The sequence below is a fragment of the Rhinolophus sinicus genome, linkage group LG07, assembly GCF_036562045.2.
Source record: "Rhinolophus sinicus isolate RSC01 linkage group LG07, ASM3656204v1, whole genome shotgun sequence".
Classification (NCBI taxonomy): Eukaryota; Metazoa; Chordata; class Mammalia; order Chiroptera; family Rhinolophidae; genus Rhinolophus; species Rhinolophus sinicus.
The window spans coordinates 62777803-62995072 of NC_133757.1; the positions used below are offsets into that span (position 1 = coordinate 62777803).

At 46.9% G+C, this 217270-nt stretch overlaps 1 protein-coding gene across 10 annotated transcripts; it reads right to left on the bottom strand.

Annotated features, from left to right (window-relative positions):
- Positions 1 to 9296: 9296 nt before the first annotated feature.
- Positions 9297 to 216254, bottom strand: ARHGAP22 (Rho GTPase activating protein 22). Of its 10 annotated transcripts, none has more exons than XM_019730133.2 (11): positions 215922 to 216238; positions 212125 to 212289; positions 141989 to 142188; positions 115742 to 115829; positions 40394 to 40570; positions 20792 to 20999; positions 18033 to 18165; positions 17121 to 17194; positions 16407 to 16528; positions 13649 to 14552; positions 9297 to 9889 (listed from the first exon to the last, which is right to left on the bottom strand). In XM_019730133.2, the coding sequence occupies exons 2-11, from the start codon at positions 212174 to 212176 to the stop codon at positions 9661 to 9663; spliced, it is 2187 nt and encodes a 728-aa protein (XP_019585692.2). In that variant the 5' UTR covers positions 212177 to 212289; positions 215922 to 216238; the 3' UTR covers positions 9297 to 9660. The 10 variants fall into 10 exon arrangements, with proteins under 10 accessions (XP_019585692.2, XP_019585695.2, XP_074193343.1 ...); XM_019730136.2 differs by having other exon boundaries at positions 40442 to 40570; positions 215922 to 216237; XM_074337242.1 differs by lacking the exons at positions 212125 to 212289; positions 215922 to 216238 and adding an exon at positions 179044 to 179188.
- Between the last annotated feature and the right edge of the window lie 1016 nt (positions 216255 to 217270).

Genomic DNA, 217270 nt, shown 5'->3' on the forward strand with positions numbered 1-217270 from the left:
AATCTTTCACTGTGTATCTTGGAAAATTGTGTTAGATGTGCTTGTTGGACATTATTACTGTCTGTTTTGTAAGTAGAAACCTGCTCGTGATATCAGTCCATTCTTTACATTTTACAAAAGGAATAAATCTTAGTAAATTTTACGAAGAAATAAATTACTTTTGTAGGTCCGATATTCGGTATATTTTTGAGAAGCTCTTAATCTTTTAGCCGAATGATGGAAGTTAAAGTAGCTGTCTGCCTGGACTGTGACATCTGTTTTCTCATTACAGTTTATCCTGTTCAGCAGGTGTTAAAACCTGGAAACCTAAGTGATAGTTGACATTTGCTTTTCTCCCTATATGATGCCATTCCTTCTTCATTCCTCTGCCTTCCCCGTGTTCCGTTCCCTGTCCTCTCTTCTAGACAAAACAAAATGGGGCACTTTGTAGGGAATGCTGAGCTAATTATTGTGGTTTTTCATCATTCATGCCCTAGTCATTAAACATGCACCACTGGAATGTAAACAATGTTATCTAGTATGTTCATTGGTTATAGTATTTTAAATAAAAAAGAAAAAAAGTGGTATGAAAACTATGGAATTAAGAGTGTTTTCATTGAAAACTAAATTTGTGGTAAAAAGTTTTCCTGGGCGATTTTAAGGTATCCTGTGGATTGGGGTAAATGGGGTACTGCTAGGACAGGTTTCTTAGATGTGCGTTTTATACAGATTGTAAGGAGCCTAAACTATTGCTCTGGTTTGTCTAGTCTTGCTTTTCTGGTATTTGAAATCGCTGGAGAAACTTGATCTAAAAGGAATTTGCTTCAATGCCCTTAACCTAGCTCTTGGCGACCATATGAGAGAGCAGCCAGCATGGCCACTAGGCAAAAATAAGTGTTTAAAAAGCATCATATGAAACAACCCTGGGTGTCAGCGGGGAGCGTGTTTCCAGCTTTTGCCACGCACACCATCTCTTAGCCTCCCTTGGGCAGCCTGCTGTGTGGCATCAGGGTCACTGTCCACGTGTGACCGGCCTCTGTGTGATGACCTCCTCCATCTTGCTTCGGGTAAGCCTCAGATCCATGCTGTCCCCACCCTCGCCTGCACTCACACTTCTCTGCCCAGAGGAAAGGACAAGACGGGCAGATCTTCACCACAAATGCTGCCCCTTCAGCCAACGTGGTGCCGACTGGTGTGCTCTGCTTCTCGCCTCCAGTGACAGGTGGCCGTGGAGTGCTGCGTGAGTGTCCACTCGGTCATAACACCTGCCGACACCAGATCACGTTTTGTCCTTGTTCATCTAAATACTGCATTTATTTTAGAATTGTTCCTTAAAAGATCCATTGACTTTATGTGAATGAAAATTAAATTGTACTGATGTTGTGGTTTAAAAATTTTTTTTTTGGCTTTTACAGCTAATCCACTAATACGTCTCTGGATTTCATTTGAAGCTTAAAGATACTTAAAATGTGCTTTTTTAAAAATGTTAAGCTTCTAACTTTTAATTTCATCAGCTAATACATGTGTGTATGTCTAAGACCCTGTCTGTGTTGGAAGCTGGGAGTGAGGAGAGAGACAGAAATAGATGACAGCCTGATTGAAGGAAGTGCTTTGTAGAGAAGCAAGAACCATGCTGGAAGATGCAGACTGGAAGGGTTGGTTAGAGGAAATGAGGGGTTTGCAGAGCCAGTTTCTGAGCCTTGAGTAACGAAGGTTTGTGGAAGAAGGTATTCCCAGGTTAAGGGACAAACAAGGACTTAAAAGTGCGTACGTGGGCAAGGAGCAATGACTGGCGTGGTGTGGGCAAGGGCATGTGAAGACAATATAATGGAAAATAAGACTGAAAAGTTGAGGGTCAAAATCAGAACATTTTGGAGGAATTCTCATTTTAAAGGCAGTGGGAAGTCATAGTCTGTGAAGAAGGAGGAATGTGATCAGACCTTTGTTCTAGGAGAAGCACTGACAGCGGAAGCCTGTTTGGTAAGACGAGAGGTGTGGAGGTTGGTGACTGGGAAGCCACAGAGACTCAGTAGAGAGAGTTGAGGTCCTTTGTGCATGATAAGGATAGAAAATGACATCAGCAGTCGCCAGCATGAGCACTTGGGGCTAAGGGATGGATTTGAGCCCTGTAATGATTGGGCAACAGGTGAGCGACTGCAGGGACACACCAGTGTATTCTCCAGTTTGAATAGTCCGTGACAGACATATTTGTATGTTGGATGTGGCAGCAGCTTGCCAGTCAATGTTTCAGGGGCAGAAGAAAGCAGAAATTGCTCCCTAACTGCCTGTAGACCTGGTCAGTCTTATAGACGACTCCCTCGTGAAGTCTGCCTCTGGTCTGGCCTTGTACCATTTCCCTTAGTGTCATTTCGTGGACAGGGGAAAAAGAAGGGATTCCTGTTGGGTGAAACGTGTGTGAGACTCACAGCTACCTAGACAGGTGGGGGCATAGTTCAGATTGCCAAGGACTGAGTAGGTGGTGAAGCAGTCATAAGAAGTATTTTTGCAACATTGGCAGGAAATATAAAGAATCGTGACAACGTCTTGAGAGGAAAGGGGGAGACTGAAGGATCAGAACAGTTTACAAGGGGGAACTAAAAGCACATGTGCCTTGCAAGACAGGTCCTACAGACAGCGGGATCTCCTGAGTGCTGTGGACTCGGGTTACCCTGAGCTCAGAAGGCAGAGTTTGGGTAATCTTGGATAAGTCTCAGCTTTGTGAAGCCTGGTGCTGCTTCACCTGTCATATGAGGATGGCAGGTAGTCTCTCGCAGGGCTGCTATAATGACATTTTATGTATTTTATAAAGATAATCAGTGTGAAGCAAATGTAATTGCTGACTTTAGCCCTGGGAAGAAATAGAGTTTTAAAATACAGAGAAATGTTGACGAGAAAGGGAGGAATTCTGTGTGGTCTCACATCAGAGAACGTTGGTACTCTCTGTTCCCCAGGTCACCTTCTCCACCCTCAATGGTCCCGATCTTCATGAGGTTGGTAAGAATGGTTCCTTGTTGGAGAGAAATGCCTCAAAGTCAGTACTGAATTTCGTGTGAGAATTAGAACAGTTAAACGTTTTGTTTGGGTTGATTTAATACATCATTCCTGCCATCTGGCCCATTCCCGCTGGACCTCCATGGCATATACCAGCTCTGTGCATGTGGTTTGGGTGTTTGCTCTGCATTTGCCTATTTAAAATCCTTGTTGCTTAAGGCCCAGCTTAAGTAATTCCTCTGATAGACCGTGTCTGCAATGACTTGCTTTCACATACCCCTTGCACGCTTGCTCACTCACTCGATTCATTTGATCACTTTGTTTCACAGAGAGTGTTACAGCAATGTGTTGGATTTCTCTTCGGTTGTCTGTGAGGACATCCTGTATGCGTATCTCCTATTGAGACTTCACTCTGGAATCCCTTGGGTGGAAGAACCTGTCTTACTCCTGGTGAACAATTCCTGGGAAGTAGGCATTGAATAAATGTCGGGCTGCTAAGCTAAGGACTGGGACCTGCCTTCACCGCTTCCAGCCTCTGAAATGCAGTACCATGTTTCCAAGAAAATAAGACAAGTCTTACACCGTATTTCCCCGAAAATAAGACCGGGTCATATATTAATTTTTGCTCCAAAAGATGCATTAGGGTGTATTTTCAGTGGATGTCTTATTTTTCTCATGTACAACAATCTACATTTATTCAGATACAGTCATGTCATTTTATGTCATCTTCTGGAACATTGTCATAATGTACTAAGTGCGTCCGTCTGGCTGACGATCTTAACTGAGGCTTATTTTGGGGGTAGGTCTTATTTTGGGGGAAACACGGTATTCAAGGCCCTCAGAGTGTGGTGTGAGGAACTCAACGTTTGGTGCTATGAAGTGATGATGGTGGTGCTGTGAGCATGCGTTCTGATGCCAGATGCCTCAAGAACAACCCCTGCCTCACACTAGTTGCCTAAACTCTGTGGCTCTGTTTTCACAGAAGGGGTTATAGTGACAGTGATTCTGATCCAGAATGAGAACCACGGCATGTGGGCGGGGATCTCTTACAAGCTTCCCAAGGTGATTTTGATAGGTCCCTCCATCATCAGCTACTTTAGAGAACTATCCACCTCCACACTGAGAGCAGTGACAAACAAGGCAGGGTAAAGCAAAGCATGAGGTAGGCCAAGCTCCAATTGTTACTAAGAGAGAAGGGGACCAGGAAGACCCCAGGAGACCCAGAGTGAATATCATGTTCCCTCCCTTCTGAAAACCCTTCAGTACTCAAAACCTAGAAGCAGTGCCTGAAGTTGGTTACCCAGAACACGAGTTCTATGTCGAGCTACTGACAATATTCCCTGAAACCTTACTCTATGCTGGGCACTAAGTGCTTTGACTACATGAGTTCACAGAGTTTTTACAACTGATGAGTCAGGACTGTTCCTCTCCCCTCTCATCGAGTGATCAAACCGAGGCACAGAGATGCTGAGTAACTTGCTCAGGGCGACAGGACCAAACATGGTGGGGCCAGGATCTGAATCTGGGTAATCTGACTCCACTCTTCATTTTGTAACTGCTCTGCTCTCTGGCCCGAAAAGTTTTATGTAAATACAGTGTTTTGTGTTCAAGTAAGTTTGGAGGCTGCTGCTTTAAAGGTAAGCATGCTCATTGTTTCTCAGGGCTTCTCAAAGACCAGTCTGCATTTCCATACACCTGTCTGAAACTACCTGTCCTCTGTCTTCCTGCCTCACGGAAGCCAACTCCCACTTTCTTGTCTGTTTTTCAGATTTGCCCTCTCCTCATTATAAGCGCTCTTTTCCTCATCGCCAATCCCCCTTATACTGGATCATTCTCAGCAGCATACAGACGTGCTCTAGTAATTCTCATCTTTATAAAAACCTCTCCCTTACCCTCTTCCACTTTACCACCCATTTCTCTGCTCTCGTTCACATTGGGACCTCTGGAAAGATTGGTCTGGGCATGACATCTTCCCTTCTTCACCTCTCATAGGTATTCAGCTCATCCTGTCTAGCATCTAGCCAGTCACTCTACCACACTTGGCCGGGACCACAGCAATAGCCCGGACTAGTTTCCCTGCAGTTTTTTTACTCCCCCCGCCCCAATTTATCCGCTCTCCACCAGTGGGCAAAGAAGCCTTGTTGAAATGCAAGTCAATTCATGTCCATTGCTTTAAAACTCTTGAATCCTTCCTACATCCCTTAGATAACTCCTTTCCATGGGTGACAGGGCTCTGCAGTGTCTGGCCCCCGCCTGGCCGCAGCCCTGTGCATATCCCACCATGCTGGCAAGGGCCCTGGCACTCACACAGATGTCCATAGCTCTTCCCCTTCTGCCCGCCGCCACCGCTGTCGGTGTCTATCAGTCTTAATTCAAATGTCACCTCCTCAGAGAGGACTTTCTGACCAATTTATGTAAAATATGGCCCCCTGCAGTCACCTTTTTCAGACCGCTTATTACAATCTGAATGCATCGTGTTTACATTTACTTCTGTTAAACAAAAACAATTCAGCTGAGTACAGTCAATTTCAAGGACCTCACTGGCTTCATTGAATGATTCATGAATCAGGGAACATGCCATCTAACGGAAAGGAGCTCTGAGGAACTGTAGGAAATGAAAAATTCATAGGTAGAAGGGAGTGGGAACAAGAAAGTTACAGTGGTAAAAAAAACAACAAAAAAAGCTTGGTTATTGAAAGGCCCCTTTCCTTTAGGGGACACGGGTCTATAGGGCAGATGACCTCTCCAGTGCTGATCGGGCAATTTGGTTGACTGGTTTAAGACTCCATTTCTGGGAGAGCAGAAATTGTAATTAACTGTGGTCTTGTTTTTAACACTGCTTTATGGTCTTTCTTACTCCACTAGGAGGAAGTTCTAGAAAAGCCAGGACCTATGGTCTTGCTCTCCTCTGTCCCCACGTGAATGGAGAGCCTGTGAACCTCCACAGAGGACATAACGTGCAGTGGGGAAGTGCTGTCCTAAAGCGTGAGGCTCACAGCACGTACCATCCACCAGGACAGCCCTCCACCCACTCCCGCCAGCACATGCACCCCTTTTGCTCTACACACATTAGCATACAAAACTGAGCACAGGTGTCACTTCTGTCGGGGAGACTTCCCTGACCCCTTATAACATTCATCTCTCATCTTGTGCATAACCTCCATCAAAGCATGACTGGGCTGATGTTTTAAAAGTCTCAAGCCAGCGCCTTTTCAATGTGGACTAGTATTTAAGAATATAGGCTCTTACGTTAGACTCCCTGGGATGGAAGCCTGACTTCTCCACTGACTTGTGTGTGATTGTGGACCAGGGCCTTAACTTCTCTGTGCTCCCGAGTCCTCCGTGGGCTGCAAAATGCAGAGAATCACGTCGCCGACACCCTCAGGACTATACAAGATACACCGTGTTTCCCCGCAAATAAGACCGAGACAGACAATCAGCTCTAATGTGTCTTTTGGAGCAAAAATTAATATAAGTAAATATAGTAAAATAACACTGGGTCTTTATAATACAGTACAATACAATAATATAATAATATAATGTAATACTGGGTTTTATATTAATTTTTGCTCCAAAAGACGCATTAGAGCCGATTTCGGGGAAACACGGTACATGCAAGGTGCTTAGGCCCCTGGCAAGAGCCCTGCTCTGACATCATCCTCATTTTCAACATAAGAGAACTGAGACTGTCAGAGCTGTTTCCCCAAGGTCTTACAGCTGCTGGGGAACTAGCGAGGGACTTTGCTCTATGCCAAAATGCTTTCCATGGCTTTCTCCCCCTGCTTTCTCCCAGTTTGGCACCACATGGGTTCTACTTTCATGGGGCTCGTTGGGACATGGAAATGTTAGGGACATGCCTGATAGGACAGGCAGTGACTTCTGGCAAAGCTGGTAGTCCTTGGTGGATACAAGAGTATCAAGATATGGCAGAAGTGGTGTGGATAACTGTCATAGCTACTTAGCTGTGAGCTTGTATTATATGACACGCCCCTTTGTGACAGAGTTACTTGTCCATTTTTGACAGAGCTACTTAGGATATTGGGAGAACTCTCCAGGAGGCTGGGGCCCTGCATCAAAAGGAGGGGGAGTTAATGAAATATGTTGTGAGTGTTACTGACTCCACGTATTACCCACATGCCAGGGGACGTGGCTACACAGACTACGTGCCGAAGCCCTTTTACAATGTGCAATAAACATGGTTCATGCCTGGTTCATTATTCAACAGCCAGGTAAATCAAGGAATATCTTTGTGCGTCTCTCTCTCTCTCACACACCCTTAAAAATGTATTCTAACATCTTTAAAAATGTACATTGTTGTTTTTTGGTATGAGAGTTAAAATTTCCAGTTTTTTCTTTAAAGTCAAACAGAAATTTTAAAGCACTTTGAAATAATCTGAGAGCAGAGTCCTAGATTTTTCCAGTTTTCTATTATTGCGTGGTCAATTCATCCATACTTAATATGACATTTATTTTTTAGCAACTTGCCTTTACTGAGTCTTTCTAAAGAAAACATTCAGGTAGGTTTTCAAGAAATTAATTCCCTATTTTTACACGTTCATAATTCATTGGTTTACTTAATATTAAATAATGTCATTACAGTAATAGGCCAATACTGATGTCAATACAATAATTATAACTTGAATCCACAGGTTCTGTCAGTGTAACTCAATTGGGGAGAACTGAAATGGATGGGGCCAGGGTATGAGGCCCGAGCCCGTCAGCCTTGGTGCTCAGCGTGTTTCACAAGCACGAGTCAGATGTTTTACAGACAGGACGGAGAGTGATGTTTAAATGGAAACTGGAGGACAGAACTTCTATTGAATATTGCCAATTTTCAATGAAAAATTGCAACTGCAGATCCTAATTTTGCCAGCAGGTGGCAGCTGCGGCTCATGAGCTGGTTTAGGCCGAGAGCTTGGCCCAAAGCTGGGCCTTTGCCAGTATTAGCGGCTAAGAGAGGACAGACGACTTCCCTTTGGTTACATGTAACCCCTTTGGTCTTTTCTGTTCCTTTGATAGCCTGGTGGCATTTTATCTCCAGGTCAAAGTTGGCAGAATTCCAGGCCTGTGGTGAGGGAACTGAGGACACTAGGAATAGACGGGCGTTCCCATCTACCTTCTGCTATGGGAGCCTGTTTCTCCACTGAAGGGGGAGTGTGGGGCCAATGCCTACATTACTGTGTGGTGGTGAGGAATCAGTCACTTCACATTCTTGTCTATCTCCTTGGAATAGAGAGGAGGGCAGTGTTTCACCTTCTGGGAAAGCTGCTCACCCACATTACCTGCTGTGATGGGCCTGAGCGGGCACGGGTGTTGCTCTCCACTGAACCCCCACTCAGCGCTCCTCAACAGAGCTCTGACCCTGATGCCAGCACTTCCTGGGAGCACTGAGGCCCTGGCATTCAAAGCATTGGTGCAATAGTTTATATGTGACTCTAGGTAGATGGATGGTGGTTGGGCCTGTGATTTCTCTGGAGATAATTAGAAATTGGGGCATGTTGGTGACTCCTCACTCCCCCCAAAAACCCCTGCAGGTTACTGCTCCAGGCGCTTACATGACAGGCACTATGTAAGGACACGGCACAGGAGCAAGCGAAGGGACACTGGTGTAGCGCTGCCTGTGCCCCAGAGGCCCGTCCCCTCTGCTCCGAGGCAGCTTCTTTGGTGCCTCCCCCCATCACGAGCTCTGGCCCAGGCCAGGGCTATGTGTGGTGGTGGCCAGGGGGAGGCATTCTGGAAGGATCCGCCCTAACTGGAGCCTCAAAGTCTGAGGATGAATTGGAGGAGGGAGAGGGATGAGCACTGACTCGAGGGAAGCCTGCAAGGGAGCTGGGCACAGCCTGAGGCGTGGGCACCTGGACAGCGAGAGGGCATGTCCCAGCACCTTGGCTCACCTCTTCTTCCCACCTGTGCCCTGTCACCCTGCACAGGCCCAGGTACAGCAACAGGGAGTGCGGCCCCGTCTGAGCTCTCACAGGCTCTGGCCCTGGAACAGAGCTGGGGCCAAGCAAAGGGAAGCAGGTTACGGTGGAAGAGGAACTTCAGGACAGACACCAGCTGCAGAGGGAGGCCAGGTGGCTCAGAGAGAAAAGGAAGGAGCGGGCAACTGTCCCCCTTGAGCACAGAGAGATGGAGCTGACAGCACATGGATTTGCATAAATCCCACTGCAGCGACCCTGACAGCGGCTGGGTGCTCCTCAGAGAGCTTCCGTGGGCTTCTGAAGGCCCCATGGCATTCCAGCCTTGGGGACTTCCAAACCTGACAGAAACAGAGGTCACTCAGTAACCCCTGTTTTGCATGACCATAAAGAAGGAGTCAGGCATCATGCTTTCAGAGCAAATTTAATAAAGAACGCAAAATGGTCCCAGTGGGCTACTTGGATCCCATGTGCCATCTGTTTTGGTAGCCAAGGGACTGTCCCCTCTGATCTTTCCAGGCCCTGTACAGTCACAACAGCATCCAGATCCTGTGGGGGCTCAGGCTCCCAGCAGCCCCCCCACCCCACGGGGTGTCAGGACTCCTCTCTCCAGCTGGCTCTGGAGCAGCTGGCACCACTGAGGCCCAGGTCCAAGCTGCAAGGACTTCTGGCTCCTCCAGAGGCGGGAGGCCCTCTCTGCCAATGGGGGGGGGGGGGGACAGGGTAGGGACCGGCAGGAGGGGGGGACAGCAGCACAGCAAGGTGAGCTCCTTCACTGTGGGGCTTCAGCACTTTTTGCCCCAACAGTCAGGTTTCCCAAGGTTGAAAAAAACTCCTCCATTTCCTTCTGCAGCAGCTGGTTCCTCCTCTCCGCGTCTTCCCGTGCCCTCTCCGAGTTCCTCAGCTTTATTTCCAGCATTGTATACTTTTTCTTTTCCTGGTCCAATTCTTCCTCTAACCATGACATTCGTTTCCTCAGGTCGGCAGAACCTTCTTCGAGTCTTTAAAATAAAAAAGAAAGATATGTTTTAGTGTTTGGCTCTCTGGGCCTGCCAAGCGAGCTCCAGTTTTGGCAGCCACGTGCCTACTGCACCTAATGAGGGGAAGGATCTGGTCAGGCTGGGCCTGGAGGGGCAGGACATGCAGAGGCTCGGGCTTGGCACGGGGCGAGGCTGCACAGTCCCCCTCTGCTCCTCCCAGATCTCGTGCCTCAGCCATGCAGGACCTGCCTCAGCCTGTGATCCAGAAACGCCAGTGTGAGGATTTGGGCCTCTGGCCCTCAAGCCGGGGGTCTCCCTGAGTCATCACTAAAATGTAAAGCCACTTACCTCTGGCACAGCCAGCTGTCCTGCAGAGGGATGGCTGCCCTGCTGGCTGGCGGGAACAGGAAATTGTCCCTCCACCTGTGCTGTGCTCTGAGGCCCCTTGACCTCTGGCTGCCCTCCTGCTGCCCCTCCCCTTCCCCAGCCAGACACAACAACTTGCACTTGTCACTTCCATCCCTACTCATCCTTCACCCCCCGGCTCAGTGTCTCCTTCCCGGAAGCTTGTCTTGATCCTGCCCAGCAGGTCATACTGCTCCTTCGGCCACCGCAGAGCCACACCATGTACTCCTGTGGAGGCGGACACTGCACTGTACAGAAGTTGGCACATCCATCTTTTCAACCAGATGGCCAGCTCCTGTAAGGCCCGAGGGACACTGAGTCCAGCCCCTGGGGACAGGCCTGGCTACTTACAAGGCACATGATTATGGACAGGACACAAACTTCCCTGAGCCCTGGTGTCCTCTTCTGAAAAATGCAGGGACAGTCTCCCACAAGCACTATAGCTGCAATGGACAGAGACCACATGTGCACAGCACAATGCCTGGTATGTGGTGTCCATGGAATGAGTATGAACGCCCTCCCCAGCCAGGGCCAGGCCAGGCCTCCATCTCACTCACTGAACACAGGAAACGTCCCTTCCCCCCAGCCTTTCGTCTGGGGAGCACAGGCATGGGGTCAGAAAGAAGGCCCCCATGGCCCCTCACTGCTCTGCTCCGCCCACACCCCTGCTGCTCTCCAGCTCAGGGCCTGAGCCCCAGCTTCCTCTCCATGCCACTCCTTGAGGGACCTCGTCCCGTCTCTTCGAAGCACATTCTATGTGTTGACAACCCTCAATCTGCATCTCCCTCCAACCAACTCAGAAACAGAACAAGCACCTCAGACTTCACAGGTCCACAGCTGAGCCCCTAACCCTTCTCCCCTAACCACTCCTCCCGCTGCCCCAGTCTCCTCTCAGCGAACACCTTCTTCCATGGGCTAGGCTACAACAAAAATGTGCCTTAAGTCAGTTCTTTCTCTTACCCCCACATCTAATCACTTAGCAAAACCTTCAGAATCTGGCTCTTCTCCCCATCTCGCCTGCTGCCCCTTAGGCCCACAGCCCCCAGTCTGGCCGAGACCCCCACGGTCTCCTAACTGGTCAGGCTGCCCTCATCACAGCAGCCAGGGGCCTGTCAGTGATCAAAGTGCTGAAGGCCTCCAGACACTTCGAATCTCACTGGGCATGAAATCCAGAGCACGCTCTGCCCCAAAGGCCCCACCCTCTGCTCCCACCTGCCCACTCAGCTCCGGCCCCTCTCCCCTCGCACCGCAGCCCCTCCCACCGCAGCCCCTGGCCTGGGCTCTGGCTCTGCCCTCGGCTGGCTGGCACGCAGCACTGACTCGCAATCTCCTCTCCCCTACACCAGTGCCCTCCAACCCTCTACCCCATGCTCCCCTTCCGTTTCATTGCTCTACCCCTTTAGCTAACCTTACAAATCACATGTTTGAAAATCTATCTCCTTCATGGTCTCTGTGTGCCCCCCACCACCAATGAGAACAGAGATTTTGATCAGTTTCCGTCACAGCTGTGTCCCCAGCAGCTAGCACAGTGTCTGGCATATCACAGACACTCAGTGTGTTCCCTTTGGGGGAGTGTAGGAATCAGGGCACAGGCGAAACAGAGCAGAAAGTTGGCCTACCTGCCCCCTCAGACCACACCCAGTGCTGACTCCACATGTGCAGACATACTCCCCAAGGCCACTGGATGGGGCGCCATTCCTTTCTGTGCTCAGAGACCATCCTCGCTCTAGACCATGGCTCCAACTAGGACGATGGCTGGCACCGCTCCTCCAGGAAGGGGACTTCAGGAGCTGCTGCTGCTGTCCCTTTGCCTCTGGGGGACTTATCTTACCTCCACCCCACCAAGCAAGAGGTAATGAGACCAGTGATGGTTTCCTGAGCACTCTGTGCTGTACCCTGCCACCCATCGTGTCACTTAATCCTCATGACAAATGTGTGAGGTCACCCAGCCCAGAAAGCCTGCCGGGATGGACACTCAGTCAATACACACTGGGGTCAGAAAACCTGCCTGGGACATTGTCAGTACTTGGGGGGCAGGGACTCGAGCCCAGCCAGTCTGACCCAGAACCCACCACGAAACAACACTGCATTTCCCAAGCCTGAGAAACCAAGCCTCTAAGAAGGTGAAAGATGACAAGTTCAAGTGCAAGATTGATTGTGACCTCCTGTGAGGCTGTCTGCAGCCGGCTCCACACGGTAACACTGCCCATGCATTCTGCAGCTTTGGTCTGGGCGGTAATCATCTACCTCTGTGCCTGTCAGGTGCTCCCACTGGTACCCCTGCCTGGTAAACCAGTGCTTACATTTGTGGGGTTTCCCCATAATTTTATTCCTCACGTGTCCTTTCTCCTCCTCGCTCAGCTGGATCCCACGGGCCCTTCGAGTCCTGGTTTAGACGTTGCCTGCTGTGACCCTCTCTGATCTCCCTCATGTCAGGGGCCTCTGCCCTGAAAGCCCCTCTCCTGTCATCCACCCGCCAAAGACACAGCACTGACATACACCTGACACATGCCCAGGACATGGCTACCAGCAGAACAAAAGGGTCAGACACCACCGTTCCAGCTCCCGGGGGAAATCCCAGACTCAGAAGCAGGAGCAGAAGCAGAAGCAGGAATCCCTTCTGCCTCCACAGTCTCTGGTGGAGAAAGGACACCCTCAGAACCCACTGGCGCCATCTTCCAGCAGGTGGGAACTGAGTTCAGAGGTCAGACAGCTGGGCAAGATGGACGAAGGAGTCTGGGATGCTGACAGAAGCACTGAGCACAGGCCCTGCTGATGACCTTAGCTGGAGAACCTGGCCTCTCAGAGCTGGAAACAGCCTCTTCACAGGGAGGCTGGGACAACTGAACTCGGGCCAACTGAGCAAGCTCGCAAGCCTTGGAATGGGGCAGAAAGCGTCCTCCTGTGACCAGGGCAGGTGGGAGGGATTGGCTCACAGGGCCAGCTCCCTCCTCAGAGGAAATTGGATTCCAGTCTGGGAAGGACTCCTCAATCCCTGACAAGCCAGCCATGCTGGCCAGGTCCTGCATTACATGTGGACACATCCCCAGGCCCAGAGCACACCTGGGGGCCCTGCTTCCTCCCTGACTGAGGGCCACACAAGGACCCCCAATCACAGCCCCTCCATGGAAGGTGCTCTGAGCAGCTCAGGCTGAGATTCTGACTCGTTCCTTCAGTGGTTACTCATGGCTCTCTGACTGCTGCTCTGGCTTTCCCAGACACACGACCCCCACTCCTCCATCTCCAGCCTGTCCTGGGGGCATCTCCTGGGGTTGACTGCCCAGGGCCAGTGCCTGGTGAGCTGCTGGCCACGATGGCTCTGTCTGGCCAAGGGGAGACTAGCCTCACGCTGGCCCAGCAGCTGTAGCCCTTTACCTTTTCACACTTGTCTCGTACTCAGTCCTCTGACGGCACAACTCCGCCCTGAGCTGCGTGACCAGGCCCTGGAGAGCCTCCGAGCGGTGGGCATGGTCCTGGGCCAGGCTGCCTGGGTCGCTGGGCTCGCTGCTACTGAGGCAGGTGCCCACCTCATCCAGGCTGCGGCTCAGATCTGGGAATCTGTGGTCGTCGCTGCTGCTGGGGAAGGGAGAGGGCTCCAGGCTCTCCTCCATGTGCAGGGAGCTGCAAACGGAGGAGTCGCTGGCACGGCAGGCTGTGCAGCTACTGAGGGAGCCCCCAGCAGAGGCGTCGCAGGACGAGGCTCCAGACCACGCCATGCTGGCCACGCTGGGAGTGCTGGGAAGGAGGCTGAGCGGGGGCACGTTGTCATACGTGGAGAGTCTCTGTGAGGATCCCGAGTCCTTGAGCCGGTCTCCTGGTGAGGCCCGGTGGTTGCCACGCAGGGACGACAGCCCGTTCATGAGCCAGTTCCCGCCGGAGGAGATGATGGGCACCTCCAGGGGCGAGCTGCCCACCTTCAGGCTCCCTGACCGGGACCCCAACTGCCGGAAGGAAGACTTCCAGTTGGGCAAAGTCTGCATCCTCTTCCCAGGGCTGGTGGTGGCAGGGCCGCATCGGCTCTCCGGGCCCAGGGGAGAGTTTCTGGAGAGTGCTGCTACGGTGGCCCCATCCAGAGACGAGGTCCTGTGTGAGGGCAGGCCGGGGGCGCCAGGGCTGCTGGGATCTGCCTGGCTGTCCCTTGGGACCCCCGCAGAGCCCCATCCCACTGTGCAAGGTGTGACCCCATGCGGGGAGGTTGGTCCTTCCGTAGCCCTCGCAGTGAAGAGCTGGCTGTGTTTGCGGATCAGGACAGTCATTAGATGCTGGACAAGGGAAGTTCCTGCCAAGAAGACAGAGAAAAGCCTGGCTGTGAATGTCTCCAGACCCGGCAGGGGGCACTGCAGCTGGGACCCAGGGTGCCTGGCTCTGCTTTCTGCCCAGCACCGGGCTGCTCTTCGAGAGAGGACTCAACCAGAGCTTTCCATCAGCCATGCTGGAGGAAAGGACGGCCACTACACCCCCAAAATCCAGGCACAGACAGAAGGATTCTGCCCCTTCCTCGGACAGACAGACATGGGGCCTGGGGCACAGAGGAGGCCCCTCCGTCCAGCTGGGCAGTGGAAGAAGCAGGCACACCACCATTAGGGCTGCAGGGTGAGCGAGGGGCGGGCTGTGCCTAGAAACCAGCCCCTGGGTGTCAGAACCCTCTTGGCTGCCCCAGGTCACTCCCTGTGCTGCCAATGGTGTCTGTGCCTGCGTGCCCATGCTTCAGGGGCACAGGGCTGAGCCAGGGCATGGAGATGTCTTACAGGTGCATGAGGGCGCACACACCCGTACACACAGTTACACACACACAATTCCATGCACACACAGTTCCCTTCTCAGGCCATGGCTGCTGAGGTGCAGCCTGTGGTATCTATGGAGCACCCAGTTTTTCAGGTTGTGGGGTGGGGGTGGTGTCAGCAGCAAATGGGGCAGTGGAGGGACTATGGTGTCTGTCACCTGCCCCTTTCCCTCCTGTTACATCAACCAAACAAAGACCAGAGAGCCGGGAGGTTTTCGGGTGATAAGGAAGGTGGAGTGCTTGGGTGGACCCTCCCACTGCAGGTACCTAAGAATCCTGGAAAAAATCAAGTAAGGAATTCTTAAGCCAGAAAATTGGGTGAAGCAGGAAGTCCGCAAAGTCGCTGGGGCGAGCTTCCACCTTTGTGCGTTTGTGCAACCTGGCAGGCAGAAGCTTGGGGGCCTGGGGTGCGAGACCCAGCCAGGAAGGCAAAGGGGGGCAGGGGACCTGAACAGGAGTGCCACCCCCAGGGGCCACGCCGGCAGCTTGGGGAGCCAGAATAGCTCCACAGCCCATCCCTACACCCCCACATCTCTCCCAGGTGACACTCAGCAAGGAATGGCAGCTCTGCCCTTAGCTTGCCTGGCGCCAGTGTCAGTGGGCTCCAGCTGGCGTTTGTCCTGCATGGGTTCTGCTCAGCCTCTGCTCTCCTCAGCCAGGACTGGCTGTGGGTTTCTTGTCTGTGAGCGGCAAGGCTCACGCTAGCCCCTGCAGGTCTTCCATGGGCTTCCAACAACAGGCTCCCATTTCCAGCCCAGCTTGTACCTGGACCCTCTGGCAAGTCTGGCTGACACCTTGCCTCTCCTGGCCTCAGGTCCCTGATTTGGGAAACGGGTCAGTAACTGCAGCCCGTGAAGATTAAAATGAAGTGAGATAAGTAAAGCTCTTAGTAGAGGCCCTGGCATATGGAAAGCAGCTGATATTGCTGCTATTTGCATTATTATTATTATTATTATTATTATTATTATTATTATTGATGAGAAATTCCCCAGTGTTTGCAGAGCTCTGACATCCAGAAGCAGCCTGTGACAATTACTTAATTGAAAATTATTTAAGTAAAGCAAAAACATCTGTGTGTATTCAAGGGCAAGGGCACTCAGCTTCTCCACCCTCAGCCTCTCCTGCCATTCTAAGTGCACCAACGACCTACTGTTGCCATCCACAGGGCAAAGGTCCTTTGGCCTTTATAGCTGGACCCTCCGGGGGAGGGGGAGTTGGAGGAGGCGGTGAGGAGGACCCAGGGATGGAGCCACCCCTCCTGCTGGCCTGGCACGATGGTTCTGACGACCTGCCCAGGATCAAGGTGAGCCCATCCCAGAGGCACCCAGCACGCCATGTACACCCCATTACCTTCCATTATGGTCACTGGGTCTTCCATTTGTGGCCGAAGTATATTAGGTCCAAAAACAGTTGCCAGGTTCTGGACGCTCATCTTGTTGACGTTTGAGTGGGACTGAACTTCATCCAGAAACCTGCCAAGTAAGGAAGAGACAGTTGGCGGAGAAGCAAATCCTGATGCCAGCTCCGCTAGGAGCTGCCTGGTGCCCACGCCCAGCCACGCCCACACATTCCCACAGCTGCTGGGCACAGCTGCCACTGCCAGCTCCAAGAGCACAGAGCTTCCCCTGAGGTCCAGGAGGGTCTAGCAGAAGCAAAGACCAGTGGGACACAGGCCAGTTGTCAGCGTGGAAAGAGAACACATGACTGTCTCGCTGGCAGTGGGGGCAAATGTCCGGCAAGGCCCAGAGACCCCAGCACGAAATGGATGCGGGCTGCCCTGCTCTCTCTTTCTCAGCGCCTGAGCAGAGGTCATGGTCAGGAGGCAGACCCCTGGGGGCGGGGACGGTGAGAGGCACTCGGAGAAGACAGAAAGGACAGCAGTGTGTCACTTTCCTCCTAGAATGATCCACAGGGGACCTGAACGCTGCCTGCTCACAGTGACGGCAAGCTTTGTGCTCCCAGCAACCGTGTTCTTATATATTCCCTGTTGGCTGACTGATACTCGGGGAGCAGTCAATCGGGGAGAATGAGCCAGCCTCACCACCCTCCACCCCCACCACTTACTTGCAGATATATCTGAGCAGGTTGTAATTAGCCAGGGGAAGGCTGCTCACTTGTTTAGCCAACTCCAGAGTTCCCTTGGTATTGAAAGAGAAAGACAGCATTTCAGAGACCAGCAACTGGCCCTTCTCTCACTGAGGAAGGGGTGGGGGGGAGGTGAGGAGGGGGCAAGTGGACTGGGGGTGGGGGTGGCTGGCACCAGAGGCCAGGTCTCCAGCCACCCATGCAGCCTCCCCAGGTGACCAGAGGGCACCACCACCTCCATCTCCAGGGGGCAGCGAGGCCTGTGACCTCCTGGGCCGACAGATTTGCTTTGGGGGACTGGCGTGAGCATGTGCCTCTGCAGGGCCACAGTGGAATGTCAGGGCCAGCTCAGCTCACTTATCTATCGAGACACAAATATTTGCCAGATAAAGACCCCTCATCTCCCACATGGCTACAGGGAGGGCAAATAGTCCTTCCCCAGCCAGGCACCTGTGGGGGGGTGTGGGGGTGGGAGCCTCTGTCCTGTCTCAAACTCTTTGGGGAGGAGGCAGGATATAAACAGATGAAAGGTCTGGTTGTTTCTGAACTGGGTGCGGCCTGGGTAGGCTGCAGGAGGTGTAGGAGTAGGTGTAGGAGTAGGAGCGCCTACTGTGGGTGTGCTTGGGGCACGCCCGGGACATGGCCTGCTTTAGGAGGTTCCTGCCCCTCCCAGAGACCAGCCCCTCCCACGGGGGGGTTGGAGGGAGTTCATACACAGAGGGAATGCTCCAGCCGCCCACCCCACAGGGCAGGGTGCTCAACGCTGCACCCCACACACACACTCCGAGCAGCCTGCAGGATCTACGTGCCATGAAAAATGGTGCAAGTCAGAGTTTTATGTCCTGATTCCATAGCCCGACCTCCCAGGCCGGGTCCCCATGAGCCACTAACCTCCCCCTCGTCCTTGGTGAGCAGCTGGGCGCAGCTGAGGAAGTCCTCATACCTGGCGAAGGGGACCACAGGCTCAGGAAGCTCCCGCAGGTAGAGCTTCAGCAGGGAGGCCACCGTGTGCACATCTGTGGTGCTGCCGGGGGGTGGGGGTGGGGTAACACACGTGAGGCGTAGCTGCCAGGGACTGCAGGAGTGACCAGCACCCCAGCGCCCCCAGGGCAGCCTCTGCTCTCACGCCCTTGCACACAGTGTGTGTGTGCACACGCAGGCACAAGAAAGCCGCGCAGAGGGGTGGGGAATGCATCTGTATCCACTGTCCTGGTCAACGACAGGCCCAGGCTGCTTCCAGGCGCCGTGCGCAGGGGCCCGAGTCAGGCGGCGGGAGCTCTAGTTCAGAGACAATCCACAGCCCAGGCCCCTGCTCAGAACCCCTGCACCTCAGGTCTGGGTCCGTCCTCAGGACTGGTAGTGTCTCCCTCACGGAGAGTCTGCTTTGCTGCAGAAGCCCCAGGGCCCTGCAGCTACTCTGGGTGGGAAGACTCACACAGGGCCCCAGGCTGGCTCACAGAGAAAGGGTCCTGGGACAGCTGGCCAGGGAACTGGTGGCAGTGAATGGTCCCCTTCTGTGAGCCTCATGGCCACCCCAGTGTCCTCTGCACGGTAACATGGGAGCTGCAAAACTCCTGAGGGGTGGGGGGCTGGAGAGCCAGGGACACAGCTGTCCTAGCCCAAGCCCCAGCTTGCCCCACCCATCACTTGCACTCTGATGGAAGGGGAGGGGCCATATCAAAGCATACAGAGGCCACCAGGGGCAGGGCAGGTCAGAGGCCAGACCCTTTCCCCTGGCCTCTGGGTTCCCATCACAGAATGGATGCCCGAGCTCTGTGCTCCTCACCCCATTCCCAGTGCCCCGGCACCCCAGAACCTCATGCCTCCCGGCACCCCAGAACCTCATGCCTCCCGGCACCCCAGAACCTCATGCCTCCCAGCACCCCAGCACCCCAGCGTCCCAGCACCCTATGCATCCCTCCCAGGCCTCAGTGTCCTGCTCCCAGCACAGAGCTGCCCAGGCTGACGTGGGCTCCAGGTTTGGGCTCTAGGATCGGGCCCTGGACTTCAGTCTTGGCACCTCATCCAAGCTAGCCCGCCAGGCCAGGACTGAGCCAGCTGGCTCCCTGTGTGCCTGGTGTCCTGGCCCCGAGGGCAGTACCTTGTCTGTCTCGCTCATGGCCACACCCCTACGTCTCAGGGTGCTCTCACTCGGGAATTAGTGAAGTAAGTTGAGTGAAGTAACAAAGGGCTGTTGCAAGAGTCAACAGAGCCAGCTCTGGCTCAGAGGAGATCCTCCCTGGTGGGAGAGCTGCTGGGAGAGCTGCTACAGGCCCAGGGGCCAGGGAGTGGGAAGGGATGGATATGGGACAGCTCTGGTGACTGACACTTCCAGACCAGGCGCTCTATGCAGGAGGCGGACTAGGACCCCCCTGGCTGGAGTTCTTTGTAGTGCAGAGTATGTCTGCACCCAGGGAGTAAGACTACCCTGGAATGCCTCTGCCTGCAGGCAGGTGAGGGGAGCAGCCCCAGGACCCCTCTGTCAGGGGATGAATGAGGAGAGGAGTCTTAGGACCCTTGTGTCAGGGCCAGAGGACCACCATGGAGATGGTAGAAAGTGGGAAAGAATGGTGTCAGATGCCCCAGAGAGCATCCAGAGCCAACGTCAAGGGCGGGTTTGCAGGAATCACAGGAGCCCTCTCCAAGCACAACCTGGGCCACACAGGCATAGGATGGAGGAGGAATGGCTGGCAGCGGCTCAGAACGGACCACATGCTCAGAATAGCGAGACGGAACTTCATTAGGCTCCAGGCAAAGGGACACCTGTGCCCTCCTGGACAGCCTTCCTCTGGGGGATGGTGGTCAGTCCCAGGCTCCACATCTAAAGAAAGGAACTGACACTCTCCTGGCTATGGTGATGGGTTTGGGCAGAAGCTGAAGGGACTGAGGGTGTTCTGCTCCGAGAAGAGACCTGGCAAGGCCGGTGCTGTGGGTAGAAACCCGTGAGCCTCTCCTGGGGCAAAGAGGCCTCATCTGTGAGGCTCCATGGAGGCGAGGGTAGGCTTGATGCAGAAAGAACTTTCTCTGTAAAACTGCCCAAAATGGGTAGGGTCCTGTCAAAGAGAAGAGGCCCCCAAACAGCCCCACCTCCCTGTTCTTAGACCCTGAGCTCTTAGTGAGGTTGACTCACCCTGAGGGTGGAGCTCAGAACCTGGTAAGCCCCAGTGATGGGTTAGGACGGGCCCTGGCCCGGGACAGGTGGAGGAGACTCTCCCCATCCCAAAACCTGAGAGGCTGTGGGGCCACAGGTGCTGCTCCATCCTGGTCACCCTGAGGAAGCAGAGCCCAGAAACGGACCCTGCAGAGGGCCTGGAGTTCTGAATGGAGCAGTAGAGGTTCTTTTTTCCTGCCTGGGTAGAGTTTAGGGGCATCCGCAGTGGAAAGAGCGTCCATGGATGTGGCTGGCCTTATCTGTGGCAGGATCCACCCCTGACACCTAGAGCTGCTGGGCACCCTGAGTGAGGCCCATTGGGCAGGGGGCTGGTTGAGCACACACGCACCAGTGTGAGGAACAATCCTGTCCACCATCCTGCTGCCAGGGTTCCCCGGTGCCGGCCCACTCCTGCCACTGGAGCTGGCACCTTGGGAGGAGCCCCAGCAAGGGGACAATGGGCAGGTGGCCCCATCTCACACCTCCCCCAGGAGCTCACCTGTCAAACAGTGGCTTCTCCCCACAGTCAAAGGAGTCCTGCAGGTCCCTCACCAGGTTGGCCTGGCCCGGCATGCGGAAGAGGCCCTCCTCGGTGAGCCCGCGCTCCCGGATGAAATCCACACACTGCTCCACCAGCAGGGGGGCCAGGCGGGGGCCATACTTCCGCTCATGATGGACTGTGTCCTCCAGGCGCTGCCCAAAGATCCCTGGGCACAGAAAGACCCCTGGTCACATCCTCAGCTATCCAGCTCAGCAGTGGGGGTGGGCGCTTGAGACAACAGAGAGCAGGGGTGCCATCATTCCAAAGGTAGCTGCTCTTGAGGGAGCAACTTAGAAACTACAAGGGCACACTGCAGGTGGCTGGACCCTGGGCCACCTGGGACAGAGAGCAGGAGGGCACAGCAGACAGGTGGCCTGCCCAGTCCCGTTGAGCTTGTCCAATCCTGAGGAACCATTAAAGGGCCGTCAGGGAACATGCATTGTGCATTTTATTGATTGGTTTATTTATGCAACACTGACATCCAAAGAGGAGAGGCTTCCATTTAAAAACTCAGGACAATGTCCACCAAAAGACAGGCTCTAGAATGTTCTTAGCAGCACAACTTGCAATCCCTGCAAATGGGATACCACCCAATGCCCATCAGCAGAACGAGCAGATACACCTAGTCTGCTCACACAGCGCAACACCAGACAGCAGTGAGAAGAGATGGGGCTCCGCTCATGGGACAAGACAGATGACTTGTTCATGTCAAAACATAATCATGACTCAACATCACTGAGCACCAAGGAAACACAAATCAAAACCACAATGACATACCACCTCACACATATAAGGATGGTTACTATTAAAAACAACAACAACAACAACAAAACAAAAACAGAATATAACAAACGTTGGCAAGGAGGTGGAGAAATGGGAACTCTTGTGCACTGTTGGTGGGAATATAAAATGGTTCAGCCACTGTGGAAAACAACATGAAGTTTTCTCAAAAAAATTAAAACAGAATTACCATATGACCCAGCAATTCCACTTCTAGATATATACCCAAAAGAGCTGAAAGCAGACTTGACCATCATTTATACACCCACGATTATAGCAGCATCATTCACAATAGCCAAAGGTGGAAAGAACCCGACTGTCCCTTGATGGATGACTGGATACACAGAATGTGATGTATACACACAGTGGAGTATTATTCAGCCTTAAAATGGAAGGGAATTCTGACACAGGCCACAACATGGATGGTCCTTGAGGACATTATACCAAGTGAAATAATCCAGTCACAAAAAGACAAATATTGCATGATTCCACTGATATAGGTACTTAGAATAATCAAAATCATAGAGACAGAAAGTAGAAGGGTGGTTGCCAGGGGCTGGAGGGCAGGAGGTGGGGAGTTAATGTTTAATGGGGACAGAGTTTCAGTTTTACAAGATGAAACAAATTCTGGAGATGAATGGTGGTGATAGTTGCACATTACGAATATACTTAATGCCCCTGAGTTGTATACTTAAAAATAGTTAACATGGTAAATTTTATGTTAGCTGTATTTTACCAATTTTTTTTTTTTAGTTTAAGAAAAAACAACACATTAAAAAACAAACAAAAGACAATGCAGAAGCCCGACCCTGAGCACAGACTTCACGATTCCATTTATGTAAAACGCAAAAGCAGGTCAGGACATGGTTACCTCCATGGGTCAGTGCCCAGAGGGGCCTGAGGCGCTTCTGGGGTGCTGGTTATGCTCTGATTCTGGACCTGGGCACTACGTACCCAGTTGTATTCACTTTGAGAAAAATCATTAAACAACACTTGCGTACATTTTTCTGTATGCTACGTTTGCAAAAAAAAAAAAAGTCAGGAAGCAAAAGATCCAAAACATTTAGTACAAGACAAGAAAGCAAATGAGGGCTACAGGGAAAGAAGAACTTTTGACTGAGAAAAGCTGTGACAACTAAATGTATGACTGGGCTGAGGTTCCTGACAGCTCAGGCAGAGTGGAAGGAGATGAGATCCGCAAAGCTCTCTACCTCGCAATGAGAGTAACCGGAGAAACAGCCTTCTCCAGCTCTAAGCTCTACGAGGACTCTGATGTGCCCGTTATCCAAGAGGCAGAGACCTTCCCTGCAGGGTGGCTTTAGGAGTGTGCCAGGGGCATGATGCCACAGCTCCATTCTGTCTAGGTAGGTCTGTGGTCCCTGAGGGACATGGCCCAGGCAGGTGGTTTCCCAGCACCTGGATGGTGAGCCAGCAGGTAAGAGGTTCAGTCTTTCCCATGGCACTGAGTACTGGCAGGAATCAGGGAGCTTACTTGGCTCCCCACGTACAATGGCTATTTTGAAATAAGATACATCAGTCCCTAAGGTATCAGTAAATGTTCCTTCTCACCCTGCTTGACCCAAAGCCAGAATACCCTGAACCTGGGGGATGAAAACATGCCCTTCTAGAAAACACGCTCACTTAGAGTGCACCCAGCAATGCCATCAGTTTTAGGAAAAATGTGTGTGTGTGTGTGTGTGTGTGTGTGTGTGTGCATGTGTGAATGTGAGTGTGGGTTTGTGTGTGCATGGATATGTGTGGGGGGCATGTGTATGCACGTGTGTATGCGGAAAGTGTGCTGAAATAGCTAACACATGACTCGTGTTACCAGGTGCTGTCCTAAGCACTTTACACACATCAATTCATTTAATCCTCACACAGCTTAACAATTTAGGGACTATTACTGTTATCACCACCATCCTAATATTTCAGATGAATAAACTGAGAGGCAGAGGGATTTAAGGGCCTGCCCAAGTTCGCTCAGCATGTGGCAGTGTCAAGGTTCCACAGTGCTGTTTGCCAGGACACTGGTGCGTGGATCCCTGTGTGACGCTCCCTCCCACCAGCCCAGCTCCCCATGTGTCTCTTGTCTCTCCTCACCAGCAGTTCCCAAAGTCGTGGTCACTGGGCACAGGCAGAGGTAAGCAGAGACTACAATATGAACAAGAAAGGAACAGCTGTCTGACCTCTGGGACTTGGTGGGAGCGCCCAGCCGCCCCATCCCACGGGGTAGGGCCAGAGGGGCAGAGGGCCAGTCAACAGCCCTGAGCAGAGGGGCTGATGTGGCCACAGCCCTGCATGGTGGCTGCCAGGGCAGCTCTGACAAGCACCCTGTCTGAGGAGTCCCCAGGGCCACCACTGAGTGGCCTGAGCTAGTCCTGGACACACAGAGCCACAGTTCCCTCTCACTTCATGCAGGGCTCAACACCTATGTTCAACAATGGGCCACGTGGGTCCAAGACACTCTTGTTTAGCGAGGACGGTATTTGAAACATTTTAAAATTAGTTATTTAAAAATCAAGAGATTTCATATAAGAATCTGGATTTTTCAAGCTTAAAAGACCTACAGATCTGGTGGCACCAGGTCCTAATTCCCAAACAGCAACACTGCTGGAGTTCAGTGACATCTGTGCCCTGGTATAGTCCACGCACTTGCTCATCCTCCAGTTCCTACCACACCCAGCGCACACGTCCCACCCAGCGCACACTTCATGTGGCTTTGTCAGGTGTTCAGCTTTTCTGCTTTGACCTGATGGGCACAGACGTCCTTCAAGGGCACTGGGCTCAGGACAAACCAGGAGAGATGTCCCGACGCAAAGAAAGTAGAAATGGGAAGTCATGCTGTCATGACCAGGGGCATCTGCTGGGAACCTTCAATGAGCAGGCAGAGGACATACAGGGGGTCCCATAAGCAAGGGGGTCTCCGAGGGAGGTAGAGAGGGAGCCTTGCATCTTCCACATCCATCTCCCAGCTCATGCACACATCCCTTTCAGCTCCGTTTTCCCCACCACCTGAGCATCCTGGATAGGTCTGCTTTCCTGCTGCCTGGCCCTTGCACAGAGCACAGGTCACTCTATCTGGAAGCCTCTTCACCTTCAGCCTGTGCAAATGCCTTATTAGCCCCTGGGAACATCTCAGATGTCCCCTCCTATGCGAGCTGCCCCAGATCCTCCTGTCAGCACAACCCTGCTCTCACTCTCCCAGGCCCTCTATCTCAGCTGGTATGAAGGCAGTCACCTCTGCCCAGTATCTGGCCAGGGGCCACCTGCCTCTCCCCAGGCCGAGCCAATGCTGAGCTTGGAGCAGAAGTGGAGGAGCACTGAATGAAGGAGGAACACGTGGTCCAGGCCGTCTGCGGTCCCATTACTGCACTCAGCTCCCCACCCTCAGCTCACAGGTGACTGAGGCACAGTCAGGAGAGAGACACTGAGGAAAAGAATTCTAAAATTCTCTCTAGACAGACACAGATCTTGGGTAATTCCATCTAGCCTCTGCTTGGCGCCAGCCTTTCCTGCTCTCCTATCTCCTATCCCAAAGACATCTGTCCTGTCTGTCTGTCCCTCCACTCTTCCATCACTCCCGCACGTGGGCCCAGCCCTGCTCTAGATATTAAAGAGTCTTGGAGCTGCCCAGAGGGCTAGAAACATGTAAATCCTGCCAGGGCTTCTCTGTTGGAAACCTTCGCTGCCTCCCACCCCACCCCGACCCCCAGCCCCCAGGGTAAAGTCCCAACTTGGCAGGCAGGCCAGGCGCTGCTCCCCACCCCACCTCCTCCACCAGCCTCTGGATGCAGAGTCTGGGCCAGGCACAGCACGACTGCCTCAGGGCAAGCCCCACAGCTCACAGGTGCTGAGTCTCTGCTGGGGCCCCTCCAAACCTCAGCATAACCAACGCCTCCCCCAGGAAGCCACTTGAGCACTTTACCCTCCACCCCTAAACAGGACTGTGAGAGCCAGGAAAGGGAGGTACCCAGGAACCCCGAGCTCGGAGGGGGGAGGGGGCCTGGCACATGAGGAGGGGCCCAAAGGCAGACCCGGGTGGGGTATGACACGGACCCCGGGGGTAGGAGGGTGGGCATGAGGAAGCATGCTTGAAAAGGCTGGAAGAAGACCCCATAAGTTCGGGGCTCTGGGAAACGAGGAACCTCCCCCAGAGGCCCTCTAAGGGCTGAGCCTGGCCAATGCCGGGCTGGGGTGGGGGTAGGGACACAGGCAGCAGATGAGGGTCAAAGCCAAAGGCCATAAAGACAAAGACCCCAAGCCCACATCTACATTGATCTAGGTGCCCATCCTGGCTAAGTCGTTGAGGAGCAGAGTGACCCCCTTTCCTGGGCTTCAGTTTTTCCATCCATGACATGGGAATGATCACACCTGTCTTGAGGGGCTGCCCCGAGGCCCTGCCCTCCCACCCCCACCACCAGGCCACAGAATTGAGCCCACATTCCCAGCAAGGCCACGTGGAGCCTTGCACAAGACCCTGTGCAGGCTTCCTGTGCAAGCTGCCCCACTTGCCACCTACTGAGGGGAAATGCCTTGGGGAGCCCCAGGGGGAAGCCCCATTCCAGCTCAGCCTTACAGGCTTCCTTCCCAACCACCCTTGATAGAGCCTGGTAGGGCCTGAAACAGCCACACTGAACTCAGCTCTCTTGGCACATCTCGGAGGGGAAGCCTTGCCAAGAACCAGTTCCAGTAGGTTTGTCAGATCCCTGGAAACCCAGCCAGCGTGCAGGTTCCTCGAGGTCCCGGCCCACGCTCTTCACAAAGCACCGGCTCTGCCATTGGAGAGGAAACTGGCAGCAGCTGCTTTTCCTCTGGATGAACCTGCAGATGGGCTCAGAACTGGGCCAGGCCTCCTCCCATGCCAGCTGCTCTCTGGTGAAGACTGGCTCTCACTCCCCTCTCCCCGGAATCCCATACAGGAGCAGGAAGCCTACAGGCTAAATTCCTGTCCCTGTGACCTCACCCTCTCTGAACCTCCCAGTTCACTGCCACTTCATAGGGCTGTGAGCAGCCATGGGAGCATCTACCACACCAGGCGTGCTGAAGCTGGGCTCTGCCTGCCAATCCCATCCTCAGGGCCCCAGCAGGAAAGAGAGACAGCTGGGATTCCATTCCCTCTTGGAGCTGATACCCTGAGCAGGGCTCTCTCAGGCCTGCTCTAAAGACACTAGGGCTCTCTCCAGTGTCAAGGGACCGAGGAAGCCACAGTCAGAGAACAGACACAATGAGGAAAATAATTCTAAAATTATCTCCAGAGATCCACAAACTCTGGGTAATCCCTTCTTGCTCTCATCTCCCCTTCCCAGGAAATGTACCATTCTCCTGCATCCACCTGAGTTTTAAAAGCACCCTCTATCACTCCAGCACTTGTGTCCATGTGCCAGGTCTGTTCTAGATGCTGGAGAACATTAGAGCTGTTCTGACGGCTGTAAAAATCCAAAGCCCACCGGTTAGTGGCTCCCAGCTGAAAACCTTTCCCTGCGTCCTCCTGCCCACCCAGGTCTCCCCAACCAAACAGGCTGAATGAAGCTGGCAGGAGAGAGAAAACGGTGAGAGGTATCCTGCTTTGGGGGGATCCTGCTCAGGGCAAGCCCCAGGGCAGAGGTAATCCCGCCAGCGCTCCAGGTGGGGACCAGCGCCACGCCCTGCACAGTGGCCTGCATGAGGCCGGGGAAGGTGAGCCCTGGGCTTGGGGTCGGTAGCCCAGGGCGCGCATTCCGCTTGGTCCCCTCAGTGTGTGTGTTGAGGGTGGCGTCTTTTGCAAGCCCTCACGCCCTCCCTGCCTCAGCTTCCTCCTCACCACACGCCGGACGCCCACCCCGGGAGGAGGCGCCCAGCCTCGGCCTCTGCCCGGGGATACGCGCGCACCCCGCTCCCCCAGGGCGACACAGGGTCTGGCGCTGGCACCCCACATTCCCCCGGCTCCCCGCCGGGCCCCACGACGCGCGTGCGTAGCCATCCCCTCGCTCGTCATCCAGTCCCGGGTTCGAAAACACTCCGGGTCCCGGACGCCACTTCCTCGGCGGGACGCCCGCACCCGGTCCCGCCCTACCTGGGGCGGCGGGCGCGCAGCAGGCGGGCAGGCGGCAGGGCGGCCGCGGGCAGGCGCGGCACCCGGAGAAGGCCCGCGCAGCCGGCATCAGGCCCATGGCGGCCCGGGCGCGGCGGCGCGGCGGCGGCAGGAATGCCCGGCACGCGCGCAGGTAGCGGCTTGCCCGCCGCCCGCCCGCCCGCCCCGGGCCCGGACCCTGAAGGGAGGGAGGAAGGGCCCGGGATTTGCGAGTGCCTGAAATGCCACTCCTGAAGCTGACACCGTGGAGGACCTACGGTCTCAAACATATGCTCCCCCCTTGCCCCTAATATCCCATGTTATTACGCACCCTAGGAATACTACCAAGTCCCATTGATGGGTCCCTCCCTCCTTGCCAAGGGCCTGCTTTAGGAGATCTCATTCCCGGTAGACTGAGAGGCAGGTGTTCCAGAAGGAGCAATGGAGGCTCAGGTAGGTCTACCAAGTAACTAGGTCTGGCCCACCTCGCCAGAAGAGTGCTGAGCCCAGATCTAAAGATGGGTTGCTGGCTTTGGAGCTGGCGCTCAGGGCCCCAGGCCTCTGCCCTGCCTGGGGCCAGTGCCCCAACACCAGGGAAAAGTGCTTAGGACTTAACATAAGGTATCTTGTGCAGCCCTGAGAGGTAAGTATTAATGCCCCCATTTTGCAGACAACGCAGCTGAAGCTCAGAGAGGTTGTGTAATTTTCCTAAGGTCACACAGCTAGTAAGTGACAGATCTTCAATTCACACTTCAATGCAAAGCCTATGATCTTCCCAGGGCAGGATTCTGTCCCAGTGAAAAGAGCCCACAATTCCATCCTTCCAAAGTGTGAGGACAAGGATGGGTACACAGACTCAGACATGCATCAGAAGGGCAGGGGGAAAGAGAAGCGAAACTGGGCACTGTGCAACACCAGGCAGGAAGGATAGAGGTCACAGGGACCTACGGGCACAATTCTGCAAGGGAGGAGTTTAAGGGAGCTCTGGGGCTGGAAGGCTTGGGGGGCTCATGTGAAAGCTGAGTGTGCAGGGCCAGGTCACTCTGCTTGCTGTTATTAAGCAGGGCCTGGGCGACGGTGAGGCAAGCAAGCCACTCACCACAGAAGCAAACTTTAAGAGGGTGCCAAAAACTTCAGTAATCGAGATCAATATTTTCTTGCAATATTTTTTAAAAATACAGATTAATGCAAAAAATCCATGATGAACAAAACATCAAAATTTTAACTAGACAGGATCTGACCCTGCACCTGCACAGACTTTGTGAGTGCCTCACTCTAATCCCACCCACAGACCCTCTCTTTATTTAAAATTTTGATATTTTATTCATCATGGATGTGGTAGGCTGAGTAAGGTCTCCCCAAAGATGCCCATGTCCTAATCCCCAGAACCTGTGACTATGTTACCTACCTCGTAAAAGGGACTTTGTAGGCATGATTAAATTAAGGATGGAAAGATTATTCTGGATTATCCAAGTGGGCTTTATAAGAGGCAGGCAGAGGGAAATCTGACTATACGGTTGATCTTTGACACAGTTTGAACTGCCTGAGTCCACTTACACATGGATTTTCATCAATAAATACTGTGTGTTTTCCTTATGATTTGCTTAATAACATTTTCTTTTCTCTAGAGTGCTTTATTATAAGACTACAGTATATAATACATATGACATACAAAATGTGTGTTAATCGACTGTTTATGTTATCGGTAAGGCTTCTGGTCAACAGCAGCCTAGTAGTAATCAAGTTCTGGGGGAGTTAAAAGTTACACACGGAGTTTGGATTATATGGGGATCGGTGTCCCTAACCCCCATGTTGTTCAAGGTTCAACTGTACAAGAGGAGACAATAAAGGGAGGGAAGCAGAGACGGGAATGAGGCCACAACCAAGGAGTGTGGGCAGCCTCCGGAAGGTGGCAGAGGCAGGGCACAGGAGCTCCGGTGGAGCCGCAGAAGGAACCAGTGTGCCGACACCTTGATTTTAGCCTCCTGAGACTCAGTTCTGACTTCTGACCAGAACTATGAGAGAATAAATTTGCGCTGTTTTATGGCGCTAAATTTGTGGCAATTTGTTAGAGCAGCAGTAAGAAACTAACACAGTGGATTTAACACGGGGGGGGGGGGGCATTAATTTGCATTTTAAAAACTACTACAATAAAATATTTATCATGATTACTGTTTTTGGTGCCCCCTTAAATTTTGTGCCCCGGACTAATGAGGTTCCTTAGGCCTGACCCTGATACTCATGTGGAGAGGGGGCTGAAGTCCTCCCAAACCCTGGGTGTGTATGGGGGGGGGGGCGGGGGGGCTCGGTATTTTCCCTTCCCAGAGTTCAGGTAAATATGAAGATGGGAAGGGGTGGGAAGGCACGTTTGCAGGCCACAAGCCCAGGAATGCCCTGCCCTAAACCTGCCAGAAAAGCCTGGGGCTCCCACAGCCCAGGGACACATTGGGTCTCAGTAGCTCTAGCTACATTAAAGAGACAGGTCCTCAGGTTCAGTGGTGGCACCTACTCAGGTGGTAGGACTCTCCCAGGTGGGCCCCTGTGCTGACTTGCTTTCTCTTCTCCAGCCTCAGTTTCCTCACCTGCTGGTCTCTAGGGAATCCCTTCCACCCTCCACCTGGAACCATCCCTAGCCCCCACCTGCCACCCCGGGGATGGAAGTCTGCAGCTCCCTCCCATTTAGAAGACTCTGGACTGTGATATGTTCTGCCATAATGAGTTCCAGGTTACATTCTGGCCCAGACAACACCCACCACACCTTGCGGGTTGTTTTCAGCCATGTGGCTTGTTGGGAGTTGGTGTGCAGAGGTCGTCATGAAATTGCCCTCTTGAGGCAGAGCCAGGGAGCTGAAAGGCTGAGGATCTGTCCTCTCAAACAAGTACCTGGTGATAGGGCACCTCTTCAGCTGGGGTGCCCCTTATTTCTGAGCTGTGTGTCCTATAGGACCTGGGTCCAAAACCTTAGGGACTGCCTGTGTTCTCAGTCATGACTGCCTCTCCACAAGCACCATCCCCCAGAAAGACAGTTCAGGCACTCTGAAGCCCACCTGGCAAGAGAGAATCCAGGGATGGGCTCATGCTGGAGGTGGGCTGCCTCCTCCCAGCCCTGCGACGGCGTGCTGTTAGGCAAGTTGCTCGACCTCTCTGGGCCTCTCTGACCCCTTCTACAATATAATTTTGATACAACTCCTGGCAAGAGTAGCATATGGCAAGCATTATATCTCTCCCTTTTTCCTCAGCCAGATGTAGAGGACCAAGGCTGCCTGGAAAAATCTGAGGGCCAGAGAACTGGACCATAGGACACTAGGAGGTCTTCTGGCATCCTATCCCACAGACTGGTCATCCAGCACTAGGGCTCTAAGCTCCATCAGACCTAGGTTAGACTGTCGGCTTCCTGCCTACTTCTTTGTGACCTGGACAGATCACCTGGGCCTCCCTGCTGCTCAGTCTCCTCACCTGTAAGGGGATTATAACAAGACTTGTTTTATCAGGCTGTTGTGAAGGTCAGTCCAGATGCAGAGCTCAGCATGGGGACACACTGAATAAACCTTAGCTGTTCTGGTGAGTGGCTACCTCTGCCCAGCTTCGTCCTAGGGCTGGGTTGTCCGGGCATCGTGTGGCATCACTGGCACACACTCTGCTCTGGCCTCATCTTCGCCACGACTGTGAGGAGCTCTTCTGCTCTGTGATCTGAGCTCTCCTTAGCAAAGCTGAAGCTTGGCAGGCCAAGCTGATAGGGCACTCCCATCACACATGCTGGGAGGGAAGGAGGATATAAGGGTCCAGCAAAGTTGGTAAAAAGCAGTTGAAGTTACTGTCCTGAGTTGTACAGAAAGCCCTGGTGAGCAGTCCCTGTAAATCACTCTCACTGACTTGCCAGGCTCTCCCAAGGTACGGCAGCTGTTCCTCCGCCTCTGTTCTCCTGGTGAACAGTCCCAGGCTCCCTGGCCGTCCTGTCAGTGGGGACTGTGGCGGGTGGGGGGGGGGGTTCCCTCTGCCTTGGGGATCCAAGCTCAACAGACTCCTGGGACAGTGCAGGGAAGAAGACCCAGAGAACCAGACCATAGGACACCAGGAGGTCTCCTGTGAGCCAATTCCTATGCCCAGGAGAGGCCATATCTGCCCTTTATGAGCCTGGGGCCTAGATGGGTCCAAGGCCTGCAGGAGTTCCTCATCAGGGCGGAAGAGAATGGGTTGAGGGCACCAGAATCAGACTCAAATGCCCCTTCTCCTGGCTTAGTGACCCAGGTCAGCAACAGTCCTTTCTTTCCTCTTTTGGAAGGACTACCAGGAAAGGCCCAGGCCCCCTGGCCTGCTGGGTCACATTCAGGGGTACTGGAAAGAAGACTCTTCTTGAATGTCCCAGAAGAGTTGGACTATAGTGAAGCAGCACTGGGGAGAAGCGGCCCACTAGGACCTCAGGCTCCGCCATTGCCAGCCTGGGCTGGGGCCAGTGACCTTGCATTCTGAACGTGATTGTGCCTTGAGGGCTTCCGTTTACAGATGCCACTCCAGCAAATGAAGACAGCTACCAGCTGGATTAACACGGTTGCTTTGTGTCCCTCCTAGTTGTCCTGAAGCTGAGATTTCTCCATGTGAGTGTCCTGCTCTGTGGCCTCTGGGAGCTGCATTTGTCCTCCCTTCACACTCCCCTCCCAAGATTTCTGAAGAACCCGAGGGCAGGAGAATTGGTCAGAGGAAAATGTCTCCAAGGGCCTGTAGGAGTCACACAGCTGGGCTCAGGCAGTGGGGCTCTGATGGCCACTGCAGGCCTGCTGCCTGGCCCCTCGTGCCCCTCCCCAACACACAGCAGTCTCTCCGGGCAGGGACACCATTCCCAGGCCGGGCTCCCTGCTCCAGGACTGTCACGTCATGCTGCTGCCTATAAGGCTGGGACAAATAGCTTCTGGGCTTTGCTTGACCGTAGGTGGGAGTTACCATGCTACTGGTTATTGAGCGCTAATTCTGGCCCCCCAGACTCCTGCATCCCACTCAGTATCTCTGTGGGTTTAATGACTAACAGACATTTCAAACTCAAACGTGTTCAAACAGAGCTATGGTCTTGCCGCGACCTCCCAAACCTGCTCCACGCTGAGTCTTCCCCTCTTGGTTCATGACAACTCTGTCCTTCGGGCGTTCAGCCAGACTCCTTGGGGTCCATGTTCACTGTCCCCTTTCCCTCACACCATCACCCACACCTTGTGGGTCCTGCTTTGAAAACAGATCTGGAATCCGATCTCACCACTCCCCACCATATGAAAGTGGCTGTCTCTTGCCGGATTCCTACGTCTGCGTCTCTGAGCTTTCCCCTGTCCCTCTGGTCAGCAGTCAGAGTGCTCCTCTGAAACTGTCAAATCACGTCAGTCCGCAGCTCAAAGGCTGCAGTGCTCCCTTCCCCATTGCACTTAGGAGTAAAAGCTGGTACTGAGACCTGTGTTCACTCTGCCTCTTCTCACACTTCACTGCAACCGGCTTTGCTAAGCACCCTCCTAACACGGGCCCACTAGGCCTCAGCCACCAGGCCCCGCCCCCTCTGGCTGGGCCCCTCCCTCCCTCCTGCCCACCTGCCTTGGTGCTGGTTCAAGACCACATCAGATGTTCACTGCTTTTGCCTGAGCGGCTGCCTCAGTCTGGCACATTTCCAGAATCATCCTCCCGACCCCCTTTCTTGCCTTATTCAAGAATTTGTTTGAATGTCACTTTCATTAGGCCCGCTGTCACCACTGTATTTAAAACGGCTCTATTTTTTTCCTTTCAATAGAACTCATCACCTTCTAAAACAGTAGTCCTCAAAATGTGGGTCCCAGACCAGCAGTACTTAGAAATACAAATTCTACGGCTCCACCCAAGTGAGTTGGAAACTCTGTGGGTGGAGCCAGCAGTCTATTTTTACAAGCCTTCCTCTGGGTGATTCTGACGCTAGCAAATGTTTCAGAACCACTGCTCTATGCTTCATGATGTACTTTCCTTGTTATTGCCTGTCTCGGGGAGTAGGATGAAAGCTTTGTCTGATCTCTTTTCTTCCCTGCCTGTCTCCTGCTTGTACATGGCAGATGCTAGTTGAATAAATAAGGACTATTTAGTACTAAAAGCCTGCTGACCATTTTGCACCCGTTTTCTCTTTTAATTTTCATGACAATCCTGCAAAGATGTTCTTATTCCCATTTTGCAAACTAGGACACAGACAGGACAAATGGCATGTCTAGGGTCACAAAGCAAGCAAGGGGAAGAACCAGATTACACCCAGACCACACCCTGATACTGAAACCTGTTCTCACTCTGCCTCTTCTCACACTTCAATACAACCGGCTTTGCTAAGCACCCTCCTATGCACAGAACAGCCACCTTCGAGGGCTTGCAGGTCTCTCCAGGTAACCAGGCAAGAACTCACCCATGCAAGCCGGGCAGCCCTGGGTACCTGTGACTCCCCTCTTTCCCCTCTCACAGAGAGCTGGCTAGGAGGTGCTGCCTGACAGGGCCTCCCAGAACCTTGTTTCTGGAGCTGGGTACGAAGTCCAGAGATCCACTGGGGAGTGCTGTCTTGTTCACAATATCAAGTCTTCAGATCCATGAACCTGCGATGACTTTCCATTTATTTAGGTCTTTTTTAATCTCTTTCATCAATTTTTGTCATTTTCAGAGTATCAGTTTTGTATTTTTTTATTAAATTTATTCCTAATTTATTCTTTTGGATGTTACAGTAAATGAAGTTTTCTTGATTTTATTTCCAGTTTGCTCATTGCTACTGTATTGAAATGCAATTGATTAGTGTATATGGACCTTTTATCCTGCAATCTTGATGAATTTTTTAAAGTTCTAATAGTTTCCTAGTAGATTTCTTAAGATTTTTCCGTATACAAGATCATGTCATCTATGAAAAAAAGATACTTTTACTTCTTTCCAAATTTTACTTGAATTTCTTGACTAATTGCTCTGACTATGAGTAACTAGTACAATGCTGAATTAGAAATGGTGAAGGTGAAAATCCTTGTTTTGTTCCTGATCTTAGAGGAAAAGCATCCAATCTTTCTCCATTAAGTATGATGTTATCTGTGGGGTTTTTGTACACGCCCTTTAGCAGGAAGTTCTTTCTATCCCTAAACCATTGAGTGTTCTTATCATGAAAGGGTCTGAATTGCATCAAATACTTTTTCTGAGTCTACTGAGATGATCATGTGGCTTTTGTCTTTTATTCTATTGATGGATCACATTAATTGATTTTCAGATGTTAAACCATCCTTGCATTCCGGGGACAAATCTCATTTGAACATGGTGTATAATCCTTTCATATATTGCTGGATTCAATTTATTAGTATTTTATTGAGCATTTTTGCATCTATATCCATGATAGATAGTGATGCTCCAGCAATTCTTCTCTCCCTCTCGTGCACCACTGGTCTTTTGCATTGCTGTTTTGTCTCTCAACTTAAAAGAAATAAATGAATAAATAAAACCCTCTACCTGACTTCTCCCTCCAGCTACTGTCCCATTTCTCTCTTTTCCTTACAGCAAGCTTCTTGAAGGAGTTGGCTATGTTCACACTCCAATTCCCCTCCTCTTATCCTCTCTCATACCCACTATTTTCAGCCTCTATCCCCAGTTCTCCACCAAAACCACCTTGTCCAAGTCACCAATGAAATGTGCTCAATGTCCGTTCTCTTCTGATTGATGTATCAGCAGTGCATGCTGCAGTTGATGCCTGCTCCTTTTTCATTAGACACTCTCTCCACTCAGCTCAGGGACCCCACTTGTTCCTGGCTCCTCTCCCTCTCTGGTCCTTCTTCCCAGGCCCTTCTGCTGCCTCCTCATCTGCTCCCTGACTTTTTACTGGGGAGTAGTCAAGACTCAGCCCTGGTTCTGTTCTCCCTGCACTTTCTTGCTGGTGTCTCATCCAGCCTCATGGCTTCAAACCCCAAATATGTGTTGATGGCCCTCACATTTTTTCTCCAACCCAGTCATCTCTCTTAATCTCTAGACTTAAATGTCTAACTACCTGCTTGACATCCAAACTTGAACCTCTGTCTCATACATATCTCAGACTAAGCCCCAAAGTGAACTCTCGATATTCTTTCCAAACAAATATACTTCCTGTGGTCTTTCTCATCTCGGTTAATAGCTAACCCATCTTTCCAGTTGCTTTAATCAAAACATTTTGGAATTATCCTTGACTTCTCTTATCCTCTTACACCTTTCTTCCATTCCAGCAGGGAAATACTACTGTATCTACCTTCAAAATACATCAAAAATTCAATTATTTCTCACCATCAATACCATCATGGGCCAAGCCACCATCATCTCTCACCTGCATGATTGTGTAAGAAGCACCCAACTGGTCTCCCTGTTTCATCCTTGCCTTCTTTCATCTATTCTCAACACAGCAGCCAGAGGGATCCCATTAGAACTTCAGTTAGGCTCTGCCACTCCTGTTCCAAACATGCAAATAGCACCACCTCACTCAGAGGAAAAACCAGGCACTACTCTGACCACAAAGTCCTACTGATTATTTACCACCCCATTACTTCTCTGACCTGTTTCTTCTTCTTTCCGCCTTCACAGACTCTGCTCTAGCCACACTGGCCTCCTTGCTGCTCGTTCAACATGGATACTTCTGCCTCTGCCTCCAAAACTCGCTGCCCAAAAATATGTTTAATTCACCCTTTCATCTCCTTTACTCAAATGTCACTAACCTCCGACCCCCCATCACTCCCACTTGCCCTCCCCACCTCATCTTTCTCCACTGAGCTCACTACCCTCTGACCGACAACAGGCTTACTTATCTTGTTTATTATCTGTCTCCTCTACTAGGACACGCAATCCATGCGGACAGGGACCTGGTATTTCCTGTTCACTGCTGTATCCCCAGCACTTAGAAGACAGTCTCAAGTGAATGACTGACTGAAGAAATGAATCAATGAATGTCCAGACAAGAGGTACTCCAGTCAGGTCCAGCCCTGCGCAGGCCATCCTCAGTAACAGGCTCCCCTGACCTGCTGGACTACCCGTTTTCCCTGTAGGGATGCCCGGGCTCTCTCCCAACTGCAGCGGGTACATTGCTCATTTGTGTCTGTCAGAGGTGGCCTACTCTCTGCCAGAACAAACATGTTTGAAAGGTCTCTTGGGGTCCATTATTAAATAGTGAAAGAAGCACTGATCCTCTAAGCCTCCTTTCCAGGGGAACCCACTCTAATAACAGCTTTGCCAGGAAACCTCCAGAGGGTGACTGAGCCCATCTGCGAGTGCCCATGCTTGCCCAGACATGTCTGCCGCTAACCCCCAGGATTTCTGCGTTTCCTCTATACTTCTGGCAGAAAGGAGATAAGTGCCTTTGATGAAGGTTCCTGTTTTAATTCTTGCAAGTTCTTCACACAGCACATAGCCTGAGAAGTTTGAGGGAGGGAAGGAAGGACGGCGAATCTGGGTTCTGTGTGGGATTCTGCAAAGGGTCCTCGTTCTGAGCAAGCACGGAGAGAGGGAGGGAGAGACAGAGATAGAGATAGAGAGATAGAGAGATGAGCTAGACAGAGATAAAGAAAAGAGAGACAGCTACAGAGATAGAGATGGAGATAGAGATAGATAGAGATGATATAGAGATAGAGACAGAGACAGAGAGAGATAAAGAAAAGAGAGAGATAGAGACAGAGATGGAGAAAAGAGAGTAAGATGTATGCTTGGGTGGGGGAGCCAGTACACTGAGTGCTAGTAGACCATGGGTGACACTGTCCTGCATGCTGGGACAAATCACAGCCTTTGGGCTCAGAACATCAGCCTTCATCTCTCAGCTCTGCTCCCTCACTAGCTCTGTTGTCTTGGACAAATTACTTAGATTCTTTGAGCCATAGTTTCTTCCTTCCTTCCTTCCTTCCTTCCCTCCCTCCCTCCCTCCCTCCCTCCCTTCCTTCCTTATCTTTTTTTTGGTGAAATATGCACACATCCAGAAAAGTACTAAAGCATATATGTACAGATGAACAAATTATTGCAAAATGAATCCTCTGTAACTATGATTACCACGCTGACTTTTCTGTCCTTCATTTCTTTGTGTTCTTTATATTTTTGCTGCCTCATTATCTATCTATATATAATATAGTGTACCTCTGCCCTGTTTTTCAGCTTTATATAAATGGAATCACAAAGCACGTATTGGGCTTCCCTGATCCCACAGTATGTTTTTAGGATTTAGGCTTGTTGTTGTGTAGAGCTGTAGTTAATGCACTCTCACTGTTGTGAGTTTTCTGTTGTAAGAATGCAGCGTATATACTTACCCATTGTATTGTTGTTAAACACTAAGTTGGCATCAGGCCATCAGAAATAAGGCTTCTGTGAGCATCTGACATGTATGAACTTCCTGGCATACTGCACACGTATTTGTCTGAGGGACATGCCTAGCAGTGGAAGCGCTAGGACATAGGTGGCAGAGCACTGACTTTTGCAGATACTGCCAACTACTTCCCGAGCAATACATGCGAGTGTCTGTAGGTCACCTCTCGGAACGTGCCGTCTTTTTCATTTGGCCATCTTGGTGGGGGAGTAGAAGGATCACATGTGGTTTCCTCTGCATTTCTCTGACCACGGAGGAGGCTGAGCACTACTGCCTACATTCACTGGCCACGGGGGTTTCTTCTTTTGTGAAGTGCTGTGCAAGTCTGTTGCCTGTTTGCACTGGCTTGTCTGTCTTTGCCTTATTGATTTGTAGGAGTTTGAGGTGTAAGTCATTTGATGGTTGCATGTGTAGCAAATCCCTTCTCCCAACCTATAGCTTGTCCTTTCATGTTCTCAATCAACCTTTTAAAGAATAGATGCTCTCCATTTTATGTAGTACACTTCGTCAAACTCTTCCTAAAAGGTTAATGTGTTTTGTAATTCATTTAAAAATCTTTCTCTACCCCAAGATCATGATGATGTGATGCTTTCCCTGGTCTCAAAGGGGCTACCTGACATAAAGCAAAGTCTAGCTGCACAGAAGTCTGCTTCTGGGCTCTATTCTGATCCACCCATTCACTTTCAACCATCCTGTACCAACGGAAGCCTGTGGAGGCTGCAGAAATCCCTGGGTGGGCATGGGTCCTTCCAGATCACTCAATTGGGGCAGTGGGTCATATCTGCTGCAACCATCAGAGAACAGGGAGGGAGGCCATGGCTCACAGTGTGAGGCCATTGATGAAGCCCAGGAGAAAAATTCTGACTTTGAAAGTTATGTCGACTCTTCCACATGAGAGATTGGTGGTTCTCTGAAAGGTGGCCAGGAACTCTGCAGGCAGGAATGGGAGAGGAGAGCTGGTGAGGGGAGGAGTGAAGGAAGGGGTTCAGTCTACATGTCAGGCATGATCTAGAGACAGGCAGTGAGACCCCAAAGGCGAGCTTCTGCCTCTGCCTGGCTGGGGCACCAATCAAACACTGCGTCGGGGCAGAGAGGACACGCGTGGCTCCTGTGGTCAGAACCCAGCCAGCCCAAAGACCCTGGTCTCTACATTCAGCGGGAGTGGGTGGCCCCAGCCTAGCGGTGGTGATCCTCTAAAAGCTGTTTTCACGATGACTTCACAAGGACACTACCCACCGAGACAGCACCACATAGCTGGGAATCATCTTTGCTCTCTCGTACTTCTTGTCTAGACCATGACAAAACCCGCAGCTCCAGCTTCAGAACATATCCACAGCTGACATGCTTCACTGTCCCCTCCACTCCTACACCAGCCCATGCCCCTATGGCCTTGCCATGACTGTCCCAGCCTGCTGCATCCACTCTTGTCCCTCTATGGTCCCTCACATGGCAGCCAGAGGGCTCCTCTTAGATAAATCTAACTCAGGTTGTATCTGTCTCTTGCTCAGAGCCCTCCCTGATGCCCCATCAATTTAGAACAAAATCTGAAGTGCCTACCGTGTCCCCAAGGCCTCGGTGACATCTGTCGCCTCTGGTCCTCTCCTCTCCTGTCCTCACTCCCTCACACCCACTGGCCTTCCTGAGATTCCGTGTTCCCATCACACAATCCCACCTCAGGGCCTTTGTACTTACTGGTCCCTCTGCCTAAATGCTCTTCCCCCAGCATTCCCCTGGCGACGCTGTTAAGCTGGTTAGGCTGCAAACTGTAACCCAACTTCCCCTCTGCCCTCCCACTTAGCTTTATTTTGCCCATTGTGCTTCTGACTACTGGATAACACGTGCCACGTTTACTTGCCGACTGTCTGTCTCGCACAGGACAACAGAGGGGAGGGGAGGGTGGAGGCATCATCTACTTTGTTTATCACTGAATTCCTCGCGTCTAGCACACAACCAGGTATATTTTAGGCACCCAATCGGTAAGTGTTTTTAATAAAGGAGGAAGTGAGTAAATGGGAACGCAGCTTCCTTATCAGGGACAGGGAGCGGGTTTTGTAGGCAGCCTAGGGGCCCTGTGTGGCTGCAGCAGGAAGGACGCTGTACCTGGGCATCTGCTATGACACCATGAGGGCCCACTTCTGGCCTATGTGCCGTCCACCTCACACACCCCCAGCTTCTGGCAGGGGTCGGATGCAGAGAGGCAAGTACGCAAAAGCCACAGGACTGTTTGGTGGAGGAGGGCGTGTGTCTGAAAAGTGGCCCTGATTTCCCTGCCAGGGCTGGCTTGGTGCAGCTGAGGGGCTGCTCCTGAGGGCCTCGTACAGGACAGGATGACAATGCCGTCAGCAGCACAGGGCACAGCCAGGGAGTCCTGAGCAGAGAAGACCTGCAGGCCCTTGTGGGGGAGGGGCATGATTACCTGGAGGCAAGGGTTCTACAGGGTGAGTGTGCGGGCTACGGGCAGTACCTCCACCAAACGGGGCCCAGATGACCCGGCGGAGGGCCTGTACCCAGTCCTCCATGTCGCGCTGGGAGCTGGCCATGAGCAGGAGCGCCTCGGGCTGGGCCGGCACCTTCTCCCGCTCCCCGGCACCACCTGTAAGACAGGGAGACACAGGCTTACTGCAGGGCCCCTGTGCAGACAGCGGTGCCCTTCCCCCACAGCACTCTCTGCAGCCCCCACACGGTTAGCTCTGTACTACCTGGGCTGGGAAAGCCCTCGCTCCAACACCTTTCAGCAACAGCCGCTGTGGCTTCTTATCATGCAGCCCATCCCTCCACACCTCACAAGTCTGTCTTTGGGGCACCATCTGTTTCCCTTTTCTCCCTTAGTCTTGTTATTTTTCCATATCAAATCAGAAATCATTAAAATCATCCTGGGGCACATATTAGAAACAAAAAAAAAAAGCATGCCAGTTTGAAGTTCAGGACCCAGAGTAAACACCTGGGGCCAGTTTGAAGTTCAGGACCCAGAGTAAACACCTGGGGACAGGATTCTGCACCTGTCCCTGCTCACAGCTAGGCATTGGCTCCTTCTCTAAAGGTGGAAGGAGGGGAAAGCTCAGACAGTTGTTTGTAAACTGACTTTTCCCTCCAGTAGCTCCAGTGGAACTCACATTTTCATTTGTAAACGAACTAATCTTTCATGTGTGAATGAATTAGTCTTTGGGATGTATATAAAATCATTTATACTGCACTTCATAAGCAATTTAAGAGATTCTCAAGAATGACCTTGTCTTTATGCACCCCGAACATCCCATAATATGTAACTTCCCCATGTACTTCCTAAGCTCCCAGGACAGTCTGCTGGTGGGGTGAATCCTGGGACCCGTGTTACCAAGGGGGCAGGATGGCAGTGGGGAGAACTGTGACACCCAGGACAGTCCTTGCTGGAGCCGCAGCCCCAGGATGGAGACCAGACAGGAATAGGTGCTTACTGAGTGTTTGGTACCTGCCTGGGACTCTGCTAGATGCTGCAGACACTCAAATGAACAAAGCTGACAGATACACCTTTGCTCCTAGGATACTTTAATCTTCACAGTGACTTTGAGAGAGGTACTATTACTATTTGCATTTTATAGATGGAGGAAACTGAAGCACAGAGTGATTAAGGAACTTGTCTGAACTCACGCAGTTAACACATAGTACAGTCAGGGATTCAAAGTCTCCAGCTCTGGGCTGTGGGCTCTGACGCACCCCATGGCCCTGCTACCTCCCACAAATGAGGCGGCCCACTGGGATGGGGCTGATAGTGCCATCCGTGTATCTTTTCAGTGAAATATCTGTTGAAATCTTTTGTCCATTTTTTAAATGAGTTGTTCATTTTTTTCATTATTGAGTTTTGAGAGTTCTTTACATATTTTGGATACAAGTCCTCTATCAGATATATGCTTTGCAAATATTTCTCCCAGTCTGTGCCCTTTCTTTTCATTGTATAAACAGTGTATTTCCAAGAGCAAAAGTTTTTAATTTTGATAAAGCCCAATGTACCATTTTTTTCTTTTATTGAATATGCTTCTGGTTTCGTATCTAAGAAATCTTTCCTAAACCAAGGTTATGAAAGTTTTCTCCTATATTTTCTTCTAGAATTTTCATAGTTTTAGGATTTTCATTTAGGTCGATGAGTTAGTTTTTGTATATGGTACAAGATATGGATTGAAGTTCATCTTTTTGTACATGGTTGTCCAGTTGTTCCAGTACCATTTGTTGAACAGACTATCCTTTCTTCATCGACTTGTCAGTGCATCTACATAGACGATTGTACCATCTGCAAATTAAGACCGTTTTAGTTCTTCCTTTCCGATCAGAGTGCCTTGTATTTCTTTTTCTTGTCTAACTGCACTGATGAAAGCCTCAGATACAATGTTAAATAGAAGTGGTGAGAGTGGACGTCCCTGTCTTGTGCTTCACCTTATGACAAAAACATTGAGTTATTCACCATCAAGTATATCTGCTGCAGGTTTGTTGTTGATGCCCTTTCTCTAGTAGAGGAAGTTCTCTTCTACTCCCAGTTTGCTGCGAGTTTTTATCAGGAACGGATGTTGGATTTTTGTCAAATACATTTTCTGTATCTATTAAGATATCCCATGATTTTTTTTTTTTTAGTTTGTTAATATGATGAATTATGTTGATAGATTTTCAAATGTTAAACCAACCTTACATTCTTGGCATCACAATTGGTCATGATGCATTATCCTTTTTATATATTGTAGGATTCAATTTGCTAAAATTTTGTTTAGAATTTTTCATCTTATTTATTAAGGATATTGGTCTGCCATTTTCTTTTCTTATAATGTCTTTGTCTGGTTTTTACATCAGGGTAATGCTGGCCTCACACAATAAGCTGGTAAGTATTCTCTCTTTTTCAATATTTATGGGAGAGTTTGTGTAGAGTTGCTATTAATTCTTTCTTAAATGTTGGGTAGACTTCATCAGTGAAGATTTTTCTTTGTGGGAAGGTTTTCTTTTCTTTATATAACAAATTCAATTATATATATATGTATATGTATATATATATATAAATAATTTGGTCTTGAGTGAGCTTTGGTAGTTTGTATTTTTCAAGGAATTTGCCTATTTCATCTAAGTTGTCAAATTTATTGGTATAAAGTTGTCGTAATATTCCCTTGTTATCCTCTTAGTATTTGAAGAATCTGTAGTGATGTCACTTCTTTCATTTCTGATAATGGTAATTTGTGTCTTCTTTTTTCCCCCTAATCAGTCTTGCTAGAGGCTTACCGATTTTACAACAGCAGAGTAGATAGTCGTGGCACAGACCATATGATCTTAAAACCTAAAATATTTACTATCTAGCCCTTAAAAAGAGTTTGCTAACCAGAAAAACAAAGAGAAAGACATAGAAAAAGTCACTAAAACAAAAAGCTGTTCTTTCTGAGATTAATAAAATCAGAAATATCCTCACACGCATGTGGTGATGAGTTCCCAAGGGAGTTTTCTCTTTGAGCAACTCTTTCCTCCTTTGTATTTTATCCTGAATACTCTAGATGTTTTGGTCTCCTCAGTCTCTAAGCTCTGTCTCCTTAACTCATGGAGTCTAGGGGTCCACCTGGTTTTCCCCTTCCTGCCTCACAGCCGAGACAGAAACTTTCTCAGGGCTGTAAGCGGGGCATGTGCAGGGCTCTCACATCATCTGTGCCTCATCTCTTGGAGTAGTCAGTCCTTTACTGCCTAATGTCCAGTAGCTTGAAAAACATGTTTCTTATATTCTGTCCTTTTCTAGTGTTACTTTAGATAGGAGAGTAAATCAGTGACCTAGCTGAGACCCAAACCAGCTCATACCCTCTGCTCAAAAGCCTGCAATAGCCCGCCTCTCAGCAAAGTCCTTGCAATGGTCTTCCAAGCCTCCCCCCCCCCCCCCCATCTGCAATGTCTCTGACTGCATTGCTGCTCTCCTCTTTGCTCTTTGTCATTCTCGAACAAGCAGGCATGTGCCTGTGTTAGGGCCTTTGCACTTGTGTTCCCTTTGTCCCTGCTGTCACCTGGAAAGCTGTTCTCCCAGATACTGGCACGATTTGCTCCCTCACCTTCTCACGTCTTTCCTCAAATGTTGTCTTCCTGGAGAATCTTTCCTGACCACTCTATTTAAACTTCACTCCACATCACACCCACCACAACCCACACCCCTTCCTGACCTTAATTTTTCCATAGTACTTATCACAATCCAGTACATATATGTTTTATGTATTTACATGCTTATTTATACTTTTTATTTTTATTATACTTTTTATTTTTATTATACTTTTTATTTTCGACCCGCCCCCACCCTGTCTGTTTTATAAGAAACTCCAGCACACAGAGCAGTGCCTGGCATGGGAGGGCATGCACAGAATCTATGATGACAGCAGCAGCAAAGCCCAGGTGGCTGGCACACACTCTAAGGTAAAAATGAACTGCTGCGCCTTAGAAATTTGAACACTCACATGGGAAGTGGTGTCATTATCCCTATTTTAAGAACAGGATGGAGAAAATACTTGCAAATCATATATCTTATAAGAGGTTAATATTCACAATATCAGGGATGCCAAAAGAAAGTATGCAAGTGGACACTTTGGTCAGCGTTGCTCAAGCAGTAGTTTGCCGTAGTCAGAAGTGTCTGGACGCTGATGGTAACCACTTTGAGCACCTCTTGTAATTGCAGAAGTCAAACGTGACTTGTATACATCTTTTGTTATTGGTATATATTGAGTATTACAATTTTAATACAGTTTTCCTTTCTTAAAATGTGTATACATGTTTTTGGCACTCTCTGTATATAAACGACTTATACGAGGTATGATCAAACAATATGGTGAATGTTTAAATAAAAAGAAATTTATTACAGTAAAAAACACATTGCCATTAATCCCCCTCAAAATACTCCCCCTCGCTTCGAACACACTTATCCCATCGTTCTTGCCACTTTCTGAAGTAGTTCTGGAAGTCCTCTTTCGTGTCTTTAGTGTCTTTCAGAGTGTTGTCATGATGGAGGATGATTTACGTCACACTTTAAAACACACCTTCTCTCAACCATAGCTCACACCCGACTGACTGTACAGAACAAGTTGAAACTTGTCAGACACTGTTACTAAGTTTCTATGCGCTGCTTCCTGTATTGAAGATCCCTGCCTTTCCATTGGATGGCACTTGGCAGCAGCATTCACCGTATTTTTTTTATCACAACGGAAAGGCTCCATTATCACACATTGCTTCTGGTATGGCAATTTCCGTCAAATAAAAACTTTATATTGTGTCCTCATTCACCTTATGGATCTGGCATCATGCAACTTCTGGCTCTTCCCCAAAGTCAAAATGACCATGAAAGGTAAACATTTTGAATCAATTCAGAACATGGAGGCAGTCAGGACAATGCAACTAAAGACACTCACAAAAGAGAACTTCCAGAACTGCTTCGGAAAGTGGCAGGAACTATGGGATAAATGTGTTCTAAGTGAGGGAGAGTATATTGAGAGGGTTAGTGGCAATGTGTCTTATACTGTAATTTTTTTTTTAATTTAAGCATTCATTGTAGTTTTTTATCACACCTCGTACAACTCAACAGCAAGAAAACAAACAATCATATTAAAAACTGGGCAGAAGAGGCATTTTTTCAAAGAAGATATAGGGATAGCCAACAGGTACATGACAAAATGCTCAACATCACTAATCATCAGGGAAATGCAAATCAAAACCACAATGAGATACCACTTCACACTTGTTAGAATGGCTATCATCAAAAAGACAAGGTAACAATATTAGAAAGGATGTGGAATAAAGGGAACCCTTGTTCATTACTAGTGTGATTGTAAATTGATACAGCCACTATGGAAAACAGCACTGAGGTTTCTCAAGAAATTAAAAATAGAACTACCATATCATCCAGCAAGTCAACCTCTGGGTATTTATCTGAAGAAAGCAAAAACATGAACTCAAAAATATATATGTACCCCCATGTTTATTTCAGGACTATCTATACACAATAGCCAAGATATGGAAGCAATCTACATGTCCATTGATAGATGAATGGATAAAGAAAATGTGGTATATATACAATGAAATATTATTCAGCCATAAAATATAATGAAATCTTGCTATAAGCAACAACATGGATGGACCTTGAGGGCATTATGCTTAGTAAAATAAGTCAGACAGAGAAAGACAAATACTGTACATTCTCACTTGTATATATAGAATCTAAAAAACAAACAAACAAAAACCCATCTCAAAGAACAGATTGGTGGTTCCCAGAGGCAGGGGGAAAATGGGATGTGGGGAGGAGGAAGTAGGCAAATGGGTAAAGGGAGTCAAAAGATACAAACTTCCAATTATAAAATAGTCATGGGGGTGTATTGTACAGCATGGTAACTGTAGTTAATAATACTGCATTGCATATTGGAAAGCTGCTAAGAGAATTGATCTTAAAACTTCTCATCACAAGAAAAAAAATTCTGTAACTATGTATGGTGACTAATGTTAACTAGACTTGATGTGATCATTTTACAATATAAACAAATATCAAATCATTATCAAACTAATATAATGTTTGTGTCAATAATACCTCAATATAAAATAAACAAATTAAGGAAAGGAAACTGAGGCCCAGAGATGTTTAGAAACAGGCCCAAGCTGTACAACCAGTGAACTATGACCTCAGGCAGTCTGGCTCCCATCCCTGCTCTGCTACCTCAGCTTGTTCAAGGGGACCAGCCCCTGGGTGATGGAGCCAGGACCCTAGCCCAGTTTTTCTTGTTTCCAGATCTGCGTCCTTCCCCTCTGAGCTCCTCAATTGAAGAACTTTCTTTTGTGGGTCTCTTTTCCCACCCACACAAGTGACTTTGGGGGAGAGGAGGCGGCTCCATAATGGAGCAGACTCTGCAGGTGTTCCAGGACCAGAACTCCTAGTTTTCAACTTTTCTACATAAAAATTTCACAATAACAGAAAAAACAGTACATGATATACATGGAAAGCATCTTGTAAACCACTGTAGCCCATCGGACTCATTCTATGACAGGTGAAAAGTTGTCAGTCTGATGTAATTAATCAAATGATCTCTGAATTTGCCTGCCCCTACCAGGATTTACAGAAAATGTTTAAAAAATAAAAGAAGTCACTATTTAAAGGTGACACGGGCTGCAATGTATGATTTGCAGTAGATGCCCACCACCGTTCTACTGGCTGCCCAGGCGAGTGGGGAGCTCCAGGGAAGGCCTCAAACAGCTGGATTCCCACAGGTGAAGGCCAAGTGTGGGGACACAACTGTCTGGAACAGTGTGGTCCAATGGAAATATAATTTGAGCCACATCTACGATTGTAAATGTTTAAGTAGCTACATTAAAAAGTAAAAAATAGGTAAAATTATTTTGAATAACTTTATTTATCCCAGTACATCCAAAATACTATCATTCACTTCAACACTTAATCAAAACTTACTGATATATATAATATATACGATTATACATATGTGACTAAGTCTTTCAAAATCTGGTGTTTGTTTTGTACTAACAGCTCATCTTACTTTGGACCACCTACATTTCAGGTGCTCAGTAGCCACAGGCTGGGCTTTCCTGCAGTCCCCAGGGAGGCCTCCCTGCCCATCCCTACCAGGATGCACCAGGCTGAGCCTGGGCAGGGTCCAAGTGTGTCTTCCTGTCCTCACTCATTTCTCTTAACTAGCTTAGAACCACCAAATGCCACTTGTCCTTCAAGGGTTAATCATCCTCTGGCCTGGTGTCCCCTCGCCTGCTCTTGACTCTGGCTGCCCACTTACCCCTGGGCAGACGCCTGCTCCTCTTCAGATGCCTGGCAGCCCAGAAAGGCATGGTGCGGGAAGTACTGAGCCTGCGGTAGGAGGTGCAGCGGTCGGGCAGAGGCCGGGCACCGCCAGGTCAGCGGCTGACCTAGGCTTAAAGGCTTGGGGCGGCTCAGGGAAGTTGCGGCAGAGCTGCGGCCGCCTGCACACTCTGCTCTGCCCGCAGGCGCTGGGCCAGGCCTTTTTGTCTCTCCTGGAACTTCCGCACTTCTCAGTGCCCCCAGGCCGGGACTGTCCCAGGCAGGGCGAGGAGGAACAAGCCGATCTCCGATCCCTGCAGCGCCCTCCCGCTGGTGCAGGGGCTGCCTGGGGTTTCCACAACGGAAATCCCAGCGCAGGTCCCTTGGGCCTGCCACCTTGCCCGCTCCCTCCCCTGCATTCTTGGACCGGAGCGCAGGAAGTGTGGCCTGGCTAACTGGGTCCAGCCAGTTCCCCCAGCGGGCAAGCGGCTGAAAGCTCAGGGTTGACCACCAGCTTTGTGCCTCGGGGTCCTCCTCTCCATGCGAGAAGGCGATAAATATGTAAGTGCTTACTGGCCACACAACCTTTCTGTTTGCACTTTTTCATCGAGAAGCCAGTAATTGGACCTACCTGGTGAGGTTCTAGAGAGGACTGAATGAGAAGAGGAAGCCATGGGCTGGGGGATGTGTGCCCATGCCTCATGAGCGCATTCACACCCTCTACTGTCACTCATCCCTGAGGTACAGACAGGGAAGTGGGAGCCCCAAGAACTCAGACACACTGAAAATGCGTGTCCCCACACCCCCTGGTCCCAGCGCAGAGTTAGAGCCCCCAAGCAGTCTGTGCGCAGTGCACCCCCTGCAGTTCCCCACAGCCCTGCACCCTCTCCTTTGTTGGGTTCTCACACCCACTCTGGGCTTTCAGTAGAACTTCTGGATGAGCTGGAACCAAAAGTGAAATTCTTGCTGACCTGAGAAAGGCAGTGGCCACAGAGTGCACACTGAGTGTTCTGAACTCAAAACCGCCCAAACTCGCAACAACAAAACCCAGTACAAGCTTGGAAGTCATGTAATGTCCAAAGCAGAGTGAAGGCTTAGTAAAGTGGGTACAGAAACATGATGGAGTCATATGTAGCCACTAAAAACGAACACTTATGGGACATTACATTCGATTTTTTAAAGAAATGAAAAACAGCGATACTTTACAGGCTGCCCTGAGACTGCAGATACAGCCCCAGAGACACAGGGAAGGTTCCTGGAGGGGCTTCGGAGACCCAGGAGCTGCCTACTCTGAGTTTCCTAGTCTGTGAGAATAACACATCTCCTTTTATTTGAGCCAGTTACATGGGCTTGTCTGCTTCCTGCAGCTGAAAGCAAAGCACCCTGGTACAGAGACCATAATAACTACCAGGCACCCCTTAAGTGCTGCACTGGCTCCCCCAGGAGCTGCCAGGGAGGGGCCGTCTTGGGCTAGCTGGGGCACACTGGTGGACCTGCAGCCCGGGTCTAAGGAGAAACCTTGGAAGGCACTTGACAACATTTAACATCATTTTGATAGAAATTCTGTTAAATAGGAATAGATGGATTCTTCCTCCACATGGATACACCCAAAGCCAGCACTGGTGGCATTCCCATTCAAGCCCGGCACAACACAAGGCATCCACTCTCACCACTGTTATTTAACATTTTCCTGGAAGTGCAATAGATCAGAGAAAGAATGTGAAACTATGAGAGCTGGAGGGGAGGACATGGCATTATTATTATTGCTGTTATTCTTTTTCAGTTATCTGCTTATATACGTATGCAGAAAACCTAAGTCAATGAACTGAAAAACCATTACAAGCAATCACAGAATTCAGTAAGGTAGACAGACACAAAATTAATATACAGAAATCAAAATCTATTTGTAAATTAGAAAAAACAGAAATGCATACCATCATGTAAGTAGGAAAACTCAACAGAGATGCTGATTCACCCTAATTTGTCTGCAAATTTAACATAATAAAATACTAATAGCACTTTTTAAAATTAGACAAGTTGATTCAAATCAACTTTGCTCATTTTGTTCATGAGCAAAAATAGCAAATATATTTTTGTAAGAATAATGAAGTTAGAGCAGCCCTACCAATTATTAAAACAGAGTAGAGTATACAGCTACAATAATAAAAACAGCAGGTACCACATAACACAAACAGAGAGGCTCAAATACATATGGGAGTGCAAAATAAAATTAGGAGTTATTTCAAGTGGGCTAATACAAGATTGAGTATTTAAGAAATGGAATAGGGACAAATGGATGAAAAATTACCAAGTTGGATCCTTACATCACACCTTGTAACAAAACAAAAATTCATGATGGATCAAGGATTTAAAGATGAAAAATAAAACGACAAAAGAACCAGCTAGGATCAGCCATGGGAGAAATTTCGTATCATCTCAAAGTGGGAAAAACCAATCTAAATATGACACAAAAAACAGAAACCACAAAAGAAAATTTTACCACAGAAAAGTTAAAAGCTTTTGCATGACAATGAAAAGAAAGTGTAAAGACAGCTGACAAAAGGAGACCGAAGAATATATATTCAGATTTGGAATATTCTCTGCTAGATACTGTTAAGTGACAAAAGCAATTATATGCTCTCATGTTTTGCAAAGGAAGGGAAGGTGGGAGGGAGGAAGAAGGGAAGATCTACTTATTTGTCCAAATATGTGCAAAATTATCTCTGGAAAAAAGGACATTGGGATCAGTTGTGCTGCGGAAAGAAGTGGGTGGCTAAAGTAGAAGTGTGTAGGGTGGCATTTTGCCTTTTGATATTTGAACTATGTCACCTATTTTAAGAACTAAATGAAAATAGACTTTAATATAAAGTGACAAATGACAGAACCCGTCTTACATCACTGTGTGTGGTGGGGGCTGTGAGTGGTGGGCTGTCGGCTGTGCACTGAGTAGGGAGTCAGCCATGGTATGCGTTTTGGCACCGGGAGTCACTCAGAACCTGGTGGAGACACCAACCTTAGGTGGACCCTGAGGAAAAGGGGGCAGACCCTTAGCAAGTTGGTAGAAGTATATTTTGTACAACCTCTCTTTGCAAAAGAATTTGAAAATATCTATCAAAATTTTAAATGACTATCCATTTCCAGGGAATGTACTCTTCCAATCATTTACACATGTGCATAGGAAGCAGTAAGGACAAACTGGGAACTTAACAACTTAACTGTCCATCATGTTAAATAATAAATAATGCACTGGTTAAATAAATTATGGACATCCAAAAAAAGACGATGAGAATATGTGACAGGGGACCGCACATTATTATGTGGAAAAAGCAAAAGACCGTGTGAAGAGTATGCTGCCATTTGCGCTAGAGTGACATGTACCCACAGGGGCGTGGCTGGGCGTGCCTGTTACTGAAAGCACGAGCAGGACAGGGCGCTGTGCTGGCTTCGGGGGAGCAGGCGAGGGGCACAAGAGGCTTACTTCTCACTACAGACTCCCTGGCGTGTTTTGTGTATGTCATCACGGGCACAGATTACTTTCTTGAATAAAGGCTATTTTCATTGTTAAGAGGTGGCAGCGCATGTGTTTGGCCCTGGAGAAGTTAGAAATGCCCCTGATGTCTTCCAAATGATTTGTTTGAGCTCCAAATTCCCCTTTCGCCAACCCATTCCCACAGCAGAGTTTCACTTCTCAAAACTAGCACCTCCCTGGAAAATCTCCTTTGGTGGTTTTGGGGAGGTTTGGGTTTTTAGGGAATGCATGTTGACCTTGCCCTGGGCAGCACCCGTGAGAGAACTGGGGCTGTGATTTTTCTCACAGGTACAGTTGCAGAAGTGAAGAGTCTGGGGCAAGCTGGGGAATGCTTGGGCGCTGCCAGAGGGTCGTCCCTGAAATGCAAGTCAGAGCTCTCCCTCCCTGGTAAGAATTCCACACCCTCTGCCTTCAAGAGACAACCCAGTTCACTGCTTCCCACTGGGGCTTCTCCATGTTCAGCTCAGGGTACCTTCCCAGCCCAGCCAGCTACTCCTCTATCTCACCAAGCACTCCAGGCACTCTGCCCTACTTCTTGTTCCTGGAATATACAATGCCTCACTGTCTTCACACATGCTGTTCCCTCTTTTTGAGATGTCTTTCCCACTTGGTCCACCTGGTAAACTCCTACTCATTCATCAAGACTCAGCTTAAATATCCCCACTGTTCCTTCACCTTCCTAACCTGTTCCCCCCTCACCCACTCCTAGTTTTCCTTATCCCATTTCTCCCATCCACAAATATTTATTGAAGGTCTATTATGTGCCACGAATTGTGCACCCCCCTCCCCCCCCCACTCAGCAGTAACAAAACCAAGAGTCCCTACAGTCCCTACCTCTTGGAGAATGCTGCCTGGTGGGGGAGACAGGCCTTAACCATAATCACAAACAAATGCAAAACTGCCACTGCAAGTGGTAGGATGCAGAGGTCTGGGGGTGGGGGCTGAGGCCACACTTGGAGAACTGCATGCTGATGGTCTCTGGGTCCAGTCTGGGTCTGTCTCCTGACCGCCCAAGGAGGCCAGGAAGCCAGGCCTCACCCAGGTCTCAGCAGTAACATAGAGAAGACACTGATTCAAGGCCACCCCCATCAAAAAGTAACTTTTGTATAGGAAAAAAATAAATTAAAAATAGTAACATATTAAAATGGAATATGTCAATTGTCAGATGAAGACCTGGTTCTGAAATGTTGGGGAGTGGGGGCAATGGGGAGGGTTGTGGGGGAGGAGGGGTGGGCCTGGCACTTAGAGTACAAAAAATGTGATTTGTGCTGAGCGACCTGGAAGGAATAATGGTTTAATTCATTTTCCAAGGAAGGGAAAGCAGCCTAACATTTACGAAGCGCCTACTCAGCACCAGATTCCCTCCAGGCTGTGAGATTCGACCTCTCCACTGTTTGTGCAGAGGACTATTTTTTTATTTCTGCAGCGTTAGAAACCGTGGCAGCTGCAGAGCAGTCGCAGGCCCCCCAGCTGCTACCTTCACGACTCCTGCCCCCCCCATGCTAACGAAGTAGCGCTCTGCTAAGCACTTCACTCTTCCCAGAAACTCCAGCAGTTGGTGCTAGTACATATTACCTTCCCCACTGCGGAGGAGGCACGGAGGCCAGTAGATCTGGTAAGGGATGAGGCCTTGCAGCGCATCCAAGGCTCCTCCTCAGTCCACGCCCCGCCCCCACCCCTGGCCCCGCCCTCTCCCGCCCAGGTCCTGCCTCCTAGGCTTCTTGCGGGTAAGAGAAGCATCCCCGTGCTACTCCTAACACCTAAGGGAGTGCTTTGCTTCAGGTGGGTGCTTCATCCGCATCTGTTAAATGAATGACTAAAGCACTATGGGCTCAGTGTAATGAACGCAGGTAACTGGGGCCTTTCACCACTTCAGGCTGCTACTGAGATTGGTTTTCCACACTAACACCTTGTGTCTTAGCCTGGATTCCCCCAAAACAAAGTCTCGTGCGCAAGTCGTGGGTTTGTGAAGTTATCCCAGGGAGGCCTGCAGGCCTGGGAATGAACCAGGGAAGGAGAGAGCCCACCGGGATGCCGGACGGAGCGGGCCGCTGCTTTGGGAGCCTAGTGGCTCCACCCTGCTGGCAAGGTCTATGCGGCCTTATGAAATGTTATCAGAATTTTCAGCCCAGGGACAAAAGCGGGGAAGGTATTCATTAGCTCCAGTCAACCCTGGTCAAGGGTGGTCCCGGGTGCTTTAACTCCTCCCTCTTCCCCGCCACCGGCTCCGGAGGGCTTGGCCTAGCTGCATGTGCAGAGAGGCTCTTTCTTTCAATGAGGCAACAGATAATCCTTGAGACCCTACCCTGTGCCAGCAGTGTGCTTGGCAATGAGGTGGAGTGGAGTGGGGTGCATGAGTGAACCAGACAAGCAAGGCCCCGCCCTCCCAGAGCTGCTCCAGGGGAGAAATGGACAAAGGCTGGAGGTGAGCTCAGATGGGGTTAGTGCAGCAGGGAGGGGTGGGGTTGCTACTCAAGGAAGGGTCCGGAAAGGCCCATCTGAGGAGGGGATCCTTGAGCTGAGGACTAAGTGACTAGAGGGGCTGGCTTTCTTGTACAGATCGGTCTGGGCATGGAGGATTGGAGGAAGGAAAGGGCAGCAATTACAAGGGCCCAGAGGTGGGAGAAGTCCTGAGGTCCTTCGTGAGGCTCAGTGCACCTGGGAGGGCGTGAGGGGGTCAGGAGGCAGACAGGAGGTTCTGGCAGGTGTCCAGAGAGCCAGGCAGGAAGGGGTGCAAGGGGTGACAAGTACCTGGGATCAGGATCTGTCTTGATCTCAGACCCAACAGAGGTTGCTGATAAATTCTGGGGATGGGTGAGTGGGGTTGGGGTAGGAGGGTCCTGGTGGCAATCCAAAGGAAGTGTAAGACAAGGATCGGCTCCACGGGTGCAAGCTACACCCCCAAGCCCCAAATGGGTAGAGCCAAGGCAGGCACTGGGGCCCAATGCTGGTGGGGGGGGTCTCAAGTCCCACTACACCCTGCTCACTTCGACTCCAGGAAAGGCAGACTAAATAAATAAATAAAAATCACTTTGTAATCGTACATATAATTTAAAATATGCTGGTGGTGTCCCTACTTTCCAAATGATCCCCACCTTGAGCTCAAGTCCAGCTGCTTGAAAAGCACAAACCCAGGGATCCCTGCTCTGACTCCCCTTTCCCGGCTGTGGGCTCCCTGTGCCCAACCCCACCCCCAGCCTGGCATCACAGGGTAAAGCCTGGGGTACAGGGCAGGGGCTGACCATCACCCAAGGACACGACTAGATTCTTACTGACACCCGCAAGAATGAGGGCCAGCTCGGGGTCTACATTTCCATTTCTCCTTTTATTAGGGGGAAGTTATTTGCCCCCAGGTGGCTGGATGCAGCCCCCAAGACAGACGCCTTGAAGGGCCTCCCCTAATCCTTTGTCCAGCAACCTCTGCAGGGCACCGTGCTACTAGGAGCTGGAGGCACAAAATGAAGCAGACGTGCCAGGCACCCGGCCTCAGGGCCTGGGGTGAGAGGGTCAGCTGCAGACTGGAAGTAACCCAGGAAGCCAAATTAACAACAACAAAGACATCTGCTCCTCACCGCGGAGTCTGGGAGGATGCAGACAAAAAGTTCCTTCCCCGCCTGTCAGCTCTTTATTATGGAGATAATCGGACGCCCCTTCCCCAATTTTGCATCCACAAAACCTCCGCCTCACAGGAGCTACTCTTCCTGGTGGGGGAGGGGAGAACCCGGCTGGCCGCAGGGTCCCTACAGCAGCCTGGAGGAGTGGGGGAGGGGGAATTCCTAAGGTAACTGATTTCGATTTCCTCCTTCCCCAGAGGATAGTTCAGTCCCCTCCCCCAGGTCAGGGTGGAGAGAGGGGTGGTCTGGAGGGCTGTAAGGAGGTGACAGGCGGCAGATGTGGCCAAAGAAGCCTGGAAGGAGAGCAGGAGAGAAGGGTGGAGTGCAGAGACTGAGGCTAGGGGAAAATGACTTAGCAAATGGCAGAGAAGTGCCCGGCCCGAGAGAGTCTACACCCATGTTCTAGCCAGCACACCCATCTCCCCAGTTCGTTTCTGCCTCCTCTGGCTGGTCACGTGGACATTTGGTAAGCCCCCATCCCAAATCTATGTTGGGCACATGAGAAAATCCCTTAATTTGACATGGACACCATGGATTTCTCGTTGATGCTCTGTTCCTCTTTGCATGGGTCCCAATAAGGTCAAGCCAAAAGTGGACCCACCGCCAGCAGGTGTGTGGGACTTCAGGGTTTTAGCTAATGTCCTCTCTACACTCTTTTCCACCCAAATTCTTCAGATTCTTAAACAACAACAACAACAAAACACTATTTTTATAAGCTGCCTCCTTTCTGGAGGCCAGGTATAAACAACCAGACAAGTAAGAAGTCTTGCTAGTGCCAGGATGGAAGTATAACATACTTTGCTGTTACACCACTTCCTAGCACAACTCCAGGAGGCAGCTGTTCACCTTATAGTTTTAATAAATGGCACCCCAGGAGGCTGACATTCACATTATAGTGTAAGTGACTGGCAACTCCCACCCCTAGGGCAGCCATTCTCATTATAGTCTAAAAAATGGCACCCTCCAGAGTCACCTGTTCACGTTGTAACTTACGTGAATCCCCTCTTCCTGGAGTTATCCAATATGGTGGCCTATATGTTCTCACATTTAAGCCTCAAGACAACCTTGACAAAGGTACCATCTTTCCATTTTCTAAAAAAAAAAAAAAATTGCCCAAGGACTCTCAGCCAGAGGGCCAGGACCAAGATTTTATGCCTCATCTATCTTACATTCAGTGCTTTCCCCCTCAGCAGAATCAGCTGAGCTCAGGAACAAAACCTCCATTCTTCCAGCCTGCCTGGGTCTCCTGCCCCCTCAGTCAAGTCTGCAAGATGGACCTTGGAAAATACCTTCTTTGCTAGGGTCTTCATCCGCTTAGCCTTCCTCTTTTGAAGAGTCTAGTTGCATAGCCAGAAAAGCCGCCAGACCCAGGGTGACTGCCCATCTCTCCCACAAATAGGGCATTACAGAAACACCTTGTTTATCCAGAAATCACTTATCTGACAACCCTATCCATGTAGAGTCCAAGGACAAATGAAACAATGAATAAATACCGTGTTTTCCCGAAAATAAGACCTAGTTGGACAATCAGCTCTAGTGAGTCTTTTGGAGCAAAAATTAACATAAGACCCAGTCTTATTTTACTATAATGTAAGACCAGGTCTTATATAACATTATATAATATAAGACTGGGTCTTATATTAATTTTTGCTCCAAAAGACGTATTAGAGTTGATTGTCCAGCTAGGTCTTATTTTCAGGGAAACAGGGTAGGAAGCCAAAACAGGCTTCAAAACACTAAGAACCAAATAACTGCCCCTCAAGGAACTTACTCAGGGCTTGCTTACTCTTATTTTACACAAATCTCTAACACGCATGTCTCCCTGGCTCCGTGGTACTCAGTGTATCAGAACAGATAGTTAAAGAAGGATTAGGAGAACTAATACAGGCTGCCATAGTGACAGCATCAGGAAGTCACAGGTGATGGCAAGAGAAGAAACAAGACATGAAAATTCAGAAAGATTAGCCTTTGGGGCTAAGGATGAACGACATCAACAAAATCAACTGTTGAAACGTACACACCATGAAAAGTCAGGACCCTCCCCACAGAGCAGCAGCTCAGATCAGGTTCTTATGTCTCCTTTTAGGACAGCCATCCATGCATGGGTGGGTGTGCACAGGACACCAGGATGACAAGCAGTCCATCCTGTCCGCAGGGAGCTCACAGCCCCAAGTTGGGGTGATGGCAGGCAACAGAAACTGCAAAACCTCCCTTTTCTTTGGTGATTCACAAAAGGATAGAATGCTGCCAGTCACAGAGGTCCTGCTCAGCCAGGCACAGTCATCACACCAGCTCCTCATCCTCACAGCAGTCCGCAAACCAGCCTTACAGACCCCACCTTACTGGTGGGGAAACCAAGACACAGAAATGCCATGTCCTGCCTGAAGTCCTGCGGCTCATGAGTGATGTGGGCCTCCTCGTCTCAGAGGGCCTGCTTCCTAGGGCCACCCTGCGCGCCACCAGGATGGGCAGATTCCACTTCAGTTGCCAGGACTCAGACACTGAGGCAGCCATTCTTCTTCACATGGTGGTTCTTCAAGAACCAAAGCCATCCTGGGACATTCATCGGGCACTCATGCCAGATTTGTATTGCTCAACAGGGCCCTTGTCAAAAGGCCCTGCAGTTTGTGCTGCAGGTGTGGGTAATGACCCCACCACTGGTCAGGGAATGGCCCAGTGTCCTTCACCACCAGCTGTAAGAGGGACTTGTCTGTGGGTGACCTGTTAAAGCTTAAAAACCCACCACAGGGGCCTGGACATCAGTCTTCTGGAAGCAGGACACTGCTAACAGATGCTAACGGATGCCAGCCTGTTAGCATCTCAGGCTGGCACAGCTGCTCAGTGAGGGAGCTAGTGGGTCTTGGCTGCCGAGCCTTTCCAGGCAGTAGGCAGGGTGGGATCCTGCCAGGCACTCCCAGATACAGAGCAAGGCCCATTGCAGGTGCTTGGCCTGGGCCACGGGCTGGGACAGCTAAGCTGCCTCTTTTTGGAAGGATGTCTGATTTTTCTGTGCAACACATGGTTAGGTACCCATGGTGGAAGACAACAATTGGGAAGTTATCAAACCCTTTGATAATCACACTGCCTGGGGCTCCAGCCACACCCACATCTGAAGAGAACACAGGAAGGTCCTGCTAGAGCATCACTGCCCAGTGTATGGCTCATTAGCATGGGAGAGGCTCCCAGAGGTTCACCAGCAGGAAAACACTCAACTCTGCTCAGCTTCTCCCAGGTACCACAAAATGCACTGCTAATGGTGACACTTACTAACATCCCAAGGGCAAGTGGTCCTGAGAATGCACTGTGGATACTGCTGAGGCTGGGGCAGAGAGAGATGCACATGGTGAGGACCCTGATGAAACTGAGCACCTGGGAAACGAGGGAATGAGAATGCCAGAGTTGTTGAATCTGGACGAGAAAGGCTTTATCCTCCTGGGTCCCCTCCCTGATGACCCCTTATTGATTCTTGGTTCTTGCCCTTCCATCCACTGTAACTGAACAAGCCTGTGTGAGACCTGATGACGGGGTGAGGATGGGAGGATGGAGACCTGTTGGCCATGCAAAGGGCCCCATCTCACCTACAGACAGCTGAATGCCTTCCTGCACTCCCTCTGCCGGCCAGCCTGGGCCAGGGCCACACCAGGCCAGTGTGGGGAACCAAAGTCCGTGCTGGACCACACAGGGCCTAGTAGAGTTTCCAGGTGGGAATTCCTGCCTGTTCTCAGGAATTGTTTTTGCTTTTCCGTTCCTGAATCCCAAGAAAAATTGGTCGGGAAATCGGGAAAATCCACACCTTGAACCCATGGTTGGTAGCATCAGCCGTCACTTTGTGGAAACAATTCATCGTGGAGAACAGAAAACAGTTTATATCTCAAGATTCGGGACGGGGAAAGTAAAAAAAATTCCTGAGAACGGGAATTCCCTCCTGGAAACCCTAGGGCCTAGGCTCAAGAACATCCAGCGGGGAAAAGTGCCAGCACCGCATCCGTGAGGTGGAGGGGGCATCCTCCGGCAGAGGCCAGAACTGGATGCTGAGCACAGCAGAGCTTTGTTCCAACCTCCGCCATCGACTGCCGTACAGACACTCTGTGAATGGCACTGTTGTGGTATTTTAGGGAGATTCTACAAATAGCACTCACGCAGAATGGGCCTTAGAGCCCGCTCATGAATGTTCAGTGGCAAGGGCGGCCAGCCTGGGAGCTTGAGCAGGACAATGGAGCCTCACAGGGCAGGATGTTGGTGACCCAAGCCTTTTCCGGGGCTCTGTGGCCTCATTTCCCCCAGACTCACCCCCACCCCCAGAGTTTATTGGGAAGGAGCAGCTCCCCAGCCTCTCTGAATAAAGGGAGGGGGTCGCGCATCATTTTGGCGCCTGCTACTCCCGGATTTCCAGGATTTCCAAGCTCTGCCGATGTCCTACAGGTCACGGAGGAGGGAGGCACAGGAAGGAAGGATGTCCTTAGGTTTTCATCAGAAATCACTTTATTAGGTAGCCAGAGAAACCTCAAAGACCCATAGTCGTAGCAACCAAGGACTCCTAGTTGGAATCTTTCCAGAAGAATCCATTCTTGAGACTTGAAAGACAGTTAAAGGAAGAGCAAAAGAACCCGGGTTTGGGAGTCATTCAGAGCTGAGTTCAAACTTAGCTTGACCAGTGACTTGTGGGTGGCCTGGGACAATTTCCCTCTCAGAGCATCAGTGTCTTCACCTCTAAAACCAACAGTCTTATACCCACCCTGGCCGGGAAGGGTGGGAAATCTGAGCCACAGCATGCACTCTGTTTGGCACAGGAAGCACTCAGCGAAGGTTAGCCTCTCAGCCTTCCCAGATGAAGGTGGTTGACTTAATATATGAGTGCATCCACCTGTAAAGTGTTTCTGTACTAGGGCTGAGGAACCTGGCAGACATAAAGGGAAGCCCTCTTGACCCTGTGAATCTACAAAGAAGTCAGGGCTCTGGAGTCCATGCAAATGAGCAAGGAAGGGCCACAGAGAGGGCCAGGGCCTGTGCAAAGTAAGGGCGCTTACATCTCCTCTTGGCCCAATCGTTCCCTTCTGGTACTTGGAAAATGTTAAGACAGCAGAGGAAGGATCATTTTTGACAGAGCACATTCAGAGCAGGGGCCACGGCCAAGGGGCTGACTGTGCCCACCTAGCTATCAGAGGTGGCATGAGAGAGTGGTACCCCGACACCAACCTGCTCCCTCCCCCCAACCCTCATCCTTGTCTGGAATAAGTCTTGTATGTCCTGCTCCTTCCCTCAGTTACTAAACGTTTCAGAATAAGGAAGGTGCGATCCCCACTCTGTAAGTGGCCCAGCACAGTTCTGTGCACAGAACTTGCAGTCAATTCATAGGGGCTAAACTAGAGCAAAGTTAGGCAGCCTTGTTCAGAGTCAAGAGCACAAGGACCCTGCTGGGCCAGGCATGAAGCTTCTGGTACTGGACAGTGGGGAGGCCGAAGGGCCCAGGGAAGGTTAGGGGCAATCACGATTTACTAACTGTACAGAAGTGTTTCAGCACCTCACAAACCTCCTAGCCATGTGGGTGAGTGCCATCTGAATATCTGCCTGGCTGCACAAGGTACTTGAAAGCCTGCCCTGGTGGTGTGGGATGGGGGGAGGGTCTGAGGAGGCTGGAGGGTAGGTGAAGTGGACCACACCACTTCCTGACCCACACCTCATGCTCTGCACTTACAGAGACAGTCACACGGTGGGCAGTGGATACTGTGACATCACCGATTATGACAGGGTGCATTCGAGTCATAAAAGACTGAACAGAACCGCCAGGAGTGCCTGTGCCTGCAGGAGCCTGGTGTGTCAAGGTGAGCACAAGTTAGTAAACATCTCTCCCCCTACGGCTGGTGCTGCTGGCTGCTGGGCCTCTGCATGGGGAGCTGGCTGGGAGGGGCTGCAGCAGTCAGAGCCTCAGTAATCACAGGCCTGCAGTCTGTGTGAGCGTGTGTGAGCAGGTTTAGGGAGAGGTGCTCAGGGCAGTGCACAACTCCAGGGAGAGCCTGCATCTCCTGCCCCAAGAGGAACTCCGATGGCGGGTGGGGCACGCAGGTCCTGTGTGTGACTGATCCTCAGAGAGGAACCTGGCCTGGCCAAAGCCACAAAGGAGAAGCTGCTGGTTTGTAACCTTTGACTTTTCCAAAATTGGATGTTGCCTAGGGAGTGTCCAGTCCTTTTGTTCCAAGTTTCACTGGTAAAGGGCATAGCTGCTTTTTGTTTTATTCTCATTTTAGTGTTCTCCACAGCTAGTTGTCAAAGTGAACACCTGGCTATGAGTTGTATGGCGTTAAAATGAAACCCAGAGCACACACTCTGGTGTTAGGCAGCCTATTGAAATCCCAGAGCTGACTGGCCTTGGGCAGGAAACTCCATTTAGAGTTTCCTCAGCTCTAAAATGAGACTAATAATAAAATCCACTGCAGGGTTATCGTGAGGATTAAATGAATTCCTATATATAAAGTGCTTAGGACAGGGTTTGGCACATAGTGAGTGTTACACGTGCTTTTATTGCAATCAAACCACACTGGCCTCATCATTTTTTAGTCTTATCCTAAGTCTCAAGCCAAATAATTATGTCCATTATTGGGCATTTTTTGTGTGTGTCAGCAACCTCACATAGAGAGACCAATTTAATTTTTCTGTTGACATACCTGGTGAGGTTACTGGTATCCCAATGTGCATATGAAAGCATCCCACTTTGGCTCAGAGAAGTAACTTGTCCCCAAGGCTGCACAGATAGTAGGTGACAGAGCCTGAATTCAGACTCAGACCTGCCCAACTCCCAGCTTCATGAGCTTCCAACATTTCACACTGCCTCCCTGACACCAAGCCCTCAGGAACCTACACTCACACCTAAGTCACCACTTAGCATCTAGGTAAAGTTCAGGTAAGAAGGACAGGCCTTGAGGAGAGAAGATCTAATTACCTGCCCACATACCTTGGAACGATGTTAGCATCTCAGAAAGTCCCATCCCCAGAGCACTGTCACAGTCTGACACAATCTGACTAGTCTTGCTACTCCTTGAAAAAGCCCCATTTACAGAGCATATCATTATTTGACCTGACTCACTCTGTAGAAAAGCCCTAGCTCCAGGGCATTTGTCAAAAACTATCAGTGGTAATTCTTTAATATTACAGTGGCCAATTGCGATACTAATTGGGGCAAACAACAGCTGACTGAAAGGAAAGCCTGGGGAAGGAGAAATCTATGGGGGCTCTGAAATGCTCCCACATATTTCTGGAACTCTATGAGGCCATATACACGTGTGTATGTGTCCATGAGCAGGAAAGACCCGAGAGATCCCTAGTGTCTCACCTCTGGCTGAGTTTGAGTCTGTGCACAAGTAGGAAGTAAAAACTAAAGCAGAGTCATAAACTACCTATCACTGAAGGTGTGCTCCAACATATGTGCACACACACACACACACACACACACACACACACACACTCCAAAGGGTAGGAGACTTAATGGTTCAAGGCATTTAATTATATCTCTGATAAATCATTAGTTGACCACTAAACTAAGGAGACACCTCAGTAGCTATATACTACCAATTTCACAGATTTAGCCGGGAAAGTTATTAAACAGCTACATGACCACCACGACCTGGACAAAAAGGGGAAGATGATTTTCAGTTACCATGCTATATTATCTATAATGTCTACTTTTCAACAAAAGATTAAAAAATACACAAAGAAACAAGAAAGTGTGGCCCATACACAAGAGAAAAAAGCAGTCAGTAGAAACTATCTTGATTCAGGTGTTAGACTTACTAGACAAAGACTTCAAATCAGCTATCATAAAGATGTTTAAATAACTTTAAAAAACCCCACGTCTAAAGAATTAAAGGTAGGTATGACATTGGTATCTTAACAAATAGAGAACATCAATAAAGGAATAGAGATTATAAAAATAAAAGAATTCTGGAGTTTAAAAATATAATAACTGAAATGAAAAATTCACTATAGGGATTCACTAGCTGGTAGAAAAAAGAATCAGTAAACTTAAAGAGAGGTCGACTGAGATTATCCAGTCTGAGGAGCAAAAAGAAAAAAAGAATGAAGAAAAATGAACAGAGCCTCAGAGACCAGTGGGACCATCAAGTGTACCTACATACACATAATGGGAATCCTAGAAAAAGAAAAGAGAAAAAAAGGAGTGGAAAGACTAGCTGAAGGAATAATTGTTGAAAACTTCTCAAATTTGTTGAAAACCTTATACATCCAAGAATCTCAATAAACTCTTAAGTATAATAAACTCAAAGAGATTCACACCTAGACATATCATAGTCAAATTGTCCAAAGACAAAGAATCTTGAAAGAAGCCAAAGAAAAATGAGTCTTCATGTACCAGGCATTCTCAATAAAATTAACAGCTGATTTTCATCATAAGCCATGGAAGTCAGAAGGCAGTGTGATTACATTTTCAAAATGTCAACCAAAAGACTGTTAACCAAGAATTCCATTTTCAAAAAAACCATCCTTCAAAAACAAAGGCGTAATTAAGACATCACCAGATAAACAAAAAGAGAGCATTCAGTTCTATATCCTAACAGACCTGTACTATAAGAAATTCTAACGGGAGTCCTTCAGGTGAAATGAAAGGACATTAGATGGTCACTTGAATCCACATAAAAAACAAACAAACAAAGAATACCAGTAAAGGTAATTGCATAGTTAAAACAAAAGACATTATAAACGTACTTTTTGTAGCTTTTTTCTCCTATATGATTTAAAAGACAACTGCATGAAGCAATACTTATAAAACCATGATGATAGACTTATAATGCATAAAGATGTAATTAGTATGCCAATAATGACACAAATGAGCAGGACTGAATAGCTATATTGGAAAGAAAATGTATACTATTGAAGTTAAGGTAGTATTAATCTGAACCAGATATGTTAAATTAGGAAGATTATAATCTTGGGATTATAATCCCAAAAACAGCCACTGAGAAAATAACTTTAAAAAATACTGTAAAGATAAAATAAGGAAATTAAAATGATACAATAAAAAAAATCTAACACAAAAAGAAGACAGTAGGGAGGAATAGAAGAAAAAAGGCAGAGACTTACAGAAAACAAACAGCAAAGTGGCTGACATAAATCCTACCTTATCAGTAATTACATTAAATGTAAGTGCATTGAACATTTAAACAAAAAGGCAAAGGTTGACATGGATTTAAAAGACAAACTAAATTCTTTCTGCAAGAGACACATTTAGATCTAAAAACTCAAATAGGCTGAAAGTGAAATGATGGAAAAAGACATACCATGTAAACAAAACCCAAAGAGTGGTAGAGTGACTCTACAAATATTAGACAACATAGACTTTAAGACAGAAATATTACTGAAGACAAAGAGGAACATTTTATGATGACAAAAGGGTTGATCCAGCAGGAAGATATAAAAATTATAAACATATATGCCCCTAACAGAGCTCCATAATTCATTAAATAAAAAAAAGACAGAATTGAAGTGAGATTCACCAATAATAATTGGAAACTTTAGCATTCCACTTTCAGTAATCGATGTAACTAGGCAGAAAATCAATAAGGAAACAGAAGACTTGAACAACACAAGGAACCAAGTAGGCTTAACGTATATCTATAGGACATTCCACCCAATAACAGCAGAATACACCCTCTTCACAAATGTACATGGAACATTTTCCAGGATAGACCATATGCTAGATCATAAAGCAAGCCTTAAATATTTAGAAGAACTGAATAAAACAAAATATGAAAGTATATTTACCAATTACATAGGAATGGAATTAGAAATCAGTAAGAAAAGAAAACTTGGAGAATTTATAAATATGTGAAAATCAAACAACTCAGTCCTAAATAACCAAAGAAGAAATCACAACAGAAATTTAAAAAACACTTTGAAGTGAATGAAAATGAAAACACACGTATCAAAACTTATCGGATGCAGCGTGTTGAGAGGGAAACTTATAGCTATAAATGCCTACATTATAAAAGAAGAAAGATCTCAAATCAATCAGGTGTAATCTAAAGTTACACCTGAAGAAACTAGAAAAAGAACAAACCAAACTGAAATCAAACAGATGGAAGAAAATAATTAAGATTAGAGTGAAAATAAATAAAGATTAGAAGAATAGAGAAAATCAATACTAACAGAAGTTGATTCTTGAAAGATCACACATTTGACCAACTTTAGCTAGACTGATCAAGAATAAGAGGAAACTCAAATTACCGAAGTCAGGAATGCAAGAGCAGACGTCACTGCCAACCATAAAGAAATTAAAAAGATTATAAGGGAATAACATAAAAAACTGTACACCAAGAAATTAGATGATGTAGGTGAAACAGACAAATTCCTAGAAGACATAAATACCAAAATCAACTCAAGAATGAATAGAAAAATCTAAATAAAGCTTTAACAAGAGAATAAATAACTTCAACATGCCTAAAAATGTTTCACTGAAGAATTCTACCAATTATTTACGAAGAATTAACACCAGATAGTACTGGTAAATTCTACCAAACATTTGAAGAATTAATACCAATTATTCACAAACTCTTCCAAAAAATAGAAGAGGGGGAAATGTTTCCCAGCTCCTGTGTAGCCCGTAGTCCTCTGATAACAAAACAAAAACATTGCAAGAAAACTATAAATCAACATCCCTTATAAACACACAAAAATACTAGCAAAATACAATCCAATTGCTCATCAACTGATGAATGGATAAATCACATGTAATGTACTCAAACTAAGACTATATTCAGCCATGAATAGGAATGCGATAGTGATACATGCCACAACATGGATGAACCTTGAAAACAGCATGCTAAGTTTCAGAAGTCAATCACTAAAGGCCATATGTTCTATGAAAGTAGTTTAGTGGCTGCCTGGGGCTGCAGGACACGCGGGGAGGGTTGTCTCAGGAATGGGAAGTGACTGCAATGGGCATGGGAGTTGTTTTAGGGGTAATAAAAATGTTCCAAAATTAGCTTATAGTGATGGTGGCGCAACTGTGAATATACTAAAACTACTGAGTGGTACGATCTAAGTGGATGAATTCTACAATATGTGAAATATATCTCAATAAAGCTCTTTAAAAGAGTCTGGTGATGGGGTGTTTGTGGGAAGAGCCCAGCAAAAGATGTAACTCAGGCAGAATGTGCATTAGCTACATAGCTGGGTTGGGGAAGGTAGGATAAGAACTATTTTAGGGGTTCACTTCATGTGCATGTCCCGCATTTTGGCCCCAGGATTCCTGAAGGACAGTCTCCTTACAGGTGCAAGGACCACAGACTAACGGGATGAGAAAACTCCCGTCAGGCATTTTCTTTCCCCCTCCTTTCCAGAATTCAGGAGTCCAGCTCTTGGAAGGCTTGCTGCCCTAACTGTCAAGGTCAGGGACTTCCCCAATGCTGGCTCCTCTCAGGGGCCATAAGCCCACCCCTCAGCCCCACCCCCACAACCAAACCTCAGGGGCCAGCAGTGCTGACTGGCTCTGTGCTGGTCAAACAGACCTGCTCAGAAACTTTGTCTGGGGGGGCTGCTGACCTTGCTGTTTCACATACCCCCTACCCAGCCAGATGACCACTGCCACTCAGAGAGGGGCTAGGGGAAAGGCATTTGGCCTTCGAATGCCCTGTTGTTAGGAGCACAGAGCAGCTCAAGTTTCCTCCGTTGTCTGAACTTCAAGCTGACAGGGACCCTAGAGATCATCCGTCTTGCCTGGTTCCCTCTTCACAGATGAGGAAACCAAGGCTCTGAGTGGTAACCCAGCTAGACAGGGGTGGAGCTAGGACTATCACTGAGCCTCTGACAGCGCTTTAGGGCAGCACGCCTGTCCCCATTTACAGGCGGGATGCAGAGGCTCTGAGAGCTAACCAGTGGCCTGTGGTCCCGACTAGGAAATGGAACCAAATCCTCTGCCTAAGGCTGGTTCCTTTTTTGAAAAACCCACAAGACAGATGCCCAGGGCAGTTGAATGGGGAAGAGGTAACAGGGTCACTTCTCAGAAACAGCATGGAACACCCTGAGCTACAGAGGGCAGGCCTAAGGGCTCGTCTCACTGCGAATGCCATTGGAGTCACTGAGCGTTTGTGAGCAGGGAGCGTGAGGTCATGCAGGCAACCTGAGCAGTCACTGGTTGCTGCTGGAGAATGGGCTAGAGAGGGAGGGTCCAAGTTAAAACCCATCAGGAGGCCACTGCCGTGATCCGGCAGCATGCTGGTAATGGGGCCAGACAGCCGGCATGGGATACAGACAAGCAGAGGGATTCAGAGGCACTTTGGAAATAGAACTGGCGGGACTTACTGATGGCAAATCAAAGCAGGATAAAACCAAGAGTTCAGATTTAGCCTGATTAGCCTTTGCATAGCTCTTGTCCAGGAGATACCCAATGGAAGTGTCAAGTGGGTCTTTTGCTCAGAGCAAGGCCTGCCCGGGGAAATGACCAGTGACTCTGAAGTTTGCCAGCAAGGGGGTGGAGTGGGTGGGGACAGAAGTGAGCTGGAGGAGCATCGGCTTGCATAGGTCCCTAGGAGCAGCTTGGGAGGGAGGAGCGCAGCTGGCGCAGCCACTGCAGCTCCCAGAGCGCCTCGGCCGGGCGGGCACACCTCTACAGGCCTGGAAAGCCCTCCCCTATTTCTTCTGCTGGGTTGACTGTTCTTCCTTTAAGACTCAGCTCGGACATCAGCTGGCCTGGGCATTCTCTAAACCTGCAGGCTGGGTGGCATCCCCGCCCCCAGTCCACTCAGAGCACCCAGGTTTACTTGTCTCCCTGCATTTCTTCTTGGCCTGCCACATCACTGACTGTTTCCAGGCTATAAGCATGGTGGGGGCAGACGCTGCAGCCTCCCCAGCTCTTCATTCTTATACTGGGCACAAGGCCTGGGGTAGAGTCAGTACCCAACAAATGATTGTTAAATGAATGGCTAGAAGCCTGGATGGCAGCTTCCTATTTAGCAATCCTGGAAGACTACGTGAAAAACGGAACCTTCTCAAAGTGGACTCAGAGGCTGTCCAGGAGTTTACACAGCAGGACCAGTTCTATCACCCCCACCCAGTGATGGCCACACCTCTCTCTGCCCACCGCTGGGGGAGCAAGGGGCACCGGGCACAGCAGCCGCAGCCTTCCTGCCCGGTACACTGGCCTCTGCACCCTGGCCGCCAGGTGCCCTGACAAACGCTGTGTCCATCAGGAAAGGGGCATGGAGTCTAGGCCCAGCACCTCACTCCATCACAGCAGAGAGATACACTGAGTGCGGCTGGACTCTCCCAACTAGGCTGCCACTAGGATCCCCTGGGCATCAGTGACATGAACAGGTGAAGGCGAGCATGACCATCTTCCCCGTCTCTACCTATTGCTCTCTCGCCAGTGTTTACTGAGCACAGATTATCTGCTGAGTCTGGTTCCAGATCACAAAGGTGACGAGATGACTGTCAGCTAGGGGTGACAGACCCAGACCAACTGGAGTCTGGTTCCAGATCAGCTAGGGGTGACAGACCCAGACCAACTGGAGAATGAAATGAACTGGGCCCATGGGCCAAGGTATCACAAAGCTCCAGGTACAGGCCACCTTTCCTGGGACTTGACCCCTCTCGGGGCAAATTAAAGGTGCTGTGAGAAGGTGTGGTGTGTACAGGGACCAGAAAGGTCCAGGCTGTGGCAGGGGGAGGCTGAGGGGGATGGAAGGGGGGACACCCAACACCAGCGAGGCTAAGAAGTTGGGTTTTTTTATGGAGGTGCTGTGGGGCCAAGGCAGAGTTTGAGGAGAGACACGTGACCGGAGCTGTGCGTGAGGTGCTGGCTTGGGCAGTGGACGAGAAGAGGCGAGGATGAACTCGGGGTGACCAGTCAGAAAGCCAACAGTCGAGATGATGAGGGTCTGCACAGGTGGCCTTGGGGACGGGTGGGAATACTGCCCTGGGTAGGATCACAGGAGCTGTCAGCCTTTGGCGGGGGGAAAATGAAGCAGAAAGCAGGGCTGACAGCCAGGAACCCAGAAGGGGCAGGTAGGAGTGCAGGACTTCAATTGGAGTTCTGGGCTTGCAGGCTAGAGATGGGCAGGCAGGAGATGGGCATTGCAGAGGATTTGGGGGCGTGTATTTAGAGGCAATCACAATCATCAGGACCCTGGGGGAGATGCCCGGAGGAGACCCACAGACAGAGATCAGAAGGCAAAACAAAGAGAATTCACAGCTGAATGTGGTGTATTAAAGGGGGTGGGGTGGGGGAGAGGAGTGGGCCAAGGAGAGGTAGGAGAAAGACTGGGCAGGGGCAGCCCCTGCAGACCAGGAGGAGGGCAGAGAAGGGGGTAGGCTCTCAGCCAAGACTGGTCACCATGTCCAGCACAGTGACAGGAATAAGTGCAGGAGGAGGATATGGGAAAGGCAGGGCCATGTAGACTGTTTCTGGGGAGCTGGTGATGGAGGGAGGGAGAGAAGGGCAAGGCTTGTGAGCACACTGGGGAAAGAGAATGGCTTTTTCAAAAATGTTCTGATTGGGAGACTCAGGCAGTGGAAGGAAGGGTGAGGGTGCTGGGGAGAGAGAGGACATGACAGGGGGCAAGATCCCAGAAGACAAAGAAGGACTCCAAGTACTGAAACCAGCAGGAAGTGTGAAGGGTGAATTGGGGGATGAAGTGGCAGCAGGCGCCAGTGCTCCTTAAGATCTTAGGGGCCCACCAGTCTGCCCTTTTACCCCACCCTGGTCTTGAACAAAAGCCACCTCAGTGCTGTACTCCTATACTGCTTCCTGAAAGTCTCAGTCGTGGACCACAATGCAAAGTTGAAGAAAATGAAATTTGCCATTGAACAGACCCACCACAGAGCTCTACACAGCAGAAGCATCTGGAAACATAGCCCAGAAACAATAAAATCAGACAGTACCCTCAGAGTTCCGAACAAATCCGCTTGGCCTCTGCTTTTAGGAGGGTGTAACCCTTCTCCACACATCAGATCCTGCTCACTGACCTCTGGCTTCTTCAGATGCACGGGAACCCAGGACTGCTGCATTTGCAGCCATCTGTCTGGCATAGGATGGCGTGATCAGTATCAGTGTGTCACACCCCAAAGTGCCTGTGGCAGTCCCTCCCCAGGTCCATGCTGCCCACCTGCAGCTGGGAAACTACTGGGAGAGCAGGTGTCTCCTGAAGAGAGTGCCAGGCTTTGGATTTTAAAGGCGTAATGACTAGATCCACTGTGGTGACTCTGGCACGTGCTGCCTTTTTGCTGCTCTCTTCATGGGATTTGCGATTTATTATTTGAGCTTTTCTACTTTATCAAGTCCACTTTTACACAGGGACAACATGCTCAAATATTCTGTTGTAAAAGTTCTGATTCAGAAATATCTAAGAATAAAATTGACAATGACAGCTGTTGTCTTGAGAAAACTTAAATTATATCAATGACTAATTGACTTTCTTTTGACCTTTCCTTAAATAAAATACATACACACATTTCTTGTCTGGAAAGTCAGAAAGTTCCTTACATAGGTAGCTTGCAACCGCTAAACACAACACAGACATACGCACAGTCCCCCTTGGAACAGATGTACTGTGTCATTGCTGTGACAACTGAATCGATTAATGTCTAGAGCAGCATTTCTCCAAGTGTTTCCCAAGATATGAAGGCTATGAGCAGCTCTGTGAAAAGCTGGCTCCCTGGGTAAAGGTTTAGAGACTGTACCTACAATTCACCTGACTTGGAGATACACAATCACACCAATGTCTAAAGGCTGATATGTCTTGCAGTGACAAACCTTCCCAACTTTGATAACTCGTGATTTCTAAGGTTATTTGATCAAGGAACCCCTTCCCCTGTTTAAGGCACAACTCATTTTGAACAATGGACCAAACTGTCCACTAACTACCCGGATTGGCCACATGAGTTCAAACTTGTTAAATGAAGTAACCTCTAAACATTTGCAAGTTTTACATCAGAAAACCAACGGCTGCCTTCCTTGAACCACAGAGGCTGGCTGCCCGCTCTGGACAGGGCAAGCATTCTGGCACCACAGTGCTCCCCACCCCCTTTTGTCCCAGGTCCCAGACTTGTCCAGCTTTGCTAATTTACACAGGCTGCAGGACCTTGTGGGTCCTCAGACAGGGTCCCTGCTCCTAGGCTGCTGCGGCCAGCTGTGCTTTTGAAGTGGGTGGGAGGGTGGAGGCAAATTGGGAAACACTCCTACACCAGCTTGTTCTTCACCTGGATCAGTGTAGCCTAGTATCCACAACCCCAGAAGACAAATCAAGCAGGAGTTGCCCCTGGCTCCCCTCTGGGACTGCAAGTTGAGTATGTACCCTTCCTAATTAAGTCCTTGCAAATCCACCCTTGCTTCTGGGACTCAGGCTCCACCCCCTCTGGGGAAGACAAAAGCTGCTCTAGCCCTGCCAGCCCCCCAGGGAAATCTGTCCTCCTCTGCTCAGGGCTCTGACCTGCCCTCAGTGAGCATGAGGCAAGACCCTGCCTTCTTACCCACTGGAACAGCCAAACAGGCCTGCTCTCAGTCCCCTCCAAGCATGAAACCCCCACATGCAACTTCTTTTTAAAATCAAATTCTAAGAAAACTGTTGCTCTGGGACAATGAGAACCACGCAACTATTCACATTTCCTATTTGGTTTTGGCTGCAAAGAGGCTCAATCACAGAGAGTATCTTTCTTATAGCGGGATTAACTGGGCGCTTTTCTCTTTTTGCTCCATATGTCCTGTTTAAATATAGGGTCCTGTTTAGTGTTTTCATATTTATTTATTATACATGCTATAAGCTACCTACCTCAAACCCTTTGTGAAACAAACCTGTACATTTGTGGCATCATTATCACCTGGAAAAAAGTCCAAGATGCTTGACACATTCATACGCTTTATTTATCTGTATCCAAAATATACTTTGAACCAGGACTTGGTGCCCATTCTGGTAAAGCCTGCTTTAACCTTATAGTTTACAGACAAGGCTTTCCAACTCACCTGGTGACAGCAGTCACTTAAGGAAGTCCTTAAACACACAGCTACACAGGCTCTTCCCCAGAGCCTACCCAGGGCAGGGTGGGGCCCACGGAACTGCATGTTTAATAAGAGGCTGGACGGGGCGGGTGAGTTTTAGGGTCAGGCGAGCTTGGGAAGAGCTGCCGCATGCTTGCAGTATAGGGACGCCCCACTATGTTCCCCCAAAATCAACAGGGATCGTATCAGTCAGTCAAGGGTTAAGTCTGAAGGGCCACTGCCTGAGGAGGCCGGACCTTTATCGGTATCCTCAGCGTTGTTTCTTGGCTGGGAGCTCTCTCCCAGCCGCTGCATTCCATAAGCAGCTCCCCTCACAGGTTCCGGCGCGACTTTCGGAAAACTCTGACTCAGAGCCCATGGGTCCAAGTTTGTGACAGAGGCGGATGAGAATGAATGGATCCGCTCCCTGGCGGTTAAGCCGCAGAGGCGGCGCCGGGCGCTGGCCCGGCTCCCTCTGCAGAGGACCTGCGTGTGGGGCGGGGCGGGGCAGGGCACCCGGGACTCCTCCTCCCCAGCGTGAACTTGGCGGACCTGCAGCGGGTGCCCACTGTGCGCCCCACACCGCTCCTCTCCCGCCCAGGGCCCGGCCCCAGGCTCCAGCTGGCACCGCGGAGCAAGAGCAACCCTCGAATGCGCACTCCAAAGTTCGGAGACGCGACCTGAGTCCTTTCCAAGGCTGCGGCAGGTGTCGGGCGGCCCAGGAAAACTGGCAGACAAGTCCGGGATGAGGAGGTAGTAGCCCCCAGCCGCAGCTGGAGGGAGCCGGCGGCGCGCGCTCCGCACCGAAGCGCAGAGGTCCCGAGCCCGCGGCGCACGTGCGCACCGAGAGTTACCTTTGGGCGCTCGCAGGTGTTCCCTCCAGTCCTTGCAGCAGCACAGCCCCATGGCAGCTGCTGGCCCCCCAGCCGCCTGCTGCCGGCACCCCCGGGCGGCGTGGCGGAGGCTCGCCCGCGGGCAGTACCCAGCCGGGCGCGGAGCTGCCGGCCTGGCCTCCCTCGCCCTCACGCTCAGTCCTGGCCCCGCGCCGCGGGCATCCCAGCTCCGGGCAGACCCTGCTAATCAACAGGAGAACGCGCAGATCGCGCCAGCGGCGCCGCCAGCCCGCTTTTATCTCCGCGCGCCGGGGCGGCCCTGCGCGGCTCCCAGTCCTCGCGGGCGCCCTCCCCGCGGCGGGTTACCCGGGGGCGCCGAGCTGCGCGCTAGCGAGGGACCGCCAGGGGGCGCCAGCGCTGTCTCCGCTCCCACCTCCGCCCTGCCCCGGGAGCCAATCAAGGGGTGGGGGCGACATTGACCTGACCCCTCCGCGCAAACCCGAAAGAAAGATGCCCTCGCTGTGTAAGCGTGGCGCCTCCCCGCCCCCGGCCTCTGACCTCATGGGTGACTGGCAGAGCGTATACCAGGGCCACCCTGCTCTCCTTTTCCCAGTTCATCTGCATTCTACAACTATGCAGTTGCGGAAAAACTGTTTGCCCAGGCTATCCCCAAACCTGCCTGGGCTACGTATGGACTGCGTGATTTCAGGGAAGTCACTTTCCCTCTGAGACTTTCTTCACCTGAAAAGTGAGGGAAACAACACCATTTCAGATGTCGTTTAGCACAAATTAAAGGTTTGCTGGTATCAAGTTGAACACTCAGTTTCCCCGTCTATAAAACAGAGAAAATAATAGAACTGCTTCATTGGACCCTTCCAAAGATTACATGAGTTGAGATATATACACTTGCACAGATCCACTTATACATAGATTTTTTTCATTAAATACATACAGTACTGTAAATGTATTTTCTCTTCCTTATGATTTTCTTAACATTTTCTTTTCTCTAGCTAACTTAATGTAAGGATACAGCATATAATACATATGACATACAAAATATGTGTTAATCAACTGTTTATGTTATTGGTAGGGCTTTTGTTATCAGTAGGCTATTAGTAGTTACGTTTCTGGGGAGTCAAAAGTTATACTGGAATATTGGACTGGACGGGGTGGGCTCCCCTAACCCCACCTTGTTCAAGGGATATATACATATAGAACACAACTTAGAACACAACTGGCATGTTGCTAAGTGCTTTGTAAGTGCGAACTATCACCATCATTAAGTGTTGGTTAGGATTTGGGCAAAAGGTGCTCTTGTCGTGAAGGCGCGCTTCGGTGTGATCACTTTTGGAAGGTAACACGTGAGCTGCTTATTAACAGTAAAAGTGCTCATACCTGGGACCAAACAATTCCATTTCCCAGTATGTACCCTACAGAAATACTTGCCCACATGCCCAGGAAAACCTGTACAAGGCTATTCACAAGTTAAGAGACGATCAAATACACTGGCATTTTCCGAAACGGAAATCCTATCTCAGAGGAGGGAGCTGGAGCTGAATGCTTGCGATCTATGGATTCATGGCACTTATGTAAAACACATACCCACAGAATATTCCTCCAGTGTTCACTCTGTGCTGGGCATTGCTCTGGGCACCAGGGCCCAGAGACATACATGGGAGGAAAACAGGAAACCTAGAGTGGTTCCCTCTGGGAAGAGAGTGAGGGACAAGAATGGATTGAAAGTAGGTGTCAAGTGTTCTTATAGTGGTCTAATCTCTTACAAGGAAGGTATATTTATATATTATTGTGTAATTAAACAATCAAATGAGTTCTGATCAAGTGTCTGGCACAGAGTGGGGTTCTTAATACCACGTTCTTTCTCATTCCTCTAGTTTCTAAGATCTCTTCCTGTCCCTGAAACTGGGCTGTGGCTTGACGGAGATTGTCTCCCTTCCACCCACCCTCTTCCCATCTTAGGAAACAGCAGTAGTCCAGGGTGAGAGCTTGGCCAGGCCAGGCCAGAGGCAGAGGCTGCCTGCGGCCAGGAGCAGAAGAGTTAAATGGCTTGGGGGGAGGAAGGGAGGATAGAATGACTTGGAGCGGGAAGAGGTTTTCCCAGGAGTTAAGTCTCATTCAAAGGAGAGATTAACAACGGTGGGGCAGATTTCTGCCACCCTCTCCTTTAACTCTCCAGAAAGACCAGCGTGAGGCTTCTTTGGGGAGAGAGAAGGATTGTCCTGCACTAGACCCGGAAAGAAAGATATTTTCACTTCATGACACGTAGGCGGGGGTTACGAAGAGGGAGTAACTGAGAAAAAGCGGAGAGACCTGACTTCTGGTTGCTGCCAAGTCATTTTAAACAGTTTTAGCACCAGGCAGGATGACTTAGTCACAGCGGGCTTAATGAGGCCCCAGGAATTCTAAGCTAGGCTCCTGCATTCTGGGAGTGCATGTGTGGGGAGCGAGCCCCCGGGTGATTATCCAACGGCCAAGTCCTACATTTGGAGAGGAAGATTTAAAAGAAAACATCACAGCGGCCACTGTGGTCTGTTGTTTATCTTTCTAAGAGGAAGTAGCAAAGCGGGATCATTTCAAATGAGCCTATTATGGAGGGTCAGCACCCTCGCTGAACTGTTCAAATAATTTTGGGATACTTGACTTTTCCAAGTGGCTTTAAATAGCAACTCCCAGGGCAGTTTAGGAGGCAAAAAGCAAGGCAAGAGCTTCTATTAGTGCCTTTGGTTTCACACACTTTAATTCCTGATTATACATTGTGTTTTTATAGTTTTCTAGCTGTGTGTTTATTCCTCAAGAAGGAAAGAAAATAAAGTTCACTATGTGCTGCCTACCATGGGCCAGGCAATTCACAAATGCTGTGTTCTCAGTTAACCACCGGACAAACCTATGAGGCAGTTGCCATTAGATTTGTCTTATACTAGAGGAAGAAGCTAAAGTTCAGGGAGGTGAAGAGACTTGTCCAAGATGAATGAAGTAAGTGTAGAACCAAGATAGATGGTGGGTGGGTGGGTGGGTCGGTGGATGGATGGATGGATGGATGGATGGATGGATGGATGGATGGGCAGATGGCATTTCACCATAGGCTGCAATTGGCAAAGCACATACTGAACATAGAATTTGCCTGAAAAATCAAACTTCTTGAACATAGCTCTGTCCCCTGAATTGATCATGACCCCCAACCATTTTGAATTGAACCAAAATGTCAGGATGAGTCAGTGTTGCAAGGCTCCAGCTGCGCTCAAGCCATCCCACTCCAGAAGAGTGATGGGGAGGTAGGGACCTCCGGGACATCTTCCTGAGCTGGAGGGCCGGCATCCTGCAGGCCACAGGGAAGCAGTGCCAGAACCCGGGGCTGTGTATGCAGTGACTGCAGTAGGCTCCGGGGGGAGCTCGGAAGGACAAAAGCTGTGGGGGGCAGGGGTTGCCTCCAGCCACCCAGAGCTCCACCTCCTGTTGCTTTATTCCATTTCTCTGGGAGACCCCAAGTGTGACAGTGAGGATATGGGGTTATTTCTAGGGAGGCCACTGCTACTGCTGGGATCCTGGCCTTTCCAGCTACGTCCCAGGGCACTCGAGGATTTCCTTAAGAGACTCAGGGCCTGGCCTGATACCCCTCTGCAGGAGTTTGGTTGCTCTTCCCCAGACATATCCATAACCTTATGATACCATCTCAAGGCCTGAGCTCAGTCCTGGGCAACTCAGGGGAGGGGAAGAAATGGAGACATGGCATCTTAGTCACAGGTGTAGCTTTGGGGGCTATGATGGTAATTCATTCATTCTTTCATTCATTTATTCATCCATGTACCACACGATGACTGAACACAACTGCATACCTGAGAAAGCCCAGGGCCTGAGCTCTGGGGAGGCCCGGAGGGCACCGTGGGAGCTCCAGAGACAGTGATCCAGTGACAGAGGAGAGGTCTCTGAGGTGAGAGTTGAGGTGGAGAGGTGAGGAGTCCAGCACTTCAGGGGATAGAGTAGGGCTGGTCCTCTAGTAAGCAGTGTTTTTATGTTTAGGAGCTGACTTTTGGGGTAGGGCAGAGCACAGGGTGTTTCGGGTAGGGGGCTATGACACAGCCTGTGATTCTGGATGGTCAGCCTCGTGCTGGAGTGCAGTGGGAACTGCAAGGGGATGACCAGGAGCAGGAAGAAAGCTAAGAAGCAAAAGACATAAGCAGATCAGAGATGGAGACCAGGTGGGGCTATGTGCTAGCAGGTTGGCCCCCAGTGACCCATACCTCCCAACTCTCATGCCCCTTGTGTTCTGGCCCCTTGACTCTGGGCTGCCCTGTAACAGGCTTTAACCAATAGATGGTGACAGAAGTGATGCTGGGCCAGTTCTGGGCCCTTGTCCTAAGAAGGCTTGGCAGCTTCTGTTGCTGTCTTCCAAGGAAAGTCACTGCCTTCTGAGCAGGGGGGTCATCCTGAGACTGCTGTGCCCGGGAAGCCCAACCTAGCAATGTGGAGAAACCACATGGAGAGGTGAGGCTCAGGCCAGCAACCGCTTCTTCCAGCCACGTGACGGAGGAAGTGGGTGCACTGGAAGTGGGTCCTCCAGCTGATACCTAAGAGCAGAGCTGTCACAGCCCAACCCTGCTCACACGGCGGAATAGTGAGCATATAACATGTTCAAGTCATTAAGCTCTGGGTGATTGTTATGCAGTAATAAAACTGAAACATGGGGAGTAATGCATATTAATAGCTAACACTGTCCGGCCCTGAACAGTGTACAAGGTTAAGAGATTGACATCCCACTGGAATTGAGAACAACCCTATGTGTCTGGTATCATTATTATCTCCACTTTAAAGAGGAGGATACTGGGGCACAGAGAGGTGACATACTTAACACAAGGTCACACAGCTAATTAATGGCTGAGCTCAGAGTGGAACCAGCCCATCTTGCTCTTAACGACTCTGGTAGATAATGTGGAGGCAGAAGGGAAAGCACCTGGTGATGAATTCAACGCCCCGTGGATCTAAGGCATATCTGTAGGTGACACTCGTGGTAAAAAGACAAACCCTGTGCCGTGCTGGAGGGCACCTAGCAGGAAGGCCACGTGAGGTTCATTGCTCTGTTAGCTTGTCTGTTGTCTGCGTCCTGTTGGCACTGGCACCAGGCAGAGGGAGCTTCTTGAAGGTGGGAGTGATAAGGGTGTCTGTCGACCCCCTACTACAAGCCTGCTTCTTACTGGCATTAGTACCACACAGGCATCCTCTCATTGAATTTGCATAACAGCCCCGTGATGGTGATATGTCATCGCGCTCATTTTACAAATGCGAATGTGGACACTCGCCCAGGTTGTGTGAGCTCCCAGCCACTCAGCTGGTAGGTAAAAGAGCCTGTACTTGAATCTGGGCAGCCTCACCCACCACAGGTCACCTTCCTATTGAGCAGCCCCCTTCCTCCTGCCTCCTGGAGGTAAGGGTCTCCATCTGGGCCTGGCTCCCCCGCCTCATCCACTCCTCCCATTATAGCTCTGACCTGTGTTAGGAGTTTGGCCAAAAGCCAAGCATATGAACAACACCATAGACACACAGACATTCTGGAAGTAAAAGGGCCTCTACATTTTACTACTGCCTCCTCATCTTTCATGGGAAATCTGAGGTCCAGAGGGGCTAGATCCATTCCACATCAAATATTTCTCGAGGGCCTACTATGTGTCAGGCACTGAAAGGTGAGTTAGTGACAAGTTGGGGCTATATCCAGTCAACTTCAGTTTTCACGCGGAAACAAATAGACCTACAAAAGTGATAAGCAAAAAAAAGAGGCTTCTCAACCATCTCTCAAAATAAGTTCTGTGCACTTTTACCACAGTGCATTGAAAGCCAACTGATTTGGATTTAGATATCTGGTTAAACGTGTTAACTTGCACCCTTTTCCCCATATTATCTCTAATCAACAGCACTGTATTTATTACTCACTTTATACACTCATTGTTTTGATTTTTTTTTTTTTTTTTTTAATGAAGTATGTTACTCTGGGGAACGTAGAGTCTGTTTGAAGCAAGCCCACACTACTTGTGCTGGAAAAGGTTATGGATCCCATAAGGCTAATACCGTGTTTCCCTGAAAATAGGACCTAACCAGAAAATAAGCCCTAGCATGATTTTTCAGGAGGCCATCTCCTGAACATAAGCCCTAATGCATCTTTTGGAGCAAAACTTAATATAAGACCCGGTCTTATTTTCGGGGAAACACGGTATGCTTTTTCCTTTCTCTTAATGAGACTTCAAGTCTGATTTCTCTTTTTCCATTGGCTGCCAGGAAGCTCAGGGAAAATTTAAAGTTTGGTTTTGGTAAATAAGTTGACGGCCCTAAAATAGGCCTTCATATTTGTGCTTTGCTTCCTGATTTTGCTTTTCTACTTTTATTTGCATTTCTCAGGTCCTTAATTTTTAAAATTACTATTGTGCTTATTTTATCCTAAATGTCCTCTTTAGAAGCCATTTCAAATCCTTTGTGTCGGTAACACAGGATAAGTAAATAAGTGAATGTAATACATTCTATTTTAAATCAGGAGTTGGTAAAGGTTTTCTAAGGGACAGAGAGTAAACATAGCTAAGCTTTGTGTGCCACACGGTCAACTACCCAACTTGGCCCTTATACTGTGAAATCAGCCGCAGACAATACATAAATGAATGGGTGTGGCTGTGTTTCAATAAAACTTTATTTACAAAAGCAGGTAGTAAGCCACACTTGGCCCATGGGCTTTACATAGTTTGCAGCCCTCTGTTTTAAAAGAATTGTAGAACATTGGGGAATTGTTTCCTCTGAAATTAGGAAGTACTTAGAAAAAAAATAAATTCCCATCTCTAAGATGTCTAGTTTCCACTTCTGGGTGAGATTGGAGGAAAGCAGCTACACAAACTCTCTGGACAGTTGGCTCTTGAGAGGGGCATGCAGTGCCCAGGCAGAGTCAGTTCCTGACAGAGCAGGCTCTGATGTCTGCCAGCAAGAGTCCGTTCCCACCCCCTCCCCCCACCTCCCCCCACTCTGCCATGTCCACTCCTCAGGGAGGGAGCACTGGAGACAGTGCCCTAGGGGTATGCAGCTAGCTGGGTTCCCCAGCTCAGACCAATGGGTCTTCGGCTGCTGTGAACGTTGTTCAAGGAAGGAATGTGTCTGCAGCTCCAAATTCCCACAGAAAAAGACAAGGGGAATCATTGGGGCGAAATTCCTGGGCCACATTTTTCTTGCTGTTCATGTGGCCTGAAGCCATTGAACTTAGCCAGACTGCCCAGAGCGGGATTTTACAAAGCCCATTGTCCTTTCCCCAAGTCTTCCTCTCATCCCTGCTCCCACCTGCTCTTTCTGCCTGCCTTTCTTTCCCCTACCCCCAGGAGAAACGCAGCATGGGAGAGAGCAGGTGACCACAGCCATGGCCCTGAGGACTCTCACTTCCTGCCAGCCGGGGATGGGGACAGCTTCAGCAGCAGCGCCAGGAGGGAGGGAGGCAAGGCACTTCCCTGCAGCTGTGGGGGCATCAGCCCTTTCCGCGCACTAGAGGGGCGGAAGGCTGTCTCAGCGACTTGACCAGGAGTTACCAACTGGGAGACTTGCCTCAGTAATAAGAGCAACACATAGTGGGCACCAATTGTGCGCCAAGCACTGCTTTGAGCATTTTGCACTCTACATGTATTTACTCATGAATCCCCACAAAAGCCCTTCTACAACTCTCATTTTACTGATGGGGAAAATGAGGCACAGTGCTGCTGAGTGACATACCTGGGGTCTCACAGCTAAGAAGTAGAAGACACAGGATTTGAAGAGGGGTGTCTGGCTCCAGCGAGACTCTTACCTCTCACTTTCAGTATGTGTGACCCCCATACTCTCAGCAGTTCACTTGCAGATACTGCCCTGATGGCATGGCTTTGCAGTTACAGCAAAAATTCAGGTGGGCAAAGCATTTGCATAGATGGACCTGTGCACCTTTGAAGACTCCCCAGCATACCTGCATGCCACTCTAACATGAACCTGGCCCACCTGGCACCTGGTCCACTTGACTGGGGGCACAGCACTGTGACCTGAGGGTTAACCAGTCCTCCTTGCTATTGTCACCATTGTTGCCGCAGCTGCTGACAGTGCAAGGGAATGACCTGTTACCAGTGAGTCTTTGAGTATTTGCAATGTGCCAGCTCCCAGGTTTGGTGATTTACATACATACATTTACATACATTACATGTCACGGACACCACAATGCTAAGACTGAGTACTGATAACCCCATGTCACAGATGAGGAAACGGGCAAATTAATCCGGTAGTTTAATGCTTGCTGCTATAACAAACTACAAAAGCTCAGGGGCTTAACTCTATGAAGATTCTTTCTTTTTATAATGCAGGAACTCAGCTCCCACTCCCTGCACAAGAATGCAGGATATGGTGAGGCCGAAAAGGAACAACAACAGAGCCATAGATAGGGGAGTCCTACCACTATATTCTTGATGGCGGCCGGTGGAGACACAAAAGCAAACATCGCCAGCACCCCAACAGGGGGGTCTTCCTGCACCCTTGTTGCGCTGTCGGCCAGGCAAGACACAGGAAGTAGGATCCACACGATCTGCAATCTGCCATCCACACTTGCTAACCCTATTTGCTACCCGCAATCTGCTTGCTAACCGCACTTGCTAGCTGTGTCATCCGCAATCCACGCTTGCTAAGGTAGCTATGGCAGTTATATTAGTGGCTAATGGCTAACTGGTTACAGCTGATGGCCGTCTACTACCTGAGCCAGCACCTTTCCACATGTAGTCGAGATCCTGGAAACTGCTCTCTGGAACTCTGTCCCTACACTTGATCATGTCACCATCTCACGTACGGGTAGGTCAGCCTGAAAAGCGGGGAGGGGGCTCTGCTCCACATGGTCACTCAGGGACTCAGGCTCCTCCTAGGACCTCAGCAACCTCCATCTGCTTTGTCAGATAAGGGAAGAGGGAGCAAGGTGATCTTAGGGAGTTTTAGAGGCTATGATTGGGCCTATATCGGCACTCCCACCCATATTCCATTGTCCAGAGTTCAGTCATGTGACCTGTCATACTGTGGGGAGGCTGGCAAGTGGAGTCTGTCTGCATGGCCAAAGGAAAAGGAACCAGGCTTGGCTGCCACTCGGGTTCAGACGAATGAGGTGCTATGAGGGGCAGCTGGACCATTTGATGCCCAAGCTTGTGTTTTGCCACCATATTGTCTTGACTGAAACCAATGCCAAAGCTGTCTGAATTGAATTTCAGTTTCCACCATGTTAAAAGCTCCCCAGTGCTTCAATGGACAATTGTAAGGGTGACATTCGGTAAATCGATAACATAATTAGACTTAGCTAGTTTACAGTTTGACTCACTGCACAGCTTGCTATCTAGCCACCTGTAATTGGACTTACTAGTTTGCAGTTAGATCCACCCTGATATTCAGCTGTTCTCTCTTTGTTTCTCCCCTCACTGATTAACGAAAGAACTCTGTTCCCTTTCTCAAGGCTATCCATACATTGTTAATCTATTTAATTAACAAAATCCTAAACTGGAAAAGAGCAATTTCTTAATCCTCAGGCGCCCAGACACCGGCACCCGATTTACAACTCCCTTGCAGTATTTACTCGTGATGCATAAAGTCCCAGGTTGCTGTCCGAGTCTGAGTCTGGAGTCCAGAGATAATATCATCTTCAAACAGATCAGACCCCAGGAAGGATGTCAGCCCTCACAACTGCCTGACCAACTCCCCCTTTGCTATATAAGAAAAAGCTAACCTAAAGATCAGCGCAGCTGTCCACTCTGAGACTGCTCTGGCGACCCCACTGCCCCCTCTCCCCACTGGTGTTTCTCTCCTTACTACCCGGGACAGGTGTCCCTATCAGACTCTGCCCTGGCAAACTCCTTTTTGCCAGCATTTCTCTTTCAAGCAGAAACCTGTGGCAGCTGTCTTCTTTAGACACTGCCATGGCATTTTTTTCTTTGCCTGAACTTTAATAAAACTTTCTTTGCTTTCCCATTTTGTAGAGTCTGTGAATTCTTTCACATTCTGCAAATGACCACGGGTTAATTCCATGCCAGGACAGCAATGAGTGGGGCTGAAGTTTCTGAAGTGCTATGAAGATTAACTGGGACACTAAGAAAAGCTAAGAAAAGAGCTTAACACATAGTAAGTGCCCAACAGCCTCTCCTTTCTCAGTAGAGCTGTGTCCCGGGGTGTTGGGCAGGTGGACGGCAGGACTGGGACAGAGGTGTGACAGCAGAGTCCATGGGAAGGTATGGAGCACGTGTGCTTGCTGCTGCTACTTCGTTGTGGATGGAGAAAACACAGGACAACCTGGTTTCCCATTTCTGGTGCTCGTAGGCAAGTGCCCAGGCCACTTTTGCCCCATCCTGAGGCCCAGCAGCCTGCTGAGCAGAATCTGGTCTTGGTTGTGCCTAAAGCACAGATGCTGAGATGGGTGAAGTCCCTGTTCTCCATGGTTTTGCTGGAGAAGCAGCAACTTCTCCAGGGCGATCTGCCCTTGCATGCTGCTCAGTCTGGAGGGCTCCCTGCCAGATAAGGCAGGGCCTGGGGTATGACTGAGTCTCTTACCTGGTCACTCACGCAGGGTGCTGGCTGCAGCAGGGGTGATGGGCACAGGGCTGGCCCCTCCCAAACTAGCCTTGGTGGTGACAATGAGTTTACAGTTGTGTGGTAGTGGGCTGCTGGGTACCACAGAAATATCCCCATGGGGAGGGAGAAGGCGACCAAGTCTCTCCAGGGGCACACAGCACCTCCAGCACATGACTTCCTGCTTGGAGAGAGAATCTATAAGCTCCTCATGCCTCTTTCTCTCTCTCTCTCTCTCTCTCTCTCTCTCTCTCTCTCTCTCTCTCTCTCTCACACACACACACACACACACACACACACACAATTTGCAGGGGTGAGTTGGCCTCCTATGGCCCGGTCAGATCCTGTTCTAACATCTGATGACTCCCAAGGACCATAGTGCCTCACCTCCTTCCTTTCTCAGTACCAGGTAGGGTTCACTGACCCCCAAGGCTTCTACTTCTATGGCCTCAGCACCCTTTCTGTAGCCAGGCCTTGGTCAACCCAACAGATCTACTAATACCAAATTCCAAGATGCATTTTTCAGACTATGGACTCCAAACAATTAGGGCGTCATGAAATCAACTCATAGTGTCTTAGCCAGTATTTTTAAAAATGAGCTAGAATCAAGTAGACTAGAAAATGCCAGTGGGCACCTCATGGAGGAACAGCACTGTTTCATGTAACTTGCTTCAGTGTGTGCCTGGGTCCTGGGATGCAATGTAATGTTTATTTCTTGTCAAAAAAGTGTGAAAACACTGTGCTGGTATGTCCATCTCATTCCTTCCAGAAAACTTGGTCTCTTTGTGAAAATAAATCCACCAATTTTTCCTCGACCCCAACTATCCCGACAAATCCCCTGTCTGCTGCAAGCCTATGAGGGGCACAATCTCTGCCGAGCCACTCACAAATAAAACATAGAGCCATCACCAATAGCCACAAGGGTTTTGTTACACAAACTGACCTAAGGACCACCTGGCTGCTTACTTGTCTGCGTTTGCATACCCAAGAGTGCCACTTAAGTGACCCTTCACAGAACAAAGAAGTTTAGCTTCTCTCAAATAATAATAAAAAAAAAAGAAAGAAAGAAAAGAACCCTCTGCTCTGCACATTCCTTCAGTACAGGCTCTCTGGAGACAGGCTGGTCTGACAGCATTTTGACACATCTGGTGAATTGTTCTTTCCTTTTCCAATATTATTCCTTTGACAGTAATTTGTGGAGTGCCACTCTGGGCCAGACACAGGAAACCACAGACCAGGGCCCTCTGCCTGATGCCTCTTCTCAGCCCGAGGCCTGTGCACGTGTGATGAGGATAGGCAGCTCCCACCTTCCTATCCCGAGGAAGGCGCTGCCCACTGCAGGTGTGTCCAGCCAGCCCCACCTGCTCCAGTTCTGCTGCAAGCCTGTGCGGAAAGGCCTGGCTCTCCAGGCCACTCGTATTCTCGATCATTCCTACACTGGGGTGAAAGGAGTTTCTCACACGTATTGAGTACCTACTACGTACCAGGCACTGCTGGATCCTGCCATCCCTGCCAAGGCCTCTAAAAGTCGTTACTGTCATCATGCAACAAGGCTCAGGAATATGAGGCAGCATACAGAACGAGGAAAAAGCCAGTTCCTTCCTGAGTCGCTTGTACTCTCACAGCTCTTGGACACATGGTTCTTCCCACTCAACCACAGCCAGCAACTGGACGTCACCAGACCATGCCATGGGCCAAGTGAATGACACACCATAGTAGGGGCAGGGCAGAGAGGAGATACAGGAGGACGGGGAGCTTCCAGGGGAGGACGGTAGGAGTGAGCCAGGTCTTCTGGGAGTTGGCAACTAACAGTGTGGGCTGGATTCCCAAGTTCGGTGAAAGTAGTGTCTTACTGTGAAGGGCGAATCACTCTGGCAGCTTCACAACTGCATTAGGTTCCTAGGATGCTGTAACAAATTACCACAAACTGGATGCTTGAAACAACAGACAGTTGTTCTCTCAGAGTTCTGGAGGCCAGAAGTCCAAAATCAAGGTGTTGGCAGGGCCATGCTCGCTTTTTGAAGGTTCTAGGGAAGGATCCGTTCCAGGCCTTTCTACTAGCTTCTGATGCTGCTGGGAATCCTTGGCATTATTTGGCTTGTAGCTGCATTACTCCACCCCAGTCTCTGTCTCCATCTTCACCTGGTCTCTCCTGTGTATCCAAATTTCCCTTTTCTAACAATACCACTCATTGAATTTAGGCACCCCCATCCCCACTCCTATAGGACATCATCTTAGAGAATTGCACAGGCAAAGACTTTGTTTCCAAATATGGTCACATTCTGAGGTTCCCGGTGGGCATCAATTTTAGGAAGACATTATTTAACACAGTCTAATGATCTCCCTCCTTTCCCAGCCACCATCTCCCCAGCTCTGCTTCCTCCCACTCAAGTCAGTGGAAAAGCATCAAGGACAGCTGTGCACTCAGAATCCAGGAAGGTGTCACCAAACTTCAGAAGAACTTCCAAATCTGGTGTTTCAGTGATTATAACCCAGTTTTTAACATTCTGGTATTCCAGAATAATGTGCTTTTAAAAATGCTGAATTACAGGTATTATTGTGATATATTTTCTAAAAACATGAATTATTTACACTCAAGATATGCTGCAGTAGAAGTTTGGACCAACTAAAGGAAAACTTGGTCAGAAAGTGTTTTTCTATTCCTCCATAATACACATGGGAGAAATAGAACCCAGTTGCCTCTATCATAACATGAGTCCTTATTCTCATTCAAAGACTTTTCAAACAGGTGAATTCAAACACAACAATCTGGAAAATGTTCTAGGTGACCCACAGGGATCTCCACCTACCCAGAAGAAGATGAAGACAAACTAGAAACTTTTTCTTTAAATAAACCTAAAACTCATGATCAATGAAAAGATGTAGTTCCTCGGGGGAGGATATAAGATGACAGAACAGATAAATGTTGTGCTTTCTACCTCCAGTGATGACATTAAAATTACAACTAAATTATAGAAAAATCAACCTGAAGAAGCATCTGAACTCTAGTTGAACAGAAGTTTTATAACTAAGGATATAAAGAAAAACCACATTGAGACTAGTAGGAGAGGCAGAGACACAAAATGGGCAGGCTCCACACCTGCTGGGGCAGATGAGCATCAGAAGGGATAGCTTGGTCACAGAGGTCCCCACCAGAGGAGCCTCACACTGGGCTCCCAACCTGGAGTGCCAATGCTGGAAAGAAAACCCCCCACAATATCTGGCTGTGAAAAACAGTGAGGTTCTGACCATCCTTGTGGGACAGAAGGTTGTTGAAAACACAGATGTCCTCTGAAAGGGCCCTTGCACAGACTCACATGCTCACAGGTACTCACCCTGGGCAACAGTGGAGGGACAGTGACCCAAGAGGCATCAGAGACATATGTGGAGAGACTGAGTTGTGTGGCTTCAAGGCGAGGACTGGACAGACAGTTGCCATTTTCCCTGTGTAGAGTCTTTCTCCTATGAACCCAATAGGTGGGCACCATCTTTCCTGTATTAAACCCTGCCCCACATGGTCAAATCTGAATCTGCATTGTCCTGGTGAGCTCCACTTGCTCCATCCTTGTGACTCCCTAGAAACCTGCACAACCCAACTCATACAACACTGGGGGCACTTTCTTGGCAAGCAGTCAACCCAGCCTGTGCTGCACTCTTTACTGGACAATTCTCAGGGGTCTGAGGGCCTGAGGTGGGTAGCAGCTGGCCTTGGTGTGCTCTGAGACTTTTGCTAAGTAGCTCCAGGCTCAGCACTGGCACCAAACCAGAATCTAGCCTAGTGAATGCCACTTGTCCCACCATGGTGACTCCCTGAGACCTGCCTCACCCAACTTGTATACCTCACAAGGCATTATCGGCAGCTCAGGCTTATGGGGGCCAGCAGGTGACAGCAGGCCTCAGAGTGTCCGGGGCTTTTGGTGGAGCTACCCCAGGCCTGGTACTGGTGGCAACCATCCTTGGTTCGCAGTGTGACCTTTTCCATGTGCCTCTTGGTCTAGCACTGGCAGCGACCAATCATGGATCACTTTGTAGTTCCTACCAGGTAGCCCCTACCAGTCGGTGGCTGACCTGGACCTGCATCAGAGCCCTTCCCAAGAGGTCCCAGAATCAACATACTTGGAGGTTGGCTTCAGACCACAGCAGAGCATGACCCAATTAGCCCAACGAGTGCCATACCCAAAGGGTGGTCTCAACAGGTACCAAAGCCCACTGGGGCAAATCCCACAGCATGGAGTAAGCTCCCCTCCCAGCAGCTCATAGGCTGTGGACATGGCCAGACCCTGCAACCAGTTAGCCTGAGAGTAAATCCCACCCACTGATGTGTCAATAGCAATTAAGTTTCAACTATTACAGAAGGTCACACACAACCCACAAAAGGGACACTCCTGGAGCATCCATTGCAAGTGACCAAGGAGATGGTGTCACTGGACCCATAGGGCACCTACTGGATAAGGCCACCTGGCCAAGTCTGAGAGATGTAGCAGATCTACCTAATATATAAAAACAAACACAGAGAGGCAGCCAGAATGAGGAAACAAAGAAATACCACCACAAATGAAAGAACAGGACAAAACTCCAGAAAAATAACGAAATGAAATGGAGGCAAGCAAAATGCCAGATACAGAGTTCAAAACAATGGTTATAATGAAACTCAATGAACTTAGGGGAAGAATAGATGAACTCAGTGAGAACTTCAACACAGAGATAGTAAGCATAAAAAAATGACATAGAAATGTAAAAAAGAACCAGTCAGACATGAAGACTACAATAACTGAAATGAAAAATGCACTTGAAGGAATCACCAGCAGACTTTCAGCGGACTAGATGAAGCAGAGGATCAAATTAGCGATTTGGAAGACAAGGTAGTATAAAACACCCAATTGGAAGAGCAAAAAGAAAAAATAATTTAAAAAATGAAAAGAGTGTAAGAGACCTCTGGGACATCATCAAGCATAACAACATTCACATCATAGGAAGGAAAAGAGAGAAAGCAAGGGATTGAGAACCTATTTGAAGAAACAACAACTGAAAACTTTTCTAACTTGGCAAAGGAAATAGACATACAAACCCAGGAAGTCCAGAGTCCCAAAAAAGATGAACTGAAAAAGACCCACACAAAGACACATTATAATCAAAATGGCAAAGGTTAAAGACAAAGAGAGAACCCTAAAAGCAGCAAGAGAAAGGCAGCTAGTTACTTTCAAGGGAGCTCCTGTAAGATTGTCTGTTGATTTCTTTTTTTTTTCTCCCCCCCACAGGGTACGTTTTTGTTTATTTGTTTCTCTGTGTGTGTGGTTTTTTTTTTTAATTTTATTAAATGTATTGGGGTGACAATTGTTAGTAAAATTACATAGATTTCAGGTGTACAATTCTGTATTACATCATCTATAAATCCCATTGTGTGTTCATCACCCAGAGTCAGTTCTCCTTCCATCACCATATATTCGATCCCTCTTACCCTCATCTCCCACCCCCCACCCCCCACCCCCTTACTTAATAGGAACTTTGTAGGAAAGAAGTGATTGGCATGAAATATTCAAAGTGATGAAAAACAATGACCTGCAACCAAGACTAGTCTACCCAGCAAGGCTATCATTTAAAATTGAAGGAGAGATACAGAGCTTCCCAGACAAGAAAAAGCTAACAGAGTTCATCACTATCAAACAAGTGTTACAACAAATGTTAAAGGGGCTTCTTTAAGAAGAAGAAAAGGGGGGAAAGAACATAAAGATGAAAAATTGCAATAACTATGTATCTAACAATAATCACTTTAATTGTAAATGGATTAAATGCTCCAATTACAAGATATAAGGCAGCTGAATGGATAAGAAAACAAGAACAATACATATGCTGTGTACAAGAGACCAACTTCAGATCAAAAGACACACATAGACTGAAAATCAGGGATGGAAAGAGATATTTCATGCAAATGGCAATGAAAAATAAGCTGGAGTAACAATACTTATATCAGACAAAATAGACTTTAAAACAAAGGCTATACTAAAAGAAAAAGAGGGACATTATATAATGATAAAGGGTAAACCCAACAGGAGGATACAACCCTTGTAAATACTGATGCACCCAACATAGGAGCAACTACATATACAAATCAAGTATTGATCAACATAAAGGGAGGCATCATAGGGGACTTTAACACCCCATTGGCACCAATGGACAGATCTACCAGAAAGAAAATCAACAAGGAAACAGCAGCCTTAAATGACACACTAGATCAATGGATTTAATTGATATTTTTAGAGGATTTCATCCCAAAGCAGCAGAATATACATTCTTTTCAAGTGCACATGTAACATTTTCCAAGATAGACCACATATTAGGCCACAAAACAAGTCTCAATAAATTTAAGAAGACTGAAATCATATCAAGCATCTTCTTGGACCACAACGGTATGAAACTAGAAATCAATTACAAGAAAGAAAAAAAACCACAAACACATAGAGGCTAAATAACATTCTACTAAATAATGAATGGGTCAGCAACAAGATCAAGGAAGAACTCAAAAGATGCCTTGAGACAAATGAAAATGAAAACACAATGACCCAAAAAGCTATGGGACATAGCAAAAACAGTGATAAGATGGAAATTCATAGCAATACTGGCCTACCTCGAAAAACAAGAAAAGTCTCAAATAAACGATTGAAACTTACATCTAAAGGAACTGGGAAAAGAACAGCAAACAAAGCCCAAATTGAGTAGAAGGAATGAAATAATAAAGATCAGAGCAGAAACCAATGAAACATACCAAAAAAATACAAGAGATCAATGAAACCAAGAGCTGTTTCTTTGAAAAGATAAGCAAAATTGATAAATCTTTAATGAGACTCATCAAGAAAAAAAGACAGAGGATCCAAATAAATAAAATCAGAAATGAAAGAGAAGTGACAATTGACAGCACAAATATACAAAGGATTGTGCGAAAATATTCTGAACCATTATATGCCAACAAATTGGACAATCTGCAAAAAATGGATAATATATAATCTTCCAAGACTGAATCAAGAGGAAACAAAATCTAAACTGACCGATTACTACTAATGACATTGTATCAGTAATCAAAAGACTCCCAATAAACAAAAGCCCTAGACTGGATGGCTTCATAGGTGATTTTTACCAAACATGCAAAGAACAATTAGCAGAGATCCTTTTCAAACTATTCCAAAAAGTTCAAGAGGAGGGAAAGGGGAAAGCTCCCAAACTCGTTTTATGAGGCCAGCATTACCCTCATTCCAAAACCAGAAAAGACATTACAAAACGAAAAACTATAGGCTGATATCCCTGATGAACATAGACACAAAGTATTGGCAAACCAAATTAAACAATACATTAAAAAGATCATACACCATATTCAAGTGGGATTTATTCCTGCGATGTAAGTTTGGTTCAATATCCACAAATCAATTAACGTGATACATCACATAAACAAAAGATAAAAATCATATGATCATATCAATAGATGCAGACAAAGTGTTTGACAAAAGCCAGCATTCATTTATGATAAAAAAAACTCTTAGCAAAGTGGACATAGAGGGAACATGCCTCAACATAATAAAGGCCATGTATGACAAACCCACAGCTAACATTATACTCAATGGGGAAAAGCTCAGAGTGTTTCTTCTTAAGGTCAGGAACAAGACAAGCATGCCCACTTTCTCCACTTTTATTCAAAGTAGTATTGGAAGTCCTAGCCACAGCAATCAGACAAAATAAATAAATAAATAAATAAAATAAAAGGCATCCAAATTCGAAAGGAAGAAGTAAAACTGTCATTATTTGCATATGACATGATACTACATATAGAAAACCTGAAAGGTTCCATACCAAGAAACTGTGAAAGCTGATAAATGAATTCAGTAAAGTAGCAAGATGCAAAATTAATATTCAGAACTCGGTTGCATTTTTTTATATCAATAATGAATTGTCAGAAAGAGAAATTAAGAAAACAATCACATTTACAACTGCATAACAAAAAAATACCTAGGAATAAATTTAACCAAGAAGGTAAAAGACCTATACTCAGAAAACTATAAGACCCTGGAGAGAGAAACTGAAGAAGATACAAATAAATGCAAGCATATACCATGCTCATGGATTGGAAGAATTAACATCGTTAAAATGTCCATACTACCCAAAGCAATCGAAATATTCATTGCAATCCCTATCAAAATATCAATGGCATTTTTTTTCACAGAACTAGAGCAAATAATCTTAAATTTTATATGGAACCACAAAAGACTCCAAATAGCCACAGCAATCTTGAGAAAATGAACAAAATTGGAGGTATCATACTACCTGATATCAAACTATACTACAAGGCTATAGTAATCAAAACAGCATGGTACTGGCAAAAAAACAGACACATAGATCAATGGAACAGCATAGACAGCCCAGAAATAAACCAATGCATATATAGTCACTTAATCTATGACAAAGGAGGCAAGAACATGCAGTGGGGGTAAAGACAGGCTATTCAATAAAAGTTGTTGGGAAAACTGGACAGATACAGGCAAAAAAATAAATAAATAAATAAACTGAACCACCTTCTTCCTTCATATACAAGAATAAAACTCAAAATGGAATAAAGACTTAAGTGTAAGATCTGAAACCATAAAACTCGTGGAAGAAAATAATAGGCAGTAAACTCTCTGACATTGCTCCTAGTGATATTTTTTTTCTGATTTATCTCCCTTGGCAAGGGAAACAAAAGAAAATATAAATGGGACTACATCACACTGAAAAGCTTTTGCAGAGTAAAGGAAACCATCAACAAAATGAAAAGACAACCTACTGAATGGAGAAGATATTTGCCAATGATACATCTGATAAGGGTTAACATCCAAAATATATAAATAACTCATACTTAAGTGTAAGATCTGAATACTCAATACCAATAAAAATAAACAATCCAATTAAAAAACGGGCAGAGGACCTGAATAAATAGTTTTCCAAAGAGGACATATACATGGCCATTAGACATAAGAAAAAACGTTCAACATCACTAATCATCAGGGAAATGCAAATTAAAACCATAATAAAATATCACGTCACACGTGTCAGAATTCTATCATCAATAAATCAATAAACAATAAGTATTGGCGAAGATGTGGAGAAAAGGGAACCCTTGTGCACTGTTGGTGGGATTGCAAATTGGTGAAGCCACTATGGAAAACAGTTTGGAGGGTCCTGAAAAAATTAAAAATAGAACTACCTTATAACCCAGCAATTCCACTTCTCGGTAATTATCTGAATAAATCCAAAACACTATTTAAGAAACGTATGCACCCCTGTATTCATTGCAGCATTATTGACAATAACCAAGATATGGAAGCAACCCAAGTGCCTATCGATAGACGATTGGATAAAGAAGTGGTACATATACAAAATGGAATATTAATTGACCATAAAAAAGAATGAACTCTTACTGTTTGTAACAACATGGATGGACCTAGAGGGTATTATGCTAAGTGAAATAAGTGTGACTGAGGAAAAAAAAGTATTTGATTTCACTTATATGTATAATCTAAAGAACAAAATAAGTGAACAAACAAAACAGAAACTCATAGATATAGAGTACAAACTGATGGTTGCCAGAGGGGAGTGGGGTTGGGGAGCTGGGTGAAAAGGTGAAGGGATTAAGAAATACAAATTGGTAGTTACAAAATAGTCATGGGGATGTTAAGTACAGTATGGGGAATGTAGTCAATAATGTTGAAACAACTATGCATGGTGCCAGGTGGGTACTAGACTAATCGAGGGGCTCACCGCATAAATTATATAAATGTTTAACCACTATGCTGTACACCTGAAATAATATAAAATAATATTGAGTGTCAACTGTAACTGAAAAAGAAATAAATAATAATAATAAAAAGACGTAATCCCTGCCAACAACAACAAAAAAGGAGTAAAGAAAAAAATCTCTAAAGTATCGAATAAGAAATGGGACTATTTGAAGATGAAGAACTCAAAGGATAATATTTGGAATTAGCTTGAAATTCAGCTTGGAACAATCAATCTTCTCAGCAGTGGAAAGTAAAAAATGTCTTGGCAGCTAGAAAAAAATGGGCCCAAATATATGCTCAAGATTCAAAAATAACATCAAATAGTATTTTACGTCAAGTGTTTATTATTATTATTAAAATTTTCTTTATTTTATATGGTATGGTTTGTTATCTTTGAATATTATTTTACTAATTTCATCTGTTAATAATTTTATTAGAAAAATATTATTTTTAATGTTTATATTTCATAGGTTTATGTTTTCACTTAATTCTTTTAATATGTATACATTTTTATTTGAAATGTATAAAATATTTAGTTTCATTGAATTTAAAAATTTTATGTATTCAGTATGCCTTTTTATGGAAAATATTGATAATGGTGACATTTTAAAAACACAGGGAATCAATACCTGCACTCTTATGTGTGATTTTGCTCTGGCAACTGCAATTACTAATGTCTTACCATGTTTCCCCGAAAAAGACCTAGCCGGACCATCAGCTCTAATGCATCTTTTGGAGCAAAAATTAATATAAGACCTGGTTTTATTTTACTATAATATAAGACCAGGTATAATATAATATAATATAATATAATATAATATAATATAATATAGGACTGGATCTTATATTAATTTTTGCCCCAAAAGACGCATTAGAGCTGATGGTCCGGCTAGGTCTTATTTTCGGGGAAACAGGGTACTAATTATCCACTGCTAACCCTGTGCCAGGCCCATGGCCCATGGTGCTTAATGCTCCACAATGAGCTCTTGGATTGAGACCATTTTACAGATGAAGAGCCTGAAGTTTAAGGGGTTCTATGACTTACTTAGGACCCCAGACCCGGAGAAAGGCTGAGACAGAACTGAATCTCAGACAGTATGACTGACACCTCATCCTTAACCATAACCCCACATGACAGGTAACTGGGGGTGTCACATGATTCAGCCAATACACTATGATTATCATTTAATTTTGAGTGTTTTAGTATCTATTAGGGCTCACAGACTCAAACCCGTATAGAGAGATCAGGCAGGTAAGATGGACTGAGAAAGCAGACTGGGGTGGAGGGGGCAATAGGAAGAGGTGGGCACATGGGCCAGTTGAGAACACTCAAGCTCTGTCTAAAAGGGGCAGCTGTTATTAAGTTCCTGATAATTGTTTGTATGGAGAAAGCAGGCCCACATTTGCCCTACAGAAATCTCTATTTTCTATGGGTAAAATCTTTTGCTTTTACAAATATTTCGTGAGCCAAACAAAATATGTCTTGTGGGCCAGAATCAGCCCAGGTGTCCTCAGCCCTGGTTGGCAGCTCAGTTTGCAGCCTGAAAACTAGACTCAGTTTCTTGCTTTTCGTTGCCTCTCTCTACCATCACTTTCAGCTGTCTTCCTGCTTTTTAATTTTTGCCAGTTCATTGGTTTAATTTATCAAGCACCTTTAAGAGCCAAGTCCCAGGCTCTGAGTGCACAGATGCAATCTTTTCCTTCAGGAGCTCACAGTTCAGGGTCGGGTAGCACCAATGTTTCATTCATTAGCAGTGTTTCTCATATCTGAATGTGCACACAAATCACTCGGGACAAATTGCTCTAACAGACTGTTTCGGTAGTTCCGGAACCTGTGTGTCCAACAAGCCCCCAGGAGATGCTACGCAGCCGGTCCATGGACCACAGCGTGAGCAGGCAGAACAGCCTCGAGTCTAAGAAAGTTCCTAATGGAAGGCTCCTGGATGGAGCAGCCTCTGTTCCTGGGCTTGGCTTTCCAGAGGTGACCTGGGTCGTCCTACCTCCCACTCATTAACCCTTTGCCACAATCCTCCTCACATCCTAATTTATCTAGAGATTTAGTCTAGCTGAGATCACTCATAAAGAATTTTATCTACATCTCTGTTCTGAGCTGGCACCCAGCATGCTTCCCCCTGCCCATCGTCCCTTTCCTTTCCAGTGCACTAGCTCTAGCTGAGGAATTTCTGTCCGCACCCCTCCGTGTCTCAGAGCTGTAGTACCCAGCACCCTCCAGGGCTCCTGCTGGCAGCCTGTGTGAGACCCTGGATGGATGCTGGATTCCACATTGTACTAGTCATGTGACTTTGGACAAGGTACCCTTCTGTGCCTTGTTTTTCCCATCTGTGCAACGGGAGCTTAATGTCCACTCACTGGTCTGTCAGGAAGATCGAGCCAATCCATTGTAGGGTGCCCTCCCCATTTCCCTTTCTAAAAAGAAACTCTGCTAATCACTTTAAGACTCTCGCATTGCTTGTGTCCTGCAAAAAATGTCAATATAGGGAACTCATTTGTATTGCTGCGTCAAGAGCACAACCAATTGTGCTTGAAGGAGTTAGCAGTTTTCCCTCTGTGAGAGGCCTTTCATTCTGTCAGCAAACACATACTTTTTTTTTTTTTTTTTTTAATTGGGGAATATTAGGGAACAGTGTGTTTCTCCAGGGCCCATCAGCTCCAAGTCGTTGTCCTTCAGTCTAGTTGTGGAGGGCACAGCTCAACTCCAAGTCCAGTTGCCGTTTTCAATCTTAGTTGCAGGGGCTGCAGCCCACCATCCCATGCAGGAATTGAACCGGCAACCTTGTTTAGAGATTGTTGTTTAGAGATCGCACAGCTCATCGGCCCATGTGGGAATCGAACTGGCAATCCTGTTATTCAGAGTTTGCACTCTAACCAACTGAGCCACCCAGCAGCGCTAAACACATACTTTTTAAAAGATTTAAAACTGCTTTACATTTAGAGGGATTTTTACCTGGAAAGGTTATAGTGGTTAAAGAAAAACAAACGGCACCTATTATTTGAAAAGGTTACTAACATCCGCTTTAAAACTAAGTTTATCCTCTTTTTCTTGATATTGCAGACACCCTGTTTTAACACTTGCTAGACTTTACTGAGCACTTTACACGGACCAGGTATTACCATAAGAGACAAGTGCATAATGTTATGACACTCTGGGGAAGGTAATTTTTTTTAATTAAAGTTTATTGGGGTGAGAATTGTTGGTAAAGTTACATAGATTTCAGTGTACAATTCTGTATCACATCATCTATAAATCCCATTGTGTGTTCACCACCTAGAGTCAGTTCTCCTTCCATCGCCATATATTAGACCCTGTTTACTCTCTTCTAAAGCCCCCCCACTCCGCCTTTATTCTCTGGTAACCCCTATACTATTGTCTATGTTTATGACTTTTTGTTCCTTCATTTGTTTGTCTTGTTATTTTGTTGTTTTCAGTTTTATATACCACATATCAGTGAAATCATATGGTTCTCGACTTTTTCTGTCTGACTTATTTCGCTTAGCATTATAATCTCAAGATCCATCCATGTTGTCACAAATGGTACTATCTCATCTTTTCTTACCACCAAATAGTATTCCATTGCGCATATAAACCACAACTTCTTTTTTGTTTTAATTCATTTTTTAAATTTATTGGGGTGACAATTGTTAGTAAAATTACATAGATTTCAGGTGTACAATTCTGTATTACATCATCTATAAATCCCATTGTGTGTTCACCACCCAGAGTCAGTTCTTCTTCCATCACCATATATTTGATCCCCCTTACCCTCATCTCCCACCCCCCACCCCCCTTACCCTCTGGTAACCACTAAACTATTGTCTGTGTCTATGAGTTTCTGTTTCTAATTTTTTGTCTTGTTCTTTTGTTGTTTTTGGTTTATATACCACATATCAGTGAAATCACATGGTTCTCTGCTTTTACTGTCTGACTTATTTCGCTCAGCATTACACTCTCAAGATCCATCCATGTTGTCACAAATGTTCCTATATCATCTTTTCTTACCGCCGAATAGTATTCCATTGTGTATATATACCACAACTTCTTTATCCATTCATCTATCGAAGGATATTTTGGTTGTTTCCATGTCTTGACCACCGTAAACAAAGCTGCAATGAACATTGGAGCACACATGTCCTTATGGATAAATGTTTTCAGATTTTTTGGGTCGATACCCAGGAGACGGATTGCTGGGTCATATGGTAATTCTATTCGTAATTTTTTGAGGAACCTCCACACTGCCTTCCATAGCGGCTGCACCAGTCTGCATTCCCACCAACTGTGTATGAGGGTTCCTTTTTCTCCACAGCCTCTCCAACATTTGTTACTATTTGTCTTGTTGATGATAGCCATTCTGACTGGGGTGAGGTGATATCTCATTGTGGTTTTTATTTGCATTTCTCTGATGATTAGTGATGTTGAGTATTTTTTCATATGTTTATTTGCCATTTGTATGTCCTTCTTGGAGAAATGTCTCTTCAGGTCCTCTGCTAATTTTTCAATTGGGTTGTTTTTTTGTTGTTGTTGAGTTGTATGAGTTCCTTGTATATTTTGGATATTAGCCCCTTATCACAGGCGCTGTTTGCAAAAATCTTCTCCCATTTAGTTGGTTGCCTCTTTATTTTGTCGATGGTTTCTTTGGCTGTGCAGAAGCTTTTAAGTTTAATATAGTCCCATTCATGTATTTTAGCTTTTACTTCCCTTGTCTTTGGAGTCAAATTCATAAAATGTTCTTTGAACGCAAGGTCCATAAGTTTAGTACCTATGTTTTCTTCTATGCAGTTTATTGTTTCAGTCTTATGCTTAGGTCTTTGATCCATTTTGCATTAATTTTGGTACATGGTGACAGATAGCAGTCCAGTTTCATTCTTTTGCATGTAGCTTTCCAATTCTGCCAGTACCATTCATTAGAGAGGCTGTCTTTTCTCCATTGTATGTTTTTTGTTTCTTTGTCAAAAATTAGCTGTCCATATTCATGTGGGTTTATTTCTGGGTTCTCAATTCTATTCCATTGGTCTATGGGTCTGTTTTTCAGCCAATACCATGTTGTTTTTATTATTGTTGCCCTGTAGTACAAACTAAAGTCAGGGAATGTGATACCTCCAGCACTGTTCTTTTTTCTTAGGATTGCTTTGGCTATTCAGGGTCTTTTGTGGTTCAATACAAATCTGATGATGTTTTCTTCTCTTTCTTTAAAAAATGCCATTGAGATTTTGATGGAGACTGCATTCAATCTGTATATTGCTTTGAGTAATACAGCCATTTTAACTATGTTGATTCTTCCAATCCATGAGCACGGAATGTCTTTCCATTTCTTTGTGTCTTCTTTCTTTTAAAAATGTCTTATAGTTTCCAGCATATAGGTCTTTCACATTCTTGATTAAGTTTATTCCTAGGTATTTTATTCTTCTTGTTGCAATTGCAAAAGGAATTGTTCTTTTTATTTCTTTTTCTGAGATTTCATTGTTAGTATATAGGAATGCAATGGATTTGTACGTTGATTTTGCAGCCGGCAACTTTACTGTATTCGTTGATTGTTTCTAATAGCTTTTTGGTGGAGTCTTTAGGGTTTTCTATATATAGCATCATGTCATCTACAAAGTGTGACAATTTAACTTCTTCATTCCCAATTTGGATGTCTTTTATTTCTTTCTCTTGCTTGATTGCTCTGGCAAGGACTTCCAACACTATGTTGAAAAGCAGAAGTGATAGGGGACAGCCCTGTCGTGTTCCTAAATGTAGAGCAAAGGGCTTCAGTTTTTCACCGTTAATTATAATATTAGCTAAGGGTTTGTCATATATGGCCTGTATTATGTTAAGGTATTTTCCTTCGATACCTATTTTATTAAGTGTTTTAATCATAAATGTATGTTGTATCTTGTCAAACGCTTTTTCTGCATCAATTGATATAATCATATGATTTTTGTCCTTTATTTTGTTTATGTGATGTATCACATTGATGGATTTGCATAATGTTGAACCATCCTTATGCCCCCTAGGATGAACCCCACTTGGTCGGGGTGAACCCTACGTGGTTGGGACGAATAATCTTTTAAATTCATTGTTGCATTCGATTTGCTAGAATTTTGTTTAGAATTTTTGTATCTGTATTCATCAGAGATGTTGGTCTGTAGTTTTCTTTTTATGTGTTATCTTTACCAGGTTTTGGTATCAGGGTAATGTTGGCCTCATAAAATGAGTAAGGGAGTATTGTCTCTTCTTCAATTTTTTGGAAGAGTTTGAGTAGGACAGGTATTAGATCCTCTTTGAAGGTTTGGTAGAATTCACTAGTGAAGCCATCTGGTCCTGGACTTTCAATTTCCTTACTGGTGATGGGTCTGTTTAGATTTTCCAGTTCTTCATGGTTCAGTCTTGGAAGTCTATATGTTTCTAAGAACTTGTTCATTTCTTCTAGGTTATTGAATTTGGTAGCAAATAGTCCTTCTTGGATGATCCTTTGTATTTCTGTGGCATCTGTGATAACTTCCCCTTTTTCATTTCTGATTTTGTTTATTAATGTCTTTTCTCTTCTGATCTTAGTGAGTCTAGCCAAGAGTTTGTCAATTTTATTAATCAGCTCTGTCACATTAATTTTTTCTATTGTCTTTTTGTTCTCTATTTCATTTAGTTCTGCTATGACTTTTATTATTTCTTTTCTTCTACTGACCTTGGGTCTCATTTGTTCTTTAAGTTCTTTAAGGTGCAACGTGAGGTTATTTATCAGGAATGTTTTTGTTTCTTGAGATAGGTCTGTAATGATATAAATTTCCCTCTTAGAGCTGCTGTTGCCGAATCCCGAAAATTTTGGTAGGATGTATTTTCATTGTCATTTGTTTCTATGTATCTTTTGCTCTCTCCTCTTATTTCTTCTTTGACCCGGTCATTCTTTAAAAGTATGTTGTTTAACCTCCACGTTCATTAAATTGCCTGTCTGTGTTTTCTTGCATCTTGTTGAGTTTTTTAAGAATTGCAATCTTAAATTCTCTGTCATTTAAGTCACATATTTCCATATCTTTAAGTTCCTTTTCTGGAGACTTTTCATTTTCTTCCTGAGCTGTCTTGTTACCTTGGTTATTCATGACAATTAATGATTTATTATTTCTCTTCCTAGACATCTACAGGAGTGGGTTCTGCAACAGTTCATAGAAAGAGGTCTTTCTTTTGTTTTCCAGTATGTGTTGTAGAATGTTTTATTTTCTCTCCAAGTGCAGGCTTTTGTTCTGTCTCACACTGTAGTGTTATATTTTCTCTTCACTATTCCGGCTTGTCACACCATGGGGGGATTCCCTGGAAGGCAGGCTTTGCCTCTGTGAACAATTCACCTGGGCCATAGGGTGCCACCTCCGTGGAGGGACGTGGAGAGCTTTTGAAGTTCCAAAGCTCTTCCTGCACCAGCTTCAGAGCTTGTTTTCAGGAGCTCTGTTTACTCCTGCAGGGATCCACCCAGATAGGTGGGGACAGGGGTGGGGTGGATTGTTAGAGGTGGCCCAGGGCAATGGTGGCGACCACCACCACAGCCAGTCCTGCTTCTATGGCTCCCTCCCCTTTGACGGAACTAGTTGGGCTATGAGTCCGCGTCTGGGGACCACAGTTCTCAGAACTGCAAATATTCTGTTCTTTTGATCTGACACTGCTATTGTTCTGCTTCTAGCACTGGGCAGGTGGGGGTGGGGGGAGCTCTGGGAGGGAGGGTGGGGGCAGCTAGGCTCAGTGCCTAATTCTGTTCTCTGCTCAGCAGTGAGGGCTTAAACCACCGTTTTCAGCCTTCTTCCCTCAGTCTTTTCTCCGAGGTCTCTGCCGTGAGTGTTGGGCTCAGCCGTGTTATATGCTGTCCTCTCAGCCCTGTGGGCCATTAGTGGAGCCCTAGCAGTCTGAGTTCTTCCCTCTCCCACAGCTGCGGCAGTTCTGGGATGCAGCGAGCTCGGAGCACTGAGCTAGGTCTGCATCCTGCGCCCGTGCGGGTCTGTCTCCTCACTTCTCCCTTCCCTCCTCCCCTGCTTGTGCAATCTGCCCACCTTTAGGTGAATTTAGTAGTGGGCCTCTTTATCGTGCCTGTCTGCTGCGCAGGGAGTCCTTTGTGGAGTTATAGTTGTTCAATTAGTTGTAAATTCCAGGGGAGATTTCAAGAGGCCTACCTCACACTGCCATTTTTGTGATGTCATCCCTCTCGGGGAAGGTATTTTAAAAAGACTTTTTATTTTGAAATACTTCTAGGTTCACAGGAAGTTGCAAAAAAAAAATGTATTGCAAGGTCCCCTGCATCCTTCACCTAGCCACCCCAGTGTTAGTATCTTAAGTAACTATAGCACGAGACTGAAACCAGGAAACTGACCCACTACAACCCACAGAGAAGATTCACATCTTACCAGTTCTGCATGGACTCGTGTGTGGGGTTGGGGGGCTGGGGGGGGGCTCTATGCAGTTTTATCACATGTGTAGCTTCATGGAACCATCACCACAGTCAAGATACCTAACTGTACCATCATCATAAGGCTCCTTCTTTTGCCCCTTTATAGCAACATCCAACCCCTTCAGCTCCATCCCTAACCCAAGGTGTAGAGACTTTATCCTCAGAGAAGTTAGTAATGTGTCCATGGTTAAGTAGCTAGTAAGTGCTGGATCTGGCTTTTGAACTCTACCATTAAAGAGACTTATTGTATGGAGGGGGTTGGGAGAGCATTTGGGAGTTTAGCCTGAAAAGGCTTCCTAGAGTAACTGATCATTAAACTTGGTTTTGAAAGAAGAATGAGCAACACTTACAACTGAGGAGTGCTGGAACATCGGACTCCATGAGAGTGGAACAAAACAGCCCTGCTTCCTACAGCACTGAATCCAGATTGTCACAGCTGCTAGCCTGAGCTTCTGTGACCTCACAATGACCCAGTCAACTGTATCCCCAAACTGGTTCTCCTCCTGTATGGCCAGAAGCCTGGCAGTCATCCTGGACTCCATCCCCAGCATATGGTCCCTTACCAGGTCTGGCCATCCTGTTTCCCAGGCTTCTCCTCCCCCCATAATCCTCCCAGGCCCTGCTTGGTTCCACCTTGTCAGCATCTGGTGCTTGGTTCCAGCTTGTCTGCATCTGGAGCCCCAGCTGGTTCCCTGGGCCCCTTTGTTACTGTGCACCCAATCCTGTCTTCTCATTGTTGCTAAGTATGCTCACACCTTTCCCCTGTTCAGGGGCCTCCAGTGGCTCCTCATCACCTATTAAGACCGTCCAAATGCCTGAGCTGATAGATACACAAGGCTCTTCAGTGTCTGACTCCAGCTGACCCTCCAGTGAATCCAGCCACATTCCCCTTCTACCTGACACTACACATACTTCATCACAACGAATGGCTCAGTTCGCCAAGCAGCCTCAAGCCCCAGGACATTTGCACAACGTGTGTGACTCTTCCTAGGCTCCTCCTCTCGGTCAGGCACTGAGCACGGGGCTGAAGTTATAGGCATTAATCTGACATGGACTCTGCCCTTGAGGAGCCTTACGCCTGACGAGGGAAATATCACTGCCACCCAAGAGAAAAAGGGAAAAAAAAGAGGTATTTTCAATAGTGTGTGGAAGCAGTGACCACAGGAGTAAGTTCAGGTTGGAATGAGAACTCTGAGGTGGGAGAAGTCAGTCACCTGGCTGGGATGAGGAAGACAGCAACAAGCCTGGAGTCTGGAATCGGGCACCCACCCCACTGCAGGGCGGGACACCTCCTGGAGTGTCCCCTACTGTGCATATCAGCAGCCTGTGGAATTGGGGAGTCCGGCAGAGTGTCACACCTGCCAAGGTGGTGTGAGCACCCTGGCATGAGGATCGTGTTACACACTCAGGGAGCCCGGCCCCAGCTGGCAGACCTGGCGGGCCGCTAAAGGCTCTTTCTGATAGGAGGCCTCATTCAAGAGAGACGGCTTCAGGTTCATCACCTAACACAGCATGGCCTGGATCTGCAAGGATGCAGGGGCAAGCCAGGCCGCCTGGGGTAACATTCCTGTGGCCTCTGTGGGGGCATTCCATAAGGACCCCTCTCCCTCCGTGGTTAGGATGGGGGAGAAGTGGAGGGAGACTCTAGGCCAGCAGTCTCTGCAGCACGTGCAGAGGTGTTTCTATCACAGCCTGGAGGGAGAAGACAGAAAGGGGAGTGGCTGCAGGCCCAGGGCTGGTGCCAGAATGGGCTGGGGTACAATGGGTCGAGTGTGCTCAGGCCCTGAAGAAGCCATATCCCCTTTCTGGGTGCCAGGTTCGTAAGTGGGTAAGGACTCTGATAAGATGTGGGCTGCATTCGTTTGACTCGAGGCTCTGAGGGCTAGTGAACTTGTAGGGAGAGATCAACATGGGGTGCTAGTGGCTGCACTCACAAAGCAAAGCCTAGGACAGAGACAGAGAGTCAAGTCCACCTTTACATCCAGAAGCCCACAGTCAGGGTCAGTCAGCTTCATGGGGCTGCGACCAGAGCAGGCACAGAGGGCCCCCACTCAGAAGAGCCCTGTGCTAGGAATTTAATGCTCTATGGTTGCTGTCTTAAAAGTTTTAATAATTTTGTCTAAATTTGTGTTTTATATGTGGAGTTTCATGAGCCAGTAGAGTGTGTGCTGGGGCTAGAAAGCTCAGCTCTCCCATGTCCTGCCTTCTGCAGCCTCTAGCCTTTAGGGATTCCTAGCCACCTAAAGCCTCCTGGTGCCCTGAGGCCTCCAGCCCCCTCCCAATCTCTGCTCTGTGACTGCTCTCCCGCCCCATGCTTCCCTGCACCTGGAGGAGGCCTGGGCACAAGTATGGCAAGGGCCAGGGTTGAAGGCACACACCCTGCAGTCTTGGTGTGTGGCACATGGTGGTCCTTGCCCCAGGTGGCAGCACCAGTGCACAGGGTGAGGATGGCAGGCTGAGGGAGGTGAGATGCCTGGTTTGACTTCCTCATCTGGGATAGGGCATAGTGCCTGGGTCCAGTGGATGGAAGGAGAGAGACCTGACAGCTAGTGGGTCTGTATTTGGCAACTTGGGGGACCCTGGGTGCTTGTAAGAGTCTCCTCTTATCCCACAAGTATCCCCGTGCCCAAGGGAATGAGTAATTCAAATAGCAAATGAAAGGTACCATGCCTGCTCAACTCCTAGGCCTGCACGAAGTACAGCTACACCTGCCCCTGTATCAGAGCACTTCACATATCCATTAGTGCTTCCATCAAGTCCCTCAGTGTCCTTTTCTCCCATAGCGAAGCTCCTTAGAGCGGCAGAGAAGTATGGTGGCCTCCAGCCTCCCCACCAGGTTGGAGACAACCCCATATGCACAGGTCCCTCCTGACACAGCACCAGAATGGAACAGGCTCAGGGCTGTCACCTTCTTTATTGCAGACTCATGTCTCCATGAACACAGCCCCTGGGCTTCTGGCTTCTGTAGTCGCTCCTCCACTGACCTTAGGACTGGCTACATAATTTGTGGAACCCACTGCAAAATAAAAACACAGGGTTCCGTCTTCGAAAAGCAGGAAAAAAGTGCCATTAAAAGTATTGAATATAAAGTTTTTCCTTTATTCCCTGAACTCTCTTTCGACCTGTCAAAGGGTGGTTCCGAGACCAGCATCATGTGGCAGCTTGTTAGAAATGCAGATTCTAAGACAAATAAGATGGCGCAGTAGGTAAAACGCTGTGTTTACCTTCTCTCACAACCACATCAAAATTACAACTAATCTACAAAACAACCATTATTGAGTGTAGGGGCAGAGCCCCAGAAAGTAGTTTGCAGGCTCTCAGCCTCACGTGGAGGGGTGCTGGCTCGGGTAGTAGATGGCCATCAGCTGTGGCTGATTGGCCGTCAGCTGTAGCCATTGAGCCATTGGCCACTAATATAACTGCTGCGGCTACGGAGGAGAGCGGAGGAGAGCGGAGGAGAGCGGAGGAGAGCGGAGGAGAGCGGAGGAGAGCGGAGGAGAGTCGTCAGTCGGTTGCAGAGAAAACGGACAGCAGGTCGCATGTCCAGTGAACCCAGCCTCCAGTGAGACCACAGTGGTATGACTCCCCTACCTATGGCTCCGTGGGTGTTCCTTTCTGGCCTCACCATATCCTGCGTTCTTGTGTGGGGAGCGGGAGCAGAGACCCCGCAGGCCGCCCCGCACAACAAATGGCGCAGCGAGCAGGGTCTCCCGCACGACATTGAGAATCACCTAAAATCAAGCTGAACTGAAGTCTTTCAACTAAGGACTTGTAGAAGAGGCTACCTCCAGATTGGTAGGAAGGTCAGAGACACAAACAGGCTGGTCTCACACCCGTATGTGACCATTAAAGATTGGGAGGGCTATTTTGCCTGTGGGGGTCCCCTCCATCCACTAGAGGAGTGAGAGATCCCAGCCCCACCCCAGCCCAGGGTTCCAGTGCCGGGGAGAGAAGTCCCCATAATTTCTGGTTTTGAAAACCAGCGGAGACTGTGACTGAGTGAGACAGTGCAGCTGCACTCACAGGTGCTTCTCTTAAAGAGACTGTGTGTGGACTTACCCACCAACAGAATCACACACTCTGAGCTCCAGTACTGGGGCAGCAGCTGGAAGGGCAGCAGGGACAAATGGTGGGGAATTGAGTTGTCTGTCTTGAGATGGGGGCTGAAGAAGCGGCTTTCTCCTGGACGGAGGAGCTGGTGGAAGCCATTGTTTCTTTGATGAGCCCTCCCCTTCCCTGCATACAAACATAGGTGGCCGCCATTTCTGAGTCTCTGCCATTCCTTCACCCCACCCTGGCGATTCGAGACCTGGCCCTGCCCAACTTTCGGGCACACCCAGGCTGTTTTCAGTGGCTTTTTCATGCAGACCGCCTGCCTTGGCTCAAGCTGCAGACTTTCCTAGGGTCTCTCAAAGATTCGCAGAACCCAGACAAGCAGCATCTGGCTTGAGGGTGTCCTGTATCTCTGGCTGAGCAGCCCTAAGCCGGCACTATTGGCAGCCAGCTTTGGTTCACAGCTTGGCCTCTCAAGGCACTTCCAAGCACAGCATAGGTGGCAGCCATCTGTGGATTTCTTTCTGGCTCCCGCTAGGTGGACCTGGGTGGGGCATGGGCTATGGTTGAAGTAGACCTACAGCAGAGCCCTTCCAAGGTGGTCGTGGGGCTGGCACCACAAGTGGCCAGCTTCAAAACGAGCTGGAACATTACCTAGCTGCCTCCAAGTACAAAACATCCAAGGGGCAGATTGGGCAGGCACCAGAGTCCTGCTGAGGCAGGCCTGCTCCATAGGATCAACCCCTGCACAACAACCCTTCCACTGTAGTCAAGGCCAGTGCTTACAACCAGTGAGCCCAAGGGTCAGTCCCTCTCATTGATGTGCAATGAACAACCAAGGCTCAACTACAAAAGAAGGGCACACACAACCTACACAAGGGACACACCTGGAGTGCACAGCTCAGGTGACCAGAAAGACTGTGCCACTGAACCCCACAGCACACCTACTACATAAGGCCACTCTACTAGGATCAATAGAGATAGCAGTCCTACCTGATACAGAGAAACAAACACAAGGAGGCAGCCAAAATGGGGAGACAAAGAAACAAGTTCCAAATAAAAGAATAGAACAAAGCCCCAGAAAAAGAACTAAGCGAAGCAGAGATAGCAATCTATCAGACACAGAGTTCCAAACACTGGTTATAAGAATGCTCAGTAATCTCAGGGAAAACTTCAACAGAGATATAAGAAGCATAAAAATGGAGATGGAAACCATAAAAAAGAACCAGTAGAAATAAAGGATACAATAGCAGAAATGAAGAATATATTACAGGGAATCAACAGTAGACTGGATGATGCAGAGGACCCAACCAGTGATGTACAAGATAAGGTAGCAGAAAACACCCAACCAGGACAGCAAAAAGAAAAAAGAATCCAAAAAATTGAAGAGAGTTTAAGGTGACTCCAGGACAATATCAAGTGCACCAACACTCGCATCATAGGGGTACCAGAAGGAGAAGAGAGCAAGGAATTGGAAACCTATTTGAAGAAATAATGACAGAAAATTTTCCTAACCTGGTGAAGGAAATAGACATACAAGCCCAGGAAGCACAGAGAGTCCGAACGAAGATAAACCCATAGAGGCCCACACCAAGACACATCATAATTAAAATGCTAAAGGTTTAAGACAAAGAGAATCTTAAGAGTAGCAGGAGCAAAGCAGTTAGTTACCTACACGGGAGCTCCCATAAGACCGTCAGCTGATTTCTCAACAGAAACTTTGCAGGCCAGAAGGGATTGGCAGGAAATATTAAAGTCATAAAAAGCAAGGACCTACAATCAAGATTGCTCTACCCAGCAAGGCTGTCATTTAGAATTGAAGGACAGATAAGGAGCTTCCCAGACAAGAAAAAGCTGAAGGAGTTCATCACCACCAAACCAGTATTACAAGGAATCTTAGAGGGACTTCTTTAAGATGGAAGGGGGGTTAAGGATGGATGAAAGGGGAAGGATTAAGAAGTACAAATTGGTTGTTATAAGGTACTCATGGGGATGTAGGTTATAGCATAAGGAATATAGCCAACATTGTTGTAATTACTAGGTATGGCGCCAGATAGATACAAGACCTATCAGGGTGATAGATGGGAATGGGGTTGGGGACAGGTGAAAAAGGTGAGGCATTAAGAAATACAAATTTGTAGTTAATACAGTATGGGGAATATAATCAACAAATGTGTAGAGATCATGTAAAGTGCCAGATGGGCACTGGACTTTATGGGGATCACATCATAGAATATGTAGATGTCTGACCAATATGCTATACACCTGAAGAGCTGAAGTAGAATGATATTGAATGTCAACTATAACTAAATATATAGGTGTATATATAGTCACAAGATGTGGAGTACAACATAGGGAAGACAGTCAATAGTATTGTAACAGCTACATAAGATGTCAGTGGGGTAGTAGCTTGGGGGGTGGGTTATCACTCTATGAGGTGTTTAAATGTCTACTACATTGCTTTGTATAACTGAAATAAAAAAAATAAAATAAATGCAGATTCTTAGGCCCCACCACAGATCTCTGAATCTGGAACTTTGGGGGATGAGCCAGGGGGGGGGTTCTGATAAAAAAAAAATTTGAGAACAAATGCTGTGGAGATAGGGGATAGGATTTTTAAAAAAAAAAAAAAAAAAAAAGCAACAGAACTAAAGAAATTAAAAATCTTACTTGAATCTTTCTTAAATATGGCAGATAAAAGAGTTGCAAGAGAAAGAAAGAAAAAAGAGTGAGCGAGAGGGAGGTGGGGAATGAGCAAGGAAGTGGCAGGGGGGGAGAACTGTACTCTGCACTTCCACAGATCTTAGTTCACTTGATGGTTACTGCCATCTTCCAAGCAGGTAGTTTAATTTCTGTTACATGATGATGAAGATGAGAGAGAAGAATTTAAGTTAATTGGCCCAAGTTCTCACAATTTAGCGCGGCAGAGAAAAAATGTGAATCTAGGTGTCTGTGTGACTTGAAAGCCTAGGCTTGCCCCCCTCTCTCTTTTTTCTCATCCTAAGGGTACCTGCAGCACACCGATTCTATGGCAGCGCGTGCACCGGGGACTCTCTCTCTCTCAGCAGCATTCCACCACACACACCACTGCTGCTGACACTGAAATGCTAATATGACTGAGCATCACAACAAACAATTTCATCATCACAGTGGCTTGCATTCGATTTTCTTCTGAACAGATCTGCCGTAGAACACGATTTTGGCCAAAGGAATGAACTGCACGCTCCTCTTCAAGGTCATCTATTCCAGGGACACCAGTGGTGGTTTCTTCACACACCTGGGTGTGTGTTTTGTTGAAAAAAGTGAGGTTAAGGGGGGGGCGGCGCAGCAGGAAGCACAAGCACCACTCTTGGACTCTCCCACTCTCAGGGGTGGAGAGCTCCTGTGAACTTCTCATCTAACTTCATTTCTAGTCATTACCCATCATCTGGTGCTCTGCAGGCAAACTCCGCGGGGCCGCGTGAGGTCAGGCTGATACACAGGCTGGCTGGTACCAGGTGCCGAGACAGGCCAAGATTGGCATCCCACTCTGGAGGCGGGAGATGAGCGATGCTCTCTCTGTAGATGTCAGGAGCAGGGTATCAGTCTACTTCTACAAGTAAGCTGTGCGTGCTGGCTCTGTTTCAAGGTCAGGCCTCAGAGATAGCAGCAGCAGTTCTCTTATCAGCTTCAAGCTGTAGGCCAGATAAGGGCAGACAGCTGTAAGGTCAATGCCCAAGAGTGGCTTCAAAGACGCAGTACAGCCCTAAGAAACGGCTGGCACCCATTCTTTCAGGGTGCCAATTTGGAGGTCATCAAGTCCAGCCCTCTTATCTTACAGATGGGGAAACTGAGACCCAGAGAAGAGGGAAATCTGATTTGATTCCCCCAGCGAGTTAGGGGCTGAGCTGGGTGTGGAACCCCTGAAACAGGCCCCAAAGGCAGAGATGCTGTGTGTGATCTGGCTGCCTTGCCTGAGACCTTGGCACACGAACTTGTAACTGAACAGAGAGAATCAGGGCTGAGCTCTGAGTGGCCAGGTTTCTGAGTTGCTTCCCCCATGGGACCCTGTGAGCAATGTGGCAGGGCCCCTCTTCCTGTTCCTCCTGTGGCATAGAGGTCTTCTCTAAGGACACTGATGGGGGGAGGGGGTGCATAGCACAGATCAACAGCAGTTCACCCCCTGCCACCCCCCCATTCTCCTGGCTGGTCCTTGCAACTTCCATCGCTACCCTAGTGCTCTTTCTAACAGTAGTTTTGAACCATCCCTCCAGCCAGCCGAAGATTTTCAACAGCTAAAGTCCAGGCTCTTCGTCCAGCATCCCTGACCTGTGTGACCTGCCCCCTGCCAACCTTTTCATCCGGTCCTCTATTCTCTGAATCTCCCGTACACCATGTTTCTCTAGGCCTCTGTGCCTTTGTGAACTCGATCCATCTTTCCAGACCACTCTGGGAATATCCTTCTCCTGTTTGCCCATCTGGATAATTTTTACTTTTCTGTCAAGGCTGAGTGAAACCTTTCCTAACCACGAGGGCAAGTCCCCCCATCTCCCCTCCCCCAGGCTCTCACCCTAGGGTCACCTCTGTCCGAGCACTTATCACACAGTATTGGGACTGTTTACTTACAGGTGAGAGCTAAACTATGTTGTTTCTATACAGAATAATGATAAACAGAGAGACTGCAGGGAGGAGGGAATGCAAAAATATGAGCCAGGCACTGGATCTCACTGCCACTTCCCCAAACCCACGGCTCTCAGTTCTGTTATTATCCTGTTCACAAATGATGAAACAGAGGCATGGGACATTCGGTGACTTGTCCCGGGTGGCAGGGCCGGGCTTCTGTCCCGTTCTCCCTGACTGACAAAAAACAGGTCTAAACAGGGAGATGGCTCCTGGGCTCATCTTCCAGTTCTCTCCCTGCAACCTTCCTTTTTGCATGCAGACCCTGGCCTGCCCCACGAAACATCTATCTGCATTCCTGGCTTTCTTGGGCACAGTCAGCCACATCTCCCTGATTTCCCTGGGGTGCCACTGACCACTTTGCTGTACCTCAGCCCCCAACTCCCCCAAGACCTCAAAGCCATCCCCACCTGGCCTACTGCCTTCAGGGTACCCAGCCAGTGCTGGGGAGTGGGCTGGAGGCCCCAGCAGCCTGGTGGGAGGGAGGCAGCCCAAGAGCTGGGTGCAAGAGCAGGCACCTGGCAGACCTCTGGACTGGGTGGCTTCGCTGAAGCCACCAGCACTTTATCTTGAGAAATACTGCCTGTGGGGCCCAAAGCAGACAGACGTTCTGCCATGGGAACGAGGCCCAGGCTTCAGAGCAGCCATTACATCCTCCTTGGAAGATGGCACTTCCTTGGTCTCCTATTCCCTGATATGCAGGGGGCAATCATGTCTCACGTGCTGGACGCCCTGCACTCCCAGGAGGAAATGCACCCATCCTGGGGCCCTGGTATGGCTCTGCAGAAAGGGCTAAGACCAGCGATGTGACACTTGGCCTGGCAGAAACAGAACCATCAGCTGCGTCTGGTGCAGCGCACATTGATGGAGACTGCCGCCTGTCACTTCCCCTGCCTTCCTGAAGACACTGACTACCTTTTTGGGGCTCTTTGCTCCCACTGTCAGAAGGCTTGGTGAGAGGGACAGGCCTGTCCTCACCACCACAGTGTCATCAGGGGCAGGCATGTGGCCTAAACATGGCCACTGAGATCAGACCCCCAGCGAGCAACGCCAGGACTGCAGAGTCAGGGGGGATTCAACTTTCCAGCACCAACCCACTCACTGCTTTCTGTTCCTGGCTCCAGGACCCCTGAGCAGCCCTGCGCCTTCCCCTTCCTGCCCCTTCCACAGGCAGCTCTCTCACTCCCTGATGATTGATGATTCTGTGGCCCCATAGCCTCTGGCCAATTGCCCCTGCCTGAGTTAGCCAGAGCTGGCTTCTGCTACCTCCAGCTGGGTCTTGAAAGACATACCCAGCAATGGAGGAGACACCATAGTCCAGCAGTTACTTGCTAGAAAGACCTGGGGCTCTGTCTGAATCCCTGTAGTGAACCGACCTCCTCCCTTTGGTAGCATTATGCTGACACCAGAAGAGGGATGTCACTCTGCTTTACTGATAACCGAATTCTTCCCACCAAACACAAGCACCTAATGGGTTTAGCAACTCTTTTTGTCCAGAGTGCCAGAGCAGGCCTCTACCGCCACCCCATCCCTGTGGTTTCAGAGGGAGGCCTACGTTTTGCTTGGTGCCAGATGCCTGCATTGCCAGGATATGAGAGTCTGGGAGACCAACACGATCCAGTCTGTAAGGAAAAGACGGCTTTCAAAGGGCTGGGTGTGGGCAGTTTGCCAGGCAAAATTCTGGTCACCAATTACAATGTGTGGGGGGGATTTTCTCCACACCACCAAGCAACTTTCAGACACTGGCTGAGTGTCCTACAATTTAACTCCATTCTGACATCATCTACCTGGAGATAGCATCAAATTTCACAGGTCAAGGGTTCAAGCCCCTCTTCCCACAACACAAGTCCAGGTGGTCACCTGTGCTTCTGACCAACCTGCTATTACTGGAACTTCTAACAACCCCTTCCTTAGGTTCGATTAACTTGCTAGAGCGGCTCACAGAACTCACGGAAACATTTTACTTTTTAGGTTACCACTTATTACACAAGGATATAACTCAGGAACGGCCAGATGGAAGGTATGAGCAGGTATGTGGGAAGAGTCGCAGGACTCCATGCCCTCTGAATGTGCCACGCTCCGCACATCTCCACGTGTTCAGCAACCTGAAAGCTCTCCAAATCCTGTCCTTTGGGTTTTTACGGAGGCGTCATTACGTAGGTATGGTACATTGAATCATTGGCCATTGGCGACGAACTTAACCTCCAGCCCTTTTCCGCTCCGCAGAGGTCAGGCTGGGGACTGAAAGTTCCAACCCTCTAATCACAGGATTGATTCCTGTGACAACCAGCCCTCACTGTTAGGTGCATTCCAGGAGTCACCTCATTAACATAAAAAAGGACACTTTTACCGCTCGCCTCAGGTAGGAAATTCCGAGGGTTTTAGGAGCTCTGTACCAGGAACCAGGACAAAGACCAAATATATATTTCTTATTATAAATCACAATATCACAGCAGGCAACTACCGGTAACTGCCCAGGTTGGAGAAGAGGCCCAGGTGTAAAGGTGACTGGCCTATAATCCCAGCTGCTTCCTGGGGCCTGGCTCCTTCCGGCCTGACCTGGAACCAGCCTCAGAGTATTGGTGGAGCGGGGCTCTGCGGCTAGAGCTGGCGCAAGCTGCAACCCCCATCCCCACCCCACACTTAGTGATTGTGGGGCCCAGCAAGAATCAGAGGTACGGCTGCAAAGGTTGGGGGTGGGCAGGAGGCAAGCACCTCCTGTCCTGAAATTGTCAGGTTTCTCCACTAGATGGCACTCACAGTATAACTTTTCTTTATCTTTCTGTCTTGAAAAATTGATTTAAAAAAATATTGTTGAAGAGCACAAATAGAAATATGACTTAAAATTCACACAGTTGATCGTCTGCATCGTCATACCTGGGTTTTCTATCGTATTTCCTAGGGTTGTCGTTTTCCCCTCTGGGGTATGGGGTATGGCAGACATGCCCCCTCACCTGATCTTCCCCAGCCAGAATGATGAGTCCAGGGGAGGCTATTGAGTCTTTCCTCCGCAATGCTCCCCAAAGTCTGACTGAGCTCCTCACGGCCCACACCTGGCCTGCTTTCTCTGAGCAGCCTCCCAGCTGCCTGCGCAGCCCACAGCCCCCAAGGCCCTCAGGCATGTGCAGAGGCAAAGGGTAGAGATGGCAGCACTTGGCACCTGCATGAATCTGGTGCTCAGACCACTGCAGTGCTTGAGACCTTGATGGGGTGCAGGGAGCTTTCCTTCCTACAAGTGCATCCCTAGACCTCACAGTCCCCGGTGGGAAAGATGCTAGAACCTGTGCCAGGTGCCTGTCCTGGAGGGCAGCTTCAGTGTGTGTTTTTGGAAGTCACACTGCCGGGGTACAAGCCCTGAGCCAACTACGATCTGGCTGTGTGTCCTTGAGCAAGTCTCCTATCCTTTAAAGTCCAGTGCCCTTTTTAATAAAATAGCCATAAAAGTACCCCTTGGATGTTTCGAGTACTGTGGTAGGAAAAATAAAGTCCCCACAGAGATGTCCCCTTCCCACTCAGTGTCCTAATCCCCAGACCTGTGAATGTTACCTTATATGGCAAATGGGTTTTCATCCTCCCAGAATCAAGAAATCCTTGTAAATAGCTCTGACCCAGATAAAGAGCGTGCACACTGGTGATTTACCCCATCTGGTCCTTGGGGCACCAGCCTTCCTGAATTTATGACGGGGGCGGGGAGGGTTTGACCTCCACCTTTCCATTCTCCAGGCCAGGCGCCTCCCCAAGCCTTTCCTTCCCTGTGACCAGCTCCCCCTCCCCAGATGGCAGAGCTCTGTCTACCTCCTTGCCCTCCCTCATTTCCTCTCTGTCTTCTCTGCAGAAGGCTTTGCTCCTGTTCCATAGTCAACCAAGCCTGGATCTTCCACGCCCTACCCGGGATCGCTCTGTTGCCACCTTCTAATGTGCAGTTTAGTACCTGCAATAGATGAAATGCCCAAGCCGGGAGTGCCCACAAGAAACCACGGTGCGGGAAGTTTGCCTGCCAGGTTTGCAGCTGGAGGCTTCCCTGTATGTCAGCTTTGCCCGTGCCTCCTGGAATTCCCAGGATGCACAGAGCAAAGATGAACACGGCCTGCCCCAGGCTTACATGTGGTCACTCTGGCCGCTTGCTGCTGGCTGGCCTGAGCCTGGGCTGGTCCGTGGCTCGGTCACCTCATCAGAGTCGTTGGGTTGCCATGCTGCTCTAAAACTATAAACTTTCTGGCTCAGGACCCCAGTGGGGCCCTGACTCAGTCAGTTCACAGCCACCACTTCCCAGAAGGAAGTCTAAAATCAGATGCACACTGCTAGGACACCTGCCCAGAGCCCTGGCACAAGATTCCTATCCACAGGGGTGGCCTCTTCCTCAAGCACCTGTAACTCTCCCTGGAGGCCTTCTCTGTCTGTAGGCAGCTTCGTCCGTGGCCAGGGCAGACCAGAAATGCCAGCATCAGCTACCCAGGAAGCAGTTCTCAACTAATGGCTGGTGGGAGTTGGCAGGTACACCTCCAGCCTCCTCAGTCCCTGGGCGAGACCCCCTGGGGCCTGCTCCCTACAGTCTCCACAAGTCCCCACTGAAACGGAGCCCTGGGTGGCACCGCAGCAGCTGGCTGGCAGCATACTCTGATGGGCTCTCGTCCGTTCCTGTTCCCTTCCCCATGCTTTTTGGGCATCACCTCAGAATAAACTGCTCAGATACCAGCTCAGGCTCTGCTTCTGGGGAAGGTCAGTCTAAATACAACACAGCCTGATTGCAGAACCTGGCCTTTCTGTGAACAGACAGGCTCATCTGCAAGACACATTTACCTAGCTCATAACAATCACATTTTAAAACCAGAGACTTTAAAAAATTGTTTTGTGACTGCTAACATGACAGCAGTTCTTTGGGTTAAATTATTTCCTTTCCTCCCACCACACAGCAATTCTGTTTTGGGATTCATGATAAAGCTTATTTTAATGCTCTGAATCCGTACTAGCGACTTATTTGCATATAACCCAGATTTGTTGTGTTTGGACTTTCACCCTAAAGCAGGGGTGTCCAAACTTTTTTCAACTATTTTACCAAGGGCCATATGTGGTAAAATACACAAACAGCCGGGCCACTCACTCGAGGTGAAATACGTATTGCCTCACGTGGTTTATTTAAGTAAACTAAATATATTTTTGGAATTTGCTGCGGGCCAATTAACAACGGATCGCGGGCCGCAGTTGGCCCGTGGGCCGCAGTTTGGACACCCTGCCCTAAAGTATTCATGTTGATTGGTTTCTTCCCTTGTGTTTACTGTGAATTTTAAAATTTACATTTTCCTCTTTCTACAAAGCTAATGACCCAGGTAACTGACTGGATTTTCTAATTTCCCCCCAAATTTGCAATATCCTCTAGATTTGGCCCAAATTTCCAAGTCATGCTTGGAGACAGTGCTGGAGCATCATGAAAGAGCTTTGCCCTTCCCAGGCTAGAGGTGCAGTGACATCCCCATCAGGGCCACCAGCGCCAGCACAGCACAGAGCTGCAAAGTGCTCAGGCCTACCTGGGCTGATCTCAAACAGGTGCTTTCCCACATCCTCAGGGCCAGGAAGAAGCTCGGTCACCTGTGTCCCTTGTAGAGAAATAAATCCCTAAAGGAGAGAGACAAACACAAACACAGGGGTATGAGATGGCTGGCAAAGGACTTCTGTGGTCAGGGCCCCTGGAGAGGGAGGGCAAGGCTGTGGGGTCAGGGGCCTAGCCCTCCAGGCCCTGGCTGGGCAGGTTGGGTGCCAGGAGGAGCGCCGGCCTCGTCTTCAAGGCAGGTGTGAGGAGAGCTGAGGCCCTGCGTGGGTCCCGGGTGGAGTGGGGACATAGTGTCTGCATATACCATCAGAGGAGCTCCGCCCACAGGCACGGCCAGCACTGCCCAGACTTGTTGTTCCCTTGGTTACGGCATGGAAACCTAAGTCTGGAGCAGGGGGAAAGCTCCCATCAACCGGAGGGCTCCCCTTTCCAATGTACCCATCTTCAGCCTTTTGGCAGCAGAAGTTTTAGGCTGCAGAGGGCCAGGGAGAGAAAGTCTGGCACACTGGAATTGGCTTCTCCTAGTATGTAATTGTCTCTGAGGTGACATGAGGGAAAGGATCAGCAGAGCCGCGTGGGTCCCTCCTGGCTGGGAGAGATTTCACTTGTCTTAATTGTTTAATGGGAGTCAGCTGTCACACAGGAGGTACCTAGCACACATCATGCCACATGCCTGGTCTACTTGTGTGTGTATGTGATGCTAAAATCTGGCAGCAAGGCTGAAAGATGCAAGGAAAGAGCATGGGGTGTAGGGATGGCTAGGCTGGGTTTGAGTCCCAATGCTGTACTTCCTGGCTGTGTGACCTCAGGGAGATGGCTTAACTTCTCTGAACTTCAGTTTCCACAGCTCTACAATGAAACAGTAACTGCTACTTCTCAGGGATGTTGAGACTGCAGATTCCTGTTTAGGAAGTTCTGCTCTAGATGAGGTACTGTCATAACTATCTTGACTTACCTTTCCCCACCCACAAGGGTAGACCTCCTTTGTCTCCCTTCTCTGTTAGTGTCTGATATCTGTTGAGGCCTTTCTTTATTTGGTTCATGCTCAGATTTGCTTAACTCATACTGCGTGTGGCTCTGACTACACATTTTTTAGCTCTCTCCATGGGAAACCCATTTTAAACTCCATCCCTACAGCCTAACCATCTGGGTTCGAATCCTGCCTCAGCTACTTACTAGCTGTATGATTCCAGGCAAATTGCTTAACTTCTCTGTGCAGCCTACTAAAGTACTATATAGTAGTATAGTAATAGTACTTTGTGGGGCTTTGGTGAGCATTAAATTAATTAGTATTTGGGGAGTCCTTAGAGCAGTGCCTGGAGCATAGTTGTGTGTTTACCAAACAAACCCCAGTTATAATCAAGTGTCAGGGCTTCTGTCATGCAGGATCTCTGGTCCCGCTCCCTACACAAGAACGCAGGATATGGTGAGGCCAAAAAGGAATACCAATGGAGCTATAGGTAGGGGAGTCATACTACTATATTCTCGATGGCAGCTGGGTTGGAGACACAGGAAGCAGGAGTCACAATCTGCCTTCCGCTTCTCTGCCAACCAACAAACAAACCCCTTGTTAACTGCAATCCGTGCTTGCTAGCTCAGCCACGGCAGTTATATCAGTGGCCAATGGCTAACTGGTTGCAGCTGATGGCCAACTAGTCACAGCTGAGGGTCATCTACTACCTGAGCCAGCACCTTTCCACGTGAGGCCGAGAGCCTGGAAACTGCTCTCTGGGACTCTGTCCCCACAGCTTCCTACCAGGTGGGGAACAGCATCCCTGTGTCTGCACTTGCCCAGGTGAGGGGCGTGGTCATCTGCTTTATCTACATGGCCTCCAGCCCCCCACCCTATGCATGCTTACAGAGCACTCCTCTTCCCACCCCCATTTTTTCCAGGTGATTCCTGGCTTTAAAGGGTGACTGAGCCTCCATGTGGCTGCTGGAGTCTGGTGCTGCAAGCACTCATGGAGATGCCTTTGCTCATTTAAGTGAGTAAAGGTAGAAGATTTTTACCCACAGATGCTTGCTTTAGAGAAATTACAGCAATAAACCAGAGAACTGTCTGGTTTTCGGTGTAACTGAATGACCGCTTACTTTGTTTCTAGGGAATCTGGAGCTACTGGGAATAATTAAGATTGCAGCGTCAGGATGGGGAGCCATGCTTATTTGAAAGTGTGGGCGAGATCCATCACTGGCTAATGGGATGGGTCTTGGTGTTTGCTGTTTCAGTGACTGTCTCTGTGTAATTCTTGGCACTTTGCTCTTTTTTTTTTCTTTTTTCTTTTTTGTGTGCCTCAATATCTGTCACCCAGAAAATGGGAGTAACAATACTGACATTGATATTACTTTCTACCACAGCTAAAGGAAAAAGTAGTAGTAGCTACTGTTTACAGAGCTTGTGCTATATTCCTGGTTCTTTGTCTAAATTATTGGATTTAATCTTTCAAAAGGCCCTGTGGGAGTAGCTACTACTGTCCCATCTTCCTGGATGAGCAGATGGAGGTCAGAGAGATGAAGCAACCAGCCCCGGGTCACCCTGCTAGCAAGGGTGAGCTGGGGTGTGCACCCAGTCATGTCTGATACTGGAGTACTTTGTTCTCCATATTTTTGACAGCAGCTGCTGGCTGGCTTTGTGTGCACGAAACAGCTGCAGAAAGCCAGGCTGTGACTTTGGGACCCACCACTCACCTTTCTCTCAGGTGAACCCCAATGTTGCCCCCACCACTGCAAGGGGTCCTCAGAACTGGCTTGTGGAGCCACCAGGTCCCTCCTGCCTCCCATGGGTCAAGAGCATAGTTTTAATCCCAGCATTTTCTCAGGCACAGAGTGTGGGGGAGGGGCTGGGAGGGACAAGAGCAGAGGGCATCTGCTTTCCTGTTCTGGTGTGACATTGGTTAAGACTGTGATGAAAAGACACGTGAGGAGTCAGTATGAAGCCTCGCTTGAAACACTGTAGGTAGGTCTCACCCTTGAGTGAGCATCAGCCACCCCAGGGCTTGTTAAAACACAGACTCTGAGTCTGGTGTTGTGGTGGTAAAAGATTAACAACAGGCCCTCCAAGAAACACATGGCTACCTGATCTGTAGTGTCTGCCAACTCCTGTGACATAAACGCATGGCTGATTCCATGACATAATGGAACATGGAGCCGGGACGAGATGCTCCATGGCGCTTCCACCACACAGAGGCAATGAGCTCAAGAGCACAGGTAAATGAAGTCAAACAATCAGGGAGTGATGCATTCTGAGTACTTAAGCCTTTGTTTTTAATACAATTTACCTAATTGCAGGTTTGTATGATTTAATTCCTAACAATGGAAGTGTCTAACCACTGGCTGGCAAGCATAGGACTGATGTTTCTGACTCAGTATGGCCTGGGGAAATAGGAGAACTTACATGTCTAACGAGCTTTCTAACCAGTTTTCTAGGGAGCAACTTTGAGAACTACTGGTGTTAGGGCACTTAGAGAAAGTAGCCAAAGGAAAGTTCCCTTTCCATGAGCTGACTCAGCACCTGTTTCCTCATATGTAAAAATGAGGATAATAACAGTATCTACATCATGAGGCTGCTGTGAGGATTAAATGACTTGATATTTGCTCACTAGCCTTGGAGAGCTGGGTCTTCACTGAGCTTCTGTGCCTCGGACACACGCAGGTCACAGGAACCAGGGCTACCTGCCTCAAGCCCCTCAGACAGTGCCTTAGATGAGAGGCGTTCTGGAATTTCCCTGAGGGGCCCAAAGCGAGTGTTAGCATGTTGGAGAGGTCAGCCAGCCTCCTTACTGCAGTGCTTGGCAAGGGACAGGGCACGTCGTTTGTGCCTAGAACCGCACAGACAGGCACCTAGGTGCAGAGAGAAAGTGTGTAAATTCCGGCATATAAGAGGTTCCCACAAAGGTTAGTCCCCATCCCCCTTCCCTGTGTGTCTGAGCTCACGTGCATTGGCTTTGTTTTACTATTTACTCAGGCTGCGTGTCCAAGTTTGTCCTGAGAGGTTGCAGCTGATTTAATTCTTCTGTAGCTCCACACCAGTGCAGTCCATTGGTGTAAGTGGCTAATGACAAAGGATGTGCCATCCTGTCTGCATCCAGTAGGGCTCCACTCCCAGACCGGCTGCTGTCTCACCATAGCTCCACCTCCCCAACCTTTGTGAATATGCCAGCCTGAGGGTTCCCTGAGCAGCAGGTGGAGCCCCCAGCCAAATCTCCAGAAACTCATTTGCTCAGCGAGTAACCTCTGGGAAAAGGGTAAGGTATGCCCAGTAGAGGGGTCTTTGGGATAGAGTATATTTCTTATATTAGTGTCTAATTCACAGGTTTATTCAAAATCCATCACTTCTACAGCATATTAAATGCAAACTCCAAGAACCCTGCAGGGAGGGGGGAGCAGCCTTGTGGTTAGCCTCGCTCCCCTCATTTGACTAAACCCAGCAATGGGGAACCCAGGATGTGGTGCAACCCTCAGGGGCTGGGGAAGATGCTCAGAACCCAAACAGCCTCCTAGGTCAGATTCCGCACATATTAGTTATCTATGGCTGCATTATAAATTATCCCAACACTTAGCTTGAAACAACAGTACATATTATTCTCTTGAGGGTTTCTGTAGGTCAGGGATTTTGGAGTGGCTTAGCTGAGTGATTCTAGGGTGGGGTCTTTTATGAAGTGATAGTCAAGATGTTGGGTGGGGCTACAGACATCTGAAAGCTTGAGTGAGGCCAGAGGATATGTTACTAAGATGGCTCCTGCAATGGAAGATAGAAGAAAAGACTCAAATCAAACTTCTAGGGATGAGAAGTACAATATGTGAATGAAAAATACAGTGGATGGGATTAATAGCAGATTTGATATTTCAGATAAAAAGATTACAAAACTTGAAGATATAGCAATATAAACTATTCAAAATAAAACACAGAGAAAACAGAATTGAAAAAATGAAAAGAGTATCAGTGGGATGAGAGACAACTTTGAGTAGTCTAATATATGTGTAATTGGATTTCCTGTAAAAGGAGAGGGGAAGTGAAAAATATTTGAAGAAATAATGGCTGAAACTGTTCCCAATTTATGAACAGTATAAAACCACAGATCCAAGCAGTCCAATGAGCCCCAAGCTCAAGAAACATGAAGAAAAATACCTGAAGACATATCATAACTAAATGACTCAAAGTCAGTTATGAAAAGAAACTCTTAAAAGTAGTCAGAGGAAAATGATATACTACGTACAGAGGAGAAAGGTAAGGATGACATCAGATTTCTTGTCAGAAACAATGCAAATGAGAAGTTAGTGGAGCAACATCTTTAAAGTATTGAAAGTAAAAACTGTCAACCTAGTAATCTGAATCTAGTGAAAATATTCCTCAAGAATGAAGGCTGAGAAAAGACCTTGTAAGATATACAAAAGTTGAAATAATGCATTATCACCAGAGTCACACTACAAGAACTGCTAAAGACAACCCGGCAGAAGGAAAATAATATTAGGTGGAAATAAGGATCTACATAAAGGAATGCAGATTACTGGAACGGTAACTGTGAATAAGTATATAAAATTATTTTCTTACGATTTAAGTCTCTTTAAAATGTAATCGACTGTTTAAGTGAAAAGAATAGTAGTATAGTGTGAGGCTGATAACATATGTAAAACAACATATGTATCACTAATAGCATAAAGGATGGGATGGAACAAATATAAGTATACTGTTATAAGTTTCTTTTACTATACATAAGATGATATAATACCATTTGAAGGCAGACTATAAAAAGTTAAAGTTGTATACTAAAATCTTAAAGCAACAACTAAAATAATAAAATGGTAAAGCTAAGCCAGCAAATGAGATAAAATGGAATACAAATTTTTTAATTAATGAAAAAGGCAGAAAAAGAGGTGAAAAAAGGGAATAGGACAAAGAGGGAACAAATAGAAAAATGATGATATATTTAAACTTAACCATATCAATAATCACATTAAATGAAAATGATCTAAATACCCCTAATTAAAAGGCCACACTGGACAAAAAAACACTGGACAAAACAAAACAAAACAAAAAACTAAAGCTGAACTGGTTACATTAATATCAGACGAAAGAGATTTCAGGCCAAAGAATATTATCAGTGATAAAGAAGACCATTTCATAACAATAAAAGAACACGATGATCGTAAAAGTTTATGCACCTAATAAGAGAGCTCCAAAATACATAAAGCAAAAACTGATAGAACTTCAAGGAGAAGTTAAAAAAACAGTTATAGTAAAAAAATTTCAATATGTCTTGAAATTTGTGAAGTAGACAAAAAAATCAGTAAGGATATAGATGACCTGAAAAAATACTGTTAACCAACTTTACCTAATTGCTGCCTCCCACAACAGCAGAATACACATTCTTTTCAATGGGCATGAAACTTTTACTAAGATGGGCATAAACAAGTCTCAATAAATGGAAGAAAATTCAAATACATCATATGTTCTACAACCACGATGGAATTAAGCTAAAAATCAATAACAGACAGATTTCTGGGAAATTCTCCAATATTTGGAAGCTAATTAACACACTTCTAAATAATTCATAATTCATAGGTCAAAGAAAAATTAAAAAGTATTTTGAATTGGATAAAAGTGAAAATAGAACATATACTGTAAGACAATATAAGGAAGGTAAGTAAGCTCATGGAAAGATTCTCCATATCACTAGGGAAATGCAAATTAAAACCACAACGTGATACCACTACATATCTATTAGAATAGGTAAAATTTAAATGACTGACCAAACAAAGTGTTGGTGTGCGTGAGGGCCCAGAACTCTCACACACTGCTGCTGGGAGTGTAAAATGGTGCTACCATTTGGAAAAGAGTTCAGCAGTTCCTTAAAAAGTTAAATGTACATCTAGGACATGATCCCGCCTCGTTATTTACCCAAGAGAAATGAAAGCCTATGTCCATACAGAGATTTGTACATGAATGCTCACAGCAGCTTTATCTTTAATATCCAAAAAGCTGGATACAGCCCAAATGGCCATCAACAGGTGAATGGATATACAGACCTCAGTACAGACATATAATGGAATACAATTCAGCAATAAAAATGAATAAAAATACATGCTACAAATATGGATGGATCTCTAAATAATTATACTGAGCAAAAGAAATCAGAATATGTACTGTCCTATTCCATTTATATAAAATTCTAGAAACTGCACACCAAGCACATCAGTGGTTGACTGAGTTCAGGGGTCAGGAGGGACAGAAGTGGGGGTTACAAAAGGATATAAGGAAACTTTGGGGATAATAGATATATTTGTTATCTTATTTGTAAAGATGGTTTCATAGGTGTATACGTATATTAAAATTAATCAAATTGTACATGTTAAATAGATAGTTTATGGCATGTCAATTATACTGCAATAAAGCTGTTAAGAAAAACTGACACTTGATTTACTTATTGGAAAACTTAAAATATATATTAACATATATAATATATATTTGTTATATATTTTTCAATATATATATTTGTTTCCTAACAAATTACCACCGATTTAGAGGCTTAAAACAACAAAAACTTATTTTCTTACAGTACTGGAGGGCAGAAGTCTGAAATGAGCCTTACTGGGCTGCAGTCAAGAGCTGGCAGGGCTGTGTTCCTCCTGGAACTCAGGGGAGATGTTTCCCAGCTTTTTCTAGCATCTAGAGGCTGCCTGCATTGTTTGGCTCCTGGCCCCTTTCTCTAAAGCCAGCAGCACTGCATCTTGAAATTGCTCTCTGGTGCCAAGCTCCTCTCCTGCCTCCCTTTCCCACTCTAAAGGACCCTTGTGATTATATTGGATCCACCTGGATAATCCAGGATAATTTATTCATGTTAAGGTCAGCTGATTAGCAAACATGATCCCATGTGCAACCTTAATTCTTCTTGAATAGAATAATATTCACAGATTCCCAGGTCATGGACATCTTTTGGGGACCATTATTCTGCCTATCACACACAGTATATTTGGAACAATTTGGGTGTGTGAATCTGCTTCTTCAAATGTAAATTTCATGAAATCCAAATACAGACCAAGTATTTTTGATGAAGACTTTATGTCCAAATTGAGATTGCTGTAAGTGGATTTCAAAGACATAATATAAAAAGGAATGTAAAATATCTCATTGATAATTTTATATTGCTTACGTATTCAAATGATAGTTTTGGATATGTTGGGTTAAATAAAATGTATTATTAAAATAAAAGACAAAGAACCCAATAGAAAAGTGGATAAAGGTTAGTAACAAGAAATTAGTAGAAGAAATACAAATGGTCAATAAACAAGTCATGAGATTCTTAATTTAAAAGGACTGCTATCTAATATTGGGGAGAGCAAGCAGAAACGGGCATTCTCATAAACTTTTGAATGACGATAATTGGATAAAACCTTTTGAAAGCAATTTTGCAATGTCTAAAATTTGAAAATGAAATATTGTTTAATCTAGTGTTGAATTTTGAGAATGAATTTGTTCCAAGGAAAGACAAATACACAACAATATATATAACGATGTTCACAGTAGCATCTTTCTCTACCAGAAAAAATGGAAACCAACTTCCTTGCCCATGACTTAGGGAGTGGTTAAATAATTTCTGGCACAGCCACATCAGAATGAAGTAAATACAAAAGGCTTCTAAGCTGAAATGTTAAAATAAGAGGAGTCTAGAGAATGATTTTAGTATGATCTCATCCCAACTTCTGTTACTGCCCTCACTCAAGAACCCACAAGTTACACATAAATACATAGAAATGGCACAGAAAGCTTACACTTTGGGAGAGAATGGTGGGAGCACTGAGGTAGCTTTTATGTTTTGCCCTAACATGTGCATTAAAATAAGAAACATGTGCATTAAAATAAGAAAATTTAACATAAAAGTATATATATATATATATATATATATATATATATATATATATATATATATATATATATAAAGGTAGTTAGCTAATTCATGGGGCATGGCCAGTGCCTGAGTAATGGGCTCTTGCCATCTTTCCATTGTCACTCCCCGACTGAATGCTCCCCCACTTAAAGTGTCAAGCGCCAGGCCAGCCTTTCTGCAGCCCAGAGTGCCCATCTATCACTCCCAGGCAAAGGAGAGAGACTTTCCCTCTCCTCTCCCTTCTGCAAACATTTGGAGTGGCAGGCCTCTTCACTTTCAGTGAAAATTACTTTCCAAGGTCTCTAACCAGAGAGCACACAGGCCCCGCGAGGCTGACGTAGCATGTTTGGCAAGGACTGAACCCTCTGGGGACAACTCCCAGGGTGCTGATTGTCTGGAGAGCTCTGTCAAGGGAAACTGAGAGTAGCAATAATAACAATGACAAAGATTTCTGTTCACTCGTCTCCATTCAGATGACTCACACTCAGAACTTACCCAAGTTGTGAAGAACTAAGCAACAACTACATCTTAGTCTGAGATGATGGGGAGCAGCCATGAAAGCTCTCAGGTGCTAGCTTCAGACAGATCTGGTTTCATCCTGACTCCACTGCTTATCGAGAGTAAGCTAAGTGTTTAGACAAGTTTGCCTCACTCAGTCTCAGTTCCCTCTGTGTTCAATGGGATCCTCTGGGAACCAAAGGGCAGAGAGTGAGCAGAGGACCTGGAATGGGGCTGGGCTGTAGCACGCACCCAGGAAGGCAGCACGGTGGAGGCGTCATTAGTGAGAGCTTAGGACTGGGCTCGGGCTCAGACGGGGCCGTTAGTCAATGCCTGTGCACTTGGGCGAGCCTCAGTTTCTTCCTCTGTAATGTAGTATGTTTTGAGGATTTCATGAACTAATGCCCTGACAGCATGGGGTTTAGCACCTGGCGAGAGTAAGTGCTGTTGTTATGGTTTGTGAATTATTACAGAGCCAAGGAATAGAGTCCGCTTATGACCATTTTACGGGAGTTGGAATATATATATATATTCCAAATGTGTGTGTGTATGTGTGTATTATATTTTAAAAAATAATTATAGGGGTTTGTAATTAGGGTGCCATTGTAACTTAGGTGGGACTCAAGCAGGTCCAGGATGGAGGCCTGATTTTCTCACTATGAAAATGAGGATATTAACCAGTGGGCTTCATTCCTCACTGGGCTGCCTGAGCTGGTGCTCTGTAAGTGCTAAAGGCTGGATGAATATGAATACTTGTCATAATTATTCTCTTAGAACCTATTCTGACCACTATATTGGTTTATTTGATTTGTTTCTAGAAACACCCCCCTCTGCCAACAATACCATCGCTTGTGCCACAAAATAAGGTAGGATGTAGATGCAGGAGTCTCCAGGAAGGTGGAGGGCGGGGTTCCTCCTTCCTGGCTTGTGGTGGCAATCCCCTGGGGACCTTCTGCAGGGCCGGGATGCCTGTACTTGTCCCACACATCTGAGTTTCGGGGTTTGGGATAGTTCTGAGATCTTCATGCTTAATTCCGCTCTCTCTCCAACCAGATCAAAGCCTGGCTCTCTGGAAAGTCCATTTTTCACCTTGTGTAGAGGGAGACTGTCTGAAGAACCAACTTCTGAAATGCTTCTTAGCAAGTGGCATGATAAGATTTTCCACTGGGAGCCTCTTGGAAAATTGCAGACACATTTTAAAAAGTAATCACTCAGGGTTCCTTATCTCCTATAATTCTGATTATGGTCTCAGATCAATCTTAAAAAGCTTTAGCCTCTGACACCCAACCAGGAACTGAACCGCTCCAAATTTTAAATAACAGATCAGAATGAAGTTCACTGCCAAGTACAGAAACATCCTCCCTCTTCCTTATCACGAAAGCCTGTAACCATGGTCCATTACTGTCCAAAACGTAGATATTAAAAAGGCAGCCTAAAGTTGGTGACAAATTGTCTCTTGGTTGAGGACTCTCCCTTCGTTAGGAGTTGAGATGAGTCATGTGTCAGCCTCATCCTTTGTTTAGGACTTTGTCCTGAAGCTTCTCCTGACAGACTTCAGTGCACTCCAAATGCCCTTGGGACGCTCCATGGTCTGCCTTCCCACTGTGTCTTGGGCTACACTTGGTGTCTAGAGAACCTGTCAGCATGTGAGCCATGCCCCTTGGGGCAGAGTGTTGGAGGAACAGCACTGTGCCCTGCAAAAAGCAGGGGCTTTGGGGTCTGAGCACCAGCTTCCTGCACCTTCTCGTACTGCCGCAGCTGGCCACAGCCCGAATCCCTCATCGGCAGGGCCACCCAGCCCGCTGGGGCCTGGGACAGACTTGCTGCTCTAAGCCTGGGGCCTGGGCAGAGCCTCTCCCAAACCCCAGAGGGTGGTTGGGTCCCCTTCCTGTGGTCCTGGATTTCCCTTCAGTTAGTTCCGTGTCCCTCCAGGATCCCGATCTAGACTACCCTGGGAGGTTGTGGAGTGTGAAAATGACTGCTCTTTCTCCTTGGCTCACTGGACTGAATAGTCTAAGGCGGCTTCTTTGCCTCCTCAAAGTACCTGGTGTTCCAGGTGGAGGAGTTAAGGGAAAAGCTGAGATAAGCCTAATCCCTCTGGCGCCTTCAGAGTTTGGTGGTTGTGTTGGTCACTACAGTGGAGGGCAGGGGTATGCAGAAGGGAACCAGCCCACAGAGCGCATGTGCTTGGAGCTGGCTAGAGGGGCGAGGTCTTCACTGGCTACACACTTCTTCCCAGTATCTTTTCTGACCCAGGACTCAGGAAGATGTGGGTATTGATTTCTGCCCACATTGAGACTCACCGTGCCCTTGGCTCTTCAGAGCCTGCCTGGAGGGTTTGGAGAAGGCTCTGCTGTTTCTCCAGAATAGGGAACCCTTGGTGGGCCATGCTGCCTGGCCCCTACTCCACACCGTGAGGAGATCAGGGGGACACAGGGCATCTCCACAGCCCGAGGTTTGCGGCACAGACCACAGGCCTGCTCGTGCATGGGTCGTCTTGCCATGTTTCTGGGGCTGCACAGCTTCCAGCCGTCTCCGCCATGATGAACAGGCCGTTCCTCCTGGAGGCTCACCCTGCCTGCTCAGGCCGGCCTGAGCCTCAGAGCACACTCCCTCAGAAGCCTGTTCCTGCTCAGAATACACACTGTTGAGACACGTTGGTGCTGGGTCTGTGGGCTCGCCTTAGATGGCAGGGGCCCTCCCTCAGCTGGAATTGGTTTGGTTCTGTCTTAATGCTACAAGCGAAGCGCTGCAACTAGTGCTGTGCTGTGGGTTCTATGGTGCCGCTGGGAATGGGGCATGCCATGTAGTTGAGAACAGGCTCGTCTGAGAGGCATGGTATAGATTCTTTTGCACTGACCTGTGCCAGGCTGACCTGCTGAGCCGACTGTTGTCAAGAGGCACATGCTGTGTTCTGCTGAGGAAGGCATACCTTGTGATCCTCCGCAAAGCCTGTAGCCATCATGCTCAGCAGACCACGCAAGGCACTGGTCCCACAGCAGCTCCCCCAAATCACCTCCATTTTGCTGATAAACAGTAACTCAGTCTTCTACTAATGTATTAAGGAGCTAGAATGCCCCAAATATAATTAAAAGTAAGTTATGCTCATCTAATGAATAAAATGTTTTCCTTGCTGCCTCAATGTCATTCGATTCATTTTTCTGCCTAGTAACTGATAAAACTAGTAATTTACCAACCAGTCTTCCAGCTATTACTATAAATTAACTGGGTTCAAATGGCAGCCAAACAATTGATCTGTTATAAGTGGAGACATTTAAGTACAGTAAGCTGACTGAAATTAGCAGGTTCTGAGAGAAGCTGATTACATTTACATGAACAGCCAGCGACACCAAAGGAAACACAAAATTTGTTTTTAGAAGGTGAAGACCCACGTTGTAGGCAGTGACACCCGGTGCAAAAGAATTCGGGGGCAACTTGACTTGTGATTTATAAATTCTTGAGTGTGTTATCAGGACTCCTAGCAACTTGGTTTCTTTCCCTATATCAGTGGCAAATGATGCATATAATAATTAGTTGTAGGTATTCATAAGATATTGCTGATGTTATCATTCTAGGGGCCTACTTTCAGAACCACTGGTGGATGGTGCAAGATAAGCTTCAAAACACGTATTTTGGGATGATTACTTTAATTTTATATTTTTCCCTGACATGCCACATGAACAAAAACTATTTTAACTAAATATTGTTTAAAAATTGTTTAAAAACATGTTGGCTTCTACTGCCGATTTGAATTTAGTAAATGAAGTTCTATTTGATTTAAAATAACTTGACTAGAACTTTCATCTTTATCTGTTTAATAGTGGAGAGTTTATATTTCTCAAATATCTGCAAAAATATAAAACACCCCTTTTTAAAAAAAGCCATAAATTCTGATATTTGAACCTAAATAAATGATGACTCTCTTTCCATAAGACTTAAATGAGTAATTCTTCACAAAAGAAGCATTTGAAGTTGCCCCCAAAGACATTTTAAACAAGAAAACATTTATCATTTCATTTTCAGTTCTGCAAGACTAATGGCAATATTAATATCAGTCCCTAATCAACTCATGCTGATTTCTAATGTGCTGTGGACAGCTGCTCAACAGCTGCTGAGGTATCCTGAGGTGGCAAGTGGGGCGGGCCTGTGTGGTCTGCCTCTCCCTCACACTCATGCCTGTTCCTTCTGAGTGCAGCTAGATTGGCTGGAATTTGCTGCACCAAGATCTGTGGTAACAGCTAGGGAGGTAAACTTGTCACTTACTGTTCTGTGGACAGAGATTTGCAGGTGGAAAGTACAGAGAAGGAAGTGACGTCAGGCTCTTCAGGACTCCTCAGGAAGTCAGGAGCAAGTTCACTAAGCCAAATGTGAACAGCTGCAAAGACCCATGTCATCAAGGTCTGTATCCATCAGCTCTCTTGCTGCCAACTGTGTCCCCACAAAGATCTTTGTCAGGTGCCACAACTTGAGCTCTGCACAAAATGGCCGCCTGAGTCCACAAGTGGCACCGACAGCAGGAATTCTGGGAATCTGCTCTGCTCTGGCAAGATTCCCAGAGCTCTCCTGCTTCTTCAGCCTCATGTCTTACTCATCTAGAATGGAACTTCTGAAAACCACGGTGGTTTAGCTGACTCTAGTTATTGGTCCTCCAGTCTTCCTTGCCGTATAAGGGCTCCACTGACCTCTTGGCTTTGAGAGTTGAAAGGGCACTTCGACACCATCTCTGGCCAATGTTCTACCTAACGACTGACTCCCCTCAAAGCCACTTAGTGAACTAATGGTCTGTCCTCGGTGGGCCCAACATTCGGGACTGGAGCTCCCACCTGCCAAGCAGACTACTACTCTGGAAAGAGTGTTCCTCACGTATGGTGGCATGGTGGCCTTAGTGCAATTCCATTTGCCCTGGCTACAGCATCTGGAAGGTCACAGAATATAGTCTTGTTCATATGAGGATGCAGTGCCTGCCCTTCCCAAGATTTCTCTTCACCGGATGATGTATTCAGTTTGTCCTTCATGTGGACAGGAGTTCAGACCCCTCATCATCCTGCCACCCTGAAAATGTGGTGTCTTATGAGACTTTCGTTCTCTAGTTGTGACCTGATCTGACCATGGCAGAGCTCAGTGGGGCTTCCCTTCCCTTGTTGTAATGTCTATGCCTCTCAACATAACCCACAGACTTCAGTAGCTTTTCTGGCAATTACATCTCACTGTTAGTCTGCATTGAACTTTCAATTAATTAAAACTCTTAACTCAACCTCCTTCAACCTACTCTTAAATCTAGGTCTCTCAATTCTATGGAATCAAGTAATTTTTGGAACCAATGGGAGCATTTCATATTTTATCTTAACAATTTCCCATGAAACCAGCCTGTCAAGATTTTGAATCTCAATGCTGTTTTCCTCCTTTGCTGTCCCTCAAGCTCTGTAAATTTGCTAAGCGTGGTTTGGTTTTTCAATGTCATCAAAAACAACACACAATAGCGTAATGATTAAGAGAATGGATTCTGCAGTCAGATTGTTTAGTTTTGGACCTTGGCCCTAGTGCTTACTAGATTTATGTTATCTCAGGCGAGTCATTTGACCTCTCTGTGCCTCAGTTTCCTTGTCTGGACAGAGGAGATAACAATCACTTCTAAGTTGTTTTAGTCATCTATTGCTGTGTAACAAACCACCCCAAAACTTAGTGGCTTAAAACACAGTGATTTTTTTTCATTATTTCTCATGATTATGGGTCCCAGATATTTAGGCAGGGCTCAACTGGCAGTTCTTCTCCACCTGGCATGGTCCAGAGTCACTCACTCAGCTGCATTCAGCTGGTGGTTGGAATGAGCTAGAAGGTCCAAGAAGACCTCATTCGTTTGTCTGGGCCATGTGGTCTCTCTCCTCCACATGTTTCCTCATCATTCTTTGGTCCACCTAAGCATACTTACAGCATAGCAGCAGCTTCCCAGAGCAAAAGCAGAAACTCCTTGGCGTCTCAAAGACCAAACCTGGAACTTACACAGCATCACTTCTGTCTCCTTCAATTAGTCAAATAGTCACAAGGGCAGTTCAGGTGCAGAGGATGGGAAATAGACTCCACTTCTTATTGGGAGGAGGGGGGTGCATTTGTGTAGGAAGGGGAGGAATGGGTGGTGGCCATCCTCAGAGACAATGACATATCTTGTAGAGTTGCTGTGAGAATTACAGGAAATTAAAACATGCAAAGCACTTAGAAGCATGCCTGGCTCACAATGCATGTGTTAGCTTTTAGATTCAACCCCATGAAATAAGGCAGAGCCAAGATCAGGGCCATGCTGCATGCCACCTAGATACCTCTTGCTTGACTGAGCTGGAAGATTTGCTAAAACTTCATTTTGTACACAGTTTCATCCAGAGGGAAGGAAATGCCACTAGGGTATTGCTTATAAAACCTTACTCTCATGGCAGTCCTATACGGTAGGTGTAGTTATTCTCATCTCATAAAGAGGAAACTAGGATCAGAGAGGGAAATACATTTTCTGGTTGCTAGCCAGTAAGCAGTGAAGCCAAAATCCAGAAATCTGCCATTTTTCTCTATATGAGGGAGTCTGTAAAATGACTTGCTAGGTCCAGACACCAGGTGTCCACGGCAATCCTGACAGGCACTGGCCTGGACTCCTAATTGAAAACCTTAATGCAGGCCACACACAGGGCTGCTTTCAGGGAGCTCCTCAGGTTTGGGGGATCCCTGCTTTTTTAATTTGTCACCGGCATTTCTCATTTTATTTTAGAAGCCTTCTTATGCTTCTTGGAGGTATTCTATTTAGATTCCATTCCAAGGATTACACGAATCTTCTCTCTAAAAGCATTGACAACAGCACCACCACCAACCTCCATTTGTCCAACCTCTAGTGCAGTGGAGTCCCAGAATGCCACACCAAAAGTGGGAGCACAGGCCCAAATCTATAGCTGATAGATGGTATAGATGAGATTTGAACCAGGTTCCCTGATTCTAAGTATTATTTTCTTTCCATTATAGTATGCAAGCTTCCATTCCACCTTCCTAAGTATCACTTTCTCCATCTGTACAATGGAAATTAATTTTATCTGCCCTTATAAGGTGGTTGTGAGGCTCAAAGGAAACAGCGAATATTTGTTCAACAAGTATCTATTGAACTTCTACTACATGTTAGGCACGTTCTGGACACTGGAAACACAGAGGCAAATAAAAGAGACAAAATCCTGACCTTAATGCACTTACATTCTAATAGAGGAAGGCAGTCCAATAAACTCCTTGCCAACCATCACAATTTTTTGCACTTTACAAAAACAACAAAACCATCAGGCACTTTACAAAAACAATGAAATATTTTCCCACTGAGGATCTAACACAAGGCTGGGTCAGTGTTCACCCATTCATTCAACATATTTATTTTTCATTCATTCAATCATTCATTCATTCATCCATCCATTCAATTATTCATATAAGCATCAGATATTACTGAGCATCAATTTTGTGTCAGGCACTGTGCTAGGTGGTGGGAAAAGAGAAATGATAAGATAAACTGACAGTGTCACAGTGATCTGGAGACACGAAGACTGTGCCCCAATTGCAAGAAACAACATTTCACGGACAAGCTAAAATGGCATTCAAGAACAAGGCTCCTGGCTTTGGGTTCAAGATGGTGTAATAGGAAGATCCTGAACTCAGCTTCTCTCATTGACACCAAAACTACAACTACATATAGAACAGGTATCTCTGAGAATGACATGAAGACTAGCACAACAGAGTTTCTACAACTAAAGACATAAAGAAAACCACCCTGAGATGGGTAGGAAAGGCAGAGAGTTAATCTAGTCAGGACCCATCCTACCCCCCAACTCCTCATGTGGGAGGGATATTACAACCTTGGAGGTCCTCCCTAAAGAGTGAGGGGTCTGAGTCCAAGCCTGGGGGACCTGCACCAGGAAGAGGAGCCTCATAACATGTAGCTTTGAAAACCATCAGGACTTACATCTAGAAGAGCCAGGTGGCAATCACCCATTTGGAAGAGCAAAGGGCTGTAGGAAACCAAGGTTGGGCTCTTTCTAGGTCCCAGAGCAGAGGCATCAATTTGAAAAGTACCTGGGTTATATGTGAAGGTGATACACTGACTAATTTTAGGGTGTGTGCTTGAGGGGCAGGGATCTGTTGGAACTTTCACCAGAGACGGAGTGCTGGTGGGTGCCATTTTTCCCTTTCTTTGCTGTCCTTCATCCTATCTGGTCTGACACTGGCAGGCACCACTTCTGATGTTCTTCATTAGCCTTGCTAACACTGTTCACTCTATGGTGGCATTTCCCTGAGGACCCACCCCAGCTGGCACCCCTCCAAAGTGGCTCCTGCTCTGCCACATCTAGTTAGGTGGCCTCAGCTGGCACTGGTGCCCCCCCCAAAGCAGTCCTTGCCCTTCCACAGATGGCGGGCAGTCTCAGTCAGCACCAGTGCACAGCAGTGTGTCTGCAACAGTTGAGGCTGGGCCTCGCAGTCAGCCACACTGGAGGCCCATCCTGCACACCAGCAGCAGTTGCAGTCAAACCCACCAGCTAGCTGCACTGGGGTGGGGGGAGCTGCCCTGCACACCAGTGTACCCACAACAGTTGTGGCTAAGCCTCAAAGCCAGCAGGATCAGGGACCAGCTTTGTCTGCCAGTGCATCTGTAGTAGTTGTGTCCCAGCCACAACAAGAGGCCATACTAGTCCACACAGGGAATTCCTCTCGAGCACCTCCTCTGGTGACTGGGGGGATAGTACTACTGGGCCCCACAGGACACCTTCTACATAAGGCCACTTTTTCGAGATCAGGAGATGTAGCTGATCTACCTCATACATAGAAACAAACAAGCAAAATGAGGAGACAAGAAAATATGTTTCAAACAAAGAAAAAAAAAGAAAAACAATACAAAACCCCAGAAAAAGAACTAAACAAAATCGAGGTAAGCTGTCTACTAGGTAAAGAGTTAAAAGTGATAGTCATAAAGATGCTCATCAAACTCTGCAAAACAGTGGGTCAACTCAGTGAGAACTTCAACAAAGACATAAATAATATAAAAAAGAACCAATCAGAACTGAAGAATATAACAACTGAAATGAAAAGTATACTAGAGGGAATCAACAGCAGATCAGATGACACAGAAGAATGGATCAGCAACTGGGAAGACAGGATAGTGGCAATCACCCAATTGGAAGAGCTAAAAATAAACAAACAAACAAACAAATAAATAAAAAAAATGAGGATAGCATAGGAGACCTCTGAGACAACATCAAGTGTGTAAACATTCTCATCATAGGGGTCCTCGAAGGAGAAGATTGAGAGAAAGGAACAGAAAATCTGTTTGAAGAAACAATGGCTAAAAACTTCCCAAATCTGGTAAAGGAAAGAGACATCCAAGTTCAAGAAGCACAGAGAGTCCCAAACAAGATGAACCCAAATGGACCTACACCAAGACACAGCATAATTAAAATAACAAAAGTTGAAGATAAAGACAGAATCTTAAAAGCAGAAAGAGAAAAACAACTAGTTACATACAAGGGAACCTCCATAAGACTGTCAGTTGATTTTTCAGCAGAAACTTTTCAGCCAGAAGGGAGTAGCATGATATATTCAACATAATATAAGGAAAAACCTACAACCCAGGATACTCCACCCAGCAAGGTTATCATTCAGAATTAAAGGAGACAGTTTCCCAGACAAGCAAAAGCTAAAAGAGTTAATCACCATTAAACCAACATTACAAGAAATGTTAAAGGGAATTCTTCAGGCAGAAAAGAAAAGGCTAAAACTAGAGATAAGAAAATATATGCAAGAAAAGAAACTCACTACTAAAAGTAAACATAGTAAAGGTAGTAGACCAACCAGCATGAAAACAAAAATGGCAATAAGTATATAAGTATCAATAATTACTTTAAATGTAAATGGACTGAGTGCTCCATTCAAAAGACATAGGGTGGCTGAATGTATAAGAAAACAAAATGCACACATATGCTGCCTACAAGAGACCTGCTTCAGATCTAAAGACGCACAGACTGAAAGTGAAGGGACGGAAAATGAAACGAAAGTTGGGTAACAATACTTAGACAAAATATAGACTTTAAAACAAAGACTGTAACAAGAGACAAGGGTATGACATAATGATAAAGGAATCAATCCAACAAGAGGATATAATACTTGTAAATATGTATGCACCCAACATAGGAGCACCTAAATACATATAGTAAATATTAACAGACATAAATGGAAAGATTGACAGTAATACAACAATAGTAGGAGATTTAAATACCCCACTTACATCAATGGATAGATCACCCAGAGGAAATCAACCAGGAAACATTAGCCTTAAGTGACCTATTAGATCAGATGGACTTAATAGAGATGTACAGAACATTCCATCCAAAAACAGTAGAATACACATTTTTTTTCAAGTGCACATGAACATTCTCCAGGATGCATCACATGTAAAGCCACAAAACAAGTCTCAATAAATTTAAGAAGATTGAAATCATATCAAGCATGTTTTCTGAAACCAGAACATGGTTTTCATGAAACCAGAAATCACTTACAAGAGGAAAACTGGGAAAAACACACATGGAGGCTGAACAACATGCTATTAAATAGCAAATGGGTCTGTGAAGAAATCAGAGAAAATTAAAAAATACTGGAGACAAATGAAAATGGAAACAATGTTGCAAAATCTATGGGACATAGCAAAAAGCGTTCTAAAGGGGAAGTTTATAGTAATACAGGCCTAACTCAAGAATAAGAAAAATCTCAAATAATCTAATCTTACACCTAAAGGAACTAGAAAAAGAACAATTAAAACCCAAAGTTAGTAAAAGGAAGAAAATAATAAAGACCAGACCAGAAGTAAATGAAATTGAAGTTGGAGACCTCACTCTCCCTGATTTCAAACTCTACTACAAGGTTATAGTAATCAAAACAGTACGGTACTGGCACAAAAACACACATAGATCAATGGAACAGAATAGAGAACCCAGAAATAAATCCATGCTTATATAATCAATAAAATTAACAACAAAGTAGGCAAAAATATACAATGGGGAAAAGTCTTGAATAACTAGTGCTGGAAAAACTGGACAGCTACCTGCAAAAAAATAAAGCTGGACCACTTTCTTATCCAAAATGGATTAAAGACTTAAAGGTAAGACCTCAAAAATAAATTCAAATGGATTAAAGACTTAAAAGTAAGACCTGAAACCATAAAGATTCCTAGAAGAAAACATAGGCAGTAAACTCTTGGACATCATTCTTAGAAATATATTTTTGGATGTGTCTCCTCGGGCAAGGTCAACAAAATAAACAAATGGGACTACATTAGACAAAAAAGATTTTACACAACAAAGGAATCCATCAACAAAATGAAACAGCAACCTACTGAACGGGAGAAGATATTTGTAAATGATATATCTGATAAGGGATTAATATCCAAAATATATAAAGAACTCATACAATTCAACATCAAAAAAACAAACAATGCAATTCAAAAATGGGCAGAAGACCTAAATAGACATTTCTCCAAAAAAGACATGGTGATGATGAACAGACACATGAGAAGATGCTCAACTTCACTAACCATCAGGAATATGCAGGTAAAAACCAAAATGATACCTCACCTCACAACTGTCTGAATGGCTATCATCAAAAAGACAAGAAACAACAAGTATTGGCGAGGATGTAGAGGAAAGGGAACCCTTGTGCACTGCTGGTGGGATTGTAAATTGGAGCAGCCACTATGGAAATCATTATGAAGTCTCAAAAATTTAAAAATAGAACTACCATACAATTGAGCAATTCCAGTTCTGGGTGTGTATCCTAAGAAAACAAAACAACTAATTCAAAACGACATGTGCACCCCTATGTTCACCGCAGCATTATTTACAACAGCCAAGATATGGAAGCAACCTTGGTGTCCACTGATGGTTGAATGGATAAAGAAGATCTGGTACATATATACAATGGAATATTACTCAGCTATAAAAAAGAATGACATCTTGCCATTTATGACACATGGATGGACCTAGAGAATATTACACTAAATGAAATAAGTCAGAGAAAGACAAATACTGTATCATTTCACTTATATGTGCAATCTAAAAAACTAAACAAATGAACAAATAAATCAAAACAGACTGTAGATACGGAGAACAAACTGATAGTTGCTAGAGGGTTCGGCAGCAGAGGTATGGACAAAAAAGGTGAAGGGGATTAAGAGGTACAAACTTACAGTTATAACATAAATTAGTCACAGGGATGTAATGTACAGCATAAGGAATATAGTCAATATCGTAATAATTTTGTACGGTGTCAGATGGTTGCTAGACTTGTGGTGATCACTTTGTAAGGTATATAAATGTCAAATGACTATGTTGTACACCTGAAACTAATATAATATTGTCTGTCAACTATACTTTAATTAAAAGACACTTTATGTTAAAAAAAGATAGAGTGAGTTCCCACCTGAATGAAGTTTACTATTTAGAATGGAGAACAGACATTAAACTAAGTGTTGTAAAAGAACAGTAGCAATATCAACAGGATAATAATAATAATAATAATGACTTCTTGGCTGGTTTGAGTGACAGTTTATAATTTCTGAAGGGTGCTCAGTTAGTGTTTGCTAAATCAACTCCAGCTGAGTTGAATTGATGCGGTCTATAGGTGAAAGAGCATCTGTCACACAGGTTGGACTCTGATGAGGCTGAGGCATGTTAATTATGGCCCCAGATAATGCGGAGATAAGGGCCACGATGGGAGAGCCTGACCCACCACAATAAAGCAGAGTTATGAGGTTCTGTGGGCAGACGATAAGCAGCATCGTCACGCACTTCGTCAGACTTCAGGTGCTGTGGTAGCATACCCATTAACCCCGGCCTAATGCCAGCCCTCCAATTCCCTCATCTGAAAAATGGAGACAATGCAGGCACCTTCTCGAGGAACAAGGACCCAAAGAACCAGTTCATGACAGCACTGTTTTTTCTCCGATGTCCAAGTTTGGGAAACAACAGCCTGAGGAAAGGGATGACTGACTCCAGGCTCAAACATTGTTTGTGACCTTCAAGCTCCGGGGTCAGATGGCCTCTCTTTCCTCCCCTGTGGTTTCCTCATTCTTAAAGAGTTCTGGTTTCTGATTGTCCGATATTAATGGTCACTCCTAGAAGTGCATCTGCTTTCCCATCCATCTTGTCTTTCCTCCTCCCAATTCCAAGCTTTTACTCTAAATTAAATTAAACTTCAAATCAATCTTCTCTCCCACTACCATGCTTCCCATCACTTATTCTCTGGAAAAAATCAAAACAAAACCCAGCCTGTTCTCAAAGTGATTTTTAAATCTCCTTGGCTGCACCAGCCACACGGGGCATAGATCTGAGACGTCTGGAGGTTGTCCATTGACTTTTGTGCTCTCCCTAGTGCTGGCCTGGAATTTAGTTCTCCCATGTCTGCTGAATTAGCTGCCTCGGTCCATCTGTTTTGTAGCATCCAGATGTTGCTGCTGCTTCCCCTCCTGTCCTTTCCACCTAGGTGTAGTTACAACTTCAAAACACGGCTTTACTGCTCTTTACTGGGTTTGGTGGTTTTTAAATCTGTCATCCTTAACTGGAAGTTTGAATTTAAGTTTGGATTTTCTTATTAATTTAGGAGGTATTATGAAGTGTGTTTGTCTTTTATTTCTGCTTGTATAGATCTCTCTCTCTCTCTCTCTCTCTCTCTCTCTCTCTCTCTCTCTCGCATGCACACCCTCACTCTTTCATTTTGTTCTTAATTTCTAAGTCTGTTTTCTTTTTGCACTATTGTTAATGAATGTGTCTCCATGTCACTTTTTGGAAAAACTTTTGAAAAAGATCGAGAACAATGAGTATTATTTTTCTTTGTGTATCCTTCGAAGCTATGTATTAAGAGCATAAAAGTTCACAGCTGTTTCTGTTTTCTTGGCTGGTTGTTATTTTTCTTATGAAATATTTCTCTTTTGCTCTTATGACTTTGAATTCAATTTTATTTGGTTTTGATGTTGCTAAGTCTACTTTCTTTTTGCTTGCATTTGCTGGCTTACTTTTTTTGTCCATTGCTTTGTTTTTCAACCTTTTTGTTTATTGCTCTATCCTTTTGAAAGCCAATTTTTCATTTTCACTTTCTGTCTTTTAAGAGACAGATGAATCTGACATTTACTATGACAACTGAAATGTTTGTACGTATTCCTTGCTATCTAATTTATTTATTTTTCATTTTCTATTTGTCTCTCTCTCTTTTTTATTTTCCTTTCCCCTCATTTTCTTCCCATTTGTTGAAATGATCACATTTAACTTGTTACATTTTTTTTCTGTCTTACTTGTATGTTTTGGAAGTTACACTTTTCATTTCGCTTCTATTCCATGTCTATTCAAAGCCAAGAAACTCAAAAGTAAAGAACTGGTATAAGCATACTTAAAGTGAGTCCTCAAACAGTGGAAATGGACCAGGCTGTTCAATATAGAATGTGGCAGGAGTTCCATGGCCCAGGAAATATTTCAAGCAGAAGCTAAAACCACTAAGAAGAAAAATACCTGGAATCCTCTATTAGGGAAACTGCAAGTATCTGCTGGAGACTATCAGGGACATACCCTGGGAAAAGCTGGAGGGACAGGGGCACTCGCAGGCTCTGTTTGAAAGCACCTTCGCCTACTCGTTCCATCTGAACTTATGCAAGTCATTTCCTCTTCCTCCATCTCTACGCTCTATGTCTTCTGCTGACTCTCCCGCTGGTGAGAAGGGGGACGGCTTTGGAGAGAGAACAAGAGTGTGGACCGAGAGAGGTCCTTAGCATGTGTTATGAGCTCTGGGTAGCATCAAGGGTGGCTGGACATCCCTGCTGTGGACAATTACATCTGCTAGACAGATGACAGGCCATCTGTCAGGAGGGTGCTGACTGCCTGGGCACGTCTGTCACTGTAAACAGTAAGCAGGGCACATTTTTCTAGAACCAGATATTGAGAATTAGTCCATTACATGTGGTTCATGCAATTAAATGGAAGTTTGTGGGCTATTTTGCCAGCAGGCATGCAGGTTTGAGATCATACAATATAAGCTAAAGAAGTCACATCTGACTAACAGTCTCCTTGAGATTGGGGACCTGTGCAACTGCAGCGGCCATGCACTCAGGCTCTGCTAGGTGAATGATGGGAATGAATAATGTCCCAACAGGAGCTGGGAGTGTCAGCCAGTCTCAGAAAGCCAAAAGAGGAGCCCTGGGCATGATGCAGCCATCTCTTGGGAGATGCTGGATCCTTTCTGAGATCTGATGCCTCTCTGGGGCTTGTTTCCATTCCTTATAAAACCAGGGAAGCCGGACAAGATCAAGGTTTGCTAAAGTTTAGTTTATTTATATTCACCTTCCTGATTTTTGTCATACCCACCTCTTATTTCTACTATTATTTATGTAAAAGTTTTCCTTAAGCAGTCTCACTTATTATATTCTTTACTGTGGTAAAATATACATAATATAGAATTTACCATGTTAACCATGTTTAAGTGTACAGGTCAATGGCATTAAGTCCATTCACAGTGCTGTGCGACACATTTTATTTTTAACTTAGATATATTTCAGGAAGGAAAATGTGCTATCACTCTCATGAATGGAAACCAGCATTTCTTTCCATAAACAGAAGTTAACCATTAAAATAAACACAGGGAAGACAAAGTTACTCTCTTGTAGTGAATTACTGCTGTCACTGAAGGCTCTGAGATGAGGCCTGCTTTCCCCCACCACCCTCTAATTTTTTGTAACAGAAGATCCCAAGTATTGGAGAAGAGTTAAAGACATGCTAGCACCAAACTGACACCTTCCTCTTGGTATACTCAGAGGGATTGAAAGAGCGGTAAAGTTCGGAGGCATTTTCTCACTGATGTTCCAGGTACCTGTGCTCAGGTACCTCCTCCCACCTTGCCCATCACTCCTGCCCCCTTGTCCATTGTTGAGCACCCTCTGAGTCCCCCAGACCCCATCCCCGCACTGCGAGAACTGCTGAGATGAGCACAGGCTCCGCCCACCAAGGCTTTATGACACTTAACCTCAGATAAGGGATCTTTCTTTTCTTTCTATCTGGAGCAGTGACTAGGAGCATCCTTTGGGATGAGTCTACTTTTCCCAAGAGAAATGAGGGCCGCTCCCAGATGTCCTTTCTTTCTCTGAATCCCATGACAAGGACTAGATTGCCCAAGCCTGCAAGCCCAGCTGCCTTGGAAGGCAGCACATCATCATGGCGTGTGCACAGTCCAACAGTGACCAGGCCACACCACAGCAGAGTGAGGCGACGAGCTCTGAGTGAATGAACTTCATGTCATTTGGGTGGAAAGGCGGATGTGTTAAGCACCTGAGGTGGCTGTTACAGTGCTGGTGGAAACAGCAACCACTGAGAGGCAGAGGCATCCGATACAAGGGTTTCACAGGGAGCCAGATTTCAGTTGTAAGTTAGATTTATCTAGATACCCATTTCACTGGACAATGGAAGTAATGAAATATGTGTACCTGTGTCTCCTTAGAAGCACAAAGAGGCTGAAAAGAGCACAGGGAAGATTTGTTTTCTCAAGCTGTGCACAGGTGCTATCTATCAACCTCATAAGGAAACATGTTCATTACTGAAGCTGTGGATATGTTTGAGTATAATAGGCTGTGACACCAGGAACATAGGGGCTGAGAACAAAAATTACTTTGGAAACCCTGGTGAAGTGTCACTCTGAGTGGCGTCAGTGGCTTGGGGACTTGAGGGATGGAGGTCGTGAGAGGATCTCCTGGGCACAGTTAACCTTCCCTTGGAGTCCCCCGGGATGCCCACCACAGACCATGCGCTTCTCACCTGGGGCTTGGTCTCATCTTTGTCCTTGTAGTAGAAAAGCTGATCCCCACGCAGCACAAACCAGCGCTGCTGCCAGTTCTTCATGATGCTCCTCTGCTTCTTCAGCCAGCCCGCCTTCAGCACAGGGCCCAGCTTGCGGGGGCAGGGCAGCCGCCCGGGGCTCCGAGTCTGCTCCCCCATCACCAGACTTTTGGAGCGAGCTGGAAGTCAAGAACACATACAGTGAGCAGGAAGGATGCATGCCTGTTGTCAGTCCATGTCCCATCCTGGCATCCCGGCTGCCCTGTGACCAGTGCATGATCATGCTTGGCATACTTTCCCCTTGGGTTCAAAGGGGCATAGGCTGAAGCACCTCAGCAGCAACAGCCTAAGTTTATTCTATTCACCTGGGGTAGGTATATAGCCTGTCTGCCCGGTTAGTTCCTGCTATGTCTCTGGGATCCTAGGTTCTCCACTTCCCCAGGTTTGTTCATCCACTCATGCATCCATGCATGCGTTCACCCATGAATACACATATCTATTCTTCCATTTGTTCACGGTTCATTGATTTATTCATTCAACAACTACTTATTGAGGACCTACTAAGCATCAGCACTGTTCCAGGTGCTGGGGATAAAGCAGTGAAAAAAGAAACATAAGACTTCCAAGTGATGATGGCAGAGTAGGTAAACACTGTGCTCGATTCCTCCCACAACCACTTCAAAATTATAACTAAATTATAAAACAACTATCATTGAGAACCACATGAAGACTAGCTGAATAGAAGTCCTATAGCTAAGGATATAAAGAAGAAGCCACATCAAGACTGGTAGGAAGGGTGAAGATAAGGAATAGGCAGGCCCCTCACACATGGTGTGGTGATTCAGAATCAGGAGGGATATCGTGGCTGCTTAGGTCCTCCCTAGAGAAGTAATAGTTCCCAGTCCCACACCAGGCTCCCTAGTCCAGGATACTAGTGCTGGGAAAAAGAGTCTGCATAACATCTGGCTGTGAAAACCAGCTGGGATTGCGTCCAAATGAGATGGAAGACTGCTGGAGACCTTGGTACTGTAGGTCTTAAAGGGCCCATGCACAGACTCATTGTCTCAGAAACTCACTAACTCTGAGCTCCAGTGTGGGGGCAGTAGCTCAAAAAGCACCATGAATATATGGGGAGGAACTAAATTGACTAGCTTCAGGTAGAGGGCTGGAGGGGCAGGGGTTGGGATGAAAGTGCTGGCAGGTGCCATTGTTCCTTTGTTGAGCCCTTCCCCGACTCAGCCAGCAGGCACAGGTTGTTGTCAAATCTGAGCTCTCCATTAACCTAAGTCACACCACTTGCCCCACCCTGGTGATTCCCTGAGACTCTGCCACACCCAACTGGCATGCCAGGCTGAACTTCTTCTAGCAGGTCCTCCACACTAGCAGCCTGCCTCAGCTTTCACTGTGGAGTTTCCTAAAATCTCAGAAAGGTCCACAAACACCCCAAAAGCAGCATCTTGCCTCAGTGTTCACTGTACTCTTGCTTAACTACCTGAAGCCCGGTGCAAGTGGTGACCGGTCTCCAGTGGCATTGTAACTCCCATTAGGTAGCTGTGGGGACAGAGCAAGGAGTGCAGTTTCCAGGCTCTCGGCCTCACATGGAAAGGTGCTCACTCGGGTAATAAATGGCCATCAACTGTGATTGGATGGCAGTCAGCTGTGGCTAGTTGGCCATCAGCTGTAACCAGTGAGCCATTGCCCACTAATATAACTGCCATGGCTATGCTAGCAGCAAAATAGGGTCTGGCAAGAAGATGGTGGCTGAGCTAGCAAGCGTGAATTGCAGTTAGCATGGTGGATTGCAGTTAACAAGTGGGGTTGGTTGCTTGGCAGAGAAGCTAACGGCGGGTTGTGGATCGTGTGGCTCCTGCTTCCTGTGTCTCCAACCCAGCTGCCAGCGAGACTATAGTGGGTATGACTCCCAAATCTATGGCTCCGTGGGTGTTCCTTTTTGGCCTAACTATGTCCTGCGTTCTTATGTGAGGAGTGGGACCAGAGACCCCACATGACACCCTGCATGACAGTAGCCCAAGCCTGGCATAAGCTGTGGCAAGTCTTGTCTTAGAACATAGACTCAATTAAGTGGCCAGAAACCCAGCACAAGTGGAAACTAGCCTCAGCTCACATCATGGTGCCCATCAAAGGGTCCTAAGCCCAACAATAGTGGCAGCCAGCCTCAGTTCACAGAATAGCTTCTTCCAAGCACCACCAAGCCCAGCACAAGGAACTATAGATCACGTTGTAGCTTTTACTAGACAGACCCAAATCTAGCACAAGTTGGGGTTAAAACTGACTTGCATAGGAGCCCCTCACAATTGGCTCCAGAAACAAACAAACCTCGTGGCCAGGCCACATCAGAGCACCACCCAACCAGTTCCACAATGATACATCCAAAAGGTGGACTCAATAGGCACCAGAGCTCCACTAAAAAGACTCTCACTCCATGGGTCAGCCCCTGTACAACAGCTCATCTGCTGTAATCATGGCCAGTCTTTACAGCCAGCCAGTGTTAGGGTCAATCCCACCCACTGAAGTGCTAACAGCAATCAAGGCTCAACTACAACAGGAGGGCACACACAACCCACACAAGTGACACCCTGGAGCACCCAGCTCAGGTGACCAGGGAGACTGTACCACTGAGCCCTACAGGACACCTACTACATGAGGCCACTCTGCCAAGACCAGGAGATAAAGCAGATCTACCTAATATATAAAAACATATACAGGGAGACAGCCTAAGTAAGGAAACAAAGAAACATGGCTCTAGTGAAAGAACAGGACAAAACTCCAGAAATAAAAAACTAAAGAAAATGAAGACAAGCAATCTACCTAATGCAGAATTCAAAAAGCTGGTTATGAGGATGCTCAATGAACTTGGGGAAAGAATAGATGAATGCAGTGAGAACTTTAACAAAGAGATAGAAAACATAAAAATGGAGATAGAAAACAGGAAAACAACCAGTCAGAAATGAAGAATACAATAATTGGAATGATGACTATATTAGAGGGAATCAAAAGCAGATTGAATGAAGCAAAGGATCAAATCACATTCTGGATGATGAGGTAGCAGAAAACACCCAACAGAAACAGCAAAAAGAAAAAATAATCCAAAATAAACTAAGGATAGTTTAAGGGACCTTTGGGACACTATCAAGCATACCAACATTTGTGCATCATAGGGGTACCTGAAGGAGAAGAGGGACAGCAAGGAACTGAAAACCTATTTGAAGAAATAATGATGGAAAAATTCCCTAACCTGGCAAAGGAAATAGACATACAAGTCCAGGAGGCACAGAGAGTACCAAACAGGATGAACCCAAAGAGGTCCATACCAAGATACATCATAATTAAAATGTTAAAGGTTAAAGACAAAGAGAGAATCTTAAAAGTAGCAAAAGAAAAGCAGCTACTAATGTGCGAGAGAGCTCCCACAAAACTGTCAGCGGGCCTATAAAACTTTGCAAGTCAGAAGGAATTGGCACAAAATATTCAAAGTGATGAAAGGTAAAGACCTACAACCAAGAGTCCTCTATCCAGCAAAGCTATCATTTATAATTGAAGAAGAGGTATAGACCTTTCCAGATAAGAAAAAGATAAAGGAGTTCTACAGGAGTTCAATATCATTAAAGCAGCATTACAAGAATTGTTCAAGGAACTTCTTTAAAAAGAAAAAAAAATATGAATAAGAAATTATACGAAAGAAAAAAATTCTCACTGATAAAGGCAAATACTTAATAAAAGCAGTGGATCAACCAGCTATAAAATTAGTACAAAGATTAAAAGATGAAAGTAGGAGATCATGTGTAATTCAACAATAAATTAAAGAATACACACAAATACACACACAAAAGAAGTAAAAAAAATGACAAAAACATAAATGTGGAGGAAGTGATTAAAAATTGTAGTGATCTTAGAAGGTGTTTGAACGTAAGTGACCATCAACTTAAAATAGACTGCTACAGACATAGCTTGGTATATATGAAGCACATGGTAACAACAAACCAAAAATCTATAAGCAATATGCAAGAAATAAAGACAAAGTAATCCAATATGACACTATAGAAAATTATTGACATACAAGAGAAGAGAGCAAGAGAATAAGAAAGGGACAGAGAACTACAAAGCAATCAGAAAACAATAAAATAGCAGCAACTATATACCTGTCAATAATTACTTTAAATGTAAATGGACTAAATGTTCCGATCAAAGACATAAGGGGGGCTGAATGAAAAAAAACAAAAAAAAACCCTGTACATATGATGCCTACCAGTGACCCACTCCAGATTGAATAACACATACAGACTGAAAGTACAGGGATGGAAAAAGATATTTCACACAAATGAAAACTGAAAAAATCTGGGGTAACAATACTTACATCAGACAAAATAGACTTCAAAACAAGGGTTGTAACAAGAGACAAAGAAGGGCATTTCATAATGATAAAGAGGTCAATCCAACTAGAGTTTATAACTCTCACAATCATCTATGCATCCAACATAGAAGCATCTAAATATATGAAGCAAATATTTATGGGCGTAAATGTAGAGATTGACAGTAATACAGTCATAGCAGGTGACTTTAACACCCCATTGACATCAATGGATATATCATGCAGACAAAAAATCAACAAGGAAACCAGCCTTAAATGACACATTAGACCAGATGGTCTTAATTGATATTTTTAAGACTTTTCACTAACGAAAAGCAGCATATATACTCATTTCAAGTAAACATAGGACCTTTGCCAGATAGACCACATGTTAAGCCACAAAACAAGTCTTAGTAAATTTAAGAAGACTGAAATCATATCAAGTATCTTCTCTGACTACAATGGTGCAAAACAATTACAAGAAGAAAACTGAAAAACACACAAACACATGGAGGCTAAATAACTAGCTACTAAACAATGAATGGGTTAACAAAGAGACCAAGGAGGAAATCCAAAGATACCTTGAGACAAATGAAAATGAAAACACAGCAACACAAAAATCTATGGGACACAGCCACCGCAGTTTTAAGAGGGAAATTCATAGCAATACAGGCCTACCCCCCAGAACAAGACAAATCTCAAATAAAAAATCTAACCCTATACCGAAAGCAGCTAGAAAAATAAGTACAAACAAAGCCCAAAGTGAGTAGAATGAAAGCAATAATAAATATCACAGCAGAAATAAACAAATAGAGTCTAAAACAACACTACAGGGTGGCGTGTTTGCACAGTGGTTAGAACGCAGTGCTCATAACACCAAGGTCACCGGTTTGATTCCCACACGAGCCAGTAAGAGATAATGGCTTGAGCTTAGAGCTGACCCACTGGTGGGTGGCCAGTTGGCTCAGTGGTTAGAGTGCAGTGCTCATTAACACCAAGGTCGCTGGTTCGATTCCCATATGGGCCAGTGAACTGCGCCCTCTACAATTAGATTGAAAACAATGACTTGATCTAGAGCTGAGCTGCGACCCCCACAACTGGATTGAAAACAATGACTTGATATGGAGCTGATGAGTCCTGGAAAAACACACTGTTCCCAATATTCCCCAGTAAAAAAATTTAAAAAAATAAAAATAAAATAACAATACAAAAGATCAATGAAATTAAGAGCTGGTTCTTTGAAAAGACAAACAAAATTGATAAAATTTTAGCCAGACTCATCAAGAAAAAAAAAGAGAAAGGGCCCAAATAAATAAAATCAGAAATGGAGGAGGAGAATTGACAACTGACACCATAGAAATACAAAGAATTATCAGGAAATACTACAAGCAATTATATGCCAACAAATTGGACAACCTGGAAGAAATAGATACATTCTCAGAAACATACGATCTTCCAAGATTGAACCAGAATGAAACAGAAAACCTGAACAGACCTATAACTACTAATGAAATTGAATCAGTAATAAAAAAATCTCCCAAGAAAAGTCCTGGACCAGATGGCTTTGCAGGTGAATTTTACCAAACATTCAAAGAAGAATTAATGCCTATCCTCCTCAAGCTATTCAAAAAATTGAAGAGAAGGGAAGACTCCCAAACTCATTTTATGATGCCAGCATTACCATGATACAAAAAAAAAAAAAAAAAAAAAAAAAAAAAATATATATATATATATATATATATATACACACATACATATATACACACACACACATACATATACACATATATTCCAATACCCCTGGTACACATAGATGCAAAAATCCTCAACAAAATATTAGCATACAAAAGGGAGACCACTTTGTGGGAGGTGTAGCTGCCTGACCACTGCACTGTACACCTGAAGCTGAATAACAATGAATGTCAACTATAATTTAATATGTATATGGTCATAAGATGTGGAGTACAGCATAGGGAATACAGTCAATGGAATTATAACAGCTATATATGATGTCAGAGGGGTAGTAGATAGGGGCAGGGGGGTTATCACTTTGTGAGGGGTATAAATGTCTAACTATTACATTGTTTTGTACACCTGAAACAACCAAACAAAAAAAGGAGTTGTGGTGTATATACACAATGGAATACTATTCTGCCATAAGAAAAGATGAAATAGTGCCATTTGTGACAACATGGATGGATTTTGAGATTATTATGCTAAGTGAAATAAGTCAGAAAAATAAGTAGAGAACCATATGATTTCACTGATATGGGGGATATAAAACTGAAAACAACAAAAGAACAAGATAAACAAAAAAACAAAAACTCATAGACACAAACAATAGTTTACTGGTTACCAGAGGGTAAGGGGGGGAATAGGGTGGTAGATGAGGGTAAATATATATATAGCATGTATAATTGGTGATGGAAAGAGAACTGACTCTGGGTGGTGAACACAAAATGTGATATATATAGATGATGTATTGCAGAACTGTACACCTGAAATCTATGTAACTTTACTAACAATTGTCACCCCAATAAACTTTAATTAAAAATATTTTGAATATACTTCAACAAACAATTAAAAAATATATATTACCACACCAAATTCAGCAATAATTTAAAAGATCATACATCATGATCAAGTGGGATTTTTTCCCCAGGAGGTAAGGTTGGTTAAACATCCACAAATCAATTAAAGTGAAGGATAAAAATCATATCAACAAATGCAGAAAAAGCATTTGACAAAATCCAGCATCACTTATGATAAAAAAGACCCACAAAAAAACCTCACAGCAAAGTCACATATACAAAAGGAACATACACACCTCAACATAATAAAGGCCATAGATGACAAACCCAGAGCTAACATCATACTCAACAGGGAAAAGCTAAAAGCTTTTTCTTTAAGATCAGCAACAAAACAAGGATGTCTACTTTCACCACTTTTATTCAACATATTCCTGGAAGTCCTAGCCACAGCAATCAGACAAGAAAAAGAAATAAAAGGCATCCAAGTTGGAAAAGAAGAAGTAAAACTGTCATTATTTACACATGGCATGATACTATATATAGAGAACTCAAAAAATCCACCAAAAAACTATTAGAACTAATAAATAAATTCAGTATAGCACCAGGATACAAAATTAATATTAAAAAATCGGTGGCATTTTTATATACCAATAATGAACTATCAGAAAGAGATATTAAGAAAATAATCCATTTACAATTGCATTAAAAATATACATAGCAATAAATTTAACCAAGGAGGTCAAAGGCCTGTACTTGGAAAATTATAAGACATTGAAGAAAGAAATTGAAGAAGATACAAATAAATGGAAGCATATACCATGCTCACGGATTGGAAGAATTAACATTATTAAAAGGTTCATACTACTCAAAGCAATCTGTAGATTCAATGCAATCCCTATCAAAACACCAAAGGCATTTTTCACAGAACTAAAACAAATAATCCTAAAATTTATATGGAACCACAGGAGACCCCAAATAGTAAAAGCAATCTTGAGAAAGAAGAATAAAGTTGAAGATACCACGCTACCTAATATGAAACTATACTACAAGTCTATAGTAATCAAAACAACATGGTACTGGCATAAAAACAGACACATAGATCAATGGAACAGTACAGAGAGCCGAGAAATAAACCCATGACTACATGGTCATTTAATCTATGACAAAGGAGGCAAAAACATATAGTGGGGTAAAGACAGTCTATTCAATAAAAGGTGTTGGGGAAACTGGACAGATATATGCAAAAGAATGAAACTGGATCACTTTCTTACATCATATACAAAAATAAATTCAAAATGGATTAATGACTTAAATGTAAGACCTGAAACTATAAAACTCCTAGAAGAAAACATAATCAGTAAACTCTGTGACATTTCTCTTGGCAATATTTTTTTGGATATTTCTCCTCTGGCAAGGGAAACAAAGAAAAAAATGTAAATACAACAAATTAAAAATTTTCTGCACAGTGAAAGAAACCATCAACAAAATGAAAAGACAACCTGCTGAATGGGACAAGATACTTGTCAATGATACATCCAATAAGGGGTTAATATCCAAATTATATAAGGAACTCATACAACTTAACACCCCAAAACCAACATTCAGATTTTAAAAATGGGCAGAGGACCTGAATAGGTATTTCTCCAAAGAGGACATACACATGGCAAACAGACACATGGGAGATAATCATCAGAGAAATGCAAATTAAAACCACAATGAGATACCACCTCACACCTGTCAGAATTGCTATCATCAATAAAACAAACAAGTGCTGGTGAGGATGTGGAGAAAAGGGAAACCTTGTGCACCGTTGGTGGGATTGCATATTGGTGCAGCCACTATGGAAAACAGTATAGAGGTTCCTCAAAAAATTAAAAATAGAATTACCATATAATTCAGCAATTCCACTTCTGGGTGTTTATCCGAAGAAATCCAAAACTTTAATTCGAAAAGATATATGCACTCCTATGTTCATTGCAGCATTATTTACAGTAGCCAAGATATGTAAGTAACCTAAGTGTCCATCCACAGATGAATGGATAAAGAAGGTGTTTTACACACACACACACACACACACACACACACACACACACAAACACAATGGAATATTACTCAGCCATAAAAAGAATGACATCTTGCCATTTATGACAACATGGATGGACTTAGAGTGTATTATGTTAAGTGAAATAAGTCAGACAGAGAAAGACAAATACCATATGATTTCACTTACATGTGGAATCTAAAAAACAAAACACACAAAACAGAAACAAACTCAGATACAGAGAACAAACTGATGGTTAGCAGATGGGAAGGGGGTTGACGGGTTGGGTGAAAAAGTTGAAGGGATTAAGAAGTACAAAATGCCAGTTATAAAAACAGTCATGGGGTTGTAAAGTACAGCATAGGGAATATAGTCAGTAATATTGTAATAACTATTGATGGTGTCAAATGGGTACTAGACTTAATGGGGTGATCACTTCATAAGTTATATACGGTAAATGTCTAATCACTATGTTGTACTCCTGAAACCAATATAATGTTGTGTGTCAACTGTAATTGAAAAACAAAAAGTTATTTAAAAAAACACATAAAAATCTGGGTTCTGCTGGAGCTTACATTCTAGCAAGGTTCCTGTTATTCCGGCTCCAAGGGAAGTGGCCCCATCCAGAGCCCATCTCTGGTTTCTGTATGGCAACCCTCTCCTGGAGGCATCAGACCTAAGCATCCTTGCCCAGCTTCCCAAAGCCACCTTGCTGCTTTTGTGGATCCATTGTGGCAGGGTGGGCCTGGACAGCAGGGACTCTGCTTCAGCTCTTTGCGGTGATCTGTTGATGACTACCTGGCATGGCCATCTCTCTTACCTCAGAGCCTCTGAGTGCCGTGAGCCCTTCTGCCCCTCAGGCTCCCTCTTCTCCCAGCTGGCACCACTGACCAGCACTCTGCCCTTCATAACGATGACTGAGTTCTTGCCCCTCCTGTCCCTCTCTCCTTTCTCCCCCCCTCTTTCTCCTTTGTCCCGGGGAAGCTTTTCTACTCTTTCTGGCCAGTGTCAAGGATACTGCTGCAGTGATCACTAAGAGGGGCCATCGTGGACTTTGGAGGAACAAACTTGAGTCCTAATGTAATCATATTTGTAATTCTTAAGACCACAAATACTCACTTCTGATTGGAACACAGGGTCCCTGCGACCCAGTTATTATACTGTACCTGTCAGTGTGTGTGTGTGTGTGTGTGTGTGTGTGTGTGTGTGTGTGTGTGTGTAAGCTCTTCCCATTATACCAGTGACTGCAGTTCCCTGAGCCTGGCCTTTTCTTGGCCCTCGCAGTCCCACTGGCCTGGACCTTTCTTCCATCCCTCTCCCACTCAACCCCTGGCTTTGGCTGTCAGCTGAGCTCCTGCTCATCCTTCAAGATCTAACTCCACAGAACCTTCCTTCTGAATCTCCTGCAGATAGTCATTCCCTCCCCTACCAGGACACATGGCTGGTAGTACCTGTGTGGCTGTCTTCCTGCCCCTCTAGACGGAGGGGTGGGGATGAGAGAACAAGATGTCTCACCCAGTTTTACACGTGTGGCAGGGAATGGATGCAAGTCATGGTTGTCAAATGTCAGGCTACTTAGGCTTATTCTTATTTTTAGGCATGTCTGTTTCTTAACGACATTGAATGCAACGTGACACTTGGCTGGCATCTGAAGAGAACCTATAGTATGGTGACTGCTAGTTTTGCCTTTAGTGTTATATAGCTGGGATATAATCTCAAATCTACCACTTTTACATGAGCACAAAATACCGAGGCCATGCTTTGGGCCCTGCTCTGGAAGGAGTCGGCTCACTGACCACCGGGGGTTAAGGGAGGCACCCTCGCTTCCTTCTGGCACCCCGAGCAGCTGACTGCTCCGTGGGTACCACCCACCACAAGGTCCTTGCCTGCCCCACCTCGATTCCCGTTGCCATCCCTGGCTGTTGAATGTTCCAGCCCAGCTTCGGCTGTGCTTTGGCCCAGGGAGGAAGCAGGCTGTTTCCAGGCTCACCTGATTAACTAACGATTGGTTGGTGACCCCTAAGCGCAGTAGTTTTTCCCAGAGACCGAAGGAAAGCCAATCAGGGGAGTCAAGTCGGCTGGCAAGGCTCAGCTCCTCCTTCCAGGAAAGGGGCCCACCTCTGAACCCTGCACTGGGGTTGAGCTTCCCTTGTGTTTCTACTTACCAGCCAATCTACATCTTTGGTCCCCGTCTTTCTGCTGTTCCTGGTCCCCAAACATATTGTTGTGTCCCATATGAAAGTATACTGCCTTCCTTTATTTCTATGGCTGTTTACTATCCCTGTGAATTTCCTAAAGATTCCTTATTGCTGGGCACTGAAATTCTTTCAACGTTAGTTTTTCAATTAAAGTGACACTGGCTCCAGTGGAAGAAACACAGGCTTGTTTGGGACGATCGCCAGCTCTGTGGACTCTCTATGCCTGAGTCTGATGGTCAGCAAGCTGGGCCCGTTTGGGATGACAATACCTGACCCTGCAGGGCAAGCTGGAGGGGGACAGACGGCCACACCTGGCAGAGTGTTTGGCCGTACAGGTGCCCAGGAATGGGTTACCATGGCAATGAGGATTATAATGGAAACGGTGCAGTGGACGTGGCCATGGAGATCTGTTTCCTATGGAAAGATGTGTCCCCAGCAGTGGGCTCATGGGGCAGAAGGGACAGACTTTTCCATGGTTTTTGGCTCATTAGTGCCATTACACACTTCCTTCTAAAACTGGTGTGTGGCTATATTTCACCACAAAATTATACTAGTGTACCACTTTGTCCATAACCATCAACATGAAATATCATAATTTGAATACTCCTGCTCCATAATGTAGTGGGTATAAAATGACACTTAGTTACTGTCCAGCTCACCCTGTTATTAAATTACTAATCAGGTGGAACATCTCTGCATAGGCTCCCACTAACAGCATGAGGCGCTGGCTCACTCCCCATGCCGTTTAACGGATTACCCCTGGTGGGAAAGGCTGGGTGAGGGGGGGGGGCGGCAGGGGTCCCTGTAGGCCCACGGGCCACTTGGGCCCTCTTTCTGTTGAATGAGGCTCAGCCCTTCCCAGACGTCTGTCTGCAGGCCTGGAAAGGATGCCTTTTCATTTCCAGGGGCTGCAGCCCCGTGTCCAATGTCTGCATCGCACAACTCGAGCTGCTCTGCAATCTCAGTGGCCAGCCCTGGAGGAAGAAACACCCTGCACGGGCCAGGATGGGCTGAGCTGCTGGCAGGTGAGTGGGAGTCATGCCCGGTGGAACCTGTGAGCATCAGGAGGGACTTTTCAGCTCCTAGGACTGCACCTCCCCCTCCCATCTCAAGCTGACAAGGGGCTGGAGCAGGGCTGGATTCAACAGACAGCTACAGGTCCCTTTCCAGGGCCTGGGCCTGAGTTGGGCTCTGGGGACATGGAAATGATGATGAGATGAGGGTCACTATGATCCCCGTATTCTGGTGGAGTCTAATAGAGGATTAACAGGAAGAGGGGGCAGGTGTGTCCCCTTGGTGACTGAGTTTTCTTCTCTGGGTCTCAGTATCCTAATCGCTAAAATTCCTTTAATGGGTCAAGAAACGTACGGTAAAATTAAGTCATCAGGGTGGCCTAGTTTTTTGTTTTTTATGAGATTCCTAATATGAGCCTTAGCAGAAAGCTGCACCCCTGTGAGTGAAGACTGTTTGGAGTGGGTGGATTGGCTCAGGCCTCCACTGTCTATTCTCTTATTATCCTCTGCCTCTTCTCCAGGAATCTGCAAGGGCTGCTTAGAACCCTCCATCCTTCCATAGACCCTCTGGGGCTTCATAGAATGTTCTAGTACCACATCCCTGGTCCTATCTCTTGTCTTCTGTTATGACAGGGCCTGAAGTTGTTTCATTTGACAGATCATAGCTCTGCTAAGACCAGGGATGCCTCTGCTTTTCCTTTTGCGACCCCTATAGCATTCTGTACAGGGCTGGCACAGGAGCACCACAAAAACTGGGTGGCTCATTAGCATACCCGGCACCAACGAGTGCCAGGGAGCCCTCGGCCCTGCTCTGGCAATGTCTGCAGAGGTGCTCTCTGTCCAAGTGTGTCTGCTTAGGAAGCCAGGACCTCAGAGCACAGGACCCTGGACGCTGAGACCGGCAGAGAGTAGGTGCCCAGAATTCTTGTGCAGTAAATAAATAACCACAGGCGTGACTGGCCCACAGGTCCCTCAATATGGCAAAACAAAGAAGGGGGGACATTTCTGGGCCTGATCCCCAAGCCATGGGCACCACACTCCTGAGGGCTGCAGGTTTTGGGGAGCCCTGGGCAAGCAGGCTGGGCCGCCCTCAGGCAGGGAGCTGCAGCCAGTCTGTTTCCACCCTGCCCCCTCGGCTTGGCGCCCATGGAGGGGGAGGGGCCGGCTCCTGCTCCCCTCAGTTCACCAGGGAAGCACTTCCTGCACATGCTACTTAGGCTGCCAAAGCAGCCCAGGGTTTTCCCCAGCTGATCAATCACACACATATTACTTATACGCCCCACTGAGTGTCTTGAAATGAAAATAATCATTGTTATGATTTATTAATAACCCCTGTTCCTGTCCTCAGCATTTCCTGAATCAACTTATTCAGTTCTGGAAATATTTAAGCCAAAGTTTCATGTCAAACAGTTCTGACGTTCTAAGGCTCTACAGCCGAGTTTCTGGAGAGGGCCCAGAGGCAGGCCCAGGGAGGAGGGCGCAGGGCACTTCCACTGCGGGCTCCTCTGGTCACAAGCACAGCCTTTCACTCACTCATACCTTCCAAATCTACAGAACTCCACCAGGACAGTGCAGAACCCTGAGTCGTTCGTGTTCCCCGGCGCTCCCAGTCTGTCAGGGGAACTAAATCACAACGGAACAACCACACAGAGATGAAAGCCCAGGCCACGTGGACAGACAGAGGCTGCAGAAGTGCAAACGTAGATGCAGACTTTCTGCTGTCGACATCTGTGGGGCCACCAGAGGCGGGAGCGTCTGGGTTGAGCCTTGAAGGATGAACAGAATTTGGGCCGACCTCAGGAGAGGTGTGGCTCTGATTTGGGAGGAAGAAAGGAGCGTGGCATTTGCTATCTCTTGGCTCAAATCAGCACATGTGTGGGTTGACACTGTCACTTCCTGTCACTGACAAGCATCTTTTGAGACAGTGGCCCATAATCCCAGCCTCTCTTTCCTCAATCCGCCAGTACCTGCCAAGCCCTTGCATTTGGAAAGTTTCTCTTCTCTTGAAACTGCTCTGGTCAAATCTGGTTCTGGTTCTCAGCCTCCAATACCCCTTGGTGCTAAGACAAAGTTCCTCGCCCTCTTCTTGAAGCTCTTCCTCTCACAGCCCAGCTGCCTCATCTCTGTCCAGCCTGTTCTGGCCTCCATGTCCTCTGTTCTCCCCAAAAGTCCTGCTGTTGACCAGGAATGCCTCAGCTGCCCTTCATTCCATCATGAGTCCCACATCTTTATTTCTGCCCAGATCTCTGTCCAGAACTTCAGGCTCACATGTCAAACCATCTGCAGGACATCTCCACAGGGATGGTTCAGGGTCACCTAAGCCAATGCCGGCTCATCTCTCTCAAATGTGTTCCCCCACCGCCCTCATCCAGGGCTCACAGCCAACGTGCCTTGACGGCTTAGAGTTGTTTTGACAAATCTCTCCCCTTCAGGCCTTACAGTCCATTAGTTTCAAAATTCTGAAGATTCTCTCTGTACTTTTATTCCATTTTCATTTCTCGTTTACTGAATCAAGTCAAATTCTTATCATCCTTGCCTGGACTCCTTCCTCTTACCTCCTGCCCCTCACAGGAGCCTCCAAAAGAGATATGCAGCTGCCAAGGAAGTCTTTCTAAACACAGATCTAATCATTTTACTTCTTTTCTCAAAAGAAGTTACGGTATTTACCAACTACTATGTGCAGAGTACGGTCTACCCCCAGCCCGGCAGCGATGGTCCTTTCATGGGACAGCTCCACCAGCTGATCTGCACCCCTGGCCTCCACCCAGCTCAGGGCTGCCGGAGGCGGCTGTCTATTACACTACCTGGGGCCTTAGAAATGCTGCTCTCCACAGGTGCTGAATCAGACCTTCTGAGGGGAAGGACTTGGAATTTGGATTTTGAAGCAGCCCAAGTGATTCTGATAATCACTGTCCTCACCTCATCATCACACTTGACAATGTCCCATCACAATACCCTTTTGCTCATTCTCACTGTTCCAAGTCCTACCTTGCATTCAAGGTGTGGGTCCAGTTTCATCACCTCCATGTGGCCCTCCCAGAGTCCCTCCACTGAAATTAGTTTCTCTCACTTCAATTTCACCTTTAAATCAGCATGAATAACAGCCTGGCATATAATTGTGCAGTTCGAGTACAAGGACAGTGGAGTACAAGGGGACCCAACTCCCTCCTGAGAATTCTGTGTGCATGAGTGTATGTGTGTATGTGAGACAGAGTTGTGTGTATGCATGCATGCATGAGTGTATGTATACAAGTGTGTGAGTGTATGTGGAAGAGTGTACATGCATGTGTGTGAATGTGTACATGTTTATGAAATTTGTGCATGCATGAGTGTGTATATGCTTGCAAATGTGTGAGTGTGTATGCATGCATGAGTATGCAAGAGTGTATGGATGCATGAGTGTGTGATTATGAATGCAACAGCGTGTGAGGGTAGTTTGTGAGTGTAAGAGTGTGTGTACAAATGTGTGTTTGCAATAGAGTGAGTGTGTGTGTGCACGTGCACACCTGTACACACACACCTGCTCTGAGCAACCCTATGTTTGGAATGCGGGGTCTTGGTCTAGGCAGTCAGTTCTGTGGAGGGAGACCCTGATCCAGGGCCTGCTCACGCCTCCAGGAGCCCTGGAGGCCAGGGATCCTCATGTGGATGCCCAGATGTTGGGAAACTGGAGAACCCGATGGGGTCCGGGCAGACGGAGAGGCATGGGGTAGAGGGTAGGGTGCATCTCTGGGGGGGCCTCAGAGACACTTAGGAGGAGGGGGCTGATGATTGGCAGTATGTGGAGATAGGGACTGGAAGGGGGGCAGGACAGTGGTCAGAAGAGGAGGACACTGCAGGGCAATGAGGGGTTCAACTTGTCCACGTTGGATTTTTGTGGTCTCTCTGACATCTAAGGGGATGTGTCCAGGAGGGAGTCAGAGGTGGAGTCCGGCGTGTGGGGCGTGTGGGAGACAGAGCTGGGCTCAGGAGAGAGGGGGCTATGGATCAGTGGCCAGCACACAGGAAGCCTCAGTAAGGGTTTGTTGAGGGACAGTAATAATAGTAATAGGAGTTACTGTTCACCGAGGGATTGGACACTGCATGCTCTGTACTGGACTGAATGCTCCACACGGATTATTTCGTTTACTCCTCACAAGTGTCATTACTTCGGTTTTACAGACGTGCAAGCTGAGGTTTGGCGAGCTTTGTAAGCTGCCTGAGGCCACCACACTGCTAGCAAATGGCACAGCCTGTTTTTGAATTTGAATTCACCTTCCTGTAGTGCCTGTAACCCCTTCATGAAACTGCCAGACATCCATGAGATCTCTCAGGAGGCCTCTAGAGTGAGGAAAGAAGAGCACTGAAGCCAGAACCCCAGTAACTTGGCGGGAAGGAGGGGAAGATGTAGAACAGCTTGTGACCGACTCTGGGAGAAGCTGCCAGAGGGACGGGGGAACCACCAGGGAGAGAGTGCTTGGAAGACCCAGAGAGGCTTGTAAGAAAGAGAAGAGCACAGCCATGGCAGAGAGAGGTTTAAGGTCCCAGGTGGAGGGGTGGGGCAGAAACACCTACAAAGAGAGGGCCAAGCGTCCGTAGGGCATGTGGAGGACAGCCAGAGTGTGGAGAACTCTTCCAGGACTGGCCCCTGCAAAGCAGGGGAGAGAGAAGGAGGAGGGTCTGTGGAGTGAACTGTGAAATGGAGGGCAGGTTGTCCCTTATTAAGATATGGGGACCTGAGCCTGTTAATAGCTGACAGGTGAGGGCCTTTGGGCTGGGAGAGGTGAGGCGATGAGCCAGGGAGGGGCCTGGAGGGTCCAGGAACTGACAAATGTGGGACATGGGCTTAGGTGGCAGTGTTATCCTGGAACAGCAAGATGGCATCTTGGGCTGTGGCCGGAAGCAGGGAACACAGATGAACATGGACAGGGGTCCTATAGTGGTGATGCAGTCTCCCCCTTGCTCTGGGGTACCTGGCAATTGGGGCCTTACCTGCTGGGGGTTAGAGAACCTACCTGTACCAACCTCACCCAACCCCCACCCCCTTCTCTCTGCTCCTGGCCATGACTGTGCCCTCTCGCCACCACTCTATGTTGCTGCCACTTGTGTCTATGCCAGGATGCCACAAACCCTTCGGGTGCCCTGGCCCAAACTGTGCTGGTCATTGTGAGCCCTACCATGTGGCCTGGCAAGAGAGGAGGTGGGGCTCTGAGCTTTCTCAGCCAGCAGGTGTTAGCAGACTTGGCTCTCATTGCATTAGCACTGGCCCCGCCTTCCTAGAAAAGCGGCCTGAGATGGGCCAAGATGGGAGAAAGAAGAAACTCAATGCACGAGTTTCTCAGGCGAGGGTGGGGTGGGTGGGCAGTGGACAGGATGGACGAGCTCAAGTGCCTGTGAAGGCCAGACCTGGAAGTTGGGGCCAGGCAGCTGACATAAGTAATTTCACTTATTCCTCAGAATGACCCTGATTTCTCAAGATGTTCTGACTGAGACTCAGAGGAGGGAAGCAGCTTACTCAAGGCCACAAATGTTATTGTTATGTGGTGGAGGCAGCATTCAGACCCAGTCAGTCCTGGTCAGTGTGGATGCTACAACTCTTCCCAAGTAGGACTGGGCCTGAGTGGCCCCTAAGTGCTTCAGGTCAGTGGTGCCAGGGAGGAAGGAGAAAAACCAGCTTAAACAGGAGAGTTTTCACGTGTTGGCAAGATGACAGCTTGGTTTCTGTCTGTCCAAGGGCTGCCCCAGATGAAAATATAAGTCAACTCAAACTCCAGAGGTCAGAACCCAGGGCAGAGGAAATGGAATTCAAGTACCCAAAGGTTTATTCATTACTAGAGAAGGGCAAAGGGCTATGTAGCATCAAGGCGTTGCCAAGGCAACATGAGATACAGGGCCAGCACAGGAGACACTGGCTGATTCACACTATTTTCTTATTAAGGAAGCAGGCATCTTTCATTTCTCAGAGTTGAAGAAATTAAAGAAATGAATAGGCAATGTACGTAAGAGGAAGTAGAGATAGCCAAAAAGATGTATAGAGATGCCAAACATCAATAATAACTGGGGAAATACAAATTATAGCTATAACATGATACAGCACTGTGTACCCTTTAGACAGGCACATTTTTTGAAGTTTGGTAATATTATGTGTTGGTGAGGTTATGAGTAATTACAAGCCAGTATGTAGAGGGCAATTGGGCTGTATTTATTAAAATAAAAAACATGCATACTTTACACCCCAGCAATTCTGCTCGCCTGTCTCCTGCAGAAAGAACAATAAGGGTATAGGTGGTCATACACAAGGACGTCCTGGGAGCGCTCTGTGTGATCCCTAAAAATAGGAAAAACCCAAATCCCAACAATAGGTCAATAGCTAAATAAACTGTGCTATATTCACATTATAGGACACTCTGCAGAAATGAAAAAGAATGAGATGAATGTATATGCTAATACAGTTAGCTCCCCTTTGTAACAAACACCTCAGAAGAGGCGTCTTCACTCCCTTTCTCCAATCCTTCCACTATTCTTTTTTGGTAGTAAAATATACATCACATGACATTTACCATTTTAACCATTTTTAAATGTAGGGCGAAGAGCCATTCGGTATCTTCACAGTGCTGTGCACCATCTCCACCATCCACCGCCAGAGAGTCTTCACCATCCCGGCTGCCTCCTGCTGTCTTTTGAATCCCTCCTCCCCCCAGTGAGGCTCCCCTACCTCTGTCCCATCCAAACTGCTCTTATCAAGGCCATCAATGACCTCACGCTGCTCAATCCAGTCCTCCCATTCTTGGCCTCCTCGCAGCACTTGACTGAGTGGGTTCTCCCTCCTCCAGTACCATTTCTACCCTTAAGTTCCAAGACCACTCTCTCCTGCCCCTCCCTTTCTCACTGGCCACTGCTCAGTCTCCTCATCTTCCTTGCCTCTTGGCATCCAGGGCTAGTCCTTGGACCCCATTTCTACCCACACGCATTGTCTCTGTGATCTCCTGTGTCATGGATTTAAATGCCCTCACAGTGCAGAAGGCGCCTGAGACCCAATGTCCATTACACTATCCACCTGCACCTCCAATGTCTCCCGTCTGAAACTGAACTCCCCGTCTCCCCCCACCCCGAAACCTACTCCCCCATCTGTCCGTGGAAACACTACCCTCGGCCCAGCGCCATCATTTCTCCCCTGAATTACTTCCATAGACTCTTCTTCAGTCTCCACTCTGCCACCTCTCTTTAGTCTCTTTACAGAGCAGCCAGAGAGGTCCTAACGATGAGGGTTAGAGCCTGCTGCTCCCTGCAGGACTCCCCTTCCTGCTCTGCATAAATGTGGGCCATCACTACAGCCTCCAGGCATCCTCAGGACTGGAACATGTGACCTCTTGCACCAACTTGGGCTTCCCCAGTCCTGGTCACACTGGCCTCTGCAGTCCCTCAAACAGGCCAGCCATGCGCCTGCCACCTGGCTCTGTACCTGCTGTCGTTCCCTGTCCCAGAAGCGTCTCCTCAGCCCCTTCATTCTTTACTCAAATGCCGTCTTCTCAACAAGGCCTTTCCTGATCAGCCTTTTAAAGATGTGCCACCAATACTCCTATCTCCTCTTTTTTGCTTTAACAATTATGTAAATTCTATTATAGTGGTGGAAGAAAGTGAGCTGCAGAACAATTCACAAAATATAAAACCATGTAAACAGGGAAGAACAATACAATACCCAAATGAAGACACCATGCATTCTTGGGGTGCATGCATTTGCACAGAAAGAACACCACTAACAGTGGTGATATTCATGAGAGGGCAGACTGAGCTGTAATATAGTGCATTTCATACAGGGAATGAATGCAGTGTTGCTCATGTAAATCAAAACAAAAACTTTAAAGTGGAATGGAGCTGGATCCCTTAGGAGATCTAAAATAGCAATGAAAATATCACACGTTCAATAAATGTTTATGAGTAAAAATCATCACGCTATGCTGTGGACACAACACAAGCCAGACAGGCCCAGCCTCTGCCTGCTCAGAGATTCCAGGTCCATCTGTGCCCTTCCGAGGGGGCCAGGTCAGGGGCCCCCTCTCCGAAGCTGAGCCCCTCCTGTGGGTCTGAGTCCACTCCAGACTCAAGTCCGGAGGGGCTCAGCAAGGGTGTGCAGTCCTGGCCCCCACTGCGAGCAACAGCAAGAGGACCTGACAGCCGCTGAAGCTTAGAAATTGCCGAGAACACATCACAGATACCTTACCCGATGGATCATGGGGGGTTTGCCCCAATTCCCTTGGATCCCTTTTTCCTGTTTGTATGTCCCTCCACTCTGCCCCATGTCACTTTGAACAGCTTACCCTGCAGTGGTTTTTAAGGACTGCTGAGTGTTTTGGAAGACTGCCCTTGGGCAATTGGAGCCCATTGTGAGCAGGCACTGGCAGAACTGGAAGTGCCTAGGAATTTACATCCTACCCCTACCCCCTTAGCCCTTAGCCAAAGACTCCCAGGAACGGGAGCCTGAAAGCCCCTGCAGCCTGCTTTCTAGTTGGAAACCACTCGGAGGGGGAAGGAGGTGGAAGTTACACTTCAAAGTCCCCCCATGGTTCAGGCTGAGATTTCCCTTTATTGGGCTTTGCACCCCAACTTGGCTCTCTTCTGTCCTGTTCTCCCAAGCCCTCACTAATATCCCCTGGAGGCACCTCTTTAACATTACTGCATGGAAATCCTCATCTTAGGGTCTGCTTAGGAGAATGCTAACACACCTGATTGTTTTCAGGGCCTTTTGAATAGGCTGTGGCAGCACTGGCCTTGGGAAGCCACAGGGGCATGTGGCCCTGTCTGTGCTCTCTGGGGTCAGGCACCCTGCAGCGGGCTGGGGTGTTTTTCTATCTGTAGCTCTGTAAGTGCAGCCCCAGAGCGCAGAGGAGTGGCTGCACATGGGCTAAAACACAATTGATTTATAAAAGTCAATGGGATTTTAAAGCTGAGCTGGGAAATAGCAAGATGATTCTCAGAGCCGAATTGATTTAAAGGGTAAGAATTAAGGTTGAAAGATTGATTGAGAAGAGAGAGGTGAGGTAATGGAAGGGGCACTCTAGAGGGGGCTGGACAAAATGGTTTCATCAACTTAATGCAATTTGCAGCCAAGGGCGAGGGGGCCTGGTTAGGTTCCACGCTGTCCTGGGAATACTGTACGAGCCTCGGATGACTTATTACATGATAGTTCCTGAGTGCCCCCTACCACATACTGGGGGTGCCAAAAAATGTATATCCATTAAAGTGTGTATATACCCTCTGTATATATAGTATATGTATATATAATTTAAACTTGTTATTTAGCTTCTTTCTGTGCTCCATTTGGTCATCTGTTCTTTGCTGGGTCCCCCATCCGAGGATAATCAGTGGGGCTCCCCTAATGGGTATCACCTCAGGGCCTGGCAGACAAAAGACAACAAGGGCACAACCTACTCCCCTGGAAGTAAAAAGTGCTGCTTCTAAAACAGTGCTAAGGTAGTCTAGAAAGTTTGGATTTTTTTCATAATGATTATTTTAATGACTTAAAAACATCAATATAAAATATTACATTCTTCAGCTATTTTCATTGGCTTTTCCTGGGTCTGCCTCCTGGCTCAGCTGGTGCGATTCTTCTGCAGACACCCAAACTGCTTGACCTGTACTCCCCAGTGAACAGCCCAGATTCAACTGCACGTAGTGTTCATGCATCCATTCTTGTTGCTCACGGGGCCTCCTGTGCATTCACCCTGTGCTAGCCACTGGCACATGCACAGGAAAGGACCATGCCTGCCCTAGCAGAGGTAAAGAGGGAGCAGAGACACCCAAATACAAGAGGCTGTCATCATGGCAAGTATAAGGGGAAATGGGAGCATGACGACAGCACCAAGGAAGGCAGTCACGGAGGCTGGGAGGCCAGTGGTGAGGCTGAGGCTGGAAGAAAGGAGAGCGAGCCATTACAGGGATCAGGTAATGCCACCCCAAATATGCCACTTTGGCCTATGGATTATTTTAAGCTGTAGGCAACTGAGAAACAGTAAGCACAGGAGGAGCATTCTGCCCTCCCTTTCTCCCTAAAAGCAGTGCATAAATTTCCCTTTGTAATGGTGCCTCCCCTCTCCTGTACCAGGAAGAGGACAGTGAAATTCGTATTGTTGGAGTCAGGTCTGAGTCTGCACTAACTGTACTAACCCCCCTTGTTTACCAGACATTTCCTAGTCACCTTCACACAATTTACTGCCCCTAGCTTTGACTTCCTCTGGGGTTTTACCTCTTTTCTGTGACGTCTCCTTCCCCCTCAAAAAACTATCAATAAAATTTATGTCTTTCCTTCTGTTAATCTGTCTTTTATAATTTGTAGGCCTCAGGCTTAGAATTTAAGAGGAAAATTTTCCCTCCCCTGCACTACGGCAGGTTTGGGGGAGAAGGGGTGTGCTCAGCAGGGGTTACAGGAAGATGTGCAGGGTGAGAGCCTGGGGTCAGAACCAGGAAGTCGGGCTCCCAGGCCCTTATCCCCGATGCTCACAGGACCCAGGTCCTGCCCTAGAACAGACCACACCTTAACACCTCCCTACTAAGACTAATGACAAATGCCCTCCTCTGAGAAAGACAAGCTTGATGGACTTCCTCACACTTCTGTCTACAGGCCGGATCTGCAACCATCAGCCCACGGCAGCATCCGTGGTTGCACCTCCTCGGAAGAGGCTGCTTTAGCCATCATTGACATGGGTATGAAGTTCAATGATGAGAAGGCCTCTGTGAGCCTGTGTACAGCCAGGGCTCCAGCTTCACCTCCCAGTCATACCACACATCTCCCTTTTTCCAAACCAGTGACCAGTCCCCACGTGGGCCATTCTGTGCTATACTACTGCACTTTGTGCTTGCGGCCCGATGAGCCCTGACTCACTCCTGAAGCATCAGCGCATCTGTTTCCTATGAGGTGAAGCCTTCTTTAGTACGTTCCCAAAGCAGAGGGGTTGACTTCCATCCATTATGCTGCCCCTGTAATTGTGCACAGACCTCTAGCCGGACATACGACTCTATGCTGTACTGATTCGTGTGCTTGCTATGGCCACGGAAGGTGCCCTCCTCACACTTGAATACCTAGAATGTAGAACAGAGACTCTCAAAAAATGCTTGCTGAATGAATGAATGAACACGAGACAGGAATCCTCAAGTTCCAAGAAGATGGGAAAGAAGATTGTGCCTCTGTAGGTGATCTTGGTTTGGAAGGACTCTGCCTCCAGGATTTCTCCTACCCATGACCGTTTCCACACGATAAGAAGGTGAAAGGGCATGAGATCACTGTTTCTATGATCAGAGACATGGCCAGCAGGAGACTCAAAACAGACGTACTTTAATTCTCCTTGTTTAGTGGTGGGTGTGGAGAGGCCGCATGAGGTCACGAAAGGAGCACAGGATTTGGAGGCCCCAGGCCATTTAGCCTCTTGGAGCCTCAGATTTCCACATAAAATGGGAGCAAGACGCAAATTCTACCTACTTCCTAAACTAAGGTGAAATGAACGACACTTTGAAAGTGCTTAGTAAAACGAACAGTGCTGAGTGAATGTGGTTAATACTGCTTCTCATTGCCACAAGCTGAGCCCCTTGGAAGCCCCTCTTCCCTCTCCTGGACTCTACTGGACCTTGACCGGAGCAGCTGGCCCTGGGCTCGCCGCCTCTGCTCCTGCTCAGATTAGCAGGCCTCTCACCAGAAGCCTGGGATCGGTGGAGTCGATGTAATTCAATATTGATTATAAATTCCGTTTCTGCCTGCCTACGAGCCATTAGCTTCGATCAGTTCTCCACTCTTGGTTAAGTAATCATTGAGGCTGTCGACACTTTGGCAGAGTCAGGACGGGTACCTGGCTGTCTTGGGCAGGAGGGGGCGGCAAGGTACCCTCCCGGCCCAAGCCTAACACAGTTTAGGCTTGTCTTGCAAATAAGTCATTTATTCCCACCTTCAAGTAAGATCATGGCCAATTCTCCAGTTCTCTGCAGCCAGCAGTCCAGGCTGGAGCTCCCTTAGTCCAGCATCTGGTAGTGCCTTGTGTCCCAGGTGTTGAAGGGTGATGAACTTTGGTCACCTTCTACGGGAAGAACTCAGTTTTCCCATCAGCTGGTATCTGGGACGAGAGGCAGGAGGAGGGAGGGGGCTTCTCAGTGCGTCTCCAAAACACTAACTGCCACCTTCATCTCCTGGCACATAGGCCTTGGGCAACCACAGACAGACTGTCAGTCTGGGGACCGGGGCCACATACAGAGGCAGGGAACCTGGCCGGCAGCTGCTGAGAGCTCTCCGTGGATGTGCTCTGATGATGGCCCCGTTGTCCCATCATGGCCTCTGCAGATCACAGATGGGAAACAGCATGGCTCCCACAGCATCTCCTCAACATCCCTGACCTCAGGGTCACACCCTATATACCCACTGCCCACATTTCAGCCTGCATCATTGTCTAATGCTCCATCCAGCCATGTCACTCCCCTGCTTAGAGCCGTACCTACATGTGGGCCAGGTCTATTCCCTGGCCGCGTTGCCTTGTCCCCCTACTGTTTTCCTGCATCACAGCCACACCCAGCGGCTCAGTCATGCCCTGCGCATATGCCTCTGGGTCTTGACACACAAAGCTTTCTCCCCTGAAATGGCTTTCTTCTCCTGATGCCTAGATAGGTCCTGGTGTGTAAACAAGAAAGTGCAATGATGTTCAAGAGCCTTAGGGTTTTAAATCCCTGCACTGCCACTCCTGGTTGGGTACACTTCTTGGCTGACAAACTCTTTAATCTCTCTGGCACTTATTTTCCTCATCTGAAAAATGGGCAACAGTGGTTTCTTTCTCAAGATTAGAGGAGATTATATACATGGTAGGTGTAACAGGACATTTAAATGGAAGCTCCAACACAGCGCTAGGACACGAGGACAAAGAGGTGATCTAAAGTGAGGCCCAGACCAAAAAACACACTTTCAAAGAGGTGGGTGAAAATCAGTTATGCAGCCAGGCATGGACGTGGAAATACTGAACTGGTCTTGTGTTTTGCAAATGAAAGCGACTCGAGGGCATTTCATTATCCAGGAGTGCCCAGCATTGTCACGAAGACCTGCCAGGCAGGGACAGGGGAAGGCCTGGCCCACTGGGACAGTGGAGGGCACAAATGAAGTTGCTTCATGAATTGCATTTGTTGTAAAGCATTGTTACCTAAGTTCAATAGATGTGAGCTATGGTTACTGCTATGATTAAATATTTGGTCAGTGCATGAGTGATTGTTGTATGTTATCTGACGCTTGATGCAAGTGAGGAGGTGAAGGTATCTGCGTGTGCAGTATTCAAGCTGGCAAATTTTGTCAGAAATGCAGTGAGTTGAAATAAACAGCAGCCAAAGCTTGGGTTTCTCAGTATTACCAGGTGGCGGGGGCCAGGTCTGCCTGAGCCCACCACACACCCTGATACCTATGGCCAGCACTGCAGGCACTCCCTCCCGTGGGCACCTGCAGAGGTGCTCACCCTGCTTGTCCCATCTAATTCTGACTCACTCTCCTTTCCTACTAGCCTGCTGCATAGCCAGGCTGCCTTTCAGATAAACAAATCTGAGGTGAAGCAGGACAGAGCGGAGGGCATAAAAAGGTGGGGTTAGTCACCTTCTGTTTCTGCCTCTGTACCTCGTGATGGCCTCGTGAACACATGCCCATGGAGGCAGGTGCTTGAGAGGAATCAGACATCCTGCCTCACTGGAGCCTAAGTCACGCAGGGACACCATCGAGCCTTCCCAGCCACTGGACAGGGCTGCGTTTGGAGGGAAAGTCTTCTCAGACCTCAGAGTCCGATGTTTAAGCTGCTTCCAACCTTATGGTAGTGTGATTTTGGGCGTTTTACTTAAATTACTCTGCCTTCACTTTCTCCCTTGTCTCACAACAATGGTATAAGGATTAAATGGGGTTTGTACATGTCAATGGAGGATCCAGTCCGCTTCTGGCACATTCCAGCTATCTTCTCACTTTCCTTCCCTAAAGAATGTTAGTACTGAGAGTCATACTGTATGATTCCATTTACATGAAATTTAAGAACAGGCAACACTACTCTGTGGTGAGAGAAATCAGAAGAGTATGAGTCTGGTTGTGAGGAGGGCCTGGACAGGATGGAACTTTCAGGGGTTACAGGAAACGCTCTGTATCTTGATCTGGGTGGCGGTCATTGAGCTGTACACTTATGATTTGTGCACTTTACTCTATGTAAATTATGCCTCCAGTAACAAAATAAGACAAAAATATTAGAAATGAACAATGAAAATGCTAGAATGAACAGTACTGATAAAAATCAGGGTGCAATGTACTATGAAGCCACTGTTGTTCGAAGATCCCCAAATCAGGAATTTGTATTTCCTCTGATCAGGTCCCTGGGACTTGTCCCAGACATTTTGCTGATCTGAGGGCCTCTGCAATTTCATTTCAGTTCTGAGCAAACTTCTAGAAGGGAGAGAAAGGACAGAGTTCAGTAGTCTGTGGGCTAGAAGGCCTGGCCAGTGGTGGAAGACGTCCAGCTTGGGGACTGGAGCCCCCAGGGAAGGTATTAGCTCTAAGCAGTGGCACCAGAGTCTGGCCTGGCGTAAGGGGATCACTGGGGGAGTCTCCTATGGCCTTCCTTCTCCACCACAGCTCCTGTCTGTCAGGCCTCCAGTCCCTGCTTCCACCCTCCAGGGACTGTCCTCATATCTCACCTCTTAGTATACCTCACTGACCCCTCTTCTAGCCCTGGGTCCTCTCTCTGAATTTCAGGCAAAGCCAGATGCTGTATCACCTAAGTAGTGTACTGCGCCTTGCTGTCCTGCTGTCAGGGCCCCAGCGGTGGTCTTAGGGAGCCCTCAGTGTACCTGGCAAGCCTGGGCAGGGGCAGCATGGCCACACCACTCAGAACCAAGTAATCAGAGATCCGTGAACGCCCATGGTCACCCCTTAAGAGCAGAAACTTCCCTCTGAACAATCCTCCAGTTTGACCTGGCAACAGGTCACATGACCTCTAGGCTATCATTCCTTAAGCACAGATCCAGCAGTCCTGCATGCCTCACGGTGAAACCTGGCTGTCTCCTTTCCTTCCACCCTTTATTCTCCATCCCCAGAGGCAGCCACTTTCAACTGTGTTAGTTGGTTCCTTTGGCATTTACCTCCACATTTCTAACCAGTATTTATTTATTGCTACTTCTTTGTTTTCTTCCTGATTCTCTGCCATCTAGTTAATTAACACATCCATCATCTCACATATTTATCTTATTATTGTTATTATTTTTTGGTGAGAACACTTAAGTTCTCCTCTCTTAGCAAATTTCACTTATACAATACAGTGTCATCAACTGTGTCACTATGTCTTACATCATTAGATCCTCAGAACTTATTCATCTTATAGATGAAAATTTGTGCCCTTTTACGAACCTCTCCCTGCTTCCCCATCCCCCACCCCCGACAACCACTTTTCTATTCCTCATTTTCATCAGTTTGCCTTTTTTGTTTTTGTTTGTTTGTTTTTAGATTCCACATTTAAGAGATATATGCAATATTTGTCTTTCTCTGTTTGGCTTATTTCACTTATAAAATGTCCTTGGGGCCATCTATGTTGTCACAAATGGCAGGATTTTCTTCTTCCTCATGGATGAATAATATTCCAAGGTATATATAATAATATATCATTCTATACATATATATATATACATACACACAGTTGCTCCTTGAACAACACAGGTTTGAACTGTACAGGTCCAGTTATATGCAGATGTTTTTCAATAAATACATACAGTACTGTAAATGTATTATTTTCTATGATTTTCTTAATAACATTTTATTTTCTCTAGTTTATTTTAATGTAAAAATACAGTATATAATATGCAAAATATGTTAATCAACTGCTGAAGTTATCAGCAAGGCTTCCAGTCAACAGTAGGATATTAGTAGTTGAGATCTTGGGGAGTCAAAAGTTATACACAAATTTTTGACTGTGTGGGGGGGTCAGTGCCCCAAACCCCCATGTTGTTCAAGGGTCAAATACATAAACACACACACATGCACAGGGTGCCAAAAAAATGTATACACATTTTAAGAAAGGAAAAAACTGTAGTAAAATTGTAATACTCAATATATACCCATAACAAAATATACCCATAACAAAAGATGAATACAAGTCACGTTTCACTTCTGCAATTACAAGAGGTGCTCAAAGTGGTTACCATCAGTGTCCAGACACTTCTGATTATGGCAAACTACTGCTTGAGCAACGTTGACCAAAGTGTCCACTTGTATGTGTTTTTCTGGCACTCCCAGTATATATAATATATAGATGTTATATGTTATATACTATATATCATATATTATGCATATTATATGTCCTATATATAGTACATATACTATGTTATACACACACACGTACACATTATATATGCACATTATATAATATATACCACATCTTCTTTATCCATTCACCCATTGATGGACATTTAGGGTTTCCAGATCTTGGCTATTGTGAACAATGCTGCAATGAACATGGGAGTGCAGATATCCTTTGATATCCTGTTTTCATTTCTTTTGGATGTAGATCCAGAAGTGGAATTGGTGGATCATATAATAGTTCCATTTTTTATTTTTTGAGGACTCTCTCCACACTGGTTTCCATTGTGGCTCTACCAATTTACAGTCCCACCAACAACACACCAAGATTCCTTTTCTCCATATCTTCGCCAACATTTGTTTCCTCTTCTCATTCCAACAGGTGTGAGGTGATATCTCATGTGGTTTTGATTTGCATTTCCCTGATGATTAGTGATGTTGAGCACCTTTTCAAGTGCCTGTTGGCCATTTGTATGTCTTCTTGAAAAAAATGTCTATTCAGTTACTCTGTCCATTTTTAAATTGGATTTCTTGGGGGGGGGGCTATTGAGTTGAGTGAGTTCTTTACATACTTTGGATATTAACCCCTTATCAGATTTGCAAATATTTTCTTCCATTCAGTAGGTTGTCTTTTCATTTTGTTGATGGTTTCCTTTGCTGTACAGAAGCTTTTAAGTTTGATGTAGTCTCATTTATTTATTTTTGCTTTTGTTGCCTTTGCTTTTGGTGTCAAATAAAAAAAAAAAATCATCACCAAAACTGATGTCAAGAAATGTATTCCTTATGTTTTCTTCTAGGAGTTTTACAGTTTCAAGTCTTACATCCAAGTCTTTGATCCATTTTGAGTTGATTTTTGTGTATATATAAGACAGGGGTCTAGTTTCATTCTTTTGCTTATGGCTGTCCAGTTTTCCCACCACCATTTATTGAAGAGACTATCCTTTCTTCATTGTATATACTTGGCTCCTTTCTCACAAATTAATTGACCATCTGCATGGGTTTATTTTTGAGCTCTCTATTCTGGTCCATTGATCTATGGATTGTTTTTATGCCACATCATTTCTTGATTTTTCTCTTTTATCTGTTGACTTTTCACTATGGAAGGTGAGGATTTTATTTCTTTCACTCCCGTGCCCCCACATACATAAGCACCCATCCCATCCTTCCAATATAGTTATGTTGTAATTTTGGTTTGATCAATATGCAGAATTTGCATTATTAGTACCATGTGATACCTGGTCCCAGTTGAGCTATATAATACACTATAATATTTTTTCCTTTTATGCACCATATTTTGCTTTCCCTGGAGTTCATAAATGCCTTATTTTTTTCATTTGCTTAGTTTTATACTACATATTAACAATTCAACCTTAAATATTCCAATAGTTGTCTAAATCTAATCTCCATGTGTTCATACGCAGTGGGCATCTTCTGAAAAAGATCACTGCCTCTTATTACTCAAGGAACCTATAGCTCCCCTGGAGACATATAGGCCACGTGCAATGGTCTTTAGATAGCGAATCCCTGTGTTGGGTTAGGGAGAGTGGTCAGAGGCCTCAGCATAAGACAGACATAAATATGAACTGAATTCTATCACTTGTTGGCAGGGCACCCATGATTCTCCTTCTACATCTGTTAAAATGGGAATACTGATGCCTCATCACAGTGTAGTTATGAGAATTAAATCAGTACAATGGAAATGCCTGGATCATGGAGGGCAGCACACAGTCAATGTTGGTTGACTTTCTTGTGGGAAAATCAGGAAAAGTAAGGTCACTGAAAGTACTTTATCTCACTCAGAGCTTTCTCCTCCATCCTCAAAGTACTGACCAGGCTCTGTACGTCCATTGAGGCTTCCAAGACATTGATACTCTTGCTAAGGAAGAGAGCTAAAGCTGCTGTAGCTTTGCTCATCAGTCTAACGATTTCCTCTAAAAGAAGGAGCCTCCTTAATAGCATAGATCAATGTTATTTTGAAATATTTTAAACAAGTGCAGAAATTCTAAAAGAAAATACTGATAGATTGATGACATAAAAATTAAAAACTTATGTACATCTGAGGGGAAAAAACTCTATCATAAAAGTAAAAGGCAAGCAACAAATTGGGGAAATATTTGCAACATGTACATAAGTCAGTCTAGGGAGGGGCCACCGTTCCTAAGGACCTGGACCAGTTAGAGCAGAGACTGCTTCAGCCTCCTAGGTAATGCTTTCCCTTTCATTCATTTATTCATTCATTCATTCATTCATTCATTCAAAATCTATGTACTGAGTGCCCACTAGATGCCTGGCATTGAAGTATAATGATATTAAAAAACAGAAATGGTCCCTGCCCTCATGGAGCTCACAGTCTAGTGGAATGACAGATACTCACCAGATAAAACCCACTTAGGAGTTTATGACTATAATTAATCCAAGGTAAATGCTGTTAAGAAAAGGAAAGCAGGGGGCAGAGGACCCAGCTTAGGCTGATGTGTGTGGGAGGACCTCCCTGGGGGCTGACACCTGAGCTGAGAACTGGAGAGTGAATCAAAGTTAAGGAGTGTGTGTGTGTGTGTGTGTGTGTGTGTGTGTGTCTGTGTCTGTGTCAGAGAGAGACAGAGAGAGAGAGAGAGAGACGTTGCAAACAGAGTGTGCTAAGGCTCTGTGGTAGGAGGTCCATGCAACAGCTGTTGAACAGGAAGAAGGCCCGTGTGACTGGAGCTTGGAAAGTGAGAGGAGGCTGGAGATTTGGCCAGTGGTTGGACTGTAAGAGGGGCCTTGTGGGCCATGGTAAAGCTTCGGATTTTTACCCAAAGAGGATTAAGGAAGCCATTGAAGATTTCCTAGTTGGGGTTCAAGGTGGGTGCATGGCTGAATTTACATTTGAGAAGAAGCTCTGGCTTTGGAGTGGAGAAAAGATGGGGTGAGGCAGAATCCTACTGCCACAGTCCACGTTAGAGATGATGACGTCTCAGGGAGGACGATGACTCAGGATGAGTGAGACAAGCAGAGTGCAGAGTTCTTTGGGAGGTAAAGCAACAGGGCTGCTTCCCATACCTCACCCTTGAGGAGCAGGGCAAGGCCAGAGCAATAAACGTTATGCTGGCTGGTGCTAATGGGCACAGAAGAGGCCTCAGTCAAGATAGGGGGAATACGTATTGAATGTCAACTGTAAGTGAAAAATATATATATATATTTTTTTAAAAAAAGATTGGGGGAATACATAAACCTTTGAAGAAACAAGTGCTGTGAGAATGGGATTTCGGAAAGGGGAGGAATCCCACCTGGCTGCAGCAGCATCACGGTCAAGTATCTGGGGGCTCTGTTCTGACTATGGCTTGGAGAGGTGGGGATGACCCAGGTGCCCCTGGGGGCTGAGTGAGCAGAGGAGTGCTGGCAGAGGCCACAGCATGGGCAGACTGTGGTAGTGGGCACCAGGTGTGGCCTGGGCTTTAACTCTCTCCTCACCCTGGAAAACTACACACCTCACTTCTAGGAGAAAGGGCACTGGTCTTATATTTTTATGTTCCATCTTGAAAAACAAATTCAACTTTTAGAGTGTCACAGAGCACACGGACTGGTCACTCGCTGTACTGTATATGATATAAATTCATGGAGTTTTAGTGAATTTATCCTATTTTTCTTTGGGAAAAATTGGCAGGGCAGTAGTGAGGTTTCTCTTCCATTCCCACTCTGGGAATAAGGCAGTGGGGCTCAGTGGAGGAAGAGCCTGCAGGGGTTGGAGAAAGACAGTGACAGAAAGACTCCCTGGAAGGGACCTTCAGAGCCAGGTGGGAGCTAGTGGGCCAGGGCCAGCCACACCTGGTTCCAAATGGCTCAGCCTGGCTTCAACGAGCCATGACTAGCGAGGATGAGTCAGCATGGGTCCTAAGGAGAGAATGGCAAGCTAGAATCATCTGCAGCGTTAAGGACCAATTTGAGCTGGTATGAACCAATCTGGATCACTTTTCTGAAATCAGTTTGAATTGTGTGACGTCCTTCAAACCAAGCACACTGTTTACACTTAATGGTCTATTTTGAGCCATTTCCAATTGGTTTGGGTGCCTCCCTACTGTTTTGAATTAGTATTGTCCTCGTGTGTGTGTGTGTGTGTGTGTGTGTGTGTGTGTGTGTGTGTGTGTGTATTCACAACATCTGCCTCTAACTACTTCTTGGAAGTTGAACTCACCCAAGACACAACAATTGACCAAAGTTAGTTCTATATGCAGGCAAGTGATAGCAGGGTTTTCCCTAGCAGGAGCTCAATCCTGGCATCTCCCCCTCCCTGGGAAGGAGACAGGGTGATGGCAGCTGTTGTGGGCTCACTCAGGGCTGGCCTGGATGGAAACCTGACAGGAAGCTAACAGCCAACGGGACCTGGGGAAGGGTCCCTAGGAAGCCCCTATCTGCAGAGTAGCCTTAGCCAGACCACAAAGGCTTCTGAGCTGGCGCACAGGGGCGGATTTTATTAACTATCCCAGAAAGTGACCCCAGTCGTTTTCATGAATCTGCATGTATCTGTGCAGTGGTGTAGCCTGGAAGTGTGCCTGGGAAATGCATAGTCTGGAGCAGTCTAGACAAGGCAGTGTCTGGATACCGGGGACTGGAATTTGCATAGTACGACTTGCTGTATTTATAACACATATTTTGCCCAATTCCTAAAAGAGTCAATGGGGGATGAATTTTGATGAAAGTTCTTTCTACCAGAGAGCAATTTCTTTAAAGCACGTATATATAATTTCGGTCTATATTTCTCTTGAATTATCCCTTAAGGAAATTATTCCTTAACAAGCTGCAAGCCTGACCCTGCATAATCCAATTCTTGACCTGGTCTCCAGCCTCGTGCTGTGTCCGCTGCTCCTTTCTGCCCCCAGCTCCAGCCTCCTGGCCCCATGGCACCTGCAGAGGAAATCGGCCTCCTCCCTCCACCACCCTAGTTAGCCGTCCATCATTCCTCAGCTTGCAGCTCAAGCACGCCTGACTTCCTCTGATGCTTCATCTGCAGTCTGTGTTCTTAGAATGCTTCTTGTCATGGAGTATGAGCACACAGTTTTGTGGGTAAGTGATTATGTTATTAACAGCTGATGAATAGCACAATAAACTTATCTTTTAACACATCTTACCAGATAATATCTAGTACAGAAATTTCTCAACATTAGCACCATTGACATTTCGGGCCAGAGAATTCTTTGTCGTGGCACCTGTCTTCTGCATTACGGGGTGTTTAGCAGCATCCCTGGTCTCTACCAACTAGATGCCACCAGCAACCCTCAGTTGGAACAACCAAGAATATCTCTAGATGATACCAAAAGTCCCCTGGGGGCAAAATCATTTCTAGTCGAGAATCACTGACCTAGAACAATTGCTTATAAGAAGTTTGGGTTTTCAAAGGCAGGCATCCTGAGAGTTCTTTACTGAGGTACTGATCTCGTTCTAGACCAGCACTGCCCAATAGAAATATAATGTGAGCCATATATGGAGTTCTAATAATTACATTAAAAAACAGGTGAAAATAATTTTAATAATATTATTTGATTTAACCCACTGTATCCAAAATATTGTCATTTCAGCATATAATCAATGTAACATAATGATTAATTAGATATTTTGCATTTTTCTTCTGTCAAGTCATTAAAACCTAGCATGTATTTTTTTCTTAATCTGGACTAGCCACATGTCAAGTGCTAATACCCACATGTGGCCAGTGGCTAGTGAGTGAGACAGGAGCGGGAGGTAGACCTGAACTTTCTCAGAGGGCCTGGCCTGGTCCACCCATTGGGTCATCACCAGATTGCACCCCATCCCTCAGCAGAGCTATGCACAGCCCTCCTTTGCCCACTGGGGCCCACAGGTTACACTCCATGCCAACACCCCGCGGGGGTGTCATGATGTCTCTGAGAACATTCTGGAGGGCCAGCCTTCCCCCCAAAAACCATCCAGGTGCCTGTGACATGCTAATGAGACAGGTGTGCTTCCAGGGAGTTCGCAGGAGGCTAGAGGGTCCCTGCCACCACCCCAGGGTAAGACTCGCACTGTTTCCAAGCTCCTCAGGCAGATGCTGCACCCACCTCCAGGCCACTGTCCTCATGCTCATTGCTCACAAGGAGGCACAGCCCTCCACAAACATTGGCAACCTGAAAAGACACATTCCATTTTCTTAAGAGACAGATGCTCTCATCTAAAATGACACTTGCCCTAGCCAAGAAGTTGCTGCCCAGGAAGATGCTGTCCCTAGCCCTGGGACTTACCCTGAGTCTCCAGGCCAATCTGCAGGGAGACAGCCTGGCTGGGGCGCCAGCCCAGTCCTGCAGCACACTCCTGCAAGGCTCTCTGACTTCCATCTCTTACTGTGTCTGGATCTGCTCCTCCCACAGGCACCCTCATCTCCAGACCCAGCAGCTTCCAAGGAGTTCTCCAGGGGAGCGCCTGCCAGCCAGCCCCCCTCCCACCCCCCAGCTGCCTAAGGAATTGTGTCCTGCAGCCCAGCCAGCCACTCCTGCAGGCTCTGCAGAACAGCCTTCCAGGTCCCCCATGAGGGCCCTCACTTGGAGCTGGCTGTCTCTAGAAGCCAGCATTGCCTCCCTAGTGGGGGTCACTTTTGTCTTGGCTGCTGAGGCAAATCTTGAGCATCCAGCATTTCCCTTGCAGCAAAAGCACAAAGTTTCCTCAAAGTTGTCACCTAGTCACTTTGAGCAACAGAAGGACTCAGTCAGACAGAATATGGAGTAAAGTCTGCACACCTACCGGGGCCAGATGCCCATGGCCCCTTTGTAGTCTCAGGTCTGACCCCCACTGACCCCAGGATTCTCACTAGGAGGGACGTCAGTCACAGGATGCTTCCCGGAACGCCTCCCCATCTGAGGGTACACACATTCGCCAAAAGACCCACGCACACTGTGCCCAGATCCGCCCCACGAAGTTGGACTTACCCCTCCTGGCTTGCCTGATCTTTGGGCTCAGCATATTCCTGCGCTGGGCCGATCATGCTGCCATCCATTTCCCTTTGCTCTTCCTCTCCCTCAGTTGCCCCTCCTGCCCCACAAGGGCTCCCATGGCCACTGGCGTCCCCGGCGAGGCTCCCTGGGCTCCCTCTCCTGGCTCCGGACCGCCGGCTTGCCTTGGACTACATAAACCTCAATGCATTATTTATCCATCCCAGAATTAATTCCCATCCAAGTGAACCATTAAGAGGCTCAGTAACAGCTGCTGATCAATCACTGGGCCAGGGCGGGGCGGCCCGGCTGTCCCTCCGCCCGGCCGGGAACACGCGGCACTGTTGGTCCCCGAGCCCAGCCAGCGGAGCTGGCACGCCAGGCTCTCCTCCCACCCCGGCGGCGGCCGGCGGGCGGTTCCCGAGCTTGGATCCGCCCTCTGCGCGGGGAGGGCTCGTAGGCGTGCGCCCGACGCACCAGGAGGCCACAGGGAAAGAGCGCTCTTGGAGAGAGGCTGGCCGAGACCCCTGAAGGCGAAGGACCGGTCCAAAGGGACCCGCTCTGCCCGTTGTTTCCTGCCATAAGGGGTCCAGGAGGAAGTTTATGAGCTCATTTCCAACTGTTGAAAGCTAGGTGTGTCTTAGAAGGACCGCGCACCCGCGGCAGTGTTGGGATCCTCAGGGCACTGGAGCAGCAGGGAGATACGCCTATCAGGGATGTTACTCGTCTCTCCTGCCTTAGTGAGGTGACGTGAATGAGTGCCTGTGAAGCAGCTAGATCAGGCCCCACCCACAGAATCTCAAAAACTGTTCACTGAGTAGTGAGTCTCTGCTAACTGTCCTGCTTGTTTAATACCAGCACAATTCTAAAGAGTGGATAGTGGGACATTTTTGCGGGGGGTGGGGTGGGATGGGGTGGGGGGAAGGGGGGGAGGGGAGGGGGGGTTCTGCTTCAGGATCCTAGAACTCGCCCAAGAAATGCAATCACAGTAATCACTATCATTTATTAGGTGCCTACTGTGTGTCCAGTGTTGAGGCTGGGACTTTATATTCAGTGTCTCATTTAATTCTCAGATTCCCTGAGGCAGGGGCCATTATGGCTTTCCAGATGAAGAAAGTAAGGCACAGAAAAGTTAAATAACTTGCCCAAAGTCACACAATACTGTCAGGGCAAGGATTCGAGCCCAGGGCTGTGTGTCTACAGTTCATGATTTTCCATGATGCCAGTCTCTCTAAATACCCAAATTCCAACCACTTCATGTGAACACTTCCTGGCTGGACAGCCCTCAATGAATGTGTCAGATGGTGAGAACCAACCTTTGTGCCCTGACAATCACAGAGGGGCCCCGTTAGGGATTCGCGCCCGGGGCTGGGTTTTTCAGGCAGGTACTGTGGGATCCTTTTAGTTGGAAGACCAGCGATTTGAAAACCTCTCTGCTGTTAACAGCCGGTATCCCTCCCTAATCCTCATAGTGCCCCTTATGTCCCCTGATCCTTAAATGTCATACTGATGTATCATGAACTCTAGCAGCTGGAGGGGAAGAGGGTCTGTAGGCTGGGGGTCCGCTGGAAACCCACCGCAGCAGTCCTTGCTAGAGATGACAGGATCTGGCCAATGGAAAGCAGGGGAGGATTGGAGAGGTTAAGGACTCACCAGGATGTGGTGGATCAAATGACCAGCTTGAAGAGAGAGAGCAGAGTCCATGGAGACAAAGCTGGCTTACTCAGCATCAAGTCACTTATTCTGGCCCTCAGCCACTCCTCAGGTTTGAATAAGTATCTTGACATAACATTCGAGGCCTCTCATGGTACTGTCCAGGCCTGCCTCTGTGACCTAGCTCTTGCTAAAACTAGATACTACTATATGCACGCACAGCCCCTGCTCCTGTGTCTCTGTGCCTTTGCACGTGCCCTTTCCCACACTGTTTCAGCTACATAAGCCTGATCATGCTAAGCAAGTACTCTGTGAAATTATGTTTATTCTACCACCAGAAAGAGACACTAAGTGCTTCTGCAGAACTCTTCTCTGTGTCCCTTAGACTGCCCCAAGAACTTCCTCACTCCCAGGCATGTGCCCCAGGCTGTACTCAGGCAGAAGCCTCACAAGGAATACCGACTTGATGGGCAGATCCAGGACACACCACTGAATGATGGGCTCGCGCTCCTTTTCTTTTTGGGCCAGTTTGAAGCTAGGTCAGGCTAGGACAGAGGCCACCCAGGAGTGGGGAGGATATAGAGCTGGAAAATCTCACGTAGTTATCAGGGTCACAGGGCGAGGTCCCGTGGCCAGTGACAAAATCTTGAGCAATCATGAAACCCTGTGAGTAATGTGGCCTGGACCACTTCCTTCAAGTCAGAGGCAGGAAAATGCCCTGAAGACTTCTTTTGAGTCCACTCACACTTGTTTTGGTTAAGAAATCACCCCCAGGCATTCTTTTCGGTGCAGCTGTTTCCCCCAATGACATTAAGTCACCTCGCCTGCTTTTCCGGGGATCTGCATTGGAATTAGACAAAACCACAGAGGCTCTGGGCTTAAACCCAGAAGTAAAGCTGGGAAAAGGTCAGGAGCCAGTCCAGACTCTGCACTGGAGAATGGTGGGGGTCAGGAAGGGGGGCAAAGAAGGTCTTTCCTTCTCTCTGCCCTCAGATTGTGTTCCCAGTACTTCTCTGGGAACAAGTACTTCCATGGGGTCCGGCTGGTAGGGCCACTAGAGCCCCCTCCTTCCTGAAGTTTACAAACCCTGCCCACCTCTGAGCCTGCTGGGATGGAGGGTGGGGTAAGAAAGAACAGGGTGAAGGGAACTGTTAAAAACAATGGCCTCCTGCATAAGCATTTATTTGACGAAATTGCCCCACTCTCCCTGACAGGCAGGAAACTGAGACCAAGGAGGGGAAATGCAGGTGTCACCTAGCAGGAGACAGAGAGATGGACTCCTTTCCCACTGTCCTGTGCCAGCGGCACAGCACTGCCTCCCCACCCCCAACAGTGGTTCAGGGCATCTCATTGTTTCTTGCCTTGCAACATTTCAGCAATTTCTAAGGGCTGCTCTGGGCCAGGCATCACTAGACACTGAAGGGTGAGTGGAGAAGATTGGAGGGCAGAACTCTCCAGAAGGCATCTGCTGAAATGCACACTTCCTGGTGGGACAGTCACCCACCGACATCGTTGGTTCAGAGCCAAGATAGCTTCACATCAGTGTGTGGACAAAAAAAGGTTCTATGGAAAGTCACCTCACAGAGTGATCCGATCATAAATTCTTAATTGCGTAGGTCATGGTGGGCAGTCCCACCCCAGGAATAAAACTTCTGTAGTATAAGGCTTATCTTTGCCTTAGGCAAGCCCTGTCCATTGTTTCTCTGCATCTAGGCTAACACACCTTTGAAATGACTCTTTTCAGACCTCTCCTTCTAAAATGTGGCCACCTTCAAAAGAGCACACGAACTTGGTAAATATCCTGTAATCTAATCCCTGCCTTGCTTTCTCCCACCTTCCTGTGCTCTTCCTCTTTAATTCCAAATGCGTAAAAGAAACTGCAAACTGTCATTTCTTGGAGGCATTTATCTTAATCTGTTGAGATCTTGCTTCTAGGCATGTTCTCTTTGGCTCAAATAAAATTAAAAAAAAAATTCTCTAGTTTGGATGTTCTTACGTTGGACCGTAGTTCTCAACTTTGGCTGCACATTGGGGAGATTTGAACACGAATTGCTGTGTCCGTCTAATCCCAGTGGCTCTGATTTAACTAGTCCGGCATGTACACTGGTCACCGGGAGTTGTAAAAGCCCCTCAGGTGATACAAAGTGCGGCTATAACAGAACCATCACTTTAGAAGATAACTGCATGCCCTTGAGCCTGGGCCCACCAGAGGCAGTCTTTGCTCATTGTCACCTCCAGGGAGGCACAGGTGAGCTAATCAGTCTCTCAGTTAGAAAGAGGTAAGGGGGCTTTCTCCCAAGACTACAGGAGATGACAGCTCCGTTCCATGCAGAGGCACAGATACTGTGTGTAGTCTGCACACTGCATATTGGTGTCCCGCAGAGGGGCAGTGAGGCTCCGCTCTTGCCACACATTCTAGTATGGTCAGGGGGATCTGCCACCAGGAGGGTAAGCCTCTGTCTGAATTTTATCAAGGTGCCATAGAAATAGCAGAGCCCTGCTTCCTTGTTCTAGAAGCTGCAGGAAGGACAGAGTGTGCTCTTTTGGAGGCAGAGGGGAAACATTGCTCTCCTGATTCTGAGATGCCTACGCAGGGGTCACCAGCACCAGTGTCCCCCGACTTCCTGCTTAGAGTGCTCTCTGCCTCTATTGCCAGGTAGCTGATGTGTCAGTGACCAAGCATGTCACCACTGTCCATGCCAGTGGTGTGCTGGACCAGCCGGCTGGTTCCAACAGCCGCGAGTGCTATTGGAAGCCAGTTGTGTAACACAGACATCATCAGAAGTTTAATTAAATAAACCTGCAATTAAATAAATTATATTAAAAAACAAAGGTAACATACTTGACACACAGCACTTCCTAATTATTTTACTTCATTTTTCTATTGTCTACATTCTTAGGTTATTCATGTCTATCTATATGGTGAAAATATTATTTGTGATGGTTGACTTTTTTGTGTTGTGTTGACTGGGCCATGGGATGCCCAGACATTATGTCAAGCATTATTCTGGGTGTGCCTGTAAGGGTGTTTCTGGATGAAATTAACATTTGAATCGGTAGACTAAAGAAAGCAGATTGCCCTGCCCAATGTGGGTGGGCCGCATCCAGTCAGTTGGGGGCCTGAATAGAACAAAAGGTGACCCTTCCTTGAGTAGAAGTGTCTGGTGGCCTTAAGCTGGGACATATGTAGCTTTTTTCCTGCCTCTACATTTGAACTGAATATCCTCTCTTCTTGGGTCTCGAGCCTGCTGGCTTTTGGACTGGAACGGTTTCATTGGCTCTCCTAGGTCTCCAGCTTGTGGACTGCAGCACTTGGGACTTCTCAGCCTCCATAATCACGTGAGCCAATTCTATATCTCTGCCCCTACCTCTACCCCGACCCCTTCGCCTACCCTTACCTCTACCTGTATCTCATCTATCTCCTATTGGTTCTGTTTCTCTAAAGAACCCTAATACAACTATACAGAGGGTGCCAAAAAAATGTATACACAGTTTAAGAAAGGAAAGAAAAACTGTGTTAAACTTGTAATGCTCAATATATACCGATAACAAAAGATGAATACAAGTTACGTTTGACTTCTGCAATTATAAGAGGCGCTGAAAGTGGTTGCCAGCAGTGTCCAGACACTTCTGATGATGGTGAACTACTGCTTGAGCAACGGTGACCAAAGTGTCCATTTGTACACATTTTTGGGCCCCCTCAGTCTACTGGGCTGCTACTGCACATCTCTTTCCAACTCCTTATTCAGTGGTTTGAAATTGATGGTGATGGGAGTATATACACCAAGAAGGTAGGCGAATGCTATCAATCAGAACTTAATGTCTTTCCTTCTGGAACGCTGGTTGTTAGACACTTGCCAGCGTGCCTCTGGTCATTCCCCACCATGTTCATTCCCTGTGCCCCAGTCACTGTCAACTCCCTGCTGTGGGGAGTGCATTCGCCACCCGAATCTGTTCTCCCCTTCATCCTGGGCATACCCAGATGCTCAGCGTTTCCCAGCTTCCTTGTAGTCTGGTGTGACGGTGTCCTAGCCATTGCTTATGAGCAGACATGATGTGACACTTCCAGGCCTGGCCCACAGCACTCCCCCCAACTCTCCCCCATGAGTGTCTCACTTTCCTGGTGGACTAGAATGGGACTACCTTAGAAGTGCCATGGAGAAGATGGTAGAGGCCCCACAGTCTAGGTCCTTGAATGACTGAGTGGAACCACACCCCATTGTCAACTCGGAAACACCTTCGATGGTTATGAGAGGGATAGCCATTACACATTGGTTCTCTTTGTCACTGCAGCTGACCTTCCCACCAGATAGACACTCTGCCTGCCCTTCTTCACCTACCAGACTTTGATGCACCCTTCTGGACCCTGTTTCAGCATCACCTCCCTTGCTCAGTGCCTCATGGTTACAGTTTGGCACCTTTAAATCTCCCCAAGCCCGAGGCCACAGGAACCTTCTCAAAGCTGCCCTGCCAGACCCAACTAAGACCTTACCCATAATTTAAATATATAGAATTTAAATTACCCATAATTAACACATAATTTAAAAATTAACCAATAATTTAAATAGTATAGCCCCTAATTTAAATATAAACTAAAAATAAAACTTACAGAATACTGAATTTAAAACATTCTTTTCAGATTTTTTCATTGTAAAACTGTGTGGGATTCATCAAAGGTGAACTTCCTGCCACTTTTGGTGAACTTGCCTTGCTGGTACTCTGGCATGGCCTGAGTTTCTACTTTGGAAACTTGGGAGCTGCAAGCTGCTGTGCCCCAGAGGGCGGGGCTGCTCTTATGGCCCCAGTCCTACTGCCTTAGGCCTAAGGTCTGCCTCTGTCCTTTGGCCCAATGCCTCCTCCAATGCGTAGCGTAGCTTTTAATTCTAGTTTGTCCACACACCACAGTGCCATCCAATATATAGCCCAGGCCCCGAGAAGGGGTTTAGAGCCCTGGATTCCTAATTTTTTTTAGATCTTTTGTGTCCTGGGATCCTGGGCAGAGAGTCAGAAGAACAAAAATGCAGATTCCAGGATTGACCATTGGAAAACCACCCAGACACACCAGGCGAGAACAAGAGGGTTCAGACTCCAGTATGCAGGCTTTGTTTGGAAAGTTCCTGAATCATGACCTGTAGCCCCAGCACATTTTCTAGGCTCCTTCCTGCAGCCTGAGTCTGAGGAGAGGTGGCTTAGGGATACTGAAATCCATTGTAGCACTTGTCACACATCACTTTTAACTTTGCAACAGCTAGTGTCAGGCGGCTGGGGTCCAGGGCATGCTTCCTGTGTGTTGAATGCATGAATGAGTGGTATGGCAGATGATAAGATGAGAGCTTTATTAGGGATTCACACCTGTTCAAGAAAGCGGTAGCAGCATAGGGGTGGGAGGGGAGTGTCAGAGCACCATGCAAACCTGACAGCTATCTCAGCCAGCCCGCCTGGGAGCTCCAAAGCAGATGGCCCAGAAGAGGGGTCTGGCTTTGGTAAAACATGGTTAGGCCCATGTACTACCGCCTTTTGCTGTCATTGGTTGGTGGTCCCCTTGGGAGGAGCATGACCTTGGCCACCACGGCCTTGCGTAGCCATTGGCTGGGGGCCACCTAAGAAGAGCATGAAGTTGGCTTCCTAGTTAAGGCTGACCCCAAAAAGAGCTAACAGCTGGCAGCTGACCCCGCTCCCTGCAGCTGGACGGTGAGTTCTGTCTTGAAGGGGGCTCTGAGCGGTCAGTTGTGTGTACCACATGGGGGTTCTGTGGAGGGTATAGGCCTCATCTATAAGCCTCTGTAAACGCTGGGTTCAGATAAATACAATTCACATGAGAATCTTTGCTCCACTTGGACGACTGTCTGGGCTCCGCATTTAACTGGGCAGCTTTCAGATAAAGATGTTATTTTGCTGCAAAGTCTTATTGTGGGTTTCACAGAAGGGAAAGTTTCTATTCAAGAGTGTGTGAAACTGGCAGTAGGACAGGCCCTGCCATGAGTACATGAGCTTCGCTCAGGAAACTATGGGAGGTGGCAGGAAGGACGCCAGCCCTCCAGGCCTGATACTCTGCGCCAGGAAGGGTCTGCTGCTGTGTTCCTGTTTCTGGCAGTCAGAGGCTGAGGGGACAGAGGAAATATAATCTCACTAGTGGGTTTCTGGGTCCTGGGAACATGATGTACTCAGGTTCCAAGGAGCTGCCACCCTTCCCTCAAAACAGGGGGTGGGGAACCCAGGTGTCAGTCTGCCCAGGCTCAAACGGCAACCCATGTCCTCATTTGGGTCCAACAAGGAAGCAGGTCCTACCCCAAAGAGTCATATTTTAGAAAACGATGAATCACCACTTTGGTCAGTTTTGCATTATTGAACAACAAGTCTTCTCCCTCGTGAAAACACCTGCTTGTTGTGGAAAGGCAGGGACTGCAACAGATGGAAAGAATGGAAATTTCTCAGGTGCCTTCTCTCTCAACTCGCACCTGTCCAAAAAGTCAAGATTCCTCCCCTGCTTCTCTCCTCTGGGCACACCAGCCCTCTGTGGGCACACAACCTTCATCTGCTCTTCCAGTTATCTCCCCTCCTTCTGCATCTTTAATCTCTCCCTCTCTCACTAGTTCTCTTCTCCAAGCTGACAAACACATGCACGTGTTCCCTATGCTCACAATCCCAGCTTCCCTTCATCTCATTTGTGCAGTGGAACAGAGCTTGCTTTGGGGCTATTTTGGAGCAATCTCCCACCACCTCCTTCTTTGAAAGACATGACGAAAGTTCTGCTCTGTCCCTGTAGGCAGTTGGACATGACTGTGTGACTCAGGCTCAGCCCATCAGATGCCCCTGCCTGGGTTTGAGCTAATCTGAGAGTGTCATGAAAGGACTGAGAGATGGTTAGAATGGACCTCCCAGAACGAGCGGCAGTGACAACGCCCTGCTGTGACAACAGTGCCTCTGGCACAGGGGAGGCGACCTGAGGGGCGTCCTGACCATGCATATTTGAGAAAGTGATCCTCATGCCTCTTGCTTTTAGGCCCTCGGGAACTCCCATCATTTTTGTCCATTTCCCAAGCCTGATTCTCCAGCTCCCAAAGGATTTGGTAAATCTCTTATAAACTTCCAATAGATTCCCTTCTTCTGGCTTTTGCTGATTTGGGTTGCCTTTCTGTGACCTCAACACACAGAATTCTGACTCCCACATCATGTTCTCAGCCCCTGTTTTCAAATTCCTCTTCTCTCTCACTTCCTAATCTTTCTAATTCAGCACAAATGGTACAGTCTTTCACTTGTCATTTTCTCACAGATGGCATTTCCTTCCTTATTTCCCCAATTATGCCACTAAACTAATAATTGTATGTCTCAGACTGGAAACCACAGGTGACCCTTCCAGACCAGGGCTGCAGCCTTCTGCAGCCTGTTGTCATATTTCCTGGGAGAGGCTCTTGCTGGTTATAGCTGACAGTCATCTCAGCTCACCGGAAGGTGCTGCTGCATGAGGTCGTTCTGCTCACCAACACTTCTTTCCTTCTAACCTTCATTTCATCCTCACCTATTTCAAAGTCCAACTCCTGCCTGGGTATCACCTCTGCCCTTAGTGAGTATGTCGTACATGTACACTGCCTTATGTTAGCCTGTAGTGGGATGACATAGTCAAAATGCTGAAAGAAACACTGTAAACCAATAATTCAATATCTGGCAAAACTGTTCTTCAAGAATGAAGGAGGAATGAACACATTCTTAGGTAAACAAACGTTGAGACAAATAATTGCTAGCAGACCTGCCCTACAAGAAATGTTAAAGGGAATCCTTCAGACTGAAATAAAAGGACACTAGACAGTAACTCAAATGCACATGAAGAAATAAAGAACACTGGTAAAAGTAATGATATATGTAAATATTTAAGAAACCATTAGTGTGTTTTTTGTAACTTCTTTTTTCTGTCTCTGATTTAAAAGATAACTGCATAAAACAACAATGATAAATCTAGTCAACGGGCACACAATGTATAAAGATATAATGGGTAATGATAACAGTATAAGTGGGAGGAGGGATAAGGGAGATATATAAGAAAAATATTTATGTACTATTGATATTAACTTGGTATTAATCCAGATTAGATGGATATAAATTAAGATGAACTCCACAAGACAACCACTGAGAAAATAACCTAAAATATGCAATTAAAAAATGACAAGTGAATTAAAAGAGTATACCAGAAAATATCTATTTAACACAAAAAAAGTAGTAATTGAAGATCTGAGGAACAAAAAAGATATATGACACTTAGAAAAAAATAGCAAAATAGCACAGGTCTTTTCTTATCAGTAATTACATTAAATATAAATAGATTGAACTCTCCAAATAAAAGGAAAAGGTGGGAAAAATGGATTAAAAAACATGATCCAATAATGCACTGTCTAGAGACTTAAGATTCAAAGACACTAATAGGTTGAAAATAAAGGATTGAAAACAATATTCTTTGTAAACAGTAATCAGAAGAGAGCTGGGGTGCCTGTACTGAAATCAAACAAAATAGACTTCAAGACAAAAATTATTACAAGAGAGAAAGAAGGACTATACATTAAAAAATGGATAAATCCATCAAGATGTAGCAATTATAAATATATTTACCCAATAATAGAGCACCAAACTCCATGATGCAAAAATAGACTAAAGAGAGATATAGACAGTGACCAATAGTAATTGAAAACTCCAAAATCCCATATGCAATAAAGGATAGAACATCAGTAAGGAACTAGAAGAACTTGAACAATACTATGACCCAGCTGGAACTAAAAGACATCTATTGAACACCCCACCCAACACAACAACAGAATATACGTTCTTTTCAAGTGCACATGAAACATACTCCAGGACAGACCAAACACTAGGCCACAAAACAAATCTCTACAGATTTAAAAGGACATCTGCTCTCATCACTTCTACTAAACAGTGTACAGGAGGTTCTAGCAAGGACAACTAGGCAAGAAAAATAAATAAAGGTATCGATTGAAAAGAAAGAAGTAAAAAACTATCTGTTCACAGATGACATGATCTTATATATAGAAAATTCTGAAGAATCCACTAAAAAACTTTTAGAATTAATAGATGAGTTCAGAAAGATTGTAGGGTACAAGATCAATAAGCAAAATCAATTGCATGTTTATATCTTGCTGTGAATACTCTGAAAATGAAATAAAGAAAGAAAACAATTTCATTCATAATGTCATCAAATAGAATAAAATACACAGGAATAAATTTAATAAAACAAGTGCAAACTTATACTCTGAAAACTATAAAACATTTTTCAAAGGGATTTAAAAATATTTAAATAAGTAGGAAAACATCTCATGTTTGTGGATTGAAAGATTTAACATTGTTAAGATGGCAATACTCCCCAAAATGATCTACAGATTTAGCAGATCCCTATCAGAATCCCAGATGACTTCTTTGTAGAAATTGACAAGCTGATTCTAAAACTGATATGGAATTGCAATAGACCCAGAATACCATGTTTCCCCGAAAATAAGACCGGGTCTTATATTAAGTTTTGCTCCAAAAGACGCATTAGGGCTTATGTTCAGGGGATGTCCTCCTGAAAAATCATGCTAGGGCTTATTTTCTGGTTAGGTCTCATTTTCGGGGAAACATGGTAGCTAAAGCAGGTAGCCTGGGGAACAAGGACCAGTGCAGTGGTAATTTTGGCCAGAGCACAGGAAGGCGCCTTGTCACAGATGCTGAAGTCAACATGAAACTTGGTCCTAAATGTCTTTGTTTATGGGCAGAGGGATGCTTCCTACTCTACACCCCACCCACTTGGTTCTTTGTCTCTGTGAGAGAACCAACATTCCCTCTCTCCACCTATATCCTCTGGGCTCATCTGTCTTCCTACCCCAGAGCCCAGCTCATGTCCCTGAGTGGCTCCTGAGCAGGGCAAGGTGGTACTATTGGGGGTATTGGAAGCTGAGAATCGAGCAGGAGGGTTGGGATGGTCTAGACAAGAGGAGCTTAAGGCCCTAACTAAAACAAAACGGAATTGCTTTCCTTGGCCAGATGAAAACAGCCCTGGAGCGTCACAGTGGGAAGCTGAGTGGATGAAGAGCAAGAGACCTGAGTCTGACTCCTGGCTCTATCATCTTGATCTGAGTTATCTTGAGCAAGTCCCTTAACATCTTTAAGCCTGTTGTTCCTCCATCTATCAAATGGAGATGATAATTTCTGTCCTACCTATCCCAAATGGGCACTGCTAAGGTAGGAAAGCTGTGTATGTGAAAGCTCCCTGCAAAAGCTCTTTGCAAACTGCCAAACACTATATAAGGACACATACAAGAGTGTGTATTAGCATACAGTTCCATGGCAAGAACCAGCTAAGCATCGATGACCCAATAAACTGGTGAGAACAACTACTGGTTCATTCTTTCCCAAGATTTTGGCCCAGAAAGCTGTATTTTCATATTGTAGGTAAAGAGATATTCCCGAAATACTGCATATCCTCAAGAACAGCTGTAATGCAATCTACGTTCTTATCAATGAAGGTGCACACTTAATTGCACCACACATTAGAAGAGTTTGCTCACTAGCTTGCAATTTGCTTTGATCTCTTTGGCACGTGAGCTTGTGTTTTGGTCAATTTCATGCCTCTCTAAACATTACTTCTCCCAAACTTTGCAGCTTTGCATAGCTCACCAGGCAGTCTCTTGGTGTAACTACAAGGGTGAGCAGAGGGGGGAGGCAACTTCAGAGGAAGTGAGACAGCAGGCACACTCGCTGTACCCACTGCTCATAGTGTGCAGCCAGGCCCCGTTGGAGCACATCTCCCATCAATCCTCTGCAGACCCAAACGTCCTGGTTCGCTTCTATCACCTGATGAACATTTGGCTTTCTTAGTTTCTATTTGCTGAAGTACAGGAGGTGGTGTGGTGTCACGGACAGAGCCTGGGCTTTGGGATCAAAATCTGGCACCACCATGCACTGGCTGAGTGGATTGGACAAGCCACTTCCTCTCTTGGTGCCTCAATCGCCTCAGCTGCAAAATGGGGACAGTCAGAGCCACTTTCTAAAGTTGCTATGGAAATTAAATGAGATGGAGAATAAAAGCAGCTAGCACATGCTTGATACGTAGTTGACCCTCCACAGAATGTAGGCATGTAACTTCCTTTATGCCAGTTATTAAAGAGATAGCAGGAGAAGCAGGGCTACTGCTCTAAGAGCCTGTAATGTAGTGAGAGGGGAGGCAGACATATCAGACTGCTAACACACACTCACAGATCACACCCTCACGCACATGTGCATACGTATATGCACTTTCTCAGGCACATGATCACACTTAGGTTCAGACACGGGCTCATATTTCCCCATGAACTTGACTTCTTCACCCACACATGTATGAGTGTGTGCAGACTGACGCATACCCATTGGCTCCCCCTCACAAGTGAGCTCACTCTCACAGAGTCGCAGACCAGGAAGGTGGGAGAAATGCTCTAGTCCTGTTGTCTGTAGACCAACTCTTCTACCACCGTCTGCTGCTGCCAACGTGGGAGCTGTGTCACCTGGGGGTGGGCCCCTCATCACCACTAGTGTGATATCTCCCTGCCCTTCCCCATACTCAATGTTTATTCTCATAATGTTTCATGCTGGTCAATAATAAAGTCTAGTCAGCATGTCAGCCCCTTTTTGAAGAGCAAAAGCAGCTGGTCCTAGGGTGGCTACTCACAAATGTGCCTCTGTGTCCCCTCCCCCACCTACCCCGTAAAGCACCGCCAGCTCACTGACCTGGTCTGGTCGCCTGTGGGGACTCCCTGGTCCTGCCTAGTCCTCCCAGGATGAGCTCTGCCTTCCCGTACGGCCTTCAACCAGCCTTGGGTAGATGACCTGGCCAGAGCTCCAGGGCTTTAGCAGTACCGTTGTCCTTTGCTGCCCTCAGCTGGTCACCCAGCACTGGCCAGAGCAGCCTGGGGTCTCTGTGTGGCAATGTGAGGGAAGGCTGCATTGGAGCAGCTTTCATTCTAGCTCTTTATGTCGTAACTCTCCTACTTGTTCTTCCAGAAAACACATTATCCCTTGTACAGCTTTGTGTCTCCAGGGACCTTACTAACTCTCTGTCAGATGAATGATTCAACCATCTTGGGCACATCCACAATGGTGCCTTGGCGTAAGGTTGAGGTAGGGAGTGGTTGTGGACAGAGCATGCATCGCTTCCACCCCAAACACAGTAAAGTGGACTTAGTGACAGACAGCCCACCAGGCCCCTAGGTTGTCCAAGTCAGGGCATACCTCTATCCCTCTAGAACCCTTCGGAGCAAAGAGGGGACCCTGATTCCTGGTCCTGGGGTTGACATGGAAACTGCCACAGTGAGAATGTTTCAAGGGCACATCCCGAAAAGAGGAACCTGGTTCAGAGGGTCACTGTGACTCATTTGCTGTCACATTTCTTAAGAGGAAGTCAAACTGATCACAAAATACCATTTCCTGAAATGACTCATGGTTAGTGATTTTTTTCTCCATGTGAAATAAAATTCCTTAACATTGGGGCAAGTGTGTGTAGTTTTCAGTTACTTTTCTTGAATCAGCCTCTCTCTGCAGTCACACTTGGTTTCCAAAGCCAGCTCGGCCACTAACGAGGAGCTTGACCCTGAACGAATCAGTTAATCTCTGCACACCTCTGTTTCCTCGGCTTTAAAATGGGGACATGAATGTCATCTGGCAAGGGTTGTTGAGAGGATTAAATGAGAGGGTATATGCACATCTCTTTGTGTAGACCAGAAAGACGTAGCCATTAAATACCCAGTTCCTGAAATTCAGGCCCCACCGAGGGTTCTGCCCGTCCAGCCAAGACAATGCCCCTCTATAGAATGGCTTTCTTTTTTGGAAAAGGCGAGAATAGGACTAGATAACTTCCATGGCATCTGCAGACCTGAGAGAACGTGAGAGATCACTATTCTGAGTCAACTCTGAGAACTAGGAATTCTTGTGTCCTGGAGAAAACAGCATGTTAAGCACTTTGCTTAGGGCGGAGGGACTGCGTGTGTTCTAACCCCGAGGGGAAGCCCTGTTCCTCACAACAGTTGTCATTTCTCTGGCAATAATGTTGATTTTCTAGATAACGACCCCTGAGCCACCCTTGACCGTTGAGTGAAGAGTAGATGAACTATCCATACATGGTGATGGCTCTGATCATTATGTTCCTCTAGCGTATGATGACCGAAGGCCTTTTAGAAACAGTCACTCCAGGGAGGTCTGGGGGGGTCACGGAGAGTACTTAACTCTGGGGCCCATGAGATGAGACCTGAGTTCAAATCCTTCACTAGCCCATGGGTAGCTCTGAGAACTTAGGCCGGTGGCTTGTTTCCTGTGAGCCTCAGCTCCCTCATATGCAAAATCGGAAACTCCCAGGGCCCCTGTCTCCCAGGGCTGTTGGGAAGTTAGAGGAAGTCCCCAGTAATGGACTCCTTTCCCATGACTCATTCCTCAGCAGGAATAAAGATTTATGTCATTATCAAATCACATTTATTGAACACACACTGGGGAGTCTTGCAAGTACTTTAGCTCAAACAACTCTGAGGTAGATGCGACCATGACCTCCTGTGTACCTGAGGGACTGGGGTATGGCTTAACGGAGGCAACATTTAAATCCGGGTCTGTCTGTTTCTTGAATTTGCACCCTAATAATAACACAATACTGCCACCAGGACACACTGCAATGCACGAAATGGCTTCGAAAACATGCACTTGACATTTGCAATATGCTCAATAAAGGGCCATGCCTTCCACTGCTGTTATTCTGCATGTCCACTGTGAAATGCTTTCCTTTATCTTAAAGATGGCTGATTCTAGCAGGAACTAGACCAATGGTGCTCACGTAGTCCCTTTTCTGTAAAGGAGGGGCCTCCCCCTCACCACTCACACTTGCACACCTGCTTTGCTGGGCTTTCCTTTTGACCCAGGCCAAACCGGGGACAGGAAGATCTGACAGTGCCCCAGCCTCAAGTTCTCAGAAGGTAGTCTCTGCTCCACACCCATTCCCACTCAGCCATCCTGGGACTGTCATAAAGGAGGGATTCATACATACATGGCATGTCACCTAGAACAGAAAGTGTGTCCAAATGCTTAGCTCACCACCAGAAAATCTAGCCCTAAGAGCGACCTAGGTAAACGAGCCTCCAACTCTTAAAAGTAGCCATGAGCCTCCTGTGACTGATTGCAAACATCTCCTAAGTTCTTCACCCTTCTCTGCATCCAGGAGAGACATGTGGCCCTATCCACCCCGTGGCTGCCTCAGCCGACAGCCAGCAACTTCACCAGCCAGCTGAGTGCAGGAGACTTCGTGAGCCTGGGAAAGCCTGACTCACAGACTCAGCAGCAAGAGTAATTACTCACCATTTGAAGCTGTTGAGGTGTTTTTTTTTTTTTTGTTTTTTTTTTCAAACATAGGGATGAAGGTGGGGTTTTTTATTATAAAAGAAAAAAAACAAAAGTTGGCTGTTTGGGGCTGGTATTCCCTCACTACCACTTAAGGGTTTCTCTGTGCTCTGTCCACGCTTGTGGAGGGGGTGGACACTGGTCAGTTAACGGGTAGAAGCATGTTACAGCAGCAGCAGTCACCCAAGCCCCGTGGCTTTGATTTAAAAGGTACACATGTCCTTGAAGCCGTTGAGTTTTACAGTGGTGTGTTACACTGCAGTAGCTAACCCTACCCCAGCCCCAAATCCGAGTCAGTTACAACACACTCACACAGCCAGGCCTCTTGGTTCTGTCTTCTGTCTTTCTCATGCGCTGATTCCAGTCTGGGAGCCCAGCATGGAGACTCCACCGCGGGGTGGCAAGAAACAGGCTATGTTTGAACCCTGACACATCTTGTCTTAGCCTCTCAGAGCCTCATCAAGACTAACGATATCTACCCCTTAGAGCCATTGTGAAGACTGGTGAAAAAGAGTTGAGCTTCTAAACGGTCCCGAAACTGAGGCTTTCAATAAATGGTGGCTGCTAGGAGGTGCTACGTTGACAGTTATTAAGTTTTTGCCTTTAGAATTGAAGCTCTGTTCCATGGCGACATCACTGGGGCTTCATGGAAGGTGGCAGATACTCGATCCCTTCTCCATACAGACCTGTTAACACCCAATGCCACACAAAGCCGTGCTGAACACTGTGGAAGGACCCAATGCCTTTTAGATGTTTTGTATGATTTTTTGCTGGCAGCCATCCATAATTTATTGGATAATAGGAACTAAGATACATTAGTGTTTGAGGTTTTATGTTAATCTGGCTAGAAGCTGTGCTGTGTTTTACGTTTATTGTATCTGTATTTGCCAGAGGCTTCCGTTTTCTCTAGTATCCTTGTTCTTTTTCCTCCCTCCCTCCCTCCCTCCCTTTCTCCCTCCCTCTCTGTTGTCTTTGGATTTCCCTAAGAACTCCTTAAATAAGTCTGTGCCTTGCAGCATTTTCAGTTGCAATCACTGGTCACCGTTGTACTAGAGCCCTACTGATGAGGTGGTGAGGTGTGAGGAGGGGAACTGTTTGAGTCTTATAATCAATTATCAGCCTTTTTGTGGGCCTGAGTCCCTGGGCTATGACCTTCAGAAGTATTACCTAGCTTTCATCTTTTCCGCTTCGCTGGGAGAGGGAGCTGGAGTTGGCTAACTGCCCTTCCACCAGGTAGCTAAGGTCTGGTAAGTTGGTTTACTTGGAGAGTAGGACTTCATTATGGAGAATGCTCTGATCCTATTTCAAAATTGATACTTTTGCCTTCTGCCTGCTCAAAACACATGGGGATTTCTCTTGATTCTTCATCTTAAGAATCTAGTGGAATTTCCGGAGAGAAAAAACCCCATGAAAGTATGGGGGCCTCCCCACTAATACTGGACCCCAGGAGTTTCTCCTTTAGAAGCTAATCCACACTCAGCCTCCATCAAGCAGTTAACTGACATTTGAGTGTTCTTAGCAATTAATGGCTCCAGGGGCTTCAGCTTCAGGCAAGCTGATCCTGGCCGTTACTGTCTGAATTTCTGTGTTTTTAGATTTGGGTGGTGGTTTGCCCTGTGACCTCGATTCTCTGATCGAGCTAAGAAAAGTCATTTGTTTTAAGTTTGTTAAGCTTTTTCCTTGTTGTAAGGCTGGGAGTGACAATTTCTAAGCTTTTTTACATGTCAAAGATGGAACCAGAGGCCAGGGGCTTTAAATTTTTATAACTTCTGAATAACGACCATTCTTTATCAAACAATTCCTACTGTACCTCCTGCCCTCTACCCCTGGAAGATCCTCCCAGAGGCCCATCCCTTCAGATGCCTCCGTTAGATGGTCACAAGTGAGCTCCAGGTCTGTCACCTGCTGTATCCCCAGTGCCTAGAACAGTGCCCGGAACAACAAATGTGTGCTAAGTGACACATGTTCAGCCCTTCATTAGGGACCCACGGAGTCAAATTCCCAGGCCTGGCCACCTTTAATGGCCCCAGCTGGCTCTCATCTCTATGACAGTCCTCCTTCCTCTGGGGCCTTCAGTTGGCTGCTGTTGGGTTTGCATTTCCTGGACACTGGAGAAATAAGACAGGGTGTATAGAGTCTCTGTGTCCCTACACAGAGGCTCCATCATGAACAAACTCATCATTCCATTTTCTTTCCAAGAATTTCCCAAAGGCAGCAGTTCCCAGCCAAAGATTAACAGTAGGATCCATGGTGTGAAGGGGATCCCTACTCATTCAGGATGATCACCTTGCGCCCTCCCTTGAATTCTGTTTTTTTATTCGATATGTTACCCTTACAACAGTCCTGTGAGATATGCCCTCTCGTGATCCCCTTTTTATAATGAAGAACCCAAGTGGAGAGGTTAGAGCACTCGAGTAAGACCATGGAGTAGGTAAGTGGTGGGACTAAGATCTATACCCAGGCCTGGCTTTCTCTAAAGATTGCTTTTGTCTTTTCAGAACTGGCAACATGATATCAGTGGTAGCATGGGAGGGTTGACCTTCCCTGTGGACTTGAAAGTTGACAGGAACTGGATCATGCCATGGGGCTAAAGGAGGAGAGAGCAGAGATCTGGGCAGAGGAGGTGGGGGGCTATTTCTTAACTGAACCCTGGGCTGAGCTGGTGTTTAAGATGCCCTGACTCTTGGATGGTATTTAGGGCAGGTATCTAGAAGTCAACACCAGGCATCTGTGTCCCCATGTTCATCTTCACCTTCCTCCTAAGCCATCAGGATGCTGCTTCCTCCCACCCTTGTTTCTAGGGTAACTGGCTGGTGGTCTTACCTGCCAGCCATCTGACATGTTGAGAGATGCCAATTTGTACCATTAACCTAGTCATACAGTAGGAAGCCTGATGAGTACATTCAGTTCGGGTGGGGAAGATGATGGCTGTGGCCACAGGATGCAGTCAATGGCCCTAAAGCCAGAGGTGCAGCAATGAATGAGCAGTAGAGATAGGTCAGGCGAGGTCCGGTGAGTCCTGCATCTGCTGCTCTTAGGAGTCAATGAACTTCCTGAATCTCAGCTTCCTTATCTGGCCACTGGGGAGAGCCCCTCCACCTGCAGGGAGCTGGGGCCCCTAAACGAGACTGCATGGGAGGGGAGCTGCAGAGTGCAGAAGGACTGAGAGCCTCGCTGTGGTTTGCCATTTTACAACCATTCTGAGGGTCATGTCACTTCTCCCAGATGTGCAGGAAGAGAAATCATCATAGGAAAATGGCTCCCTAAGGAAAGCCCCTGACTCAGCTCTTATTTGTTTCAGCCGCTTAGGGTGGGTAAGTGTGGGCTTCCGCTTGGCTTCCTGGAGGGCAGTGTGTCTAGCACAGCTTCTGTCTAGACAATGGCGGAGGGCTCTGGCAAGCCTGTCCCTGGCCTTCTTGTTCCTTGGGCACAGACACCTCAGGACCAAGAGCTCAGAACCCTGGAGAGCAAGAGGGCTCTCCCTGGTGTCATGGGCTCAATTGTGTCCCCCACTGCCCAAATTAATATGTTGAAGTCATAACCCCCCGTGCCTCAGGATGTGACTGTATTTGGACACAGATCCTTTAAAGAGGTAATGAAGTTAAAGTGAAGTCATTGGGTGGGTGCCAATTCAACATGACTGGTGTCCTCATAAGAGGAGGTTAGGACATAGACGCACACAGAGAAAAGAACCTGTAAAGACACAGGGAGAAGACAGCCATCCACAAGCCAAGGAGAGAGGCCTCAGAAGAAACCAACTCTGCCAATACCTTGGTCTTAGTCTTTAGAATTATGGGAAAATAAATTTGTAGTTGAAGCCACTCAATATGTGGTACTTTGTGATGGCAGCCAGAGCAAACTACCACACCCATCCTTCCTCCTCACTGTGGCTGAGAGAATTCCAGCTCCCATGGTGGCCCTTGGAGTCAGGGACCCCTCTTGGGACCACCATGATGTGGGACACTTCATCTTGTTCCTGGTTCCCTCTGTCTTTCATTGTCCCCACATCCACCCCTGCACCTCTGCACTGGGTTTCCCTGGACCCTGACTCCATGTGTCCCAGGCCTGTCCAATTCACACACTCCTCTCAGCTTGGAAATAGAGAAGTAATGGGGGTGTCAGATGTACCTTGCAGCTTAGCTTTGGGTGTTCCATGTCCCATCCCCGTGGACAGCTCTGATTTTAGTCACGGAGGTGACAAAGAGTTCCCGCCCACTGATGGGTTCCCACCCCAGGCTCTTAGCCTTGAAGGCCTTCTCTGAAGCCACAGGGACCCCATAGCCCCTGTGCAAATAAATGCAGTCTGAAAATGCTGGGCATCCACACCCCTCAGGGCAGCCTTCTGTGAAGGGAGAAGGGAGCAGAACTTCACAGCCTCTCTCCTTCCGGGACCATCCGGGAGGCATTCCACACTCTTCTCCGATCTCCTATGGAAGTCAGCCTGTTGCTTACAGCAGTGGCCTGGACAACAACCCTTACACTGGCATTGTCTCCTTCCCTGTCTCACTCTCCCATCTCCTAATTCCTGCTTCCTGGCATCACCTCCCAAATAAAGAACCCGCACCCAAGCATTGGTCTTAGGTTCTGCTTTTGGGGAACCCAAACTTGAACATAGCTTCACCACTTCCTGGCTGGGGAGCAGGATGGAATGATTTCACTTTACTCATCTGTAAAATGGAAACATCAATATCTCACAGTCTGGCTACAAGAGTTAAATGAGAACACCATGTTGAAGTGACTTGTAAACTGTATAAGATTATCTCAGTGCTATTATTTGTTATTATTTTTAGTTTGGTGGTAGCATTAGGTCCTTCCTCGATTGCTCTTTCATTTAAAAAAAGAAAAGAAAGAAAACCCCACCTTCTGTCTCATTTCTTAGGGACCCTGTGCTGCCAGGTGCAGGTGACCATCCTTGGGTAGAAATGGGTGCTAAGGTGCTGACACTGCTCCTCCCTTCCCCTTCCTTATCAATGGGCTCGTATAAGATGCTAGTCAAGAGGACACTGTGTGGAAGAGACACTGGAGTGGCTGGATCTTTCCAGCCCAGCTTGCGTTGGTGCTGTCTGTGTGCCAGGATGTCACGGGCTGGGCTTGGTGCTTGTGCAGGAAGCCTGGGATGAGCTGGATGGATGGAGCTCTCCGAACTCCTGATGCAGCCCTGGCCCTCTTCCAGGAATGCCTGCTGCGGTCTGCCTACTGGCTGCTCCGGCCCGTGCTCCAAGGGCTGACTAGGCTGTCCCCTGCTCTGGGACCCCGCTCTGACCTCCCGGGCATCACAGGGCCCTCCTCCAGCTTCCTGCTCTCCTTGTACCAACCCTCACCAGAGCCCTGTCCTTCTGAAGACCAAGATCTCTTTGAGAGGAGGGGTTGTATCGCTACGTGAGTGTTCTAGAACAGTGACTGTTGGTCAACATTACAGGTTCAATAACGTTTGTAGACTGACGGATCAGGCATGCCTTGTGAGAGAATGGGAGGCATGCAGGTAGTCTTCATGCCGTGGAACTGCCAAGAGATTACTGCAGTGGGCAGGCAAAGCCAAATCTGGGCTGGCATGCAGAGCCCCAAGTGCCAGGAGGGACGTCAGAAGGGGCAGGACGGGGACAGAGCTGCTCAGAGTCAAGACGTGAGGTAAAGAGCAAAGTGCTGGGATGGGGTATCAGGGTGGGCAGGGATCTGAGTGGCTTCCGCACATTGGCTGGGACTTTTGCATAATTCTGAGAGCTCCTTCAGCATTAAGAACCAGAGCGGGTGGGTGGGACAATCAGAAAAGCTGCCCTCCACACACACTTGCCATCATCCCTACCAGATTAGTTCTCAAGAAGCTGATGCCTCCGTCCCCCAGACTTCTGAATAAATGCTACCAAAAGTCCCCTGCTCTGGGCGCTCAGCAGTTCTGAGGCTACAGATGGAGACAGTATCTACAGTGTTGGGTGGGAGGCAGGTGCCATGGATTGTTGCTTGTGTTAAGCTGGGCAGTGGGCGTCACTCTTCACTGACAGAGCTGTTGCCCAAAGCAGCCCACAGGGGACACATGGTGTATGGCTGGCTGGCTGGCTGGCTGGGTGGATGGTGTTGGAGTTGGTGAGATGGAATAGTGAGAGGACAGAGTGTGCTGGGGAAGGGTCAGTCACCAAGCAGTCTTCCCCACACCCATTCTTTCTTCTGTATGCCCAATAATCTATCACCACCTTCCCACTGCTCAAGCCAGAGGTTGGATCTTGACTCTCCTCCTTCCTCCCTCCCTCCCCTTCCACACGCAGCACGCCACCAAGCTCTGTGTATTCCACTTTCTTAGACTGTTCTGTCTCTACTACCACTATCTTGGTCCAGCTTCTCATTAGCCCTTCCCTGGACTATTGAAATGGCCTCCTACCTCATAGGTCTCCCTGCCCCAGCTTCATCTTCCCCTGCCCATCAGCTACCCCTCCCAGAATTTGGTATCTTAGAACAGCCTCACATATTCTATTGGCTTCCCATGACCAAAACCAAGAACGAGGACCTGCGATGGCTTTGTAATGCAACTTGGCTAGGCTGAAGGACACTTCCCAGGATTCCCTTTAGGCTGGGCCACAGGGAGATTCTTGGGAGATTTGGGAAATGGAAGGGAAACAAGAGCCGTTATGCAGTGCATGTACATTGTTGCTGATCAGCTGATTCACCTCAACGGGCTGAAGCAGCAGCTGGGCCTGCCATTGCCCCACCTTCCATGGAGCCCTAGTCAGCTTCTCTAACTCCTTGGCCAGGTATGTGTGTGTTCAGCTCTGTGATGAAGGGCCTGGTTTCTGAAAGACTACTCTGTATCACCAAAACCAACCATCCTGTTAGCCAGCTGGAAATCCTGGATATCCTCAAGCCTCTCCTGTCCAGCACTGCAAGCACCATCCATCTTTCTTTTCCCCCTAGCATCTCTTGACCCTACTGTCCCCTCTATATTCTTCCTGACTCAAGTCCTCAGGAAGGCCACCTGACCTTCATTAGGCCTCTCTCCATGCTATTCGTTCATTCATGCACTCAACAGTTATTAAACATATACTATGTGTCAGGCATTATTTTAGGCACTGTGAAAACAGCTCTAATCTTAACCTTTGCCCTTCCCCTCTGAGTTCTGTTTGAATAGTGACCATGGGTTATTAGCAATAAAGCCTGCAGGATAGAGTCTATATTTAAATAGCAGAGGGGAGACAGATTATAGATACAACAAGTAAGTAGGAGGGAGGACTTCTAGCTATGTCTGAGCAATGAGGATAGCAAAACATCTTCCCAAATGCAACTGTAAATCTGGACAAAATTAGCAAAAGTAACAATTTTTATTCTCTGGAAATTGACCAAAGGCATGCAACAATCTGAAAAGCAGTTATGCTTGAAAAACAGGAGTAAGAGGAGTGGGAGTCTGGTCCTCTTGCCTAGGGATGCTTCTATCCTACTTCCCCAGCTCAGTCATCACAGACGTTCTGTCAGGGTGGGGCACATCATGGGGACCAGCAACTTTGTTGACAAAGTCAAAAGTGGCTCATTCAGTTGTGAGCGGTGGGCAACACCCACAGCCAGAAGTCAGTGGAATGGACAATGGAGGCATCAGGTAAATGGGGAGAACTGATGCTCTGTCTGAGACTGCAGTCATTTTGGCAACAAACATGCTTCTGGCTTAGGCTGCATGCACGGGCAGAGGAGACCAGAGAGGGCTCAGGGTACCCCTACACTACTGCCAACCCTAACAGTGTGGGTGTGTGCAGAGGTAAGGTGAAGGGCCCAGCAGAAAGTAAAAGCCAGAGGAAACTTGAAAACAACCCAAACTTGGAGGGTATTTCCCTACTTCACATGGATCTATTGGCAGAGAATGGAAGCTTTACTGTCTCAAGGTTTGAATACAACATCTGTTCGATCATTGGCTGATCCCTGAATTACACAGGAACAAGGGTAATCCTCTAGGAAGCCAGGCTTAAAAACAAAAGGAAGAATAAAAAACAAATGTAAGTAGTAATATTAGTGACTATATACTGTGGGGAAGACAGATTTATCCCAGCAAGTTACCAAACAAACAATTCAACAACAACAACAAAAACATTATTTAGTGGGTAAATCAGAATCCATAGTTCCTACAATATGTTATCTAAAATGCCCAATTTTTAACAAAAGCATTATGAGCTATACAAAGGAAAAGGAAATTGTGGCCCATGCTCAGGAAAAAAAGTAAATAGAAACTCTATGAGTATTCCCAGATTTTGTAGTTAGTAGATAAATACTTAAAAAAACAAAACACTATGCAAATATATTTAAAGAACTAAAGGAAACATGTTTAAAGAATTAAAGTGATGCATTACAATAAAGAATCAACAAATAAAGAATCTCAGTGAGACAGAAAATATTTTTAAAAGTCCAACAATTGAAATGAAAAATTTACTAGAGGGGCTCAACAGAAGATTTTATATGGCAGAAGAAAGAATAAGTGAACTCGAAGATAGAGCTATAAAAATTATCCACTCCGAAGAACACAGAGGCACTCAGAACAAAACAATTGAAGAAGAGAAAAACAGACTCTCAGACCTGTAAAGAAACATTAAGCATGCCAATATGTGTAATGCAATTCCTAGAAGGAGACAAGAGAGAGAAAGGGACAGAAAAATTATTTGTAAAAAAAAAAAAAAAAGAGTGGCTGGAAACTTCCCAAATTTGATGAAAAAATGTTAGTTTTCCACGTGACAAACAAAAAGCTCGAAGTAGGACAAATACAAAGAAATCTACATTTTGACACATTAGAGTCACTGTTGAAAGACAAAGAGAAAATCTTGAAAGCAACAAGAAAAAAATGACTCATCACAGAGGAAGCATCAATATAATTAACAGCTGAATTCTCATTTGAAACAGTGGAGGCTAGAAGTGGAAGAACATATTCAAAGTGTTGAAAGAGAAATAAAAATTGTTAACCAAGAATTCTATATCCAAATAGCTATTCTTCAAAAATGAAGGCAAAATAAAGACATTCCCAGATAAATAAAGACTGAGAGAATTCCTTGCTGGCAGATCTGCTTTGTAAGAAACACTAAAGGAAGTTCTTCAGGCTGAAAGGAAATGAAACAAGACAGTAAAATATGAAGTCCACAGGAAGAAATGATGTTAGATAAGTTAATATAGGTTAATACGAAAGACTATAAATACAGTCATGCATCACTTAATGATGGGATACATTCTGAGAAATGTGTCATTAGGCAATTTTATTGTAGTATGAAGATCATAGCATGCATGTATACAAACCTAGATGGTCTAGTCTACTACACACCTGGGCTATATGGTATAGCCTATTGCTCCTAGGCTACAAACCTGTACTGAATATTGTAGATAATTGTAACACCATTGTAGGTACTTGGGTATCTAAGCATAGAAACGGTACAGCAAAAATATGGTATAAAAGATAAAAAATGGTAGACATGTATAGGGTATTTACTATGAATGGGGCTTTCAGGACTGAAAGTTGCTCTGGGTGAGTCCCTGAGGGGGTTGTGAGTGAATATGAAGGCCTGGGGCATTACTGTACACAACTATAGACTTTCTAAACATTGTACACAAGCATCACCACAAACATGTGAGTAATGCATTGTGCTAGGACATTATGACAGCTATGATGTCACTAGGTGACAAGAATTTTTCAGCTCCATTAAAATCCTATGAGACCACTGTTGTATACATAGTCCATCATTGACAAAAATGTTGTTATGCAGTGCATGACTGTATATATTTTTCTCATTTATTTGCTGAACATCTTTTAAAAGCATAAATGGGGGGGCCGGCCCGGTGGCTCAGGCGGTTACAGCTCCGTGCTCCTGACTCCAAAGGCTGCCGGTTCGATTCCCACATGGGCCAGTGGACTCTCAACCACAAGGTTGCCGGTTCAACTCCTCGAGTCCCGCAAGGGATGGTGGGCTCCGCCCCCTGCAACTAAGATTGAACAGGGCACCTTGAGCTGAGCTGCCTCCCAGATGGCTCTGTTGGTTGGAGCGTGGGCTCTCAACCACAAGGTTGCCAGTTCAATTCCTCGAATCCCACAAGGGATGGTGGGCAGCGCCCCCTGCAACTAAGATTGAACACGGCACCTTGAGCTGAGCTGCCGCTGAGCTCCCGGATGGCTCAGTTGGTTGGAGCGCGGGCTCTCAACCACAAGGTTGCCAGTTCAATTCCTCGAATCCCACAAGGGATGGTGGGCAGCGCCCCCTGCAACTAAGATTGAACAGGGCACCTTGAACTGAGCTGCCACTGAGCTCCCAGATGGCTCAGTTGGTTGGAGCCCGTCCTCTCAACCACAAGGTTGCCGGTTTGACTCCCGCAAGGGATGGTGGGCTGTGCCCCCTGCAACTAGAAATGGCAACTGGACCTGGAGCTAAGCTGCACCCTCGACAACTAAGACTGAAAGGACAACAACTTGAAGCTAAACGGCACCCTCCACAACTAAGATCGAAAGGACAACTTGACTTGGAAAAAGGCCTGGAAGTACACACTGTCCCCCAATAAAAGTCCTGTTACCCTTCCCCAATAAAATAAACTCTTAAAAAAAAAGGCATAAATGGGTATAAAGCAACAATTATAACAGTGGTTTGGGAATTTATAATATATAGATATAATATATACACGAGAATAATAACACATGGGGCAGTTTCTATATTTAACTGGAATTAAGTATTAATCTGAAGTAGATTAAGATAAAATGCATCTTGTAATCCCTAGAAGCAACATTAATTAAATAAAACAAAAATACAGTAAAAAAATCAATAAAAAGTTAAATTGTACAGTACAAAATATTGAATACAAAGATGATAGTAAAAGGGGAACAGAGGAACAAAAATAGAAGAGACATATAGAAAACAAATTACAAAATAGCAAATGTAAAGCCAACCATATTAATAATTACATTAAATGTGAATGATCTAAATATGCCAATCAGAAGGCTAAGATTACCTTCATGAAATAGCAAGAGCCAGTTATATGCTGTCTGTGAGAGATACACTGAAGATTCAATGACACAATGAAACACAATGAAGATTCAATGACCACTGAAAGGAAAAGGATGAAAAAAGATATACCGTGCAACTGTAAACTTAAGACAGCTGGAACTGGCTATGCTAATATAAAATAAAATAGACATTAAGGAAAAAAAACATTACAACAAAAAGGGATATTTCACAATGATAAAAGAGTGACTACATCAGGAAGCTATAATAATTATAAATATATAAAAACAAGACAGCTTCAAAACACATAAAGCAAAAACTGCCACCAGACAATTGAATAATAAGAGTTAGAGAGTTCAATATTCCAGTATCAATAATTGATAGAACAACTAGACAGAATATTAGCAATGATACAAAATGCTTGGACAATACTACCAATGAATTTGACCTAACATATATATGACACTCCTTACAATGACTGCAGAATATACATTATTTTCATGCACATGTGGACCATTCTTCAGGATAAACCATATACTAGGCCATAAAACTGTAAATCAACTGGTGAGTGAATAAACAAAATGCACATCCATACAACGGAGTATTATTTCGCTAAAATTGAACAAACTACTGATATACATGAGAACATGAATGAGCCTCAGAAATCTTATGCTTTTGCAGATGGTGGAGTAGGTAAACACAGTGCTCACCTGCTCTCAGGGCCACATTAATTACAACTAAACTACTGACTAACCATCATTGAGAATCTCCTGAAGTCTAGCTGAATCAAAGCCCTGCAACTATGGACATATGAGTACAGAAGCCACTTCGAGGCAGGTTTGGGAACAGGCTGGTCCCAAACCTGTGTGAGACTATTAAAAATTGGGAGGGATATCCTGGCTGTGGCGGTCCCTCACGGAGGAGCAAGAGGTTCCAGCATCACACCAGGCTCCCCAGACCAAGGTTTCAGTGCCAGGGAGACGAGTCCCCATAACTGGCTGTGACAACCAGTGGAATTGTGGCTGAGTGAGATAAAGGGAGGCTTTAGTCCTAGGTACTCTCTTAAGGGGCCCACACATAGGCTTATCATTGATGGAATCATTCACTCTGAGCTCCAGTTCTGGGGTGGCAGAGCCAGGGACATATGGGGAAGAACTGAGTTGTCTGTCTTTAGGTTGAGGGCTGGAGGGGCAGCTTTCTCCTGCATGGAGGAGCTGGCGGAAGCTTGTGTGCAGAGGAACGCTGATGCCATATCTGAGTCTCCATTAAACTGGCTATCACCTTTTGTCTGCCCCACCCTAGTTATTCCCTGAGACCACACCCCACCTAACTTTCAGGCACACCCAAGCCACTTCCAGTGGCTTTTCCATATAAATGGCCTGCCTGACTCATGCTGTGGAGTTTCCTAAAATCTCTCAAAGTTTCATAAAACCCAAACAAGCAGCATTTAACTACAGCATGTCCCGTATTTCTGGTTGAGCAGCCCCCTAAGCCTGGTACTAGTGACAGCCGGCCTTGGTTCATGGCTTGGCCTGTAAGGCAACTCCAAGTACAGTGCAGGCAGTGGCCATCTCTGAACTGCTTTGTGGCTCATGCCAGGTGGCCCTGGTCAGGGCACAGACTGCGGCTGAACTTGGCCTGCAGCAGATCCTCTCCCAGGAGGCCAGCACTGGCAGGACCAATGGCCAGCTTTGGACTGGGTCAGAGCATCACCCAGCCACCTCCAAGGATGGCACACCCAAAGGACAGACTGTGCAGGCACCAGAGCCTTGCGATAGCGAACCCCGCTCGGTACGGTCAGCCTCTGCACCACAGCTCCTCCACTGTAGTCACAGTCAGTCCTCACAACAAATCAGCCTGTGGTGAGTCCCTCCCGTTGATGTGCAAACAGCAGTCAAGGCTCAACTACAACAGAATGGCACATACAACCCACACAAGGGACACAACTGGAGCACCCAGCTCAGGGGACCAGGGAGACTGCATCACTGGGACCCACAGCACACCTACTACATAAGGCCACTCTACTCAGACCGAGAGGCATAGCAGCCCTACCTAGTACACAGAAACAAGCACAGGGAGGTAACTAAAATGGGAAGACAAAGAAACATGTCCCAAATGAAAGAACAGAACAAAGCTCTAGAAAAAGTACTAAACAAAATGGAGACAAGCCATAAATCAGATATAGACTTCCAAACACTAGTTATAAGGTTGCTTGAGATCTCAGGGAAAACTTCAACAAAGAGATAGGAAACATAAAAATGGAGATAGAAAACATAAAAAAGAATCAGTCAGAAATAAAAAATTAAACAACGAAAATGATGAATACATTATAGGGAATCTACAGTAGATTAGATTAAGCACAAGACTGAATCAGCAATTTAGAAGATAAGGTAGCAGAAAACACCCAATCAGAAAAGGAAAAAGAAAAAAGAATCCCAAAAAATGAGGAGAGAATAAGGGGCCTCTGAGGCAACATCAATCATACCACCAGTCACATCAAAGAGGTACCAGAAGGAGAAGAGAGAGAACAAGGAATTGAAAACGTATTTGAAGAAATAATGACTGAAAAGTTCCCTAACCTGGTGAAGGAACTATACATACAAGCCCAGGAAGTGCAGAGAGTCCCAAACAAGATGAACCCAAAGAGGCCCACACCAAGACACATCACAATTAAAATACCAAAGGTTAAAGACAAAGAGAGACTCCTAAAAGCAGCAAAAGAAAAGCAGTTAGTTACGTATAAGGGATCTCCCATAAAACTATCAGCTGATTTCTCAACAGAAAGTTTGCAGGCCAGAGGGAGTGGCAGGAAATATACAAAGTGATGAAAAGCAAGGACCTACAACCAAAATTACTCTACCCAGCAAAGCTATCACATAGAATCAAAGGACAGATAAAGAACTTCCCAGACAAGAAAAAGCTGAAGGAATTCCTCACCACCAAACCAATATTACAACAAATGTTAGAGAGACTTCTTTAAGACAACAACAACAAAAACAAAAATCAAAATATGAAATATTAAATGGCAATAACTACATATCTATCAACAATTACTTTAAGTGTAAGAGGATTAAATGCTCCAATCAAAAGATAGGGTGGCTGAATGGATAAGAAAACAAGATGCTTACATATGTTGCCTACAAGACACTTACTTCAGATCAAAAGACACACACAAACTAAGAGTAAAGGGATGATAAAAAGATGTTTCATGAAAATGGAAAAAAAATGAAGCTGGGGTAGCAATACTTACATCAGACAAAAAAGACTTTAAACCAAAGGCTATAACAGGAGACCAAGAAAGACACAGTAATCCCATTTCTGGGTATTTAGCCAAAGAAACCCAAAATGCTACTTCGAAGAGATATGTGCATCCATAAGTTCATTGCAGCATTGTTTACAATGGCCAAGATGTGGACGCAGCCTGGGTGTCTGTTGATTGAAGAATGGATAAAGAGGAGGTGGTACATATACACACAATGGAGTAATGCTCAGCCAGGGAAGGGAATGGGTTCTTGCCATCTGCAGTGGCATGGATGGACCTGGAGGGTATTGTGCTGAGTAGAGTATGTCAGATAGAGAAAGACAGATGCGATGTGATTTCACTTATATGTGGAATCTAAAGAACAAAATAAATAAACAAACAAAACAGAAACAAACTCATAGATACAGAGAACATTTTGATAGTTGCCAGAGTGGAGGGTGGGTTGGGGCTGGGTGAAAAAGGGAAGGCATTAAGAAGTACAAATTGGTTGTTACAAAGTAGTCATGGGGATGTAGGGTATAGCATAAGAATACAGTCAATAATATTGTAATAACTATGTATGGTGTCAGATGGGGATTGGATTTATCACGGTGATAGATGGGAAGGGGGTTGGGGGACAGGGTACAAAAGATGAAGGCATTAAGAAGTACAAATTGGTAGTTAGAAAGCGGTCATGGGGATGTAAAGTAAAGCACAGGGGATATAGTCAATGATACAGAAATAACTATGTATAGTGCCAGGTGGGTACTAGACTAGTCAGGGGATCACTGCTTAAATTACATAAATGTGTAACCACTATGCTGTACACCCAAAATTAATATAAAATAATTTTGAATGTCAATTGTCATTGAAAAATTAAAAGAGGGAGGAAAAAGGTGAAGGGGAATGAGGTTTAAATTTCCAGGTATAAAACAAGTAAGTCTTGGGAATGTAATGTGAAGCACGGGGAATATTGTCAATAATATTGTGGTGGTTGCTGGACTATGATCATCGCTTCTTTAGGTATGTAAATGTTGAATAACTAAGGCGTACTCCTGAAGCTTATATAATATTGTATGTTAGCTATATTTTAATAAAGATCTTTAATAAAAGATTGAAGTTAAAACATAATTTTGAAGGGAAAAAAAAAAGAAATCTTAGCTAAATGAAAGAAGCCTGATGCAGATGAGTACACACTATGTGATTCCACTTATATAAAATGTCCAGAAAAAGCAAATTTATAGATACAGGAGACCAATCCATGTTTTCCTCGGGCTGCAGGTAGGAGTGGGAATTAATTTCAATAGCATGAGGGAATGTTTCCAGATGACACAAATGTCCTAAAGCTGGATTATGGTGATGGTTGTACAACTCTATAAATTTACTAAAAAATCATTGACTTGTATACTTAGAATGGCTGAATTTTATCATATGTAATTCACACCTCAATAAAGCTGTTAAAATATGTAAGTGTATGAGACAATAACAAATACTATGAAGAAAAATAAGGCAGGAAAGAAGGATAGGAGAGTTGGGGTGGGGTTGTAATTAGTGCAGTCATTGGTGTAGTTTGCCAACTACTTCAATCCTCTCCTAAGCCTGTGACAGGGCTACTTCCTGGCCCCCTGGTGGGTAGCTGGGGCAATGAGTGGTGAATGGTGTGTGACTTGTGTGACTTCCCGGCCAAGGATTTAATCACTGATATGAAACGCTTCTAGAGCTCAGTCTCTCCCTTTGCCCTCTGGCCTGGCCACCAGCACCGCTTGACACAATGGTTGTTCCGTCCGCCTGGGTCTTTGAGTCACTATGATGGGCAGGTTACCTCTGACCCAGTTATTGTGTAACCTATATCCCATTGGGACACAGACAGGCAGTCAGTGAAAGCCTCAAAAGAAGATGGCATTTGAGTAAAAGTCTGAAGGAGCGAGTTTGTGAGCCATGTAGATACCTGTGGGAGAGAGGGCAGAAAACATGCAAAGCCTGGCACACCTGAGGAATAGCAAGGAGGCCGGCATTGCTGTACGACACTGTGAATGTACGGATTGGCACTGAATTAGCAGTTCTCCTTAAAATGGCACACCTGAGGGATAATGAGCGGTGGACGGACAAGCAGATGGCGTGATGGGTAATGTGGGCTGATGCAGGAGCCAGTGGCCTGGGAATCGGCTGGGATGTGTTGAGCCAGTGACAGATCTAATCAGCTTTAGGTTTGAAGAGCCTTATTCCAGCTGTAATATTGAGAGGAGATGGAGGGGCCAATGGCAGGATCAACAAGACCAACGGAGAGGTTGCGAGTGGACTTCACAGCCTGCTGCTGGTCCTTCTTCCCATAAGCAGTTCTGACCCGATCAGTCGTATGCTTACAACTTGCTACAGCTCCTATTGCTCATGAGAGAGTCTCAATTTCTTAACATGACACCAACCTACCTTTCCACTCTGTCAACCACCACCCCTCTTCCTACTACGTCAATTCTCCTCATTCTGACTCTTCTATTCTCCCAGGACACACTCTTGCCTCCTTCCCTGGGTTCTCGTGGTCCCCTCACACCACTGCCATCCACAGCAGGGAGGAGAGGCTATGCTCCGGAGACAGGCCAAGTGAGCCCAGCCACAGTGTTGGGGAGGCACAGGGGAGGGTGGTGATGGAGGATGCCCCCTGCGTGGGTCCTGAAGCTTAGCTTGTTGGCCAGGAAGTTGGGGGCCTATAGGAAAGGTTGGATTGAGAGCTGCCTTCTCCTTCATCTGGACACTCTGGCAAGAGGCCACCATCTTTCTCCCCACTATGATTCAGCCACACAGTGGCTTCATGGTGGGGAGCACCCAGGAGGGTCAGCTACAGGGAGAAGCTGCCAGCTCTTGGGAGACAGTCAGGCAGGACAGTGAGCAGGAGTCTGGGAAGCTGGTGAGCAGAGGCCACAGCTGGTCTGAATGGGCAGGATAGGGCTGCAGGAAAAGCCTACAAGTAATGGCGCCAAGGGTGCCCATGGCTGGGTAACAGTTTCAGCACCAGGCTCCTGAGCGAGAAATCCAGACCTGTGCTGGCTGGCCTCTGACTTCCTGTTGCAAGGTCCTGGGCTTGACAAAACTGTAGGCAAAGTGAAGTGAAGTAGGGCAGTACAATTTAACTCCAAAGAATGTTCCATTTGCCCTAATTCCCTGAAATTTTCACTTAAAAACAAGCTCAAGTTCCCAATAATCTCCAATAGAGGGGAGATGGGGGGAGAAGAGAGGGAAGAGGAAAGGGGAGAGGGGAGGGGGTAGAGGGGAAAAAGGAGAAGAGAGAGGGGAGAGGAGAGAGAGGGGAGTAATCTAATCACACTCTTTAAATCCAGGTATCTTGTGCAATGTCTCATTTGTCTTTTTCTTAAAGGATTGTCATCTGTACCCTGAAGCCACGAGACATGGAAATCTGGTGGCTGGAACCTTCCACAAAAGCAAGTGAGTTTTCTGTTCAAACCAGATGATGCTATAAACCCAGCTCAGAGGAAAATATCTAGAGATTTGACAGATACCCAATACATTAGGACTGAACAGAGTTAAAGGCCAATCCCAGCTGCTCCCACCCCTACTGTGGGAAGGGTGGTCCAGAGAGGTTTAACACCCTGAGACGTGTCCAGCCTAGAGTTGGATCCAGGTGACCTGGCTAATGAACATAGAGCTTGAGCCTCACCCTCCAGATACCCGCTCAGACCTCACCAAAGGCTGCCGTGTGCAGTTGGAGGCTGCCCTGGGCTCGGTCTGGAGGTTCCTGGCCCTGTTTGAACATTAGGTTCACCTGGGAATTGAAAAATAAGTTGATGTCTGGGACCCACCCAGACCAAGCTCCAAGTATTGCCCAAATCTCCAGTAGTATTTAAAAGTACCTGGGGATTTTCAAAAGCTCCTTTATGATTCGAATGCACAGCCGTGTTGAGGACCACTGACTTTCTCCCACTAGCATCTGGGATTTCAGCCATCATCCGCAGGTGCCCAGATCCAGAGAGCATGAAACACTGTTGTACAACCACACAACCAATACCTGTGTGACCCAGCCAGCCAGTACCTGCATGGACCCATCCAGACGGTCGTCCGACTTTGTTTACCTCCTGGGCACTATGTGGGGGGCTACTGACCCGTTCTCACTGTTTCTGAATTAACTGCCTGGCTGGACTGCTTCCAAGCAGGGCAGAGCAAGCAGCTTTAGGAAGTACAGGCTGCCCCAAGAAGGACTTGTCTCAGGCACCCAAGGTCTCTGAATGTCCTCAGAGCCCTGAGTCACTGGAGCACAGGCCCCTCAACAGTGGTGATCACATTGAAGGAAGCCTCTACTTTTTCAGGCAGACACGGAGCAGCTTCCTAATTCAGAGCTGAGGGCTGTGCCATTGGCCAGCGCCTGGGCCCAACCAGGTGCCCCTTGGTGCTATCAGCCCACAAAACCAAGACGGCTCTTTTGGGTGGCCTCGCGTGGCCCCTCCCTCAAATGAGAAGCCGCGAGCAAATCATACTTCACACGGAATAAAATAAAATTCTTACCAAAATATCTGGCTGCAAACGTTCTTCTTTTGCTGGAAGCTGTCGGCAGCATAATGAAGCTGGCAGTCTATGTACAAATTTCTTGTGTATCGTTTTTATAAAGAACCAACCACATCCTCAAGCAGACAAGCTAATTCCTGTTTTCCAGTAACAGGAGATCAGCATCTATAGAAAAGAAATATATTTAGAATGCCCTTTATCTGGTGTTTTCTTGGATTTCAAATAAGAAGCCTCGCTGTGGGGAGCTGGTCCCTTAAATGTAGACGCACCCAGGGATCTTGGAAAGGCCTTGGGCAACTCGTGGGGCCTCTGCTCTGTGAAAGTCACAGTTCCTCCGGTCTGTGAAATGGGAACAGTGATGACAGTGACCTCTCAGCATAAATGCAGCATCTACGAGACAGTGGGGGTGCAATGGCAATGCCCTCCACATATGTCAGATGCTATGCTTGGTCTTTTCAACGAACTGACCGATTTAGAAGGGGCTGTGCTTTCCAGACAGCTGTGAAAACAGGCACCAGCGGCAACCTGCAAACCTACAGCATGATTTCCAGATGCCATATATAATGCTCGTCTTGTGTGTACGGCAGTCCTGTTAGTAGGGAGATTGGGGACACTGTCCCCACCCCCAGATGGAAAGACAGAGCCCTGTAGCACCCAGTGGCAGACCCTTACTCTGGTCCACTGGCTGCTAACAGCTCAGCTTCTCATTCCATTGCTGGAAATTCAGCATCATTATTGCATAATTTATAGTTGTGGAAAATCAAAAAGAAACATCCCAGTTATGAAACAGTCAAGTGACGTTTATGCAGCCATCAACATCACTGACACAGCGGTTATGGCAACATAAGGGAAAGGCAATTCCAAGGGGGCAGAGTTACCCAACTTAAACATGTACTAGGGAGTTTACAGAGGTGAGGAGCAACCGTTGGGAGGACACACCCAGAATGTTCTCCCCACCACCTTCCTGATCTCCTTTCTCCCCTGCCTCTGCTGTGTTGAACTTGTACCGCCTTTGTGATTACAGAACCAACCACTGTTACACAGATGAAACAAGCATCGCCAATGCTTACGGAGGTTGGATCCTTTCACCCCTGGCTGCAGGCTGTGGGAAAGCAGGGACTCAGGACGCTGAACAGCACTCAGTCAGCAGGCTGTGTGGGGGCCGTGGCGTTCTGCTCCAGGCCTGCGCCATCAGGGGACATCTGTGCTGCTGGTGTTCTCTGCGTGGAGCAGAGAGACAGTACAGAGGACTGTGCCTCCGGAGTCACAGGGGCAGTTGGGAGCAGAAGCCTGAGGGTGACAGCCTAACTGCTTGAAGAGAACAGCAAAGCCCCAAACCATAGATGTTGCCATGTCCTTGGGCCCACACGAACAGTGGTTTGTCTTGCAAAGGGAAGGCAGTGCAAAGTGCAAAGAGATGGAGCCCCCAAATACACAGCAGACATGGAGCCAGAGCCACAAAAAATGGAGGGGTGGAGAGTCAAGTCCGAGAACCTTGGAGCTAGGACAGACTTTGGGGATCATTAGGGACCTAGAGTGACATTTCTCCGCATTCTCTAAGCATACAGGAGTGGGAGGGTGACAAAGGGGAATGGGGAGTGAGAGGAAGGAGCCTGTCCCATGACCTGGTGTAGTAGGAGCTTTAGAATTTAAAACTCCACATTCATGTCCAGGGTTTTCCTTTTATAGTAGTATAAATTTGGACGTGCTCCTAAAACAGGATTATCAGTTTTAGCAAACAAAAATATGGAATGCTCAGTTACATTTTTAGTATAAGTGTGTTCCCAATAATGCATGGGACATAACATCTATTATAAAGGTATTCATTGTTGATCTGAAATTCAGATTTAACTGGGTGTTCTGTATTTTATCTGGCAACCCTATATTTCTACCTTCTGGGTATTCATTTTATTTTTGGTAAAAAGAGGATAATCAGGTAAGAAACTTTCAGTTGCTAGAAACAAACAAACAAAAGAATTAAAATTCGCTTAAAACATAAGGAGAGATTTATTAGCTCTTTTAGTGGGAAAGTCCTCACACATGGGCTTCAGGCATGGCTGGATCCAGCAGCTTGACAATGTCAACCAAGTCTGTCCCCCGCCCCCCAGTTCTTCTGTTTGCTTCCTGGGGTGTCTGCTTCATCCTAATCAAGAGGTTGCCTTATTATTAAAAAATGCTGGAAACCAGCTTCAGGAGCAAATACTTTCTCCTTCATGTCTAACAGGAAGAAAAAACTTTTCTGGTAGTGTCTCTCTCATAAGTTTTAGGAAGCTTCCCCCCCTACTCTCCCAAATATCTTCTCTTGCCTTATGGCCTTGATTGGGCAACCGATCTCTCCCTAAACCAATCCTGATGGCTGGGTAATGAGATGTACTGATTGGCTAAAGCAACCTGGATTCGTCTTAGGAGCTGGGTGGAGTTGGCTTCCACAGGCATCTGGGCTGGTATAAGAAAGAGGGAGATGCTAGAATAGATGCCAGGGAACTATGACAAAGCGGAGGGGAGGAGGGCTCCAAAAATACAATGCCCACTGCAAGTTTCTCTAAGGGTAAGATAAATGAGACTGACCCCCAAAGGTGTACATGCGTGCGTGCATGTGTGCGTGCGTGTGTGTGTGTGTGTGTGTGTGTGTGTGTGTGTGACAATGTTAGCTCTTCCCTTTGGACATGTTGATTGCCCTACTTTTTTTCCTAGGCCCTATCCTTCTCCTGGCCAGGTCTACAACCCAAGCTCAGCTCTGCTGTTACAGAGCAAAGAGGCCACCCTGGGAGACAGTGAGCTGGGCCTCTGTCCCGGGTGTGCCCTGGGCAGGTCTCTGCCCCTCACTGGCCCCACTACCTGGGCGGGGGGGATGGAGTGTGTGTGTGTGTGTGTGTGTGTGTGTGTGTGTGTGTGTATGTATGGGCGGGGGAGGGCATACTGATGCCAGGAGGGCTCTGGTTAGAGCACTGACCTTCGCTGACCTCAGCCTGTAGTGGGGATGCCAAGGCCCCAGGGAGTAGGCATCTACTTTGGGGAGCACATGGATGGAAGGGCAGGTATGGTGGGCTCGGCCTATCAGCTGTAAGAAAGCAAACTCAGGGGCAGAGGGACCAGAAAACTGGTCTCCAATCCCCCACCCCAGTCCTTGCCTTCCCGTCACCCACCTTTCTTTGCAGTGGTATTTAAGGGCAGACCACACCTTCGTGTCTAAGCTAGGCTCAGCACAACTGGGGCAACGCTCCTGGGCCTGCCAAACAGCACTGTGAAGAGCAGTCGTGGACAGCAAGCTGGGGATGACTCAGCCAGGAGCGGCTGGCACGGGACACATTCACTGTGGGGGCACTGCTCTGCTAGAAACACCAGTCTGCCTGGACTTAGGACATGCTGCCCTGCAATTGGCATCACCACACCGCAGGCATGGTCAATAACGTCAGCTAGCACTTAGTAGGTGCCGATGGTGGACCAAACACCCTCACCCGACAGCATCTGAGCTGAGTATTACAGTGGACTTGTGAGCCACTCCCAGTCACACAGTTTAACACGGTGGGGGTGAGGGTTCAAACCCAGGTTGCTCTGTTCCCTGCGGCCTCATCCCTCAAGCATGGGAAGACGGCTGCTGTTGTCCCAGACTGGCCTAGCCACGTGTTTACCCTATGGCTCCTCATTCATCTCCCACAGGGCCCCCAGCTGCGCCCCGTGTGAGCACGGGGTAATGAGCACCCCATCACAGTGTGGGCATATGGACCCTGGCAGGTGGGGGTGGGCCTGGCTCCCAGGAAAGCTGCCTGGGTGTTGCCCCACTGGGGTCTGCTCACCTGGTACGGGGAGCCGGACACCTCTGTCTCTGCTGCGGGGATCCTGCCTGGGGATCCTTCCTCAGGGCACCGCCTGGAGGGAGCGCTCGGGGCTCCCTGCCTCCTCTTCTCACTGGGGCCTTGGCCTTGGCCCTGCCCCCAGATCCCCCATGTGACAAGCGAGCAGGGGAGGCCGGCAGGACCAGGAGGAAGCTGCCCTGGGCTGAACATCATCAGCCAGATTCCAGGCTCACTGGCTCCTCAGTGCCTCTGGGGATGATGCGTTGATGGCCGTTGTCCTTGGCCTGCTAAGAGCCTGAAACAGCTTCAGCTCAGGAAATGTATCCCGGGGAAGCTGACCTCTTCCAGGAAGGGCTGGGGCAGAGCCACTCACAGACGCCGACCTGGAATTTGACTTGGTGCAGTGCGCCCCCTGGCGGCACCATCAGGCACCGCCTCCCACATCTCCAAACCGCGGCCTCCCTTGCATCCAGCCCCATCTCCACATTTCTCCCAGCAGCTGGATCTGCAAGCTCTGACTTACCCCACTCTCACCTGTAGCCTCATCTTCCTTGGGGCCACGCGTAGCTGGCAGGATGTGTGGAAGTGCTATGTATTTCTACACTGAGTCTTCCTCCGAGCCGCTTTATTCTGCACCCCTGGCCCAGTAATGTGTCTTCAGTATGGGGAGGAAGTGGGGCTGGAGAAGTCATTAGCAGGGGAGGGAGCACTCAGGTTGCAGAAGGGGGATCTGAGCCACTTCTTAAGGACCGAGCATCACCCAAATCTCCCCACTTTCTGGAGTGGGGAAACTGAGGGTAGAAAGATCCAGCGAATTTCTCAAGGGGACAGATTACAAGTGGCATTGCTGAGATCTGAAACCAAGGCAGCCGATTCAAAACCTCTTGCAAGCCAAAGCCACGGAAAGAAGCAGGCAGATGGCCCTCATTGGCCTCCCAGTGGGGCGTTGATGGGCAGAAAGCCTCCTTCCCTGAGGGTGGGACAGCCTTCCCCTCACCTGGGCTCAGTGTGGCCTCTCACTCTTGTTTTTCCTGATCAAGGTAAGCATGGCTGGCTATGGACAGGTAGCCTCGGAAAGCCATCTGGACAAGCTGGGGTTGTGATGGAGTCTCCGTGAGTCCTGCCTCAGGGAGGAAATGATGGCAGAGGCAGGCCCTGTGGAAACCTTCTGCCAGCCCTTGGAAGCCCCTGGGAGTGGGGCAGGGCTGGTTGTGGTGGAGAGGAATTGCTGGCACAGGTACGGGAGCACAGGTCCTGCTGCAGGGCTGGGACTCAGGGCTCCTGAGAAACAAGGTGTAGGGTGCTGTTTTCAGTCCCCACTCTTACAGTGGGCTTGACTGGAAAGCAGC

What these genes read in the sequence shown, in the direction of transcription:
- ARHGAP22 (XM_019730133.2), bottom strand. Translation starts at nt 212,176, where the DNA reads ATGCTGCCGACAGCTTCCAGCAAAAGAAGAACGTTTGCAGCCAGATAT. An exon ending in GTTTGCAGCCAGATATTTTG is followed by an intron (nt 142,189 to 212,124) that starts GTAAGAATTTTA and finishes CTTGACTTCCAG; the next exon opens with CTCGCTCCAAAAGTCTGGTG. An exon ending in CCTGTTTGAGATCAGCCCAG is followed by an intron (nt 40,571 to 115,741) that starts GTAGGCCTGAGC and finishes CCTGTCTTACAG; the next exon opens with GTGGTGCCGGGGAGCGGGAG.